Source organism: Budorcas taxicolor, chromosome 8, assembly GCF_023091745.1.
Source record: "Budorcas taxicolor isolate Tak-1 chromosome 8, Takin1.1, whole genome shotgun sequence".
NCBI lineage: Eukaryota > Metazoa > Chordata > Mammalia > Artiodactyla > Bovidae > Budorcas > Budorcas taxicolor.
In genome coordinates, this window is record NC_068917.1 from 104,744,084 (window position 1) to 104,956,185 (window position 212,102).

Consider the following 212,102-nt stretch of genomic DNA (forward strand, 5'->3'; position numbering starts at 1 on the left):
ACAGTTCCATCTGCTGCGAAATCCTATCCCCCCTTCAGTTCAGTTCAGTCGCTCAGTTGTGTCCGACTTTTTGTGACCCCATGAATCTCAGCATGCCAGGCCTCCCTGTCCATCACCATCTCCCGGAGTTCACTCAGACTCATGTTCATCGAGTTAGTGATGGCATCCAGCCATCTCATCCTCTGTCTTCCCCTTCTCCTCCTGCCCTCAATCCCTCCCAGCAAAAGAGTCTTTTCCAATGAGTCAACTCTTCGCATGAGATGGCCAAAGTACTGGAGTTTCAGCTTTAGCATCATTCCTTCCAAAGAAATCCCAGGGTTGATCTCCTTCAGAATGGACTGGTTGGATCTCCTTGCAGTCCAAGGGACTCTCAAGAGTCTTCTCCAACACCACAGTTCAAAAGCATCAATTCTTCGGCGCTCAGCCTTCTTTAGAGTCCAACTCTCACATCCATACATGACCACTGGAAAAACCATAGCCTTGCCTAGATGGACCTTAGTCTGCAAAGTAATGTCTCTGCTTTTGAATATGCTATCTAGGTTGCTCATAACTTTTCTTCCAACGAGTAAGCGTCTTTTAATTTCATGGCTGCAGTCACCATCTGCAGTGATTTTGGAGCCCCCCAAAATGAAGTCTGACACTGTTTCCACTATTTCCTCATCTATTTCCCATGAAGTGATGGGACCGGATGCCATGATCTTCGTTTTCTGAATGTGGAGCTTTAAGCCAACTTGTTCATTCTCTTCTTTCACTTACCTGAGGCAAATTTGTTGACATCTGTTTTATTATGGGAGGGGGCCTCCCATACACAATTTCGTATGGAAAATAGCCTTGGGACCGTGGGGTCATCCTGAGTCTGAGCAGAGCCATCAGAAGCAAGTCCACCCAGGAGCAGTCAGTCTCTATGATCCACTTGGAGAGTCTCTTTAAGTGTCCGGATGGCTCATTCCACCATCTCAGAACTCTGGGCCTATATGCAGTGTGCAGTTTCCATTTGATGTTTAAAGTTTTGCTTACTTGTACTAAATCAGCTACAAAAGCCGGGCCATTGTCTGATCCAATGCTGGTAGGAAATCCAAATCTGGGAACTATTTCCCTAAGTAGGCACCGGCCTACTTCTGATGCTCCCTCAGTCCAGGGAGAAAAGCTTCTACCCATCCCAAGAATGTACATATCAAGACCAGCAGGTAACAGTAGTGTCGGTGAGGTTTCATTTCAGAGAAGTCCACTCCCAGGTGTTCAAAGGGCAGCGTGCCTTTCAGCTGAATACCTGAAGGTTTTTGTCTGAATACCCGAGAGGCAGCATTCATCTGTGGGCAGGCAGCATGGCCTAGGTGGGCTGCTCAGTGTGTTTGGCTTACCAGATTGTGTGCCAGCTCTTCCGGTACCAATAATTTGCCACTTAGCAATTCCCACCATCCCTTTTCAGTCTTGATGGCCCCTTCTGCTTTGGCTAACTTGACAGCCGTTGTCCTTGTTTTATCAGGCTAGTGCCATCAGTATATAGAACCCAGCTAGGGTCTGAACCTTGTGCCCTTCTTTAAAACAAACCCCAGATACCTTACTTCCTCCTTGCAGATCTGTGCCTTCTTCTTCGACACCCGGTAACCTGCTTCCATCAGCAGCTGGAGCAGTGCTTTTGTCCCTTCCCAGCATTTTTCCTTGGTCTCGGCGGCCAGCAGCAGGTCATCCCCATAGTGTAGGAGCCAACATCCATACACTTCCGGATGGAATGAGTTCAGGTCAGAAGCCAAGGCTTCCCCAAAGATGGCTGGGGGGTTCTTAAACCCTTGTGGGGGAGTCCAGGTGAGCTGTTGTTTGGTGCCCCTGACTGGATCTTCCCATTCAAAGGCAAAGATGGGCTGTGATGCTGGGGCGAGGCATACGCAGAAGAAGCCATCCTTGAGATCTAGGCGAGTATAAACTTTAGTCCTCGGCACGAGGAGGCTAAGTAAGGTATAGGGGTTTGGAACAGTGGGGTGTAAAGTCACAGTAGCCTAGTTGACTAGCCTGAGATCTTGTACAGGCCTATAGTCCTCTCCTTCTTCCTTTTTGACTGGCAGGATTGGCGTATTCCAAGCCGACTGGCACTCTACTAGAATGTCCGCTTGTTTCAATCTATTGATGTGAGGAAGTATGCTGGCCCAGGCCTCTATCGGTAGCGGGTACTGGCGCTTTCTAACTGGGATGGTGCCTGGTCTGAGTTCTATTATCACTGGGGTTTGATGTTTAGCCAGCCTGGGGGGAGGATGGGTTGTCTTCCACCCAGATTTCAGGGAATAATTGAGTTAGCTCTCTCTCATGCTCTTCCAGCCCACCAGGTTCTTCCTTCGGAGGCTCATGCAACCTCCACTCATCTTGGGGGGTGGTATTGAGAGAGAGAACAAACAAGTCATAGGGCCTATCCAGAAGGTGGGCCTCTCCTCAGGGGAAAAAGTCACTTGTGCTCCTAGTTTGGAGAGCAAATGTCTTCCCAACAGGGGTCCTGGGCACTCAGGAATGTAGAGGAATTCATGAATTACTTGGTGCCCACCCCCATCCGACATTTCCTGGGCTGGCAAAACAATTTAATCATGTCTTCTCCCGATACCCCAGTTACAGCAGTAGTCTTTTTGGACAGTGGTGCCACAGGTTTTGTTACTACAGACAGTTCTGCTTCTGTAACCACCATGAAGTCAATGTTTTCGTCCCCCACTTTCAAGGTTACCATGGGCTCCTGGGGACCTGATATCTCTGAGCCCCGGCAGCCCTATTTAATTTCCAAATCAGCAAGCCCCACCATTGCGGGAGCTTCCTCTTCCTTCCTTGCTTTGGGGCATTCATTACTCCAGTGGCCAAAACCTCAGTAGTGGACTCACTGGTTTGGCTCTAACGGGGCCCGGGGCCTCCGCTGGGACCAGTTGAAGGACTGTCCTGTTCCTGGGGGCAGATGAGGTTTTCCGGAGGGCCCGAGGTGGACTTTCCCAGAGCAGCAGCTGGCATTGCAAATCTCCTGTCTGTTCTCTTTCGTTCCCTCTGGCTCTCTGGCAGAGCGCAGTTTCTAATTAATTCCATTCTCTCCTTCCCCTTCCTGTCAGTACTCACTGGGAGAGGCAGGTGTAGCTTGGGCGGTTCGGCTGGATCCAGATCCTGGAAGTGTTGGCCAGAGGCTTCTGCCACCGGGATCAGAAACCGCCGAGGTGGGAGCTCTACGACCTCCGGGAGAGCTGGCAGAGGAGCAGTGGCTGCTGCAGGAACTTCGCCTGGCCCTGGATCGGGCATTAAGGCGGCCTCCAGTCCTGGTGGAGCACTGGGCCAGTGGGCGCATCGTCATCCAGTATGCGGGAGGGGCAAGTCATCCTCGTCCAAATCCTGCCAGATCCCAGAGGAAGAAGGAGAATCGGCCTGTCTTCACCTTCTGGTCAGCAAGGCCAAACCAGAACACCATGTGGTCCAAGACTGTTTCTCCCTGAAAGTCCGTTCTGCCTTGGTGGGCTTGATCAGGTGTGGATGAAAACAAAATGGGTTGAATATCCCATGTCCCAGGCTGTCTCCGGGAAAAGCCAATTCATAAAGACACTTACTCCTTGGAAGAAAAGTTATGACCAACCTAGATAGTATATTCAAAAGCAGAGACATTACTTTGCCGACTAAGGTCCGTCTAGTCAAGGCTATGGTTTTTCCTGTGGTCATGTATGGATGTGAGAGTTGGACTGTGAAGAAAGCTGAGCACCGAAGAATTGATGCTTTTGAACTGTGGTGTGGAGAAGACTCTTGAGAACCCCTTGGACTGCATTCTGAAGGAGATCAACCCTGGGATTTCTTTGGAAGGAATGATGCTAAAGCTGAAACTCTAGTACTTTGGCCACCTCATGCGAAGAGTTGACTCATTGGAAAAGACTCTGAGGCTGGGAGGGATTGAGGGCAGGAGAAGGGGATGACAGAGGATGAGATGGCTGGATGGCATCATGGACTCGATGGACGTGAGTCTGAGTGAACTCCGGGAGATGGTGATGGACAGGGAGGCCTGGCGTGCTGCGATTCATGGGGTCACAAAGAGTCGGACACAACTGAGCGACTGCACTGAATTATGTCATAAGGGATTTGATTTAGGTCATATTGAATGGTCTAGTGGTTTTCCCTACTTTCTTCAATTTAAGTCTGAATTTGGCAATAAGGAGTTCATGATCTGAGCCACAGTCAGCTCCTGGTCTTGTTTTTGCTGACTGTATAGAGCTTTTTCATCTTTGGCTGCAAAGAATATAATCAATCTGATTTCGGTGTTGACCATCTGCTGATGTCCATATGTAGAGTCTTCTCTTGTGTTGTAGGAAGAGGGTGTTTGCTATGACCAGTGCGTTCTCTTGGCAAAATTCTATTAGCCTTTGCCCTGCTTCATTCCATACTTCAAGGCCAAATTTGCCTGTTACTCCAGGTGTTTCTTGACTTCCTACTTTTGCATTCCAGTCCCCTATAATGAAAAGGACATCTTTTTCACGTGTTAGTTCTAAAAGGTCATTTAGGTCTTCATAGAACCATTCAGCTTCTTCAGGGTTACTGATTGGGGCATAGGCTTGGATTACCATGATACTGAATGGTTTGCCTTGGAAATGAACAGAGATCATTCTGTCATTTTTGAGCTTGCATCCAAGTACTGCATTTTGGACTCTTTTGTTGACCATGATGGCTACTCCATTTCTTCTGAGGGATTCCTGCCCACAGTAGTAGATATAATGGTCAACTGAGTTAAATTCACCCATTCTAGTCCATTTTAGTTCGCTGATTCCTAGAATGTCGACGTTCACTCTTGCCATCTCCTGTTGACCACTTCCAATTTGCCTTGATTCATGGACCTAACATTCCAGGTGCCTATGCAATATTGATCTTTACAGCATCGGATCTTGCTTCTATCACTAGTCACATTCACAAATGGGTATTGTTTTTGCTTTGGCTTCATCACTTCATTCTTTCTGAAGTTTTTTTTCCACTGATCTCCAGTAGCATATTGGACACCTACCCACCTGGGGAATTCCTCTTTCAGTATCCTATTATTTTGCCTTTTCATACTGTTCATGGGGTTCTCAAGGCAAGAATACCATAGTGGTTTGCCAATCCCTTTTCCAGTGGACCACATTCTGTCAGAAATAGATTCAAGTGAGAAATTTAAGATTTAAGTAGAAGTGAGAAATAGATTTAAAGGACTAGATCTGATAGATAGAGTGCCTGATGAACTATGGACAGAGATTCATGACACTGTACAGGAGACAGGAATCAAGACCATCCTCATGGAAAAGGAATGCAAAAAAGCAAAATGGCTGTCTGGGGAGGCCTTACAAATAGCTGTGAAAAGAAGAGAAGCAGAAAGCAAAGGAGAAAAGGAAAGATATAAGCATCTGAATGCAGAGTTCCAAAGAATAGCAAGGAGAGATAAGAAAGCCTTCCTCAGCGAACAATGTAAAGAAATAGAGGAAAAAAACAGAATGGGAAAGACTAGAGATCTCTTCATGAAAATTAAAGATACCAAGGGAACATTTCATGCAAAGATGGGCACGATAAAGGACAGAAATGGTATGGACCTAACAGAAGCAGAAGATATTAAGAAGAGGTGGTAAGAATACACAGAAGAACTATACAAAAAAGAGCTTCACGACCCAGATAATCACGATGGTGTGATCACTCACCTAGAGCCAGACATCCTGGAATGTGAAGTCAAGCGGGCCTTAGAAAGCATCACTACAAACAAAGCTAGTGGAGCTGATGGAATTCTAATTCAGCTATTTCAAATCCTGAAAGATGATGCTGTGAAAGTGCTGCACTCAATATGCCAGCAAATTTGGAAAACTCAGCAGTGGCCACAGGACTGGAAGAGGTCAGTTTTCATTCCAATCCCAAAGAATGCTCAAACTACCACACAATTGCACTCATCTCACATGCTAGTAAAGTAATGCTCAAAATTCTCCAAGCCAGGCTTCAGCAATATGTGAACCATGAACTTCCAGATGTTCAAGCTGGTTTTAGAAAAGGCACAGGAACCAGAGATCAAATTGCCAACATCCACTGGATCATGGAAAAGCAAGAGAGTTCCAGAAAAACATCTATTTCTGCTTTATTGACTATGCCAAAGCCTTTGACTGTGTGGATCACAATAAACTGTGGACAATTCTGAAAGAGATGGGAATACCAGATCACCTTACCTGCCTCTTGAGAAACCTATATGCAGGTCAGGAAGCAACAGTTCGAACTGGACATGGAATAACAGACTGGTTCCAAATAGGAATAGGAGTACATGAAGGCTGTATATTGTCACCCTGCTTATTTAACTTATATGCAGAGTACATCATGAGAAATGCAGGGCTGGAAGAAACACAAGCTGGAATCAAGATTGCTGGGAGAAATATCGATAACCTCGGATATGCAGATGACACCACCCTTATGGCAGAAAGTGAAGAGGAACTAAAAAGCCTCTTGATGAAAGTGAAAGAGGAGAGTGAAAAAGTTGGCTTAAAGCTCAACATTCAGAAAATGAAAATCATGGCATCTGGTCCCAACACTTCATGGCAAACAGATGGGGAAACAGGGGAAATAGATGGGGAAACAGTGGAAACAGTGTCAGACTTTATTTTTTGGGGCTCCAAAATCACTGCAGATGGTGACTGCAGCCATGAAATTAAAAGATGCTTACTCCTTGGAAGGAAAGTTCAACATAGATATCATATTCTAAAGCAGAGACATCAATTTGTCAACAAAGGTCCATCTAGCCAAGGCTATGGTTTTTCCAGTGGTCATGTATGTATGTGAGAGTTGGACTGTGAAGAAAGCTGAGCGCCGAAGAATTGATGCTTTTGAACTGTGGTGTTGGAGAAGACTCTTGAGAGTCCCTTGCAAAGAGATCCAACCAGTCCATCCTAAAGGAGATCAGTCCTGGGTGTTCTCTGGAAGGACTGATGCTGAAGCTGAAACTCCAGTACTTTGGCCACCTCATGCAAAGAGTTGACTCATTGGAAAAGACTCTGATGCTGGGAGGGACTAGGGGCAGGAGGAGAAGGGGACGACAGAGGATGAGATGGCTGGATGGCATCACCAACTCGATGGATAAGAGTCTGAGTGAACTTCAGGAGTTGGTGATGGACAGGGAGGCCTGGCATGCTGCGATTCATGGGTCGCAAAGAGTCAGACACGACTGAGCGACTGAACTGAACTGAACTGAACTGGACTCATGTATCCCCTTCCTTCTAGCCTGACAATTCAGAAGGGATCAAGAATTTCACAGCAGATGGGACACTTCCTGGGGGAGGGCAGAATATGAGCATACAAGGACCAGTTTCCTATCCTAAAAATCCCCTGGTGATCGCTGGTAATAACTTTCCCTGAGTCGGCGTGGACACACCTAAATGACCTTCACAAATTCCCTTCCTAAGTCCGAGCACGCTCGTTGACCTGTGTACCAAGCAATCGCCGCCTGCCTATTCCAGGCTCCTGTGGGTCCCCGCTCCTTCTAGCCCCTCCCAGGGAGGTGATCAGGCCCCCTCTTCCACCCTGCTGCGTGGGTTCCTCCTCACTTGAGCGCTCAGTTTCCCTGCTGCTGTCCACTACCTGATAACGTGAAAGGTCTGGGCGTTGAGCAGAATCCTTCCAGAAGGGTGAGGCGCCCTCCCCCCTCTAGACGATTCAAGTCACAGGCCTTGGAGTAGTCCCAAATGGGACTTGTCTCCTCAAAGTGAGGAGTTTCCCGGCCAGTGCACCAAGTGTTGTAGCCATGTGTTCCAGGAAAAAAACTCATTCAGAAGGACAATGCAGATAGTGGAGTGCAGTTTATTACACCGGCGCACCCAAGGCAGAGTCTCCTCTTAGCCAGGGACCCTGACCAGTTTTTGTGAAAACTTTAAATACCCTTAGTGTATTTGCTCAAACCCATCTCCCCAGATTCCTTGACACCAGTCGGACAAGGTAAAAGAGAGATATGATCAAAGTTAACCCATGATTCATGTGTCCCAAGTCTAGATAAACAGTGGATATTTATCAATAGGCCTGTGGCCATATCCTGAGAAACATAATGGAATTTACCCCTTTGTTCTGTTACAGAGATAATTAGCATATTCTTTTAGGCAACGGAGAGTCCAAGTACAAGTCCTGAGGCTCTTTTATCTGGGGGTCTGGTTTTCCATTGGTGCGCCATTTCTATAGACACCAGGCATAAAGTTCAGAGTCCACTGGGAGGGTGGCCATGCATGTTCACAGCCTGGCCTAAGGTGGAGTCCAGCTCTGTCTGTTCCCTCCTTCACTAAGAACTCTATTTCTCAAGCCACTTTACAGATCCTTTCCCTAGCATAATGTGCTCAGTTCTTCAGGGTAAATGGAGAAAGCCAGGAAGGGAGGTGACCTGTAGACTACTTCTTCTTTAGGCCCTACAGCAAGGGAGCACAAAGCTACTTGTTGGAATGCCAAGTAATGTACCAAGAAAATAAAGATGCATATCTTAATAAATTATCCTGCCTAGGACCAGAGTTTATTAGCCCAGGAGCAAGTTCAGCCCTCTACATTACAAACTTAAGAGACCAGACTGTCCCTTCACAGCTCAGTGGTTACTGGTCTTGGATGCCTTCAGAAAACTTCTGAAGAGAGGTCAGGTGACAAACAGGAGAAGTACGCGGTTTGGCCTTCCCTGGGACACAAGGCTCCACTGAAGATGATTCAAGGTCTAGCTTGGCAGTAACTTAGCAATCACTTTGACTAACCACTGATCTTATCAGCCGCCCACCCCAGGAAGTCCTAGCATATCTGTGGTACAAAGAACAAACACCAGCTAATTTTTACTTTCCCCACAAAAGTTTTTGCTTCCACTTTGGGTGAATTGCTTAAGGTCTGTAAGAATTTAGCCATAATACCAAAAACAAGAGGTCAAATGCCATTTTGGTTCTGAAATCGTCTCCAATCCCCCAGTCTAAAGTGGCTTCTTCCCTTCTGATCTCTAAGTGTTGCAGGGAGAAGCCAGTTCTGTTGGAACTGTTTCTTTGACTTGCTTTTTGTTGCTTTTATAATTACAGTCATACATAATGGCCTGCCTCACAGGACCCTGCCCCTCTGCCTGACTGTTAAACTAAAGTGTCTTTGGTTAGCTCACAGGGAGATCATCTGACTCTGCCCTGTGAAAATAAGAGATTAACATATCCTTTCCCTGAGGCTGATCATTCCTGGAGACGTTTTGCAAGCTTGAAGTTCCTCTCATTTCCCCACTGCCTCTCCCTCTCTATTCTGTCTTTTGACTGTAGTTCCTCAATGCTTCTCCCTGGCTCTATGAAAGAATCTGACATCCACACCCTGGCAAGGTGGTTATTTTGAGACATTAGTCTGCCATCCTCTCGGTCAGCCAGCGTTCCGAATAAAGTTGTATTCCTTGCCTCAACACCTCATCTCTCAGATTCACTGGCCTATTGTATGGCAAGCAGAGGGACTCTGTAACAAAAGCACACATGATGTCCACGTCATCATCATCCCCTTGGTGAATCTCAGGCCCCTGTAGTAGCAGAATTGGCTTCAAGAATGGTTCCTACAGCCACCTGCTCCTTAGTAAAATGACTGGGCTTACTAAAAAAGAATGTTCTCCACACAAGGCAATTTGAGATAAGAAAAATCATCCTTGGAGAGTAGGGACTGGGTGGGCATCAAAACCAGGAAATGCAAGAAGTTTGCTGAGAAATCACTTTTGTAAAGAGTCCACAGAAGATAGGAGTCTACTGTCCAGACCTGAACATCATTCTCTCAAGTGTAAACCATCAACCGGGTTGATTTCTTGCTCCTTATCCATATACCCGTCAACCTTTGGGAATGAGCTCATTTTTTTATGTCCACACACATCAAACAGGAAAGACTCAACCAAGACTTATTAAATGGGTGAATTAATGGAAGTCACTTTCAGTAACTGAGCCAATATTTGCCTAATTTCTCCCCATAGGTCTAGAGAAAGGACATTTTATAATATATCCTTACCATTCCACAGAGTTGTATAAATTCCCCTGGCTTTATTATTTTTTTGAACTTGAAAAAATGATTCTTAAGTTCAAGATGACTGACACATATATGCTTTCAAAACGGGAAGAGAGGGAAAGGAGAGGTGACAGCCTTCACTGAACACTTTATCATTAAAATAAAAGGCTTCCCAGAAACTCCCTTCTTAGACCTTGCTCCAGCTTAAATAGAACTGTGTCCTCTGTCCACCCAGCATAACAAAGGAGGTTGGGGCCTTGCATCTTCACTTCTCCTGCCTCTAATGAAAAGGAGATGGAGGAGCAGCTGAACAATTTTGAAAAATTAAAGCACTGAAAGGGAAATTAGCTCTGTTCTCTACTAAAATATGTTATAAAGCCACAGGAAGGCAATCAGACTGGTACATATAAGATTTAACAGAAATGCATAGGAAAGAAGGAATTAGCCCAGATCCTAGTATATGTAACAACTCAATATATAATTTATTTAAAAAGTTGCCCTTCTGTCAGCTGGGTGATGAAGTATGCTGGCTGCTGAGCAAATTTGCAAGACTGAATTGATCACAACTATTGTTGGAGGGAAAAATAACCCAGAAGAGGAAAACTCACCATTTACTGCACAGAGAGACCAGATCCCCTCCTCCCTTTAAATTGACAAAGGATGAGCAGAGGGCACTCATGTTAGCCTCCAGGTGATGGTTGAAGACCCCAGAGTCTTCAGCTTCTACCTCCCATGCAACATGGTTGAGTTTTTCAAGAAAATTGAAGTGGGACCTAGAACAGTGGGGACCTCAGAGAGGACTGCAAGAGGAAGTGGGTAGAATAAGATCCAGAGAATTTAAGGAAAAGAGGACTCTGTGTGAAACACTTTCTAGAGGTGGTAAGGACTTGCCTCTTAAGTTATATTAGAGAAACGAGTCAACTGAAGAAAGTCTCAATTATTGCTTTGTGATAGTAAATTTACTCTTCACTGATCGATCTGTGAGTATCCCATGACAGGCCAGCATGTGTTTGGTCCATGGGAAAACTGTGAGCAGAAAATTCTAGGACGGGAAAAGCAATCGTTATTATGCCACTTTATTGAGCTCTGGTAGAAATGGTCTCTAAAGGTCATCAACCCCATTTTGGGGGTGATGATGGTAAAAATAATCACCCACAGCTAACATTTCATCAGCATTTAGTATGTGCCAGCATTGTGGATTATGTAATTTAATCCTCAGAACCACTCTATGGAATTCAGAATTCTACTGTTGCCCAAGCTTTATTTATTTATTTTTCCAGAAACTGAAGCTGAATATGTTAAGTTAATCACTCAAGACCACCCAACAAGTAAGTGGTGAACTCAGGGTGCAAACCTTGGTGGAGACGACTTCCCCAGTGGCCCAGTGTTTAAGACTGTGTGCTGTCAATGCAGGGAGCACAGGTTAAATCTCTGATCAGGGAACTGGGATCCCATGTGCCATGCAGTGAGGCCAAAAGATTAAAAACAAACAAACAAACAAAAAAAAACCTTGGGCTTCCCACGTGGCTCAATGGTAAATAATCTGCCTGCCAATGCAGGAGATGCAGGTTCAAGCCCCACATCATGAATATTCCCTAGAGAAGGAAATGACAACCCACTCCATATGCTTGCCTGGAAAAATCCCAGGGACAGAGGAGACTGGCGGGCTGTAGTCCATGGGGTCACAAAGAGTCAGACACAACTTAGTGATTAAACAACAGCATACAAAATAGAGTCTCTAAAGTGACTGATCCAGTATTAATTAAAAAAAAAAAACACCTTGCTGAAGAGACTTCATGCTCCTAACCCTTGTCCTGCGTCATTCCGCAGAATCACAGCTGGCAGTGAGAGATGTGAAACTGATAGCAGTAGAAACAGTTTTCCCTGGAATGAAAGATTATGAGGCTAAATATCCTAATTTCATTCTTCCTTCCACTTCACAGGTTAGTAAGAAATGCCTGCTTGTGTTAAAACAAGGACCACTGCTACATTCAGAATCCACCCAGAATTACACTGTTTGAAGCACTCTGCCAAGTACAGGGTGGAGCAAATGTTTTCTAAATTCCTCATATTCAGTATGGAAAGCAAATTTCCCTATCGTTGACAGAGAATTATAGTTTAAAGAGTGCTTCTAGAAATCTCAGAGAATTTAAACTGTGATTTCAGTTCAGTTCAGTTGCTCAGTCGTGTCCGACTCTTTGCGACCCCATGAATCGCAGCATGCCAGGCCTCCCTGTCCATCACCAACTCCCGGAGTTCACTCAGACTCATGTTCATCGAGTCAGTGATGCCATCCAGCCATCTCATCCTCGGTCGTCCCCTTCTCCTCCTGCCCCTAATCCCTCCCAGCAAAAGAGTCTTTTCCAATGAGTCAGCACTTCGCATGAGGTGGCCAAAGTACTGGAGTTTCAGCTTTAGCATCATTCCTTCCAAAGAAATCCCAGGGTTGATCTCCTTCAGAATGGACTGGTTGGATCTCCTTGCAGTCCAAGGGACTCTCAAGGGTCTTCTCCAACACCACAGTTCAAAAGCATCAATTCTTTGGAGCTCACCTTTCTTCACAGTCCAACTCTCACACCCCTACATGAAAACAGGAAAAACCATAGCCTTGACTAGACGGATCTTAGTCGGCAAAGTAATGTCTCTGCTTTTGAATATACTATCTAGGTTGGTCATAACTTTCCTTCCAAGGAGTAAGCGTCTTTTAATTTCATGGCTGCAGTCACCATCTGCAGTGATTTTGGAGCCCAGAAAAATAAAGTCAGGCACTGTTTCCACTGTTTCCCCATCTATTTCCCCTGAAGTGATAGGACCGGATGCCATTATGTTAATTTTCTGAATGTTGAGCTTTAAGCCAACTTTTTTACTCTCCACTTTCACTTTCATCAAGAGGCTTTTTAGTTCCTCTTCACTTTCTGCCGTAAGGGTAGTGTCATCTGCATATCTGAGGTTATTGATATTTCTCCTGGCAATCTTGATTCCAGCTTGTGTCTCTTCCAGTCCAGCATTTCTCATGATGTACTCTGCATATAAGTTAAATAAGCAGGGTGACAATATACAGCCTTGATGGACTCCTTTTCCTATTTGGAACCAGCCTGTTGTTCCATGTCCAGTTCTAACTGTTGCTTCCTGACCTGCATACAGATTTGTGATTTATGACACCTAGGTCCGTCTAGTCAAGGCTATGGTTTTTCCAGTGGTCATGTAGGGATGTGAGAGTTGGACTGTGAAGAAGGGTGAGCTCCGAAGAATTGATGCTTTTGAACTGTGGTGTTGGAGAAGACTCTTGAGAGTCCCTTGGACTGCAAAGAGATCCAACCAGTCCATTCTGAAGGAGATCAACCCTGGGATTTCTTTGGAAGGAATGATGCTGAAGTTGAAACTCCAGTACTTTGGCCACCTCATACGAAGAGTTGACTCATTGGAAAAGGTTCTGGTGCTGGGAGGGATTGGGGGCAGGAGGAGAAGGGGACGACCGAGGATGAGATGGCTGGATGGCATCACGGACTCGATGGACATGAGTCTGAGTAAACTCTGGGAGATGGTGATGGACAGGGAGGCCTGGCATGCTGCGATTCATGGGGTCACAAAGAGTCAGACACGACTGAGCGACTGAACTGAACTGAACTGAAACCTTGAAAAACAGGAAAGTGGCACAGAATAGTAAAATGATGGACAAAGAGATCTGAAGCAAATGCAAACTAAATACAAGTGGAGAGTATAGTCATTATTTTAGATAAAGTAGAATTCAAAAAAATGGGAAAAGGCATATAATTTATCATTGATATTTAGTAGTAGTGTTAGTCACTCAATCGTGTCTGACTCTGTGATCCCTGGACTAAGCCTGCCAGGCTCCTCTGTCCATGGAATTCTCCAGGCAAGAATACTGGAGTGAGTAGCCATTCCCTTCTCCAGGGGATCTTCCCAACCTATAGATCAAACCCTGGTCTCCCACATTTCGGGCAGATTATCATCTGAGCTACCAGGAAATTTGTCATTATATTTAGTAGCTATTATCTTTTATATGGGGCCTCCAGGTGCCGCGAGTGGTATGGAATCCACCTGCCAATGCAGGAGACGCAAGAAATGTCGGTTCCATCCCTGGGTCAGGAAGATTCCCTGGAGGAAGAAATAGTGAACGTGAAAGTCTCTCAGTGGTGTCCAACTTGATGGACACGAGTTTGAGCAAGCCCTGGGAGTTGGTGATGGACAGGGAAGCCTGGCATGCTGCAATCCAGGGGGTACAAAGAGTGAGTCAGACACGACTGAGTGACTGAACTGAACTGAAATGACTGGACTATACAGTCCATGGAATTCTCCAGGCCAGAATACTGAGGTGGGTAGCCATTCCCTTCTCCAGGGGATCTTCCCAACCCAGGGATCAAACCAGGGTCTCCTGTTAACCCATTCTAGTATTCTTGCCTGGGAAATCCCATGGATATAGGAAGCTGGCAGGCTACAGTCCACGCTGTTGCAAAGAGTCAGACACAACCGAGCTTCTGAGCACTCATCTTTTGTATAACAAATAACATGACATCAACACATGTAAAGTAAAAATCTCTGGAAACAAAGAAAAGCATGACAAAAAAAATAAAAATGAGAAATTTTTAAGTATTTCTTCCATGTGACAAGTCAAACCTGCCACAATAGAAAAAGAAGCAAGGAAAAGAGGAACTGAATAATAAATGATAAAATAAAGATCAGTTCAGAAGAGTATGTTGTCTGTAAGATTTGTTTCAGGACTCAGCCCTGCAAGCCTAACTTCAGACCCCATACCTCTCCTGTTGACACTGAACACAAGCAAAACTACACCAGAAGCACTTTCACATGTATACTTCTCAGAGATAGAGTATCGTATGTGAGATTTGATAAAAGATAAATATGCCTTTAGTTGGAATGGATAGAAATGGATTGCATTCCTGAAGACAGCAGCAAAGATAAATATGTTTTTAGTTGTAATGGATAGAGCTGGATTCCATTCCTAAAAATTGCAGCAACTCATATGCCTGCCACATCACTGGTGCTTTTATTTTGCCAATCAAAGTGAAAAATGGTTCTCATAATAGCTTTAATTTGTATTACTCTGCCTTCCACGTTTGCTGGTCATTTGCATTTGTTTCTCTATTGCCTGTTCAAGTCCTTACCCGCTTAAAATCTAGCTTCTTGAGGGTTTTTGCTATCAATTTGTAGGAGCTGCTTGTATATTAGGATATTAAATCTCTATTATATGTATTACTAATATTTTTTTCCAACTTGTCATTTGCAACTTTGGTGTCAGTGTTTTTCAGTGTACAAAAGATTTTCTTTATTTTATTTTATTTATTTTCTAGTTGGAGGATGGCTGCTTTACCACATTGTGCTAGTTTCTGCTGTACAACAATGTGAAAAAAACAAAATCTTTAGTGTAGCCATCCACATCTGTGTTTTCTTTTATAAATTCTGGGCTTTCTGATTTACTTAAGAATTCTCTTCTTTTCAAAGTTCATGCATAAAGTCTTCTAAATTTCTTCTTTTTTTTCACATTGAAAGTTTATATCCATCAGAGATATATTAACTGTATGTATTGTGTGAGGAAGAGGTCCAACCTCATTTTCCTCATTATGCACAGCCAGCAACAGATGAATGCTTTTTCTACTTAATTTAAAGGCCACCTTTGTCCTATGTTAATTACTCACATGCTCTCAAGGTTATTTCTGGACTCAGCTACCCTTCTCCCATCTATGTATAGATTCTTATGTCAAGTACACATTGGGGTTTTGGGTTGTTTTTTTTAATATCTCTGAGTGTTCCATTCTTCTCTCTTTCTGTTTTTTAAGTTGGCTGCAAAGGGTCCTTCCTAGTTGCAGCACTAGTGATCTTTGCTGTATCATGGGGGATCTTTTGTTGCAGTGCTCAGGATAAGTAGTCGTGGCACACCAGGCTTAGTTGTTCCGAGGACTGTGGGATCTTAGTTCCCCAACCAGGGATAAAATCCCAGTCCCGAGTATTGCAAAGCAGATTCTTAACCACTGGACCACCAGGGAAGTTTGAGTTTATCATCACTGCTTCAGAGAATTTTAAATGGTATTAAATAGCAGGTTAAATAACATGAAGAGAATCTATTGAATTTGGATTTTGATCCCCAAAACCGTCAATCACTGTTGTGAGTGCAGCTTCCAAGGAGATACAGAGATGGAAATTAGGTATGATAACATTTAGGAAAAAGTGGAAAGTACAGGTTGTGCTCTTGAAGAATGCAGCAGTGAGAGGATGGAAGAAGGTGGTATGATGGGTTGAGTGGGAAGCAGGGAAGAAGAAAATGTTTTAAAGCCCAGGGGAGATTTGAACGTTTGTGGCCCAGAATAAAGGAGTCAGTTAGAAAGAGACTAACTGATGACTACGGATACATATGTACCAAAGAGTTATAAACATCCTTAAACTTCTTCCCTGGAGAAGGCAATGGCACCCGACTCCAGTACTCTTGCCTGGAAAATCCCATGGACAGAGCAGCCTGGTAGGCTGCAGTCCATGGGGTCGCAAAGAGTTGGACACGACTGAGCGACTTCACTTTCACTTTTTGCTTTCATGCATTGGAGAAGGAAATGGCAACCTACTCCAGTGTTCTTGCCTGGAGAATCCCAGGGATGGCGGAGCCTGGTTGGCTGCTGTCTATAGGGTCGCACAGTTGGACATGACTGAAGCGACTTAGCAGCAGCAGCAGCAACAAACTTCTTCCCAAAAGAACTAAAATATTGTGATTATCAGAATATAGTGTTAGTTAGTTTCATGCTCTGTATAATGTATACTGCCATTAAGGTTTGCTACAGTCTTAATTCAACATTAAGCCCTATATTAAAAGTATAAATGAATGAATACATAAATTAAATCAGCTGTATCCTCCCCACTGGTAAAAATAATAATGAGGCTAATTTTTTTCTCCATCAAATATGATTCTGAGGACCAATCCTGGGAAAGGAGCTTGATGGAAGGAGGTTTCACAGGAAGTCTGCTTCTTGATAACCAAGGTTTCAACAATGGTTTTACCTAACATTTGCCTGTTTCTTTTTATTCTGTTCTAAGCAGTGCATGCTTGCTCAGTTGTGTCCGACTCTTTATGACCCCATGAACTGTATATAGCCTGCCAGGCTCTTCTGTCCATGGGATTCCCCAGACAAGAATACTGGAGTGGGTTGCCATTTCCTTCTCCAGGGGATCTTCCCAACCCAGGGATCAAACCCACATCTCTTGCATCTCCTGCACCAGCAAGCAGGTTCTTTACCACTGAGTCACCTGGGAAGCCTGTTACAAGAAGGGTGGGGGCTAAACCTGCACCCTTGGCTCTGGGCAGCGGTTTCCAAACTTGTCTGCACATGAGAATTACCTGTGGAAATTTAAAAAAAAAATCTTAACATCCAGGTGGCACTCCAGGCCACTTAAATCAGAGTCTCTTGAGACTTCACTGTATTTTTTTTTTTTTAAGCTTCTCAGATGATTCTAATATTCAGTAAATCTTGTGAACCACTGATCTGGGCCTTGGAATCAGCTGACCATGTCATGCTGTTTTCCAAAACTGGGACATGTGAGTTTTGGCAAGGTCTATGTGAAGAAATATCAGAGACATATGACCAAGATTGCATCATGGGGCAGGATATATTCTCTGTAAACCAGTTCACTTAGAGTGTCCTTCAAAGAAAATGTTACTGATACCTTGAATGGGGGTACTTTCCAAATGGGTTTTAACATGAGCAGGAATCAGAGTGTTTGCATAAAGAGGTGTTTTCATCACTGCTCAGGAAAAAAAAGGTTTAAATATCATAGGAAATGGAAAAGAAGCTACTTCTGATATGGAGTTAAATGTGAGAATTTAATTCCCAAGAACAAGAAAAGAGTCGTTTGTTTTGTAGTTTCTCAGGAAGCAAATATTTATTTTTCAACTCCCCCAGAGGTTGAAATGATTTTAAAACAGTTGCCAAGAGACATTTAAAAATTAACTATATTACAAATTGTTTTGACATACAAGCACCTAGAACAAACATATATTCACACCCACCTTAAAAATAAAAGCTTCCAAAACTAAAATTATATTTAATGGGAAACAAAATGAGTTTTATGGAAATTTGAAGAAATAGAAAGCTAAGGTGTCATGCTGACAGCTGAGAAGCAAAAAGAAATATTTGTTAGTGTTTTTTATTTCCTGGGGTCAGTCTTTTTGCAATCCTTTAACTCAGTTCAGTTCAGTTCAGTCACTCAGTTGTGTCCAACTCTTTGTGACCCCATGAATTGCAGCATGCCTGGCCTCCCTGTCCATCACCATCTCCCGGAGTTCACTCAGACTCACATCCGTCGAGTCAGTGATGCCATCCAGCCATCTCATCCTCGGTCGTCCCCTTCTCCTCCCGCCCTCAATCCCTCCCAGCATCAAGGTCTTTCCCAATGAGTCAACTCTTCGCTTCAGGTGGCCAAAGTACTGGAGTTTCAGCTTCAGCATCATTCCTTCCAAAGAAATCCCAGGGTTGATCTCCTTCAGAATGGACTGGTTGGATCTCCTTGCAGTCCAAGGGACTCTCAAGAGTCTTCTCCAACACCACAGTTCAAAAGCATCAATTCTTTGGCCCTCAGCCTCCAAAAATCATAGCCTTGACTAGATGGACCTTAGTCGGCAAAGTAATGGAGCACGGGAAATTGAGTACTGAGTTTATCACCCAGAGAATCCTCTAAAAATGAGAGAGATTTCCACTTTTATGTAATTGAGTGTACACAAACAATTTCCAAGCTTAAGATTTTTTTTTTTTTTTTTTGGCCACACTGAGTTTCAACACCTGGACTGCCAAGGAAGTCCCCAAGCTTAAGATTTAGAGTACAAAGACCTAGGTTAGAACTCCAGCTCTGCTAGGTACTTGTAGGTGACCTTGGATAATGATTAAACTGATTCTAAACATCAGTTTTATCATGTTTAAAATGGGCTTTCCCAATAACTCAGCAGATAAAGATTCTGCCTGTGATTCAGGAGACACAGGAAACTCGAGTTATATCCCTGGGTTGGGAAGGTGCCCTGGAGAAGGAAATGGCAACCCACTCCAGTATTGTTGCCTGAAATATTCCATGGTCAGCAGAGCCTGGTGGGCTACAGTCCATGGGGTTGCAGAGTCGGACACAACTGAGTGTGAGCAAGAGAAGTAATAATTATTATGATAACGATCCTTAGATACCTGCAATGGACCTTGTTTACAAAGTGCCCAATTCCACGCCTAGCACAAGGTAAATGTTCCATAGCTGGTGCTCATCCCGCTGCTGCTGCTGCTGCTGCTGCTGCTGCTGCTAAGTCGCTTCAGTGTCTGGCTCTGTGCAACCTCATAGATGGCAGCCCACCAGGCTGTCCCTGGGATCCTCCAGGCAAGAACACTGGAGTGGGTTGCCATTTCCTTCTCCAATGCATGAAAGCAAAAAGTGAAAGTGAAGTCGCTCAATTGTGTCCGACTCTTAGTGACCCCATGGACTGCATCCTACCAGGCTCCTCCATCCATGGGATTTTCCAGGCAAGAGTACCCGAGTGGGTTGCCAGTGCCTTCTCCACTCATCCTGCTAGCCATATCTTATTTATAGACTAAGAGACCCAGAGAAATGCCCCTCTCTGTCACTATCTGATACATAAAGTTCATATGGAAACAGCTAAAATGTTTTGACTTTAATAAAAAGACATGGGGAGGGGCCCACTGCGGAAGACTGGGGTTGCCAGCTGCCTGTCTTTTTAATGGAAATTTTAAGAGATATTTATAAGAAGTGTTTACTAAACTAATCCCAAGACTCCAATCCCTTGGGCATTCTGGGATTTTGCAGGGAAAGTGTAGTCAGGTTGAGATCACGTGAGCAGACAGAGCTGGGAACTGGGCTCTGCCCTGGGGCTCATGGTCTGGCATGAGGAATGACTCACGTAAATTGATAAATTGAGTGATATTTTGATATTAATTTCTCATTTAAATACTTTCTTCTTTGCAATCACCCTCTATGTTTTTCAATCTTCTAACTATATTGAGGCTTTCAATGGCTAAGTCAGAGATCTCTCTTGGTAAATGTCACATTGCACTTGAAAATCTGTACGTTATTTTCAAATATCTTCTGATATTGACTTCTAATGTAATTCCACGATGATAAGAGAACAGATTCTATATGATTTCAATGCCATTAGATCATGAAATTTTTGAACCTTATGTCCTGGGATATGTTTCAATATCATCTAGTTTATGGGAACTTGAATAGAATTTGTATCCTACTGCGGTGTGAAAAACTGTATAAATCTTAATCAAGCTGAATTGGTTCATAGTGCCTTTCAGGCCTACTATATCCTCCTACTTCTCTGTATATGTGCTGTGTGCTCTGTCTCTCAGTTGTGTCTGACTCTTTGCAACCCTATAGGCTGTAGCCCACCAGGCTCTTCTGTCCATGGGATTCTTCAGACAAGAATATTGGAGTTGGTTGCCATTTCCTCCTCCAGGGGATCTTCCCAACCCAGGGATCGAATCTGCCTCTCTTATGTCTCCTGCATTGGCAGGCAAGTTCCTTACCACTAGTGCTATCTATTCATTCTAATAATTTTTGAGAGTTTGATATTGAAACTCCAACTAGAAATCTTACTTTATCTACTTTAAAAAATATTTCAGTATACAGTGAAACTATATGTAACTTGGTTCTGTATTTTCCAAGTCTCCTGTAAATGTCATTATGCTTTCATAATTAAAAAAAAAAAAAAGAAATTGAGTGATTTCAGGGGGGAAAAAAAGACACATGGTTTCATTTAAAAAGGCATTATTCTGGACCTTCACTCTGACCCCTCAGCTGGGATTACTCTCCTCCTGAAGTACTGTCCCTGTCTCTCTTGGTCACCCTAGTGCCCTATCTCCAGTAAAAAACTAAAAATACACTGAGTATAAACTATTAGTTTACTGTTAAATTTTCCAGATTCCCTTGAAGACCTAACCGTCTCCCATCAGCATATCAGCTCATGCTGGCTTTCTCCTTAATCTCTGCTGCCATCACCATTTCCATAATGCAGACTCCTTTATATCTCATATGCCCCATCTTCAGTGCCACCGGGTACTGCCCTCTGGGACACGCATTATTTCAATACCATTTTCCCAGTCTTTCCTTCTGCCCAAGACTCCTCCATCAGTCCATGGCCTTTCTAATAATTTTTCACACTCCAAATGTGGGAGGATCATCATCATTACTTCGTTTTATTATTTTTTAATTTGATTTTCATTTTATATTGGAGTGTAGTTGATTGACAATGTGCTAGTTTAGAGTGTACAGCAAAGTGATTCACCTATACCTGGGATTTTATAAGCCCCTAAATCTCAAGCTTTTCAAATATTGCTTCTTCTCCATACTCCTTATTCTTTCTGTAACTGAATGTGAGGTCCAGCTGCTCACCACCCAAAGCCAATAAAGATTGCTGGAAAGGAAAGTTTGCTTGATTTTGGATGCTGGCACCCGAGCAGTGGGGGGAGTGTGGGTGGATGCGTGTCCAAAGACCAGCTCCTCCCCGCCCAACCCTCAAGGGGCAAGAGCCTTTATAGAATGAGGGATGGGGCTGTGTATTGAAACAGCAGAGTCAGTTCTGATGGTCATCTTGAAATTGGTGGTCTGACCAGCGTCATCTTGGTTGTTTTAAGAACAGTTCATCTTCAGTTCCGTGTTCAGTTTGTTCCCATTTCTTTAAGGCCAATTGGTTTTCCCTATATGGTGGCTCTGTGGTAAAGAATCCACGTGCAATGCAGGAGATACAGGTTTGATCTCTGGGTTGGGAAGATCCCCTGGAGAAGAAAATGGCAACCCACTCCAGTATTGTTGCCTAGGAAATCCTATGGACAGAGGAGCCTGGCAGGCTACAGTTCACGGGGCTGCAAGAGTTGGACACAACTTCAGCTACAAAACCACCATCAGCATGTCATAGCTCTAGGCTGGTCAACATGTAGTCAGCTTCTTTACTCTCTATGAAGACAACTCACAGGATATGGCTCAGAACATTCCCTACAGCCCTTGAGAAGGAACTAAAGGTCCTTGACTAGGCTTAATAACTACATATTTATTATTGGTCTCCTTCGACTGTTTTCCTTTTTTTTCTGCATTTTCTCGCTTCTTTGATTAAATTTATTCTTTGGCTAACTTCTTCACAGACAGAAGGCAGGCTGAGGATATGGGGGACAAGGCCTATAGAATCCCGCTCCATTTCATTTCTTCTGAAATTCTGATTATATGTACCTCAGACCTCACATTCCATCCTCTGTATCTCAATCTCTCTTTATATTTTACACATCCTTTTCTGTCTGTGCTTTCTTCTGACTACTCTTTTTGTATTTGTCTTCCTGCTTTGCTAATTTTCTCTTTGTGCTCACTCAGTATTGCCTGACTCATGCAGCCCCATGGACTGTAGCCTGCCAGGCTCCTCTGTCCATGGGATTTTCCAGGCAAGAATACTGGAATGCATTACCATTTCCTTCACTATCTCTAATTTTCTCTTTAGCTGTATTTGATATTCTGTTAAATTTATGTGCTTCATTGATAAAATTTCTATTTGATTAAACTATTTTTGAGCAGACAAGAAAAGACATATGATTTAAAAAATCTAAATGGTATTGAAATGTATGAATTAAAAATATTTCTATCCCATCCTTATCTGCCCCTAAGGGTAATCATTTCTGTCAGTTTTTTGTGTATGTTTCCCATGTTTCTTTATGCAGATAAAGCATATATGCATTCTTATCATTCTCTTTCTTATGCTAAATTTAGCAATACCAAATATGCAATTATGAATTTAATTTTTTCACTTAAAAGTATACCTGAGAGATGTTGCAATTTGATTATTTTTAAATCTTCCCAGTCCTAATAAATAATCTCCAATTATTCATTTCTAAAATTCCTTCTTTAATTCTATAAATATTCCATACACAATTATTTTACATTCTATGTCTAATAATTCCAGTCCCTGGTGTCTTCACACAGAAGGTATAGATTAAGCTAACTTTCAGTCATAGTGACTTGTTCCCTTGAATGTTCAGTGATCTTTGAGCTATCAGTTCATTTCAGTCGCTCAGTCATGTCTGACTCTTTGCAACCTTATGAATCGCAGCACTCCAGGCCTCCCTGTCCATCACCAACTCCCGGAGTTCACTCAGACTCACGTCCATCGAGTCGGTGATGCCATCCAGCCATCTCATCCTCGGTCGTCCCCTTCTCCTCCTGCCCCTAATCCCTCCCAGCATCAAGGTCTTTTCCAATGAGTCAACTCTTCACATGAGGTGGCCAAAGTACTGGAGTTTCAGCTTCAGCATCATTCCTTCCAAAGAAATCCCAGGGTTGATCTCCTTCAGAATGGACTGGTTGGATCTCCTTGCAGTCCAAGGGACTCTCAAGAGTCTTCTCCAACACCACAGTTCAAAAGCATCAATTCTTTGGCACTCAGCTTTCTTCACAGTCCAACTCTCACATTCATACATGACCACTGGAAAAACCATAGCCTTGATTAAATGTACATTTGTTGGCAAAGTAATGTCTCTGCTTTTCAATATGCTATCTAGGTTGGCTATAACTTTCCTTCCAAGGAGTAAGTGTCTTTTAATTTCATGGCTGCAGTCATCATCTGCAGTGATTTTGGAGTGCCCAAAAACAAAGTCTGACACTGTTTCCACTATTTCCCCATCTATTTGCCATGAAGTGATGGGACCAGATGCCATGATCTTCGTTTTCTGAATGTTGAGCTTTAAGCCAACTTTTTCACTCTCCTCTTTCATCAAGAGGCTCTTTAGTTCTCCTCACTTTCTGCCATAAGGGTGGTTGTCATCTGCATATCTGAGGTTATTGATATTTCTCCCAGCAATCCTGATTCCAGCTTGTGCTTCTTCCAGCGCAGTGTTTCTCATGATGTACTCTGCATATAAGTTAAATAAGCAGGATGACAATATACAGCCTTGACGTACTCCTTTTCCTATTTGGAACCAGTCTGTTGTTCCATGTCCAGTTCTAACTGTTGCTTCCTGACCTGCATATAGGTTTCTCATAGTGATTAATGGGGATCCTGAGGATCTAAATCGAAGATGAGTTCTTCCAGAATGAATTTGCATTGGTTTCTGCCAGGAACTCAGAGCAAAGAGTGTTAGTGATCTGAAGTAACTTCAGTACCATTCCAGAATCTTCCATGTAATCCATGTTTTTCATTTAGTCTCCCCTATCCCACATGTTGGGGCCAAAATTTAGGTCTCCGTAGAAACACTGACTGACTTCCCTGGTAGCTCAGCAGTAAAGAATCTACCTGCAATGCAGGAGACACAGGAGATTTGGGTTTGATCCCTGGGCCGGGAAGATCTAGAGGAGGGCATGGCAACCCACTCCAATATTCTTGCCTGGAGAATCTCATGGACAGAGGAGCCTGGTGGGTTACAGTCCATATGGTCACAAAGAGTCGGACACAACTTAATTGACTGAGCACACTCACAGAGACACTGACAACGGGTGTTGCCCTGGATATGTTTCTGGGCTTCCATTTAATTGATCTCTCTCTTTAAGTGCCAGCACCACTTTACTTATCACAGTTTTATGGTACAGTTACTATCTGGAGGCCTTCCCTGGCTCCCAGTGCAGGAGACACAAGAGACATGAGTTCTATCCTTGGGTCAAGAAGATCCCCGGGAGTGGGAAATGGCAAACCATTCCAGTATTCTTGCCTGGAAAATTCCATGCACAGAGGAGCCTGGTGGGCTGTTGTCCATGGGGTTGTAAAGAGTCAGAAACAACTGAGCAACTGAGCACGACGTGCACATCCTATCTGGTAGAGAAAACCTTTTCGAAATTATCTAGGCCTTCCATGATCATTTACTTTCCCAAATGGTCTTTCCTTTATTTATTTTTTTAAGCATGGTTTCTCTGGAGTCGTTTTGTCGTTGTTGTTTGGGGGACAGGACTTTGGTTTTGGTTTTTTGCTTGTTTTCTGGCTGCTTTTTGCAGCACCTTAGTTCCCTGACCAGGGCTGCAACTCAAACCCACTGCAGCAGAAGTTGGGATTCTCAACCACTGGATGACCAGGAAAATTCTCCAAATAATCTTTCTTTCTTCTTCCTTTTTTTTTCAACCATTTTTATTAGTAGTATTTTTTTTAATATTTATGTGGCTGCACCAGGTCTTAGCTGTGGCATGCTGGCTTTTTAGCTGTGGCACACAGGCTGTTAGTTGCAGCATGCAGGATCTAGTTCCCTGACCAGGGATTGAACCTGAGACACTGGCATTGCGAGTGTGGAGTCTTAACCCCTAGACCACCAGGGATGTCACCCACAATGATCTTTTATACTGTTCACCCATGGACTTTAGTGAAGTGAAACAAGCTATGAGGACTTGTCAAGAAAATGATGGCAGAAGTATGTTAACCACAAACCCTACACCAACACAAGTAGGAACGAAAACGAAGCAAAAGCAAGAAAAAGTACTTCCAGCAGGCTATAGCTGGGAAAGGCCTCAAGAAGATTGCAGCCTTTTAACGCCCTTTGGAACAAACTGAGAGTCCCATGACCTGACACCAGTTTCCAGCTTGTGACCACAATGCAGTGTCATAGATTGTAAGTGGAGGCAATTCTGAAGGTTCCCACACTCTGAGTCCTGGGGGCATGGGAAAGCTGCTGTAAGAATGAGAAGCACTCCCGTTGGGGCCCACTGGCTCATCATTGATTGCCAAGGGACCTGGTGTTGCAAGAGATTCTGGTCTGCCAAGCACATGATCGTCTTTCTCTGTTATCATTTCCTATCAGATTGGGGCAGTATCTAGAGACAAGACTACTTCACAATTCCAGAGAGCATGGAATAATCCTATGCTGACACATTTGAAAAGGCAAATGGAAAGAGGTGAATAACTACTATCTAGAGTCTCCTGTGTCTCCGGCATTTCAGGCAAATTCTTCATCTGCTGAGCCATCAGGGAAACCCCTAAAATAACTAAACAACATATTTTAAATGTCCTACGTGAGAGAAAGAAGGAATTCTTTCCAATTTACAAACACCAATGTACTGATGCTTTGAATAGATAATGCACGAGAGAAAATTAGAGATATCAAAGTTGATTTATAAAATGTTCTAGAATAAAGTATTAAGTAGAACCTGGGAGCAGACTTAATTAGCAGTATACTATGACTATGACTGTGTATTACAAGAATGCAAAGGTGGCTAAATGTTAGAAAATTTATATTAATGTTGACCAAGTGGGGAAAGCATATAGTCCCATGGCAGATTTCAATAAAACACTCATAAAATTTAATGTCCATTCTTAATAAAAGGTCTTTGTAAAATGAGATTAAGTGAATAATTTCCTTACTGTCAAAACATATCTCATACCAAAAACCAATATCATGCTTAGCAATCAAACATTTATAATCTCTATAATATGACATTGTTTTTATGTGATAGACATTGTAATTAGCAAAAGAACAAAATAAGAAGTTTAAATACTGGAATGAAAAAGACAAAATTATCGTTATTTGCAGATAACAGGAAGTTTAAAATTCAGCAGAAAATTTTTGAAAAGTAAAAAGTTGATAAGGTTTTCATGATATAATATTAATATTCAGTACTCAAAGTCTTACAATGTATTATAAATATAACCCAAATTTAGTCCATCTTAAAAGTATATTAATTTATATAAATAAATTTTAATTACATGAAAAAAAAAAACAGAAAACTACTAAGAAATAGAAAATAATATATGAGTAAGTGAAAAGGCATCCCCTATGGAATACAGAATATTCTAGAATACAGAAATATTCTAGTATAAATTCTTACAAAATATTTAATCTACAAAATCATCCTATTTCTGGTCCAAATTCCAACATGATATTTACAGAAAGAAGCATTTTTTAAAAGTATTCCAACAGTAGGAAATATATGGTATCTCAAATCAATGGTGACTGGTAAAAGCTAATCACATAAATAATTAGGCTATTGTAACTATGATGAATACTGTGAAAGAAAAATACAGGTCAGTGTGGAATGTTTTAAATAAAATGCAGGTTCTAGTTTCATTCATTACATAAAATAAATTCCAAGTACAACAAAATATTTTAAAGTAAAAACCAAAATTACATAAACACTAGGAGAGAAACTGGACAATTGTTTTTATAATGATGTGTGGAAAGTCTGAGCATGTCATGATAGCCAGTGATCACAAACAAAAGATTAAGAACCTCAACTATGCAACAGTGAAAACTTTCCAACGCAGAACAAATAGGAGCCCTGTAAAGCAAGAAAAGTTAGAAGACAAAGGACAAATGGGAGATGCGTGCAACACAAATGGCGGACAACCCACTGCTACTTTGATTCGAAGAGTTGTGTAGTCCTTGCGAAAACATCATTCTTCCTCCCAAGGGAAAAAGTATTGGTTCTTCAGCTCACGGAATTTGTCTCCTATCTCTACTGACCCATTCCCATAGGCTTTGAAGGTGGAGGGAGAGGAATGACCACTGGCAGATCCTATCACTCACTCCTGCCAGAATTGTCAAGCACCCTTCACACACACACACCCACACACACAGTATGTGAACATATCATACATACATATACCACACACATGTATGCACACATGACAACATATATGTGCACCCATGTACCACACACACACACACCCCACGAACAGACCATATGCACATTCACCACACAATGACACATGTGTACAGACACAGCAGGCAACATAAAATGCACACATGCACCACTACACACTATACACGCACACTCCGTATGAGCATACCATATGCATATGCAGCACCCAATACACACATGTGTGTACACACAACCAACAGCACGCACATGCACACGTGTACCATATACACAGTATATGCACACACACATGCTTGCGCCCTTTGGGCACTTTATTGAGGAATCAGAACTGCTAGTCTGTGGTGTGCACCTTCCAGGAATACTGTTCAGCTGTTTCCAAGCTCTGCATTCTTTCCAGATCCAGAACCTTGCCCTGGAATGTGGTCCTGGAGGGGGTATGACCCGTCTGCCCCCAGAATGGAATCAGAGGCACTCCGCAGCCTGCTTCCTGATTCCGGGCACAGGACAGACCTTTCCTCCCTCTGCTGAAGGGCTCTGCTTCTGTGAAACAAAGCCAGAGTGTGCGGTGAGCTGAAGTCCCAGGCCTCCTCAGATTCTGCTGTTAGGGTGTCTGTCTTAGTCCCTGATGGTTTTAGGAAACCCCCTTCCCTCCCAAGTTTTGGCAGCATCTTCTGGGGTACTCAGGGCAAGGGGAGCCTCTAATCATGAGTGACCATAGGAGGCCACTGTGAACCATAAGCTGTTACATGACAACTTGTCCAGCCATGGTCACAGAAATTCCCCAGAATGTGCATAATCGAGGGACAGAGTCCCTGCGGCAAAGTCACCCATGGAGGCCACCCGCGGAGGCCACATGGCTCCAGTGCTGTGGTGGCTCAGACTACTGCTGAAGCCCTCTCTGAAGATTGCCATCACAGCCCACAGCACATTTTGGGAGCGGTATTCAGAGTCCATAAGTGAAATCGTTTCCAGACTGTATTCAATTTCTGGAAATAGGTAAAACCATTTGCCACATGTTCTAGTGCTTTTGTTTTTGTGTTTTGGGCCAAGCCTCGTGGCCTATGGGATCCTAGTTCCCCGACGAGAGATCAAACCCGCACCCCTTGCAGGGTTAAGCACGAAATCTTAATCACTGGACCACCTGGGAAGTTCTCAGCATGTTCTAGTTTATAAAAGAAATGTCCATAGAGAATAGAATTGTGGTTGCCAAGGGGGTGGAGGGGGAAGGGAGGGGTGGTGGGGTTAGCAGATGCAAGCTACTATATGTCGAATGGATAAACAATGAGGTCCTACTGTATAGCACAGGGAACTCTATTCAATATCCTGTAATGACCCTTAATAAAAAAGAATATAAAAAAAGAATGTATATATAACCGACCTACTTCGCTGTACAGTAGAAATGAACACAACATTATAAATCAACAATATCTCAAGAAAAAATTAAATTAAAAATGCCTAACAGGCTAAGTTTTAGTGATACATATTTTGTATGCGTGTATAACGTTTTCACCATATGTAGAGAAACAGAGACAGAAACCCACGAGGTAATAAACCTATGCAGTGTTCTTTGGTAACTCATAAACACATTTTGAAGGCAATTCCCAAAGGGGATTTCTGAAGACTTTTTAAAAACACTAATAGCATCAGTAGAATAAGTATTTAGTTTTTCAAAGTATCTACTTGGAAAGAGTACAATTTAGATGAAAATCTAGCATGTTTGGGGGGAAAAGTCTCATTAGAGTCACAAACTGTCCAGCAGATGTCCTCTTCTTTCTAAATGTTCTTTTCAAAGGCTTAATCAGCATATCTTCCTTTCCTATATGAACCTCACTACCTCCCTCCAGCAACCAGCCAATCTGATGAACCATCAGTTCTTCCATTTTCACTCTGGAAATGTCTCCCTCTATTGTGATTTTTAATGTCTCTTCATGAAATGTCCTGCCTTTGTTCATATTCTTATACCCCTCCCCACTTCTATTACTGGAATTTCCCTCTTAGATTCCTCCAATCCTTCTAGGTCCAGCTCAATCTCCACCTGAGTAACTGTTGCTACCCGCTTCCTTCTTTTTTGCACCCCTCCTTTCTTGTGATTCAAGCTTCCCTTAGTGGCTCAGACGGTATAGAATCTGCCTGCAATGCAGGAGACTGGAGCTCAATTCCTGGGTCAGAAAGATCCCCTGGAGAAGGGAATGGCTAACCACTCTAGTATTCTTGCCTGGAGCATTCCGTGGACAGAGGAGCCTCGCCGGCTATAGTTCATGGGGTCACAGAATTGGACACGACTAAACAACACTTGCCTCTTGTCATTCCGCTTATAGGGTAGAAACTCTGTCACTGAAGGCACTCAGCAAAGTTTGCTGGGTGTTGTGAAATGAAACCTGGACTGATGTCTCAATCACAGGGAACATTCAGGGTCAAATGAAAGCAGATGACATCAGTTTGTTTCAGTCGGGCAAGAGTCCAGTCTGCTCACGATGAATGCTAAACTAACAGACGGGACTGTATTTCACACTTCCGTTCTCATTCCTTTGAAAGTATACTGGGAAGTTGCCTGGCTACACTCCAGACAGGACACACGACAAGTCCTCCTTAGAGTTTAAGAAACATGCCTCAGACAGATATGATCCATTGGAAGCCATCAGTTAGAGAAGAGTAGTGTTACGCAAAAAAAGAAAACAGTATTGTCTGGGAATAGAAAGGTCGAAGACACAGGCTGTGCAAGTGAGGTTGGAAATCACACCTAGCCTTTGGACAGGGAACATTTTGGTCAGTTGTCTAATGTTCACCTGGCTTCCTACTTCCATGTTCATTTCTTGCTTCATTTTTGCTGGTGCCAGAGAAAGTATATTTGGGTGTAACTTCTGGAAAAAAATATCAGCAGAACTAGCTTTGAATTATCTAATCATTTTTTGCCCTTGCAGAAGGATTTTATGGGTTTTGTTATTGGTGTGTAAGATTTTATGTAGGGAATGATAGATTATTAAGAAAGTGTGGGAATCAACAATGCCCAACCATATAGGGAACACTTTATTTGCGGCAAATATGTTTAACAAAGGGTTAAGTCTTACTATTAACCACTAATTTGACATGGCTACCAAGGCTCTATACTTAGCAGGAAGGACCACCAGTAATGCATTTTTCCAAATGACAGACAGGCTCAAAGAGTGGGCTCAAGGGTGGACTCAGAGCAACTCCAAGCCAACTAGACAATGACATTCAGCAAACCAGTAGTTAAAAACAAACCTGTGGTGATTCAGCAAGCTTATTCCTGAGGCGGGAAGGGGCAGGGAGGGAAATGTCTACATACTTTTGTCTTAGCATAAGTGTTGAGTTCAGAACATTTCCAAATCACAATATAACTCGGATTATGTTAAGCTATGATTTTGTTCACAGGGAGTCAAATTCCATCCCTGTGTTCTATGAATGTTGGTTTTTGTCTTTCTGTTTGTTTGTTTTTTTAAAAAAACTTTCCTTTCACTGTAAGTATTCTTTATAAATCTTACAAATATAAATAACTCTAATGGCTTATCACCACCCTCAGAGTGGGGTTCCTGAGGAATCTCTTCAGAATTAGATAGGCATTCACTCAGGTCAGAGAATTTTGGAGCTTCTCAATGGAAATGCTGAAAAGTTCAGTACAGCTGAGCATCTTCTCCAACAGGCTCAAGCCTCAGACTCTCATTCCACTCAGAAAGCATCTGCTCAGAATAGATTGTTTTTCTCACTACTCAGCTACAACACTTTGTTTCAGTTTACCGGAGCACAGCATGGTGGTTGACCAAGCAAATAATTACGCAAAGCAGAAATCATAAGGCATTAAAAGATAAGTCAATTTGGAAACTCGCATTTCCAAAAGTGCAGGCTAATGCCCTAGAATTATACATAAACTAGAAGCAGTCCAAAGCGTTTGTTCTCGGGAAACTGGTGAAGTTCCAGGGATTTAGGGCAATGACCTGGATGACAAAGCTGACGAAAGCTGGGTGGGTGATAAAAGGCCAGTTGGCAACTCACTTGCAGGCAGAGGTTGAGGACGATGACCTGGCTTGTCACCCTTAGAAAGCTAAGTGTGCAATACGATCAATACAGACCACAGTCCCGGGCCACATAGGCAGCCCTCCAAGGCACACAGGCAACTCCCCAAGTCTGTTCAGCCCCGTGTGTCCTTCTTGATGTAGGTCTCTGCTCTGCTGTCTCATCCAGTGACAAGCCTTGGCCTTTCCATGCCTGGCTCTCAGTCAGCTTTGCGTGCTCCCCCAGCTGTATCTCCAGTGGGGGTTCCAGCTCTGTTCTAGCTCCACCCCCATCTGAGTGATCTCTTTACAGAGGTCTACAGGGGTCTGGACTGGTCTACAAGGTCTATCAGGGCTTCCCTTATAGCTCAGTTGATAAAGAATCTGCCTGCATGCAGGAGATCCCAGTTCGATTCCTGGGTCAGGAAGTTCTGCAGGAGAAGGGATAGGCTACCCACTCCAGTATTCTTGGGCTTCCCTTGTGGCTCAGCTGGTAAAGAATCTGCCTGCAATGCAAGAGACCTGGATTCGATCCCTGGGTTGGGAAGATCCCCTGAAGAAGGGAAAGGCTACCCACTCCAGTATTCTGGCCTGGAGAATTCTATACAGTCCATGGAGTCACAAAGAGTCGGATACGACTGAGCAACTTTCACTCCTTACAGGGGTCTACAGGCTTCCCTGGTGAGTCAGCACTAAAGAATCCACCTGCCAATGCAGGAGACACGAGTTCGATCCCTGGGTCGGAAAGATCCCCCTGAAGAAGGAAATGGCAACCCACTCCAGTATTCTTGCCTGGGAAATCCCATGGACCAAAGACCCTGGTGTGCTGCAGTCCATGGAGTCACAAAGAGTTGGACACTGCTTAGCAACTAAACAACAATAACAGGGCTCTGCAGCAGCAGCCTGCGCTTGTCGAGGGAGGTGGGAGGAATGACTGCAGAGATGGAGGGAAGTGGAGGAAAGTGCTGACACCAGAGGTGTGTTACAGATGGAGATTGAAAGATGCAGTCTCACAAGGTCAGTCACCTTGGTGGAGTTTCTTCAGCCTCCATCTAATCCTGCAAGCTCTTCCAGATTCACCAAACTGAGACTGGTATTCAGACCAGGTAGCTATGTGTTAATTTTCTCCAAGAAATCTAGTAAGAATGCTCATGAATCCTGTTCCCAGGCAGCCAAGTCAGACTCCGTTGTTTCATGCCTTTGGCAGCAAGCTGCAGACTGGCTGGAGTCTTCAAGTCTGGCAGCCTTGTGCAACATCTCCTTGACAGGGACTCATGCAATGTGAAAACTTAGACTCTCTGACCCAGACCAAGACACTGTCTTCCTTGTTCAGTGCAAGAGATGCTCTGCCCAGTGGCTGTAACTTTAAAGGCCCTGCAACAACAATTCCCCTTTCCTGGGCTCCGCACCTTTTTGGCCAGAAGGCAGCTTTGGTGGAGAGCCTCAGGGCTGTCCCTGACCATCCCAGCCTAGCACGAGTGTCCACATCATCTGGTGTTCATCTCTGTGAGATCACAATGAATAGAAACCATCCCAAGACAACCCGAGGTCCCTCTGGTTCTTGGAGCTGAGCCCTCTTTCAGATTCTAAGGTCCACTCTTCACTGGAAGGCATCTTGGACAGAAGGAATCACAGCTTGTGGTAACAGCTATACATGCTTTGCCCTGTCTCATCCATTCTTGGCTGTACTCAGTTCAGTTCAGTTCAGTCACTCAGTCATGTCCGATTCTTTGCAACCCCATGGACCACAGTACTCCAGGCTTCCCTGTCCATCACCAACACTTGGAGCTTGCTCAAACTCATGTCCATCGAGTCAGTGAAGTCATCCAGCCATGTTATCCTCTGTTGCCCCCTTCTCCTCCTGCCCTCAATCTTTCCCAGTACCAAGGGCTTTTTCAGTGAGTTGGCTCTTCGCATCATGTGGCCAAAGCACTGGAGCTTCGGCTTCACCCTCAGTCCTTCCAATGAATATTCAGGACTGAATTCCTTTAGGATTGACTGGTTTGATCTCCTACAGTCCAAGGGATTCTCAAGAGTCTTCTCCAGCATTACAATTCAAAAGCATCAATTCTTCAGCACTCAGCCATCTTTATAGTCCAACTCTCACATCCATACATGACTACTGGAAAAACCATAGCGCTGACTGTACGGACCTTTGTCAGCAAAGTGATGTCTCTGCTTTTTAATATATATGCCTATGGACCCTGAGAAATTATGTCCTTTCCCTTCCCCAAAATCTCTGTACATCACTCAAAGGAATGTATCTTCTTCAAGGGGAGAAGGCAGACTTCCAGTCCCAGCTAATTTCCTAAAACCTCTGGCCATTGGTCACTTCCACCACTGGCAGCCTTGGCACATTTCTAAGGGAAAATAGAAGTATTTCTCAGCTTTTGCTACAGCCCCTTATAAGAACCTAGGAAATACTGTGGTAGAATTTAAAATCTATAATTAATTATTTTTAGTAACTTATGGTAGGCAGAATTCTAAGATAGCCCTCATAATCTGTGCCACTTGGTGTCCACAGCCTGAATAATCTTTTCCCCTTGATTGTGACTTACTTTTAACCAACAGAATATGGGGGGGAAAGTGATGGGCTTTTGCAGGTATAATTAAGGCTCCAAATTAGTTGATTTTTAGTTAGTTAAAAGTAGATTATCCTAGGTGGGCATGACTTAGATGAAAGCCCTTTAAAAGGGGATCTGGTCTCTCCCTGTATTCAGAGATTATCCTTGCTGACTTGATGAACTGGGCAGTCTGTTTAGGAATCCCAGATGGCAAACAATTCAAAATGGCCCTCTAGGAACTATGATTGACATCTAAAACTTGAGGACAGCTTCCAGCTGACAACCAGCAAAAAGCTTGGACCTTCAACCATACCACCACAAGGAAATGAATTCTGCCAACAACATGAATAAGTATAGAAGAGGGATCTTCCCCAATTGAGCCTCTTGATGAAGATGCAACCCAATCAACACGTTGAGTACAGACTTGTGATACCGAGCAGAGAAACCAAATAAACCAAACCTGGATTCCTGATCCATAAAAGATTGAAGATAACAAATATGTACTGTTTTAAGCCATTATATCTGTAGTAATTTGCTACACCACAGTAAAAAATTAAAAAGCATATACAGTCTTTGCTATAATTCCCTCTCAAATATTTCATCTTCTAGTTTCTAGTTGTCCTCCCAAAATCACGCTTACCAAAGATTCAGAAAAAAATGTTTAAGAAATCTGAATCAGCATTGTGCAGCAAAGGATACAATCAGAAACTCTGGGAAATTTTCAGAAGGTCAAAAATATAAAGTTTAAGTTAACACCTAGAAACAGAATTCTTAAGGAGGAAGCTATTCTTGCTTTAAAAATTATTTTGGTAAATTATTTGGATTAAGGTTGATGCTTAGGTCATAGATTAGTGGTAGTGGTTTAGTGGCTAAATCATGTCCAACTCTTGTGATCCCATGGACTGTAGCCTGCCAGGCTCCTCTGTCCATGGGATTCTCCAGGTGAGAATACTGGAATGGGTCGCCATTTCCTTCTCCAGAGGATCTTCCTGACCCAGGAATCAAACCAGAGTCTCCTGCACTGCAGGCAGATTCTTTACTGACTGAGCTATGAGAGAAACCCCTAGGTCATAGATCAGTGGGGGAAAAAAGAAGGAAAGAAAAAGACAGCTAAATGGTTCTGCATTTCAGGAATTTAGGGGATTTGATAATGAAGATGAGAAGGATTGGGAAGAGAAGAGAACATTGAAGAACAGAGATAACTAACATCTGCTTTTAATTATTTGCATATCTAAAATATAATATTCTCTTGTTATAGGGAGAATAATGGCCACCAAAGATGCCTGCATATTAATGCCAGAGTCAGTGGGTAAGCTATCTTCCATGGCAAAAGGAACTTTGTAGATGTGATTAAATTAAGAATATTGAGATTACTCTGAATCATCCAGGGAGGCCCCTTGAAATCACAATGATCTTTATAAGTGAAGTGGGACTGGGAAAGGGAACAGGAGGGTCAGAAAGAAAGATTTGAAAATGCCACACTCCTGGCTTTGAAGATGGAGAAGAGGTCACAATCAAGGAACATAGGCAACCTCTAAAATCTAGAAAGAGCAGACAAATGGATTCCCCCTCGAGCTTCCAGAAGAAACACAGCTCAGCCAATACTTTGACCAGTGAGGCTCAAGGCAGACTTCTGACTTTCAGAACTGTAAAATAATAAACCTGTGTGATGGAAAGTGTGGCAATCTGTTTACTGCATCAGTAGGAAACTAACACACTCTCCATTCATATTACCTAAATGCCCTAAGTCCTTAGTGAGACTTTGGGTGGAAATCATGAAAAGGAGCTGAGTTCTACAGGTGGGTCAGTGCCAGGGGAGCAGGGACCCCACACAGGAGGGTGAGATCTAATTCATAGGAAGCAGAAACTGGCTGTAGAGTTGACATAACACATCCACATTTACTACCTCATGGAATTTTCAGAAATCTTTAAATAGTACTGGATGCCCCACCAATTTTGTGATGAGGAATTAAACCAATCTGATCTAAATCTAAGTGTCTTGGGTTTACACTGAGAAGGAAAACAAGCAGCACTCATCAGATTTTTATTTGACATGTGTAATAGGATATTCAATGGAACACTTTCTCTTATACAATTTTATTTTTATGTTTTTGAATAGTAATATTACTATTAGTAATAATAGTAATACATGTTTAAGCTCCTTGGAAGAAAAGCTATGACAAACCAAGATAGCATGTTAAAAAGCAGAGACGTTACTTTGCTGACAAAGGTCCGTCTAGTCAAGGTTATGGTTTTTCCAGTGGTCATGTATGGATGTGAGAGTTGGACTATAAAGAAAGCTGAGCTTTGAAGAATCGATGCTTTTGAACTGTGATGTTGGAGAAGACTCTTGAGAGTCCCTTGGACTGCAAGGAGATCCAGCCAGTCCATCCTAAAGGAGATCAGTCCTGAATACTCATTAGAAGGACTGATGCTGAAACTCCAATATTTTGGCCACCTGATGGGAAGAACTGACTCATTGGAAAAGACCCTGATGCTGGGAAAGATTGAGGGCATGAGGAGAAGAGGACAACAGAGGATGAGATGGTTGGATGGCATCACCAACTCAATGGACATGAGTTTGAGTAAGCTCCGGGAGTTGGTGATGGACAGGGCAGCCTTGTGTGCTGCAGTTCATGGGGTTGCAAAGAGTTGGACATGACTGAGTGATTGAACTGACTACATGTTTAAAGTCAAAACAAAATAAGACAATAAACACTTAAAAGACTCACTGTCGTCCTGTGGAGGGGTCCACCCCATTCTCCCTTGCTCCATTTGTATCCATTTACATCAATTCATTGCTATCATTCCAGTGTTTCTTTATGTAAAATTGAAGAGATGGTCTCACCCTTCCTTTCTTACATAAAAGCTAGCATATGATATACATTATTCTCCACCATTTTTCCTCATTAAAACAGTGCAGCTTAAAGATCTCTTCATACAAGTGCATAGAGTCCTTCCTCATTCCTTTGTTATAACTCAGCGTACTTTATTGTGTACAAAGAAGTATCATAGTTCATGCAACTAGTTTCCTCTTGGGAGGCATTTGGGTAGTTTCTAAGCTTTTGTTATTATAAGCCATGTCATGATAAATAATCCTGTTCATGCACCATTTGGAACATGTGCAAGTGAAACCATAGGGTAGGTCCCGGAGGTGGGACTGCTGAGTTAAGGACGATAGAAGCTGGACAAAAGTAAATATTGCCAGATTCCCTTCCATGGAAGTTGAACTATTCTATACTCCCATTAACAATATTTAAGTACATATTTCCCCACAGCCTCAGAAGACAGTGTGTTGTTAAATCTCTGAATTTCCCCAAACTGACAGGTGAGAAATGATATCTCACTAACTTAGACTTTTCTTTTTCCTTAAGGTTGTTTTTTTTTTTAAATGTGGACCATTTATTTCCCCAGTCTATTCATTTATAACCATTTTCATCATTTTCATCAATTCATTGCCATCATTCCAGTGTTTCTCTATATAAAATTAAATACATATTCTCATTCCCCCACTTTGTTACCTAAAAGATAGCATATGATATAAATTACCTAAAACAACAAAAATCTATTTGCATTCCAGTCCTGCCACAAACCTTATTTCCCAAACACCAAATCAATCACCCACTCAGTCCTCAACAGCTCTAACTGGAACTGCACCACAGTGGTGCCTTGAGGACTTTTGCTTCCCTTCCTTCACTTTGTCTTCTCATTATGTAGGAAAACATCACATTAGCCACTGAGTGATGTGGACCATTTTTAAAGTCCCTACTGAATCTGTTACAATATTGCTTCTGTTTCATGTTTTGGTTTTTTGCCCATGAGACATGCAGGATCCTAGCTTCCCAACCAGGGATCGAACCCTCATGCCCTGAATTAGAAGATGAAGTCTTAACCACAGGACTTCCAGGAAAGTCTCCATTTCTCTTAAAAGTAAGATTGAACATCTTTTCTTGTGTTTAGGAGCCATTTTGATTTTTCTGTGAATTGTATTTTTCTATCATTTGGCCTCAACTTGGACTCTTTTCACTGTGATCAAATTTCAGAAAAATTGAAAAGAATAGGTTGCATGCACTCCCATATTCTAAAATAAGGATTTTCAAGTGGTCTTGTGACCGTTAGCCCAGTACCCAGGTTGTAAAGTGGTTTTAAGTTGAAAAGGCTAAATGAAAGTTCTCTGGGGAAAGCTGTTGGCATGCTGTGCATTGTCTATCTCCCACCATTTTGGCAGGAGGTAAGCAGACTTTCCTTAGGGCAAGTCGGGAAAGAGGAGCTTCAAGGGGACCTCCACTCAGAGACTTTGTGTCAGAGGACACAGTGCCTGGTATCTGATTCCAGGGATAAGAAACCCAAGGGTCGAGAAGCTGAGCCTGTCAGGCCAAGAGCAGGACAGAAAAGTGGGAACTATGCTGGAATGCAGTAGAAGCTGCACTCTACTAATAGAGGCCAAAGGGTCAACTAGGTAAAAAACTGAAGTCGGTGGTTGAAGTGATCTGTGATGGTGGGGCAATCCCTTGTTTGGCCTGACAAGGGTCTGTGAGTTTTTGTGGGTCAAGTAGACAGTCGAGCTGGAGTCCCATCTTGATGTGACTTCTTCCCAAAATGGCAGAACTCCAGGGGAAGAGAATTCCAACAATGCCTGGAGTAAGAGGCTGTGGGATGCTGCACTTTCAAGGGCAGGATCAGAGGTAATGACTCAAGAGTTCAGGATAATAAGATATAAAATATCTAGGTACACCCAACCAAAAATAAGCATTAGGTAGCTTGTAGTTCGGAGAAGGCGATGGCACCCCACTCCAGTACTCTTGCCTGGTAAACCCCATGGACGGAGGAGCCTGGTAGACTGCAGTCCATAGGGTTGCTAGGAGTCGGACATGACTGAGCAACTTCACTTTCACTTTTCACTTTCATGCATTGGAGAAGGAAATGGCAACCCACTCCAGGGTTCTTGCCTGGAGAATCCCAGGGACGGGGGAGCCAGTGGGCTGCCATCTATGGGGTCGCGCAGAGTCGGACGCAACTGAAGCGACTTCGCAGCAGCAGCTCGTAAGTTGAAAACTGCTGCGCTGTGCTCAACTGCTCAGTTGCGTCCAACTCTTTGTGACCCCAAGGGCGGCAGCCTGTCAGGTTCCCCTGTCCATGGGATTTCCCAGGCAGAATGTGAGTGGGTTGCCATTTCCTTCTCCAACAGATCCTCTAGACCCAGGGATCGAGCCCATGTCTCCTGCATTGGCAGATGGACTCTTTACCAATGAACCACCCAGGAAGCCCAAGTCAAAAATTAGAATATGCTAGACAGGAACACACACAAACGCTAAATGGAGACACATATCATGTTCTGGGATAGACGTACTCTTTATTTAATACATCCCCAAGAAAAATATGAAGATCTGGGGGGGAGGAATTGAACCAAATAATTCTTTAGTTTACATATAATAAATATGTATACATGAATAAATATATAATAAAACCTGAGGATACTTTGAGAATTAACAGAAAAAGGGTGGCAACTCATTTTTACTTGATATTAAAAAAACAAAAACCTATTTTAAACTCAAAGCAGGTGGTATCCGCATAGAGATAAATTAGTACAACAAAAGAGAAAGTTAGGAAATAGACTCTAGTATTTGATTCAGTATATGAGTCAAATCGCCAGAGAAAAAAACAGCAGTCAAGGAATATGCGTAGAACAAGTGGCTAAACCATTTAGCAACAATAAAAATAAAAAAAGAACCCCTCCCAACCTCACTCCTTATACTAAAATAAATTTCAGAACACTTAAAGACTTAAATTTTTTTAAAACTGCTGAATTACAGTTGTTATCTTGAGATTGGAAGGTCCTTCTAAGCATGGTTCCAGGACAAAATACATAAGAAAAAAGACTGATACCCTTGACTACACAGATTTAAAGTTTTGTGTGGCAATGTATGACACAAACAAGGTCAAAAGGGAAATGATAAAGTAGAAAATGTGTTTACCACATAGGTGACAGTTAAGAGTAAAATTACCATAATATAAAGAGCTTTTTCAAGTCAATATAAGATTCAAGCCAACTACTGAGGAAAAAAAAGGCACCCCAACAGAATTACAAAGGACCATCAGCATGCAAAACAGAGAAATGCGAACAAAGCATTGGACGGTCATTTTCCACCTACCAGATTAATCAAGATTAAGGATATCAATGATGCCACTTGTGTTGAGGCTTCCCGCCTGTGAGAGCATAAATTGGCATAAACTGTCTTTGAGATTTCTCTGATAATACGTTGTAAATCTAAAATGTATACAGTTTTCACTCTGACAACTTCGCGTCTAGGAATTTAGCCTGAATGATAATTGTATACAACTATATAGAGGCATTTAAAGATAGTAAACATCTGAAAACACTCTAAATGCACAACACACAACAGAGTATTGGTTAAATAAATTATGGTGCCAACTTTTAATGCTGTTACTATTGACATGAAAAAAATGTGGCCAGGACATGTTGATGGAAAAGAAGCATGTTAGAAACCATATGCCTTGCTTGACGCCGTTTTGGTAACCCTTAATTGTGCCCACAAAGTATGGATATGGAAACATAACCATATCCACACACACACACATATATCACCAAAATGACTCATTCATTCTCTCTGAGACAATGGGCATGCACTCCTCTTAAAACTGATTTGCCTCACTGAATCACTTGCCCACAGACACACAAAAAGGCACACCCTCTTCCCTCTCCAAAACTGAGCACTTGAGTTTAACCAACAAAGGCTGTAGGAGGCAAACAGTCCTTAAAAATACCATTTGATTGACTTCTACTACTACTGGCTTTCTCTTTGGTGAATCAAATGGAAAAATTAAGGGTTTAGGAAATCAAAATATCAGTTAGCAATATGAAGGGAGCCTTGAGAATTCTATTTTCACTTCCTTTAAAATCAATTTAAATATTACCTTTTTTCCAAGCTACTGCGGAATGTCGAAGATAATCAGTTCTGCTCTGGTTTTCATCTTAAAGGGCCCAGATGCAATTATAGGTCTGGAGTTATGGGTGGACAATTACCTATTTCCCCTAATTAACCTCCATCTATTTTGTTTTTTTTTTATGGCTCCATCTAGAAGTGGTGAGGGAAGGTATCTACAGTGAAAAAATAAGTATAAAAAGGCACAGGTACTACAATACTAAAGGCAGTAACACTATATATATCATTATATATATATATGCATGGTTTGGAAATATAAAAACCTGACTCTCCTAAGAATCAAATGGTCCTTCAAATCCCAAATGAGAACTGGACTTCCTGCCAGAATATTTGGCCCCACAACTGAAGTTACGTGTCTGTAAGAACCTATCTCTCCATTTTGAAATGGGGAAATGATAACCCCCAAGCTTCCCGTCACAGAAAACTGCTGTGAGGATGGAATGAAAGAACATGTATAAACAAAAACGATGGTGGAGATAAAGAAAAACTATGGGCACCAAAAACAAAAACAAAAAGTCAGCCAGGAAACAAACTGTCCAATATCTGGGTAACCCTCCAATTTTTATTTTTAATTTATTAGGGCATTCAAGACTAAATCTTAGCACTCACCTCTATACACTGTCACCAAGACTGTGAATTAAGAAAAGAGCCTTTCTCCCTCTCTACTTGAGGACCAAGCTTTATTTAGTGGCCCTCATCTCTTTCGACAGAAGGATGCTAAATGCTTACAGGAAGACTCACCCTTGGTCTCCTGTGATGCTCTCCTGCCTTAGCCAGGAATCCGCTTGGGAAAAAAAGGATGGTGCTGTGGTAAAGCTAACCAGGTAAATTCAGAGAACTTAAAGCTGCCTTCATGTGTATGAGAAAATGGTCAGGAAAGAACTGCAGGAAAATGGTGCATCTTTTTTGCAAATGTTCAGCACCTGCTTCTGTTAAGTATTAACACCAAGCAGTTCTGTGTTATAATCTGGAACATTCAGAAGAAGCAGCAAAGTCTATGTTTTTGCTATTGCAGTACCCTTTCATGAACTGCTTTTACGTTTCTGCACGTACCCAGAAGTACATTTTACTTCGTATTTCGTTAGTTGTTTTAGGCAGACACTTTTGACACCAAGCAAATGGGATTTCTTCCTTTCAACGACAGTTATGCTAAGTTCCCATATGGACAACTGTAGCTTCTTTGGCAGTTAATTTGAGAACTGGAAATTAGGGGGAACTACAGAAACATACAGTATTCACAGAACTGGCAATAGATAATAATGAGGGGAGGAGGCTCAGATTCTTTGAACACAGGGGGCTTTGGAGGGAAATCCTTACTCATCAGAGACCTTACTCAATACTAACCGCAAGAATTTGTAATGATTCCCGAAATTAACCCGAGAGCTGTGAAAACAGTCTAAAAGTGAATTACTGCACATAAAAATTAAAAGTAGGAAGCTCTTTGTATTAGTCTGTTGAGAGTTCTACTCTACAGTTCACCTGAGATGAGGGCAGGCGTGGTTCTCATGTTGATCCTAAGTTGCAGTCTGAGCTGGTACCTCAGGACAAAGGACAACTATTCCTAATACTGTCCAGTACTGGTCAGGGGCATGGCTGACAGCTGACCTTGAAAACCCAAGCATCTCGGTACCACTTCACTCTCTCTGACTCTTCGCAATTGAGAAGATATGCCTTGGGCTGGGAGCAGCTTCATAGAGAGCTTTCACCTGTTCTATTTCTGCCCGTGTCTCCTCATCAGCCCACAAGCCCAGGCTGCTCAGATGTGCCCCTCACTGATGCCCAGGGAGCCAGTGAAGCATGTGCCAGCCCACCACATTAGAAAGGCTGTCCCTTTTCTTTAGGACCCCAGTGCTGCCCAATTCTAGGACCACATTCATCTATGTTGCACCTCAAGTTGGGCAATAAGCTGCCTCACCTTCTTCCCAAGTTCTCTATTCTCCAGGCCTGGAGAGAAAGGGAGAAGGTAGAAGAGGACACCACTGTCCCTTAGAGAAGCCACAAGGCTCTGTCCTTCTCCCTTCCTGACTTGCTGAGCCTTGGAGTTACCCTGTAGTTTAGGGAGGAAAGTTCAGGAACACTGATTCGAGCTTCAAAAGTCAAATCGAATCCACTCTATCCGTCAATTCAGCATATTGACAACGGGCCCAAGATTGCTTAACACATAATGTGTCATGGTTAGTGATAAAGTTACACTCATAGTCACTGACGTTGTAGATAAAATGCAGGATCATGTCAACCACATTGTTCCCCTCTCCTGTAAACACAGAGGCTCTGGCCACGGGCTTCATACTATTGCGACCTATTGTTATCACACGAACCCTCAATCTAAAGCACATTTTTAGGAAGCAGTGATAAAAAATTTAATCAAGGCTGCTATAAACGTTCATGTGGAAGAGAGCTAAGTTAACAGAATGTTTTTTTACTGGAAGAAGACTCATGGCTTTTGAATACATATAAGACAAAGGGAACTGTATCAAAGTAATGGCTGCCTACCAGACACTGCAAGGAACTTACCGGAGTGGCCAGGATAGTATACTTTCTTTTTCTTTCTTCCCTTTTTTCAGTATTTTAAAACACTTTATTTATTCATTTTGGCCACACCACACAACATCCTAGTTCCCCCACCAGGAATGAACCCATGCCCCTTGCAGTGGAGGCATGGAGTCTTAACCACTGGATCACCAGGGAGGTCCCAGGCTAGCATGCTTTCTAGTTAGTGGGTCACTAACTGCAGGAAAAGGGGTGCTTCTAAAGTGTCTGACACGTTTGCCTCAGTCATGATCTCTATACTTTGCACTGACGTCCCTCCTACAGTCAAACTCTAGCCCACATCTCAATACATCTCATTGGTGGTGATATAGTCGCTAACTCGTGTCTTATTCTTGCAACCCCATGGACTATAGCCTGGCAGGCTTCTCTGACCATGGGATTCTCCAGGCAAGAATACTGGAGTAGGTTGCCATTTCCTTCTCCAGGGGATCTTCCCAACCTAGGAATCAAACTTGGGTCTCCTGCACTGCAGGCAGATTCTTTACCAATTGAGCTATAAGGGAAGCCTGTCTATGTCATTACTTATTGTAAAAGAACAGATTCTGAATTCATAACAGAGATGCTCTGAAGGAAGAGGCAGAGACTCTCAGGTATCACTTGGAGGAGAACACAGGCCCAGCCCACGTGACCTGCAGCCTGGGGTCAATATCACACAGTATATCAAGGTTCTCAGGTTCAGAGATACAAGGAAGACAGCAGCAATTCCTGAGTGTCCTCCTTGGGGGGATGCCAAAGAGATAGTGACCGTCTTGAATCTAGGAATGGGACTGCAGGTCCACGCACACATGGGGCCTCTGCGCAGACCTCTGAGAAGCTGTCACGCCATCTGCTCCAGCAGCAGAGCGTCCCCTTCACACAGTGCCCACCGGCGATCTAGACACAGAGGAGGAAAAGAGAGTTCACTGACACACGCTGGTTTTCCCATGGCGATCCCCATGTGCACAGGAAGCAGCCCGGGAGACGTGCCACATGTGTGCGCGGCCAAGGAGCCATCACTGACCTTGCTCTTTTCCTGGGACTGGAGGGCATTCCCCATCCTCCCCTGCCCCCATCCAAGGTGCAGAACCACCCATGCCTTTCACCTGCTGAGTATCTGTAGAGCGCAGGACAACTTCCCCCCACACCCCCTTTGACCCTCCTCAATCCCAGCTGTTCCTCACGGTTCCAACCCCCTCCTCCCTCCATTCCGTTCATTTCTCAAAAATGACGGTCTCACATACCACACTGCTGAGAAGGAGAGGGATGCGAGGACAATCACGACGGCCACGGAGCCCAGCCCAACGCCCAGCACCTGAGGCAGCGAGAGTGTGAGCGATGAACCTGTGAGACGAAAACCACACCCTGAGCCCACAGCATCCAGAATCACGGCGCTCCCAGGAGCTGCAGCCCACCTGCGCTCGCTCCGCATTAACCAGAGCTTGACCCTGTTTAATAAACCATCCCCAGAAGGCCCAGAGCGCCTCTGGCCCCTTGAGCTGGCCCTGAGAACAGGGCATCAGGGAAACACTGTCCCACGGCACTTTTGAAAAGGGAGCATAAATACTAGGCCACGTTCTAACTTGAATGTAACTTCAAGGGATAAAAGCTGATCTTTTGGGGGCACACAAACGCATACTTCTTCGTGTGCCTATCCTTCAAGTCAATTACACTTGATCAGCTTTTATGGGCAGATTTCCTTTCCCTTGAGGAGGATGTCATTCTGACATCATTTTGAGTTTTGCTCCAAATATGGTAGTTTAGCTTGGTAGTCAAATACAGCAAACAAATTGTCTCTGTTGAGTAAAGTCATCTGTCACTTTTCCCACACATCAATAAGGGTGCTACCTCCCTGCTCTGTTCAGCAGGTTGCCATGAGCATAAAATAAGAAAATTGATGTAAAAACTCTTTGAAAGCCATTCATATGTTCTATTTGGGGGTGCCTCACATGCCAACTCCAGGGAGATCCCTGGTTGTTAACGGGAAAACACCCACATTTGAGTCGCACATTTGGGCCAAATGACTAAATCAGAGGATCATGTTCCAAACCAAAGGCCTCATTTTAATTTGCAAGCACTTACTTACCACTTATTATGTGCCAGACACTGATCGAAAAACCTCTCCTAACCACCCACTGGGTACCATAATAATAGCACCAAGTATTAATACACTGGGCACTATTATTATTCCCATTTTATAGAAGAAGAACCTAGACATGGAATGGTTAAGAAACTCCCCCAAGGTTACCCAGCTACTAAATGATAGAGCCAGTTTTCAAACCCAAGCTGCCTGACCCTGGGGTCTTTGCTTGACCACAGCACCATGCTCTCCCAGTGCAGATCTGAATCCAGCTTTATCTGCAGCAGAGTGATTCCATATTATCTCCCCAAAGTCAGGGGGCTCAGACCAGATCTTTCCTGCACAGGCTGACGATGCTGGGGCCTCGGGCTGTGGTAGTTCAGAATCCTCTTTGGAAGAACAAAAATCTGTACAATGGAGCCACCAGACTTTAAGATCTCGGGGGGCTGACTGCATACATAGAATTAAAAAAACAAAATGCCAGCAAGCCACGGAATAAGCTTAAGGATGTGCATCCATTTCCAAAAACTTCCAGATGATTTGTTACAGCTGTCATTGTTGGAATGCCATGGGGGATCTTCTGGGGCCCTTCTCAGATACCGAAATCTTTAGATGTTCAAGTCCCTTATGTAAAATGGTACAGCACTTGCTTATAACCTGCTGTACGTTTTAATTCATCTCCAGGTTATGGGCTTCCTTGGTAGCTCAGACGTAAAGAGTCTGCCTGCCATGCAGGAGACCAGGGTTTGATCCCTGGGTCAGGAAGATCCCCTGAAGAAGGGAATGGCTACCCACTCCAGTATTCTTTTTTTTTTTTAATTTCTTTTTTAAAAAATTTATTATTATTATTATTATTTACTTTACTCTTGCCAGGAAAATTTCATGGACAGAGAAGCTTGGTGGGCTATAGTCCATGGAATCACGAAGAACTGGACACGACTGAGCGACTAACTATAACACCTAATACAATACAAATGCTATGTAAATAGCTGTAAATACAAAGTAAATGCTAGGTAAACAGTTGCCAGTGTGCAGCATATTCAATTTTTGCTTTTTGGAACTTTCTGGAATTATTTTTTCTGAATATTTTCAATCCACAGTTCATTGAATCCATGAACATGGAGCCTACAGACACGGAGGGCCAACCATATTTCATTTTTCTGTACCCTCCTTTTACTGATGCCCCAGGCATATGCTTAGTCCACCCCCTAGGTAACCCAGCACTGCCTTGGAAGAGCTGAAAACAGCTAAAGCAAATATCTGCTATGGTAAGGGGAGAGAAGCTTAAGAGGAAAAATAGCCCTTGAGCTTGAGACCCTCAAAACATAGATGACTTAATTCCCTGGCAGTGAATGTGGTGTATTTGAGAACAGTTCAAGCCACTTAACCATTTCAACATCAATTCTGTGCTGTCTAACACAGTAGCCACTAGCCCCATGTGGCTATCTAAATCTAAATTAATTTAAATTAAATTAGATTTGAAATTCAGTTTCTACAATGAGGTACTACCTCACACCGGTCAGAATGGCCATCATTAAGAAATCTACAAATAGCCAATTTTTCTCTAAACGTCCTGCTGCTGCTGCTGCTAAGTCGCTTCAGTCGTGTCCGACTCTGTGCGACCCCAGAGACGGCAGCCCACCAGGCTCCGCCGTCCCTGGGATTCTCCAGGCAAGAACACTGCAGTGGGTTGCCATTCCCTTCTCCAATGCATGAAAGTGAAAAGTGAAAGTGAAGTTGCTCAGTCATGTCTGACTCCTAGCAGCCACATGGACTGCAGCCTACCAGGCTCCTCCATCCATGGGATTTTCCAGGCAAGAGTACTGGAGTAGAGTGCCATTGCCTTCGCTGTCTAAATGTCCTATGGACATCTAATAACAGCATATGAGATACAAAATATATTTAAAATTTTGTGGGATATAAGATTGGGGCTTCCCTGGTAGCTCAGCTGTTAAACTCCAGTTTGATTTCTGGGGTGAGAAGTTTCCCTGGAGAAGGGATAGGCTACCCACTCCAATATTCTTGGGCTTCTCTGGTGGCTCAGATGATAAAGAATCTACCTGCAATGCGGGAGACCTGGGTTCGATCCCTGGATTGGGAAGATCCCCTGGAGGAGGGGATGGCAACCCACTCCAGTATTCTTGCCTGGAGAATCCCCATGGACAGAGGAGCCTGGCAGGCTACAGTCCACGGGGTAGCAAAGAGTCAGGCACGACTGGGCAACTAAGCACAGCAACTAAGCACAACTAGGCACAGGATATAAGATTAATAGAAATCTATTATATTTAAATATTAATGACATCATTCGAGATGTTCCTATTCTTATTTTTTCTGCACTTGATAAAATATTCTTAGATCAATGTTAATATTTCTCACTATGAGTATATATTTTTTCTTTTCTCTTATATTTCTTCTGATTTTTGTTTTATGTATCTTTGTTTCTTTGCTGTCAGGGGTCTAACGGTTTACGATGTCTATCTTCTTTGTGAATTGTACCTTTTATCGTTAAAAAATTCATCTTTGTTTCATTTAAAAATAAATAAATTTGATTTTAAAAATAAAGAGGAAATTCTAATTTACCAATTATACCAATATATCATACTGTAAAAGAAAAAAAAAAGCCTACAAATAACAAATGTTGGAGAGGGTATAGAGAAAAGGCACCCTTCTATACTGTTGGTGGGAATTGATACAGTTCTATACTATAAGTTGGTATAGCCACTGTGGAAAACGATATGGAGGCTTCCCAGGAAACTAAAATTAGAATTACCACATGATCCAACAATCCCACTCCTGGGAATATTCCCACATAAAACTGTAATTCGAAAAAATACATGCACCCCTGTGTTCAGAGCAGCCCAAACATGGAGACCACCTAAATGTCAACGGACAGATGAACAGATAAAGACGCAGCACATATATACAATGCAACACTGCTCAGCCATAGAAAGGAGGAAACAACGCCACGTGCCGCAGCACGGATACACCTGGAGATGATCACACTAAGCGAAGCGAGTCAGAAAGAGAAAGACAAACATCACAGGATATCCCTTACATGTGGAATCTGAAATACGGCACAGATGAACTCATCTACCAAACAGAAACAGTTTCAGAGACGTGGAGAATAGACCTATGGCTGCCAAGGGGAGGGAGAAGGATGGACTGGGAGTCTGGGGTTGGGAGATGCAAACCACACATTCAGAATGGACAAACAACAAGCTCTGATTGTACAGCATGGGGAACTACATGCACTATCCTATGATAAACCAGAATGGAAGAGAATATAAAAAAGAATGTCTATACACACTTAACCGAGTCACTTTGCTGTACAGCAGATTGGCACCACATTGAAAGTCAACTATACTTCAATTCTGAAAAATTGAAACAAAAATTCAGTTTCTCAGTCACACTCTTTTAAGTGCACATTTCAAGTGCCCAGCAGTCACATGTGGTGCATGGCAACCACGCTGGACAACACAGTTTTAAAACCTTTCCGTCACTGCAGAAATCTACAGCCTGGCATGGCTCAGATCTCTACAACCAGGCTGAGAGCCATGTCATTCTACTGGAGACTCTCCAGAGGAGCCGGCACAGCAAAAGCAGAGTAGGTACACCTTTTCCTAAAGAGCCAGGCAAACGATTCCCTCAGAAAGTGTTGTCAAGAGATTTTCTAGAAAAGCATGATGCATATTGCTTGGCTACTTTTGGTATTCAGAAGAAAAAGGCCTTCATGTTTTTAAGAAGCCATATTATAAAATGGGAGGAGGCTCTCTGATTAAATTAAAAAATTAAGAAAGAAAAAATCAGGAGTGACTTGAATGACTAGATATTAAAACAGTACAGTATCAGTACAGGAAAGAATCCATCAGAACAAAATAGAAAGCCCAGGGTCTTTCGTGGTGGTCCAGTGGTTAGGAATCCGCCTGCCAGTGCAGAGGTCACAGGTTTGATCCTTGGTCTGGGAAGATTCCACATGCCTTGGGGCAACTAAGCCTGTTGGCCACAACTACTGAGCCTGAGCTCTAGAGCCCGGACTCTGCGACAAGAGAAGCCACCACAATGAGAAGCCCATGTACCATAGCAAAGACACAGTGCAGTCAAAAATAAATAAAATTTAAAAAAAAATTTTAAGTAAAAAGCCCAGAAACAGACACAAATATATAACAGAATTTCAAAGCTTGAGTACTGCAGTCAGGTTGACCAAGTCTGTATTGGGCACCACCACTTCCCAACTGTGTGACTTTGGGCAAGTTATTCAGCCATTCTGGGCCTCAGTTTCCCCACTGAGGGATGCTCCAATAATATGGGAATCATAGCCACAGTACCCACCTTATGAGATTATTATGAGAAATAATTGAGTTCAGACAGGTTAGAACTGTGCCTGGCACACCATAAGCAATTGCAAATGTTACTGTTGCTAATATTGGCGTGATTCTTGCTGGTAGAACAGCTCCTGGTTCTATGTCTTTTTTTCTACATTGTACTTGTACTCTGTGAACTTGAGTCAATCCAATCATGGTATAGCCACATGCTTCTTTAGGGACTTCCCACATTAATTTTTTACTGAGAAAATTTACAACCAGCCAACGGGTATTACATTTTTCAAAGCTCTGCCATCTGGCTAACCCTCCCTTCCATGATCTCATGTCATTTTTCTTCTCAGTTACTTGTAGAATATTCTTTTAGAAACCCAAGTGAGTGAATCATGTGTATATCGTAGATTCTCAGTGACTCGTTCTTTAACCAGTTAATCCATTAGGCTTAAACCAGTCTCTGTGGGGTGGCTCCCTGAGGAGGTATAGGGCTCCGAAGGAGTGACAAGGCTTCCCTGGCCTTATCTTTAACCTCTTCACTAATGGAAATATCACAGGTGCTGAAGAATCCGTTTAAAAGGCCCCATTCCTACTCTTAGATTTTGTGACAGCTTGAGGACTTCCTATGGTTACGGACTTTTTTCATGAATTTACACCAGCAGGGTCATTTTCTGAAAGCAACAATTCTGTTCTCCAAAAGGTACAAATAATGGCACTGTGAATTCTATTTAGTGTGTTAAATTTCTCTCTGCTATTCTAGGGTTCCCTTGCTTGAATCCCCTGAGGAGTGCATGCGTGCATGCTAAGTCACTTCAGTGGTGTCCAACTCTGTGCGACCCTATGGACTGTAGCCCACTAGACTGCTCAGTCCGTGGGATTCTCCAGGCAAGAATACAGGAGTGGACTGCCATGCCCTCCTCCAGGGGATTTTCCTGACCCAGGGATTGAACCCGCATGTCCTGTCTCCTGCATTGACAGACGGGTTCTTTATCACTAGTGCTATCTGGGAAGTCACTCCTGAGAAGCAGAAGATGGCAAAGGAGACCAAAGTAGAAAACTAATTTAGAGATAAATAAAACCTGATGAATCAGTAAAATTATTGAATTCATCCTCTCTTGCAGCTTCACAAGTTACCATAGACTGAGCAGTAGCACCCATTTATCAGTTCACAGTTTCGTGGGTCAGAAGTTCAGGCACACTGACTGGGTTCTCAGCTCAGGGTCTTACAGGGCTGAAATAAGGATGGCAGGAGGTCTGCATTTCCCTCTGAAGTCTCTGGAGAAGAATCGACTTCCAAGCTCATGCAGCCTGTGGGCTAAATTCAGTTCCCTGCAGTTGTAGGACTGAGGTCCCCATATTATTACTAGCTGTCAGCCAAGGGCTGCTCAGCTCCTATAGGCTGCCAGCATCCTTGCCATGTGGTCCTCCCCATCTTCAAAGCCAGCACGAGAAACCATTATATCAAATGCATCTCTCCCTTGGAACCTCCAAATTCCCCTGTCTCTGACTTCTGCTGCTAAGTCATTTCAGTCGTGTCCGACTCTGTGCGAGCCCATAGACGGCAGGCTCCCCCATCCCTGGGATTCTCCAGGCAAGAACACTGGAGTGGGTTGCCATTTCCTTCTCCAATGCATGAAAGTGAAAAGTCAAAGTGAAGTCGCTCAGTCATTTCTGACTCTTCGCAACCCCATGGATTGCAACCCACCAGGCTCCTCCATCCATGGGATTTTCCAGGCAAGAGTACTGGGGTGGGGTGCCACTGCCTTCTCCCTCTGACTTCTAGACACAGATTTAAAGGGCTCACATGATAAGATCAAGTCCACCCGGATAATCTCCCTATTTGGGACTCCAGTTACATCTTTAAATACTATCACAGCAACAACTAGAATACTCTACGAATAAGTAAGAGCAGGTGGGTGTACCCCAGGGACCAGCAATTTGTGAGGCTGTATTATTAAGAGAATACTACCTACTACAATTATGAAGGTTCAAAATGAGTGTGTGTGTATGTATGTATATATACACATGCACAGCATATTCATACATATACATACCCTCTAGGCTTATATCTGGATGTCAATCTTCTCTGTCTTATTTGACAGTGTTGCACCTGCTATGCTTCATTTCTCATCAGACTGTACTACTAGTTCCCCAGTAATCATTCAACCCAATCCAATAAAGTCTGGTTAAATACCTACTGCTTACCAGGCACTGCTCTCGCTCTTCAAATGCTATCCCTCAAGGGTATGAAATCTAGTGAGAAAAGACAAGTGCACCAGTGGCTTGAAAGTACAGTAGAATGGCTAAAGAGAGGGAGGGAAGAGAGATCCTGCCCTGTTGAGGAAATCTTTAAAGTGTCAAGGAGAAAATGGCATTTGATTTTAATCTTGAAGAACAGGAGGGACTGTAATAAACAGAAATTGCAGGAAGATTATAGGGTGATCCAGGTGAAAGTAAGCACAGAATCATATGAGCAAAGACATTCAGGAGAGAAAAGAAGGGACACAGGCAGAGAAGTATGGGCACATTGGTTTAAATGGAGAAGAATGGAGATGCAATCAGAAGGGTACATCGCTGTCCAACTGAGGCCTTGGGCACCAGACGAAGAAGTACTGGCAGGACTTCCCTGGTGGCCAGTGGTTAAGAATCTGCCTGCCAATGTGGGAGACTCGGGTTTGATCCCTGGTGCAGGAAGATCTCCCATACCGCGGAGCAGCTAAACTGTGCACCACAGCTACTGAGCTGGCACTCCACAAGACAAATCACCTCAATGAGAAGCCTGTGCACTGTAAGAAAGAGTAGCCCCTACTCACTGTAACCATAGAAAGGCTGTGTGCAGCAACAAAGACGCAGCGCAGCCAAAAGATATGTACATAAATTCCCCCCAGAGTAATTTTTTTAAAAAGTAGTAGTGGAGAACTCTGGAGGGACCACCAGGGGAAATCAGAAAATCAGTACTGCACCTTATTAACATGTCGGGCGGCAGAGTAGGCTGGAGGGAAGAGGAAATCCCTGAACACTCTTGTGGGAGATAAGAAATAGGCTTGGCCAGTCGTCCAAAGGCCTCTGCTCAGGGAGTGAACACAGAAATGACAGAGAGGCCTGCCCAAGTGCAAAATGTGGGCTAAAAGAGAAAGAGGAGGGGTCATAAATGACTCAGAGGTTTCATGCCTGTGACTAAAGAATGTTCCCTGACGAGAATGTACACTTTCTCATCATCTCACATATCAGATGATCTTGTGCTATGACTCAAGAAAACACAGGCTCAAGTCCTTTGTGGCTGGAAAGGATCGCAGGGATCTTGGAGGAAGGCAATGAAGAACCAGCCAAGTTAAATACAATTTACAAGATACTCGACTGATTACAAGCAGGACTCGGGCAAAGGAGCTCAGGCCTTAGCTCCCTTGATGGGTTTCCTATCAAACCCACTGCTGGCTCCCTGGTCGTCATCACAAAGCCCTCTTAGGGGAATGTATGAAAGGTGACATAGCATAATTCATCAGCGGGCAAAAGCAAGAATGGGGCTGTTGGTTGGCACGAGTGAACCGAAACAATCTCAGGACTAATTTGGATCCTAGTTTTCTCCAGATTACTTTCTGAAAAGGCAGTCTCCAAAACTTCTGCAAAAGGAGACTGCCAGGTGAGTGGCCACCCAAGTAAACCCTGTACATAGATGTATCTGTGCGAGCGTCCCCTTCAGAATTTCAACACCACAGTGGGTTTTCTATTATCTCAGAGCTTTCTAGTAGCTTGTATTTAAAGGTTCAAACTCTCTTTCAATATGAGGGGGAAAGGGTACTGCCAAAAACCACTTAGATATTTCCAAAGCAAAATCTTTCCTGTTAATCTCGGTAAAATGACCATGGCCAGCTCTTCGGCCATATCTTCTATCTAGTGTGAGTTTGTTAGTTACACCAAACAGCTGTGGAAAGTAGTAGATTCTGGAAGCTATTGTTTCTGAAGGGCCTATCCACAATGCTTGTATGCCTCCATTTTTCGGGTAGAAGCACCTCTTTCCCTTGTAGGAACTCCTTTCCGCCCTTTAAGCTTTGGGGAATGGATTGGTAGAAAAATTTCCAAATGTTGGAATGTGTGATTGTTTCTTGTGGCCATCATTCAATTCCAAGAAAGGGGGCTTAGCTAACCGGAAAGCAGAAATGTACCGGCGCACATCTTTGTTAAGAGAGGCCCTCACTTGTGATGCTACGTGAAGTTAAATCAGACAGAGAAAGACAAACGCGGTATGATCTCAATGACACATGGAATCTTAGAAAGCTGAAGTCACAGAAACAGAGTGGTGGTTGTCAGGGACTGGGGGGTAGGGGAAATGAGATATTGATCAAAGGGTATAAACTTTCAGATGTAAGATGGGTAAGGTCTGGGGATCTAGTGTATAGCATGGTGACTATAGTCAACAGTATTGTATTGTACACTTGGAAGCTGCTAGGAGAGTAGATCTTAAATATTCATATATGCACAGATTTTATATATGTATAAATTACATATTATAAGGTGATTACATGAGATGATGGAGATAGTAACTAACCTCACGGCGGTAATCATTCTGCAGTATATACATGAATCAAATCACACTAAACACCTTAGTGAGTGAAGTCGCTCAGTCATGTCCGAATCTTTGCGACCCCGTGGCCTGTAGCCCCCCAGGCTCCTCCGTCCATGGGATTCTCCAGGCAAGAATACTGGAGTGGGTTGCCATTTCCTTCTCCAGGGGATCTTCCCGACCCAGGGATCGAACCCAGGTCTCCTGCATTGCACGCAGACGCTTTAACCTCTGAGCCACCAGAGAAGCCTGGTAAACATCTTAAATTCACACAACATTATATGTAAATTATTTTCACAAGAAAACTGAAGAAAGAGAGAGAGGCCCTCACTACCTGGCAATATACAATCCAAGATGGCTGACGGTCAGGTAATGCTCAATGCCCAGATGAAAAGCCATGTGTGCTACCCTTGTTGGAAGTTGGTGTGATGAGAGATAAAAAGATGGGAAATGAGTTTAGGGGATAAGCAGACTTCCCTGATAGCTCAGTCGGTGAAGAATCCACCTGCAAAGAGGGAGAACTGGGTTTGATCCCTAGGTTGGGAATATCCCCTGGAGAAGGTAAGTCTATCCACTCTAGTAGTCTGGCCTGGGTTGCAAAGAGCTGGACACGACTGAGAAACTTTCACTTTCAGACAAATAAAGGAAGCTTAGTTCTCCAGGTTCCTCCCAATCATTTCCTGCTAGGTACCCTCCACCGACAGGGTAACACATCCCCCAGTTGTAAAGCACCACCTAGCGGATCCCTCCTGGAAGCAGGGTGATGCAGACTTTTCCTAACCAACCCAGCCTATTGTTTTATGCTGCTCTGAGGTGAGGGACAGATGTAAGGAGTTAAACTGATACTCCAGGCTACAGCAGAATTCCTCAGGCAGTTGCTAGGATGCATGAACCACAAGGAAAAGGTCCAGATTCAAAAAGGTCATAAACTTGACAAGATTTCTGGTATTAGCTACAAATTAATGGAATTCCTATGAGTCAAATCCAGTGGCTGGCTGCCCTCTGGTTTGCAGAAATGTCCTGCCAGGGAAATCCCAGCCTGGTGAACTAGACCTGTGGTAACTCAATCCCTAAGGCAACTCCTCCACCCAGATCACTGCCCCCCAGAAGCAGAAGGTTTGGGCTGTAGGGTCCTCAGCAGGCTCCTCCCCACTCCATCTCTAGAGAGAGCTCTGGAGCAAAGGGACAAGGTGCTCCCCCATCAATCAGGCAGAGCCCAAGGCAGCCAAACTGACTGAGCAGGTGACCCATTCTGCTGCCAGCCCAGGAGAGGCTTGCTTTTCCTGTCCAGCAGGATGGAGTCATTGATATTGTTCCCCGGGCAACTGCATGGTTCTTTTGCAGGAGAAGGCCGGGGCTGGGGTGGGGGGAGGGGGCAGCGCGGCGCGGGGGGCGGCAGGGGACTGTGTTGGGTCTTAGTTGCAGTGTGCAGGCTTCTTTAGTTGTTGCATTTTTGGCTTCTCTAGTTGCAATGCATGAGCTCTAGAGTGTGGCAGGCTCAGTAGTTACGGAGCACGGGCATAGTTGCCCTGCGGCATGTGGGATCTTAGTTTCCCAACCAGAGATCGAACCTGTGTCCCCTGCACCAGAAGGCAGATTCTTGACCACTGGACCACCAGGGAAGTCTTGCACAGCTTGGTTCTTTATCTTTTCTTCCCATTTTTTTAATGATTTTGTTTATTTAGTTAGTAATTTTTTGGCTGTGCTGAGTCTTCATTGCATCACGAGGGCTTTCTCTAGTTGCAGCAAGTGGGGGCTACTCTCTAGTTGCAGTGTACAGGCTTCTCGTTGCAGTGGTCTCTCTTGTTGCAGAGCACGGCGGCTCACAGGCTTAGCTGCCCCACAGCATGTGGGATCCTCCAGGACCAGGTATCAAACCAGTGTCCCCTGTACTGAAAGGCAGACTCCTAACCACTAGACCACCAGGGAAGCCCTTTTCCTCCTTTCTAAATGAATGTAGTTACTGTGATAATCCATCTTTCCCTTTCGTATTATATATTGTGATTTGAGAACGGTTTAATCTGCCATTTAATCACAGACTGCTAAGCAGATCATGAGAAGCACTAAGTCAATAGGAATGGGTCATCCCTTGGTCTTGGACCTGGATTTAGTACAGATCCACCTTTGGACTGTCTTCTTCTTGGGTTCCATTTTTGGTTATACGGAGGATAATTCCACTTTCTTAATGGAGGATGTTTTTCTAAATTGTGTGTGTGTGTGTGTGCGTGTGTGTGCGTGTGCATGAGAAGTAGCCAAATGGTTGAAAGTAGTGGACTGTTTGTAGCTCTTTGCTTTGGTCTGTCAACACGGTTTGCTGTTCCTCTTTTCCTGATGGGGATCATATGTCCCTCTCAATGCAACCCTGTGGGATTGCCCATCACACTGATCTGCACCCCCAACCAGCCATGCCAGTAAGTAAGCCCCAAACCCCAGGTAGGCTGATCACACTACCCCATCTCCTCTTAACAGTGATTCATCCAATGGATAGTCACCTGCCTAGGAGAAGAGACTCCTGGAACTGAAAAACTGTCTGTCCCCACTGACGTGGCTAACGTGGGGCAGCTGCTGCCCATCCTACCCCGCCGCGTAGTTCACAGTAGAAGAAAGTGAAGCAGCTCACACTTAGAAACAGAGGAGACGAGAGACAGAGAGAAAGGGAGAGTCCTACTCGTGGTGTTAAGAGCCCCGTCCCGGTTCCTGGTGATGCCACTCGGGTTCTGATTCCCTGCGCTCCCACCACCCCCATCCTTTTCAGCTATGGCTAGTCTGAGATGTGCTTCCATCACCTATGACAGTTTAAAAAGAAATCTCATTATCAGACACTTCATGCTGCCGAGTAAACAGAGGAGAAATGAGGACAGAAAACGGTTTTACCTTTTACATGAGCCCAGACTGCACAGGCACTTCTTCTCACCTGTAAAGGAAAGTAAAGCAACATGTATAACTGGGCGGCATGTGATGTCCGTTTAAATAATACACCTTTGCCCTCCAAGTTGCAGGGTTTTATCTCTTACTTTGGACAACATGATGTTTAATGTCTCATCCTGGGGACCTACCTGGTGGTTCAGTGGTTAAGATAGCATCACCAGCTCAATGGACATGAATTGGAGCAAACTCTGGGAGACAGTGGAGGACAGAGGAGCCTGGCATGCTACAGTCTATGGGGTCACAAAGAGTCAGACATGACTTAGCAACTGAACAGCAAAAACAATCAGTGGTTAAGACTGTGCTTCCGCTGCAGGAGTTGCTGGTTCAAACCCTGGTCAGGGAAGTAAGATTCTGCATGCTGTGCAGTGTGGCCAAAAAAGAAAAGTCTCATTCAGCGGTAACATCTTACAATTTAGCCTTTTGATCACCAAGCATTCAAAGGGTCTGGCAGGGCAACAGAGACAGAAGTGAGCCTAGGAATGATGACCCTAAAGCTTTCCAATGGCTCTCAGGAAGTACACACTCCAGGGAAAGAGCAGGCATGGTGGCGAATTCCATTCCCCTTGCCAGCTCTCAGCAACTGGCACTGACTGCCTGGAGAATGACGTTGAAGAGGATTCCAAGGTCACATCCAGGTTCAGCAAGACATAGTGATGCATCTTATGGGCAAAGCTATGAGAAGGCTTGGGACATACAAATACTTCTCTAGATGACATTTGTTGAGCTCAGTTGTTCAGTCATGTCTGACTCCTTGTGGCCCTGTAGACTGTAGCCCGCCAGGCTCCTCAGTCAGTGGAATTCTCCAGGCAAGAAACACTGGAATGGCTTGCCATTTCCTCTTCCAGGGGATCTTCCCAACCCACGGATCGAACCCTCTTGTGTCTTCTGCATTGGCAGACAGATTCTTCACCACAGTGCCACCTGGGAAGCCTTGCATCAGTGCATTTAATAAAAGATAATATGCAAGAATAAAGTGAAGGGTATATTTCAAGATACTGGGAAAGAAAAAGGACCTCAAAAAGCAAGACTGTTACTAGGGAACTGAGTGTATTAAAGGAGAGACATTGACAGGGCCAGATAAAGAAGGGAGCTCATTAAAATATAGTGGCTTGATCAGATGTTACATTTTATAAAACTCACTATGGCAGTGGTATGGAGCAAGGGTATAGGTAGAAGAGGCGAGACGATGAGTTAGAAAATTGCTGTTCAGACAGAGATGTCAAAGGCTAAACCGTGCTAATGAAAGAGAGAAAAGGATGGTTTTAAATGGCATTAAGGTGACATAACTGACATAATTTGATAATGGACTGCACAAGAAGATAAGAAAAAGAAAGACAAGAATTATTCCTAGATTTCTGTACTGACTTCCCTGGTGGCTCAGATGCATCCGCCTTCAATGCGGGAGACCTGGGTTCAACCCCTGGGTCATGAAGATCCCCTGGAGAAGGAAATGGTAACCCACTCCAGTATTCTTGCCTGGAAAATCCCATGGACGGAAAAGCCTGGTGGGCTACAGTCCATGGGGTCGCAAAGAGTCGGACACGACTTCACTTTCACTTTCTGTATTGGCAACTAGGAACATGGTAATGTTACTTAGTGAGGCAGATACATAAAAGGAAAAACAAAAAGAGGGGACTGGAAAACTCATTCTTCCCAATTTACAAAGCTCTAGTAAGGGCAGTACTGGCAGGTTTGAAATGGCAGCCCAAGCTGACTAATACACCCTCCCAGAGCAAAGTCCTGGCCGGAGACAGCAGGTCTGAGCAATCTCTAAATTGCACACATACTCTACCGCCAGCGTTGTCTATGGCTAGAGATACCAAGTCAGGATCTCCAAGTGATATTCTAGCAAGGAGGCCTTGTCTCAGTCATAAAGACCTCTGCAACAAGTTAAGGGCAATATATTCTGGACTTTAGTCTTTCATTTCTTAATCCCTACATAATTGCCACAAAACACCCCCAGAACTTTCTGCTACCTGGACATAGTCTTAGTTTTATATCACACATGATAATGGCACATGTGACTTGTGCCCTATACAAAATTTAACAGCATGTTTCAGCCTTAAACATGTGATGAGCCTTACACGCAAGAAGCCCCACATTCATCAGTCAAGAGATGCTTCTATTCATAGAATTCTTCTAGTTTTCATTGCCAACCAATATGAACTGATATCAAACTCTTGAGTTTTCCTAGGGCAACCATGACAATGCTCCTTCCAGAAGCTCTTCCACCCCGACTGATGGACCCAGCTCTGGCTATTCTGCTTGTCCAGCTCATTATAATCATTCATTCTGTAAAGAGTATACACGTCTCCTGTTTCCGTGTTTCTCATGAGTTCCCATGTCTCAAGAAAGAACCACTGCTAGAAACACATAGACTCTCTAAGGATTGAGCGATGAGAGTGGGGTTTACGCAATAGCCAAGGAAGTAACGGAAGCAGGAAATAGAGCCAGAAAATAGTGCTGAGCATAATCTGCCCCTCCCTCTTGCTGCTTCCCGGAGAATGAAGGAATGCAGCAGCCTGGCAGGAGTACAGGGAAGTGGCAGAAAGATCTCGATGTTCCACTCCAGCTCAGGCTTCCCCAGCGCAATGGGATGAGAGCATTCCATAAAGCTTAGGAAAAAAACAAAACAAATTCAGTCCAAACACAGATCCAAACACGTTCCCCCAGCAAGTTCAGAATATCCACCTCCAGAAAGGTTTCACCTGCCCCTCCTTTATAAAGTGAAAGGGTTCAATACATGTTTATGGTTCTTATACGCAGTGTTCATCTCAGATACGGGGAAAACAAATGTTCAAATATGTAAACTTCACATGAAGAAGAAAATATCAAATTCACAAGAGTTTTTAAAGAACTATACCTCATTCCATTCACTTGTGATTCGTAATATAATGCAGTAATCGTGCCCTGTTTTCAAGGGTGCATTATAATATTTCCCATAGTACAGCCTGTCTCCAATAGATATCTCCAGGGCATCATCGGGAATATCCTTGGCCAGCAGTTCTGCCGTCACGTATCCACTGGCCTCAGAAGCTTTGCTAAAGAATGAAGCAGCCTCTTCAGAATCACAAGCAAATGTGCTTTGGAGGGCCAAGGGAAGCACTAACACCTGATATGAACTGTAAGAGAAAAGAAAATGTCTATCAGACCCTTGCTTGGGTGTGTGTGGGGGGGGGGGTTGTCATTCATTCATTTATTCACACTTACTGAGCACCGGCTATGAGACCAACACTTTGCTAGATGCTGGAGATACAACACTGGATAAAAGTCCCTGCCCACGTGGGCTTCACAATCTGGCAGCTCCAACAGTCATGGAACTCCAGTGGGAACCAACCGTATTCATGCTTCATGATACTGGGAGAATGGTCTCTCTAAGTTCTAGCCGCAGATGGCTACCTGGGAAACTGCCTGGAGCATACATGTCATAAAGTTGATCTAATCAGTGATTTTTCTCGTGGGCAAACAAAGTCCAGCTGGGGAAAGGGTTTAGCAGTCACATGGAGGCCTATTGCCGACAAGCGTTAGGGCACTAAGTCTGCCAAAAGGCTCCACATAATCACATGAGGAGCCTAAAACAGAACTCATGTGACGGACACTCCCTCCAGTTCATGGACTGATACCGAAGTTCCTATGAAATGAATGAGAAGCACGGAGTGCAAAGTCACCATGAACTCATCTAGTCTGACAATATCCTTCAACAGCTGGAAAGGGAAAATCCTGTATGTTCCCTACATGTGGACAAAGATACACACTAGCAGTCTGGTGTCATTTTATCATGTTTCAGTATTATTTATCCCACCAAACAGAAAATCTGTCAGCAAAAGAAAGTGTAAGGACAAAAACACTCTGAGAATAAATCACATCTTCCTTTCTATTTCCATCTGCTTGGGCTCATCTCCTAGTAAGTTTGGGATGTCTGCTTTCTCTATCAGGCTTGACAGTAAGAACTTGAATGATTTACTCTTGCATTCTTGCAAATCTTGGCAGGTCTTTGGCTATGACTGACTCTGCACTGATGTTTCTTGAGTTGAAATTTCAATAAAGAAGAAAAACATGCATCAGCATCAAATATGATTAGGATACTTTCCCAAACTCATTAGCATATGTAATTCTATTTTACCAATAAGTATACACTTCCTGCTCCACATTCTTAATGCCCCATCTCCTGCTTCCTAAGAGCCCATGAGTCACTAGGTTAATAGCAGGTGTTGGATTTAGAAAGTACCCATCCACCAGGCTCCTGAAATTCCTAGGTGTCCTCAGGCCCCTGATTTCCACAAAGTTTCTGGATTCACTTTCAGCAGTGAGCTCTGTACAAAAGTGACAAAGTGAAGCCCGCAGGGCAATGCTTTGTCACTGCCACCACCAGTAAACATTTACTAAGCCTCACTGCCTACAAAGGAACACTTATAACAACAAACTTTCCTGGGGACTTGAAGATGAAGACACCCCTGTGAATCACAGACACAGGTGAAAAAGTAAATGGGCAGCAGGCTCCATGCTGTCTGTAAGCACACCTTCAAGTCCCTCTCATCTTACCATGTAGGTAGTGATGTTCAAGTGCAAGTTCAAGGCTCACTTGAACTCATCTGGTTCTGAACATTTCCTAGTAGAGGTACCATTCAAGAGGCATAAAGCAGTCTTCCCAGTTAGTATGATCATAATCACCCGAGTCGCTTGATAACTGTACAAATTTCCAGCCCGCATCCCAGACCTACTCAATCAAATTCACCAGTAGAGTCTGAGAATTCATGTTGCTGATAAAGCATCCTAGGTGATTCCTGGAATCTGGCAAGTGTGGGAGACATGAGCATGAGGAGAGCCTGGCTACAGGCTGCATCATCCCCCAAGATCACCCGGTCAGGGAGGGGAGGCGTGGGGCCAGAGCCCCTGCTCCACCAAGTGCCCCACGCCCCCATCCTGGATAATGCACACAGCAGACTCGGGGCTGCCCCACACTGGCAGTGCTGCTTCCTCCAGCTCCAACCAGGTATTCGGGCCAAGGAAACCACCCCAACATCCTGCTGGTAATCAGTGCCGATGACACTGGGGAAGCAGTCATGGCTGTTGAGGGCATGACTGTTCCAGAAGGACTTTTCCCCTCTTTCTCACCAACACCTTCCCCAGTGACTCACAGATCTCCACTTCCTGTTTTGGAGGCACTGGCCAGCACAGAGCCACAAGGGTAGAGTGTCATTTGGCTTTTCTTTCTCCCTTACATAACTACCTGGCCTAAATATTACGTATGTACTGCACATTCTCTCAGGCACTGAGGTCACGACTTCCAGTCTCCTTCCAGCAACAGAATTACAATGCCTTCCAGCAACTTGTCAGGAATTAAGACACAGAACAACTTAGGCCATACACATGCCTGGGAAGACTTTTGAGCATTTATTGGGCTCAAATGAACAGACACGAAGAGCCCAAGTTTCATTATAAACGGACACACAGATAATTTTGCTAGACTTTCTTTGGACGGTTTTGTGAAATCTCATGAATTTTACCCTGATTGTACTGTAGGGTCATTAGACTGAAGGGTCATGAGAGACATAGGTAGTGTGGGTTAGGTCAAGGAAGCAGGATATTGCCATCTCTTCTTTTTTAAAGTTAATTTTTATTGGCGTATAATTACAGTGTTGGAAGAGTTTCTATGGTACAGCAAAGTGAATCATCTATATGTATACATACACCCCCTCTTTTGTGGATTTCCTTCCCATTTAGCTCACCACAGAGCACTGACTAGAGTTCCCTGCGCTATACAGTAGGTTCTCATAAGTTACCAGTTTTATATATAGTAGTGTATATGAATCAGCTGCGATCTCCCAATTCATCCCACCCTTCTCTTTCCCTCCTTGGTGTCCATACATTTTTTTTTCTCTATGTCTGTGTCTCTATTTCTGTATTGCAGATAAGATCATCTATCCCATTTTTCTAGACTCCTGTCAGTAAGTTGCTCATCCCTCCAAGTGAACATCAATCTTCCTCTCTAAAAAGGGAATATTTCTGCTTTCTTAATCCTACCCTGACCTGTGTAAATAAAAAGCTTAATTGAACACAACACAGTCCACCACCTGATGTAAATTACTTCCACCCTAATACCATCTGGAGTCCAAGAAGCAGTTATTAGCAATGCAATGCCTTACCCACATCTCAGTACTTGAATGAATTAAAGGAATCATCCAAATGACTCTCCTAGAAACCACTACACACACCCCAAGGTCACCCTTCAATAAAGGAAAATACATTCTGTCTTTGGTAAATGCAATGATGCTCCTGATCCACCATCACTAATGGATATACCTGGAGGCATGAGTGCAAAGGACACTGCCCGACATGTCACAGGCACATTCAATGCTTATTGAATGACCGAAGGAGCAGATTCTGTTTCTCGAGTTCAGCTGCCCAAACGCTCATCTCCGGTCCCTTAAAAATCTCTCTACTCACTAAGGAGGGTGCTGGTTGGAATTAAAGGCTCAGTCTGTGCCCAGTCAGTGAAAGTCACTTAGTCGTGTCCAACTCTTTGTGACCCCATGGACTATACAGTCCATGGAATTCTCCAGGCCAGAATACTGGAGTGGGTAGCCTTTCTCTTCTCCAGCAGATCTTCCCTACCCAGGGATTGAACCAAGGTCTCCCTCATTGCAGGCAGATTCTTTACCAGCTGAGTCACAAGGGAAGCCCAAGAATACTGGAGTGGGTAGCCTATCCCTTCACCAGCAGATCTTCCTGACCCAGGGATTGAACCAGGGTCTCCTGCATTGCAGGTGGATTCTTTACCAACTGAGCTATCAGGGAAGCCCAGTCTGTGCCCCAGGAAACAAAAAAAGAGGCCCATTGCCTTAACTACCACAGCGTAGCCACCTAGAGAGAAGTCTAATCCTCACTCGAAGCAGTGTTTCCAAAACACTCCATGGGCAGCCATTGGGCAGCCATGGGAAAGAGGCCTCTACTCACCTGATGGGTCCATTTTTCTCTGTGGCTTTCCTCAGTCGCAAGCGTGGGAGAGGCCCTCCATGCACAGTGAAAAAGTCTACTTCCGGAAGGGGAGGCTCTGAAAACATGTTGCAAAGAAGAAAATGGGTGTGATCAAAACAAGCAGAATCATGAAGAAAGTGGTCCTCATGGGACATCAAGAGGAAAGTTTTCATGAAAGAAGTGATGAGCAAATTTGGACACATGCTCCAACACGGGCGAATCCTGAACACATGAGGCTAAGAGAAATATGCCAGACACAGAAGGACAAATATCGCATGATTCCACTTGCGTGAAATCTCTGGAACAGGTAAATCCATAGAGACAGAAATACGTTGGAGGTTGCCAAGGGCTGAGGGTGTGGGTAGGGAATGGGGAGTTATTGCTTAATGGTCAACAGAGTTTCTGTTTGAGGTGATGAAAACATTTTTGAAATAGATAATGGTAATGATTTATAGCACTGTGAATGTACTTAATGCCAATAATTTGTGCCCTGAAAAATGATTAAAATAGTACATTTTATGTTGTACATATTTTATTATAATTCTTTTAAAAAGTGATGCCCCAGCACTAACAGAGGGTGGAGGCTGTGGTCATTTCAATGATCTTGGAAGATAGATTCCTGTTTGGTGAGGAGACCAGCATATCCGACTTCTAGATCCTTTGGGAAGAGTTTATTATTATTATTATTAATTATTATTATTTTGGCTGCTCTGTGCAGCTTGTGGGATCTTAGTTCCCTGACCAGGAATCTGTGTGTGTGTGTGTGTGTGTGTGTGTGTGTGTGTGTGTGTGTATGATTATCCTTTTATTTTTTTAATTTTATTTTTAATTAATTAATTTAATTGGAGGATAATTACTTTACAATATTGTGATGGCTTTTGCCACACATCAACATGAATCAGCCACCTGACCAAGGACTGAACCTGCAACTCAGCAGTGAAAGCGTGGAGTCCTAACCTCTGGACTGTGAGGGAATTCCCTAGACTTCTAGAGCCTTTATAATCACACAGCTGTCTGCCCTTATCTTGCTTTCCCCAGCAACAAGATTTCCCAAATAGTTACCTCATGGGGAGGAGAATGCACTGACTGGTTGACACCGGGGTTGCATCGTCTAACTGGGAGTGACATTCACAGTATGAACATTCCAGCCACCACTCTGCCTGTCACACAGTTAACATGTGTTGGCTGCACAACACATATGTAGATATGTCCTATAGATGGCTTATCTCATTTAATCTTCTCAACAGTGCTATCAAGTGGATGAGAGTTACAGAGAGAGAGAGAAAGAGAAAAAATAAAATGTGCAGTCCCCCTGAAATTCCCCTGAATGCTGCCACAGTGAAATTAAGAACTAGAAGGCCAAAACAGACACTCAAGACTCTTTTACCCAATTAGAAAACAGATTTGGAGTAGAAATTTTCAATTCAAATTATAATAAAAAAAAAAGTTTAGACCTTCCAAGATAGGTCTTAAAGCTCCACTAAACATGCTATTTACACACTGCCTTTCAACAAATATTTCCTAGCCACCTCTATGTGAGGCTGGGAGAAACAGCCATGGAAGACCTGGTTTCTGCTTTCCAGGAGCTCAGAGTCTGATAGCAGAGTCTTGTAAACAGGTGGTGCTTGGAGCTACGATAATGAGAGTGGTAGGAATGCAGGGGAAGAATGCCTGCCCCAGGGCAGTGGGGTGAGCCTATCAAATACAGAAACTGATACACTCAGAGGCGGGAGGTGAGAGAGAGTGCGTGCAGAGAGAGAACAGCAGGTGTTCGGTGTAGACAAAAGGTTGAGTTCCAGCTCAGCAGAGACAGAAAATACAGTGAGAAATGTAGGACTTCCCTGGTGGCACAGTGGATAAGAATCCGCCTGCCAGTGCAGGGGGCATGGGTTCGATCCCTGGTCCAGGAAGATCCCACATGCCAAGGAGCAACTAAGCCCACGTGCCACAACTCCTGAACCCACGAGCTACAACTACTGAAGTGCATGTGCCTAAAGCCTGCGCTCCACAACAAGAGAAGCTGCCACATTGAGAACCCAAGCAACACAAAAAAGGGTAGTCTCCACTCTCCACAACTAAGGAAAGCCCACAGGCAGTAAGGAAGACCTAGTGCAGCCAAAATCAAATAAACAAGTAAATAATAATTAAGCGGTGTGTGTCTAGGTCAGATCTGAGATCCTGTAAATAAGCAGAAGTCATCTAAAGATTCTCAGCAGATGTATATTTTAGAAAGACAATTTAGACCGCCAGCTGGAGGATGAATTGGAAAAAAGCAAAAGCATAGATTGTCCAAAATCTGGGTAAGAAATGTCTGAGGCCTGAAGCAAGTGATGGTGCTCACAATGGAAAAGAGGGGGCAGATGGAGAAGATACGTGGGGCAGAGACGGAACGGAAAGTGGTGGAAGATAAGGAAGGGGAAGGAACCTGGGCTTTGGTTTTGGTCCCTGAGTCAGTAGCGACGTCATTCATCAAGGTCTGGGGGAAGGTTCAGCCGCAGCTCACTTCTAGACCTGTTAAGTTTGAAGTCCTTGTGAAACCGTCCAGCAGGCAGTTAGAAATACGGTCCAGAGCTTACAAGCAAACTGTGATGGCGACATGGAGTCAGTCATCAACAGAAGGGGCTTCCCAGGTGGCATCAGTGGTAAACAACCCACCTGCCAATGCTGGAGACATAAGAGACATGGGTTCAACCCCTGGGTCTGGAAAATCCTCTGGAAGAGGGCATGGCAACCCGCTCGAGGATTCCTGCCTGGAAAATCCCTTGGACAGAGAAGCCTGGTGGGTTACAGTCCATAGGGTTGCCAAGAGTCGGACACAACTGAAGTGACTTCGCACACACGGCGGCCCAGAGAGATGGTATAAAGGCATCCGAGAAAAGATGAGGGCCCAGAGTGGACCACCGGGACACCCAGGAATCTAAGACCAGGGGGACGAGTGAGAATTTCCTATAGAGTTTATTAAACACTAAGTCTAGAATTTCTTCCAACACCACGCAGATACAGTGGCCATACAAATCATGTTTTCTGTAAATCTGTGCCACTGTTAAAGGCCCTTGGGGTGACTTGGAACAGCCTCTACTTTCAGTTAAGACCGCACCCTACAGTATTGAAAGGTCCACCACCTTTCCAAGAGGCAGCCAGAAAGAAATTCCATAGCACCCCTGAGGCAGACAGTGGCTAGCCTCCTGCAGCCAGCCAGCAATGGGGAGAGGGGAAATGCAGACGGAAAAGCCCCACCAGGTTCCCCACCAGGGCACAGGAGCATTCCAAGTATCTCTACACTCAGCCCTCAGGCTATCACTGAAAGGCCCTTTCATTGGTGACGTGTTGTCCTCACAGGAAAGTAAGTGGTTTTTATCACACATTTCCTGTTTTCAGCCCAGAGGGAGATGAACTGTTTTCTCTTTTCTGTGTGAGAACCCTCCTCGGGCTCTTTTAAGTTAGTCCTGTTTGCTCTTCTCTGAGATGAATAATTCTAGGTCCTCTAATCTCTTGGCAAACCTTTTAAAACCACCCAGTTTCTCACCCACCCCAGGAACAGTAGAAAAAAGCGCTTGCCCAGTTTAGGGAAGGCGGGCCCACAGCAGGGCAGGGAAGCCCCCCCCCCCCCCCCCCCCCCCCGGTTGTTCTGTGCCGCATTGCCCCTTTCAGCCCCAGCATCGTCCGTCCTTCCAGTTCTAAGGACACAACCATCCAGCTGATTCAATCAACACATGACTTCTAGACTGCTTTCTGTTCTGCCTGCTCACTGCCTTTCCCACCTTATAAATAGTCTGTTTTTTCTCTCAAATGCAAAAGCCGAACTTGAGTAGACTGTTTCTTTTCTGCATTTTTGAGGTTAAATAACCTTAGTGATGAAGAAGGCAATGGCACCCCACTCCAGTACTCTTGCCTGGAAAATCCCATGGATGGAGGAGCCTGGTGGGCTGCAGTCCATGGGGTTGCAAAGAGTCGGACATGGCTGAACGACTTCACTTTCACTTTTCACTTTCATGCATTGGAGAAGGAAATGGCAACCCACTCCAGTGTTCTTGCCTGGAGAATCCCAGGGACGGGGGAGCCAGGTGGGCTGCCGTCTATGGGGTCGCACAGAGTCGGACACGACTGAAGCGACTTAGCAGCAGCAGCAGCAACCTTAGTGGAAATCTCTCAGTCATGTCCAACTCTTTGCTATCCCAAGGACTATACAATCCATGGAATTCTCCAGGCCAGAACATTGGAGTGGGTAGCCTTTCCCTTCTCCAGGGGATCTTCCCAACTCAGGGACTGAACCCAGGTCTCCCGCATTGCAGGCAGATAACTTTACTCCTAGCCATATTTTCCAAGGTGCTGTTTCTCTTCCCCAAACTGCTGTCTTTGGCTGGTCTGCTCTCCTTTCCATCGGCCTATTACTGATTTAAACCAAATCAGACCCAAGGCAAGACATGGGTGGTGTCTGGGGTGGAGTTCTTTCACCCTGAGTATGTGAGCTGGGGGCAGACCCAGAAAGAAGACATTCACTGCCCCCCCTTGATGCCAACAATGTCCATTCTCTCCTAGAAGTAAGTGACAAAGGAAATTGTGGAGGCTGAGAAAACTTTGAAGATTCAGGAGAAAAGCAATGGGGCAGAACTTGTCCCCCAAATATTAAATATACTCTAAAGTTACAATAACTAAAATAAGAAGGTAAAAGCACAGGGTAGGCAGGCTAGATAATCAAGAAAGAGACCCAAATAAACAAATGAGAATATAGTGTGTGGCATAAACAGTCTTTCCAAAGGTGATGGGGAAACTGGCTGATCATTTGGGGGGAAAAAAGTTACCATGTAAATTTAGCCTTATACCACACATCTAAACAAATTCCAGATTGTTGCAAGCTAAAATGTGAAAAGCAAAATTGTTAAGAAGCATTAGAAAATAGTAGAGAATAAGAACTGATCTGATTGCAGAGTGGGAAAGGCTTTTCTTGGCATGACCCGAGGCAGAAACTATAAAAGAATCAATAGAATTGATTACATGAAAACTTAAAATGTCTGAATGTCAAAAAGAATACTGAAAAGAAAATTCAAGAGTACATAACCGGGGGTGCAATATGTATAACAAAAGATTAATCATTAATGTAGGCAAATTATTAAAATCAGTGAGAGAAAGGAAGTAACAGAAGTGCAAATGTGTCATTTCTCTAAGACCCACTAAAATGAACAAAAAGTAAAGGAAAATTTTGTCTGCACCAAACTTAAGCAAAGGTCCCAACCTTATGCTATAAGCATCAAGTAATTGCAAGGAACTAACATATATGAATATATAAAAGTAAAGATACCCTAGAGGTTCTTTTCTAATCCTCAGCATCTCCTAATTGGACCACGACCCCCACTCAGTGTGAGTGTGTTAGTTGCACAGTCGTGTCTGACTCTCTGATCCCATGGATGGTAGCCCACCAGGCTGGCATGATAAATTGAAATTGACAGCAATGGAGAAAATAGAGCTTATGCCATAAGTCATCAGGTATCATACGGTGAGCTGCAACTCCCTTGTCAGTAAGGTTATCAGACTTGGCTTCCCAAGGAGAAGGAACCATCTTCTTTTTATTTTTATCTACTTCAGCACCTAGCACTGGTCTTTGTACATAACCAATCAATAGGTATTTGCTGAATTAATTGTTATGTTTCAGTATACCTTTCAACCACCCCAACACACAGAAACCCTTTTAGGCATTCAATATAAAGAAACTTTCCCATTCATATTTTATAAGCAGCTAATATTAATATAGGATGGGCTTCCCAGGGGGCACCAGTAGTAAAGAATCCACCCGCCAATGCAGGAGATGTAACAGATGTAGGTTCGATCCCTGGGTGGGGAAGATCCCCTGGAGAAGGGAATGGCAACCCACTCCAGTATTCTTCCCTGGAGAATCCCATGAACAGAGGAGCCTGGCAGGCTCTGGTCCACAGGGTCACAAAGAGTCAGACAAGACTGCAGCTACTTAGCCCTCACACAACGTTAACATAACGTTGTGAAAATAACACATCCAGCCTGCTTTCCTCGGTGGTGTACCATCTTGTCTCTGTGGGGCCTCAGAGGGGGTGCAGATGCTTTCAGTGAGAAGAGCGGGGAGACATCCATCCCCAAACAGTCATTTCCTTAAGGAGTTGGAGGTTGATCTGAAGCTAGAAAGTAGCTGGGAGATTTCTGGGGACTAGAGGAGGTATGGAAGGACATGTGTGCCTTCATCCTGGGCTGACCTAACATAAGGACCTCAGACATCAAGGAATCTGTGTCCATGAAAGACTCTGAGAAAGCCTGGACAAAGAGGGGAACAGCTGGGGTGAGGCCATCAGGAGCCAGGGTGGTGCCCCGCATCCAGCCTGCGGAGATGAAGCCCTCACTGCAGACACAGGACTTCACAGCCCTTAGATGGTCTGTGGAAGAGAAGCCCAGGCCAGCAGAACTCAAGACACCTGGTCCCGCCTGGTCCTTTCCTAAGGACACAACCGTAAGAGACGAGGGGTCAGAGGTGCGGGCAGTGGTCCCTAGTCCTGGAGCGGGAATCAGAGCTATCCTGACTGGACCTCTCTGCGAAAGGGATAGTCCAATAAAGCTTGGGACACACCTGTGTTTTCAGTGGCTCTCCTGAACATCTGAAAAGGTGCATTCTCTTTTTCTTATTACAAATACAGAGATGGGGAAGTTCTCGTGTACGTTGCCAGTCTGGACTCAGGAAGAAATGATTTCTTTCACATATTTGTTTCCTTTTTCTCTTCCAGCACTCTTGGTTCCATAATGGCCATTCAACCACAGATGATCACCGCATTGTGTCGAATAAGTGGTTTATCTACCTGCAGGTACTGGCTTTCTCTCTCTCGTTCCTCCTCTGTTCCCCCCTCCCTCCACCTCTCCCACTCTGTTTCTCTCCTATCTCTAAGAAGATAATTTTGCCTATAAGCTTTTTGACTTGGCAAACCTAGATGCATATTAAAAAGCAGAGATATCACTTTGCCAATGAAGGTCCATATAGTCAAAGCTACGGTCTTTCCAATAGTCATGTACAGATATGAGAGTTGGACCATAAAGAAAGCTGATCGCTGAAGAATTGATGCTTTTGAACTGTGGTGTTGGAGAAGACTCTTGAGAGTCCCTTGGATTGCAAGGAGATCAAACTAGTCAATTCTAAAGGAAATCAACCCTGAATATTCATTGGAAGGACTAAAACTGAAGCTCCAATACTTTGGCCACCTGATGTGAAGAGCCAACTCATTGGAAAAGACGCTGATGCTGGGAAAGATCGGAGGCAGAAGAAGCGGATGGCAGAGGGTGAAATGGTTAAATAGCATCACTGACTCAGTGGACATGAATCTGAGCAAATTTCGGGAGCAGAGGACACAGGAGGCTGGCATGTGACCTCTATGAGGTCGCAAAGAGTTGAACATGACTGAGCAACTGAACAACAACAAGAGAAAACAGCACGACCTGTGTATGACAGCTCTTCTGACCTTTTGGGTCCACATCAAGGATAAACGTTCATTCTTCCCCTTGACCTAAAGGGTGTGTGAATGAATGGTGGGGCTATTCTGAGGAATTCCCATCAACGGGCTGCCTGCGGAAGCGTGTGGGCCATGAGTCAGAAGCACTGTGATCTCCTCTCCATCTCATCACCCTTCTCACCAGCACCCTCTTTTGTTTTCACTGCAACACTTGCCTCTGTCCTTCAACATTCCAAAAACTTTCATTCTCCCCTGAGGTCAGCAATATATTTAAAGCGCATGCTTTCATCTTGTTCCCATCAGTAAGATTTAACTTAACGTAAGACACTCAGAATGGAAATTCCATGCACTTTTCTTCTGGGAAACCAGCTGCTGCATATTCCAAGTCCAAACCCCTTGCCTCACATTTCTGGTAAAATTCAAAAGTTTACAATTTTACTAAAACAGAGTCACATCTTAGGCAAGGAAGCACATCTCTTATTCATTAAAGGGAGGGCTTGGGGTCTGTTCTTCTCTTGTTTGTTTGCTTAGAACTTTCACACTTTTTAAAAATTGCAGATTCTTTAAAGTGGGATAGATAGGGAAAACGGACAGGCAGGGTCTCAATGAATTCAAATAGCTCAACAGTGTCCCCTGGTGGCCATGAGCACAGATACAGAGTGAGTGAGCTACCAGGCTGTTTCATGTACAAAACAAGGTATAAATGAGGCTCATCAAGATGAAACTCTCTCTCCCAAATCAAAACATATGAAATGCTAATGTGAATCAGCAGCGCAAAACGTCCAAACAGGAGACGGACCAAAGAGTAGGAGACTGAACAGCTATTCATCTTGATAAACCACCATGGGAAGAAATGCCCAAATTGAACATTTCCTTCCAACTCACCAGCTGGTGAATTCTTTTTTGGTCTAAAGCTTTCATTAACTAACCAGGCATTTTCTCAATGCCAACACCACCCGCTGGCCATTTTGAGATTAGTCTTCCTATGCGTTCATTACAAAAATATTTCTTTGCTGTGCTATCATTGTCCTTACGTGGGCTAGCACGATCCTTATGTGTTGGGGATTCAAGGCAGAACACACAGACAAAAATCTCTGCCATCAGAGGGCTCCTATTTTAGTAGGGGAAAAGAAAACAAACAAGTAAAAGTCAAAATACAAGTTCTGAAATGAGTTCCGTGAAGAAATTCAAACAGAGGAAATGGATAGAAAGTGATGGGGTGGTGATGGGGAGGTGATTTTTGAAAGGATGAATTTGAGCAGAAACCTGAGTGACAGGGTTTCCCTGGTGGCTCAGGTGTAAAGAAACTGCCTGCAATGCAGGAGGTGCGGGTTTGATCCCTGGGCCAGGAAATGGCCACCAGCTCCAGTATTTTCTAGTTTGGGACATCCCATGTCAGGGGGCCTGAAGGCTGCAGTCGGTCGCAAAAGAATCAAACATGACTTAGCGACTATACAACCAGGACATGTGGAGGGAGTATCTAAGGATCAGTAAGCACCAGATGGAAAGGTCTGGATGCAAAAACAAGTCTGACCCGTTTGAGAAATAGCAGGGAAGGTAGGGAGGCAGCTGATGCTTAGTGAGAAAGAGAGAGGGCAGAGGAAGATGAGGACAGTGAGGCAGGCAAGGGCCAGACTACATGTTCCGTGGTCAGGCACATGGATTCTATTCCAACACTCACGCAAACTCATCCGACAGTTTTGAGCTGGGGACGATGTTCTTATGTGAATGTTTTTCTTTTTGTATTAATTTTTTATTGGGATATAGTCGATTTACACTGTTTTGTTAGTTTCGGGTGTACAGCAAAGTGAATGAGTTTTACACATACATATATCCACTCTTTTTAAAGACCCTTTTTCCATACAGGTCATTACAGAGTCTTGAGTAGAGTTCTTTGTGCTCTACAATAGGTCCTTATTTGTTATCTATTTTATATATTGTTGTGAAAGTGAAAGTCGCTCAGTCGTGTCTGACTCTTTGCCACCCCAAGGACTACACAGTCCACGGAATTCTCCAGGCCAGAATACTGGAGTGGGTAGCTTTTCCCTTCTCCAGGGGATCTTCCCAACCCAGGGATCAAACCCAGGTCTCCTGCATTGCAGGCAGATTCTTTACCAGCTGAGCCACAAGGGAAGCCCAAGAATACTGGAGTGGGTAGCCAGCCTATCTCTTCTCCAGCAGATCTTTCCAACCCAGAGATCAAGCTGGGGTCTCCTGCATTGCAGGCAGATTCTTTACCAACTGAGTTATCAGGGAAGCCTTATATATGGTTGTGTGTATATGTCAATCCCAATTTCCTAATTTATCCTGCCCGTCCTTTCTCCCCAGTAACTATAAGTTTGTTTTTTATATCTGTGACTCCATTTCTGTTTTGTAAATAAGTTCATTTGTGCCATTTTTTAGATTCCACGTATAAGCAACATTACATATTTGTTTTTCTCTGTCTGATTTACTTCACTCAGTATGACACTTTGAGTGATCTTCTTCAATATTTTTTTATTTCAATTTTTTTTATTTTTTTAATCTTTTGGCTGCGCTGTGCAACGCATGGGATTTTAGCTCCCAGGGATCAAACCCATGTCCCCTACATGGGAAGCATGAAGTCTTAACCACTGGGCTGCCCGGGAAATCCCTTGAGTGATCTTTTTAAAGCTCTGGTGAAGATCAAGACAGCAGCAGGTGACAGGCAACTGTGAAAGCAGGGAGAAGATTTAGAAGCTATTGCAGGAGTCCAAGCAAGAAGTTGCTAGCTTGGATTAAGTTGCTAGTTGTAAAGGCAAAGGGGGTAGAAGTGGTTGGATTCATCATGTTTATTTCAGGAACAAGCCAGCTTGTTAAGGACTAGAAACTGGTGGGAGAAGCAGAATTAATTACAATTACTTTACAGCTTGAGCAGTCAGTGAATAGGAATGCCAATGACTGAGACAGAGAAGCCTGGGTGGAAAATGGATTTGTGGGGTAAAGACAAAGATCAGAAATCAAAAGTTCTATTGGTCTTGCTTATTAAATGTTCAAATAAGATATTGGAGACAGGTAGGTATATGGAGCTCAGAGGAGAGAATGTGACTGCTACTACTAAGTCGCTTCAGTCGTGTCCAACACTTGTGCGACCCCATACACGGCAGCCCACCTGGCTCTCCCGTCCCTGGGATTCTCCAGACAAGAATACTGGAGTGGGCTGCCATTTCCTTCTCCTATGCATGAAAGTGAAAAGCGAAAGTGAAGTCGCGTCTGACTCCTAGTGATCCCGTGGACTGCAGCCTACCAGGCTCCTCCATCCATAGGACCTGCCCGGCAAGAGTACTGGAGTGGGTTGCCATTGCCTTCCCCAATGTGACTAGGACACATATTTGGGGATTGTCGAAATACAGGTATTGTTTGTAGCCATGAGACTGGTAGAGATCACAGAGGCAGAAAGGGTAGATAATGAAGTAAAAGGATGAGAAGGCAGAGGGCGGGGTAACATTAAAGTAGACGGAACTGGTGGAGCAGCCTGGGAAACAGCAGCCAGCGAGGCAGCAGGATCCAAAAGCCAGGAGAAAAGGTGTTTCAAGGAGGGGATGCCAAATGCTGTAGAGAAAATCAGATAAGAATAAAATGGGCCGGCGGATTTTGCAAGATAGAGACACTCCCAGTAAAGCATTGAGAACAAATGCCTCTGGACTGGAAACAGTTAAAGACAGAAGAGGAGGTAAGGATATGGCGCCTCCACAACATTCTTGCAAGGAGTTTCACTGTAAAGAGAGGCTGAGAAAAGACAGAGCAGCTACAAGGAATATGGCATCCAAAGAAGTATGTCTATCTCTGTTTTCATTTAAAAAGGAGACATGACAACCTGCCTGTGCAGTGGTGGGACTTACTCTTTACTGGGGGGACAGACGAGGCAAGAGGGGATGGCAGGATTAAGGGAAGGTGGGGGCAAGAGAGTTGGGATCGAGAGAGAAGATAAAATGTAGGTTCTGCCTGCAGGCAGCCCTGGGAGACTTTGGGAGTAGAAAGTCCTCACCTGATTACTTCTAAATTATCAGGGAAATAAGACACAAGAAACTAATACTCTGATAATTAGCTCAGAGTGTGTGTGTTGGGGGGCTGGAGAACACCATCACAGATTTGAGGCGAGATGAGAAAATGAGTGGAAAGTCATTTTCTAGGGTCCTAGAGTGAGACTGCCAGTCGTTCTCCCCCGGAGGGTAGCCCACTCTTAAGGTACTTGTAACAGAATGACAAATATGTTACTGAGAAAGAAACAGTCAGAAGACAAATTCTTCTTAAGGATGAAATAGTTCAAATATCCAGAAGGAATGTAACCAACACCCATGGACACACTCTCTAGATTTATTCAATGCTATTTTGTTTCAGATATCTTTTTAAGAAATAAAACATTACAGTTTCAGGGAAGTCCCTTGAGAACCTTTCTCCAATCTCATATCCTTCTTCCTCATTCTCTTAAAGTTCATCATACAATGATAAAAAGTAATAGTGTGCCTCTTTGTTTGAGCCTATACAGCTCTGCGGCGATTTCATTCGGCCAAATGCTGTTATTCAAGATTTACCTGTTATCTGGGTTGTCAGGGAGATGACCACAGGAAGTTCAGAAGACAAAGCCTGGATGCTGACACTATAGTTGGTACCTGGACTCAGGTCCAAACACGTCTCAGGAGTCTGACTGCTGGCAGTGATATTAAAGATCATTTCCTGGGCAAATCCTTTCTGATACCATCTCTGGCCCCAAATGTGGACCTGAAACAGAAAAGTTCGCCAGGTAAACTACCAGCTTGAAAGGTTGAATGCCTGGATACTTACTTTTTCTCATGAGCACTCTTGCTCTCCATTCTAAAGTTCCTCTAAAAAGTGAAATACATTATGTGATATCCTGGATGGGAGGAGGGTTTGGGAGAGGATGGATATATGTATATGAATGGCTGAGTCCCTTCGCTGTTCACCTGAAACTACCAGAACATTGTCAATAGGCTCTACCCCAATACAAAATAAAAAGTCTGAGAAAACAAATATGAAATACAAGTAGAGCTGTAATACTATAAATATTTGGGAAGTGCATAATTACAATATCATCAGTAAAATAAATATGTTTTTAAATCAAAATGCACAACAGTCCCTGAAACTGACAAGTTTCTCCCTTTTTGTTCCCACACACACGATGGCACACACCCGGTGGGAAAGCCTGTTGGCAAAACTGAGGAAGGAAGGCCAGAGAACAATTTCCTAGGAAAAAATTAAGAATCTGAACTAAGGCTTTTCCAGAGCAGGGTGTGCGTCAAGGATACACCTAGCCGGTTCCTGGTAAGACCTGGGAAGGGTTTTTCTCCTCTCTCACCACCTTCTGACGGTCCCAGCATCTGGACCAATAGATCCACTTCTCTTCCTACTTAATTTCTTCTAGCAGCAGCTCATCCCATGGTCTGTACCTTTGTTACAAACATATTTAGCTTTAAAAGTTCCCCCTTGACTCGCTAGGCAACACATTCAGACCCTTATCAGAGGGACTGGTGCAGAGAGACACACACCCATGAAAAGTCACTGGCTTCCTTTCATGGATACTGCCTGAACCTCGGCTCTGTATCAAACTATGTTACACAGAGAAACCCTCATGTCTTTCTCATCAATCCCCAAAGTCTCTGACTTCAAATATGCAGCAGAAATGCCCACTTTCTTTCTGCTTCTTTTTTTTTTTTAAGAATTGCATTCAGTTTTTATTCTATGTTTTTAATTTTTATTGGAGTATAGTTAATTTATAATGTGTTAGTTTCAGATGCACAGCAAAGTGAATCCATTATGCATATACATATATCCACTTTTTTAAGATTCTTTTTCATATAGCTCATTAGAGAGTGTTGGGTAGAGTTCCCTGTGCTATACCCCAGGCTCTTACCAGTTATCTATTTCATATGTGGCAGCATGTATATGCCAGTCCCTGGGCCTCCCAGGCGGCACTAGAGGTAAAGAACCTGCCTGCCAATGCAGGAGACAGAAGAGATGTGGGTCCAACCCCTGGGTTGGGAAGACCCCCTGGAGGAGGGCATGGCAACCCAGTGCAGTATTCTTGCCTGGAGAATCCTGGAATGAATGACTTGCTTCTCTGTTACAAGTACCTCCCATGGACAGACGAGCCTCGTGGGCTATGGTCCACAGGGTCCCACAGAGTCAGACACGACTGCAGTGACTTAGCATGCACGCGTGTCAGTCCCAATCTCCCAATTTATCCCTCCCTGTCTCATCCCCTACCTCTAGTTCATTTGTATCCTTTTTTCAAACTGGAGGATAATTGCTTTATGATGTTGTGTTGGTTTCTGCCATACAATAACGTGAATCAGCCGTAAGTATATACATGTCCCCTCCCTCTTGAAGCTCTCTCCCACCACTCCACGCCATCTACCCATCTAGGCTGTCACAGAGCACTGGGTTGAGCCTTCTTTATTATACAGCAACTTCCCACTAGCTATCTATTTTATATATGCTAATGTGTATATTTCAATGCTGCTGTCTCAGTTCAGTCCACCCTCCCCTTCCCCTGCTAAATCTACAAGTCTGTTCTCCATGTCTGACAGGCACTGCTACCTGCAAACAGGCACTGCTACCTGCAAACAGGCATTGGTACCTGCAAACAGGCATTGGTACCTGCAAATAGGCACTGCTACCTGCAAATAGGCACTGCTACCTGCAAACAGGCATTGGCACCTGCAAATAGGCATTAGTACATTTTTTTTTTTAGATTCCACATATAAATGATATCATATGATATCTGTCTTTCTCTGACCTATTCACTCAGTATGACAATCTTTGGATCCACCCATGCCGTTGCAAGTAGCATTAGTTTGCTTTTTTAATGGCTGAGTAATTGTCCTTCGTATGTATGCGCCACATCTTTATCTATTCCTCTGTTGATGGACATTTAGGCTGCTTCCATGCCCTGGCTACTGTAGATAGTGCTACAGTGAACACTGGGGTGCATGTATCTTTTTGAATTATGGTTTTCTCCGGGTATTTGCTCAGCAGTGGGATTCCTGGCTCATATGGTTTTTGCTTCTTATTGCAATTGTAACTATAAATCTTTCATTGATTATGGAAGCTATCTAAGGGTCTTTTTTTTTTTTTTTTGGTTTGTTGATATTTTTTTAACCTCCCACACAAGACAAACACCTAAAAAAAGAATAAGTTTCAGTAACTTACTAAATACATCTCCTCTATATCAGCTGTCTTCATACTTCTCCATCTCAAGCAGGTTTCATTAAATATTGAAATGTTTCTGATGGTTTGTTGTACTGCAAGAGGAAAAGAATGAGAAATCAACTTACACCTTATACCAAAATATTACTTTCTAATTGAACAATCTTCCAAAAGTTAGCATTTACAAGAGGATGCCTTCTGCACTATTTCAATGTAGAAACTAGTGGTAGCAGTCCAAGAAACTCCACTTTTATATTCCTGTAAACTCAGTCCTGATGAAAGATTCACGACCAAAAGATACCAAATCAGAGGATCCTTCTTAAAAATTATTTAAGTCTATTCACTGCAAATTCCCTTGGTTTCCTAAGCTCAAACTCATTGTCCTTGCCTTGGACAAACCTCATTTAGACAAAAAAAGCACCAGTTTGAAATTCTGAGCTGAGAGCAACATTTCAGCAGAGAACTGAGAATTGCTCCCTGAGGAAATAAAAAAAGCCAACTCAAACAGTCAGGCTTTTCATGATGGAAAGTGGGGAATGGTCCCTCTTGGTTTGGGCTTCTTCATCTTTTATTACCAAAGAACCATTTGTTGGTCTCTGCTCAATGTCATAGTAATCAATCCAAAAGATAGCTCAAATCTGGTACTGTGTAATATAGAGGCACATTCTTCAAGCTTTTAAAATAAAGACTATGAAAGTGTTAATCGATCAGTCGTGTCTGTCCAATTCTCTGAGAATCCGTGGACTGTAGCCCACCAAGCTCCTCTGTTCATGGGATTCTCCCGGCAAGAATACTGGAGTGGGTAGCCATTCCCATCTCCAGGGGATCTTCCTGACCCAGGGATCAGACCTGGGTCTCCTGCATAGCAGGCAGACTCCACTGCCTGAGCCGCCAGGGAAGCCCCAAATAAAGACTAGTTATTCAAAACTCAGAGGTTACTTCCTTCAAAGACGATCCCTGTCCCTAAACTGAAAATAATACATCAGACTTGCTAAGAAGTTTCATAGGAACACTGTGATGATTAATATGTGATAAAGACAACTCCCAAAGCACCTGAGAAAAAGAAAATCTCATGCAAGCCAACCCTATTGTGTAAGCCCCTCAACCAACAGGTTCCTTTGAAAGAAGCCAAGCCAAAGGACGTGACCCCTTTTTATGGATTGGGCAGCTTTGCCCGAAGAAAACCTGTTCCACAGGTCACAAGCTTTACTTCAAATGTTGTAAGACAAAGTAGGGAAGAAAGTATAGGTGATTCAGGATAAGGCAATCTCGCTACTAGGTATAGAAGATGGTTTTAGAGATAAACAATATTGGTTCTGTTCATACTGTTCATGGGGTTCTCAAGGCAAGAATACTGAACAACAGACTGGTTCAAAATAGGAAAAGGAGTACGTCAAGGCTGTATATTGTCACCCTGCTTATTTAACTTCTATGAAGGGTACATCATAAGAAACACTGGGCTGGAAGAAGCACAAGCTGGAATCAAGATTGCCGGGAGAAATATCAACAACCAGCCTGGTGGGCTACAGTCCACGGGGTCGCCAAGAGTCAGACACACCTGAGCGACTTGACTTCTTGACTTGATTTCACTCAGATATGCAGATGATACCACCCTTATGGCACAAAGTGAAGAGGAACTAAAAAGCCTCTTGATGAAAGTGAAAGAGGAGAGTGAAAAAGTTGGCTTAAAGCTCAACATTCAGAAAACGAAGATCATGGCATCTGGTCCCATCACTTTATGGCAAATAGATGGGGAAACAGTGGAAACAGTGTCAGACTTTATTTGGGGGGCTCCAAAATCACTGCAGATGGTGACTGCAGCCATGAAATTAAAAGACGCTTACTCCTTGGAAGGAAAGTTATGACCAACCTAGATAGCATATTGAAAAGCAGAGACATTACTTTGCCAACAAAGGTCCGTCTAGTCAAGGCTATGGTATTTCCTGTGGTCATGTATGGATGTGAGAGTTGGACTGTGAAGAAGGCTGAGTGCCGAAGAATTGATGCTTTTGAACTGTGGTGTTGGAAAAGACTCTTGAGAGTCCCTTGGACTGCAAGGAGATCCAACTAGTCCATTCTAAAGGAGATCAGTCCTGGGTGTTCTCTGGAAGGACTGAAGCTGAAAGTCCAATACTTTGGCCACCTCATGCGAAGAGTTGATTCATTGGAAAAGATTCTGATGCTGGGAGGGATTGGGGGCAGGAGGAGAAGGGGACGACAGAGGATGAGATGGCTGCATGGCATCACCAACTCGATGGACATGAGTTTGGGTGAACTCCAGGAGTTGGTGATGGACAGGGAGGCCTGGTGTGCTGCAATTCATGGCGTCGCAAAGAATCAGACACGACTGAGTGACTAAACTGAACTGAGTAGTGATTCAAGGAAACTCACATTTTAATAGTATTTAAACAGTTCCAGATCATACAAAAAGGTAGCAAGTTTCCAATTCATTCAGTATGACTGGACAATCGACAATGCCCAAGCTATACAAAATGGCACAACCAGTAACTAAACATGCTATGCCAAACTCACTTATAAATATAAATACAAAAATACAAAAGAAAATAATAGCAAATAGAAGTCAGCAATACATTCAAAGAACAGTATACTAGAAACAAGAGAGATTTACTCCAGGAATACAGAGATGATCATTACTGGAAAAGATATTAATAGATCAAAAGAGAAAAACCATACGTCACTTTTATGATCATAATGGTTAATACATTTAATGGACATTCCTTTATAGAAATCTTCATAAACTAAGATTTAATTTGATAGAAACTTGCTGATTTAAATAGAAACCACCATACTTAGTGGTAAAACAATGAAGCAATTTCTAGTAAAGTTAAGAACAATCCAAGGATGTATGGCCTGACAGCTGCTATTTAGCCCTGTTGTTGCTGTTTAGCCCCTGAGTCATGTCCGACTATTTTGCAACCTTGCCAGGCTCCTCTATACTCAGGAGATTCTAGACAATGCAGGCCTAGGCAATGAAAAGATGAGCTATAAATGCCAGAAAGAAAGGGATCAAATTATGCAACTGCTAGTGAATCAAAAAGAATCAACTAAAAAACAAATAAACAATAGAAAAACAAATAATAGGAATTTGGCAAACTGCACGCAAAGGTAAGAACATAGAAAAACTAACAGTTTTCTAAATATCTGCAAGAACAAGTATGGTGGGCTGAATAACGGTCCCTCCAAAGATGTCCACATCCTAGTTCCTAGAATCTGTATCATATTACCTTAATGGCATAAAGACTTTGCAAATGTAATTACAGTGTAGAAGGTTACCCTGGATTATTCAGATGGGCTCAATGCAGTGACAAGGGTTCTTAAAAGAAGGAGACAAGATCAGGGCCAGAGAGAAATTTAATGTTAAACTGAGGAGCTTTCAAGACTGAGGATGGGGCCACAAGCCAAGGAATATAGGCAGGCTCTAGAAACCAGAAAGGGCAAGGAAATGGATTCTCCCTTTGAGCCCCCAGGATGAACATAGGCCTGCTCACACAAGTAAACTGAAATCACAAATGAAACACAAAAATTAAAAGATCTCTATTCACAAGAGAAGAAACCATGAACAAACTTCAAATACCTAGAAATAAATCTAACTAGAAATGGTTGGATCTCCTTGCAGTCCAAGGGACTCTCAAGAGTCTTAGGGATTGGGGGCAGGAGAAGGGGACGACCCAGGATGAGATGGCTGGATGGCATCACTGACTCGATGGACGTGAGTCTGAGTGAACTCCGGGAGTTGGTGATGGACAGGGAGGCCTGGCATGCTGCGATTCATGGGGTCGCAAAGAGTCGGACACAACTGAGCGACTGAACTGAACTGAAGACATGTCCAAGACTTACCTTGTGGCAGGAAAATCGAAATAATACTTTTCTTAAACAGACATGAGACTTTTCTTTTCTGATAAACAAGGAAAATAAGAAAACAATGAACAAGCTGGGGAAACAGCATAAATAAGCCTAAAAGAGGTAAGCAATCTTGATTATTCTTTAGCTGTTACTACAAACACTTGTAGCTAGATCTGTCCTTCACAAAGCTCAACAAAACTAATTACTCTCTAATTCCATATAAACTCTACTCTGCACCTGGCATTCTTCTCTTGTAGCATGCTACATTTCAAAAAGGTCACAGGTCAATAACTTCAGAGACACCAGACCCGGTTGCTATAGCCATTTTGAAATTTTGCCCCCCCAAAAAGCAAAACATTCATTAGGATGTAAAATTTTTCCCTATCTCCCAGAGAGCAGAGTACAGTTCTTGAAGCATTAGCCTACTGTGTTTCCCCTTTGCCTGGCAAAGAATAAATCTGCTTTTTGATTTTCTCCAAACTCTGTCTCCATATTTCTATTTGGCATCAGTTGGACAGGGAGTCAAGATTTTGGCAACAACATGAAGATTTTTTTTCTCTGAAGGACATGAACTGAACTGAACTGAACTGAACTGAAGGACATGAAAGAAAACAATAGAGAAAAATGCCACATCCTTGAATGAAAAGATAGGAAAGTGCAGATACCAATTCTCCACCAAGTAATCTACAAGTGGAATGTACTTCCAAAGGTTATTCCAATGGTCCTTCTTGGAATAAGTTTACTCATTCATTCAGTGAATATTTAGAAAGTTCTCACTATGTGCCAGGCATTCTTTGGAGCAGGATAAAGGGGTAAGAAAACGAAGTCCCTGCACAGAATGGAATTCATTCTAGTGAGAAAGGCAGAAAATAAACAAGTGAAAAAAATTAATCTTAAAATATAATCTTGGGAATTCCATGGTGGTCCAGTGGCTAAGACTCTGTGTTCCCAAGGCAGGGGGCCTGGGTTCAATCCCTGGGAAGGGAACTGGATCCTGCATGCCACAAATAACTGTAATGTTACAGTAATGGTGGATCCACAATTCCTTCTGTTCACAGGAAACGTCTCACTGGTTAAGTTTAGGTCCATGTTGGTCAGAGAGTGACTCTGTCTAGATTCCCTTCTCTCCATCCAAGGGGCTCACTGTTTGAACTAAAGGTAGGTTGAATCCCTGCTGACTCACTTGGAGGGGAAAAGGATCCCCAGTAGAAGGCAGCTCACGCTGAATCCTGTCCTGCCCCACTCTCTGATCCTTTGCTCTAGTAAGTATTATACATGCCCGGTCTCTCATTCAAATGGCCATTCCCTGCTGCACTTTCAGTGGTCACTCTGCCTTCTCTCTCTCATTTCCCCACCCACAAGAAACCTAAAGCTGAAAAACCAGACCTGCAAGAATGACTCAGAGAAGAAAAATCTTGGCTCTTAGTTCATCAGATTCTTAGAAATTATGTTTCAGCTTTGTTAATGCAGGCAAGCAACTCTGGGCAAAATCAGTCATTACTTTCTCAGGGCTCCCAGAGTCCCCTGCAACTTCAAACTACACTTTATGCATTATATTACTATGTATGTATAATTATGCATGTGTGTATTATGAAACACCATGGCTCATTCATCTTTGTACACCTAGTGTCCAGGACAGTGGCGAGCATGGCATTCCCTACTGTTAAAATGTAAGCAGTCAGCAATATGAGGAAGTCTAAGCACCTGATATACTGGGAGTGTGAAAGTTGCTCAATCATGTCCGACTCTTTGCGATCCCATGCACTGTAGCCTGCCAGGCTCCTCTGCCCATGGGATTCTCCTGACAAATACTGGAGTGGGTAGTCATGCCCTCCTCCAGGGAATCTTCCCAACCCAGAGATGGAACCCAGGTCTCCTGCATTGCAAGTGGATTCTTTACCAGCTGAGCTACCAGGGAAGCCCCTACCTGATATATTAACCGAATAGAATACAAGTACTCTGAATAAGACATGGTTCCTGCCCTTAATATATATTTAATTGAGAATAGAAGTTACCCACTATATCAATGTAACAAAAATATAAAGGAGTATATAATAAATGTCATAAGATAAATTTAAGTCACAGTTAATATTTGATAGATGCTTATTGCATATCACATATGCTGGTTTTCCATGTGCATTAACCCATTTAGTCCCACAACAAATCCATAACCCTTATTCCCATAGTTAAGGCAGTTTAGCCACATGAGGTTAAATAACTTGCTTAAAGGCACAGAGATTGTAAACAGCAGATCTGAGATTTGAATTTAGATAACCTGACTCCAGAGTAACTGTGCCAAACTCCTCCCAATATTTCCTCCTGGAAAAGATTCAGAAAGAGGAACATGTACTTTCAGTACATGAAAGAAGGGAATACAGGAACTGAAGAAGAGGGGTGAGGTTTCCAGGTAGAAGAAAGGGCAGGAGAGCAGAGACAGGGAGACAGAAAGTTAGCACTTGAAGAGTTTATTACAGGGCTTCCCTGGTGGCTCAGCGGGGAAGAATCTACCGGCCAATGCAGGAGACACTGGTAGGATCCCTGATCCGGGAAGATCCCACTTGCCACAGAGCAACTGAGCCTGTGCACCAGAACTACTGAGCCTGTGCTCCGAAGCCCACGAACTCTAAAGCCCATGCTCCACGACAAGAGAAGCCTCCGCAACGAGAGGCCCGCGCCCTGCAAGGAAGAGAAGCCCCCGCTCGCCGCAACTAGAGAAGAGCCTGTGCAGCAGCAAAGACCCAGCACAACCAGAAATAAATGTTCAAAAAAAGAGTTCATTAAGATTAGCGTTCCAGTTACTTCACTGATAATGGTGGCCCCTTAAATTCAAATCTCTCCACACATTCTCCAAAATATACTTCAGATCAACTGCAAAAGCAAACAGAACAACATAAAACCAATGCTGTCGTCACCACTGGAAGACAAGAGAAAACTGCAAACTTTAATCACCTTTTATGAAAAAACGAATAGCAAGGCCCAGCAAAACTATCTCTCAATTGCCCACACATCATTCTAGAGAGTGAGGGGGCACTAGAAGAGACCTGTGAAAGAGAAGAGGGAAGCAAAGGGCCCAATCATGAGTCAGAGTCACTCCCAGAAAGAGGAATTTCACCTTAAGGGTGAAAATACTGATAAAGAGACCTGGCATATCAGAGTACTAACTACAAGCAAAAGAAGAAAAATCTATGGGACTTCAAGTCAAACCAGTCAATCCTAAAGGAAATCAACCCTGAGTATTCACTGGAAGGACTGATGCTGAAGCTGCAGCTCCAATCGTTTAGCCACCTGATACAAAGAGCCGACTCACTGGGAAAGACCCTGATGATGGGAAAGATTGAGGGCAAGAGGAGAAGGGAGCAACAGAGGATGGGATGGTTGGATGGCATCAGTGACTCAGTGGAGATGAATTTGAGCAAACTCTGGGAGACGGAGAAGGACAGGGAAACTTGGTGTGCTGCAGTTCATGGGGTCGCAAGGAGTCAGACACAACTTCGCAACTGAACAACGAGAAAGGTATTGCTTCTGGGAAAGCAGAGACTAAAAAGGAAGGAATAGGTATCCTTTGAAAACTATGTGGTGACAGGAAAAAGAAGTGCAGGGAGAAAGTAAGATCCGATTAAGTCAAAATGAAAGTTGCTCAGGCGACTCTTTGCAACCCCATGGACTATACAGTCCACAGAATTCTCCAGGCCAGTACTCTAGAGTGGGTAGCCGTTCCCTTCTCCAGGAGATCTTCCCAACCCAGGGATCGAACCCAGGTCTCCCACATTGCAGGCAGATTCTTTATCAGCTGAGCCATAAGGGAAACCCCTATAAGTCAAAAGAGAACCCAAAATAGAAGAATACAGATAAACTACAACCACTTTTTTAAAGCAAAAGGAAGCATAAGAGAGCATACAGGAAATATGAGAGCAGAAATTAAGGATGTAGAGCAGGAGTCCGGAAAGGTTTCTATAGAGGGTCCAATAGTAAATATTTTAGGTTTTCTGGACCAGATGTTTCTGTTACAACTGCTCAATCCTGGCTTTGTAGCACAAAAGCAACCAGACAATATGTAAATAAATGACTTGACTGTATTCCAATAAAACCTTCTTATGAAATCAGATGACAGGCCAGATTTGGCCCACGGTCCATACTTTGCTAATCCCTAATGTGGAGTAGATCTAATTATGGAAACAAACAGTAGATCTAATTAATAAAAAAAAAAAAACTTCACTTTTTGAAAATACTTATCAAAATAGACAAACTGCTAACTAATCAGCTAGAAAATAAAAAGGAAAAAATCAAGTAAAAGGAGAAATAATCTTTGAAATAAAAGAAAATTCAAAAAGTTACTTTTGCAGACCACCATGCAAATAAATTTTGAAAACAGATAAAATGGGTAATTCCTACTACAGTTTACCAACATGGACTCCATTGGACATTAAAAGCTGAAACATACCAATGTCCATAAAAAAAAAAAAATTGAGACCATCATCAAGGAACTAACACAGAAAATCCCTAGGCCTAGACTGTTACCCAGAGGAATTCTACCAAACCATCCAAGAACAGGTAGTCCAAATGCTTCATAAATTGTGACGATGAAGGAAACTTTCCAAATTCTTTTTATGAAACAAAGAAGATATTAATGTCTAAACCTGATAAGGATAGTACAGAAGAAGAAAGAAAACTATAAATTCACATCACTTATGAATATTGGTGCAAAAATACTCAAAGAAACAGAATCTAATGCCATATTAAAAAAAATAATGTACTATGACCAAGTGGGATTTATTTCAGGAAAAGGGGAGAGAAAGAGAGAACAAGAGAGAGAAATTTGAAATTATATCAAATTAAAAAGTCACAAGGAAATGAAAAGAAAAAAGAACATCAAGTAGTCAGGTTTCCTTTGTACTGTATTAATGGATGGGGTAAACTAAGAAGTAAGTGGTCTTTTGTCTGATTTCAGCCAAGGAGAGAGCCTTGGAGCCTCTTTGTCTGTGCACATGATTAGAATATAGTGGCCCTGAAACGGAAGAATGAGACGAACCCATTGCATCTAGAGCCATTTAAAATCCATTTAGTGATAGGCTCCAGTTCCAAAGAACTTACTCATCTTTATTTATCCTCTGAGTATGGTTCTACCTAGCTGGATCTACAATGTCATTATCTTAAAAAGAACAACCATTTTCTCTCTCCATTTTTGGCATATTATAGATGACTGGCTATTCCATGCAAAATATATGCTGATTTTTGGCTTGGCCAATGGCAAGTATGAGTTTCTCAGGCTGATGGCTTATAAGAGAAGCAGGCTGACTTCAGACATACCTTTTCCACCCAGAAATGTTATTACAGTATTTATCATTTTGTGGGAAAATATCAGAAACCATGTTAAATTATTTGTGGTCTTTACTATCTTTTGTTTGGACTTCAATTCTGTGAACAGCAATCAGTTACAGGGGAAGGTTTATAAGGTCCCAAGAGATCTCAAATTATGCATGCTGTTAGAAAACCTGCTATTGTAAGCCACTTCATCAGTCAGGCATTCAACCAGGGAATAGAGGAAACGTGGCCCGTTCCTCTTTTTTAGATACTTTTTAAAATTTACCAACACTATTTTAGAAGTAACTAAATGCAAGCAAACCTCTTCTAAAGAGAACAGAAAAACCAGCATTCTCTTAGTCATAAATAATTTGGTTTTAAACCTCTAATTAGAAGCAGCCTCAACAGACAGTTGGTTTTTCAAGGTAAATATTGTCAAGAAAAAAATGGCTACAAATCAACTATCTGGAAAGCACAGTTACTATTTTTATAGCCCTTCTATAACTCTATAAATAGGGTATCATTTTAGTTGTCCTTGATGTATATTTCAGTTGATCTTAGAAGGATATAACCATTATTCAAAGTTGAGAGTTCATTATTTTGTTGAAATTTTTCTTAAGACAAATTTGGTATCTAGTTACAAGTACCATGAGATTTTCAGGCTAAAAGTATGTGATCACGTTGTAAGGACAGGAATTGAGATTCAACCATTGAGGGCAGATTTGTACATTTCCCTTAGCTTAGCTCCCTAGACTCGGCTTAACCCCATAATGGAGGCAGGCAGCCTTCTTTTTGGGCACAGATCCTTGTAATTCAACTGGCAACACAGATCAACTGTTTCCTAGGGACAGATGAGACAGAATCATCTGAACACATGGGCCCCATCATTTATCGAACAGCAATATTTAGGAAACATTTCCTGAAAAACATGGACTCCAGTTCATTCCTCCAAATAATCTAAACTAAGCTAATCATACCCCTGAATCAAGTCAGATCAGCAGAGCACAGGCATTTTGGAGGTACCTTTCCCTGCCCACTCCACAGTGAATTATGCTTTTCTAAGATACCATGAGCCATGTTGAGGGGCAATAAAGAAACAGCATCATAAAGTCCTCATAAAATGCTGCTCAAACACTGAATTACTTATGAAACGCCCCTCCCCCTCTCAGAAATTTCTATATGTTGAAAATAACTTTACTTCTTTCCAAAAACACCATTTGTTGTAACCTTATAAGTCATGTAATGGCTTTCTTCCTGGCTGGATGGGTTGACAACTTAAACCTAAATGTGCGAGCCACTGATGAAAAAGTAAATAGATTATAAGGATATGAACTATTCTTAGCCTTATTCTGACATCCTTTTTAGGTCCCTGAGTTTGTTTTACATTCTTCTTTAGGTTACCTACTTATTTTATATACCCATGCAGGTCACTTAGCTTTCCTGGTGGCTCAGATGGTAAAGAATCTGCCTGCAATGCGGGAGACCCAGGTGCGATCCCTGGGTTGGGAAGATCTGCTGCAGGAGGAAATGGCAACCCACTCCAGTATTCTTGCTAGGTTAATCCCACCAACAGAGGAGCCTGGCGGGCTACAGTCCACGGGGTCACAAAGAGTCGGACACGACAGAGCAACTAACACTTTCCCTATGATGTAGGTTACTTAAGTCCTAGAAAAAAAAGATGGGCTATAAATAAAAACTTTTGTTTGAAAAAATCTGCATTTAATATTAATGCAATAAATCACAAAGGAAAGATCAATCAATTGGACTGCATAGAAACCTAAAGCCTTTATACATCAAAGACATCATAAACAAATTTTAAAAAATGATAAAACAGGATAAGTATTTGACACAAATAATTTGACACCAATAATAAACTCTTACTCTATGAATAATAAACTCTTACTCTATCAATGAAAACACAGAATTGAACAGATAAATGTAATAACAATGGTAAAGAAATCAGTCAAGAAATTTGGATGTTGAAATATATGAATTTGGAGGAACTTAGAGTTACTTTCCTAAAATACACTCCTAGAACTGGAATGGACCTTTCCCAATCAACTCTCTAACATTACAGAGGTCATGTGTGTTAAAGCTTGCTACTTACTTGTCTCCTGATTTTTACAAAAGAAAGAACAGTTATGGCCTCTCTCCACTCACTACTCACTAATCCTCAAGGAACGAACAGTAAATATGTAATCTGACAGGTAAGAAGAAGGCTACTATTCCTTCGGTCACATTTCCTAGTGGGTGGAGTTCATATGTCATAGGTCACTGCCCAAAGAAGCAGATCCTTGCTGTCTGGGACCTGCCTAGACTCAGGCGCAAGGGACATGTGTATCTCATCTCCGAGAAGTGAGTAACCGGTCTCTGCCCATTCCTTCTCCTCGGATCGTCAGCCTGAGACTGGGTGCGTAAGCCAGGCAAGGGTCCCTGTGCAGACCCAACTACCCGAACTTCCAGGGGGAAAGACAGTAGGAAACCCCATTTTGCCACACATATCTTAGCCTCACTCTCCAGCGTCACTCTTACTAGAACTATGTTGGGGTAATTCCTGGGAACTTGCTCAGGCAAATAAAGTCGATACTTTATTCTCATGTGTCAGTCTGCAGAAGTGGGGTAGGTAAGACTCACGCTCTTCCACCTGCAACAAGATAAGAGCCTCCACCGGGGGGCAAAGCACCCCCGGGAGAGATGGAGGCTCTTGGTCTCTGTACCTAGAACTGCAAGAATAGATCAAGCACTGAGACTTGCCTGGTGGTCCAGGGGTTAAGACTCCGTGCTCCCAGTGCAGGGGGCCTGGGGTCCATCCCTGACCAGGGACCTAGGGCCCACGCACCACAACTAAGACTTGGTGTAGCCACATTAAAAAAATAATTAGATGAGGTATTGATAGATATTCAATTACCAGGAAAACTTCACATATCAGGCAAAATGTGTGAGCTTCTTAGGCATGAGCACTTTGAATTATTTTGACTACTACTTTTTTTTTTTTTTTTTTTGGGTCTTTCTCTTTATCGTGTCTTTTCTTCTAGGTAAAGGTTTTAATTTGCCCAGAAGTAGCTAAGTAGCTTGTGTGGTTAGAGCAGTGCTGCTCAAAACATGGACTGGCAGCATCAACAAGGCCTGGAAACTTACTAGAAATGAAATTTTGAGGTCTGCGCTCCAGGCCTGCTGAGTCAGAACCTCTAGGATGGAGTTCAGGAACCTATGCTTTAATAAGCTCTCCAGGTGATTCTTCTGTTAGCTAAAGTTTGTGAGCACAAAAAGATCATTAGTGGCAGATTTTGATGGATTTTAGAGAGCATCTGGGGGAGCCAGACATTAGCAGGCAACAGGAGATTAGCTGCCTCAAATTCTGTCTCTCTTTATCTTGTTCAGAATGAAGAGATCTGAGAAAAGACTGAACCCATGGTTTGTCTACAGGCTCAAGAGTCACCCCAACACCACAGGCTCTCAAATTGCTCTGGATTGTTTTACAGAGCCCCAGACTGAGAGATCAAACCAGTTAATCCTAAAGCATCAGTCCTTCCAGTCCTACTTGTGGAAGGACTGATGCTGAAGCTGAAGCTCCAATGCTTTGGCTGCATGATGCAAAGAGCCAACTCACTAGAAAAGACCCTGAGCTGGGAAAGACTGAAGGCAGAAGAATAGGGTAACAGAGGATGAGATGGTTGGATGGCATCACCAATTCGATGGACATGAACTTGGGCAAACTCTGGGAGACAGTAAGGGAGAGGGAGGCCTCCAGACATGCAGCCTGGAGGACTGCATTGGACCCCTGGAGTCCACGGGGTCACGAGAAGTCGGACACGACTTAGCAACTGAACAACAACAACAGCCTGGGGATTCTAGAGCAGGGATTCTTCCTGGTTGAAAAGGGGATAAAATCCAGTGGGATTATTACAAACTCAAGTGCTGAGAAAAAGTCATAAAAAGGTATTGGATAGAACCCTTTCTTTCTAAAGATGAGATTTGCTCAAGCTCTGAAAAAGGAATGAAATCAGTTTACAGAAGAGGTTTTGATCTTGCAAATGGGACAACATTGGGAGAAAATGGAATAAAGTGAAGGAGGAGAAGAAAATTTGAAATCATATTCAGTTCAGTTCAGTCGCTCAGTCGTGTCCGACTGCGATTGTGACTCCATGGACTGCACAAAGCACGCCAAGCTTCCCTGTCCATCACCAACTCCTGGAGCGTGCTCAAACTCATGTCCACCTAGTCAGTGATGCCATCCAACCATCTCATCCTCTGTCGTCTCCTTTTCCTCCTGCCCTCAATCTTTGCCAGCATCAGGGTCTTTTCCAATGAGTCAGTTCTTCCCATCAGGCGGCCAAAGTATTGGAGTTTCAGCTTCAGTATCAGTTCTTCCAATGAATATTCAAGACTGATTTCCTTTAGGATGGACTGGTTGGATCTCCTTGCAGTCCAAGCGTTTTCTCCAACACCACAGTTCAAAAGCATCAATTCGTCGGCACTCAGCTTTCTTTATAGTTTAACTCTCACATGACTACTGGAAAAACCATAGCTTTGACTAAACGGACCTTTGTCTGCAAAGTAATGTCTCTGCTTTTCAATATGCTGTCTAGGTTGGTCATAGCTTTTCTTCCAAGGATCAAATGTCTTTTAATTTCATGGCTGCAGTCACCATCTGCAGTGATTTTGGAGCCCAAAAAATATAAAGTCTGTCACTGTTTCCATTGTTTCCCCATCTATTTGCCTTGAAGTGATGGGACCAGATGCCATGATCTTAGTTTTCTGAATGTTGAGTTTCAAGCCAACTTTTTCGCTCTCCTCTTTCACTTTCATCAAGAGGCTCTTTAGTTCTTCTTCACTTTTTGTCATAAGGGTGATGTCATCTGCATATCTGAGGTTATTGATATTTCTCCCAATAATCTTGATTCCAGCTTGTGCTTCATCCAACCCAGCATTTCATATGATGTACTCTGCATATAAATTAAATAAGCAGGGTGAAAATATACAGTCCTGTGGCCACTGCTGAGTTTTCCAAATTTGCTGGCATATTGAGTGCAGCACTTTCACAGCATCATCTTTCAGGATTTGAAATAGCTCAACTGGAATTCCATCACCTCCACTAGCTTTGTTCATGGTGATGCTTCCTAAAACCCACTTGACTTCACGTTTCAGGAGGTTTGGCTCTAGTCCAGTGATCACACCGTCATGATTATCTGGGTCATGAAATTCTTTGTTGTATAGTTCTTCTGTGTATTCTTGCCACCTCTTCTTAATATCTTCTGTTTCTGTTAGGTCCATATCATTTCTGTCCTTTATTGAGCCCATCTTTGCATGAAATGTTCCCTTGGTATCTCTAATTTTCCTGAAGAGATCTCTAGTCTTTCCCATTCTATTACTTTCCTCTATTTCTGTGCATTGATCACTGAGGAAGGCTTTCTTATCTCTCCTTGCTATTCTTTGGAACTCTGCATTCAGATGCTTATATCTCCTTTTCTCCTTTGCTTTTTGCTTCTATTCTATTCTCAGCTATTTGTAAGGCCTCCCCAGACAGCCATTTTGCCTTTTTGAATTTCTTCTTCTTGGGGATGGCTTTGATCACTGCCTCCTGTACAATGTTATTAGCCCAGCTAGAAAACTACGATAAGGAAAAGGAGATATATCCAAATGTAACCGCTCTAAAGAGACTAGAAAAGGTAGAAATACTCACTAGGTCAGGGAAATGGCTGAAAATCATCAAAGGGAAGAATAAAGGGGCTATTCTGGGGAAAAAACAAAATGATCCCCCAAAAGGTGGGATCAGAGTTAAGTATTATTCTATCAAGAAGGGTCCTCTGACAGGTGTAAATAGGTAACCCAGTGTAAGCACTAATAGAGAGCTTTTCAATAACTGGAGTTGTGGTACTATGTAGCTACAGAAAATGTGACATATTTAATAAGAGAAAGACTAGAAAGATCAGTGTAGGATTCTTCAGGCATCCTTCAGTGAGATTCAAGGTGACATTGTTCTTACAGCTGAAACACCAGGTATGGCACAGACTATAAGGAAGTCTGCCCAGGAAATACACGGATTTAAAACTTGAAAAGAAGGAGCAGAAAAGCAGAGATGTAAGGAGGATTCAGGGTGCCTCCTTGATCAGGCCCAGGCTGAGGTCACAGACTGAACTGAACAGAAATAAATACCTCCCAACAAAAGGGAAGGTGGGAAGACTTTATCTGAACACTGACTGAAGCAAGGCATCATTCTCGCTCTATGAAAACCTCACAGGCAGAATCCAAAGTTATATGTTAGGAACACAAAAATCGAAGTACGAAAACAAAAAGCAAATACAGAGAAGGTAAGTAGTAATCTATAGCAAAAGGTATTAGCCAGGCCTGGGGAAGAAGAAGGAATAGAAACAGCTGGCATGGAAGGTTGAAAGCTTACCACTCAGCTAGCCTGACGGAGCAGAATGGAACACTTAGGAGGCCCTGGACACTGGAGGATTATCCCTTGCAATGCAGTAAAGGAAAGGGTGGTAGGAAGGAGTGCTTCGGTTCCCATCAAAGAAACACGGGCAGATCAGGTCTTAGAAATTCAGTTCTAGGGAAAGGTGGGGTTTGGGTGAAAAACCACTAACCTAGGGGATTTCCTGCACCACATCAGACCAATGAAAGCACAAGTTCCAGAAACTCAACAGCAGCTCAAGGATCAGAGGAGGGTAATTTTCCAGGAAAGACAAAGGAAACCTCTTAACCAGGAAGCAGGACTCAGAAGCAAGGCATTCAATAATAGGAAGTCATTCGGACTAGGACAATTCTTGGGAGCTTTCTGGGGACAGAGAAATTCAGAGAAAGGAACAGGAAGTTGGGACTGTGTTGCAAGACAATATATTTCTTTCTTTCTTTTTAATGAACTATGAGTGTATTGCAGTACTTTTCTCCCCATTTGTCATGTACCCTCCTTTCTGTATATAGAAGTATAGTTAATTTACAATTTTGTGTTAGTTTCAAGTGTACAGCAAAGTGATTCAAATATACAATGTATATATATACGCATATATGTACACACACATATATATACTTTTCAGATTCTTTTCCGTTAAATGTTATTACAAGATATTGAATACAGTTCTCTGTGCTCTACAGTAGGTCCTTGTAGTTTCCCTACCTTATATATGTTGTTGCTGCTGTTGTTTAGTGGCTAAGTTGTGTCTGACTTTAGCGACCCTATGGACTGTAGCCTGCCAGGCTCCTCTGTCCATTGTATGCTGCAGGGCCATTTCCTTCTCTAGGGGATCTTCCCAACCCAGAGACTGAATCCCAGTCTCCTGCATCTCCTGATTGGCAGGCAGATTCTTTACCTAGAATCAAGTAAAGATTCTAGGTAAAGGTACTAGATTTACTTGAGCCGACAGGGAAGCCCTACCTTATATATAGCAGCGTGTATATGTTAATCCCAAATTCTTCATTTATCTCTGCCCCTTGCCCCCACTGGAGCTTCCCAGATGTCTCAGTGGTAAAGAAGCCACCTGCCAACGCAGGAAACGTGGGTTCAATCCCTGGGTCGGGAAGATCCCCTGGGGAAGGAAATGGCAACCCACTCCAGAATCCAATGGACAAAGAAGCCTGGCAGGCTACGGTCACTGTGGTTGCAAAAGAGTCATCATGGGTGCAAAAAAGTCGGGCCCGACTTAGCAACTAAACACCACCACCTGCCACCTGCTATCCCTCTCTGGCAACCATTGGTTTGTTTTCCATGTCAGAGGGTCTATTTCTTTTTAAGACAATGCGTTTCACTTGAAGAGTTTCCTACTATAGATATGGATGCCCTGCTTACAGAGAAAGGAGGCTCTTTCACTACACAGATCAAGATCTTTAGCAATGGTGGAGGGTGGGAGAAACAGGGCCTGAAGGAGAAATGGAAATACAAGGTTCTAAATACATGGGATAGACAAGAAAGACCTGGAGCCACCATGGGCAAAATTCCAAAATGCTCAGAGAGAGCAGATTTCCTCCCCCAACAACAGATGAGCAGCCTAAGGTCAGACGGAATCCAAGGAACTTTATGAAAAGAGATTTCCCAAATTGAGCTGAAATTCATGGCGGGTGGACTTCCGATTGCTTGGTGGCCTATAGAGGAGGACACATCATACGGCAGATTATACTCACTGTGGATAATCTGGAGTCCACCTTGCAAAGGAGGAGATAACCACAGTCTCACTTTCTCACCCTGGCAGCACGACCCCCTCATTATACTCAAGCCAGAGACTGCATCTCCTACCCCTTTCTCCAACTCACTCTGCTGCAGCCATGCTGGCTTCCCTGATGTTCCCGGAACATGCCAAGGACATGCCTGTCACATGGTGTTCTCCTCACCTCCTTCAAACCTGTACTTAAATGTCTCTTTACAATAGAGGCCCTCCCTGACCATCAACTGCCACTCCCTTTGCCAAATTTTAGTCTTCATCTTACCACTCAGCCCCACCTAACATATGATATATTTCCTTGCTTGTTTATCTGTCTCCTCTCCAACCTCCTGACTCCAACCCCGTGACAGCTGAGACTGTTTTATTGCTGCTGCACTGTCAGCTATAAGAACCTGCCTGACACACACTAGATAAGAAAGGAACGTTTATTCAATGAATGCATTTACACACCCACGGCACTTGAAGTTTCTGCTCATGCTCCAAGGCTGACAAAAGCAAAGGAGGTCTGGACTAACACGTGCTAGGTTCTAGGAGCAAAATTTTGCTTTTTTTTTTTTGAGTACTAATATTTAGTGAAAAGCAGCACATGCACTGTTTAAAAATGAGGGCCCTGGAGCCAGACTGTGTTCAAATCCCACTTCTATCTCTCACGAGTTTTGTGATCTTGGGCAAGCTGCTTAACTTTCTCTGTGCCTCATGGTCCTTGTCTGTAAAAGGGGAATAATAGCAATGCCTTCCTCAGAAGGTTGGGTAGGTTCGGGTTGACTCAAGGATAGCACTTTGGACAATGGCTGCACATCTTCAGTGCTCAAAAAGCAAAGTTAGAGCTGATACTGTGTATAAAATAGACAACTGATGCAAACCCATTGTGCAGCTCAGGGGACTCTGCTCAGCGCTCTGTGGTGGCCCAAACGGGAAGGAAATCCAAGAAAGAGGGGATCTATGAATACGTATAGCTGATTCACTTCACTATACAGTAAAAACTAACACAACGTTGTAAAGCAACTATATTCCAACAAAAACTAACCTAAACAAATGAGTAAATAAAGCTAGTACTGTCGTCATCATCATTATTATGTACTAGGAACTGTGTTAAACATTTTACTTGCATTATGTCACATAAGGAATCACGCAGAAGGTAACTGAGGCCCAGGAGCAAGACAAACAGATCTAATCCACCGAGTTTTTCTCACTGACATTCACACAACATAAAATTAACCACTTTAATGTACACAATTCAATGATATTTAGTACACTCACAGTGTGGTACAGCTGTCACTTAATTTGCTTTTCAAAGTTCTGTAACTCTGGGACTCACGTTGAGACACTGAAAGGTGAAACTTGGGATAATTCAAGATTACTTCAACTTTGGAGGTACCTTAGTAATATAGGCTTTCCAGGTGGCTCAGTGATAAAGAATACGCCTGCCAAGGCAGGAGATCAACAGATGCAGTTTCAGTCCCTGGGTTGGGAAGATCCCCTGGAGGAGGACATGGCAACCCGCGCCAGTATTCTTGCCTGGAGAATCCCATGGACAGCGAAGCCTGGCAGGGTACTGTTCATGGGGTCGCAAAGAGTCGGACACGACTGAGTGACTGAGCACCACCTCCACCGAGAAGTCACAAAAAAACAAGAGACTTTGCAGAGAAAACACTGGGGAGGAAAGAACCTGGGACTCGAGTGCCTTTACACGCTAATTTACAAGGAGAAGTAGGTGCTAATTTCAGACTTCTATTCCTCTGAGGATTGAACAGTTGGAGGAAATGTATATTCAAATTCTGGAAATGGATGTGGGGGCTAGGTTTATGCTGTGAGGAGGTATGCATCGTGCAATGTCTGTTGATACCAAGCATAATCTGAGATGGAAAATAAAATAGTGAATTTTCATTCTCCTGTACTGCATGGGCCTCACTTGTGTCTATTGTATTTCAGAGCCTTCCAAGTACAAAGACCAAAGTGTTCACCCTCCACCCGCAAAGATCAGTGGGTGAACAGGATAAAGGCCTCAGGAGCAAGACCTATCTTATTCTACTGTTTTCCTTCAAAGGGGGCAGCGTCTCTGCCTGGCTGTCCATAGGTTTGTCCCTTAAACCCTACTGATAAAAGAACGAAAGAAATTAATTGTAGAAGGACTTCCCTGGCAGTCCAGCAGTTAAGACTCAGCACTTCCAATGCAGTGGGTGCGGGTTTGAATCCCAGGGACAGAGGAGCCTAGTGGGCTGCCATCTATGGGGTCGCACACAGTGGGACACGACTGAAGCGACTTAGCAGCAGCAGCGGGGAACTAAAGAGGCTGAATGCCCTACAGCACGGCAAAAAAAAAAAAAAAAAAAGGGAAATTAATTGTAGCGACATCAGCATCTCTCGCCACTAGGGGGAGCTGTGGAGTTGACACAGCCGCTTCTATCGGGAAAGGAAATCAACCCTGAATATTCATCGGAAGGACAGATCCTGAAGCTGAAGCTCCAATACTTTGGCCACCTGATGTGAAGAGTCGACTCACTGGAAAAGATTCTGATTCTGGGAAAGACTGAAGGCAGGAGGAGAAGGGGACAACAGAGGATGAGATGGTTGAACGGCATCACTGACTCAATGGACACAAGTTTGAGCAAGCTCCAGGAGAGAGTGAAGGACCGGGAAGCCTGGTGTGCCGCAGTCTATGGGGTCGCAAGAGTGACACAATTGAGCGGCTAAACAGCAACAACACAAGCCACAGGGGAAGGAGCCTAATCTGCTTTAGGCCACTGTTCTCTGTGTTGGGTTAATGTGCTTGTATGAGACCCAGTCAGGTGGCCTCCTTGTCCCTCCAATGCCCGACACAGTGGAGCTCACATTTCCAAACTCCTGGAAGTCGGTTCTAGTTGGCCATAATGTCTAAGTTTAGTTTTCAGCTGTCTTAAATTTGAGGCAAAAGATAGAAAACCTTACACAATGCTCGATCCATTACCCCTAGAGATCCCTGAGTAAATCATTCAGTTCCTGGTCTGAGCCAGCACCCCTGTTGGGGAGGGAAGATTCAGAGACCTTGTACCCCAGACAAAACTGGCAGTTTGTTAGACCGAGAACCCAGGTCTCTTGCCTCCAAGACTAGCATTCTTTATGCTCCCCCATGTTGTGTAGTTCAATACACAGATTTAACTTGTTGTCTTAAGACCCCAAACAGAAAGACATCCCCACCTACCTGCTGGTGCGGTGGTTACTGTTGTTTGTACTGACGGCCACTCCGGAGATCCCAGTAGAGTGACATTCACCGTGTAGTCAGTTGCTGGATACAGATCTAAGCACACCACTGCTGTCTGTTCCCTCGTCGTAAAGTTAAACGATGTTGCATGATAAAAAGTATTCAGATACCGCCTTCGACCTAGAACTTTAAACTGTCATGAGATTAAAGGGATTAAAGAAAGGGATGCATTAAATTTGTTTGGCTTGCAGATACCTATACTACAAGCAAAATGGAAAGAAAGCAAGGAGCTTCCTTCTACTTATCCTCACCCACATAGAATTATTTTTAATACAACAGCAAGCTAAACTGGGTGACACAACTTTACAAAGTTACCCTACCTAGCCTATGCAACCTCCCCCTCAACCAGCTATAAGACTAAGCTTAAAATGCATAACTACATCTCTGATTAACCAAATGTCAAGCTGCTGCTGCTGCTGCTGCTAAGTCGCTTCAGTCATGTCCGACTCTGTGCAACCCCATAAACGGCAGCCCACCAGGCTCCACCGTCCCTGGGATTCTCCAGGCAAGAACACTGGAGTGGGTTGCCATTTCCTTCTCCAATGCATGAAAGTGAAAAGTGAAAGTGAAGTCGCTCAGTTGTGTCCGACTCTTAGCGACCCCATGGACTGCAGCCTATCAGGCTCCTCCGTCCATGGGATTTTCCAGGCAAGAGCACTGGAGTGGGGTGCCATCGCCTTCTCCAAATGTCAAGCTAGTCTACAGTAATCCCTTGAGCCTACCCAGGTGAAGGAGATTGCACTAGAGTTACTGGGCAAAATCCTTTTCTTTTCATTCATAAGGAATCCATAGACAAGTCTCTAGAATAGACATTTTAAACTTTTATGAGGACATCCCCAAATTATCTGCCTTTGGAATGCGTAACTGAGCAACTGAGCCATGGTACTTCACTTGAGCCTGCCTATTAGAGCTCTGGAAAAGAGTTTTCAGTATAAGGAGTCATCACACACAGTGTTAACCCAATAATACTCTAGCCACCACCAACTCAAGATGTACATGTAATATAGGGGCTTATAAAGGAAAAAAAAAAAAACATGTAAAAGTCCCAGATCATATGATCATCTGGTGCTTTAGCTGGATGTACATATTTTTAGAGTTTCCTTTGATGCTGGTGTCACTGACTCTTCCATCCTCTACCCTTCTTCATCACAATCATTCTTCCACCTCACTCTGACACCTGGCTCATTGAGAGTCCCTCTCTCCCCCATAGAGGCAAGCATTCCTAGCATTCTCTTGGGTAACATGTAAGTCCTTATATAGATAAGCCATCAAAACTGGGTCTCAGAGTGCCTTGAGTTCACTGCTGTGAAGCTACTCCACTCCACCTGAGCTACCCATATCCACAGCCACATCCTAGACTGTGTCCTCCTCTGAGCTGCTCCACCAGGATCTCCCCATCACCTATTCTTCTGAACCACTTGCTCCCACTCTGATTGCTCTCAGGAAATCCCCTAAGACCTCCTCACTCAAAACTGTCTACTAATATTCTAACACCCCCACCCTCAGCTTCCCCCCCGTCTCAAAAAAAAAACCCATTGTTATATCACTTCTACCACTCTCCTTGCCTGACACCCTCAACACCCTTACCCCTTTGTTCTCAATGTCACCCATTCTTGACAACTGAAAGCACTCCGTCCATCCACGTTTGATTTCACCCACTTCTACATTTAGACTGCTGCCATCTGCTGGAGAAAAACCTCACAACTTTAGTCTGTCTCATTCTAAACTACTTGTATTTCAGTCTATAAACAAAAATTACTTTCTAGTTAACAAACTTGAAATCACACAGTTTGAATAATTTTATAATATAGTCCTTTTACTTAACAACATATTATAAAATTTTTCTCTATCATTAAATAATCCTGCAAATGGATAGAGTGCCTGTTACTTGCCAGCCAGAGTATACAGTGTTGGGTATACAACAGTAAATAAGATACAGGTCCCAACCTCAAGGAACTCACAGGTAAGTATCCAGGCAAATAAAATACACAGGAATAAGTGTTACAACACATGAGGCTGGAGGAGTACCCGGGAGGGCCACCTGACCTTCCTCCTTAGGGATCAGGGAAGGCTTCCTCATCTTAATTGTGGACTGAAGGGGAAATTAGCATTAACCAAAATGGCAACCCACTCCAGTATTCTTGCCTTGAAAATCCCATGGACAGAGGAGCCTGGTAGACTACAGTCCATGGGGTCGCAAAGAGTCGGACACGACTGAACAACTTCACTTTATGTGAGTTGGGGATGTGAAAAGTCAGGATAGGAAAAACAGTTCAAAGAAGGGATGGCATTTGGGGGAACAGGTCAGTGAAGGCCTCCCACCAGGGAGATGACCAAGCTGATCGCTGAAGGACAAGCAGGAGTTAGCCAGGTACAATGAGGGAAAGAAGGGTTTTGCAGGTAGAGAGTCACATATGTGAAGACACAGTGCTAAAAGGAGCACAGGAAGCTGGTAGGGGGTGGTGTACATGGCCCAGAGCTTAGAGAACAGACTAGCCCTAACTAAATCGACTCAGGAGTCTTGGGAGATGGAGATGGTCATGGAAGTCAAGACAATGGGTAAGACACCCAAAGACAGGTGCATTATGACAAGAGAACAGGGAAGGCACAACCTTGGGGGAATCAAGTTCAAGGGACAGTCAGAAGAGAGGTCTTGCAAAGGAGACTGAGAGGGCTCAGACAACAGAGATGGAGAGACCATTTCAGTGGGAATACTGGTCCACAGCAGCAAATGCTGTCCAGCGGGACGCAGAAAATATTTCGCGTCCGATAGTGTTCTATCCGATGAATGTATGATTATTTATTGGAACAAACCCCTATTAATGGGCATTTAAGTTGTTTTCAATTTCCCCTAATATAAATAAAGCTTCAGAGGATAGTTTAATCTTTCTGTGTATGTCTGCATAATAAATTATAGTATATGTCTGAAAATTTACTGATAGACCCTAACGAGTAACCATTCTGGAAAATCATGCCAATTTAAGTGCCCACAGCTGTGTGTAACAGGATTCACTCCAAGTTTATAGAAAGACTATGGTAACTCATGGTTTATATTTTTTTTGAGGCATAACACATGCTCATGTGTGTTTTGGCAGTAAGTATATTCTCTTTTGCAAACTCCCTTTGAATGTTCACTTCTTTCCAATGGATTCATTAAGAGTGTTCCACATGTTACTTAATCTTTGTCTGACATATTAAAAAAATAGTGATTTTTAAATTGAACTCTTTAATCATTTTAGTGTAGGCCATGAAGTAAGAATCATTTATCCTCTTAACCCAGGTGTTAACCAGTTGTCTCCAAACCATTTATTTCTGTATTCATTTGAAAAATCATCTTTATTTTATATTAAATTACTTAGGTACCTGAATATATTTCTAGATTCAGTGTTCTTTCCAGTATAAAAATTTGAATATTTCACTCACCTGTTTATCCTTCAGTGCCTCCACATAGACATCAAAATAAGATCCAAGCTCAAAAGTACAGGATACAAGGATGATCAGGCCACTACTCAGATTTTTGTCTCATTTCTTCCCATCTCCCTTGTTTTCTCTGTTCCTCCAAAAAGCCACATTCTCGATTATCCAATAAGCTACTCTACGTGCCCACGGTGCCCTTCTTCCACCTCACCCAACATCTTTCGTCTGGTGAATTCCTACTTACTGTCTATGACTCGGCATCATTTCTGATTCTTGTTAAAAGAAAACTGTACCTGAACATAATCTCCTATTTCATTTATTTACTTTTTATCAAAACTCTCATGATACCAAATTGTAGTTGTCTGTTTACATGTATGCTTATATTAATTCGGATCAGAACTTCCAGGTCCTAACACATGATATTCTTCTGGCAAACGGTTGATGAATTAATTCTAATTTAATACTTAGTCTACGCTCTGCCAGATGATTTGCTAGGCACTAAACTCTATGAATGTGAGAGTTGGACTACAAAGAAAGCTGAGTGCTTAAGAATTGATGCTTTTGAACTGTGGTGTTGGAGAAGACCCTTGGACTGCAAAGAGATCCAACCAGTCCATCCTAAAGGAAATCAGTCTTGAATATTCATTGGAAGGACTGATGCTGAAGCTGAAACTCCAATATTTGGCTACCTCATGTGAAGAACTGACTCACTGGAAAAGATCCTGATGCTGGGAAGGATTGAGGGCTGGAGGAGAAGGAGATGACAAAGATAAGATGGTTGGATGGCATCACCAACTCAATGGACATGAGTTTGAGTAGGCTCTGGGAGTTGGTGATAGACAGGGAGGCCTGGCGTGCTGCAGTCCATGGGGTCTCAAAGAGTCGGACACGACTGAGCGATTCAGCTGAACTGAACTGAACTGAACAAAATTAGAAAGTTCCAAGCAGCTAACTGGAGAATTTCTCTGAATATAAAGCCATCTAAGTGTAGATACTCTTTCTTCCCAATAAATAGAAAAGGTAAATGAGGTATAAATGTCACTTTTTTTTTACAAATTAATTTTTAAAGTACTAGGAACTCTGTTATGCTGTATGAGAATTTGGACTGAGTGAATGCAACAGGATAGAATGAATGCAACAGGGTAGAATGAAGATCTGTCTGAGGCAAATTTGCAAAATTTGCCTGAACTGAATTGAAACTGACACAAAAATAACAAATCTCAGTTCCTACCTGATTACACTCACAATTTCACTTGAGATTTGTGATGTTTATAAATTCAAGTTAAATGAGAAACAACAGCCCTGCAAGAAGTTTCTTAAAAACCCACATCCATGTATGAATTTGATGACAAAACCAGCGGCAACTAATATGCCAAAATATTAATAAAATATAATATATATGAAATATCAGAGAAAAGGATAGCAAATCATTAAAATTAAAAATATATATATAGTATCTTCCTTCAATTTAGTCCCTCACTTGCAGCTGTCTTGCATCCATCTCTAGAAACAAAAATTAAACAATCTAGAAGTTCATTCCATTAGTGTGTTTAAATACTCTGGATCCCGACTTGGAGAGCACCCAAATATTTAAGTGACACAATTTATTAAGAATAGCTTAAGAGATCTTCTTACTTGATACACTTGTTCTGATCCAACTTTCCTAGAATGCCTGTTCAATTTCAAGCAAACTTCATTAAATATTGAAATATTGAAAATCCCATCATCTTCTAAGAGTTCATCACCTGAAAGATAAGAAAGAACACAGGGAAATGTTGCTAGCCAAACACACCACGATGAAGGACAGCGGCAACTCCGAGAGCCAACAGAATGTGTAAGGGCAGAAGCATCAAACCCGGCTCCAGGTTCTGGCTCTACAGCTTCTTAATTGCATGACCTTAGCTAAGTCACTTAACCCCTCTGACCCTCAATTTCCTTATTTTTGGAATCAAGCAATCCATGTTGCTTTTCTTATATCACAAGCACAAATAATGTATATATATTTTAAAACGGTTGTAGGACTTCCCTTGTGGCTCAGTGGTCAAGAATACACCTACCAACGTAGGGGATGTGGGTTCGATCCCTGGTCCGGGAAGATTCTGCATGCTGCTAAGCCTGGGTGCCACAACTGCTGAGCCGGGATACCCTAGAGTCTGTGCTCGGCAACAAGAGAACTCAGTGCAATGAGAAGCTGAAGACTGAAACTAGAAAGTAGCCCCCACTCACCGCAACTAGAGAGAGCCCTGCGTGCAGCAACGAGGACCCAGAGCAGTCAAAAATCCATAAAAAAGAATAAAATATATAAAACTATTGTTAACCCATAAAGGTGTGAGATTTTAGAAAGCTAATCCTATCCTTTGGATTGTCCCATAAGTAAAACGTCATGAAGGTTAACTATCTCAACAGGCAGAAAGTCTGAGAATAAGGAGGAAGCTGAATAAAAGTCAAAGGTCAGGGATTAGAACTCTTAAAGCAAATGTTTCTTAGAGCAGATGATCAGAAAGTAGATGACCAGGCAAGATGTGTGTTCTCAGCAGACAGTATTTCCAGGGCTCCTTAGATGAGGGCTAAGGCAGTAAAATAATCAAGAAGCAGATGCATTTCCATCACTGTACAGAAGAAAAGTAATTTCATACCTCCTGCAGCCTAATTCATTTCTTCGATGTTCTATTTTCTTAAGGCAGTTAAAACAATAACAACAAAAAAGAAGTTTGTTAAGACCCCCACAGAGAGTCTAGTAATACCAAGGCTAATTTTCAAGAAAAAGCAGATTTCCTAACAAACAAGTCTGGACATTTTCTACAAATGTGAAAAAGTTTCAATGTTAGCAGAGAGAAGCTTTTTATAACAACCTTTCAGGTGTATTTCTCCCACTGGAGTCTTTGCTACCTAAGAAGAAATAATGATAACAATAAACTTTTGTCTTCAAAATCAGAATTGTCCATTTTAAATTTTAAATATCACTGACATAGGCAGCACCAGGCAATCAGCTCGGAGAAAGTAGTCTTGGCTAGCTCTTATTAGAAGATGTAAAAATATGGTGATGGGAAAGAATTTGAAGACCTATCACAAGTGCTCTCCGATACCTTCACAACTTTCATTTTCAGGATTGCATAAGGATCCCAGAAACAAAAATTGCTCCATGTATGCATGTGGTTTTGAGGCATATCAAGTATACCTATGTGAGCAATACCACATATAGTATATGTCTGTACACAAACAGAACATAAAGCAGAAGTATTGTCTGCAGAGTTCCTGTCTCAATATGATTTTCCCACTTATAGCCCTTATGGTCTGAGAACAAAGGCATCTGGTTCCCACTTCCCACCCCCAACCCTGACAGAAGTGATGGAGAATAGTAAAAATGGGTCAACTTGCATCTGGGCTAGAAAGAAGGGTTGACTGCTATCTATAAGGCAGAAACATGAAGATATTTCTACAAAGCACAATGTGAAAGAAACTAGGCAAAGGGAAAAAAAGGCTGAGAGCTCTGTGCAATATGCTTTCCAAGCAAAGGAGCAGGGTCCCAAAATCTCAAAGGAAGGAACAGGGCGGACTGGTGCCCAGAGAGTTGGGGGCCGGAAGCAAGGACTGGTCACAGGACTGCTCCGTCTGGAGCCCCTTAGCCTGGTGGCTCCCAATCCTAAATGCCCATCAGCAGATCTAAAGGAAAGCTTGGACATCGGTGGGTTTTTTTTCTTCTTTTCTTTGGTTAACTCACCAGGCAATTCTGATAAGCACCCAGGGTTACATACACTGTTTGTTCTCACTGTTTCTACTTCTAATAATAATAGTCTCTTGTTAGCACAATGGAGATCATTAACAGAGAAGCACTTCTAAGTGGATGCCTGGGGATCTGGAGGTTCCATTTGACAGAGAGCTGTGGTCGGCAAAAGGGGAGACTTGTTCCTTCCAGCCCCTGTAGGCAAAGGTCCACATGAAGCCAGGTGATGCTGAGCTGACGCAAGAGCTACAGTTCTACCGATCCAAGATAGCCAAGTGTTCAATCAGGGCAGGAGGCTTTCTTGCAGCTGCTCCTCAAAGGACACTGGATCATCCAACCAGCAGTAAATCTTTGAAGATGAGATCAGAGATAAGCATATCAATGTTATGCAAGAAAAAGTAAGACCAAAGGGAATGCCATCCATTTTATTATGAAGGGAATATCAATGCTAAATAAAACTTTAAAAAACATATTTATTTACTTATTTATGTATTTGACTGCCTCAGATCTAAGTTGCAGCATGCGACATCTTTGTTCTCACAGATCTTTTCACTGGGATGCACGAATTGTCTAGTTGTGGCTCATGGGTGTCAGCATTTGTGGCTCATGGGCTTAGTTACCCCGTGGCTTGTGGGATCTTAGTTCCCCTATCAGGGATCGAACTTGCATCCTCCACGTGGCAAGGTGAACTCTTTACCACTGGACCACCAGGGAAGTCCCTAAATAAAACTTCTCCTTTCAAGGGTAAGTAATCATAATCAAGAAAGGGGGAGCCTAAGAAATGATTCTACAAAGAAGAAGAGGGAGATCAAGCCTTGAAAGCAAAGAATGAACACTGCTGAAAAAATATTGAGCAAAATAACGGCAAAACTCAGCAACACCTGTTTCGTACACTCAGTAAAAAATTTTAAAGATGTATTCAAACAGATAAAGGATGAGATGGTAGAAGAATGTGATAGCAGAGAGGAAATTGGTTGAGAGAGGCAGAAATAAAAGAGGAACTAGAAGAGACAAAAAAAACAAAAGGAAATGAAAGTGCAATAAGAGAATTTAAAGTGCATCAGAAATGTCAATTCATAGATGCATAAATGCATCTAGAGAACAAACTTACTACACACTCACAGAAGGCCGAGGACAAAGGCATGGATGTAAGGAAAGAGAGAGAGAATGGAAGACCAATGCAGGAATTCTACACAGGAGTATTTGAAGTGCAAAAACAAATATCAACCACAAATCGGCGCTTGCCATGGTTGGCCGTCATCTACCTCTACAAAGATTAAACTATGTGCTGCTGCAGCAGCTGAACTCCAACACCCGCTGAAGGAGTTCAGAGTGGAGAGCAGAAATGAGGCACTCTGTGCTCCTGGAAAAAAAAAAAAAAGGCAAAATGGCTGTCTGGGGAGGCCTTACAAAAAGCTGTGAAAAGGAGAGAGGCGAAAAGCAAAGGAGAAAAGGAAAGATATAAGCATCTGAATGCAGAGTTCCAAAGAATAGCAAGGAGAGATAAGAAAGCCTTCTTCAGTGATCAATGCAAAGAAATAGAGGAAAACAACAGAATGGGAAAGACTAGAGATCTCTTCAAGAAAATTAGAGATACCAAGGGAACATTTCATGCAAAGATGGGCTCGATAAAGGACCGAAATGGTATGGACCTAACAGAAGCAGAAGATATTAAGAAGAGGTGGCAAGAATACACGGAAGAACTGTACAAAAAAGATCTTCATGACCCAGATAATCATGATGATGTGATCACTAATCTTGAGCCAGACATCTTGGAATGTGAAGTCAAGTGGGCCTTAGAAAGCATCACTACGAACAAAGCTAGTGGAGGTGATGGAATTCCAGTGGAGCTCTTTCAAATCCTGAAAGATGACGCTGTGAAAGTGCTGCACTCAATATGCCAGCAAATTTGGAAAACTCAGCAGTGGCCACAGGACTGGAAGAGGTCAGTTTTCATTCCAATCCCAAAGAAAGGCAATGCCAAAGAATGCTCAAACTACTGCACAATTGCACTCATCTCACATGCTAGTAAAGTAATGCTCAAAATTCTCCAAGCCAGGCTTCAGCAATATGTGAACCGTGAACTCCCTGATGTTCAAGCTGGTTTTAGAAAAGGCAGAGGAACCAGAGATCAAATTGCCAACATCCGCTGGATCGTGGAAACAGCAAGAGAGTTCCAGAAAAACATCTATTTCTGCTTTATTGACTATGCCAAAGCCTTTGACTGTGTGGATCACAATAAACTGTGGACAATTCTGAAAGAGATGGGAATACCAGACCACCTAACCTGCCTCTTGAGAAATGTGTATGCATATCAGGAAGCAACAGTTAGAACTGGACATGGAACAACAGACTGGTTCCAAATAGGAAAAGGAGTGCGTCAAGGCTGTATATTGTCACCCTGCTTATCTGACTTCTATGCAGAGTACATCATGAGAAACGCTGGGCTGGAAGAAGCACAAGCTGGAATCAAGATTGCCGGGAGAAATATCAATAATCTCAGATATGCAGATGACACCGCCCTTATGGCAGAAAGTGAAGAGGAGCTAAAAAGCTTCTTGATGAAAGTGAAAGAGGAGAGCAAAAAAGTTGGCTTAAAGCTCAACATTCAGAAAACGAAGATCATGGCATCCGGTCCCATCACCTCATGGGAAATAGATGGGGAAACAGTGACATGACTTTATTTTGGGGGGCTCCAAAATCACTGCAGATGGTGATTGCAGCCATGAAATTAAAAGACGCTTACTCCTTGGAAGAAAAGTTATGACCAACCTAGATAGCATATTCAAAAGCAGAGACATTACTTTGCCAACTAAGGTCCATCTAGTCAAGGCTATGGTTTTTCCTATGGTCCATGTACGGATGTGAGAGTTGGACTGTGAAGAAGGCTGAGCGCCGAAGAATTGATGCTTTTGAACTGTGGTGTTGGAGAAGACTCTTGAGAGTCCCTTGGACTGCAAGGAGATCCAACCAGTCCATTCTGAAGGAGATCAGCCCTGGGATTTCTTTGGAAGGAATGATGCTAAAGCTGAAACTCCAGTACTTTGGCCACCTCCTGCGAAGAGTTGACTCATTGGAAAAGACTCTGATGCTGGGAGGGATTGGGGGCCGGAGGAGAAGGGGACGACAGAGGATGAGATGGCTGGATGGCATCACGGACTCGATGGACATGAGTCTGAGTGAACTCTGGGAGATGGCGATGGACAGGGAGGCCTGGCGTGCTGTGATTCATGGGGTCGCAAAGAGTCGGACACGACTGAGCGACTGAACTGAACTGTGCTCCTGGAAGACTGGGAGGACAGGTCTTCAGATAGCTAGATATTCTCAGGAGCTGATGTTATGAGCCCAATTCTTGTATCTCTTCATATCTAGAAAACCCCTAAAATCCTTCTTGGTGAAGATTGTTTCTTGTGACTAGCAGAAGCTTCACGAGACAAGCAGAAATTTTCTACCAAAAAATCTGTACTTGATTCCCCCTTTATCAAAATCACATATATAGTGTCCTTTACCCCTATGTCTTTGGGACAGTTTCTCAGAGCTATCTGAGGTGCTCTCTCCCAAGCAGCAGTCCTCATACTGCCCCAAATAAAACTTAACTCTCATCTATCACACTGTGCATATTTTTTTAAGCTGACACAAACTAACAAAAACAAGACTCAGAGATTTAATGAAAGAAAATATTCTTAATGTGTAGATAGATCTAAATGTGAAGATCCAAAAACTCACAGGGTTCTAGGAAAATTGTGAAAAACATTAACATGTATATAACCATGACTGAAATTTCATGAAAGAAAAGATTTCTGTCTCATTCACTACTGAATTCCCAATGCCCAAAACTGTCAAACACATAGCAAGTGGTCAATAAGCATTTACCACATGCATGAGTAAGTGATTAAAGTCTGGAACTTCACATATAAAGAAAACTATGATACCCAGGATGAAAAAGATCAGATTGTCTACGTGGGATTGAAAAAAAAAAAATCACACCTTCAAATTCCTCTTTCAAAACTTTAAATTCCCAAAGCCAGTATGAAACGCCTCCAGGATTCTGACAAGGTTTTGTCCAATAATTTTATCTTCAATCAAGCTCCCATTCACTTGTGAAGACAACAAAATGAGGTTCCCTGATAACCCTGGGCTCAGAAAGTATCCCATTCCTCAGTAAGAAGACAGAAATCATGATGCAGAAAGAGAAATAAAAATAGAGGAAAACAGAAAAACTTTGGTATGAAAGAACTGCTAGTAAGCACTAAAACTATGAAAACATACAGCTGTTTATATAATTGTTATAAATATTGCTATAAGTTTATATAAAAATGAATTCTTAAAAGATCTAGTGCATGTTAAAAATTATTAAAAATAAGAAGCTGGCAATAAAAAGCTGTATTAAGCCAGTAGCAAAAGGAAAGCAAAAGGGGAAGGAATAAAAGGAAGTAAGAAATGCTAACTTCCTTGTCTTTTGTGGGGGGAGAAGTCGACATGATTCCAGTCTCCACACTGGTAATAAGAGAAACACACATTCAAATAGGATTTTTTTGGTTTTGTTTTTTAATGTGTAGTACCGAATAAAAGCAAGATCTCTACGGTCTGAATCACTGAGAAAAGAACATTTGTGCAGCAAAGAGAGTATACAATAGACATAGCAACAAAGCATTAAAAAGAGAAAAAATTAAGATGACAGAAGAAAGGAAAATCGTATCACAAACACCACTGTGTAAATTGATTAACTCTATTTTTCTCACAAACGTTTGCAACGTATGCCATCTCCTCAAGTACGTCCATAGCGATATTATCCAGACAGATTTTAAGAACAAAAGTGGGACAAGGCATATCATGCAAGCAGAGCACAAAGAAGTCAAGAAAATCAGGGCAAAAAAATTATTAAATAGGCTAAAGTGAGCCACGTGTTAATAGTGCAAGTTAGAATCTACAATTAAGGCATCAGTCATGAACATAAATATCATAACATCAAACTGTGTGAAACAAACTATCAGAATGTATGGCAACCTGAGAAGAATGGCAATCTGAATAAGCAAAAAATAATAACAACAACAAAAACAGAAGTCCTGAAAAACCTTACCACTGAAGTTGATTTAAGACTAAATCTTACCTTATTTACAAGCAAACACTACACCTAGTATTGCAAAACTTTGCCAAATAGTAAACCCCAAGAAAATGTCAACAAATCTCCCCCAAAGAATACTAAAATTGAAAAAAAAAACTAGAAATCAACAGCAAAGTGTAAATGTTGAGAATATTTTAAACCTACCACTTGATAACATACATAATCCTTCAATCAATGGGGAAATCAAAATACCAAGTATATAATACTTTGCAAGTAAAAATAAAGGGAACATATATTAACACCCTAATAAATAATTCTTCCATCAAGGGAAAATCAGAATAGTAATTACACTGTGTCTTGAAAGTAAAAATAAAGATAATATGTATAAATGCCTAAGGAATTCCACCAAAGATCAAATCCAGAAGGGAGAAAGAAGAACTGAAATCTTTTATCATCAAACAGAAAATAATGGAAATAAGTTGAAGTATGCAATTAACTCAAGAATTTAGTAATAGAACAATATAACCAACTTAAGAGAATCAGGGAGAAGGAAATTTTAAAATGAGAGAAATTAATGAGATAAAAAATAATTTTAAAAACCCAAGAGATTATTCTTCAGGGAAAAGAATAGTAATGAAACACACAACCCAAGCTAAGCAAATCAAGTGTTAAAAAGAAAGAAACACAACACTAGGAATCAAAATAACCTGGGGATATATAATGTATAACTCCAGAGGAGTCCACAAATATTCCATTTGACATTCTCCCAATATATCATGTGAATGTATGGCAAAAACCACCACAATACTGTAAAGTAATTAGCCTCCAATTAAAATTTTTTTATTTAAAAAAATTAAAAATAAATAGATAAAAAATAAAATCACTAAATGGACATTTTCTAGGAAAGTATAAATTATAAAAATTGACTCAAGAAAATGTAAGAAATACAAACAAATCCCCAAAACCATAGAAGAAATTGACAGTCATTAAAGAATTATCTCCCAAAGGGATGAAACTTTTAAATGATATTATGAGCAAATGTGTCCAGCTTTAAAGAAAGGGGATAATCCCGAAGTGATATAAACTTTTCCAGGGTATAAAAATATGGAAAGCTTCCCAATTCATTTAAAGAGAACTGGCATAACACTAATCATGAAATCGGATGGCTAAACGTGCAGGATCCAGATGAGCAGAATGACAAATTTTCACATGATGGCATAAATAAACAGGAAGGACAAAACCTGAGTAGATATGGAGAAAATGTAGAAATGTACCTTGTACCCAGTTGGGATAATTCAATATAAAGCCCAATCCTCACTAGATTAACTTGCAAATTTAATCTAGTTCCACTTAAAATTTCAGACAGAAGGAGGTCTGGAGACATTAACAGACTCAGCCAGGGTCATCCAACTCTTAAGCAGCAGAGTTAAGATGTAAATCCAGGTCTGTCTGAACCCAAAGACCATGCTGGGCTCAGCTGAAATTAACTTGAAAAGGTTGAAGAGGATGTTAGTAAAAACAGCGGACAATGAACAGCAATCTGTCATTGACTGAACAGGGACAGATGAGTTTGGAGTCCTAGGATGATCTTTTCATTCCTAATAAATCTACAGTAGTTTATTGTTAACTCTGAACAATTTTCTCTAATTAGTTACCATATTAAGTTGACAATATCTTTCCCTAGCATAGTCTTTACTTAGAAATAAATCATTTTATTTCTATACAAGTACCCTGAGACCTATTTTGTATAATTTCATAGTCTGAATGATATTGTAAAGACTAGCACACTTTTCATTTATTTCTGCAACATCCGTGTTACTTCCCAGTTCCTAGCAGCAGCAATACCTAAAGGTTGAGTTTTCTTAAATTCAATTCAGTCATTCAGTCATGCCTGACTCTGAGCCAGGCCTGCCTGTCCATCACCAGCTCCCGGAGCTTGCTCAGACTCATGTCCATTGAGTCGGTGATGCCATCCAACCATCTCATCCTCTGTCATCCCCTTCTCCTCCTGCCTTCAATCTTTCCCAACATCAGGGTCTTTTCCAATGAGTCAGTTCTTCACATCAGGTGGCCAAAGCATTGGAGCTTCAGCTTCAGCATCAGTCCTTTTAATGAATATTCAGGACTGATTTCCTTTACGATTGACTGGTTGGGTTTCCTTGCAGTCCAAGGGACTCTCAAGAGTCTTCTCCAACACCACAGTTCAAAAGCATCAATTCTTCAGCACTCAGCTTCCTTTATGGTCCAGCTTAAATAGGTTTTCTTAAATAGGACATTAAATAGCTAGCTGAGAACTACTTCAACTCATACAAGACACTAAATGACACCAATGGCTTCTCAAGGTTTGCTTTTAAAGAATTTAATTAATTTTGACATCCCACAACCAAAGTGCTGAAAAAAACTTATTGTAATTGTCATGATGATATAAACATCCAGATGATATCTATGATATCTCTGTGCCTTAGTGTTTATTACAGCTTCCTGAGGCTCCTTCCTGTCCAACCTGCTTTCCAACCAACTTCTACCCTCCTGCATCCTAGGGCTGCCTCCTCCTCTCCACCTGCTCACCCTCACTTTGAATCCCCACCCCTAATCAGTCCTGGGGTCACTTCTCATCCTAGATGTACAGCTCCTGGGTCAGCCTCCCTGACTCCTCCTTTGTCATGGGCAAGAGGAAGAAATGGCTTTTGAGTTTCCCACCAAAGATAAGCCAGATGGCTAACCGCTATTGCCTTGGACAATTGAAACAGTGCATCATTGCCTACTGCTATCTTTTAAATGCCTTCTTGCTACCTTCCACGTCAACTAGAGGACCCAGGTAAGAATCCCGTTCACTCTGGCATCCTTAGGACAGGAATCTCTCCTACTAGCCCTGCTCTGGTTCTGACCCCTGGAGCAATTAACCTCTTGGCTGCAAATCTTAGAAAGTAACTGTGAACTCTCCTGACCTGTGGATTCTGAAGCACGTTTCCCCACATCCCGCGCTTCGCATTCCCTAGCAGGAAATGAGACTTCACCTCCACCTACCAGCTGTCTGGAACTCAATGACGGCTGGCACGGAGCGTCGGGGAGGGGCTGTAGAAATGTTCACGGTGTAGTTGGTGCTCTGGTACAGGTCTAGGCAGACTTCTGGGGTCCTGCTCTCTATGGTCAAATTAACGGTCTCCTCATGAACTGATTCCAGGGGGTCCAACCGCTGTCCTTTTATGTGTATCTTTGTGAGGGGAAAAGACAAGAGAACCCACCATGACTTCACTGAAGACAACCAAGAGAGGTTTTGTACTGCTGGAACTTACTCTCTTACAACTCCCTTTTATACTGACTGCTCACCCTGGGGCAGACAAACAGGGCAAACCTCTGCTATCAGGTGCCTGATGAAATCTGATCAGCCCGGTAACCCAGAAACCCTGAGAAGTGACATAAAACGGGGAGTTTCTCTAAGCAGCGCTATCCTGCACTCAGATGACCAGTGATCAATGGAGGCAGTCACAGCCCGAGACCTGCTCGCGGCATCCTGTCACCCAGGCAGCAGATGCTTCTAGGCTTGCTCTGGGGGAGTGAAACTCAAGGGCTTGGAAACAAGCAATCATGATGATGCCAAATATAAATACACCCCCCACGCATACACCCTGGAGGATGACAAACACATTAAACACCACATGTAAAATCAAATGATCCAGATATCGGAAAAACTCTACTCACTTTAAAAAGGACTATGGGATTGGAGAGCTATTTGATTGAGAAGCACTTCCGGAAGCAAGTTCCTCTGACTCTCATTCCCATGGTAACCATCTCTGCCCTGGCAGAAGAAAAAGAAGTTCACTTCACTTACCACATATTCGATCTTGGAGTTTATTCTTCCTGGGTTTCTTTGCCACCTCACACAGGTGTTATTAAACACCGACACCTCATTAATTTCCACAATTATTTCTAAAAGAGAGAAAGAAAGAATCCACTCAACAAAATGCATCAAAGGACTTTGGGAAAATCCTAATGGCCAGCCCATTAGAGGGCATGACTTTGTTTACTTGCCCAGCTGGTCTCTCTGCTGGTCACCATTCACACTAGGATTCAGAAACCGAATCAGCAGTTCAAGCTATCCCAGGCCAATCACCCAATTTAACTTTATCATGAGTGAGCTCGGCCCATGACCTGATGTGGAAGAAAAGGGTGAGAATTCCCTTGAGTACGGGTGAGAATTCCAGCCTGTGATTGGTCTGACAGGCCACTGGATGCCACAGGCATTCCATTTCTGGGGGAAGGAAAGGGACCCAGAACCGAGCCCTGAACCTTCCCTGCAGCTGCGCAGGTTAGACCAGCTTCCGGTTCCCTCATCCCACTGACTGATGGAGCGTTTTGATCGCCAGGTCACTGCTGTTCCCAAGAGGGAAATGACACAGATCACCACCCATGACCATTCCTCAGGAGCGGCCCATTGCGGGTAAGCTAAATAAATTCTCCACAAGGTCCCTGGGTATTTCTGGGGCTCCGTTAACTGAAACCATTTAAATCTGATTTATCAGGAAGCCACTAATTTCTTTAAGTTGTTCTGTTTCTTTTAAATATTCTGCATGTGGCAGGGGCGGGGGGTGACCAGTTGAGAGGGTAGCATTGAAACATACACATTACATATGTAAAATAGATCGCTAATGGGAAGTTGCTGTATGTCACAGGGAGCTCACTGCAGTATTCTGACAACCTAGAGGGGTGGGATGCGGTGGGAGGTGGGGTGTGGGAGGGAGGCTCAAGAGGGAGGGGACGTATGTATACTTATGGCTGATTCACATTGTTATATAGCAGAAGCCAACACAATATTGTAAAGCAATTATTCTCCAATTAAAATTTTTCAGATAAATAAATATTCTGTACATATTTCATGTAATAAATTTAGCAGTGTGGGAGACACTTTGTTCCTGAGATAAGTTTCCAATGAACCTAGTAAACGACTTAGGAAGTTGTTCAGACGAGAATGGGGAAACGACTTAGCTTTTTCTCTATTTAACAAATTTCCTGCAGATAAGTAAAACTATTTTTACTTGCAGCTGACATGCTCTTGTCTAAAAAAATTCTTAAGGAATTCACACACACACACCACACAATTAAAGCTAAGAAACAAGTTCAACCAGCTAGCAGGGTACAAGGCCAATGTACAAAAAGCAATTGCATTCCTGTCCACTATCAAAGAAAAAGCCAAACATGAAATTTTAAAAAACTCACTTACAATAGCATCAAAAGGAATAAAATTCCCTGCAGGTGAAGTGGAAGTCGCTCAGTCATGTCTGACCCCATGGGCTGTACAGTCCATGAGATTTTCCAGGCCAGAATACTGGAGTGGGTAGCCTTTCCCTTCTCCAGGGGATCTTCTCAACCCAGGGATTGAACCCAGGTCTCCCGCATTACAGGCAGATTCTTTATTAGCTGAGGCACCAGGGAAACCCAAGAATACTGGAGTGGGTAGCCTATCCCTTCTCCAGCAGATTTTCCCAACCCAGAAGTTGAACCAGGGTCTCCTACATTGCAGGCAGATTCTTTACCAACTGAGCTATCAGGGAAGCCCTATTCCCTGCAGGTAGAAGTTACCAAACGATCACCTCTAGAGGAGAGAATCAACATCTCACCAAAGGGGAATATTCCTCACCCTACATTCAAGCTTCCCCACTGAAGCAGATGCCCCTTATGGATGTTTTAGACCCTTTCAGCTCACATGCCCCTTGCTCCTGCCCTGTCTGAGCTTTGACAACATGACCATGTCTTGTCTCCCAGGCTGGGGTTTCCCTGCTGCATGTGCAACCTAGAAGTGGGGGGAATGGACACTTTTTGAAAGACAGGAAGTACTGGAAAAATCTGCCCCTTACTTTTCTTCCCCTTGTAGAGCAGACCTACAGGACCTCTCAGGGCGCTGCTGCACTGATGATGCGATCACGTGCACTCAGTAAGGACCAGGGCAACAAGGAATCCTCATGCTGGCTTGGCTTTCTTCCCTGCTCTGCCCACCTCAGCCTTCACTCCTGCTTCCTGGGGTATGTGTGTGTTTGTGTGTGTGTGTGTGTGTGTGTGTGTGTGTGTGTTAGTTGCTCAGTCATGTCTGATTCTTTGAGACCTCATGGACTGTAGCTTGTCCAGGCTCCTCTGTCTGCAGGATTTCCCAGGCAAGAATACTGGAGTGGGATGCCACTGCCTTCTCTAGGGGATCTTCCCAACCCAGGGGTCAAACCCATGTCTCCTGCATTAGCGGGCAGATTCTTCACCCCTGAGCCACCTGGGAAGCCCCATTTCTTCATACTCAGAACCAATGCTACCTTTAGATAGACCCTAAGCTACTGACCCCCTTGCCCATTGAAGATTTTATATCTTTACTAAATCACCCAATCAGCAGCACTGCCGAGATTTGATGTCACACATGACCTGGTCATGGGTAAGCCCAGTCAGCTGACAGTAAGTGGGAATAAGTGGAGGCAGGAAGAGGAAAAGAGGCAAATTTCTGAAGAGACCCCAGAGGATCACGCATGTCCATCTACTGCACTCCTGGGTCACTACATCAGTGCGTCTTCCTGGAGCACAGATAATTTGAAATCAAAGAAATATTCCAGGTGTGGACATGGGTACTCTGATGGATGCAAAGATCCAATCATTCACTTCCTTGGGTAGCATGATGATGACACTGGCAACGGTCTTTTATCAGCTTGAAAAAGTCCCCAATATTCCCAGCCCCTTCCCTCTCCAGCCCATCGAAGCACTAGAGTTCTAGACTCCTCTGTTCACTCCCACAGCCCCCTGATACTCATCCCGTGGTCCAGAAGGAAAAGGAAACATCCCACTCCTCACCTTGTCGCTGAGTTGCCATTAAAGCATATTTCCTTCCCACTCGGGACCCTTTGCCACCCAAGCAGAGATTTGAAAGGAGACATGAGGCAGAACTAATACAATATTGTAAAGTAATTAGCCTCCAATTAAAATAAATAAATTTCAATTTAAAAGAAGTTCTAATCCTGTTATCCTAAAATGTAAAAAAAAAAAAAAAGGAGACATGAAAGTTTCCTTTCTTGTTCTTCCTTTTAGTTCATTCACTATGACAACCGCAAATGACATCTCAGAAGTGCCATCTGCCTCCAGCCTGTGCCCTGCTCTCTGCACAGATGGGACCCAGATCTTATTGTAGGGAGGTCAGCTATTTCATTCCAAGGAGTAGTTGAACAAAATTCAGTTGCTCTTCCCTCCAGGTGTCTACACACCAGCTGGAAAGACTTCTTTGTAAATGTATCAGATATTAAACATCTACATTCATGCTGCCCTTTTAAAAGAGATGACTTGGGAGGCTACACCTTCTTTCTAATAGTACTGAAAACTGAAAACACTTTTGGAAGTTCTCTTTGGAACTGAGTCCAGAGCACTTTATTCATCATTGACCCTTAACTGAACCATCATTGAACGCCAAACATCCTCCCCTGCCAGGCACTGGGCTGTGATGATCTTTCCCTCAGGAACACTGTATCTAATGGAGGAAGCTAACACACAAGCAGATTCCATCAATATCAAAACAAAGTTATAAACAAGTACCACAAGGTATAGAGAAAGAAGCCACCAACTCTCACCAGAAGAACTGGGGAAGCTGGCTTCATGGAGGCCATGCAACCCTTCATGGCTGCAGGGCTTAAGAGTGGGGAAGACATCTAAGCAGGTCCAAAGTCCTAGGTGTAAACGGTATGGACAGTTTCAGAGTGGTGTTGTGTAACGTGCTGGAGAGGAGGAAGAGGGGCAGCAAGGTTTCAGAAAGAGAACAGGATCAGACTTGGGAAGACCTGTGCACCAAACTAAACACAGGCTTACTCCTGCCAGCCATGGAGAGCTAAAAGCAGGAAGATGGTGGGGAGTGTTTTATTTTTTTTTTAAGAAAGATACCTCTGGAGGAGGAATTTCCTGGCGGTCCAGTGGCTAAGACTCTGAGCTTCTGATGCAGGGTCACAAGCTCAATCCTTGGTTGGGAAACTGAGATCCCATGCTGCTTGGTGTGGCCAAAAAAAATTTTTTTAATTAAAAGACAAAAAATAACTCTGGTGTGTTTTGACCCGCTTGACTCAGTGATTCCAATACATCAAACACTGATATATAGGTCTTTATAGACTTGATCATATCTTCACAGCAGTCATGGGAAGCAATCATAAAGCCAATTATAGGTGAACATTTACTGAGTTGTTACTATGGACCAGATAGCGTGGACAGAAGCAGTAAGCAGTCAAGTCAGAATTCAGAACTAGACCCGCCAGACTCCAAAACCCAGAGCCTTTGGACTGAAGAAGTTACTCAGCAAAAAGGCAAAAATATGGAATCAGGGCACTGCCTTTAAAACCATAAGTAATAGTTTCTCCTGAAGGAGAAGCAATAGCAGATGAGTGATAAGGCGTCTAGGCTGACTGCCAGTCTCCAAGCCTGAGAGTCTGAATGGATTGCCTTCCACTGTTCTCATAAGAAACATGGGAGGAAGTAGAATGCATTTGTGACCAAGAAACGAATGAATCGTGCTTAGAACATGCTACATCTGAGTTAATCTATCTCGGTGAAAAAACTTTCTTGAAGTTCATCAGTGTGTGGATGGCAACTGAAGCTCGGGGTGCAGGTGACCCGCCCACATCCAACCTGGGGAGCGGACAGCACAACAGCAGGGGGCTGCGACACACGGAAACTCCAGGGGACTCAGCGGAGAGAGCGACGCGGAAGGCGGCCAGTGGCTGGCGAGGACAGCGCGATGCCTTGGGAGAGAAGATCCGCAGTCTTGTCTCGTTCCTTTATCTCCCTTCCTTCCCACCGAACACCCCAACCTTCTCACCCCCACCCGAGAAGGGCCTGCATGAGGCAGCAAGGGCTGGATCTCTCACCCTTCTCACATATGGCTCTTTCTCTCCCAAAGGAGGACACGTGGTTCTGTGATCAGACTTGAGGTCTAACTGGAGAGAGGCAGGCAGAGCGGATCTCTGGCTTGTCCAGTTGTAGAACACTTAGGCCTGCCCGGCTTTAAACAAAGGAGGCCCCCACACCATCCAAATGAACTCTACATTGAACTCTGAGCACCAAAGCATTCACTGGTGATAAAGTACCTTTGCTTTGCTTTAGATTCAGCACGTGGCCCATGGTTGCGTGTGTGTATAAATGTACATATATATAAAGATATGTATTTTAGCATTCTATGAGCATTTAGTATTTCTCTGTGGTACTCATCACATTTGTAAGGAACTAATTTTGTAATTAGTTGTTTAATATCTAAGTCTCTCTCTCCTGAGAGTTTGGACCATGAACAGGGCTGAGCAACAAAGAATTGATGCTTTGGAACTGTGGTGTTGGAGAAGATTCTTGAGAGTCCTTTGGACTACAAGGAGATCAAACCAGTTAACCCTAAGGGAAATCAACCCTGAATATTCATTGGAAGGACTGATGCTGAAGATGAAGAGCCAAAACTTTGGCCACCTGATGCAAAGAACTGACTCATTGGAAAAGACCCTGATGCTGGGAAAAATTGAAAGCAGAAGGGGACGACAGAGAACGAGATGGTTGGATGGCATCACCCACTCAATGGACATGAATTTGAGCAAGCTCCAGGAGACGGTGAAGGACAGGGAAGCCTGGCATGCTGCAATCCATGGGGTCACAAAGAGATGGACACAACTGAGCAACTGAACAACAATAAAAAATCTCTCCTAACAGCAAAGACAAAAAAGGTCTTTCTATCCCCAGAAACTAACACAGTTGGTTGGACACAGATATTTTTAAAATATTTATCATTTGGTTGATTGATTAAATAGATGGATGAATATATGGATAAATGGTGGGCAATGCTAAGTGTTATGAAAAGGTTAAAAGGAACAAGGATTGATGCTAGAAGATGAATTTGATGGTTAGGTGGTCACTAAGACCACCTAAGTGTACTGGGGTGTTGGACGCCTGATTCTCCTGCAGGAGAGACTGAGACAAGGTTGGGGTGGGAGGGGACAGAGTCAGTGAGCACACCTCGCTCTCTCAGGAGCCCCACGGTGGGCAGGGCCTGGCCTAACGTACTCTTTTGGTTTCCAATTTTCTATCCATATTCTTTATTTTTGAAAACAGTAAAAGATCCTACCAAATAAATTCAGGAGACCCTAGCAGATGGTCAAGCTGGAGGTCATTTCCAGGTGAAAACAGTACCTGATTTCAAAACTAACATGACCAGTCTTCCAATGTGATGCATTAAACTACCTTCAAAGGCCATCCCAGTTGGATTACAAAACAGAAACATTTTGATAATAGCATCATTGAAATGAGAGTACGGCTCCCTCCCCAAGGTGACAATGTCATACAAATCATGTTTGGTTATGAGAGTTCTGCTGTGTTTCCTGTTTGTTTTTAGTCTTTGCATGCTAAGCTACTTCAGTCGTGTACGACTCTTTGCAACCCTGTGGCCTGTAGCCCTCCAGGCTGCTCTATCCGTGGGATTCTCCAGGCAAGAACACTGGAATAGGTTGCCATTTCCTCCTCACGGGCATCTTCCTGACCCAGGGATCGAACCCACATCTCTACATCTCCTGCACCGGCAGGCCAGTTCTTTGCCACTAGTGGCACCTGGGAGGCCCTTTCAGTCTTTAAGGTCGCCTAAAAGAGGCAGAGCAGCATGACTTCGAGTATGCTTTTCTAAATGTTTCATACGCTTTAGGATGAGTTTTGCTGGCACCTCTATACATTCTATAGGCTTGCTTGGTATTGATTTTTGAAAAAAAACGAGGTGTTAACAGCAAATTCATGCTATTACATATATTACAAAGCGTCCTTGGTCAATAACTTTAAACTACAAATTTAAGTTTTAAATCTAAGTTGTTTAAAGAAACATTAAATAACCAATACTTTTCCTCTGACAAACTCTGTCAGGGTGACCTACAAATAGTTCAACCTTGGGAACCTGGTAGGAGAAAATCTCAGGCTTCAAGACCTAAGTTCAAATCCTGTCTCTGCCATTTACTAGTCACTGAATGACCCTGTGAAAGTTGTTTCACTTTTATGAGTCTCAGGTTACTCATCTATGAAATGAAAATATCAATACTTATTTCACCAGGTTTTTCTGAGGACACAATGAAACCAAGCATCAAGGCTCCTGGCAGAGCCGTGGGTGTCTGAGCTGGTGTGTGATCTACGGCAGCGCTAATGCCTGATGGTCTAAACATTATGTATGTAAACAAATTCCAGGCATGTGGCTGTTTGCACGTGTGCCCATTTATTCCAGCTGACCTTTCTCTTCTGTCTGAACTATGTCGAACTGCAAGTGAGCACTCGCTGGGCTGAAAAGCAGCAACAACAGCAAAAATAGAAGGAGCAGAAGCTAACAGGAGGCCTGGAAGCATTTGGACTCCGGTGCCTGAGTCGGGTGAGGGACTCAGAGAGGCTCCCAGCAGTCAAACAGTCTGCGTTTCAATAGAGATGCTGCTCTTCTAAGAGCCTGGAGTGAGTGAACATCAACTTCATAATTATTAACTCAGATTCTAAACATAAAAAGCCAAATGACCTGTGCAGAATGAAAGCCAGGGACAGTCTTATCAAGAATGAATCAGTCTCTTTGATCTTGAGGTAAGCCGACTCACTGAACATCAAGCTTCCACCTGGGGTTTTTCCAGACACCAACGTAATTGCCTAATTCTCGGCTGTCTGGAGTTTCCAGTCTAAACTGGCCTTAAAAAAAAAAGTCCCACCACCTTGCCAGAGTTCATACTCCATGCAAAACGTATACAGTTCTAACTGAATCACTCTGCTATACAGCAGAAATCAACACAACATTGTAAATCAACTATACTTCAATAAATTTTTTAAATATATGTGTTTCTAAGCTACTAATCCAAATAAATAGGGACTTCAAAACTATCTTTAACTAAGAACAACCCAAGTAAAATGAAGAGAAATTATTCCACCCAATTTGGAATTAGACGTTCAAGTATAAAAAGAGGGGTAAACAGAATGGACACAGAGGACCAGGGTAAAAGGTATTCGCAGGTTAGGCAGAAAAGTAGAAAAAAATTGGAAAAAAGTGAACATTGAGGAGGGTAAATACAAAATACACAGAAAGAGGTAAGGCAGAAGGGGGAGGTAGGAAGAAAGGGGTGAAAAATAGGAAAAAGAAGGAGGGAGGGGCAGCTGAGCAAGCGCCGTGGTGATCAGCCTCTCTCACTACAGTTCCAGAACCGTCTCCTACCTACCCACCCAGCGATCGTGCGCACTGTGCCATGAATTAATCAGCATGTAAATCGCCCCCCTTTATCTGCGGAAATTGAATTTAGCTGCCAATCTTGATTGAGGGCATAGAGGCCTCCTCAGAGAAAGATCACAGCTCTCGGGGAGAATGCCTTTTCTCTTCTTAAATCAAAGCTTGCATAAGCCCATGGAAACAGCTGCAGCTGGAGCCACAGACATTGTGAAAGGTGGCAGGCTGAGGTCGGTAATTATAATTAGCAGTTACATAACATGTTTGTTCTTCAAAGTGCTCTACAAGCATCAGCTAATTAATAACTTACTATGCCCCATGCAGATCCACTGGTTTTTCAAGGAGTGACTAATCCTAGTGCTCCCACTGAATTCTGAATGGTGGGGGCACAAACAGCTTGAGCCAGCCATAAAGAAAATGGCTAAGGGTCCTGAAGCTACGCCCAGCTCTCAGACCCAGTGACTCCACAGGTAGCTCTGGCCCAAGACCACCTCCCCAGATGTTGAATTCAGCAACCCACGAGGCAGCTGCCTCATTTCCTCCAAATAACTTAGAGGTGTTGTTGGAGAGGCAGTCATTGTTTGGGAAGACTATCAGTCTGGTTTGAAATGGCATTAGCTCTTCTCAATGTTTCCAATGATGAAGATGGGGACTCTGGAGTCCTTGGTGTTAGTTATAGGTTTGCCCTTGCTTCTTTGTGCAAGTTGGACAAGTCAATGGGACATAAGAGAAGGCTGGTCTAGATCTCTGGGTTCTCATCCAAATCTACCCCTCCTTGTTGTTATGACTGCAATCTCTAACCTACATCCTGCTGCAGTGGCGGTATAGATAACTACATGTGGAAAATGCATGGCACAGACATGGTTTCAGCAACAGGACTGAGTTCATCTTCTCCAGGGTTCTTTACCCAAGGGTTTCAATATTAAATGTATATTTGTTTGTGCATTTCTTTGGAGAAAAATCTATTTACTCCATTGCCCCATAAATTCCAAAAAGATAGTGTCCAGCAAAGTACCCCACACACAATGTATGCTAAATAAATATCTATTGAATGGATTGATAGATTTCTTCAAATCTCCGTCCCACAAATGGTCATAAACTCTTCCTCTATGGACAAATAATGACCTGTAGTCCACATGTTATATTTGCTCATGCTAGAACTTCCTTTAGAAAACTTAGCTTGACAAGACCCAAGCAGAGACATTACTTTGCCAACAAAGGTCTGTCTAGTCAAGGCCATGGTTTTTCCAGTAGTCACGTATGGATGTGAGAGTCGGACTATAAAGAAAGCTGAGTGCCGAAGAACTGATGCTTTTGAACTGTGGTGTTGGAGAAGACTCTTGAGAGTCCCTTGGACTGCAAAGAGATCCAACCAGTCCATCCTAAAGGATATCAGTCCTGAGTGTTCATTTGAAGGACTGATGTTGAAGCTGAAACTCCAATACTTTGGCCACCTGATGTGAAGAGCTGACTCATTGGAAAAGATCCTGATGCTGGGAAAGATTGAAGGCAGGAGGAGAAGGGGACAACAGAGGATGAGATGTTTGGATAGCATCACTGACTCAATGGACATGAGTTTGGGTGGACTCTGGGAGTTGGTGATGGACAGGGAGGCTTGGCGTGCTGCAGTTCATGGGGTTTCAAAGAGTCAGACACAACTGAGCGACTGAACTGAACTGAACTGAACTCAAGACACTCTGCCATAATTCAACTGCAAGTCAAGCCAGAGACCCAAACCAAAGCTACCTTGGGATTTCACTCTTCAGAGATCTGTCTTCAGAGCCAAGCAAGTCAACATCTAGAAACAAATTACCAGAGCCATTCAAGACTAGGTGACAACAATTTGTCACACCCTGGGCCAACTATCACTAAGAATCACTGCCTTTCCCCACCTTGTTTCTTGGAGGCCAAGGTGAAATAAAGCATGTGGAAGCCTATACTTCTGACTCAGGATCCGCTTCAAGTCAGGCTAATAATTTCAGTAAAAGACCTAATATGTGCACAGTGGTTTAAATTTTGAAATGTTCCCTGTAGATTATCTCATTTGATTCCCTCTCAACAACTATTTGAAGTAGGAAAAGCAGGCTATATTTCCCCCCTCTTACAGACTAGGAAACTGAGGCTCTAAAAGAATAACGCCTTACATGATGACACACAGCTAGCACAGGGGACTGCTGGAATTTGAACTGAAGTCTCAAAACTCCTTTTCACAGGTAATCCCATTTGAGGGAGCATATCAAAAGAATTATGAACTTCCCAGGTGGCGCGAGACCAGGGTTTGATCCCTGGGTTGGAAAGATCCCCCGGAGAAAGAAATGGCAACCCACTCCAGTACTCCTGCCTGGAAAATCTCATGGATGGAGAAGACTGGTAGGCTACAGTCCATGGGGTCGCAAAGAGTCGGACACGACTGAGCGACGTCACTTTCACTTTCTTTCACTTCAGGTGGCGCTAATGGTAAAGAACTCGCCTCCCAAAGCAGGAGACATAAGAGATGCAGGTTTGATCCCTGGGTTGGGAAGATCCCCTGGAGGAGGGCATGGCAACCCACTTCAATATTCTTACCTGGAGAATCCCATGGACAGAGTAGCTGGTGGGCTACAGTCCACGGGGTCATAAAGAGTCAGACACAATGGAAGCGACTTAGCACAGCAGGCACATCCAAAAGAATTCAAATAAAGGTCTCAAAGAGATATTTGTAAGCCTGTGCTCAGAGAGGCATTAGTCTCAATAACCAAAAGGTGGAAGCAGCACAACTGTCCACCAGCAGACGAATGGATAAGCATAATGCGTATATAAACACCGCAGAATATTATCATTCAGCCAGAAAAAAGAAGGAAATACCACCAATGGCAACAACATGGACAAACCTGGAGCACATTATGTTAAGGATCATAAGCCAGCCACAGAACTATAAATACTAGTGGTTTCGCTTACTTGAGGTCAATTAGCCAAACTCATACAAACAGAAAGCAGAATGGTGGTACCAGAGCTGTGGGGAGTGGGAAGATAGGGAGCTACTCTTTAATGGATACAGACTTTCAGTTTTTCTAGATGAAAAAGTTCTGGAGACTGGTTGCACAATGTGAAAATAGTTAACACTGAAAAAGCGTTAAGATGGTAGATTTTATGTTGTGCATATTTTACCACAATTAAAAATAAACATTAAAAACCTCGCTATACATGACACCACCTTTCCTCTGAAAAGCTGTCAACATGTGCTTAATTAGGACTTTCAAGTAAGCCCCTTGTGAAAATGGTTCATAGAGAAAAGTCTCTCAGCCAACCAAGCAGAAGAGCTAGGAGTCACTGTGATTTAAAGTGAGTTTCAAAAGACAAATGCATAATGTTTTCTATCCAAATTATTTTCCCAATCCACCCTTTAAATCTTCAGGGTTCGGCTGACAAATCTAAAGCCAAGTGCCCGCTGGGGTAAATGGCATGGCTAGGTGCAGTACACAGAGCAAGCAATCAAAGGCTTTAGGTTCCATACTCCTGCTTGCTATTTAGCTCTAGGAGACAGGAGCCCTATAGAATGGGGTTTATACCTGAGCATGACGAAGCACTTGCTCTCCAGGTGCCCTTCTCTGTGCAAATGGAAGTGATCTTTCCTCCAGGGCTCTCAAAGCCCTCTAGACAGACATAGTGAGCCACACTGCCCAGTCTGGAGCTGTGATTCCCCTCTAGGATCGCGTGCTGCACTTCTGGAGGGCGGCCACAGTCAATCTCTGCAATAAGAAGGCATTTGTTATGACCCATGACTTCCATCCCATAATTCACCTTTTAGAAATAAACATTCAGCAATGATAGAGTCCAGTCATATGGGATAAGGAAAGACATTAACCCCATCAAATAATTCAACTGCAGATACTTAAAATAAGACTGTTCAGAAGTAAAGAAAACAGAGTTCTCTGAGCTTAATGAAATTTACAAACATATATATATAGAAAACATTCTAATTATGAGATTCTTTATACTACAGCAAACTCCTTGGTCAATGAAAGAATCCATCTGAAGTTTCTTTTAAATACTAAGATTTTTCTGCTCTCTTTTACTGTGTATCTTCAGGTCATTAACTCCTGAGTAGATAATAATATAACTGTAGATTTTTTTGCCAACTGAAGAGTAAACAAAATACATACAAAATCTCTGAACTTTTTAAAGGAATTTAATGGGGAAAGTTAATTAACATTCAATATAGATGCACTTTTCAAAGGGAAAAAGCCAGCTACATAGAGGGAGGCAAACCTGGATTTATACAATGAATATGAAATTTCTTCTCTGCAACTCTGACTACTGGAAGACACTGGAACACTTACAGAGAACAATCTGAAGGACAAGGATTACGACATTGCCGTTTTAGACCCAGCCAAACTCTGCCTCATAGAAGAATAAAAGAGTCACTTTCAGGTATTTTACGATTCTTAAAAAATCTACGTGTGTACCTTTTCTGGGAAAAAATTCAAAATAACTTCAACCCAATAACAAAAGTGAATCAGAATAAATACCTTAAGAAAAGAGAAGGATGGGCCTTTAGAAGAAACACAAGAATGAAACATGCTGGATGTACAGATAAGTCTCCATAATCATTCAAGTGTGATGTAGAGCTTGACAGACCTAGCGGTAAAGAGTTACTCTGGTCACTGCAGATACAAATCCTGAGCAGTTATGGGACCAGAATGAGGTGCTCATTAAAGAAAGCCTCCAACCCTGTCTGCCTCTCAATCCCCATGTTTGCCCGCAGAGATTTGTTCCCTTCTCGTATGTGTTGGCCCGACACAAGACCTCTTGGCCCTCAGCTTATCTTCCCAACATCAGATCTTTCAGCCTGCATACTGGCCCCAAACATTCCAAGATGCGAGTATATTTGTGTGTACATGAGCAACCAACTGAACAGATGGTTAATGTTTCCTAAGACTTCCCAGCCACTGTTGACATCTGAAACAGCCAGTTCAAGACAGGGTTCAGTTACAGCAGAAAATTAGACGGATCATCAGTGAATAAATTGAGGGTATAGATTTATGTAGGTCTATGGGCTTCCCTGGTGGCTCAAACAGTAAAGAATCTGCCTGCAATGCAGGAGACCCAGGTTCAATCCCTGGGTCAGGAAGATGCCCGAAGGAGGCCATGGCAACCCACTCCTGTGTTCTTGACTGGAAAATCTCATGGACAGGACTTAGCAGCTGAGCACAGCATATAGATAATAAAGGTATAAAAGTATAGAAAAAAATTAAATTGACTTTCATCTTGGACATGACCTAGAATAATGGAAGGTACAGTGGCTTTAGTTGGGACTACAAGATTATTTTTTAACTGATATTAATAGATAAGAAATCAATAGCTTGGTCTCTAGGGACTCAGGTAGATGCCCAGGGATAGGTAGCTTGGACCCAACTCTGTGACTTCCCATCTCAGAGCTATTCAATTCGGACAGTCCCTTGCTACTGCTGCTGCTGCTAAGTTGCTTCAGTCGTGTTTGACTCTGTGCGACCCCATTGACGGCAGCCCGCCAAGCTCCCCTGTCCCTGAGATTCTCCAGGCAAGAATACTGCAGTGGGTTGCCATTTCCTTCTCCAATGTATGAAAGTGAAAAGTGAAAGTGAAGTCGCTCAGTCGTGTCCAACTCTTAGCGACCCCATAGACTGCAGCCCACCAGGCTCCTCCATCCATGGGATTTTCCAGGCAAGAGTACTGGAGTGGGGTGCCATTGCCTTCTCCAGGACAGTCCCTTGGCAAGAGGTATTTAGAGAGGATTAAACACATGGTTCTAAACAACAGTTATACAGTCTAAATCACCTAGGGAGCTTTTGAAAAAAAATCACACAATGGAGTGTCTCTCTCTCTCACACACACACACACATACACACACATATACCACCATCACCCAGAGACAACTCTTCTGAATGAGTAGTAGTTTGTTGGGTTCTTGGTATCCACATTTCTACTAAGCTGCAAATCTGATTTGTATGCACACTCACAGGTGAAAACCTAAATTAAACAGTGGTATGAATGGCTACCCCTTGACATCACACGCATCCCAAATGGGCCTCAAGTATCTAACATTACTACTTCACAGTAACCCTCCATAGTAGAGATTATTTTCCCCATCTTACAGGTAAAGTGACTTAACATGGTTAAATAAAACATCCAAAGTCACATGGGTAATCGTGTGACAGAAGCAGAATCCACATCCATCAGATTCCTATAAATACTGCCTCTCAGGAGCAGCTCCATCTTTGAAAATCTACAGTATACGCCTCTTTCTATCACCTTCCACCTTGCTCACTTTCTCTCTCCTCAGATTACATGCTTCCTCCCTCAAACCTAGCAAAATCCTTCCAAATGAAGAAACTGCTCCATGACTAATAGAGGGATCCCTTCTTCCTCTGAGCTCTCGTAGCCTGTGTTCATTCATTCACTTACTCATTTATTTAGTGAGCACCTAGTGTATGTGAGACAGTATGCGATACACTACAGCACTGAACAAAATGTATAAGATCACTCCTCTCAGAGAATGTAGGGATAGAATAATTAGACAAAAAAAATAAACCAACAAGGTAATTGCAGGTGGTGGCAAATGTTAAGTAGGAGGAAAGATAATGTGATAGGATGGGAAAGACTTTTTACATAGAGTGGTCAGGAATGGTTTGAGCTCTCTGAGGAGGTAACATCTGAGTTAGGACCTGGAGGATGAGAATAAGCCTGTCATGTTCAGGACCCAAGGAAGAACATTTCAATCAAGTGAAATAGCCAACGCAAAGACCCTGAGGTGAGAAAGTTCTTGATGTGTTCCAGAAGGGGAAATGCAGCCTGTTGGCTGGAGCACAGTCAGCAAGGAGAAGTGGCATGAGATGACAGTGCAGAGAAGAGCAGAGACGGTTACAGGGCCTTGTAAGACTTAGGAAAGAGCTTGGAGCTTGTGAAACAGCAGCTGAGCGCCATGCGAGGGTTTTGAGCAAGGGAATGAGATAATCTGACTTAGACTTTTAAAAGACCATTTTGAATGTTGGGTAGAGAACAGGAATAAAAGGAGAGGTGGGTCAGGGTCTAGAGCAGAAGTCCAACAGAGAGAGATGAGGTCTTAGATGCACTCGAGAGGTCATGATGGAGATGGAGAGAATGGGATGGATTCCAGACGTATACAGGAAGCAAAACAAGATTCTTGGTGACAGATTAGATGTGAGAATGAGAGAAGAAGTAGAAACAAGGATAATTGTTTATCTGGGTCTTCCTTGGTGGTCCAGTGATTAAGAATTCGCCTGCCAATGCAGGCGACACGGGTTCAATCCCCGGTCCAGGAACTAAGATCCCACATGTCATGGGGCAACTAAGCCTGTGTGCCACAATTCCTGACCCTGTGCTCTAGAGCCTGTGTGTCGCAACTAGTGAGTTCTGCAGGAGCAACTTCTGAAGGCCAAGGGCCCCAGAGCCCGTGCTCCACAACAAGAGAAGCCACAGCAATGAGAAGCCAGGGCACCATGACTAGAGAGTAGCCCCTGCTCGCTGCAACTGGAGAAAGCCCACGGGCCCACAACAAAGGCCCAGTGCAGCGGAAAAGATACTAAATAAGTAATTTGTTAAAAGAATGTTTATCCGGTTCATTTGACCTTTATTTCCTGCTTGAGGATTTAGTGGGGTTCTTTTAATGACTATGTCTTCCCAAATACATGAACAGTTCCTAAAGGAAAGAAGCTTTATCTTATAATCTCTTGCATCCTCACAATGCCTACTTACATCTGTATGTTTTACCTAGTAAATAATAAATAGTTGCACATTGGTCCATGGATGGAGGAGCCTGGTGGGCTGCAGTCCATGGGGTTGCTAAGAGTCGGACACGACTGAGTGACTTCACTTTCACTTTTCACTTTCATGCATTGCAGAAGGAAATGGCAACCCACTCCAGTGTTCTTGCCTGGAGAATCCCAGGGACGGGAGAGCCTGTTGGGCTGCCGTTGATGGCGTCGCACAGAGTCGGACACGACTGAAGCGACTTAGCAGCAGCAGCAGCAGCAGCAGCTTGCTACTCGGAGAAGGCGATGGCACCCCACTCCAGTACTCTTGCCTGGAAAATCCCATGGATGGAGGAGCCTGGTAGGCTGCAGTCCATGGGGTCGCTAAGAGTCGGACACGACTGAGCGACTTCACTTTCACTTTCATGCATTGGAGAAGGAAATGGCAACCCACTCCAGTGTTCTTGCCTGGAGGATCCCAGGGACGGCGGAGCCTGGTGAGCTGCCGTCTACGGGGTCGCACAGAGTCGGACACGACTGAAGTGACTTAGCAGCAGCAGCTTGCTACTACTTCATCGTTGTTCAAGATGCAATAAATATTACTTTGGGGCTTACTTTGTAGTCCAGTGGTTAAGAATCCACCTGTCAATGCAGGAGACATGGGTTCGATACCTGATCTGGGAACTAAGATTCCACATGCCTCGGGGCAACTAAGCTCATGTACCACAACTCCCGAAGCCTGCACACCCTAGAGTCCATGCTCACAGCAAGAGAAGCCCACACACTGCAACTGAGGGAAGCCCCTGCTCTCCACAACTAGAGAAAGCCCCAGCATGGAACCAAGGCCCAGCGCAGCCAAAAATTAAAAAAAGAAATCTTTTTCTAAATGTTACGTTGATATGACCAGAGCCCCGGAGGAAGGAAAAACACATTAGTAAATTGTAAGTACCGATAACAAGACAGGAGCACATCACCTCTATATTTTTTTATCTAACAGAGGTGACTCACACCTACCAAACATCAAGTAGATGAAAGCTGAGAAAAAGGCCCACAAAAACTATCATTCTTTTAATGGTGAATTCTGGGAATGCTTTTTAAACCGCAATAGTTTTAATCAAAAATTTTAATAATTTTAAAACAATAGCGTGCACCAAAATCCAACTAAACATAAAGTAGTCTCTTCCATATACACAGTCTTATTTATTTCTCATGGAAAACCCTACTGCAAGGTAAATGTCTTATTCTCACGTAGGTTACAGATACAAAAATGGAGGTCTGAAGAGTTTAAGTCACATTCAAAAGATACTTCACTATTAAAAGACAGAGCCAGTATTCAAAGCACGGTTTTTGTGATCCTGAAATCCAGGTTCATTCCATCCAGGCAGCCTCACAGTGAAGGGGTTCACTCTAGGCTCTGACTTTATAGGTTAAGCAAAACCTCAGAAGAAAAAGTTGCATGAAAAAGCATTTAAATCAGTCCAGAATGGTTCTATGACAATTCCCTCTACTTAACCATAGCAAGAGAGTGGCTGGAAATGGATTTCCCCTGCCACTGTACTTGCCCTGAAGCCTTCTTGGTACTGATATTTAACCCTGGGTCTGGCCCAGGTCTTGTATGGAACATAAGCCCATCATAGATATTTGCATCATGCTGAGATGGTGGCCACTTCCACTTCTGCTCAGGCCAAATGGGACCCAAGAAAGCCAGTGGCCCCGATTAAGACATATTCAAAAATCAACCCAACAGAGGTTACAATTGATAATAAAACTAGCACTGTCACAAGGAAAGAAGACACTTAAAAACACTTAACATCCAAAGGAAAGAAAAAACTAAGCTGCACAAATTTTGTGTCACATATGCATAGGGGTGTTCATTAAAGCACACATATCTCTGGGTAATTATACTGAATCTGCATCAGGAATCTAGTCATCTAATTATGAATGTGGCTGGGAATTTTTCCTTAGTATCCTATTATCTGTGATTTTATTCAAATAATCAACTTCAAAATAGGTCTTCCTGGGGGAAAACGTGTTATGCCAGTTTCAAAGATCACGTTGATATTGTAACTCTGTTTCATATCTTGAAGGTAAAAATGCTTATCCACCCTTTAATATTCTACCCAAGAAAATGGTCCGGAAGGAAATTTATTTGATGAAAGGTATAGGCAATTTATGCCATCTAATCAACAACTTACTGTATCAGCAATAACTGTTGTTTATTATGCTGCTGCTGCTGCTGCTGCTGCTAAGTCACTTCAGTCGTGTCTGACTCTGTGTGACCCCATAGACGGCAGCCCACCAGGCTCCCCTGTCCCTGGGATTCTCCAGGCAAGAACACTGGAGTGGGTTGCCATTTCCTTCTCCAATGCATGAAAGTGGAAAGTGAAAACTGAAAGTGACGTGCTTGTGACAGTGCTTGTTTTATTATGCTCAGTCGTATCCGACTACACATCAGCAAATAATGTGATTGACGATAGCAATAACAGTGTAATATAAGGCTTAATTTAAGACTGTTTTAGAGACCAATAAATACCAAGCTGAGAAAGAAAAAAAAATGACCAATAATGTCCACAAATTGAGGTAGACATCTTCCCAAATGCTGAGGGAATGAATGATTGACCTATTCTACTTATTAATATTGACCCCTCCCAAAAAAGAAAAACCTTTTTCACTTTTTCCTTCCGGGAAAAATAAATCTTTCTTCTTGCCAGAAAAATAAACTACTAAATGAAAAACTATAGTTAAAGGGCAGCTACAGGGATGAAAATGAAAGAAAATCACATTAAAGTCAATTTTCACATTTACCCAACAATAAGTCCCTTACTGTGCCTGAGTACCAAATCAGGGACTTTCCAGGTGGCGCTAGTGGTAAAGAATCTGCCTACTATTGCAGGAAACTAAGAGACAGGGATTCAATCCCTGGGTTGGGAAGATCCCTTGGAGGAGAGTGTGGCAACCCACTCCAGTATCCTTGCCTAGAGAATCCGTGGGCAGAGAAGCTTTGTGGGCTGCTGCTGCTAAGTCACTTCAGTCGTGTCCGACTCTGTGCGACCCCATAGACGGCAGCCCACCAGGCTCCCCTGTCCCTGGGATTCTCCAGGCAAGAACACTGGACTGGGGTGCCATTTCCTTCTCCAATGCATGAAAGTGAAAAGTGAAAGTGAAGTCGCTCAGTCGTGTCCGACCCTCAGCGACCCCACGGACTGCAGCCCTCCAGGCTCCTCCATCCATGGGCTACAGTCCATAGCAAAGACTCAGACACGACTGAGCAACTAAGCACGCAGCATGCGGTATCAAGTCAGAAGCTTTATGACACGTGGAAGTTAGTGTAACGTGATAGGTTGTAAGGGCCCGCACAGTCTAGGTAGGTGAATGCCAGAGTCTACACTACATTCATGCTCTAGATCAGATAATTCAGCTCTTACACCTATAATCTTCATTTGTAAAAATGTTCTCTTCCCCTCTTAACAGTAAGCTCTTTGTGAGCTATATCTATATCCTATATATTTAGAATATCCCCTAAAGTCATGTGAGCTATTAATATTATTATGAGCATTAATTTGGGTGAAGTTTAGTGGGTTCCAGCATCTTCCTGTTAACAGTTTTCAGCAGTTAGCTCTGATTTTACTGTTCTCTCAGGAGAAGGTGAAGCGCACTCCACCATCTTGAACCAGAACTCTGGTGAAGTTTATATGTAAGAAATATAAATGTAGCCTTATGACAAAGTTTCACCCACTTTATGACATGTTCTGAATCTGGCCAAATATAGTTAGTTCAGGATCACTTGGGCATTAAACTACATACATATTTGATGCAGGGGTTGAAATCTTAACATCGCAATATGAGACAACTTGAATTCAGAAAATCATATCACAATCATCCAAGGGAAATGGGAGGGTTACATAATTCCATGAAGCACATTCTTATAAGCAGTTTATGAACTGCTGTCACTGAACTCATTAGTACCAAAAAGCCTACCTGCCCTTAAGATGGTAGAAAGAAAAAAATTACTTTTTAGTGGATTTTGTATTCTGAAGTCCCCCATGAACTTTAACCTCAATACTTTTTCTTCAGATCATAGCCACAGATCATTTGGAGGGAAAAGAAAATTTTCCATTTCACATAAAAACACTTATTGTCAACAAATAGTGTCCAATATGGAAACAGGTAGAATCTGAACACTTCAGAAACATCAGAGGAGGTGATAGGGTAGGTAAAAGCATGAGTGCTGGAAGGAAAATGAAAAAGTTTATCAGTATATTTCTCATAGAGATCTTCCGTTTGTAGGTTGAAATGGTTTTTGATGCTTCGAAGTAGCTGCATAACAATCTTTTTTCAAAAAATGACAGTAAAACTGTTCTAGCTGTAAATAGAACACATGAATGAAAAACCAATAAATAAGGTAAAGTGAAAGCTAAAAAATGTTAGACTTTCCCATTTTATGGTAGGATGTTTCAGAAAGACCTGGAATTTTTGTTAGAAAAACCGCCAGCCACTCCTGTCTAGATTATGACTCTCATTTTCTGACGGCAAACGCTTACCCAGCAGCTACTCCGCATCAAGCACAATGCCAAACACCTTCAATCATTATCTCCTTAAAATGTCATGATAACTCTAGGGTGACAGTAATTTCTCCCCCTTCGACAGAAGGCAACCGGAGTTTGGAGAAGTTCAGAGGTGGTGATGGAACCACTGAGCAGCTTAGCCAAAACTCACACAAGCGTTTCTGATTCTAGAGTTCATGTTTCATCGCCCTGAGTCTCATAACCAATGTCGTCATTCATTTTGTACACTCACGTGACTCCAAACATTTGTAAGTGATACGTTTAACGGCATTTACTTGGCAAAAGGATCACACAAGAGATTCGTTGCAGGCAGCCAGTAAGTCAAGACAGTTTTTAAAGATCAATAGGGAGACTTCCTTGGTGCTCCAGTTGAGAGTCTGCCTGCCAATGCAGGGGACATGGGCTCGATCCCTGGTCCAGAAAGATTCCACATGCTGTGGGGCAGCCAAGCCTGTGTGCCACAGCTATTGAACCAGTGCTCTGGAGCCCTCAAGCTGCAACTACTGAGCCCACACGCCACAGATACTGAAGCCTGTGCACCCTAGGGCCTATGATCTGCAACAGGAGAAGCCACCTCAGTGAGAAGCCTGTGCACCGCAGTGAAGAGTAGCTCCTGCTCGCTGCAACTAGAGAAAGCCTGCAGGCAGCAACGAAGATCCAGTCATAAATAAGTTAATTAATTTTTAAAATTTAAATAATTTTTTTTTTAATTGGCTTCCCTGGTGGATCAGACAGTCAAGAATCTGCCTGCAATGTGGGAGACCTGGGTTCAATCCCTGGGTTGGCAAGATCCCTTGGAGGAGGGGATGGCTATCCACTCCGTATTCTTGTCTGGAGAATTCCATGGAGAGAGGAGCCTGGCAGGCTACAGTCCATGAGGTTGCAAAGAGTCGAACACAACTGAGTGACTAACACTACTTAAAAAAAAAATAAATTAAAAAAAAAAAAGATCATTATGTAATGAGCTCCCAGAAAATCAGTTCCAAAGGAGCAAAAACTCACCAGGAACACAGATGCTAAACACAAAGTAAGTGTGTGACCACGCCCTCCTTTCTCACCCAGGTAGAGACATCAGGAGCTGATCTCAGCGCTCTTCCCTGCTAAGTCTGGGTGTGGTCCCAGAATCCTCACACACTACTAAAAATTCAGACAGCAGTGCAATGAAACTTGCCCGCCACTCCTCCCCTGAATGCACTCATTTGTATTCCAACTTATGCCAAAGCTTTTTCAAACCCTCCCCAGCTGTGTAGAGATGAGATTGGGCTCCACGAAGAAAATCTTAAAAGATGAAGAGTTGACTCAGCAACAACACACATCCCTCTGGGTGGGTTCAAAACCACACTGGGAAGGAAGGTAAGTTTGTCCCAGTGTCCCTCTCTCCTTCTAGAGCCCTCCAGCCTTTCACCATTGCCTCCCACCTCCAGGGCTCACAAAGGCTTGCTTCTATATGGAATTTGCCTTCTGGAAAGGTGCTTTGGGTTTTCAACTTGATATCTAAGCTGGTGACATAAGGTAAGTCGCTTCCTTGTTCTGGTTCTTAATGGGAAATGATACCCATTATTAGTTGTAAATGGAATATTTATGAAATGGGAAATAAAGCCAAACTAGTTCCCTTATGGTTCAGCTGGTAAATAATCTGCCTACAATGTGGGAGACCTGGGTTCAATCCCTGGGTTAGGAAGATCCCCTGGAGCAGGGAAATGCTACCCACTCCAGTATTCTGGCCTGGAGAATTCAACGGACCATGGGGTTATAGTCCATGGGGTCACAAAGAGTTGGACATGACTGAGCGACTTTCACTAAAAAAGAACAGTAACCACCTCAGAAGGCATTTCTAAAAAGCAAACCAAACAATGTTTAAGGAAAACCTTGTAAACCTTCAAGCTCCGGCTCTGCTGTTAGTAGACTTGAGAAACCACGTCCCACCTTTGTTAACCAACTCAAAGAAGAAACCCTGCCTCAGCAATCAGCCCTCAGGATTGTGCCATCCATCCTGGAGGGCCGCATGTGTGGAGATGGGGAAACCAAGAGTCAGCCCCAGAGCCTTGTTTGTGGATTATCAAAACACAGAAATGTCATGCCAGGTGAGAAGCAGGCATGAAGGTGCAGAAGACAGAGTAAGAAGGTGTGGAATCAGGAAAAGAGGAGACCAGGCTTTCAGCAAGGCTCGGCCACAGGATAAGCTGGGACGCAGTTCAGAAGTCAAGTCCACTATGCCTGCCATCATCTCTGCCACCTTTTGGGGGAGGTTTGGGATGCTTCCACAGGCCTTAGGTATGCCAGGCACTGTGCAAGGAGGCGGAGAGACGATACTGAAGAAGAAGCGTGCTTGATGTCCCCCCAGACTGATTTTTCACCAGTCTGTCCCATAAAAATAATAATAAGCAACACACTTACATCCTAAGCAAGAGGATGTCAGAGATGACATCAAAGCTGAAATTTGAAAGATGAAAAGGAGCTTGCTGTGCAAAAAGTACATAGCCCCCCTCAACAGATGAATGAAGAAATAAAATGTGGTGTATACATACAATAGAAAATTATTCAGCCTGAAAAAGGAATGATGTTCTTCAAAAGGTACAAACTCCCAGTTATAAAATAAATAAGTACTTGGCATGAAATGTACAAAGTGATAAAATGACACTGCTATACATTATATATGAAAATTGTTGAGAGTAAATCCGAAAAGTTCTCATCACAAGGAAAAAGGCTATCATTTTTCTATTTCTTGTTTTCAAATGGAAACATCCAGTGTGTAGCTTCTAAGTATTCATTTAGCTGACCTGTGAGATCTTAGTTTTCCGATGAGAGCTCAAACCTGGGCTGCCTGTGGTGGAAGTGCAGAGTCCTAACCATTGGACCACCAGGGACTTGCCCGCATTTTCTATTTTTTTAATGTTGTATCTGTGTGTGACAGTGAATCAGCACTAAATTCACAGTGATAATCATTTCATGATGTGGTGTATGTAAGTCAAATCATTATGCTGCACACCCTAAATTTATACAGTGATGCATGTTAATCACTTCTCAATGAAACTAAAAGGGAAAAAAACGAATGAAGTTTTATACATGCTGTAACATGGATGAACCTTGAAAATATGTTAAGTCAAGTAAGCCAGACATAAAAAGACAAGTATTGTATGAGTCCACACATACGAGGTAACTATAATACAAATTCACAGGGACAGAAAGTAGAAGAGAGAGAAGGAATGGGGGATTCTTTTTTAATGGGTACAGAGTTTCTGTTTTGGATGGTGCAAATGGACAGCAGTGATTCACGCAACACTATGAATACACTTTATGCCACTGAACTGTACGTTTATAGATGGCTTATAAACGGCTAAAACGGTGAACTTTATACTATGTGTGGTCTACCACAATAACAATTTTTTAAAGCAGATTGGCAATTATTTCAAGTAGAGAGAAAAGGCCTTGAAGCTGATAAGAGACATACTGGTTGGGAGAGAAAATTGGGAGACGTAACCTGTACAGAAACACAAAAGGACCTGACCCATGTCGGCTTCAAAATCCATGGTTATGGAACTTCCCTGGTGGTCCAGCGGCTAAGACTCTGCGCTCCCAGTACAAGGAGCCTGGGTTCGATCCCCAGTCAGGGAACTAGATCCTGCATGCCACAACTAAGAACCCATACAGCCAAATAGATAAATTAAACAAATATATTTTTTAAAACCCATGGTTAGGAGTTAGGATCTGACTCTAGGTGCAGTGGCCATTTCACTGTTTTTAGAGGAGTTTTAAGCAAGAAGCAAGCATAGAAGTGGATTCTTAAGGGACTGTTCAGTACCAGACACACTCTGGTGAGAACTCCCAGCCTGAAGATAAAGCCCCCAAAATGATGGGAACAAACCTGGATGGTCCCAGAACCCTCAACTGGCCCACCTACACTGCTAACAACTGTCACTACCCAAACGGAAGAATGCAAATGCCACCTCATCCTTGACCCACCCATCTCTCCGTCTGAACTCTCTAAGGTTTTACCCATTTTTCTTACGTGATACTTGAGAATTCACTCTTATAGAACAGTTCATGGTGTATCTGGTTTTTCTCCTTCCAGATTCCAGACTTGCCTAGTCACAGGATCTATCAGGTATAGCATCAGAGCTGGACTCTGGATTTGTTGCTAATGATAATGTGGTTAAAGTGATTCCCTCACCTTGCTCTTGGCTTGGCTGAATTTTTTAAAACTCAAATTCTTTAAGCTGTCACTTACAACTGGCACCTTTTCTGAAAATTAAAAAAAAAAATAATAGTAATAGCAAAATAAGAGCTATGACAAACCTAGACAGCCTATTAAAAAGCAGAGACATCACTTTGCCAACGAAGGTCTGTCCAGTCAAAGCTATGGTTTTACCAGTAGTTGTGTACAGGTGTCAAGAGTTGGACCAGAAAGAAGGCTGAGCACTGAAGAATTGATACTTTAGGACTGTGGTGCTGAGAAGACTCTTAAAAATCCCTTGGACAGCAAGGAGATCAAATCAGTCAATCCTAAGGGAAATCAACCCCAAATATTTGCTGGAAGGACTAATGCTGAAGCTGAAGCTCTAATACCTTGGCCACCTGATACGAAGAGCCGACTCACTGGAAAAGACCTTGATGCTGGGAAAGATGGAGGGCAGGAGAAGGGGGCAATAAAGGATGAAGTGGTTGGATGGCATCACCAACTCAATGGACATGAATTTAGCAAACTCTGGGAGACAGTGAAGGACAGGGAAGCCTGGCGTGCTGCAGTCCATGGGGTAGCAAAGAGTCAGACATGACTTAAAAACTGAACAACAAAGGAAATGCAAGCTAGAGATTGTCTTTTCCAGAGAGATGCTGGAAATGTGTGATGCATGTTTCCACAAAGTCTTACCTATTTTGGAAGGTGTCATCTTCCCTTCCATCATCCACTTCTGAGGCCTGCTTGAACAGGGAACTTATGTCACAGCCTCCCTCCATCCCCCCTCACCAAAGCAGCAGCAGAGCCTCCAGTAATTGGGAGAAGGCAAACAGCAGGATCCGCCAACTGTGCCTTCTCTGGTGGGGAAGTCCATCCTCAGACACACACGCTGCCATCTGGACCACACAGCTGCTCCTTTCATAAGTACCTGCTCTTCAGCATCCAAGTTCACAGTTTGCTAGTGTTTTCGGTGGAATTCCCAATTCCTGTGGCTTCATAACACTCAACTAAAAATACAGTGCCGGCTGGCACAGGGCCCAGATTCTGGAGCCCCAAAGACGACTGAAGAAGGATAAATATGAAGGCGCGAGCTTAGAGAGAAAGCACAGCAGGGAGAAGCCGGTGGCCATGTGGTGACACGGGGGAGGGTGTCAGCAAGCTCAGGGAACAGTTATAACCGGAGGGAAGAAAGAAATGAAGACCTGCTAAGTGACAGTTCTTTGGGGAATGGAACAAGCACTCTTCTCTAAATTAACTTTCTCCATTCTCAGTTCAATAATCTGGATGACGACTGATTTTCAAAGTAATATGAATTGTCTTATATGAAGTTTCTTACGTAACTCTCTAGGGAGTTATTTGACATGCATTATGGCACATTTTAATCTCAGTTCTGTATTTTAATTGATCCACAGAAAGACAATGTGAGAACTAAAATGTACTTTTAGAATTCCTTACCCCCCAGGGTGACAATTATCAGAATGTGATCAGAGCCTGAATCGCAAATCAGAATATCAAAAGGATTAACTTAGCCAAGCCCATCACTGAGGTTTCTCAGATACACAATAGCTTCCATGACAATTGCTTTATTTTCTTTTTTCCAAAATGGAAACAACTTTGTTACTTTGTCTAATACGTAAAAAAAAAAAATTCCTTCAATAACATTTTCGGGGTTTGTTTTGCTTTGTTTTTGCTGCACCCTATGGCATCCAGGGGGCGTTCCTGGTGACTCAGACAGTAAAGAACTCGCCTGCAATGTGGGAGACCTGGGTTTGATCCCTGGGTTGGAAAGATCCCCTGGAGGATGGCATCCAACCCACTCCAGTATTCTTGCCTGGAGAATCCCCATTGACAGAGGAGACTGGAGGGCTACAGTCCATGGGGTCACACAGAGTTGGACAGGACTGAGCAACTAAGCACAACAGCATGGAATACAGGAGCTTGGTTCGCCCACCAGGGACCAAACCCGTGCCCGTTGCAGTGGAAGTGAGGAGTCCTAACCACTGGATCACCAGGGAATTCCTCTGCACAGTTAACGTTTTAATGCATAGCTTTCTAAACTTTTTCATAAACTTGTATATGTGAAAATTTTCAAAATTAAGGGCATATTATTCATATAGTTTGTAATTCAGTAATATACTGTTAATATACCTATGTCAGTAAACATTCTTTTCAACTTATTAGCTACAAAATAGTCCATCTCATGTATATGCTATGATTTATTTGACTAATTTCTTTCTTTATCGATAGACATTTGAAACTGTCTCCAATATTTCAGTAGTATAACACATATAACTACAGGAAGTCAAAAAGTAAGTGAGTATAAAGTAAGTGAGTGCCTTACCCTTCTCTCTGCAAATAAATTTGAAATTGATGATGTTTTTAAGAACATGTAAATTACCAAAATGAATGTCAAAAGGAATAGGAAACTTAAACAGGACCAGTAAGTATTCATTTTCTTTTTTAATATCCCAAGGACTACCTCTCCCCAAGTACCACATCCAGATGGTTTTCCAGGTGAAATCTTCAAAAATCCTGTTTATTGTATTCCAGAGAATACAGAAAGAAGGAAATGCTTTCACTTCCTTTTCTCAAAATTTAGAATAACATTAATAACTATACCACCAAAGGTAGCATAGAAAAGAAAATAGACCAATCTTACTTATGAATATCAATGCAAGAATTTTAGATACAATTTAGGAAATATAATCCAGACTGAAAAAATAAAATACTAAAGACCCAGAAGAATCCATTCCAGCAACTAGTATTGATCATTATTAGGAAATTTAATAATATAAACCAACATATAACTGGTTGAAAGGAGAAAAGTATACATGATCCCCTTAATACATGCTTGGACTTCCCTGGTGGCTCAGACGGTAAAGCGTCTGTCTACAATGTGGGAGACCCGGGTTCGATCCCTGGGTTGGAAGATCCCCTGGAGAAGGAAATGGCAATCCACTCCAGGACTATTGCCTGGAAAATCCCATGGACAGAGGAGCCTGGTAGGCTACAGCCCATGGGGTCGCAAAGAGTCGGACACGACTGAGCGACTTCACTTTCACTTTCACTTTCACTTTAATACATGTTTAAAAGACATGATAAAAATGATACAAATCCCAGTAAAAAATGGAAATAGATGCATACTTCCTTAATATCATGTATATATAGCCAAAAACTGGTAAAATGATGAAGACAAAAGTAGAAAACAAGCCAGAAGCCAACAGCATCACAAAAACAGGAGTATACCAGAATGATTAAGCATACAACCTCAGAAACTAGAATTTTGAGTTCAAATGTCAGCTCTATCACTAGTTCAATAACCTCAAACAAATTACTTAACTTTTCCATGCCTCAGTTTTTCCATCTGTAAAGTGCGATAATAATAGCACACATTCATAGGGATATTGTAAGGACTGAATGAGTGCTTAGAACAGAACTTAGCACATAGTTCTCTATCAGTGTACATAAAAACCTAACTAGATGTCGGTAACATCAGAAAGCCAGAATCATGACTGATTATGAAATACTCAAACCACTCCCATGAAAGTCAGGAATAAGGAAAGAAAGTTCAAAGTCAATACTAATACTTAAACTTTTGCTCTGAAAACACTAGCTAAGTGGTCAGTTAAGAGAAAAACATGACTATTATAAACACGGGAAAATGAAAGATGGAATTTTCATCATTAGCAGATGATATTATTCCTTTAAATACCAAGAGAATCAACTGAAAACCTAATAGAAACAACAAGAAATTACTGGATTTATTTAATTCATTCATGATCCCAAAAAGAGATTTAGAGAGAAATAGGAAAACAGCCTCCAGATGCTGTAAGCTGGGAAGCTGGACCTTCGGAAAACTCACCTTGGCAGTTTAATTTGGGGGAGTCCCATGTGCCCATGGGTGTGCAGCTGGAAACTGTATCTTCTGAGTCACTGAAGAATCCTTCTTTGCAAGCATAATGAACCTGACTGCCAAGCCTAGAGGTATAATTTCCTATGATATAGCCACCTGGAATCTCAGGAGGGGTCCCACAGTCTATTTCTGAAAATAAATTAATGTCAAACTTGTTACTATATGAATGTTTATTTCCAAAATACATAATCTCTTTCCATCTTTATTTTATCCTCTCTTCCCTTACATATACACACGCGAGTCATATTTTAAAATAGACTGACTCATTTCTACAAGACTTCTGGGCACGTTTCCAATGAGTGTCTCTATTCAATCGTCTGGTCTTCCACAAGGAACAGCACAAAACTGAAAGGATCTGGCAATCAACTCTCACTAATTTACACTAACTGAAGATAAGCCTGCGGGCTTCCCTGGTGACTCAGGGGTAAAGAACCCACCGGCCAATGCAGGAGACGTGAGTTCGATCCCTGAGTTGGGAAGATCCCCTGAAGAAGGAAATGGTAACCCACTCCAGTATCCTTGTGTGGGAAATGCCAGGGACAGGAGGCTGGTGGGCTACAGTCAACGGGGTTACACAAAAGTCAGACATGACTTAGGGACTAAACAACAATGAAGAGAAGCCTAGCCCAACAAAGTATAACTTTCGTTTTGCACAATATCCTAAAATACATAAGCCTTTATAACTTCCTTGGTAACTTTTGAGATGCTGGTCCTTACCAGATTAGCTGTGTTTACTATCTAATATAATGGTTACTATCTGAATATCTATTGACTACAAAAATCCCTAAAGTTTTTTTTAACTTTAATATAGCCCCCTCTATCATGACTTATTTAATTTTATAGGTTATAAATATGCAAAACACAAATTCCCACCAACATCCTCAACACAGACCCATTGACTTAGGCTCAGAGCAGGAGAGTCATCAATAGACTCTCACCTTCAGATGCTGCATTCTTTGCCAGGAACCCACCTGTGCATGACGTGGCATCTCTGGTCGGATGGAAAGGCACAGGTCCACCTTTTGGCAAGTATCCATCCATACAGTAGCATTCATAGCTCCCACGAGTGTTCACACACCGTCCACCATGCCTGCATCGGCTGGAAACCTCACACTCATCTATGTCTTGAGACCCATACAAGAAGGGAGAGAAAAACAAAAAGGAGAAAAGGGTTGGACATTGTGATAGCCATTTCTTCTTTGTGCTGGGGGATTTAACTTTTCATTTTGTACTGGGGTTAAGCCAATTACCAGTGTTGCAATAGTTTCAAGTGAACAGAGAAGGAACTCGCCCATACATATACTCGTATCCATTCTCCCCCAAACTCCCCTCCCATCCAGGCTGCCACATACACTGAGCAGAGTTCCCTGTACTATACAGTAGGTCCTTGTTGGTTATCCACTTTAAAAACAGCAGTGTGTACATGTCCATCCCAAACTCCCAAACTATCCCCTTCCCTACCCCCCAGCAACCATAAGGTTATTCTGAAAGTTTGTGAGATTCTGTTTTATAAGTTCATTTATACCATTTTTTTAGATTCCACATATTCAGGATGTTGTGTGCTATTTCTCCTTTTCTGTCTGACTTACTTCACTCAGTGTGACAATCTCCAGGTCCACCCACGTTGCTGCAAATTGCATTCTTTTGTTCTTTTTAATGGCTGAGTAATATTCCATTGTATAAACATGGCACATCTTCTTTATCCATTCTTCCTGATAGCCACTTCTCACATTCTCAATCTACACTTTTAAGTAGATGCATTTGTTTGTAACTGTATCACAAATTTGTTGTACTCCTTAAGAGTTCTTCTCCTGTGTCCATATCATAGGCACCAAAAGGTGCTCAATAAATATTTGTCAATGTGTTCTGAAAATTTATAAAAGCCAACAACTATTACCAACTCTCTTGACAAACCAACAAAATGAACCCGAATAAGTATGGTAAAAAATTAAATTACTATAAAATAAGGCTGGCATCAACTTTATGTTAAAATATCTGAAGAATTCCTAATACAAACAGCTTAGACCAGAGTGAAAAATGTGTCATGAGCATAAGGCAAGAAGAAAAGAAGCTACTTAGAAGGGTCTCACTAATTTTACCAAGACCAGAAGTGCTTAAAACAGCCTTCAAGAAGGATAAGACATGTTTCTTAGCAGACTTTTCCCTTTGACTGAAGATTGCCAGTGGTAGCAGGTGCAGGAGTAAAAACCACACAATCATTCAGAGGCTGAAAAAAGAAATCTTTCTGCAAGTTAGCAGTTTTTCCCCTCAGACTTGGCTTACTGAACAAAATTTAAAGCTTTAGAAACTCCATCAGAGCCACAGACACACCTATTTCACTTAGAGAAAGAAAAGTACCGTAAGTAAAAGGGGACTTTTTCCAGGACATTTGCAAGAACTATCAGGGGGACAGAGGACAGAAGGGGCAGTGTGACTGAAGAAAGTCTGATTGTTCCCAGACTCTGGGATTTCAAAGACCTGTAATTTTGGAAGAACTGATATTGTTGTTGATGTTGTTGTTGTTGTTCAATTACTAAGTCCTGTCCAACTCTTTGCAACCCCGTGGACTTCTAAGCTCCTCTGTCTTCCACTATCTCTCAAAGTTTGCTCAAATTCATGTCCATTGAGGCAATGATGCTATCTAATCATCTCATCCTCTGTCACCCCCTTCTCTTTTTGCCTTCAGTCTTTCCCATCATCAGAGTCTTTTCCAATGAGTCAGCTCTTTACATCTGGTGGCCAAAGTACTGGAGCATCAGCTTCAGCATCAGTCCTTCCAATAAATATTCAGGACTGATTTCCTTTAGAATTGACTGACTTGATCTCCTTGTAATGCAAGGAACTCTCAAGAGTCTTCTCCAGCACCACAATTCAAAAGCATCAATTCTTTAGCACTCAGCCTTTTTCATGGTCCGATTCCCACATCCATACATGAACTACTGGAAAAACCATAGCTTTGACTAGACGGACCTTTGTCAGCAAAGTGACATCTCTGCTTTTTAATATATTGTCTAGGTTTGTCATAGCTTTTTTTCCCCAGGAGTAAAATTCTTTTAATTTCATGATTGCAGTCACTGTATGCAATAATTTGGGAGCCCAAGAAAATAAAATCTGTCACTGCTTCCACTTTTTCCCTTTCTATTTATCATGAAGTGATGGGACCGGCTACCAAGATCTTAGTTTTCGAATACTGAGTTTTAAGCCAGCTTTTTCACTTTCCTCTTTCACCCTCATCAAGTGGCTCTTTAATTCCTCTTCTCTTTGTGCCATTAGAGTTGGTATCATCTGCATATCTGATGCTGTTGATATTTCTCCTGGCAATCTTGATTCCAGCTTGTGCTTCATCCAGCCTGGCATTTTGCATGATGTACTCTGCATAGTAGTTAAATAGCTGGGTGACAATATACAGCCTTGTCACACTCCTTTCCCAATTTTGAAGCACTCAGTTGTTCCATGTAAGGTTCTAACTGTTGCTTCTTGACCCACATACAAGTTTCTCAGAAGACAAGTCAGGTGGTCTGGTATTCCCATCTCTTTAAGAATTTTCCAGTTTGTTGCGTTCCACACAGTCAAAGACTTTAGTGTAATCAATGAAGAAGAAGTAGATATTTTTCTGGAATTCCCTTGTTTTCTTTATGATCCAACAAATGTTGGGAATCTGGTCTCTGGTTCCTCTGCCTTTTCTAAACTCAGCTTGTACATCTGGAAATTCTAAGTTCAGTGCTGAAGCCTCCCTTGAAGGATTCTGAGCATTTCCTTGCTAACATATACAATAAGTGCAACCGCAGTTTGAGCATTCTTTGGCATTGCCTTTCTTTGGGACTGGAATGAAAACTGACCTTTTCCAGTCCTGTGGACACTGCTGAGTTTTCCAAATTTGCTGGCATATTGAGTGCAGCACTTTCACAGCATCATCTTTTTGGATTTGAAATAGCTCACCTGGAATTCTGTCACCTCCACTAGCTTTGTTCATAGCGATGCTTCCTAAGGCCCACTTGACTTGACACTCCAGGATGTCTGGCTCTAGGTGAGTGACCACACTATCATGGTTATCCAGGTCACTGAGACCTTTTTTTGTATAGTTTTCTGTGTTCTTACCACCTCTTCTTAATCTTACCATTTTTGTCCTTTATCATGCCCATCCTTGCACAAAATGTTCCCTTGATATCTCCAATTTTCTTGAAGAGATCTCTAGTCTTTCCCATTCTATTGTTTTTCTCTATTTCTTTGCATGGTTCACTTAAGAAGGCTTTCTCATCTCTCGTTGCTGTTCTCTGGAACTCTGAATTCAGTTGGGTATTATCTTCCCCTTTCTCCTTTACCTTTTGCTTCTCTTCTTCCCTCAGCTATTTGTAAAATCTCCTCAGACAACCACTTTGCCTTCTTGCATTTCTTTTCTTTGACCAATATTCTAATTTTCCAGTAAAGTCTTTTTTTTCCTCAAAAAAACTAACACTATCATTTCATTTAAAAAATAAAAAAAGAATGTTTTAACAATGCCCCTGCCCAAAAGGAAGAATATAATCTCGGAATCCTTTCATATTTTTGTTTAGTGATTTTATTAAAATTCACTATAGTCTTTATACTGGTTTGTTTGGTTTGGGGTTTTGGGCCAAGGAATACCTGCCTCGTTGCTAGCTGGTTGTTGTCCGGGAAACAGTAATTCATTCAGTTGCTGGAGGAGACCCAAGGGACCAATTCTGATCAACCTACATCTTTGGGAAACTCTGTGGGAAATGCACTCCAAAGATGGCTGTCAACAACTCTTCCCCTTCCTTTCTTGCCTCTCTTCCCATCAAGAATGGAATCCATTTCCCCTCCTCTTGAGCCGCTCTTGAGACTGGCTTTGTCCAACGGAACTTGGCAGAAGCAACATGGCGCCTGCTCTGGACATCGCCTTAGGCGACGCCTGGCAGCTTCCTCTCTCCCTCAGCTGGAATCCAGTGTCCACGCTACAGAAAACCCAGGCTGCGGTGCTTGGGAGACAGGCCAGTCAGAGAGGCCCTAAAGACGAGATACTGCGTGAAGGAGAACTAAGGTGGCCTGCTTGACAGCTAGAATCAAGGTCCAGGTGACGCTGGTGGTAAAGAATCCACCTGCCAACACAGGAGACCCATGAGACATGGCTAGAGCTCCTGGAGTAGGAAATGGCAACCCACTCCAGTATTCTTGTCTGGAAAATTCCATGCCATGGTCAGAGGAGCCTGGAGAGCTACAGTTCATAGGGTTGCAAAGAGTCGGACACAACTGCACACACACACACTCCAACAGAGCCGTAGGTGAGAGAGGCTTTCTTTCATCAGCCCAGCCTAGACCAGCCACCACTTGAATATCTGTACACAAGTGACAAAACCAGCTAGCCACAGAACTGTAGCAAATAATAAATTGTTGTTTTAAACCACTAAATTTGGGGGGCATTGTGGGGTGGGAGGAGTAGAGTTAACTAAGACACTCCTGATATAGGAAGAGATGCTGAAATCCAAATAAGGTGAAGAAGATACTGTATTAATGAAAAAGGGAATTTCTGAGGGGAAAAAAAATGAAGTCTTGGAAATTAAAAGCAAAATACGAATGCCAAAAATAAAAGCTCAATAGAGGCACTGAAAATAAATGCACAAATTTCAACTCAAGGAATTCTCCAAAACACATAGAAAAATTAATTATCTAAGATAGAAATTATGGGACAAAAAAATAATATGAGGACAGACCCTAAACATTCAATATCTATTTAAAAGGAATTACGGAAGAAAATGGAGTGAATATATAAAAATTTAAGGTCAAAAAAAATGCTCCAGTTTTGTATTCAAATAAAAAATAGCCTTTTAAGGTGACAGGCATGAATGTTGAAAAATGAGTCATTCTGGGTTTCAAGGAAGAAGAGAAAAATCTATAAACCTCCTGAGAGAAGGGAATAGTAATTTATGAGGAAAAGAGAAGCAATCTGACCCAGGACTTCTTGTCTGAAACACTAAATACCAGATAGCACAGGAGTAATATGTACAGAGTTCTAAGGAAAGCAGAGCAAAACATCGTGCTATATTTAAGGAAGGGAATGACATTTTAGAACATGAATGATCTCAAGAACCACACTACTGACAAAAAAAAAAAAAAAATCAGAATAAATATTGTCAAGAAAGGAGAAGACATCATAAAACACAACAAAGGGTGGCGAGAAGTGAAACCAGTCAAACAAACATTGCTTTTTGCTCTTTCTTCTACAGTGTTGTTAACTTATCTATTTTTGGCTGTGCTGGGTCTTTGTTGCTCTGTGGGCTTTTCCTCTAGTTGCAGCGAACAGGGGCTACTCTATAGCTGAGGTGTCCAGGTTCCTCATCACTGCGGCTTTTGTTGTTTCGGAGCAGAGAGCACAGGCTCTAGGGACCACGGGCTCTAGGGAGCACAGACTTCAGCAGTTGCAGCTCCCGGGCTCTAGAGCACAAGCTCAATAGTTGTGGCACATGGGCTTATTTGCCTGTGGGATCTTCCCAGATCAGGGATCAAACCCATGTCTCCTGAATTGGCAGGCAGATTCAACTGAGCCACCAGGCAAACCCAACAAACATTGTTGATAACAAAATCATGGAAGTTTGGGTAACTGTTAAGAGAGGATTCTTAAAATCAATCTCAATCTAGGACAGACTTTAGAAATGATTTCAGCACTGTGTTCCTAGACTGGATCTATCATCTTAGCTTAGTAAGATTTCCCCCCCCCGCCCCCCCACTGAGGAATTTGTAAAATGTGTTTATGTATACATTTTTAACACAGAAACCATTTTCCAGCCTGTCCACCTGCCCCAGATTCCTAAAAAGTAGTGAGTAGGAATAAATTAATTTTTCAGGAGGTACTAAAAATTAAAGGCCCAAGTATTATAAGGCAAAAATGCAGTGGTATGGAAAACACTTGGAGTTTCTAGATACTGATTAGCTCTGTATGAGTCACTGCAGGCATTAATCCATTTGCTTTGTGTACAGTCATTCAACAGCCTAATAACAATAATTGTTATAATGACTATTAATAACGATAACTCCTGCATGTCATCTTGTGCACGTCAAGCACTGTTCTAAACACTTTGTTACTTATTAATGATTATTTTCCACCTTATTTATTCTTCACAAAAACCCTGGGAGGTTGATGCTATTATTATCCCCATTTTACAGATGAAGTAACTGAAGCATAGAATGGTTAAGCCATGCAGGTTAAATGGTGGAAAGGTTAGAATCAGAAGCCAGGTGTCTGGCTCCTGAGACCATATCCTTAAACACTACACCACACTGTTTCTTCCTTTACAATCTAATTTTAACATCATCTACTCAATAATTCTCTGTCTTGTCCACAGAGATTGTCAGGAACATCAACTGCCTTAAGGAAGTCTAGATGTATTTACCATATATCACTGAGATGAGTATGACATGATTTTCACATTTAATCCTCTGCTACTTCCTAATGCTCCCAAAGCATACCTTTACTAAACTGTTCTAGATCTTGACTGGATAGACATGTTAAGGTCATCACGTTAAGCTCAACAGGACAAACTCCCCACGTAGTGGTAGATTCCATTGGGTCTCCAAGGTTATAACATGTTTGTTTGTGAAGAAAAACAATGTTCTGAGCAACCGTATTAACATAGTTAACTAATCAAGGGAGACATTCCCTATGCCTCATTCTAGATATAAGATTATTTAACTTTATCCACAGCCAGAATCATACTTTGGTAGAAAATAAAGCAAAACCGAGCAGGACACTCCGACCTCATCCCAGAGCCCTGATGTTCTATATTTAAAATTCTTTCATGGACTTGAAAGTCACACAGACCCAGGTTGGAGAATTGATTCTGCTACCTACTAGTTGTACTAGTGTTTGTTCTTTAACCTTTCCAAACCACTTCTGTAAAATGAAGCTAATTATAGTAGGGTTTTTTGGCACAGATTGAATAAAACATGTGGAAAGCACTTAACACAGTGCCTGCTTGATCTTTGGTCCTCAACACTTGTCAGCCAATTTGTGAATGGGCCTCGCCTCTCTACTGACTCAGCTCTCCCTAGAGCACAAGCCACTCCTTCATAACCCACGCCTGACCCTGACCATGAACAATGAGCGTGCACACGTACACATCCTTGCAGGGGGTTCTTGGCTAGAGGCAGGGGAGTGGCCACATGGCTTGATTTAAATGCTAGATTTCAGTTCAGTTCAGCAGCTCAGTCGTGTCCGACTCTTTGTAACCCCATGAACCTCAGCACGCCAGGCCTCCCTGTCCATCACCAACTACCGGAGTCCACCCAAACCCATGTCCATCAAGTCAATGATGCCATCCAACCATCCCATCCTCTGTCGTCCCCTTCTCCTCCTGCCCCCAATCCCTCCCAGCATCAGGGTCTTTTCCAATCAGTCAGCTCTTCGCATGAGGTGGCCAAAGTACTGGAGTTTCAGCCTCAACATCAGTCCTTCCAATGAACACCCAGGACTGGTCTCCTGTAGGATGGACTGGTTGGATCTCCTTGCAGTCCAAGGGACTCTCAAGAGTCTTCGCCAACACCACAGTTCAAAAGCATCAATTCTTCGGCACTCAGCCTTCTTCACAGTCCAACTCTCACATCCATACATGACCACTGGATAAACCATAGCCTTGACTAGACGGACCTTTGCTGGCAAAGTAATGTCTCTGCTTTTTAATATGCTGTCTAGGTTGGTCATAACTTTCCTTCCAAGGAGCAAGTGTCTTTTAATTTCACTGCTGCAATCGCCATCTGCAGTGATTTTGGAGCCCAGAAAAACAAAGTCAACCACTGTTTCCACCGTTTCCCCATCTATCTGCCATGAAGTGATGGGACCGGATGCTATAATCTTACTTTTCTGAATGTTGAGTTTTAAGCCAACTTTTTCACTCTCTTCTTTCATTTAAATGCTCTAAAACAGAGGGCACAGTCCCTCCTCAAACACCAAATTCAGCTCAGAAACCTATATCTTAGGAAGCCACATTAGAGGAACACAAACACCCATTTAAGATGGGGACTGTTGTTGATATTATCCAGGGTTGGCAAGGATGTGAAGAAATGAAGACCATCACGAGGGACAGCAACGCCTTTGTCCAGGCCTCCGGTATTTTGGAATGCCCTCATGCTGCAAGTGCCATGGAGCTTCTTCCTCTGGGTTGTGCCTCATCGCAAAGTTTCCAGGATCACCAGGAGTCATTCCAGGGGCAGCCTGGGGACCAGAACGTCTGTGGGTTCTCCAGCACCAGAACTGCTGCAGCTCAGCCCTCATCTATACTCAGTGACATCCAAGGAGGCCTACCTGCAACAGCTCCTGAATTTGACTTGAACCCTGCAGAGCACAATGAACACCAAGTCCCAGGAATTTCTCAGAATTCAAGAACTGGGATTTATAATCTTCTGGTTCCAGGCAAGCACTGGATAACTGCTGATACCCCCAAACTTGCTAAAGCTTCTGCCCTACCTAAAGTCCACTGGTGTTTCTGTGAAACTGTGACTCGGCAAGAAACTCAGTGTCATCAAGAAAAGTCATCCATCAGGTTTTACAAAGTAATAAATAAAGGCCTCAAAAAAAAAAAAGTAATGGGAATAACTGCCATTGGATATGGGGTTTCTTTTGAGGGTTAAAGGGAGGTTCTAAAATCGAATAGTGGAGATTGTTGCACAACTATTTTGAATTATACTGAAAACCACTGACTTGTACCCTTTAAAAGAGGGCATTTTGTGGTTTAATGAATTATACCTCAGTTTTTTTTTAAAGGGGAAGGTCACTAAATAATTATAAGAAGTAGAATAAATAGAAGCAGAGCCTAGATAAGGATTTTGTTCCAGGAAGGTCAGTTCTTCCTAAGCTGACATCTATTTGGCCCTTGCATATAATATTTCTTTTCTTCCTTTTTCTTCTTCATACCCTTTAAAAAACATAATGCATCCTTGGAAACTATACTGAAACATACTGTTACAAAATTTTTCCTGTCAAACTCCCACAGACTTGAAAACACAGTTTCAGGTGTTAAGCCCTCTGGAAAGCACCGCATCTCTCACCCACTTCCAAGGTAAGTGCCTCCAAGGATTCCAGACTCGAAAGTGCCCTCTGCTTACCCATGACTAATACATTATACTGAAATTAGCTATCCGCCATCACCTCCTACTAGCACATCCTTGGCACGTAGGAAGCGCATGAAAAATGTATATTGAATGAACCACCATCTTCCAAGTGTTTTTTTTAAGGCACCTAATTTAATTCTGCAACACTGCACTTCTGCAATCATGTAACAAGTAATTTGCTACTTAAAACAACAAGATATTAGAAAATGTTTTCTCTGAGGGAACGTGCTCATTCGTGCCAAGAATAAATCAAATGTACCCTTTGAGGGACTTTTACCTTGGTACAGGTCAAGAGGGAGAATGAATCAGAGCATCAGAACCTGCGGTTCCTGGGAAAAAGATAAAAAAATGCTCTCCTCTCTCGTGTCTCCCCCAAACCTTTAAATATCACAAAGCTTTTTAAGAAGAGTCATTGTGCCTGCTAAGTCGCTTCTGTCCTGTCCAACTCTTTGTGATGCTATGGACTGTAGCCTGCCAGGTTCCTCCGTCTATAGGATTCTCCAGGCAAGAATACTGGAGTGGGTTGCCATGACCTCCTCAAGAAGAATCATTAACTCCACACAAAACCATCTTAGAACCAGGAGTCTTTTCTTGCCTTTCCTCCTTATTACTGTTTCAAAGATTTCCTTAGAAAATCCAAGAGCTATATTATCATAACATATAATCATGAAAATAATAACAGGAGCTACTGAAAATTAGGAGGCCTTTGCCCACCCCTTTTATTTGACCAACATATGTCCAAAACCTGACCTTCAAAGCTACTGAAATCCTAAAAGTTGTGCTCCTCACTCAGCTTATTCCTCCAGGAGACAAGCCCACAACTCTAATAGGTGCATTACAGAGCTCATCCCTGGGGCAGTGTGCACAGAGCTGGCAAGTACCACAGTCCCTCCAAAGGTTACTGCAGATGGCACACCATCTCGAAGAATCTCTCCTTGCTGTTTGTTATGAAACATTTCAGACACACAGAGCAAGCAAGAGAATATTACAGTCTCCCCTAGTTCTACCTCCACCCCCAAGATTCAACAATCATTCACATTTTGCCATTTAAAGTATCTTATAGATAAACACTACACCAGAAGCTTCATAATAACACTCCTAGATACTTTAGCATGCAGCTCCCAAAATAAGAATATTATCCTAAAATACTACAATACAGCTATTCCTTCTAACAAAATGAACACTAATTCCCTGATACTAACTAACACACTCAGGCCATGTCCAAATACCCCCCATCCTCCACATCCCAGGTACCAGGTACCCTCGGCCATCACTGCGTTGCCATCTGCAACCCCCTTCCTGAGTACCTGTGCAATAGGTGCCGTCATTGGGGATGAATGTCTTGTTGTTGTTTGTGGCTCGATATCCTTCCAGGCAAATGCAATAAAAGCCTCCGGGTGTGTTGTGGCAAGATGTATGGTTCCCACAGACCACACTGGCTCCAAACTGGCACTCATCTTTATCTGTGGGTACATTGAGACAAAGCACAGAAAGGGCTGTCACGCCATACCATGATCAACCACCCAGACTGTTCTCCTGTGCTACAGACTTGGGAATCAATGTTCTACGACAACAGCAGAAAGATCTATTTCCCCAGCCTCTCCTCCGCTCACTATACTTCTCAAACTCCGGAACATGGGCTCCTCATCTCATGCCAAGTGTGTATGAAACCACAAGAGAAACTCAACATCTCATTCTGATAGCCCATCCTACTTGAAGACGGGGAGATGGAGAAGCTTTTTGAACTTCTCACACTTAAAAAGATCTTGTCATAGGCCTGGGGGGGAAAATCCAGCAGAATCCCACTTTTCCAGCTCAGCCATTCTCTTGCCTTTTTTTACAAAAATCAAAGTAGAATGATTTTGCATCCAATGATTAACTGGAAAATTTGTTACTTCTGAGTCACCAGGACACACAATGGAATTAGTGCTCAAGCCTCATCCGGGGGCAGGGCTAATACAGTGGCAGGAGCAGCTCCTGCTGATCGTTAGTGATCCATATAAACAATGTTAATCAACCAGTGAGGAGGGGCTGGAACCTGGATGCATGATGAGACCACAGGACCTGCCGTGCCTATTTCTAATTCAATCATTTGACATCAATGTCAAATGAACGTAAACCTCCCTCCTGTCCTCCAGCCCAGGGGTCAGCAAACTTTTTCTGTCAAAGGCCGGTCATGGGTCTCTGTACTTTGGACCATAAAAGCACAGTGAGTCAGTAAACAAATTAAGACCCTATTACAAAAACAGGCAGCAATGAAGTCTGGCCCCCAGGTTAGAGTTCACTCACTCTGCCTTAGACTGTACCATCAGAGGGAACTCCTGTGACCAATTTCTCTTACATCCCTTGAAGAGGTGATCTATCCAGCTGGTTTTTTGGGGGGAGGATATCATCTGCTGAGGGACTGGAGTTTTTTGTCTGTCACTTAGTTTTATTACATTACTGGTCCCCTCACAACAGTTCAATTGCCTCTCACAATTGCACACAATTCCTGCTAACCCAAGAGCACTCCACACTCCGTTCAAAATATGGTAGGTTTTTTCTTTCCTTTTCCTTATATTATCTTTTTAAAATTTAATTAAATCTATTCATCATTAACACTATCTGTGATTAAACGATCTAAGAACACAGAGAGGCCAAATGGACCCTCAAGCCATAGCTAGGTCAAGTGTCCAGTCTGGCTTACTACGCAGGGCACAGGGCTTTCAGATCCAAGCCCACCTGCCCGTAAGATGGACTGTTCCTTTGCTACTGTTCCTGAGGCACGTCTCCCCTGCAGACTTCATCAGAAGGGACATATGGGTTTGTAGGGGATTCTAGAGTTCTTGGGTCCCATGATTTAGCACTACATCTGTAATCTTACCTGCAACCTATGGTGTGGCCTCAGCACACCAATTATTGGAATATGAAGTATATAGTGTTTGTATCCTAAACAGAGAGGGTCAGGGAGGCCCAACTCCAGCCTGCAGGAACAAGCAAAGTTGTGTGATTGTGAAAACATGTACCTGTGAAGTAGAATACGAGTCTTTGAACTCAGGATTTAATTGTTTGTTTTGTTTTTTTTTTTTTTAGGGAACAAACAAGCAAACAAAACCAAAGATACCACAGTAAGGTGGTATATACTGTCAATCGACAGCTACAAGGTAAAACTATCCATATGTTTGCTGCAGGTAACATGGATGCTGGGAGAAAACCATGATTATCCTAACATCCATTACTGTAAAGTTGCTATGGAACTCTCTCTCTCTCTCTGAACTGGGCTTGACACTGGATATTATCTGACTCCTATGGCATGGTGCCATCACCCCACTCCAGTACTCTTGCCTGGAAAAGCCCATGGACGGAGGAGCCTGGTAGGCTGCAGTCCATGAGGTCGCGAAGAGTCGGACATGACTGAGCGACTTCTCTTCCCCTCCCTTTCCCTATGGCATGGTGGATTCTCTGAGACAAAAAATTATTTCAGATACTTCTAGTCTAAAGGTATTTGTATTTCTGTAAGTCATCCGAGAGCTTAAAGGGTCACAACTACAAAAAACTTGAAGGATGGATTTTGGTAGACATAAGACTCAAAGAAACAGTATTTCACCTATCAGCCAGAAAAGTTCAATAGGCAATTGTGCTTTGTTTTTCCTCATGGTACTAATAAAAATAGTTTTCTGTCAAAACAACTCGAGAAATTTAAAAAGACAATACTCACTCAAACTGCTAAGTTAAACCCAAGACTTAAAACCAGATTTCATATCTGTGTTAGGTCAGAGAGTTCCCAGAGATTCAAGTTCAGTGACCTCTGAGGGATAATTCCTTGTAAACACTAAAGAAAGGATATATCCAAACACGAAAACAGAGACTTACTGTAATTGACAAAACTTCTTATAATAAAAGCACATGAACAATAGCAATGTTTGCCCCCCAAGGACACCAACTCTTTAATACTGGAGAATCTTGTTTCTTGATGAAGTTTTCAACTTAGCCAAGAGTCAGAACTTACCAATACAATGAGTCCTCCCATTGCCCACAAATCCGTATTTGCAGATACAGATGCTCATCCGTTCTCTTTTCAAGCAGGTAGCATGTTCATGGCAAGTGGCACAGATATCCAAATGGAAATCTGAATCATAAATTGCATATATCAGGAAAAGAACATTTCAGTCACGTACTCCAGATGAGTCACATTTTTGGTAGCAGACATTTACAATGGAGAACCAGCATTTGAATACCAAAATTATAAAGGGTAGATTTTATTCCATACTGTTCATACTGTTCATGGGGGGTTCTCACAGCAAGAATACTGGAGTGGTTTACCATTTCCTCCTCCAGGGGACCAATTTTGTCATTATGCTAAAGCCTTTGTGTGGTTCACAACAAACTGTGGAAAATTCTTAAAGAGATAGGAATATCAGACCACCTTACCCGCCTCCTGAGAAACCTGTATGCAGGTAAAGAAACAACAGAACTTGACATGGAACAATGGACTGGTTCCAAATTGGGAAAGGAGTACGTCAAGGCTATATATTGTCACCCTGCTTGTTTAACTTCTATGCAGAATATATCACGCAAAATGCTGGGCTGGATGAAGCACAAGCCAGAATCAAGACTGCAGGGAGAAATACCAATAACATCAAAAATGTAGATGATACCACTCTAATGGCAGAAAGTGAAGAGGAATTACAGAGCCTCTTGATGAGGATAAAAGAGGAGAATGAAAAGGTTGGCTTAAAACTCAACATTCAAAAAACTAAGATCATAGCATCGGATCCCATCACTTCATGGTAAATAGGAGAAAAGTGGAGGCAGGGACAGATTTTTTTTCTTGGGTTCAAAAATCACTGCAGATGGTGACTGCAATCATGAAATTAAAAGACACTTGCTCCTGAGAAGAAAAGTTATGACAAATCTAGACAGTATATTAAAAAGCAGAGACATCACTTTCCTAACAAAGGTCTGTCTAGTCAAAGCTATGGTTTTTCCAGTAGTTATGTATGGGTGTGAGAGTTGGACTATAAAAAAGGCTGAGCACCCAAGAATTGATGCTTTTGAATTGTGGTGCTGGAGAAGACTCCTGAGAATCCATTGTACTGCAAGGAGATGAAACCAGTCATTTCTAAAGGAAATCAACCCTGAATATTCATTGGAAGGACTGATGCTGAAGTTGAAGCTCTAATACTTTGGCCATGTGATGCCAAGAACTAACTCATTGAAAAAGACTCTGATGCTGGGAAAGATTGAAGGTAAAAGGAGAAAAGGGCAGCAGAGGATGAGATGGTTGGATAGCATCACTGACTCAGTGGACATGAGTCTGAGCAAACTCTGGGAGACAGTGAAGGACAGGGAAGCCTGGTGTGCTGCAGTCCATGGGGTGGCAAAGAGTTGGACATGACTTAGTTACTGAAAAACAATGAAAGACCTTACTTCACCCTTAGAAATCTGCAGGGGTTGCCCGCTGCCCACAGAGTAGAGTGCAGATTCTTCCACCTGTTATTCAGCGCTTCCCTAAGTGTAACCCCAGACTAACTCCTGTAAGCCTCAATGCTTCCAAATTCAAATACACGGTGATCTCCAGGAAAGAGGCCAACTGCTCTTTCCCACACAAACATGCTACCCACTGTCTTAGTCCTTGCCCTAGTCATGATGTTCCTTCATCTGGAATGTCTATCCTTCCCTCTCTGGCCAACTAACACCTATTCTCATTTCAAGACCCAGCTTAAATATCACACTCTCCCTAGGGTGGTCCTCATTCCCTCATTCTTTAGGAAAATTTAATATATCTTCCTCTGTGCTCTCCTAATGCTTATACATTCCCATATCAACCATGTTAATTTGTCAATATATTCTATTCCACCTCTGTCTTCCCAGCTGGTTATTATGAATGAGCTTCTCAAGGACAGGACCTATGTCATTTGCCCACATATCATTATGGCAGGGTAAAAACATTCAATATATTTTTATTGACCAACTGGATAAAGGCACCTGCAGTCCTACTGCCTACAACTTAAAAAGCAATGGGGAAATTCCCTGGGCATTAGGACTCCATGCTTCTACTGCAGGGGCATAGGTTCAATCCCTGGTGGGGGAATTAAGATCCTGCAAGCTGTGCAGCATGACCAAAAAATAAACAAAATAAACTACAATAGTTATTTTTAAAAAGAAGCAAATGGAGGGGAGAGGTACTCATCTACTGCCCTATCCATTTTCCTTTTAGGGAAAAAGTGGCAAATGTGTTTTAAATGTCAGTGAGATAATAACCAGTCCCAGGAGGATCACCAGATCCCAATTATTTAGATAAGCAGCAAAAATGTTTGGGGCTAAAATTCCTGAAACATCCAGATCTACCAGATGTTGATACATGGCCCAAGATCAAACAAGAATTTCTAGCCGAGATTCTGTGGGAACATTACATTGCACTCCCAGTGTCTGTAATATCAGGAGTTGACCTAGGAGGGAGAACATTTCAGCATGGAATTTCACCTTAGTCTTGGCTCCATTACTACCCCGGTAATAAAGACTTAGCCCACAGACTGCTCTAGGCCTCAAACTAACTGAGAAAGGGAGACATACAAATATTCTTAATCAGGCTTGTTTTTTATTTTTTAAAACAAAATACAACACAAAAATGAGACAAGCCATGCTTATCACTAAGAAGTACTAAATTAACCATAGGATATTAACAAATTTTATTATAGCCCAAACTTTAAAGAAAAATGCAACAAATTTTTAAAAGTAGAAATTATAAAGGTCATACTGACTGCTGCTGCTGCTGCTAAGTCACTTCAGTCGTGTCCGACTCTGTGCGACCCCATAGGCGGCAGCCTACCAGGCTCCCCCGTCCCTGGGATTCTCCAGGCAAGAACGCTGGAGTGGGTTGCCATTTCCTTCTCCAATGCATGACAGTGAAAAGTGAAAGTGAAGTCGCTCAGTCGTGTCCAACTCTTCGCCACCTCATGGACTGCAGCCTACCAGGCTCCTCTGCCCATGGGATTTGCCAGGCAAGAGTACTAGAGTGGGGTGCCATTGCCTTCTCCCACGTAATAATATAATCAAATTACAAGATAAAACATAAGACTTGCATCCCCAAAAGTAAGCCTTCTTGTAAACTACAGGACAGTCTCCTAAATAATTATTGGAGCAAAGAGGACATCAACATTGAAATGTTTAATACCAGACATAAAAGCTTATCTACTTCAGAAAAGCTGAGTTTGGCATATTTTTATATACTTTAAAAGAAAAAAGAAAAGCAGGCAGCCAGGGGATGGGGGGAAATAGAATTTTAATGCAAGAAGCTTGAAGAAAGAAAAATCAAATAGAGGCTGTGGGATAGGGGAGTTAGGACTTAGTAACAAGATGTTGAAGAATTAGAAAATATATTCAAATTCATTGAATAAACTTTTGCCAAGGTCAGCCCATCCACCATAACGACTAGTAGTCAAATTCAAGATTGGTAAAGAAAAAAAAGACTATATACAAACATACAACTAAAATACATAAACAATTTCTTTTAAATTACAAATGAAAGACTTTCAATTAAACACAGCAGACGTAACACACTCACAACCCTCCACCCCCAAATTTAAAAATGACATTAAAGGACCATGAAAGTATAAACCCTGGGAGAGAAGATGACAGCAAGCCAAGGATGCTGACAATATTTCAGAAAATGAAAGAGATGGACATGCAGGAACTGACTGAGAGGAGGAATTAAAAGGAAAGAAAAAAGAAAGGAAGGAAGGGAGAAAGGAAGAAGGAGGGAGGGAGGGAAAAAAAGAATAATAAAAATAAAAACAAATAAAAGTCAACCTGGAAGGCTCAGGAATGAGGTCCCTAAGTGCCTCAGATGGCAAACATAAAGGGTAGGGCCCGAGAGTTTAAGGAACAAGTGGAAAATACGGAGGAGTAGCTAAATGCCCAGATCCTCTAACTGACCCTGGCATAAGATGGAACTTTGCAACCTGGAAAAATGCACCAGGAAGGTTCCAGTTATATGAGCAACAGACAGAGCTGAAGGGAGAGATTAGTCCCTACACTAAATGTCCACCAATATGGGGTAAATCTATTTAACCGTTTTTAATACACAAGACATGTGCCAGGCTACCAAAGGCTTCCCATACCACCTGCAGAAGAGAAAGTGGTTTCCAGAGAAAGGGGGACCGCAACGGAAGCCTCTTGTTCAGCCATAATTAGCCCACTCTGCAGGGCCGAGTAGGGAGAGCCTCTGAGTGCTAATTGCTTGTGGGACCAGGAGTGGGGAAGAAACCTATCCTAAAGAAAGGGGTAGGAAGTACAACCTCAATACAAGGAAAGGCAGGGGTTGGGGTGGGTTTGGGGCTGCTTCTGACCACACAATAGTGTCCATTGATCAATAGCTCCTAACTCAGTTAGGAATCACTAGAGGGCTTCTCTTGTGGTCCAGTGGCTGAGACTGCCTACCAATGCGGGGGACACCGGCTCCAGCCCTGGTCCTGGAAGATCCCACATGCTGGGGAACACTCAGCCTCTGTGCCACAATGACTGAGCCCAAGCTCCAGAGCCTGAAAGCCATGACTACCGAGATCACGGGCGGCAACTACGGGAGCCCAGGAGCCTGTGGGCTCCGCAACAAGAGAAGCCACCACCATCAGCCACCACAATGAGAAGCCAGAGCACCGTAGCAGAATAGCCCCTGCTCACTGCAACTAGAGAGAGCCTGTGCGCAGCAACAGAGACACAGCACAACGGAAAAGTGATTAATTAATTTTAAAAAAGAACCACTGGAGAAAAGCATAAATGTACACAATTAGTTTACAAAGTGATTTTAAACTTTAACAATGTTAAATTTTGCAGACATTAATCACATATTTATTCCTTTATTCCTTCCTGAAAAAAAAAGTGTTAGCTGTTCAGTCTGTTTTTTACTGTTACGTAATGAATTACTCCAAAACTTAGCCACTAAAACAGTAATATACATTTATAGTCACACAAACACCAAGAATCACTGGAGACAAAGTAACCAATTCAACCCAGTTTGAATACTAAAAGTCCCCTGTCCCAGGAAACCCCTCAGTTTGGTGCAAACCAAGATAATTGGTCACCCTATTTGGAGAGCTTGTTAAAACAGAATCCGAAGTGTTGGGTTTGGGTGTGGGCAGGGCCTGAGAATCTGCATTTCTAAGAAGCTCCCAGATGGACCACACTACCAGCAGCACTGAAGTGAAAGTTGCTCAGTCGTGTCTGACTCTTTGCAATCCCATGGGCTGCACAGTGCATGGAATTCTCCGGGCTAGAATACTGGAGTGGCTAGCCTTTCCCTTCTCCAGGGGATCTTCCCAACCCAGTGATCGAACCCAGGTCTCCCACACTGCAGGTGGATTCTTTACCAGCTGAGCCACCGGAAGTCTCACTCTACATCAAGGACCCTGGGAAATACTGAAGACATCTTTCACCAAGTCTGGACTGAGGCGCAGCACAGCCACAACATGACAGAGAGAATAACCCAACAGAACCCTCCAGGCCCGTGCCCAGGTCACTGTGCCTTTGCTATTACCTGGGGACAGGGGTGGCGAGAGGAACTGGGTCCAGGCGCAGCTTCACAGCCACATCAAGGATGACGTGACTGCTGTCTTGAGCAGATTCTGCTTAGGAGAGCAGAGAGGTGGCTGCGACACAGTAACTGAGGTGACTACTACAGAGGTGAGGGACACCCCCCACACACCTTCCCCTTGGCCTAGGGATGCCTAGAATTACTGGCAGAGCAATAGGAGAATGCAAACTCTAGCAAAAAAGTCTAAGAGGATACACCTGACAGGTGCTCTTCGTTACTATTACTGTGTCTCTCAGCTGAGGGCTGCCACCCTAGATTCACTTCCCTTCTCTACTCTGCAGTGACTACGTCAGCTAAAACTACATCCAACAATGAGAGCACCAGTGTCTCAGTCCCAATTGGAGTTTTCTCTCTTGCTCCCTGATTAGGGGATCGTAGGCAAGGAAACTGTCAGAGATCTGGTTTTAATCTTTCAGATGGAGATCACGTTTCGAGGAGTAAATGAGAAATATCAGTGCTTCAGGAGCTTTCAAGCACTAGACAAAGAGCTAATTTCCATGAATATTTATATCTCTTTCCATAGATATTGTTATTGTTGTTAGAAACAAGTCATGCATGAGACAGTGCCTGGTCTGAGACACCCTGGTTCAGAGCAGGGTTGAGCAAGGTTAAGACAGATCACTTGGGCTACAATCCTAGCTTGGCCATTAACTAGCTGAGGAATCCGTGACAATCCTGTGCCTCAGTTTCCTGTAAATCTGTAATCCGAGGATGAAAATAAACCTACAGGCTGTTTCATGGGTTGAAGAGTAAATGAGTTCATCTGCGTAAAGCAATTAGAATATCTTAGGCCTTATTGTAACATCCACGCAACAGCTCTTCGTTAATGAATAAATGAAGGTACTGACAACTAGCCAGCTCCCAATTATACTAATAAAAAGTCATGGAGAGCTGCACTGATGCAAAAACCCAAAGGAATATCGTGTAGACAGATGCCCACCTATTCAGGGGGTTGATATTCTGGGAACCATAGTACCTTCACTTCCTTGTTCACTCCCTGCCCACCTCCCACATCCTCTAGCCTTCTGAGTAACATCTGACTCAGAAGTTGTAAGTTCAGCTTCCTCACCCTTTCAGCTCTGCTTACCCCTCCCTCCTCTCCATGTCACACTGCACACATGGACACCTAGACCTCGGGATGGAGTGGAGGCTGCCAGCCCGTATTTCAAAATTCAAGCAACAACTTACATGCACCCTTCAAACAACAGCAGATGGACTGTGACAAAGCAGATTTTGTCCACTGTCAAGGGAAGAAGGAAGTTTAAAAAGCACAAATGGAGTGCTTGGATTCAAATCGTAATCTACTCCCCAGCCATTCACCAAACAAGCCCACTGCACAACCTGCCTGAAATCCTGTCTCTCAAACTCATGGAGACATGTGGAAACAGATCAGATGACCTGAGGGAGAAAGCAAAGGGGAGCTGACGCTCAGGAAGAGAAAGCATTCCCGAGTCTCCTACAGTACTGCAGAAAATCGCATGGCTCCTAAGAAACTGCATCAGATTCCGGAGACAGAAGGAATGTGAGAGATCTCACAGCCTCTCCTCTCCAACATCCCTGACAGGAAAACAAAAACAAACAAACAAAATAGCCTCTACATTAAAAATCCGCCAAGACAGAGCACACTCTACTCTTTCAAGCAGTATAGTCCTCGCAGGGCAGTGGGAACCATCGTCCACTCCCTCTCCCCGTCAATGCAGGGCTGCCATTCCCAATCAAGAACCTATAACCTTTCCTTGCATTAAATGATTATCAGCCCGCATCTGCGCTGGCCCTTTTGCCTTCCTCTGTCCACCTTCCTCTTTAACCAAGACCAACTTGCAGCAGGACCGCCACACCTGGCCTCCAGACCAGGAACCAACCCATGCTGAGTGTCCCAACGTCAGTGTTTCAGAACTCTGAGCAAAGCAGCCACACCCTAAGGTTCACGTCCTGAATGTCACCCACAAACAGGCTGCCTCACGTTCTCTAGCAGCTGCATACCTTTCCCTCCCGTCCCCCATAATCCACATTCAACCCCAACCCCACCTCACCCCCTGCCCCATCCCCTTTGCAGACCTAAGGCCAATAGGCCACTTGCTACCTTGGGCTGCAGAGACCTAAGAGCCCATTTTAGGATTTGACCAGAAGCTGAGAATAGGCCCAGGGCCAAGTTCCTGGAGAAGGAAGACAGGCCACAGTGGGAATCGGCCTCGTCAGCTCTAATCCTGCTCCGTTACTTTGAGTGACTGTAAGTCACTCCAAAACAGGGCACTCCTTCCATTTCCCCCTCTTTCCTCTTCTCACTCCAAACAGAGTATGTGCGGCTGTGATTCACAATGACAGAGGGAAAACCAAGCCTATGCGATGCAGATTCAGGAAGCCAGTGCCCTTCATACTATAACAACTTCCCCAACTCCCTCCACCCATCGCTCCCCAAGCCTTTCAAGGCCTCTGCCCAGCGACTTTCCCAAACCCCAAAGGGCCTGAGCCAACAGGTTCCTCAGCCACTCCCAGACTCAGAGCAATACCAGGGAAAGGTTAAGAAACAGGACTGACTGGTTCCAGCCCTCCTCACCCATTACTAACCTCTCTGCTCCACTAGGGCTTGGCACCTCACCCACCCACCAACACCCTCCTGCTCTATCAAATACCATCTCACACCTTCCTCCCACTCAGGCTACCTGACTTCCGCTCCTCCACTCTCCTCCCTGAAGCATCTGTGTTGTTGTTGTTATTGTTGTTCAGTTGCTCAGTCATGTCCAACTCTTTGCAACCCCACGGACTGCAGCACACCAGGCTTCTCTGTTCTTCACCATCCCTTGGAGCTTGTTCAAACTCATGTCCATCGAATCGGTGATGCCATCCAACTGTCTCGTCCTCTGTCATCCTCTTCACCTCCTACTTTCAATATTTCCCAGGATCAGGGTCTTTTCTAATTAGTTGGTTCTTTACATCAGGTGGCCAAAGTATTGAAGCTTTAGCTTCAGCATCAGTTCTTCCAATGAATATTCAGGACCGATGTCCTTTAGGATTGACGGGTTTGATCTCCTTGCAATCCAAGGGACTCTCAAGAGTCTCCTCCAACACCACAGTTCAAAAGCATCAATTCTTCAGCACTCAGCCTTCTATAGGGTCCAACTCTCACATCCATACATGACTACTGGAAAAACCGTAGCTTTGACTAGACGGACCTTTGTTGGCAAAGTAATATCTATGATTTTTAATATGCTGTCTAGGTTGGTCATAGCTTTTCTTCCAAGGAGCAAGCATCCTTTGATTTCATGGCTGTAATCACCATCTGCAGTGATTCTGGAGCCCCCAAAAATAAAGTCTGACACTCTTTCCACTGCTTCCCCATCTATTTGCCATGAAGTGATGGGACCGGATGCCATGATCTTAGTGTTTTGAATTTGAGTTTCAGCCAGCTTTTTCACTCTCCTCTTTCACCTTCATCAAGAGGCTCTTTAGTTCCTCTTCGCTTTCTGCCCTAAAGGTGGTGTCATTTGCATATCTGAGGTTATTGATATTTCTCCCTGCAGTCTTGATTCCAGCATGTGGTTTGTCCAGCCTGGCATTTCACATGATGTACTCTGCATAGAAGTTAAATAAGCAGGGTGACAATATACAGCCTTGATGTACTCCTTTCCCGATTTGGAACCAGTGTGTTGTTCCATGTCTGGTTCTAACTGTTGCTTCTTGACCTGCATACAGGTTTCTCAGGAGGCAAGTGAGGTGGTCTGGTATTCCCATCTCTTTGAGAATTTTCCACAGTTTGTTGTGATCCACACAGTCAAAGGCTGTGTGGAGCATTTTGGATAACAGTTAAATGTAATTTAGCAATGTTACCAGTGAGAGACTGAAAATACAAATGGACAATGGCTAGATCATACATAAAAACATAACTCTGACCTGCAACCTGCAACCACTGGTTTAGTAAGTCAAACCACCTCTGTAACGGTAAGTCCCAAGTGATCAGGATTTAATCAGTATTGGCCAGTTTCCCTAATATTTACCCATGCCTCAAACTTAGGGCCAATCAGAGAAAGCCAAATACACTCCCCTAACCAATGGGATGCCTGCTGTTAGAGGGAAGCCATTTCCAGCTTGCCCATGGCAACATCCTCCAGCCAATGGGGGCATACCTGAAGATTTCCCTTTTCCACTGTAAAGTTGTGACTCCCCAGCCTGTCTTTGAGTCTCTGACAAACATAAGAGATAATGGCTGACTCTCTTGCTAGAGGAAGCTTTATATAAACAGCCTTTGCCTATTCTCATGGAGTAGTCTTCATTTATTTCCATACCAGATTCCTAATACAAGACACAGTCCCTACTCACAAGGACCTCTCACACTAGTAAACAATTACACTGCAATATCATGGGAAATAAATGGGGAAACAGTGGAAATAGTGTCAGACTTCATTTTTTGGGGCTTCAAAATCACTGCAGATGGTGACTGCAGCCATGAAATTAAAAGACGCTTACTCCTTGGAAGAAAAGTTATGACCAACCTAGATAGCATATTCAAAAGCAGAGACATTACTTTGCCAACAAAGGTCTGTCTAGTCAAGGCTATGTTTTTTCCAGTGGCCATGTATGGATGTGAGAGTTGGACTGTGAAGAAAGCTGAGCGCCGAAGAATTGATGCTTTTGATCTGTGGTATTGGAGAAGACTCTTGAGAGTCCCTTGGACTGCAAGGAGATCCAACCAATCTATTCTGAAGGAGATCAGCCCTGGGATTTCTTTGGAGGGAATGATGCTAAAGCTGAAACTCCAGTACTTTGGCCACCTCCTGCGAAGAGTTGACTCATTGGAAAAGACTCTGATGCTGGGAGGGATTGGGGGCAGGAGGAGAAGGGGACGACAGAGGATGAGATGGCTGGATGGCATCACGGACTCGATGGACGTGAGTCTGAGTGAACTCCAGGAGTTGGTGATGGACAGGGAGGCCTGGCGTGCTGCGATTCATGGGGTCGCAAAGAGTCGGACACGACTGAGCAACTGGACTGAACTGACTGATGGTGTAAGCATATAGGGCAAAGGTATTATATGGATATGTATGTGTCCATATGTGTATGTATAGATACTTCCTTAAGTATGTAGTGTCCCCCACAATATGGCACAGAGGTGTGTGTGTGGTGTCTCTGGTGCTGCAAAGGGAACTGGAGAACTCCAAGGGGCCTCCAAGAAGGACAGTTGGGCTGGTTTCGAAAACCGCACAGCACTCACTAAGTAGCCAGCTGTAGGAGAAGGCAAGAGCAGGTCTCCATTCTTTTCCTTCCTTCCCCTCTCCTTACGAAGCTTTCCACTTGTAGACCACCTCTGCTGTTTGACCTCCAGTAAATCTCTCTTTTTTTTTTTACATTTTCTGTTTCTCACTCTACTGGATAATTCATCTCATTCTAAAATGTGTTAGACGTACTGATGACCATCACAGATATAGGGAACAGATATATGGACAGAGGAGGGAAGGGGAAGATGGGATGAATTGGGAAATTGGGATTGACATACATACACTACCATGTGCAGAATAGATAGCTAGTGAGAACCTGCTATAAAGCTTAAGACGCTCAGCTCACGCTCTGTGATGACCTAGAGGGACGAGAGTGGGGCGGAGGTCTTCGGGGGAGGGGATATACGCATACATATGGCTGATTTACTTCATTATACAGAAGAAACTAACAAAGCATCGTAAGGTAATTATAGTCCAATAAAAAATAAAAATAAAATGTGCTGGAGACAGCTTTACCACTTTCTCCTGGCCAAAAAAAAAAAGAATATCTTGCACTGACTTGGCCAGCCCAACTGAACACAATCTCCTATTTGCTTCGATCTTCCTTAAAGAGTATCTACTCTGCAGTCAAGGTCCTGCATTCATTTGAGCCCTCTGCTTCTGGCTCTCACTCTCACTGCTCAGCTAGCTCCCTCTGCATCTGGCTCCCACTGACAGAGTCACCAAAACTAAAGCCTTGTTCTCAGTCTCCATGCCCTTGGCTCCCATTCTCCTGGTTTCCCTGATGCTCTTCTAGTTCAGTCTTCCTTTGACCTATGTGGGCGCTACTCCTTCTCCTCCACATGTACCATCTGAACTTAGTCTTTCCAAGAATCTGTCTTTAATGGCTACTAAACACATCAAAAGAAGCTCAACATCGCTCATTATTAGAGAAGTGCAAATCAAAACTACAATGACATATCACCTCATACTGGTCAGAATGGTCATCATCAAAAAAATCTACCAACAATAAATGCTGGAGAGGGTGAGGAGAAAAGGGAACCCACTTGCTTGTTGATGGGAATGTAAATTGATACAGCCACTATGGAAGACGGTACGGAGACTCCTTTAAAAACTAGGAATAAAACTACCGTATGATCCAACAACCCCACTACTGGGCATATACCCTGAGAAAACCATAAATGAAAAAGACACATGTGCTCCATTATTCACTGCAACACTATTTACAATAGCTAGGACATGGAAGCAACCTAGATGTCCATTGACAGATGGATGAGAAAGCTGTGATACATATATACAATGGAATATTACTCAGCCATAAAAAGGAAGACATTTGAGACAGTGCTAATTAGGTGGATGAACCTAGAGCCTATTATACAGAGTGAAGTAAGTCAGAAGGAGAAAAACAAATATCATATATTAACATATATTGATGGAACCTAGAAAAATGGTACTCATGAATAGGTTATTTTCAGGGTAGCAGTAGAGACACAAAAAGAGAACAGACTTATGGACACATATATGGGTAGGAAGAAGAGGGTGGGACGAATGGAGAGAGTGCCATGGAAACATACACTAACATATGTAAAGCAGATAGCCAGTGGGAATCTGCTGTATGACTCAGGGAACTCAAACTGGGGCTCTGTGACAACCTAGAGGGGTGGGATGTGGCAGGAAGTGGAAGGGAGGCTCTTGAGGAAGGGAACATCCATGTTGATGTATGGAAGAAGTCAACAGAATATTGTGATTATCCTTCAGTTAAAAATAAATAATGAAAAAATTGGAAAAAAACAAAACCAAAAAGAACCTGTCCTTGGTCCTCTTCGTCTTATCAACCTCAAGGCTTCAAGTGACCATTGAATCACCATCACTGCAGACACTTACTGTCCACAGTCTCAGTTCCCTGTTGATTTCATGTCTCCAAATTCCTAACATCAACTCAAATTCAGGATCTCCAAAACAACGAAGCATCTTTCTTCCCAAGTCTTTTTTTGTCCTTCTATAGAACCATATATGAAAGTGGCACCATAAAGAAGACTGAGGGCCGAAGAACTGATGCTTTCAAACTGTGGTGTTGGAGAAGACTTTTGAGAGGCCCTTGGACTGCAAGGAGATCAAACCAGTCAATCCTAAAGGAAATCAACCCTGAATATTCACTGGAAGGACAGATGCTGAAGCTGAAACTCCAAAACTTTGGCCACCTGATGTGAAGAGCTGACTCACTGAAAAAGACCCTGATGCTGGGAAAAACTGAGGGCTGGAGGAGAAGGGGACAACAGAGCATAAGATGGTGGGATAGCATCACCAACTCAGTGGACATTAGTTTGAGCAAACTCCGGGAAGTAGTGAGGACATGGAAGCCTGGTGTGCTGCAGTCCATGGGGTCACAAACAGTCAAACATGACTTAGCAACTGAACAACAATGGAACCATATGGAGCTTTCCAGGGAGCACTAGTGGTAAAGAGCCTGCCTGCCCAGTGCAGGAGATGCAGAGAAGCAGGTTCAATCCTTGGGACATGAAGATCCCTGGAGTAGGAAATGGCAACCCACTCCAGCATTCTTGCCTGGGAAATCAGGCAAGAAACCTGGGGGACTACAGTCCCACGGGGTCGCAAAGAGTAGGACATGACGGAGCACTGTAGCACCATAGAACCATATATCCAAATCAACCCGTCCCGAACCTGTAGTGTTCCATCTTCCCTCTTTGGTTCCCTTGAACCTTAATATCTGTCATTAAGTCCTTCCCTTTCCACCTTATCATCTATACACAGTCCTCATTTCCTGCGGTTATGACTGTGGGGCCAAGAGTCAGGACTTTTAGAACAGATGTAACAACTTCCTCAACAGCCCCTAAGCCTCTAGTCAGTTCCCACACTGTCTACTGCAAGGAAACCTGCCCTTGATCACACCAGGTTCTCCATGGTTGTAAATGATGGGAAAATGCTGACATAGGGAGAGGAGGCTCAACCAGGGCAACCCTGACTTCCATTTCCCAAGATTAAGCAGTTGCAGATGGCTGGGCTTATGTAGTTACTTTGGTCAACATCTGAGCCCAGCAAGTCAATGGGAACACAGTGGACAGTTTCCTAGGCTACTGTCTTCACATAGAGATTCTGAAGTATGCTCCAAGCGTCTGCAAGCTTTTATGTACACTGCTGTGGGAGATCAAGTTAGAGAAGGAAGTTAGAAATCCCATCAGAGCATCTGATGTTTACAAAAAGGGGAGGGAGCACTTCAGAAGGTTTGCCAACCAAGAAAAATACCATCCAGTGATAGTGAAAGTCCCAAGGTGAAGAGAATTGGGGGGAACAAGAGCAGGAGCCACAGTCTCTGAGTATCTCCTTACATGGTATTTGCCATCCACTACAGGATGACTGTTTCATTTACTTCACTTCATTTCACTTCACAGGATGACTATTTCATTTTATTAGGGAAGCTAGATACTTTCCTTATACCTCTTTTTTCGGCTGCACTGCCTGGCATGTGGGATCTTAGTTCCCCAATCAGGGGTTGAATCCATGCCCTCTGTTGTGGAAGCATCGAGTCTTACCTACTGGACCAACAGAAAAGTCTCCCTTGTACCATTTTTTATATCACTCACTCTCTGTACTAAACCTGCAATGATTATCAATGGCTCCTCACTGCCCAGAAACATCTAAGTCTAAATGCCTGGGTCTGCCAACTACAACGCACTGCCTTCTGGTGAAATCCAACCTGCTGTTCTGCCCCCATTTTCCACCCACCTTCTACACGTCAGTCCAATGGAAATGCAGACCCTGTGCTTTTGTGCCTCCATGCGCTTTCTTCCTTTGTCGCCTCCATCTGGGATTCATGCATTCACTCATTCATTCTCAGTGGAGAGCTGACTGTGCCCTCTGTAATGAGCTGGGATGCCTTTTCCTCACCTTCCCGTATCGACTATTACCTACCTGTTTTGGCCCCATTTAAGGGTCCAGTACTTTGGCCACCTCATGCGAAGAGTTGACTCATTGGAAAAGACTCTGATGCTGGGAGGGATTGGGGGCAGGAGGAGAAGGGGACGACAGAGGATGAGATGGCTGGATGGCATCACTGACTTGACGGATGTGAGTCTGAGTGAACTCCGGGAGTTGGTGATGGACAGGGAGGCCTGGCGTGCTGCAATTCATGGGGTCGCAAAGAGTCAGACACGACTGAGCGACTGAACTGAACTGACTAACTAAGGGTCACCTCTTCCACGGTGCTACCGGATTCCCTTAATCAGATGTAGTCTCTCCCTCTTCTGACCACTCAACTTTTCAAGAGCACTGATGGGGTTCAAGGAGGAAGAAAGAAGGAACTGGCAACCCACTCCCTGGAGAATTTCATGAACAGAGGAGCCTGGCAGGCTACTACTCCAACTGCCTGGAAATGGATTATTTGCTTGTCTGTCTTCTCCAGAATGGGCTTCCTGGTGACTCAGACATAAAGAATCTGCCTGCAATGAGGGAGACCTGGGTTCCATCCTGGGTTGGGAAGATCTCCTGGAGGAGGGCATGGCTACCCATTCCAGTATTCTTGCCTGGAGAATCCCATGGACAGAGGAGCCAGGCGGGCTACAGTTCATGGGTCGCAAAGAGTCGGACACGACTATGAGGTCAGTGAGGGCCAGCACAGGGACCTCACATCCTTCTCAGGAGAACTACTCAAGGACCATTCATCTGTTAAATGAGTCAACTGATTAATGAGTGCTTTATTCCCATAAACTTCCTTACACTTCTTTCTCACCATATTAGCACTCGGTTCTTCATCAAATGTTAAAAATTAAAAGGCAGGAAGAAAACTGCTCCAGGGTCAAGAATTCGTCGCGCAAAAGCCAGAGCGGGGCCGGAAGCGTGACAGTGCAGGAGGAACGCCCTTCCACGCCCTCTCGCGCGGGGCGCGGCTCTCCCAGGGGGCGCCCCCACAGCCCGCTCGCGCCCAGCCCCCACTCGCGCCAGGTCCCCGGGGGGCGCGGACCCGACCACAGGGCACTCGGCTCCCCACAGCCCCTGTGCGGGGGCGGCGAAGGCATCCGGGGAAGCCCACCAGTATCTCGGAGCCCCGCCCTCCCGATCTCCGACCTGAGCCCCACTCCCGGGCTCTGCGCCAGCCCGGCCCGGGGGCGGGGGAGCGCCGCGCCCGCTTCCCGCCCGCACTCACCGTCCTGGCTCCACGGTCCGGGCGCGCCTCGGGCTAAGCTGAGCAGCAGCAGCAGCAGCAGCAGCAGCAGGCGGCCTAGCGGGATGCCGACGCCCCAGGGTCCCCGGGCCATGCCGCCGCCGCCTCCCTCCCGGCGCGCCCGGACTCCTCCTGCCGCCCCGAGGCGCGGAGATAAGGCGGCTGGCGCCCTGGGGAGGGGACCGGGCTGGGCGCTTCCGGCGCCGCACGGGGGAGCCGAGGGTGCCGCGGGGTCCCGGGGTGGGGGAGCGGCGCGCGGGCCCTTCCTCCCCAGCCGGCCCGCGCCCGGGAGAAGGCTCGTTCAGGCAATCGCTCCTGCACCGGCCGTGCACCTGCTGCGCGCCGGGCGCTGCGGGCCCAGGGACACCCGGCGGGCCCGGCCTAGTGACACACCCGAACGTAGAGTTCCCGACTGCGCCGGGAGAAAACGTGTCCTGTGCCCTACGCCTGAGGAACGATCGCGGGATCCTAGGGGCTCAGGGAGGCACTCCCGGGGTGGCAAAGGAAGAGGGGTGAGGGGCAGAAGGAACAGGAGTCTTTCGGGAGCTGAAAGAGAGCTGGGTGAGGTGGCTGGAGCTCCAAGGGCGAGAAGCCCGCCGGTCCAGGCCGCCCCGGCGACAGGCTTGACCAGGCGACAAGACCGTCAGTGGCTTCAGAGCTGGTAGGGCTTCCTGCTACTCCGGGGACAGTCAGCTTGGGGCGTCAGGGAGGCTTCAGGAAGATGTAAGCGAAGACCTGGGGATGAGAAGGGCCCAGAGAGGAATCTAAGCGGTGAGAGGCGTGGGCTAGACTGGAGAGCGCGCATTCTAGAAATGGGGAGGGCGACCTCCTTAGAGTGAGAACGGACAGCTGGAGAGAGGCAGTGAGCTGCGGAGATAAAGAAGAACTCATAAACCCAGGAAAGGAGGTTGCTGAGAAGCAGTCACCGGGATCTCATCAGGAAAGTCTCCCCGGGTTGGCTCTGTAGGACTGGGAAAGGGGCCCGGAAGGCAGGGAGCCCGCCCAGAGCTGCTTCAGAGATCCAGGCAAGAGAGGACACGTCCCGGAGCGGAGCACTGGCTCCGAGTGTGGAGGGAAGTAACAAGTGAGAGTAGTACTGGGTGGAATCCACTGGATCTTATGACCAGTGGACTGTGGTGGACAAGCAAAGAGAAATTACAGATGTCACCGAAACTGGGCAGCTGGGTTGATGGCATTGGGAGTCACTGAAATAGAAACACAAAGGGAGTTGTGGCAAGCTGGGGTAGCGAGAGGCTGGCTGCAGGGAAAGAAAAAATAAGTTCCAGGTTGAACATTTTCAGCTTGAAGTGTCCGTTTTGAGGTGTCTGTGGAGCACCCCAAGAGCAGCGGCCCCCTCCACTTCCTCACGCATTTCCTCACCCATATCCTCACTGGCTTGTCTCTGTGCCATGGGCCTGCTCTCACCCTAACCACCCAGGACCACACCCATATAAGGGTTCAACTTGCTGTGCAGCCTTAAAAAGAAGTGGTTAAAAATAAACTTCCTAGGCCCTTTGCATCAGGCTTCCTTGCTAATCATTCTTTGCTCAGCAAAGATAAGAGCCTGCTTTGGGGAGTACTATGGACAGGGCAGGTAGTGCAAGCTATCTCCTATTATTTAGACAGTGTCTTTAAGCTCCGCTCTCCATGAACTTTGAAATCATGTCATTGTTTCAACAAAAATACGTTCAGGACATTTTCATCAACCTATACCTCTTCTTCAGACTCTTCCCTGGTGGCTCAGATGGGAAAGCGTCTGCCTACAATGTGGGAGACCTGGGTTTGATCCCTGGGTTGGGTCTGGAGAAGGAAATGGCAACCCACTCCAGTACTCTTGCCTGGAAAATCCTATGGAAAGAGGAGCCTGGTAGGCTACCGTCCATGGGGTCACAAAGAGTCGGACACGACTGAGTGACTTCACTCATACCTCTTCTTCTCTGCCATGCTCCTATGCCAAATAAATACATACATTTTAATACATTTGTGTACATCCGTTTATAAATCTGTGTCTATGTATAGGTTATTGTGCTTGTGCTTAGTCACTCAGTCGGGTCCAACTTTCTGCAACTCCATGGGCTGTAAACCCCACCCCCCTTCCCCAGGCTCCTCTGTCTATGGAGATTCTCCAGGCAAGAATACTGGAGTGGGTTGCCATGCCTTCCTCCAGGGATCTTCCCAACCTAGGAATGAACCCCAGGTCTCCCACATTGCAAGCAGATTCTTTCCCATCTGAGCCACCAGGGAAGCCATATACATTTTTAATTGGTGATGTCAGGGAAAAAATATCCAAAACTTGGAAATGGACAACAGATTACTGGGTGTCTTTTCAATGGGGTGCTAGGTGTTGTGCAGTAGCCCTTCTGAAGATTATTTTATTCTAGAGAGTTGTGCACCATTTGGGGTTTAAAAAAAATTTTTTTTAATCTTTTGGCTGAGTCTCATGACATGTAAAATCTTAGCTCCCCAAACCTGTGTCTCCTGAATTGGAAGCTTGGAGTCTTTCTAAATTTTGAAAATTTTATGTTAGTACAATACATGATGCACTTATATCCTACATTAGATTGTGTGATTTTTTGTTTTCAAACAAATATTTTTGTAAAAACAAACTACATCCTACCCAATGGTAAGTTCATGGAGTCACACAATGAAAAATTATCTTATCAGTACTTGTCGCTAGAATTAAAAGAGAATATTGAACCAGTGTTAATTAAATTTGGCAGTGAGATTATTACCAAGAAAATATTTAGCTTAAGAAAAATGTTCTTCTTTTTTAAGGGAGCACGGTCAGTACACCACTGTCTTTTAAAAGAGAATTTACAGAGAACCTTTTTTTTCCCATGATATCAAGATTTTAATGACTTCATCAAAGAAAAAAATGACTTTTGGTTTCAAGATGGCATCATAAATTCTGAAAGAGCTCTCTCTCCTATCTCCTAAATCCCAGTAAAATATTAAATGTCCAGAGAGATACACACCCGATTAAGTATACAGCAGTGCTTTCAAACAGGGAAAAATGACATCAGTAAACCAGACAGCTTTGAAAACTGTGTTGGATTAGATTTGCCACATGGCTTCCACAAAAATGTCCACTAAAAGAGATGAGAGAAAAAATTTTGAAATTATATGCATAGCTTTTGTACATATAATATAATGTACAGATATTACAATATTTTCAAATTTGCTCCAGTACCAATGTGTAAGAATTGTTGAAAAAAATGAAAAGTACACTTTTTCCTAGTTCAAAGCATTTTATCTTCCTCATCTGTGTACATATTGTTCACTATAATCTCCTCCTTCTTCATGCTTCAGGCCACCAAATGCTAGTTTCCTGGCTCTCCAGAAAAATTATCATTTTCCACACTTAAAAAAAACTTTAAACTTCTCTTTTAAGAGTTTTTTACAGTAATTTACTCATCAGTGAGCCTTCATATGATTAATAAAATATTTAAATCCTACCTAAAATATTGAGGTTTACTGACCTATATTGTGGAAGTGATTTTAAGGGACATCAAGCAGTCTTGTATAAATAATCCAGACAGCTTCCTGACTTATTCCTATTTCCCATCATCGAAGTCTAAGAAATACTGAAGTCTATTTTAATACATCTTGCTACATAATCAAAACATTTGGTGACAACAAAGAATGCCCATGTTCACAGGAGTATTATTCACATGAGCCAGAGGATGGAAGCAATCCAAATATCCATGTAAGGATGGGTGGATAAACAAAATGTAGTGGAGACATACAATGGAATATTATTTGACCTTAAAATGGAAGTAGGGACTTCCCTGGCCACCCAGTGGTTAAGACTTTGCCTTCCAATGCAGGGAATAAGGCTTTGATCCCCGGTGGAGGAACTAAGATCCCACATGGCTGAAGTTTTGGCAAAATAATAATAATAATAAGATTTTTAAAAAATAAAGCAGAAGCAATATTGTAAAAAATTCAATAACGACTTTAAAAAATGGTCCACGTTAAAAAAAAATCTTAAGAAAAAGGAAGTAAATTCTGACACATGCTACATTGTAGATGAAACTTGAGGACATTATGCTAAGTGAAATAAGCCAGTTAAAAAAGGGTAAGTACTATAAGTTTCCACTTATATAAGGTGGAAAATTCATAGAGACAGAAGTAGAAGGAGTTTGGAGAAGAGGGAAATGGGAAGCTGATGTTTAATTAGTAGAGAGTTTCACTTTTGCAAGATGGAAAATTCTGGGGGTGGATGGTGGTGATGGTTGCAAACAAGATGAATGTATTTAATGCCACTGAGCTGCACATTTAAACATGATGAAAATGATTTTTGAAAGTCAATGAGAAAAAAAAGGTAGGTACCTATTTTTATTTTACCAGGCAGGCACTAACATATAGGACTCCCCACATTAACTTTGGATCTTGACAAATCAAAATTATAGGAAAGGTCCCTTGGAAAGCCCCATCCCCCAATCCCTGAGACATAAATGGATGGGATTCCTAGAGAGCCCTGAGTGGCCTGTGAGGCAGGCAGGAGTGTGGAGAGGAGAAGTCTGGGCAAATAGAAAGTGAACACTGGCCCTAGTATCTCTAGCATTTCCCCCCCTGGCTGCTCTTCAGTGTGTCTCCTTACAATATGAAGTTTGGTGTTTGCCTGGTGGGTTCTCATCCCGACATGACACAGAGCCAGAAGGAGAAGGGAGACAGGGAGGCTGGATACCAAATATCTTAGAACTTTCCTGGAAAAATCTCTTGCTTGGTCATCACACTCCTAAGCAGAAATGACTTACTGCTTTTTTCCAGAGGCTGGGTTGGGAATACTAGCAGGCTTGCAAATTGTAAATAAATTGCTTATCTGTGGATATTTCGGGAATGGTTTGAATGCGTAATTGTAATGAGTTTGGTAAGCTTCGGTGTTGAACTTATTGCTTGAAGTTGGCATTAACTTGCAAATGATTTAAATATTTGAAGCCTCTGCTATATTACGCTGGTTGAAAAACTGTGAGTGCTTGAAAACGATAAAAGTGAGCCCCCTCTGTAACACCACATTCCACGGTCACACACATCTATCCCTAGCTGACGTGACCTCTGAGAACACCGCCAGGCTACCTGTAAGAGGCCACGTTGACCCTCCCAGGATGGAGTCAACCTCTTAAGCAGATTTGTCCAGACCTATAGCAGGAACCTGTCTCTATGGAGAAAAGCCCTGCTGATGACCGTCTCTAAGTCAAGTGCAGGTAAACTTGTCATTCTTAAAAGCTCAATGACTCTCAGACACTTCATTGTGATGGGAGAAAGAGCAAGCGAGATTATCCTGCCTTCCTCCACACGCCTCTCCCTCCCCCGAACACACACACAAACCAAACATCCTACCTGCAGTTAGTTTGTGGAGCTTGGGCAACAAATAGACTATTGGCTGTTACATCTGACTGCTAGAAGCCATCCGGACACCAGGGTTCTCAGAATTGCACTGGCAAGGGCACTCTGATAGAAGATTTGGCATTTTTTAAAAATGTGGACCATTTTTAGTCTTTATTGAGTTTGTTACTCTATCGCTTCCGTTTTATGTTTTGGTTTTTGGCCTCAAGATGTGAGATCTTAATTCCTCAACCAGGCATCCAACCTGCACCTCCTGCATTGGAAGGCAAAGTCTTAACCACTGGATCGCCAGGGAAGGCCCTGGAAGACGTGGATTTAGAAGCAAACTTCAGACATTCCAGCTGAAGTTCAGAAAGCAGCTGGCATAGTATTGGCCCGTCCTTGCCCCTTGGTAGCAGGGGTAACACCAAGCAAGACTAGGGCTCTGTCACCCATTCTCTCTCTCTCTCTCTCTCACACACACACAGAGTCACCTGCCTCACAAGAGGAAGCCTCAGCTGTTGGTATGTTTGTTCCACAAACCCCAAAAGGAAGCCTGCTGACAGCCCATTTCCGGACCAAGAATCGGCCTGAGGACCCTTGCAGGCACCCACAGCCCTGAGAAGTAGGGTGCATCTAACCATGACTGACACAATTGCTGAGGAAGCTCACAACTCTGAAGGCTGATGGAGCTATGCCTTGCTTAATAAGAACTGCCAACAGTGAAGACCCATCACTGACCTTAGCAAATAGTACAATCTTTAAAAGAGAAATACTGTACTCAATTATTTCACAAAGGGCTTAGCCACAGGTTTTACTGATTTCTTTGCTAACTGCTGAGTTTTGTGCCCTGTGGCTTCCTATTTCACCCTCCTGCTGCTCCTCTTCCTCCTTCTTCTTCAGCTTCTAGTACATCTGAGTATCTTTTTCAGAAAGTGGTTCCTGGATGATAAACTTTCAGAATGTTTGCATGTCCAAATATATCTTGATTTTTGTTCCCATCATTTATTTCCTTAAAGATTAACTGAGTTGAGAATTCTGAATTCACAATAACTAAATGATAGGGTAACAGCATCTAGAAGCTGGGTTCAAAAGAATCTTTCCTTAGAATTCTGTCTTCTGTATTAGCGTTGCTGATGAGAACCACAGACTGATTTGATTCCTTCCAGGTAATGTGTCGCTCGTGCTGCTCAACCCGAGCTTTGGGGGTTTTCTGTCTAACCTTGGAATTCAGAAATTTCATGAGGATGTAGTTTTTCATCATTCTTGCCCAGCACTCATTGAACCCTTTCAATTTGTGGATTTGAGACTTTCTTGGGCTTCCCTGGTGGCTCAGACGGTAAAGCGTCTGTCTACAATGAGGGAGACCTGGGTTCGATCCCTGGGTTGGGAAGATCCCCTGGAGAAGGAAATGGCAATCCACTCCAAGACTATTGCCTGGAAAATCCCATGGACAGAGGAACCTGGTGGGCTACAGGCCATGGGGTTGCAAAGAGTTGGACACGACTGAGTGACTTCACTTTTCAGCAGAGAAATTTTTTTCCTTTTGATTCATTGATTCTTTTGTTCTCTTGATTCTATTTATCTCTTGTGGAATGTATGGTAGACCGCTTCTAAAAGTTTGCCTATAGCTTCAGTGGCTCAGTATTTATTTTATTCTCATCATCTTCTTTGTGTTTATTCACTGAATATGGAAGACAGCTCTAACACAGTCTTCCTGTTCACAATTTGGTCTTCATTCATCCCTATCCGTTGAAATACTTCTTTATTTCTGCATTCATGTTTTTCCCAAGCATAAATTTCCAAGAACTCTTTCTTTTTATAGAATGCCTTTATTTCTGTAAATGGCACTTCCTGACTTCCTCAAGTATACCAACTACCATATTTTAACTTTCTTTTTTTGGCCATGCCCTCATGACATGCAGGATCTGGGTTACCTGACCAGGGATCAAATCTGTGCCACCTGCAGTGAAACCTCAGAGTTTTAACCACTGGACTGCCAGGGAAGTCCCCAAACTATGGTATTTTAAAGTTCTTTTCTTTCTTGATTAACACTTTCATCAGCAGGTCCTTTGTTTATTATTGTAGCATTGGATGACACTTCTGTTGGTTTTCCTCATTGTTTCATGCTTTTTGAATGCCTGTTAGTTTTCACATGAGAGTTTCATCTGTTTAGAATAAGAAGATCGGATATGTTTCCCAAGGCCAGGTGAGAATCCCTGCTTTCTTAAGCGTAAATAGAGATTTGGTTTCAGTGGTCCTAGCTCTAATGGTTTTGAGGGTGGAAGGGAAAAAGTGTACACTGGCTACTTTCTCTGGCTCCAGTGCCTTCTCTGGGAGCCTCAGGTATCATAACTCTCATCTTTGGTAAAAAATAAGCTTTACTTAAAATTTTCACTTGGGGGAAAAAATCCAGGATCTACCACTTCTAAGGCAGAGAATGGGTGCAGATGTTTGCAGCTCATGAATTAATTACCAGCTCACCATCCATGGGGTCACAGAGTTGGACGCGACTGAAGCGACTTAGCAGCAGCAGCAGCACCATCATATCAGTTCCTTCTCCCTGCCCCTGATATCTCTGAACTTGAGGTTATTCTAGTGTTTCAAATAGAAAGGTCACTTTTTTGAAGAGCCTCTCTTTCTGCTTTCGTGGGTTGTAGGTGCATTGGCTCTTTCACACATTTATTAATCTGATCACAATCAGCTTTATATCTTAAACAAATAACCTCTATTTTGGTGCTCTGGTAATACCCTGCCTGGATTTCCAGTTCCACTTTTAGGTGATTCTGTTTTATTTTTTCCTGTTTTTGTTGTTGTTTGTTTTTAAACTCAAGTATACTTTACATGGGATTCCAAGTTGGCACAGTAGTAAAGAATCCATTTGCCAATGCAGGAGAGGCAGGAATCGCAGGTTTGATCCTTGGGTTGGGAAGATTCCCTGGAGTAGGAAATGGCAGCCCACGCTAGTGTTTTTGCCTGGAAAATTCCATGGATGGGGGAGCCTGGTGAGCAATAGTCTATGGAGTCGCAAAGAGTCAGACATGACTGGAGTGACTGCATACACACATAATTTACATACAGTGAAATCCACAAATATTAAGTATACATTTCTACTTCCAAAGTTTCCCTGTAAGTGACTTTTCAGCATTTAATCGCCTGTCCTTCCCATTAGACTCAAGGCTGTGAATGCCATGTTAACCAGCTACCCTTATATCTGGAACAACTCTTGGTACCTAGCAAGTATTCTACATGTTGGAAGAAGGAAGGAAGATTGGAGTCAGTCACTGTCTGTCCTCAGTTGCCAGTGGGTGTTAATATTCAGCTCAGCTACTCATCCTTGGAGGAAGCCAGTGCAGACAATCCTCAGATTAGTCACCTCCCTACATGTCTCATTTCCTGTTCATTCAAGGGCTCCAAGGCTCCTGGTTGATCTATCCCCAGGTGACTGTCTCCCACAGTGACTGTCTCCTGGACTCTGATGTCACCCCACGTTGTACTGACTTGCTCCCACAGTGGTTTTCAAATGGATATGAGTGAGAAACTTTGAGTCTGTGCCAAAGTGGGTAATGGAAAAGGAAGCATGTATTAGCCAGTTCAAAAGATCTCTTATGCTTTGATTTTCTCTGGCAGGTTTGTGGAATAAACCCTAAGCACTCACAGGTAATTTTTTAAAATCAAATTATTCTTTGTCATCATGGCAGTTACTTCTTATGTATATCAATGATTTGCCAGTATTGCATAGTATTGGGCTGACAGGCCATAGACCTTAGACGCTCAGAAAAACACAGGTTGTCAAACATCATCTAAGTCAAGTCACCTGCACCTTCCCAAACAGACTAGCTCTCCATATTGCCAACTCACCAGCTGCTGTCAGAGTTGCTCTTTCCTGAGTCCCTCTGCTTCACTTCCCTGCTGCATACTCCTTGGGAGACTTTTGGTTCACATGACTTCCTATGATCCAAACTGTTGAAAGCAAAACTGGAAGCTGCTGACTCCCATAATCTGAGAGGTGCACTGACGGATGTGACTTAAGGTGTGACTTGACCAAACGCCAACAGCGCCCCTGGAATCCAGATTCTCTCTTGGCTCTGCTTGCTCTGTTCTTCAGGTTTTCACTACGTTACTACATGATAGCTGCTGCAGATCAGTACTTCCAGCATCTCAGCTTCAAAGCCAATGGACAAAGAAAGCTTTTCTTCCCCAGAAGTGACACAAAAGCCTTGAAACTTTTTCTCCCTCGGGACAGAGGTACCCATAGCCACGCCATGGTCCTCAATAATAGGATCAATAAATAGCCTGGAGCTACGAGAGCTCAGCCTGAGTGTGGGGTCAGCCTCACCCGAACCCCAAGGACTGAGCCAGGAAGGAGGGATTCATGATACAGGGCAACATTTTTATCAGCAGGGTAAATGGTGCCAGGCAGCAAGAACAGTAGGTATGACTGTAACTTGTGAGCACACTGGCTCTTCAGAACTCCTCCCTTCTCAGCTTACCAGATCTGCCTTTTCACAAATCAAAGCTTATCTGAGCTGGGCTCCCTCTTGTTACGGCATTCTAGGATGTAGCTTTGAGTCTCACCATTCTGGGTAACTACTTTGTGCTTTATTATTGTTGTTTTTGTCACCTATGTCTACTTAAAGAGTTATTTATGCCCCAGACTGAACACAGTACTTGGGGACTAGTTTGACCAGTGTAGAATCAAGTAGATCTTTTCCCCCACAGGTCCTAATAATAAAAATCCTTGTAATAGACTTACATTTTGTATAACTCAAGTGTACAGCCTTAAATGCATACCCATTACATTGTTGAGTGCAGTTCATTACCCTTGAAAGTGAAAGTGAAGTCGCTCAGTCGTGTCCGACTCTTTGCGATTCCATGGACTATAGTCTACCAGGCTCTTCCATCCATGGGATTTTCCAGGCAGGAGTACTGGAGTGGGTTGCCATTTCCTTCCCCAGGGGATTTTCCTGACCCAGGGATTTGAACCCAGGTCTCCTGCATTGCAGGCAGACGCTTTACGCTCTGAGCCACCAGGGAAGCCCAAACCCTTACCTCTGATCTTTTAGAACACAATGACTCCAGAATACTCTAGAAATGGCTTTCTAGAGACCAACTTTCCAACTTTCCTGGGAATAATGAGCCTGAAGCTACCTCAGGCTCCCAGGACCAGTCTAGGGTGGCCTAAGGGGGAAGTTCCAGGCGAGGAGACTCCATGACTTCCTTCAACCACCCATCGCATTTGTAGCCTCTGCCAAGATGCAGGAAGGACTGTGGCTTCTAGACTAGTCGAGTTTTTAAGAAGCATTTCTCTGCCTTAAACAAAATCCTGTCGGCGGGGTGGGGGGTGGGGTTGTGGGGCTCACATTAGGGGGCCTTTCAGCTGCCCAGAACAAGAAAATCATTAAGGAGGAAGCCTTCAAGCTAGACCCTAAAAGATGAGTAGATTTTCAAAAGATGAAAACAGGGACCCAAAGGAAAACACAGAAAGACAGACAGAAAAGAGTTTTTCTCTGAAAAAAAAAAAAAACTTGCAAAGAAATTTGCTAAGAGTTGGAGATATTCTTGCCTGGAAAGTCCCATGGACAGAGGAGCCTGGTAGGCTGCAGTCCATGAGGTCACGAAGAGTCGGACACTTACTGAGCAACTTCACTTTCACTTTTCACTTTCATGCATTGGAGAAGGAAATGGCAGCCCACTCCAGTGTTCTTGCCTGGAGAATCCCAGGGACGGCGGAGCCTGGTGGGCTGCCATCTGCGGGGTTGCACAGAGTCGGACACGACTGAAGCGACTTAGCAGCAGCAGCAGGAGATACTCAGAGAAGAAAGTCAGAAATTGAAAGGAGGATCCTTCCTGGTGGTTCAGCCGTTGAGAATTCACCTTCCAATGCATGGGGTCCAGGTTTGATCCCTGGTTGAGGAGCCAGCATCCCACATGCCTCAGGGCCAAAAAACCAGAACATGAACAACAGAAGCAATATTGTGGCAAATTTAATAAAGGCTTTGAAAGTGGTCCGCATTAATAAAGAAAAAAGAAATTGAAAGGAAACTCCTGTTCATGCCCAGCCCTAAGCTTCCAGGCTCTCAAAAGACTTTTCCCAGGAAGTGTCTCCAAGCCAGGATGCTCTTTAATTATAGCAAGAAGAGCCCCCCAACTCTGAACCCCACTTTTCAGAGGGTCCTGCCAATTACAAACATTTTCTCAAAAATTAAATTTATTAATGCACGTAGTAATCCTTTCTGGTTCATCATCTGATCATGAAAGTTATATGAGTGAATTAGGACCTTTTTTTTTAACCTTTGAGAAATACATGGTCTTAATAAAGACCATAGCCTCAGATCAGGACCCTGAAAGTCTTGAGGACATCTGCCTATTCGTCAGTTTTCTTCTCCACGTTCTTTTCAGCCTGTTTCCTTAGCCTCGTGAGCTGTTCTTCCTTCCTGTAACCGATCTTGACCTATTTCTACTTCTCCTCCAGTGGGGCTGCCACTGCCAACCTGTGAGCCAGACACCCGTTGGGGGGGTAAGCAAACTTTCACACAAGCTTCACACAAACGGCCTTAAGGGCAACAGGAACCACTCTTTGCTTTTCCTGGTCAGAGGGCAGCGGGGTCCTATCAAAAACCTTGAGGGCTCAGGGTGGCCTGGCATCCCGTGGTTTTGGGGAAGGCCTGCCACGCACCCTCCAAAAGATGCGACTCAGAAGTGGCAACAGCTGCGGATAGGTTGGTGTTCATCCGCTTGCAGAGGAAGATCGGGGATTTTAACTTGTTTCTGCAGAACTGCCAGAAATGTTGGTGCGCTCACAGCACACCACCTCCCAGTCCAGCGGTACCTGTTTGACCGTGAAGGGCGTCTGGTTGCCCGGGGAGACGGACAGAGCCATCAGCCTAGGACCAACCCTCTGCCACCTTGGGCATCCGCCTGGGGAAAGCAAAACATTTTAGTACAGAGAAGTTACAAAGAAGGAAAGAAAAAAGAAAAAAAAAAAAAGACTTGGCAAAAACCTGAAAATTAATTTATTTAATTTCCCTGGGGGCGCAGTAGATAAGAATCTGCCTACCAATGCGGAGGACAGGGTTTGGAATCTTCCCTGGTGCTGGAAGGTTCCACATGCCCCAGAGCAACTAAGAACCGGGGCCACCACTGCTGGGCCTGTGCACCTAGAGCTTGAGCTCCACAAGAGAAATCACCACAGAGAGAAGCCTGAGCACCACAATGGAGAGGAGCCCCTGCTCACTGCAAACTAGAGAAAGCCTGAGAAGAGCAGGGAAGACCCAGCGCGGCCGGAAAATAAAGTCGTTAAGTTAAAAGTCCATCAGCCTCCGTGTGGTTGTGGTTTAGTCGCCAAGTCATGTCCGACTCGTGCGACCCCATGGGCTATAGCCCTCCAGGCTCCTCTGTCCATGGGGTTCTCCAGGCAAGAATACTGGAGTGGGTTGCCATTTCCTAACTCTAAACATCCACTCCCATAATCAACCCCACCCAGACTCAGGAAATGTTTCTCCACTTCTCTTGCCTCACATTATTGAAACACAATGTAGAAAGAAAGTGAAGTTGCTCAGTCGTGTCCGACTTTTTGCGACCCCGTGGACTGTAGTCTACCACACTCCTCCGTCCATTGGATTTTCCAGGCAAGGGTACTGGAGTGGGTTGCCATTTCCTTCAGCAGCTTCCAAATGCTCCAGGAGTTTCTCATTGGGTCACTGCTGACATCAGAGGTAGATGCTTCCAAGGGTAGGGAGGTTTGAGAACTGAAAGAACATAAAAGAGACAGAAGACAGATTAACTTATTAAATCCCCTCTTTGTGATAGTTCGGATGCAACAGATTTTTTCATGATGAAATACCATTTTCCAGCAGTGCTGAGGGTCCACTATCTGTTTTTCTTCAAGTTACAGCTAATCCATGGCTCACCAGTTTGAAGTTTTGCAACCACTGCCCCTGACTGTTGAGGAACATTTTGCAACATTAACAATTCATGTGACTTTTAATTTTGTAAACATATTGGTCTACATCTAATGTATATGAAGCATGATCCCAGTTCTTTATTGTTGGCAACCGAGTATTAAAGGCTGGAACTGTGAATAGTTTTATTTTTACAGATTTATTTTTTAGATTTCATAGACTTAATCAAATCTTTACAAAATTAAAAGTCAGAGGGAGGGGATGTTGTTCATGTTGTTGTATGGCAGAAACCAACAGAACATTGTAAAGTCATTATCCTCCAATCAAAAATAAAAATTTTTAAAAATAAAACTACAAAAAATTGTCAGCTTTATTTAAATAATTTTGACATCAAGTGTTGATATTTTCCTATCATAATTTGTATTTTACTATTGATTTTAATCCTTCCTAGAGAAGGAAATAGCAACCCACTCCAGTATTCTTGCTTGGAGAATCCCACGGACGGAGGAGCTTGGTGGGCTACAGTCCATGGGTCACAAAGAGTTGGACACGATTGAGCGACTTCAATTTCAATTTCAATTGATTTTAATGAAACAATTTGACTGTTTTAGAAGACAATTTCTTAAATTCTATTAAAATAATTTAAAATTTTGATTTACTGTTTTTGATAAAATACATTCAAATTTTGTACCCTGTGAACACAGTACCATTTTGTTTTTAATGCTGCAGAATTAAATCAGACCCACCACCTGGTTTTGTTTTGTAAGTAAAGTGTTATTGGAACACAGCTACGTCACTCATCACCTACACGTTGTCTGTGGCTGTTTTCTTATTCTGGGCTTCCCTGCTGGCTCAGCTGGTAAAGAATCCGCCTGCAACGTGGGAGACCTGGGTTTGATCCCTGGGTTGGGAAGATTCCCTGGAGAAGGGAAAGACTACCCACTCTAGTATTCAGGCCTGAAGAATTCCATGGACGGTATAGTCCATGGGGTCTCAGAGTCAGACACGACATTCTAGTGACTGTGCTGAGCTTAGCTGCTCAGTCATGTCTGACTCTTCACGACCCCACGGACAGTAGCCCGCCAGGCTCCTCTGTCCATGGGGATTCTCCAGGCAAAAATACTGGAGTGGATTGCCACACCTTCTTCCAGGGAGTCTTTCCAACCCAGGGATCAAACCCAGGTCTCCCACATTGCACGCAGATTCTTTACTGTCTGAGCCACCAGTGAAACCCATTCTAGTGGCAGAGCTGAGTAATCTTCAAAGAAACCATATGGCCCACAAAACCTAAAATTTTTACTATGTGATCCTCCATAGAAAAAGTTTGTCAACCTCTGCTTTGGATGTTTACTGTCAAGACTGTACAAATTAAGAGAAAATCTTTAGCAGGTCAATATAATTTTGCTAAAATGAATAGAAAAACATGGGGTACATATATATATCTTATAATCTGTGTATGTCTTTATTCAATGACTCATCCAAACATCACTGGCTACTCAACAGAACATCCAGACATGCACAGTAATAACTAAGTTTCATCATCTTAACAGTCTGCCAACTTTCAGCTGTATAAAAGTCAGAGTGTTTGCCATATTTTTCAACTTTGTAGGGAGACATATTATTTAATATGGGGCATGTTTAGTCTTGTCCCAGGCTCTGCAAATGTAGGGGTGGTGGGGACTGCCAGCCTCTGCTGTGAATGCTGCCTTGTTCTGAGGTACTGAGGGCTGGTCCTGGATGCAGGAGCTTGGGAGATGAACCTGCTGCTTTTTTAAAAACATCTTTGGCAGCCTGTGAGCTCTTAGTTCCCCAGCCAAGGATCAAACCCATGCCCCCGCATTGGCAGTACAGAGCCTTAACCACCGGACCCCTAGGGAAAGCCCTGACCCTGTGGCTTAGAGGACAGTGTGTATGGAGGGAGCAGGGTTGCTCGGCTGCTAGGATGTTTGGACAGACACAGTACCTCCAGTGTCTCCTCTCCACTTCTGCATCAGACCACGTGGGACCAGCTTTGACCCTAGCAGCCCATGTGAGCTTCCAGGCCAGGCGTGTGGGTGGCTTGGCCCCAGGAAGAACTCCAGAGGGATCGTCAGCACAGACAGCCCTCTCGCCCACACCAGCAGCTCTGAGTGTCCTCCAACAGCTGTGGTCTCCTGGCGGCTGTCCAGACTCCGCTCTGCCTGCCCTGGCAGAACCTCCATGCCCGCAAGAGTCGTTGGGGCCTGAGGTGACCATGCCACTCAAAATATCCGGCTGGTGCTCAGGGCCCATCCATCCTGGGGGTGGCAGCTGAACACAAAATGCCACAAACCTTTCCTTCACCACCAGATTCAGCAGCTGAAAGTATAGGATTGTTGTTGTTCAGTCGCTCAGTTGTGTCCGACTCTTTGTGACCCCATGGACTGAAGCACGCGAGGCTTCCCTGTCCTTCACCATCTCCCAGAGCTTGCTCAAACTCACGTCATTGAGTCTGTGATGCCATCCAACCATTTCATCCTCTGTTGTCCCCTTCTCCTCCTGCCTTCAATCTTTGCCAGCATCAGGGTTTTTCCTAATGAGTCAGTTCTTTGCATCAGGTGGCCAAAGTATTGGAGCTTCAGCTTCAGCATCAGTCCTTCCAATGAATATTCAGGACTGATTTCCTTTAGGATTGACTGGTTGGATCTCCTTGCAGTCCAAGGGACTCTCAAGAGTCTTCTCCAACACCACAGTTCAGAAGCATCAATGCTTTGGTGCTCAGCTTTCTTTATGGTCCAACTCTCACATCCATACAAGTGAAAGTTGCTCAGTTGTGTCCGACTCTTTCTCCGGGCCAGAATACTGGAGTGGGTAGCCATTCCCTTCTCTAGGGGATCTTCGCAACCCAGGGATCGAACCCAGGTCTCCCTCATTGCAGGTGGATTCTTTACCAGCTATGCCACAAGGGAAGGCCATGACTACTGGAAAAACCATAGCTTTGACTCAGTGGAACTTAGTCTGAAAAGTACTGTCTCTGTTTTTTAATATGTTGTTTAGGTTGGTCATAGCTTTTCTTCCAAGGAGCAAGCATATTTTAATTTCATGGCTGTAGTGATTTTGGAGCCCAAGAAAATAAAGTCTCACTGTTTCCACTATTTCCTCTCTATTTGCCATGAAGTGATGGGACCAGATGCCATGATCTTAGCGTTTTGAATTTCGAATTTTGGGCCAGCTTTTTCACTCTCCTCTTTCACTTTCATCAAGAGGTTCTTTAGTTCCTCTTTGCTTTCTGCCAGAAGGGTGGTGTCATCTGCATATTTGAGGTTATTGATATTTCTCCCAGCAATCTTGATTCCAGCTTATGCTTCATCCAGCCCAACATTTTGCATGATGTAATCTACATATAAGTTAAATAAGCAGGGTGACAATATACAGCCTTGACATACTCCTTTCCCAATTTGGAACCAGTCCGTTCCATGTTCAGTTCTAACTGTTGCTTCCTGGCCTGCATACAGGTTTCTCAGGAGGCAGGTGAGGTGGTCTGGTATTCCCATCCCTTTAAGAATTTTCCACAGATTTAGCAAATGAAAATATAGGATACCCAGTTAAATTTGAATTTCATATCAACAATAAATACTGTTTCAGTATAAGTATGACCCATGCACTGCTGCTGCTGCTAAGTCGCTTCAGTCGTGTCCAACTCTGTGCGACCCCCATAGACAGCAGCCCACCAGGCTCCCCCGTCCCTGGGATTCTCCAGGCAAGAACACTGGAGTGGGTTGCCATTTCCTTCTTCAATGCATGAAAGTGGAAGGTGAAAGTGAAGTCGCTCAGTCGTGTCCGACTCTTAGCAACCCCATGGACTGCAGCCTACCAGGCTCCTCCGTCCATGGGATTTTCCAGGCAAGAGTACTGGAGTGGGGTGCCATTGCCTTCTCCGATGACCCATGCACACTATGATATAAATATCTCATGACATAATATTGTATAATACGTCCCATGTATCACTTCTTAGACAAGCAGTGGGGCAAGTAAGAACTGTGGCCTTTGAGGATCATTGCTTTTTCTGTGCTAAGGAGACTTTGGAGGCCATGTGTTTGAGATGGTACGGCGACCATGCCTGGTCCATAGAAATGAATTTTATTTATTGTTGGAAGCTGTGAATGTTTAGGGTTTATCTGTTATCATAGCATCACCTAGACTCCCTTGATTATTACATCATCCAAGACCCTGCCCAGACTTCACTCTGGCTCCTTCTCCTTCTATTGTGCACCTCCAGGGTTCTGTAGACCCTCTTTTACAGTGTTTAGTTATTTCTCTCCCTTTAACCAGGGCAAGGAGCCTTGTCTTATTTGACCTTGTGACCACAGGACCTCACAAAGTATTTACTCTATTGTGTGATAAATGAATGGCCAATAATTTCCTGGGTTTGGAGCCAGGAGTTATCTTCATACGTCCCTTGATCTCACTATGAACATCACCTCTCCAGCTTTTCTGTGTTTTCTTAAAGGATCACCTCCCTTTAAAGGTCTGCAGTCTTGGGAAACTGAATTGCGGGTAGCTGTGTTATTTATACAGTGACTGGTAATCTCTTCTGAGCAAGAGATGGTGGGTGATGACATTCATTCTTAGTCACAAATTAAAAGAGAAACACTAAAATGACAATGATATTTCTACTGTGAGAGAAAAGGTCACCTGGCATTCTGAAGCCCTAATTGCAAGGCTGTGCTTGCATTCGAATCGTCTATTCTTCCTGCAGATGCCATCGCCACTGATGCAGAAACCTTGAGTCCACAGTCTACTAAGAAGAAAGAAGGAATGATTATTTCCCTAAATGCTGGCTCTCTAGATCAGTAATTCTTAACCAGAGGGGTGGAAAGGGCACATGTCAGACTCTCAGAATGGAAGAAAACATAGAAAATATTTCTATTTTATCTTTAAAAACTCACTTCCTAATACAAAATACAGAGATTTCAGGACTTCCCTGGTGGTCCAGCAGCTAAGATGCTGAGCTCCCATGCAGGGGCCTGGGGTTCGACCCCTGGTCGTGGAACTAGATCCCACATGCTGCAACTAAGACCCAGCACAGCCAAATAAATAAATAAATAAAAACAAATATTTTAAAAATTCAGAGATTCAAGTGTGACACTCTAGGATGCCAGGCATGTGGAGAATATGGAATGAGTAAGCCTTTAGAACAACCCATGGAAACAAGGTGGCGCTCAGCCACCTTTGTAGCGCACGTTTGCTACCATCCCTGCAAACACAAAGGAAGTGTTCTGTTTGAAGGGGAGTGTAGGTTTTTAATTTTCAAGCAAGTTCTGATTTTGAGTTCATCCAATGCACAAAAGAGGGGGCTCTCGTGAGAGTAGGAAGTTGAAGCAGAGACCATTCTATTCGGAAGTCTGACTGAGGGGAAGATGAGATGTAGAATGGAAGGCAAAGGAGCGCTGGAAGTTTTATTTCCTTAAGTCCCAGTGCTGCCACTGCTAACACCAAGTGCCACAGCTAAGACCTGTTGCAGCCAAAAATAAATAAATAAAAGATTGGAGAGACTTGAGCACAGTTAAAAGGCTGACAGGAAAACCCAATGAGGCAGATGAGGTGGAAGAAGCAAGAGAGATGGGCCAGTGGACATAGATAATGGGTCACGGATAGAGTGAGATCTCTGAGGAGGCAGGAGGGGATGAGGACCTGGACACAGGACGGAAAGAGGAAAAGGGACAAACAGCAGGCGTGGCTGCAGTAAGTCGTAGAGTCTCTGGCAGGTTGCCATCAAGGCAGTTGGGGGCAGGTAGAAAACAACTGGATTATCTATTTTTTGTGAACATCTGAATGACGAGGCCAAATTTGTACAAATTTCTTCAATTCCACACTGAAGTTTGTGGGTGCTCAAATAAATATTCATTTCATTAAATTTAGAAACGATTACCCTTCTTTGGGGTGAGGCTGACTTTTGCAAACTTTTCAGAACAGCCTAACTGCAATGGAGCGTGTTTTGCTTGGAATGTAGAATTGACGCCCTGAAAACACTGAACCTGAATAACAAAGGCTCAAATATCAACCCTGTTTGTTCTTTTAAGCATGGCATAACAAAAACCCATTTTTAGGTTCCAGCTGACATTGAAACATCTTTTCATCATCTCATTTTGATGATGTTCTAAAGGACAAGGATTTTGAGATTGGCTTCCAAGAAAAACAAATTTCAACCCCCTCCAGTCCAGCTGCAACATAAATTCAGGCAAACTTTTCCTTGTGTCAGGGGTAGACCCAAATTTCTTTTGGGAAACTCCTCCAGGGGAAAACTCTTCCTTCCTGATAGTCGGTCTTTGCCAGGAAAAATCTCAAGAAGGGTTGAAAGGAAGATAAGTTTGAGTCAGCTACATAAGAAAACATTTAGAAAAGCACATTGGAGAATTCAGGGATAAAGCGGTTCCCAGTTTATCGTGGAGAAGAGAAGCAATTCGTGTGCCATCATTATCATTTCCATCACTGTATGTTTGCTAAGCTGATTTGTCCACAACCCTGGCCATGTAAACCAAGCAGGAGCAGACTTGACTTGGAAAAGGCTGCGTCTTCCACACTGCATAACAGACAAGCTTTCATGGCAAGCCGTTCTCTCAGCGCCCACATCAGTACCCACGATATTGGCTTGCTCGTTCGCTCAGTCGCTTCAGTCGTGTATGACTCTTTGAGACCCCAGGGAATGTAGCCATCCAGGCTCCCCTGTCCATGGGATTTCCCAGGCAAGAATTCTGGAGTGGGTTTCCATTCCCTCCTCCAGGTGATCTTCCCAACCCAGCGACTGAACCTGCATTTCCTGTGTCTCCTTCATTGGTAGGTGGATTCTTTACCACTGAACCACTGGGGAAGCCCTAACCACCTTACAAAAACGTGGCTAAAAAATATGAATTAAAAAAAAAAATAGGCATTTGCTGTCAAAAATTGCTATTGTTTTTAGTTATGATGGTTATTTACATTATTATACATATTCTAACAGTCCTAAAGGGGAGCACAAGATTTATGTATTTATCAAAGGAGAGTAAAGAAGAGTTGAGAAAAACTGCTTTAACTGGAAAAAATAGTGCTGAAAAAAGACACTAGTAGAAGAACAAGCAATAGCTGTCTGCAGAGGCTCCACCTTGCTGATAGCACTCTGTTTAATTAAAATTTCTGGCTTTGTTGGAAGGTGTGGATCATTTCCTTATGGGGAGGAAGTCCTACATGGAGGGGATACATGTATATGTATGGTTGATTGAAGGCAAAAGGAGAAGGGGGCAGCAGAGGGTGAGATGGTTGGATAGCATCACCGACTCAATCGATACATGAATTTGAGCAAACTCTGGGAGATACTGGAGGACAGAGGAGCCTGGTGTGCTACAGTCCATGAGGTCACAAAGAGTCAGACACGACTCAGTGACTAAACAGCAACAACAACGGCTGATGCATTTTGCTGTGCAGTAGAAACAAACACAACATTGTAAAGCAACTATACTCCAATAAAAATTATTTTAAAAGTAATAGACTTTGGATAACATTTCATATGTGAAATCACTAAGTACTTTATGTATAGTAACTCATTTATTTCTCATGGCAATTCTGTGTGAAATGTACTACTAACATTATTATCACTGTCATTTTACAGAGAAGCAACCAAAGTGCAGAGTGTAATGGTCTGAATTGTGTCCCCCAAGATTCATTAGCTGAAGCCCTAACTCCCAATGTGACTATATTTGGAGATAAGCCTTTAGGAAGTAATTAAGGTTAAAAGAGGTCAGAAGAATGAGGCCCTAATCCAATGTGACTAGTGTCCTTAGAAGAGGAAGAAGCAAAGCAGCACCAGAGATGTATGAGCACAGAGAATAGGCCATGTGAGGATGCTGCAGGAGAGTGGCCATCTGCAAGTAAGTGGAGAGACCTCAGAAGAAACCAAGTCTGCTCACAACTTGATCTTGGATTTCCATCCCTCACAACTGTAAAGAAATAATTTCTGTTATTTAAACCACCCAGTCTCCTATTTTGTTATGGCAGCCTTAGCAAATTAATACACCAAAAAACTAGAAAATTTAGCTCAGGATCTTTGCTCAGCTCTTTTGAACCCAGATTTCAGAAATCTCGCTCATCTGTCTTCATCTAGTGGGTTACAGCAGCACTGTACAATAGAAATAATTATAAAAACTATAAGCCACAAATTTGAACCTCAGGTAATTTATAATATTCTAGTAGTCAAATTTTAAAAGACAGAGGAAATTAACTTTAATAACACTTTATTTAACACAATATGCCAAAGTATTATTTTAGCATGCAGTAAATACAAGGCATTATTAATAAAAGACTTAACATTCTTCTTTTTTTTTTTATCAAAAAGACTTAACATTCTTCTTTTTTAATCAAGTCTTCAAAATCCAGGGTCTATTTTCTACTTACACCAGATCTCAGTTTGGACTAGCCACATTTCAAGTGCTCCATAAGCCACACTTGGTTAGTGGCTGCCATACTGACAATACAGGTTAAAGCACTTCTATGGCATGATAACGTCAAGACTCCTTAAATGGACATGTAAAGTTTGTCCTGATGTCTCCATGTTTCCAGCTTCATACTTTACACAGCTTTTTATCTTGGCATCTTTGCTTATACTTTCCCCATTGTCTGGATGCCCCTCTTCTCATTCATCTGGCCTGCCTCCTCCTACCCGTTCTATGATACCCAGCTCAAGTATCTTCCAGGAAGCCTTTCCTACAGCTCACACTGAGTTGAATACTTCTCCTGAGTGAGCCCATAATATTTCATCCTAATCCATCCTGACATTTAGCACTTTTCGTTACAATTATTTGTGCATGTGCTTTCCTCCCTGATTAGACTGTGAGCTCAAGAGCAGAGGATACGCTTTGTCTCTGTGCCCAGCACATCGGACATGTAAACATGTGTAGAACTAAACTGCACTTAACACATGTGCTTTGATATACAAGATTCCTCATCCTGGTAAAGGGCATTCAAAGAATCTTAGGACACAAACTATTGATGCTTCCCATTGAAATCTTCATCAGTTTTCAATGGGATGAAAAATCAATGAAATCAATGAAAAGTCAAACCATTTACCTACATTGGAGACTCCTGGAGGGTAGATCAGAGTGATCGGATATGAAGGAAGGGGAGAGTCTCTCTAACCTGACTTGGCAAGCTTCCTGATGAAACTGGACTCTTGAGACTGGGCCCAAGGAGGAGGCCTAGTCAAGAAAATGGCTTAGTGGAGACTGGCTCAAGTGCCATCGATGACATAGTCTTTGTTAATGGGGAGCAGCCCAGTGTCCTCCTGGCTTGGCCTTCTCAGCTTGGAGACCCCCTTTCACAGGCCAGGGCAGAAGTGATAGGGCCCCAGTATTCTCAACATGGTCCATCTGAGGACAGCCTCCACTCCATGATTAGGGGCTGGGTGGGAGAAAGAAATCCCTACCCCTTAACCACACTCAGGTCTTGGCCTCAGCAACAGATGGCTATGGGCAGGATGAGAAAAGATATTGTTCTGCTGCTCCCAGGAAGAAAATACTTTTGTGTGCTGGGAGATGTTCTTGACTGCAGCTGTCTGTCTGGGAGCTGGTACTGGGAAGAGAGGGAGCCATCTTGGTTTAAATACCATAGACTTTGACTTTTCTACAAGTTTTTGTCAATGTTCTTTAATACATGCTTCTTTGTGTGCTGTTTGTCTTCAAGGCCCTTTTCCAGAGCCATTAATCTGTTTTATGTTATAATTTTCATCAATTTTTCTAGAGAGCAGGTCAGTGAAGCCCCTCCTGCTATCATGGCAGAAGTCAATCTTTAGAACTGTTTCTTTTAAGGTCCGTAGCCGGCAAAGTTGTTCAAGGAGACTCAGGATAAATGAAAATACATATTAGACTCTAAGTGGTGATTTTATTCATGCAAGAGAAATAAAACTTTGAGGTAATACAAAATGATGATTCTACAAAGTTAGATGTTAACTTACAGAAAACTGTTAAGGGTGTCATTTTTTTTTTTTTTAAATATCCAGGAGAGAAGAGAATCTCAAATGGCTATATAGCTTAATTGCAGAAGATTAACTAGTTTTATATTTAAGTTAGAAATCTCATTTCAGAATTCCTTTGTCCACTAATTATATGAAAATGAGTTCCAATTCTTTCCTATCCAGCTCTGTCATTCTGCCAACTCCTTCATTAACGAGTTAAATAAAATTTAAACTCATGCTCACTATCTTTGGTATGAGAATCATGTCTCTAAGAATTTTCTTTTTCAAACCACTGCAATCTCAGTTCTCTTTTTCTTCCACAAACAGCACAGCCCCTGATCAATGAGATTAAAAAATAGATAGCTTTTCTCAGAGTCTGCTCCTAAGGTCCTGAAGGTTCTAAGCAGGGTCATGAGTTCCTAAGGGAAAAATGTGTAATATGATCTGGACTCTGCCTCTCCAAATTTATATATTGAAGTTCTAACACCCAGGACCTCAGACTGTAACTGTATTTGGAGATTGAGGCTTAAAAGTGGTAATTGTGGTAAAAATGAGGTCAGATGTTGTTCAGTTGCTCAGTTGTGTCCAAAACTCCTTGCAACCTCATGGACTGCAGCACGTCAGGCTTCCCTGTACTTCACCATCTCCCAGTGAGGTCAGACAGGAGGGCCCTAATCCAGTATGACTGGTGTCCTTACAACAGATTAGGACACAACCCTGAGAAGAAATCAAACCTGCCAACAACCTTATCTCAGACATCTAACTCCCGGAAGTTGGAGGAAATAAATTTCTGCTGTTTAAGTCACCCAGTTTGTGGTACTTTGTTACAGCAGCTCTAGCAAACTAATACATTGTGCAAGGGAATATTTTGGCTTGCTTTGGGTTGATCCTGTCTGGGAAATCTGGACTGATGCTGAAGCTCCAATACTTTGGCTACCTAATGCGAAGAGCTGGTTCATTGAAAAAGACCCTGATGCTGGGAAAGAATGAGGGCAAGAGGAGAAGGGGGCAGCAGAGGATGAGATGGTTGGAAGGCATCACTGATTCAATGGACATGAGTTTGAGCAAACTCTGGGAGATAGTGAAAGATACAGAATCCTGGCGTGCTGCAGTTCATGGGGTCACAAAGAGTTGGGCATGACTTAGTAACTGAACAACAGTGCTTTTAGCGATCAGGATGGAACGAGTTATGGCCACCCCAAAAATGTATAATTCAGGGACAACAGTTGCAGCAAGAGTAGGGATCTGTGAATACATACACTCTTTTGGAGTTTGTCACCCAATTCCCCAAGCCCCAAGCCCCAAACTGGAAGTGGAAAGTAGTGTTGTAGGTTGAGCCAGGGCCCCCATCTCCTTTTATGAGCATTCACTCAGCTCCCTGAGTAGTTCGATGAACAGCTGGTGCTTGTTTTAGGCAAGATGTTGATCTCTAATAAGCAGTTTGCTGTCTATAAAGTCACCTGAAGCACCAAGGTTCTGTCTGTAAGGGTCTCAGTAGTTTTACTTTAGGGGTGAAGGATGGGGGCTGCCAAGGGAAAAAATGGGGAGCTGCTCCCACTAGAAGCTCCTACCAGCTGTAGGGAAATGCAAATCTTTATTTATTTAGCTGATAATCTACTGTATGATGTTCTCTGCATGAATGTTTACTTAAGGGAAGAGCCTGCTTGTTTAGTGAATAGAGCTTATCATAAGAACCTTGTAATCTCTTTAATCTTTATGCCTTTATTTGTGAGAATTCACAGATTAGTCTAGAAGTGAGCCAGCTTGTCTATGCCAGACACATTAATTAACAGTTAATTCTGTGGTTCTAAGAACTATAAGTTTAAAAAAAAAAAAACAAAACCCAAACTGGAAGCATTATCTGAAAATACAGAGATTCTATGCCTATTCTGGAAAACCTTGGGTTTAGAGTCACCATTTTTGGACTATATTAAGAGATATTTAGAAAATACTCGATGTTAGTGAGTAAGGTAAATTCTTGAGACTTGGTTTGTAAGCTAGTAATATGTTGCAAGAAAGGATATACATACCAGTGCTTAGCCCTCTTCCTTGATGGCATGGTTAGATTAATTTACCACTTTGAACCCTCCTGCAAACATATTTGTCCATCAAATCAGCCTATACTAAGGCAGTACAGGAATAAGAGGTATGAGAGTGAGAGAGTCACTGGGACAATCCTAAACCATTTTTTTTTCCAAGTAAGTTTTTATTTCTACTTAGTTTTATTTCACTCCCAAGCCTTTATTGTTTTTTTTATTTTTTCATAAAAACAATAAGAGATAGATATGCAGTGGAAATCCTTAGGATAAATAAGGTGATCAAGCAGACAGTTCCCAGTTTAAAATAGATAGCCAGTGGGAAGCTGCTGTATGGGCATAGCTCATTTTGGTTTTCTGTGACAACCTAGAGAAGTGGGATGGGGTGAGCAGTTGGGTGGAGGTTTAGGAGAGAGGGGACATGCACGTACTTCTGGCTAATTCATGATGTTATATGGCAGAAGCCAATGAAATACTGTAAATCAATTACCCTTCGATTAAAAATAAATTTAAAAAATCAAAGCAGACAGTTATGATTAACACACCAAGTCTTTTGCAGAAGAACCACAATATAAATCCACACACAGCTTTTTTTTTTTCTAAATTAATGAACTAAAAGATAAACTTATTTGGGGGATCAAATCAGATGAAAAGCAGGTTCTTTGAAAATTCTTCTGGCAAGACAACTAAAGAAAAAAGAAGTACAACAGAAAAAGCCAGCAATTAAAAATGGCTATAGTTACCTATTAGACAGAAATTTTAAAGTACCTGCATATAACATTTTACAAGTTTGCAAACTACTGTGTAAAATGAATTAATATTTCTCCAGGTAGAATGGGAGAAAGAGTATGGTTATAGAAGATAAAACACTGAATGTGTGTGTGTGTGTGTGCATGCTCAGTCATGTCCAACTCTTTGTGACACTCTTGACTGTAGTCTGCCAGGCTCTTTTGTCCACGGGATTTTTCCAGGCAAGAATACTGGAGTGAGTTGCCATTTGTCACTCTAGGGGATCTTCCTGATCCAGGGATCAAACCTGTGTCTCCTGCATTGGCAGGCAGTTTCCTTACTACTGCGCCACCTGGGAACACCCAAATACTGAATATAAAGGCATAATTTAGGTGACAGGAATACGAGGTTCACTGTGCTAGTCTACTTTTACAAATGTTTGAAGTTTTCCATTAAAATTGGAGAAGGAAATGGCAACCCACTCCAGTATTCTTGCCTGGAAAAAACCATAGATGGAGGAACCTGGTAGGCTACAGTTCATGGGGTCACAAAGTCAGACACAACTGAGTGACTTCACTTTCTTTCTTTCTTTCCCATTAAAAAAACAACTTAAAAAAAAAAACCAAGGTAAATACATTTTTGGAGCATGATAGGAAACCAAATAATTATTTGAAAAACAGACAAAGAGTCAAGCATTTATCTTTTCTTTCCCATAGAGACTATACCTCAGAGTAACCTAATAGTTGATATTGGGAAGTTCTCTTATTACATAAAAGTAATACAAATAAAACATCTGAAAAAGATTTCCCTAGTAGTCCACTGGTAAAAAATCCACCTGCCAATGCAGGGGACATGCCATGAAGCAGCTAAGCCCATGTGCAACTACTGAGCCCACATGCCGAGAGGCTATGCTCTGCACACAAGACAAGCCACTGCAATGAGAACACTCAAACCACAGAGAAGAGCAGCCCTTGTTTGCTGCAATTCAAGAAAGTCCATGCACAGCAACAAGAATATTTAATAAATAAATAAATATTAAAAAACAAAAAAAATACCCTAAAGGATAGAACTTTGCTGTTTTGCAATTTCTAAATATTCACTGACCTATGCAATATCAGCAATGGCTATTACCATGCCAAGAAAAGACACATTATATGTGCCTGGTGCCATCTATGGAATATTCTTGCCCCCCACCACCCCCAAAAAAGGGGGAGGCAGGCAAAAGTTAAGGAAAGAAGCAACTGACAATTTACAAAAACTCTGAGGTGGGGAGACATGTTAAAGAAATAATATCATGGAGGGCATGTGAAATCTAGACTGCTAGTTCACAAAACAAATAGCTCAATTTCTTCAAGTAAGTTACATGAAAAAAATGATGGGACAGGAAGCTATATATTAGAAAGCTATCAATAATTACAATGTATGGCTTAAAACTTAACATTCAAAAAACAAAGATCATGGCATCCAGTCACGTCACTTCATGGCAAATAGAGAGGAAACAGTGGAAACAGTGGGAGACTTTATTTTCTTGGGCTTCAAAATCGCTACAGATGGTGACTGCAGTCATGAAATTAAGACACTTGCTCCTTGGAACAAAAGCTATGACCAACCTAGACAGCATATTAAAAAGCAGACCTTGGACTGCAAGATCAAACCAGTCAATCCTAAAGGAAATCAGTCCTGAATACTCATTGGAAGGACTGATGCTGAAGCTGAAGCTCCAATACTTTGGCCACCTGATGCAAAGAACCGACTCATTAGAAAACACCCAGATGCTGGAAAAGATTGAAGGCAAGAGGAGAAGGGGACAACAGAGGATGAGATGGTTGGATGGCATTGCCGACTAGATGGGACATGAGTTTGAGCAAGCTCCGGGAGTTGGTGATGGACAGGGAAGCCTGGCATGCTTCAGTCCATGGGGTCACAGAGTCGGACACGACTGAGTGACTGAACTAAACTGATAGACTAAGTACTGAAGTATCTAGAGATGAAATTATATGAAGTTTGGGATTTGTTTTAAAATAATTCAAGGGAACAAGCAGTAGATGAAAAAGTTTGGCCACTAGTTGAAGTTGGGTGTAAATGGGCCTGCATTGTACTAATCAGTATATATTTAAGAATCTTAATAACAAGAAGTTCTGCCAAGACTTTTGTATAAAGTCTCCACTTAGGGTGCCAGGGAGCTAGGTAGGTTTTTCTGGCTTTTCTTGATGAAAGTATGTAAGGAGTTACATATCAGATAGGCGATCAGATACAGCTTTTATTTGCAAAAACAAAACTAAAATGTATTACTGAAATCTTTTCTGAATCTAGTGGGGTGTAAAACCATTCAAAAGGTAACATTTATTTGAAAACACTGTGTTTTTTGTGTTGTCAGAGAAACATTTTTCCCATAGGTATGCCATGGTCAGAGAAATGCAATATATAGATGTTCAAGAATGTCATGATGAGACTCAGTACATGGTATCTTGAGTACTTTATAAAATTACCCTCCTGGGTAGAATAATCAGCTGACTTAAGAAGTAAGCAAATCGGTTTACAGCTCCTTGCTCAATTATAACCATTTTTCAGATTATTTTAAATTGACATAATACACAGATAAATGCACAAATTTTAAGTGTACAAGCTCAATGAATTATCAGAAAGTAAGCATTCCTGGATAACTGGAACAAAATTTTAAAAATAGCAACCACACATCAGAAACCTCTGCTCATGCCATTAATTACTTGTTTCTGAACTTGATATAAACAGAATTACACATTATATATTCATTTTTTGTATGGCTTCCTTTGTTCAACATCACATTTGTGAGACTCTTTCCTGTAGCTTTTTATGTAGCTTTACTGTGTTCACCTGTATAAAGTATTCTACTATAAAAATACATCATTATGAAATTTCTTTCTGTCTCATTATTGCCTGTTGCCCTAATGTGACTTTGTCTAACATTTATGTAACTAATACTGGCTTCCAGTTGGCTAAAAACAATCTCTCAACAGGTTAGAATTTAATACTTGTTTTCTGCAGGATCAAGGACTGGAGTAATTCCATAACTTTAGGGATAGAGCAAGGATATAGGTGCTTTAATCAAACCATGTGCAACTTACTCCAACAAAACCACTGAATCTTTCCCTGTTACCCTGTGTATATCCTTAGAACAAAGATAGGAATGAAGAAAATACAGAGATCTCCATGGGACATTAGAATCACTAATTTTTTCTATTTAATTATACTTTTTTATACTAGCAGAGGTAGGAATTCTATATCAGAACCCTATGATTATGAAAGTGGTAATTCTAAGAAAATGATTAGAATTTTATCAGCTCAACATAAATTAACAGAAACATATAGTGAAGAATTCCACCAGAAGTGGCATAGAAAAAAATTCATTGATGTACAACCACACAGAGTAAACAAGGAGGGTTTAATACTTCCAACTATTCCTAACAGCATCTCAGTTTAATTATCTGCAAATTTTGGGCATTAAAAATTGGGTACAGCTTGTTTGATAGTGTTCATTTCTACAATTGTTCTTCAGGTAATGGCATATGTCTTAGAAATGATCATTGCCCTGAAATGGCTTTCTAGAGATAGCTATCACACAGTATGTGTTCCTACATGTTCGTAATTAGCTGTAGGATAGCTTTAGCCATATATATTCTGATTAGAATGGCCTAGAGAGAGGCCTCATGATCCATTTGGGGAGCTTCCCATTGAAGGCAAGAGTTCAAGGCTATGTGACTTATGGATTTAGGCTGACATTTCTACTAGATTACACAGTTCTTAGAAGGTAAATCATGGTATCTCTAACTTTTCATTATCTTTCCCAGCACATAGCTTAATTCTGGTATAATCAGTACTTGGTGAGCTGAATTGTGTGCCCTCAAAATTCTTCTATTGAAATCCTAACCCCCAGTATCTCAGAATGTAACCGTATTTGGAGATAGAGCCTTGAGAGAGGTAATTAACAGTACAATAGGGTCAGATTCAGTTCAGTTCAGTTGCTCAGTCATGTCCAACTCTTCGCGACCCCATGAATCACAGCACACCAGGCCTCCGTGTCCATCACCAACTCCTGGAGTCTACCCAAACCCATGTCCATCGAGTTGGTGATGCCATCCAGCCATCTCATCCTCTGTCGTTCCCTTCTCCTCCTGCACCCAATCCCTCCCAGCATCAGGGTCTTTTCCAAAGAGTCAACTCTTCATATGAGGTAGCCAAAGCATTGGAGTTTCAGCTTTAGCATCAGTCCTTCCAATGAACATCCAGGACTGATCTCCTTTAGGATGGACTGGTTGGATCTTCTTGCAGTCCAAGGGACACGCAAGAGTGTTCTCCAACACCACAGTTCAAAAGCATCAGTTTTTTGGTGCTCAGCTTTCACCATACAACTCTCACATCCATACATGACTACTGGAAAAACCATAGCCTTGACTAGACGGACCTTTGTTGGCAAAGTAATGTCTCTGGTTTTAAACACGGTTTCTAGGTTGGTCATAACTTTCCTTCCAAGGAGTAAGCGTCTTTTAACTTCATGGCTGCAATCACCATCTGCAGTGATTTTGGAGCCCCCCAAAATAAAGTCTGACACTGTTTCCCCATCTATTTCCCATGAAGTGATGGGACCAGATGCCATGATCTTAGTCTTCTGAATGTTGAGCCTTAAGCCAACTTTTTCACTCTCCTCCTTCACTTTCATGAAGAGGCTTTTTAGTTCCTCTTCACTTTCTGCCATAAGGGTGGTGTCATCTGCATATCAGAGGTTATTGATATTTCTCCCAGCAGTCTTGATTCCAGCTTTTGCTTCTTCCAGCCCAGCATTTCTCATGATGTACTCTGCAAATAAGCTACATAAGCAGGGTGACAATATACAGCCTTGACATACTCCTTTTCCTGTCTGGAACCAGGTGGACCCTAATCCAATAATAACCTCTACAACTGTAAGGAGACACATTTCTGTTGGCTAAGCTGCCCAGGCTGTAGTACTTTGTTATGTCAGCTCTAGCAAACTAATACATATAGTAACTAGATTTTTTAAAAGTTAGTTTTCTCAAATTTCCAACTTGAAGTTACACTTTTTTTCAGAAATAGGTAAGAACTTTTACTCTTTGGCAGAAATTAACACCCCCATCACATATGCACTTTCTTTAAATTGGTCTTGGCAGTTCCCAGAAAAGTACATAAGCATCCCAATCCCATGTATAAACCTTTAAGACTGAACTCACACCACTTGGCAGGACAGAACTGCAATGCCAGGCTGTAATGGAGAGTGCTGGATAATGTCAGAGAGACCTGGGTTGTAGTCCAGATTCTGCCAGTAACTGCCATGTTGCCTTGGGCAAGTCACTTCCTTGAGCCGCTCATTTTTAAAAGGTGGAAATTGAACTATGTGGGCTCTTAGATACATTTACGCTCAAGACTGTGTGTGACTCAACGATGGTTATAAGCCTCTGCTGTGTAAATAAGCATTTAATGGTTAAACAAGTTTATCAGCTCAGTTGCTCAGTGGTGTCCCTTTGCGACCCTGCACCACGCCAGGCCTCCTTGTCCATCACCAACTCCCAGAGTTTATTCAAACTCATGTCCGAGTCAGTGATGCCATCCAGCCATCTCATCCTCTGTAATCCCTTTCTCCTGCCCCCAACCCCTCCCAGCATCAGTCTTTTCCAATGAGTCAACTCTTCGCATGAGGTAGCCAAAGCATTGGAGTTTCAGCTTTAGCATCAGTCCTTCCAATGAACACCCAGGACTGATCTCCTTTAGGATGGACTGGTTGGACCTCCTTTCAGTCCAAGGGACTCTCAAGACTTGTCTTCTCCAACACCACAGTTCAAAAGCATCAATTCTTCGGTGCTCAGCTTTCTTTATAGTCCAACTCTCACATCCATACATGACCACTGGAAAAACCATAGCCTTGACTAGACGGATCTTTGTTGGCAAAATCATGTCTCTGCTTTTTAATATGCTATCTAGGTTGGTCATAACTTTCCTTCCAAGGAGTAAGCATCTTTTAATTTCATGGCTGCAATCACCATCTGCAGTGATTTTGGAGCCCCCCCAAAATAAAGTCTGACACTGTTTCCCCATCTATTTCCCATGAAGTGATAGTTCATAGAAGTTTACAAAAACTGTTTTGGCCATAGCGTTATTTTATCTTTCCCTAATAAAAATGCCTCTAGATATATATAAAAAAAAACTGACCTAGTTACATTCATGGAGACAATAGATTTTTAGATGAGCAAGCAAAGGTCAGTAGTAGTTAGAGTATTCTATGCCATTAAAAATAATCACACACGTAAATTCCCACTTCCAAAAGATCCTAGAATAAAAGATTAAAATAAATGACTGCTTAGACTCCCATAATCCAATAATACTTTAAAGAACCTAAAAATAAAACATTTTTGTCTATGGAAAAGAAATATATAGGCAGCTGGTAACTGTTACCCTTTAATTGAAAAGAACACAAACTTGGTTTGAGATCACACCTCATGTCTCAAAATTCCCGAGGGAAGCCAAAAACTGAAAAAAATGTTCCAGCTCTTGTTTGGCATTGTACATATATTGCCTGTGTGTGTGAGACAGACAGAAAGGAGAAAGAGAGATATACACAGAAAGAGAGAGCAAGAGACAGCATTCATGCAAATATACCAACGTGTACTTATACAGAGGGGGTGTGCCGTTTACAAAGCTACTTGTACGATGATTAGAAAAGCACTTTGTTTCTCAAAATGAGAACTGTTCCTGAACTAAAATAGAGATGATCAGCAAACTTAGGGTTGTTTAGTTTTTAAAGCTGTGTGCACATGTGCTTGGTATGCTGTAACAAGTTTAGATGAATGGTTATGAGAAAGAAAAGAAAATATGACATCATTAGAATTACAGGTAAGACAAGGGAAAACCCAAAGTACAGACAAGAACACAGAAGTATTTTAAGAGAGTACAGATGTCATGACATTTATTAAAAGGCATGCTACAATGCTATACTTGTTAGGAAAAGAGTAGAGATATCAATAGTCAGCAAATATACAAACTGAATGAAAATGGAATATACTGTAGTGTACAGAAGCTTTAATTAACCATGCACTACGCACTTAGAAAATATGTTTTTTAATATTTTATCGTCTCTTTGCATTTATAACATGATTCACTTTGACAATCACAGAATCCTTTTCTTCCAAAGCCACAAACTGTGTTACAAATGAAAGCTGGTACTGCAGCTTATCAAAATATACAAGACAATTGATGTTTTATATAAAACCACTTTATATGTCAACTTGTTCCCCGAAACTGCTTTTTCCCCCCTTTTTTGGCCTGGTTTTAAAAAATGTTGTTACAAATATTTACAGCATTTACTTCTGTTAGATGAACATTCTTATAAACTGAAAAAGGGAATTTTATGATCAGACCACACAAAACACGAGACAATGTCAGAGGCTCCTAGCTGTGCTATTTTTTTTTCTTAAATACAGTACTGAAAATGCCCATCGAACCCTTATCATCTAATCCATTCTGTTCACATTTAAACTCCCATTTTCTCTAAGTAGTCTATTCACCGATAGGAAATAGAAAGTAAAGGCCGCTTTGCACTGGGTCTTCTTTCAGAAAGGAGCTTGGGAAAAAATGCTTAACAGAAAGGAGTCAAAACCAGAACAGTCAGTCTTTGGTCAGAGCAATGAGGTGACATTTTGATGCAAAACTCTGCTTGGTTAGCAATCTTTATAATTAGTACTTTTTGGATGTGGGATGAATTTTTTAAAGATCTGGGTATCAATGGTAAAGGGAAAAAAGGCCAGAGTATGATTTTTTAAATGACATCAAAAATAGTTATTTAAATATTTATTATTACAACTACTACACAGATTCAAGAACTAAAAATAACCTAAAAACAACAAAAATCTGTTTACAGTGCTGATTTAAGCTTGCCATAAGCAGCTTTCAACCATGACTATTATCACCAAGGTCACTGGGCCAGAAAAATACCCCTATTCTCTGGAACACATGCCTCAGGTTACAGAAATGAAGATGACTACCACAAAGACTTAGAGCAGCTCTGTTCTTGGACCTGCACATGCTATGAATATTATGTGAGGAAGGCAAAAAGCGTAACTGAGACTTCATTTTACAGGTACAATTATTTCCTTGAAAGAATGGTCTGTGGGATAACATTCTTTTAAAATTATATAGTATGCATTTCCTGAAAACCAGAATGTTGATACTACCACCTAAACCTCAAATAGGAAGAGAGATCAATTAAGACTACTGAAGAAGGCACATGAACTTTGGTCCTGTTTCTTTCATTTTTCTCCCTCTATAAAACCCCCTAAACTGATATTTTAGTAATTTTCTATTTTTTAAACCACTCACAACTAGCTGTTAAAATTTGCTCTGAAAAAAGACTGCAAACAGTCTTCTAGATAATAACACAGCTGAATTAAAGAGACAGCTGAATTACATTTTCTTCAAGGGAAAACTTTTGTGCAATCTAATGGTATTTCTTTTTAGCACAATAGTAGATTATTTTAAGTCTGGCAGTTTTATTCTTGTTAACAACAGATCAAGACAAAGGAAAGGTTTAGAATGCTTTTACCCATAGTCATGCTGTCTTTTTGGTTTTAAAAATAGCAGTACACATTAGTTTTTCTAAGAGATAGCCTGACAACTTGGCAAATACGGTTTTTAAGTGACTCACTGCGGGCAGGGGGACACATACTTTTGAGCTTGTCATCTTTCGTCCAAAAAATATTTAGTGGGAACAGAAGGGGAATTACATGATAATACAATCAGTGCATATCCTGCCTGCTTAATACCATGGAAGTTTCCAAAAGTTCTTACAAAACTGAACAGAGACATTCATGAGTACTACTTCTAATCAACTGAAGCAGAACCTACGATGACCATACTAGGTGGAGCCAAAGAAACACTGCTTCCATAAGGAACCAGGCAGGCAAAAACTGTGTCTCTAAAAACTGTGAGATTTGCAACTTTCAACAACAAAATCAGAAACATTACTACAAGTAACATCACAACTTAGCCTTGAACAAAGAATTTACGGCGTTCTGTAGGAACTAGTGGGCAATTCTGATACTCTCCAGTAAGTTATCAAACTATTTAGCTTATTTTCCTATTTGTATCTCACACAAAAGACAATTTACTACTATGCAAGTGATTTAAATCTCAAAGTAAAACTTTCTGGCATAAATTGCTACCATTTAATGTGTACTGCTATTTTTTTTTTTTTTCAGAGTTTCATACTATAGGTTTTGTTGGTTATTCATTTTGTACTGTTATTTTTAAAAGTCCTGAATATATATAATTTGTGTCAAAGTCAGACACCTCCAAAAATAAGACAATTCTCCTGGAAATAAAGTAAATAAACTTTAAAACAGGATACTACGACAGCTCAACAACAACAACAAAACATTGCTTAGCAGATATCAACTAACTGCATGCTAAAACAAAAAGGACAAAGATCTAGTTTTTTCACTGCCCTGATATTTTTAATCTTTTTACAGAAACTATGTCAACACAAATACTGTAGACCTCTATAATTTAAAGAGCAAACAGCCCAATATGGACAACATCCATGTGCTACAGCTAATTTTAGACACAAATTGATGGTTTCGAACACACTGTTTTAAATAAGAATATCTCACTTTTCCAAATCTGAATTGGATTAATGTTTTTGGTCAATAATTTAAGATGTATGTAATGTACAACATTAGAGGAGTGTATGTATGTATATACACTCAACTATACACACACACACACACACACACACACACATACACGCACACACACAAAGCCCTGAAAAGGATTCAAATGTTCTCTCTCAAATATAAAGGCCATTTCCTACTTCAAAATTACATTCAACACCATTTATGATCTCCCTTCTGCTACACTTCTGCTACACTTACACTGAATGTTATGAGAATCATGAATTGAAACTACACAGTAATTCCTAACTCAAAAAGAAAAAAAAATTCCAATTTAAAATATAACTGAAAATTACAATAGTGCTTGTGAAGAAGGAAAAAATAAAGCAAACTTGGAGCAATTTAAAGAAATTGGTTTTTCCTCCCTTCGCTCTTACTCAGTGTTTCGGTAAAAATATATTTCATAAGTGAAAAAAAAAACTAGATAAATGATTATACCTATCAGCCAATACTAAAACTGATCCGTTCGAAAGATCTCAATTTAGTATCCTTCGTTTTCCACTGACTAATTGTTGCTCAGAGTTGAGGGAATTTTGCTTTTGAACAATCCAGAATGTCTTTTGCATTTTCCAATATTTTTGCAAAGTTGTTTTTGTTAAAACTGTCCTGTTTAATTTAATGGCTGGAATATAATAAAAGATTGAGATATTCTTCTAAAAGGTGAGATGAGCCACTCTGAGAATCTGAGAAAAGTGAAAAAGCAATAGACAAAAATGACCCTTTTAACAAATTCTGCTTTAAAAAATCTACTCAAGCACTGAAGGAATAAGTAATCAATGCAAAGTATCTAATTAAAAAAAAAACAATTGTACATTATACAGTCACTGAAACAACATTAAAACGTATGCTTACATTCATCTAAAAAGAGAGAGGGACAGAGTATGAGAAAGAACCCACTCATACACCATGTATGTGGGCACTCACTCAGTACTGGAGCTTCATTAACAAAGAAAAGCAAGTTCTCACTTGAGTATATGACAAAAACCAAGCAATCCTGAGACAAATTCTAATGGATAAAGATTAGACAAGATCCAGAAACGGAGACTGCATTTTAGAGCCCCATACTGGTATGCTATAACCGCAATGACCACTGCTGGTCACAATATGAAGAGGCCTACAGGTGTGCACTGAGTTATTCCCAAAACCATTTAACCCTTCCCCACCCCACCTCTACACCAAAGCACCAAAAATTTGAATAGAAACTATTACTTCTTGAAAAATCACTTAAAATTGCAATTAAAAAAAAAAACTTTAAAATTCTTGCCAAAACAAGGAAAGAAAAAACAAATGCTCACCAAGCCCACAATATAGCTTTTAAGATACTTAGATAAAACTCTAACCTATTATATTATAAGCACATAATAAGGCACATAATAGGAAATTAAGTAAATACACAGTAATTCTGAATAAGTATTAAGAGATTATAGTGGTACAAAAAACCCTTGAGATTAATTTTTTTTCTAAAAGAAGACTTTACCAAAAATAACTTTTAAAAAATCTGTCAAACCATATGATAGACCTGAATATTTTCCTTAAGACTGTAAACTTTTTTTTCTGAAAACAACTATAAAAAAGTAGTTTATAAGTAGTATTATTTTTCTTTTTAAATTTTCCAAGATCATATTACTAGGAAACTGTCATTGTGAAATTTAAACCATGATTTTCCCAAATAAAATTAATTATTCTGACACCTTAATAGATTCTGGTTGGATTCCACATAATTTCCCTGGAGACAGTTGAGACATTTCATTCTCCAAATAGTCTTACAAAGTTAAAGATATGCAAAGGAGTGTCTTACAGTGGAAAAAAGAAATTTGAAAGAAAACATGCAAGTTTATCAATTTGCTTCCAATACAACCCATTTATGTATAGTAAGTATCAATATATGCCAAATAACTGTTATAACTTATAAGAGAACATAGTTTC

General features: G+C 42.8%; 1 protein-coding gene and 1 pseudogene across 1 annotated transcript; both read right to left on the bottom strand.

Annotated features, from left to right (window-relative positions):
• Window positions 1–57,371: 57,371 nt before the first annotated feature.
• On the bottom strand, window positions 57,372–174,623 carry SUSD1 (sushi domain containing 1). Its single transcript, XM_052644564.1, has 15 exons — window positions 174,512–174,623; window positions 158,555–158,674; window positions 155,874–156,029; window positions 145,440–145,592; window positions 144,418–144,597; window positions 127,632–127,811; window positions 115,705–115,802; window positions 114,900–115,086; window positions 104,719–104,828; window positions 99,607–99,799; window positions 79,102–79,193; window positions 76,467–76,653; window positions 64,433–64,529; window positions 60,339–60,597; window positions 57,372–57,461 (listed from the first exon to the last, which is right to left on the bottom strand). The coding sequence occupies exons 1-15, from the start codon at window positions 174,621–174,623 to the stop codon at window positions 57,372–57,374; spliced, it is 2,214 nt and encodes a 737-aa protein (XP_052500524.1).
• Window positions 174,624–186,188: 11,565 nt separating this feature from the next.
• Window positions 186,189–186,740, bottom strand: LOC128052120 (60S ribosomal protein L13a-like; annotated as a pseudogene).
• Window positions 186,741–212,102: the final 25,362 nt, after the last annotated feature.

What these genes read in the sequence shown, in the direction of transcription:
- SUSD1 (XM_052644564.1), bottom strand. Translation starts at nt 174,623, where the DNA reads ATGGCCCGGGGACCCTGGGGCGTCGGCATCCCGCTAGGCCGCCTGCTG. An exon ending in GATCAGAACAAGTGTATCAA is followed by an intron (nt 99,800 to 104,718) that starts GTAAGAAGATCT and finishes ATCTCATGACAG; the next exon opens with TTTAAAGTTCTAGGTCGAAG. An exon ending in AGTAACCACCGCACCAGCAG is followed by an intron (nt 79,194 to 99,606) that starts GTAGGTGGGGAT and finishes TTCCTCTTGCAG; the next exon opens with TACAACAAACCATCAGAAAC.